At 47.3% G+C, this 284,721-nt stretch overlaps 5 protein-coding genes and 2 long non-coding RNA genes across 18 annotated transcripts; 4 read left to right on the top strand and 3 right to left on the bottom strand.

The window, feature by feature from the left end:
• Positions 1-4,390: 4,390 nt before the first annotated feature.
• Positions 4,391-8,056, bottom strand: LOC116855641. The gene is made up of 2 exons (XR_004380413.1): positions 7,919-8,056; positions 4,391-4,644 (listed from the first exon to the last, which is right to left on the bottom strand). It is a non-coding gene; the product is annotated as an uncharacterized LOC116855641 (long non-coding RNA).
• Positions 8,057-23,970: 15,914 nt separating this feature from the next.
• Positions 23,971-55,644, top strand: HNF4A (hepatocyte nuclear factor 4 alpha). 3 transcript variants are annotated; one of them, XM_032838526.1, is made up of 10 exons: positions 23,971-24,077; positions 37,199-37,373; positions 38,653-38,747; positions 43,228-43,334; positions 44,016-44,171; positions 47,527-47,614; positions 48,510-48,665; positions 50,903-51,169; positions 53,633-53,785; positions 54,846-55,644. In XM_032838526.1, the coding sequence occupies exons 1-10, from the start codon at positions 24,038-24,040 to the stop codon at positions 54,986-54,988; spliced, it is 1,380 nt and encodes a 459-aa protein (XP_032694417.1). In that variant the 5' UTR covers positions 23,971-24,037; the 3' UTR covers positions 54,989-55,644. The 3 variants fall into 3 exon arrangements, with proteins under 3 accessions (XP_032694417.1, XP_032694416.1, XP_032694414.1); XM_032838525.1 differs by lacking the exon at positions 23,971-24,077 and adding an exon at positions 33,166-33,333 and having other exon boundaries at positions 50,903-51,139; XM_032838523.1 differs by lacking the exon at positions 23,971-24,077 and adding an exon at positions 33,166-33,333.
• Positions 55,645-68,840: 13,196 nt separating this feature from the next.
• On the top strand, positions 68,841-103,974 carry TTPAL (alpha tocopherol transfer protein like). Of its 5 annotated transcripts, XM_032838552.1 has the most exons (6): positions 92,479-92,567; positions 93,080-93,191; positions 95,867-96,326; positions 98,677-98,870; positions 100,991-101,101; positions 103,113-103,974. In XM_032838552.1, exons 3-6 carry the CDS (start codon positions 95,882-95,884, stop codon positions 103,389-103,391), a joined length of 1,029 nt encoding a protein of 342 aa, XP_032694443.1. In that variant the 5' UTR covers positions 92,479-92,567; positions 93,080-93,191; positions 95,867-95,881; the 3' UTR covers positions 103,392-103,974. The 5 variants fall into 5 exon arrangements, with proteins under 5 accessions (XP_032694445.1, XP_032694446.1, XP_032694442.1 ...); XM_032838554.1 differs by lacking the exons at positions 92,479-92,567; positions 93,080-93,191 and adding an exon at positions 68,841-68,952; XM_032838555.1 differs by lacking the exons at positions 92,479-92,567; positions 93,080-93,191 and adding an exon at positions 79,971-79,993.
• A 5,312-nt stretch (positions 103,975-109,286) lies between these two features.
• On the bottom strand, positions 109,287-132,429 carry SERINC3 (serine incorporator 3). 2 transcript variants are annotated; one of them, XM_032838549.1, is made up of 11 exons: positions 132,267-132,429; positions 126,766-126,927; positions 125,950-126,143; positions 124,125-124,204; positions 123,334-123,471; positions 120,489-120,658; positions 118,953-119,043; positions 117,937-118,117; positions 113,291-113,518; positions 112,325-112,483; positions 109,287-109,544 (listed from the first exon to the last, which is right to left on the bottom strand). In XM_032838549.1, the coding sequence occupies exons 1-10, from the start codon at positions 132,303-132,305 to the stop codon at positions 112,345-112,347; spliced, it is 1,422 nt and encodes a 473-aa protein (XP_032694440.1). In that variant the 5' UTR covers positions 132,306-132,429; the 3' UTR covers positions 109,287-109,544; positions 112,325-112,344. The 2 variants fall into 2 exon arrangements, with proteins under 2 accessions (XP_032694440.1, XP_032694439.1); XM_032838548.1 differs by lacking the exon at positions 109,287-109,544 and having other exon boundaries at positions 111,974-112,483.
• Positions 132,419-134,797, top strand: LOC116855653. The gene is made up of 3 exons (XR_004380414.1): positions 132,419-132,489; positions 133,648-133,680; positions 134,534-134,797. It is a non-coding gene; the product is annotated as an uncharacterized LOC116855653 (long non-coding RNA).
• Positions 134,798-139,358: 4,561 nt separating this feature from the next.
• Positions 139,359-236,299, top strand: PKIG (cAMP-dependent protein kinase inhibitor gamma). Of its 5 annotated transcripts, XM_032838536.1 has the most exons (6): positions 139,717-139,801; positions 203,699-203,862; positions 213,108-213,177; positions 231,663-231,732; positions 232,136-232,309; positions 235,570-236,299. In XM_032838536.1, the coding sequence occupies exons 4-6, from the start codon at positions 231,696-231,698 to the stop codon at positions 235,647-235,649; spliced, it is 291 nt and encodes a 96-aa protein (XP_032694427.1). In that variant the 5' UTR covers positions 139,717-139,801; positions 203,699-203,862; positions 213,108-213,177; positions 231,663-231,695; the 3' UTR covers positions 235,650-236,299. The 5 variants fall into 5 exon arrangements, with proteins under 5 accessions (XP_032694426.1, XP_032694429.1, XP_032694427.1 ...); XM_032838537.1 differs by lacking the exon at positions 231,663-231,732 and having other exon boundaries at positions 139,721-139,801; XM_032838538.1 differs by lacking the exons at positions 203,699-203,862; positions 231,663-231,732 and having other exon boundaries at positions 139,704-139,801.
• A 654-nt stretch (positions 236,300-236,953) lies between these two features.
• On the bottom strand, positions 236,954-263,693 carry ADA (adenosine deaminase). Its single transcript, XM_032838562.1, has 12 exons — positions 263,616-263,693; positions 252,989-253,050; positions 247,647-247,769; positions 242,899-243,042; positions 242,107-242,222; positions 240,964-241,091; positions 240,170-240,241; positions 239,987-240,088; positions 239,671-239,735; positions 238,253-238,382; positions 237,516-237,618; positions 236,954-237,073 (listed from the first exon to the last, which is right to left on the bottom strand). The coding sequence occupies exons 1-12, from the start codon at positions 263,646-263,648 to the stop codon at positions 237,060-237,062; spliced, it is 1,092 nt and encodes a 363-aa protein (XP_032694453.1). The 5' UTR covers positions 263,649-263,693; the 3' UTR covers positions 236,954-237,059.
• Positions 263,694-284,721: the final 21,028 nt, after the last annotated feature.

The raw sequence follows: 284,721 nt of genomic DNA, 5'->3' as shown, positions 1-284,721 counted from the left end.
TAATACCAAAGTCCCTAAGGTTGTGATTGCAGAGGTAGGTTGCAGGGTATGGGATGTGGTACAGAGCAGAGCCTCAGGAGAGGCATTGGCAGGCAAGGTTGTGGTTAGGATCACATGAATTAATACATGTGTGCTCAGAATAGTACCTGGCACAGAGTAAGCATGCCTAAATCTCAGTTGCTGTCTCATGTATTTGAACGCTGGTAGGACAGTCTTTAAGGGGCTGATCTGTGGTGTGGTGATGCTGAGTGAACTTGACCCTACCCTTGACTTGCAATGCGCTGGTGGTACACTGACTTCTCCTTTACAGTTCTCATCATGACTCGGATTGGATAGCATCAGTGTGTGTGGTGGTGTCTGTCCCACGCTCAACTATGAACTCCATGAGGTTGGGGACTATCAGTGATTTGTTTGGCCTCACATGTCTCACATATTGTGGCTGTCAGAGACTAGATGCTCAATAAACATTTGTTGGTTGAATGAACTAAAGGAGGTTTAAAGAAACAACCTTACGACAGTGGTCAACAATGTCAGTCAGATCCATGCTCTTCCTCCTTCCTCTCTCCCTGCTCACCATGTTGGCTTTACAGACCCAAAGTGGCTGGTACAGTATGAGGTTTCACGTCTACCCTCAAGGGCGGGAACCTGGAAGGGATATTCTTTGAAGTACTTGTTTCTTTTCTCAAAAAGCAAATTTTCCCCAGAAACCTCCCAGCAGACTTCCCTGGTTCAAGCAAAGCTGAGATCAAGTATCTAGTGGAAAGAAATGGGAAAGCCAAGATTGGCTTAGACCAACGATACTCTTTTCTTGGGGTCTGGCACAATGCTGCTCCAAACAAAATCAGGGTTTTCTCAGAATGGGTTTCCCAGCTTCAGCACTATTGACATTTTGGCTTGGATGATCCTTCATTGTGGGGGCTGTCCTATGCATTATTGGATATTTAGCAGCTTTCCTGGCTTTGACTCACTAGGTGCCAGCAGCATCCTTTCCATCAGTTGTGTCAACTGAAAATGTCTCCAGACATTTCTGAATGTGCCCTGGGCACATACAGCACTACTGTGTTACGAGGAAGCAGGAATAGCTGTGGCGTGATGTCTGCCACAGCTGAATATCCTGTGACTCTTATGTTGTCATGTTTGCCTTGGGTGCCAGGAACTGGCTCAGAGGCAGATCCAGAGTTGCCCTTAGCAATTATGAGGATAAGATGCTATAGTGTGCTTTTCTGTGTGCCAACCAGACTCCTAGTTTTGCTATTTTCCTACCCTTTCCTACGTTTTTTCTTTTAACAACCTTCCTTAATTATTTGTTTTGGTCCTTTGGAAGTTTGTCGTTTTTGTAAGCATTTCAAATCTCTTGAGGGCAAGGTCTGTATTTGTCTTCCTATTTTACTATAGGCTACCACAGGACCTGGCCCTCTGTTGACTTTGATAGAGGCTTATTGAATGAATGAATGAAAGAACGAGAAGATGGATGGATGAATGAATGGATGTGATGATGGGTGGGTGGATAGATGGGTGGATGGGTAGGTATGGTGGTTGATGGACAAATGATAAGTAGATAGATGGCATGGATGAAAAGATAGGTGGCTGGATGTATAAGGAGATGAATAAGTAACTGGATAGATGAGTGAATGGATGGATGGATGGACGGACGGACGGATGGATGGATGGATGGATGGATGGATGGATAGGTGGATGAATGGGTAGATGAATGGATAGATGCATGGATGGATGGATGAGTAGATAGATGGATTGATGGATAGGTGGATGAATGGAAGAATGGGTAGATGGGTGGATGGTTGGATAATTGGATAGATGGATGAGATAGGCTGGGCTGGGCTTGCAGCACCTGCAAGTGCTCAGGACAGAACAAGTAAGGAGATGGGGTTATTTGGCCACTGGTTGACATTCCTCCATCAGGGAAGAATTTTTCCTGGGTAGGTGGGTCTAGTTCCCTTGACCAATAGCATCAGCCTTAGGCCAGATCAGAGGCTGTTGTCAGAGGCATTTGGTTAAGTGGCTTCCCTACTGAATGCTGTACAATGCTCGACACTTGGCTTCAGCCATCTGATTCTAAATTGCTTCATCCATCAAATGAAACTTGGTTGTTGTGAGGATTCTGTGAGCTACTGAAGGAGGAAAGTATCATAAACTATAAAATGCCTCATTTTTCAGAAGGGCTGATGGGCCCAAGTTGGGTAGGAAGCCCGATGTTGGCCAGCTCTAGGATTGTGTTGGACGTCAGGCATGGCGGCTCCCACTCGTCGTTCCCCAAGTATAGACTCCCCCACCCTTTTCCCTTGTCTCCCCTCTTTTATTACCTCTTCCCAGTTCACCTCAACTCAATTTCAGCCTCTATGGTTCACTGGTTCACAAACCTAACTGCATATGGAAAACCTTTTTAGAACGACATATTTTGGAGTCCCACCCCAGACCTGGTGAATTAGAATCTCCTGGGGTAAGTTTCAAGACTCTTTAATTTTTTATTAGTTTCCTTATGTTATTTGGGGTCCAGATGAGCCAAAGTATAGAAACCATCTTATTTTGTCCCATTTTATAAAGGGAGGATGTCGATGCCCAGAGTGGATCCTGTCTCCACCCGGGAGGCTCCTGTAATCACTAAGTCACGGTTCCTGTGTTCATTTTTTCAAGAAACTTCTACTGAGGGCTTATGGAGTACAAGCATTCTGCTAGGCACTGTGGGAATGGAGGAGAATGAAACGTGGTTTCAGATCTTGGAGAGCACCGAGATGATCCAGCCATAGTCAAAGACAGAGTGACAGGATGTGGATGAATAGGGCAATGTGGGGACACAAAGGGACTTAGGAGGAGGGCAAGGATCAGGGATCTTTTAACCATGGAGAAGTGGCTTCAATATCTAAGCTAAAACCCAAAGGTTTAGCAGGAATCAGCCTGGAGAAGAGAGGGAAGGGAATATGTTTTGCAAAGTCCTTGACTGTCGCATACCCTGCAAGGATTTTACTTGTACTCCATTGCAATTGATTCCATCCTTTATTGAAAGTATATTGGGACTTTTCTGATTGCTCTGTGATTCATCTCATTCCTAAAAGATTATGAGATGCTTACGTGTATGAACTATGCCTTCCATTTCTTTCTGACTCACATGCCTTTAGCATGAGGGTGGGCATGGAAAGAAGAAAGGAATCTGTTCCCATTGAAGTGCTTCCTACATAACTGGCAGGACTCTGGTGTTACTTTAGACATTTTCTCCCTTTTATTTTTAATGTTTTATTTATTTAGGCAAGTAATCTCTACACCCAGTGTGGGGCTCAGACTCATGACCCTGAGATCAAGAGTCGCACGCTCCACCGACTGAGCCAACCAGGCGTCCCTCTTTCTTCCCTTTTAATGCTTGCAATGACCCATCAGGCTGGGATGTATTATCCTCATTTTATAAATGGGGAAAATGAGATTCAGAGTTGTTAAGTAAGTCTTCCTGAATCACACAGCAAGTAAGTGATGAAAGTCTAATCCGCCTGACCGCAAACATTTATTCTTTCAGCTATACCTGTTACCCCACAGTAGCCTCAGAGGAGCTATCATGATTAGCAGCTCAGACCCAGAGTCAGGCTTGGGGTTGCCACCTTCCATATCTGTTGAATGCGGTGATAATGACGGTATCCACTTTGGAGGGTTGTTGTGAGAATCCAGTGAGGTTTATATCTGGAAAGTATTGAGTGTCTGGCACATAGAAAGTGCTATACATTTTAATGATTTTTATAATATCTGTAGAGCATGCATCTCCTCTGCAAGAGGGACTGAATGCTTACTATATGCTAAGCATCTTTTAGCAGCTGTGGGATGCACTGAAATGAATGAGGGCTATGTAACCGGTTGTTCCAGGGACGCAATTGTGGGTGGAGAGTCAGAACAAAGTTTAGTTCCCAGCCTTCAGATGCACTCTGAAGCCTGTTGGAGGGGTCTGTTCTCAGGGGCTTGGCTCATGAGTCTGGGCTCGTGGGGAGCAGATGGGAGGTGTGGACAAAGTGTGAGCAGAGCTGCCCTGGCCACAGATGTGGGAAAAGGCTCTGGCCCCAGGCAGCTCTTTTTGACCCCAGTCAAGTCCTTTGCTGGCTCTCTGCCTCATATTCTGAGAAAAGAGGGTGTGTTCCTTATTCAGAAGTCATCATGCAACATTCACTGGAGCCCAAGGAGTCAAGAAGGACGCCCCAGGGTTCAGTTTCAAGGCCAGTGTGGTTGTTCAAATGAACCAGGCTCCTACCCACTCCACTCACAACCTCTGGTTCAACCAGAAAAGCTGCATGCTGTCGTTGAATGGAACATTTGATGAAAGCTCCATGGCTCAGTGGTGTTTGGAAAGCCAGAGGACCAGTCAGTATGTTTCAAGCGGTCGTCTTCACTCATTCACGGCTCATGCAATTTATTGGGTTTATGATTTAGGGTAGCACTAGCTGATGTAACAAACAAACCCCAAAAGGCAGTTAGAAGTTTATTTATCTCTGTCATCCAAGGACCCCAGAAGTGGCCCTGACTCTGAAGGACATTTGTCATTTCTGCTCATATTCCATTGGTCATAACTAGTCACATGACATTGGTCAGCTGCCGAGGAATCTGGGATGCACGGTCCCTCTAGGCCAGCTGTCTTCCAGGAACCACTCTCAGCTGTGGAAGGGGGAACATGAATGTGTTGATACACAGCTGACCACCTGTAGCGTGGGGTCAGGCACACACACAACACAGTCAAATACGTATAGCAAATGTGAGTGTCCAATTTTTAATGTCAAATATTTCAATGGAAAAGTGCACAGGTACATAGCGATAAAGGCCATGAGACAGAATGCTGCTTACTGATGGGAGAATCTCGGTGAGGGATGTCAGTGCTCTCTGTATTGTTCTTTCACTCTTGAGGAGGTTTGAAATTTTTCCAAAGTAAAGTGTAGGGGGAAATATAACTGTTAAAATTTGCTAGGCTTAGGATTAGACTAGAACAAGCTATAAATAGGAAGTGATTTAATTGAAGTTTAGGGGCTTTGAACTTGGAGGCAAGAGTCAGCAAAGTTTTTCTGTAAAAGGCCAGATGGTGAATTTTGGGGGCTTTGCAGGCGGGGTAGGATCTGAGTGGCTGTTGTAGGACCTTGGCTGCATGAAAGTGGCCATAGGCAACATGTAAATGAGTGAATGGGGGTGTGTTCCAATAAAACCTTATTTACAAAAATAGGCAGTGGGCCAGATTTAGCCAAGAGGTTTTTAGTTTGCTGACTCTTGCTTTAATACATGATTTTTTAAAAAATTGTATTTATTTATTTATGAGAGAGAGAGAAAGAGAGAGAGGGAGCGTGAGGACAAGCAGGCAGAGAGAGAAGCAGGGCCCCCCGCTGAGCAAGGAGCCCCATGTGGGACTCAATCCTACCACGCTGGGGTTGGGATCATGACCTGAGCCGAAGGCGGGCGCTCAACTTGCTCAGCAGACTGAGCCACCCAGGCGTCCCCAGTATATGATTTTTAAAAAAGATTTCTCTTTTATTTATTTATTTGAGAGAGTACAGAGCGAGAGAGAGAGAGAGAGAGAGAGAGTGAGATAGTGCGAGCATGAGCGGGGAGGAGGGGCAGAGGGAAAGGGAGAAGCAGACTCTGCTGAGCAGGGAGCCCCACGCAGGATTTGATCCCAGGACACCAGGATCATGACCAAAGCTGAAGGCAGACACTTAACCAACTCAGCTACCCAGATGCCCCAATATATGATTTTTTAAAAGCCTCTGAAGCACATATTTTTTTTTATTTTAGGCAGATACATTCTTCCTAGAATTTAATGCATACAGTTTTTATTAGAAATGTAGATCAGGGGGTGCCTGGGTGGCTCAGTGGGTTAAAGCCTCTGCCTTTGGCTCAGGTCATAATCCTGGAGTCCTGGGATCGAGCCCCACATTGGGCTTTCTGCTTGGCGGGGACCCTGCTTCGTCCTCTCTCTCTACCTGCCTCTCTGCCTACTTGTGATCTGTCTGTCAAATAAATAAGTAAAATCTTTAAAGAAAAGAAAAGAAATGTAGATCCGCATGTGCCAGCTGTTAGGGACCCTGAGTCTGTTAATGTCCCCTCACTATGCTAGCTAGACAAAATAATTTCAGCACATTGGCTGTTCATAGAATCAGCTGGTTTCTTTCATTATCATTCTTCACCTTTTCTTTGAATAAAAATGTGCTATTTGGGGCGCCTGGGTGGCTCCTTTGGTGGACTCTTGATTTCCACTCAGGTCACGATCTCAGGGTCATGACATTAAGTCCTGCCTCGGGCTCCACGCTTAGAGGAGTCTGCTTGAGATTCTCTCCCACTGCCTCTGCGCCTCCCCCGCTTGCGCACTCACTCACTCTCTCAAAATAAATTAAGTCTTTAAGAAAAACTTACCGTTTAAAAGAACATTTTCATTGAAGTATGATGTTCATACAGACAAGAACATGAATTATAAATCAGAGACAGAGAAGTGAAATTTCACAAAGATGACCACATCCTTAAAAATGAAGTAAAATAGAAGTCCATCTCCTCTGACGAGTAAATTTCACATGTGTGAAACTTTCATTTCATTTATACATATTTATGGATGTGTGCGTGGGGTTGTGATCATAGCGAGATTCGATAAAGTACTTCTTGGAGCTTCATACGTACTAATTCCTTATCTTCACAATGGCCCTGTGATGTAGGTACTATTACTATCATTCCCGTTTTACAGACGAGGGAATGGAGGCAGAGAGAGGTTGAGTCACTTGGTGAAAGTGATACAGGCATTAAGAGGAAATGCCAAGGTTCCAGATCACGCAGGCAGGCTTCAAAGAGTCGCTGTTTTATAGGGTCATGGTCAAAATGGTTTCAAAGCCACTGGACAGAATGTTCCAGAAGGTTCTTTATAGACTTTTCCTTAGGTGTATCCACAGGGTAGGGCTGATTTTAGGAGTATATGGACAAACATGTTTGAATCTTACTGACTTTATATTACTGTGTGTTAGAAAATTTTATAAATAGCATACTAAAGCACTAATATAAAATATACTTTTAAAATTAATACATGTTTTCAAAAGAGAAAAAATATCAAGTAAATAATTACTGGTAAAGTATAGGTAACAGGCAGATTTGGTAAAAATTGTAAAAAGGAATACAGTTGTCTAGGACTTTGGGGTCAGATACTGAACTTGGCATCACGTGACTCAGATCTGGGTCTTGGTTCATTCATCTTCTAGTCCTTTTTTTTTTTTTTAAGATTTTATTTATTTATTTGCCAGAGAATGAGAGCAAGCGAGCACAAGGAGGGGGAGTGGCAGACAGAGGGAGAAGCAGGCTCCCCATTGAGGAGGGAGCTTGATGCGGGGCTCTATCCCCGGACCCTGGGATCATGCCCTGAGCCAAAGGCAGAAGCTTAACCAACTGAGCCACCCCAGACGTCCCTCCTGATTTATTTTGTCACTTCTGTAGTATCACTAGGGGTCAGGCACTGTTCTAAATCATTTGTAACGATTACTTCCTTTAATTCCTACAACTGCCCATTGAGGTAGGTACTGCCATGGTACCCATTTCTCAGAAGGGGTAATGAGGGCTCAGAGATGTAACTTATTCCAAACCACACAGACTGCAAGAGTCAGAGCTGGGATTCAAACCCAGGCATTGTATTAGCCATGGCAGTGCTAGCTGGCAAAACACACCAACCCAGTATGTGAGATCAAGAGTTTATCTCCTGGGGCACCTGGGTGGCTCAGTGGGTAGGGCCTCTGCCTTCAGCTCAGGTTATGATCTCGGAGTCCTGGATCGAGTCCCGTATCGGGCTCTCTGCTCAGCAGGGGGCCTGCTTCCCCCTCTCTCCCTGCCTGCCTCTCTGCCTACTTGTGATCTCTCTCTCTCTGTCAAATAAATGAATAAAATTTAAAAAAAAAAAAGAGTTTATCTCCCTCACCCAGGGACCCCAGCTCCTTCCATCTTGGCTGGAAGATGAGTTTTATTTTAACCACTGCACTCCATGGTGATAGGTAGAACTGTCTTTGTCCTTTTGAGCTCCATGTGTTCTGAAAAATGGGTGAATAATGCCATTTCTGTGGACTCAGCAGGTGCAGCCGATGTTGTGAGATGTAAAGTCTTAGTATTGTTGTTATGCTGACCCACACATGCCTTCTAGTGTTATTGTGAAGGTCAACTGAGACGATGCAGGGAAAGCTCATCGTTCAGATACAGATGACACCAGCTGCAGAGAATAGTAATGACAGCAATGTGGTTACGTATATGAAAACAGTGAATACTGACTTATCTCCAGATTGGGAAATAGTTATAAAGGATCTTTCCTCTTAGCAAGTCAACACTTTACATCTAAGACTGAAAAATCAAGTAGTGGTATAATCATGATATGTAGAAAAATAGAGGAAAACTAGCTAGAACAGTTTCAGGTGGTGACCTATGGATGGTAGGAATCAGATTCAGGAAGAGAAGGGGGACAGCTGCTATGACTGGTTTCCAGCTTTGTAAAAGTACTTGTTTTCTTTCAGCTGAGCACCTATAAAGCCTTGACTAAATTTTTGAAAAGAAAATTTAAATTAAAAAGGAGAAGAGAGGGGCGCCTGGGTGGCTCAGTGGGTTAAACCCTCTGCCTTTGGCTCAGGTCATGATCCTAGGGTCCTGGGATGGAGCCCTGCACTGGGCTCCCTGCTCAGTGGGGAACCTGCTTCCTCCTTGCTCTCTGCCTGCTTCTCTGCCTACTTGTGATCTCTGTCTGTCAAATAAATAAATAAAATATTTAAAAAAAAAAAAAGAAGAGAATAATTAAGCCCTATTTCAAACATGAAAACAAGAGTCCTAGAACAGAAAGCCCCAGGTTAGGATTAAATGCAAAATTCAAGTTACAGGAGAAATTCCGAACACGTTCCTGTTGAAAATCCCTGCGGAACACCTTTTGGCACCTTTGTGTTGCCCAAGTTCTTTTCCCTAACGGAAAGGTCCCACACAATCCGACTCTTGTCTGCCCCTCTAGCCTCTCCTGTCTTTGTCCCTTTTGCACACTCTAGTTCAGCCTTACTTGCTTTTTAACTATCTTTTGATCTCTCCAAGCATATTCCTGCCCCAGGGCCTTCGTACTCATTATTCCCTCTGCCTGGAACACCTTTTCCCCATATCTTCCCATAATGGATTTCTTCTCATAGTTTGGGTCTTAGCTTGAAAGTTTCCCACTTAGAGGGGCCTTCCTTGACCACACAAATCTGAGACTGCCCCACCTCTGCCCATCACTCTCAGTCCTCTTATCTTCTACAGCTCTGGAGTCGTGTGTTCGTCTGTCTCCTCCACTGCAGTGGAAGTTCCGTCATCGAGGGAATCTGGTCTCTTGTTGCCTGCTAAGTCTGCAGCATGTAGAACAGTGCCTGGCACACAGTAGGTGCTTCATAGAAACCCATGGAATGAGCCAGTACAGCCAGGGACCGCTGAATAGTATGCTGGGGGGCTGGATGGGCCAGTGGTGTGGGGAGAAAACGGAACCCCTGCCTGGGCTCTGCCCTTTGTAAACAGGCCTCCCTCCGCCCAGACGGCCCCTGTTTGACAACTGTCTGCTGTGGGACCAGCCAAGCCTGGGCCGCTCCATTGCCAAGGCCCCAGGATTCCCTGGGCCGAGCAGCCGAGGCAGCCACACCTCGGGGAGGGCTGGTGCAGGAACAGGTCGAAAAGTTATCCAAACAGGCATGAGGAAGGGCGGAGCCTGTGGTGAGACACAGAGGGAACAGTTGGCCCTTCCTGGGGCAGAGCCAGGGGCGCTGGAGGGAGGCCCTGGTACACCCAGCAGGCGGCTTCCCAGGTGGGGCCTGACCTCCAGGCTGGGCCTCCAGGATCCAGTTCTGGGTCCTGGCTCTGGTCCAGACTTGCACAGGGACCAAAGTCGCTTACTACCTCTGGGTCTCAGTTTTCCCCCACTGTAAATCGAGGGACTGTGGCAGGTCAGTGGTTTCAAATTTAAACAAGTGGGGGGGGGGGAGGCAGCCGCAGCCTCTCCAAACAAAAATCTTACCCGGAAGCCAATTCATAGGAATGACACAGTGGAGACCCTCAGTTTAAAGCAAGAGTTGGGGGGGTAAGCGTGGTGGGGGGGAGGCCTGGGTGGTTCAGTTGGTTAAGCATCTGCCTTCAGCTCAGGTGATGGTCCTGGGGTCATGGGATCGAGACCTGTGTCAGGTTCCCTGCTCCTTGGAGAGCCTGCTTCTCCCTCTGCCTCAGCCCCTCTGTCTTTCATGAATAAAAAAGTAAAATCTTAAAAAAAAAAAAAAAAAAAAAGAGAGAGAGAGAGAGAAAGCAAGTGTGGAGGTGTAGGAAGCTGCCTACAACCCCTTTGGAGGAGCCGCAGGGTGAAAACCACTTGGATCCTTGGTCTCTGAGTTTCTTCAGGGCTGGGCAGTGGAAAAAGTATACCCAGAGCGGGGCTTCTAGACTCTTCTGATCAGAGACCCAAGTTCAAGCCCCACAGTGTGACCTTAGGCAATTTACTCCACCTTTCTGAGCCTTGGTTTCCCCTCTCTAAATCTGACATCATAAACAGTATCCTTCATGATAGCAAATGTTCAGCATAGAACCCTACACCTGGTAAATTCTCAATAAGAATAGTGAAAGAAAAAAAAAAAAAAAACCAATGCTGGTTATTAGGAGAAGTAGTCGAAATGACCAGAAGAGCCAGTTCTTTGTCTTTGCTATGAGTTGGGAAAATATTTAACTGCCCTGAACCAAGTTTCCCTCTCTGTAAAACATGGTCAAGGATTGAATGCAGATCAGAGTCTGAGATCCAGCCCACTCAGTTTTTTTTTTTATATGATTTGACTTGAATGCCAACCTTTAAAAATCCCAACTTCCTCCTCCTTTAAAAAAAAAAAAAAAAAGGGGAAGCTCTAGCAGCACTTGGTTCCCAATTGCCATGAGGCAAGAGTTGACTGGAGCAATTTAGCCTGGATGTACTTTCTCTAATTTGCTGTCGTTCCCACCATTTCTCAATGTCCCTGCACTGAAGTCACGCTGATGAACAGAAACCATTGTTTGCGGCCCTGTTTTTCTTACAGGAAAGTGTGAGACTGGCTCGTGTACCATCTATTCCATATACCGTCGAGGGCAATTGAATTTGGGACCCCAGATTGCTAAGACCTAGGGAGCTCATTATTTGTGAGAACAATCTCGTATTTCATAGATTTATCATTTGCTTAATGTGACGGTTGAAACATTTAAAATTACATGGGGTTCCCATTGTACTCCTGCTGAATAATGTTGCTCTGGTCCCTTGGACCTACGGCAGTGACTGAGTTCACTGTTCACCATTTACTCATCGCCTCTGTGTCCCACGCTGAAGAGACCAGTCCTAGCCAAACCTCCTGGACTGGTGTCCCTGACTGGCTCTTCTCTCCTCCCTATAATTATCTCTGGCGTCCCCACCCTTGCTGCCTGCTTGTCTGTCTGGAGGACCCAGACTCCAGAACACCGGTCCCGTCTTCTAGAATTCTCCACTGGGGAAATCTCACCTCCCAGCCCCCATCTGGCAGCCATTGTGTTTCCTTTATCAGACATTCGCATAACACAATAGTCAATTTGAAACTTAATTACTCAGCCATTCTTCTGTCTCCAGCCTGCCCAATTTACCCCAAATCCAGTGATTTTGGGGGTGGAGCTGGGGTGGGGAGAGGCTTAATTTTTCCCCCTTCTCCAGGGCAAGTCATGGTTTTCACAGAGATAAGGTGGACAGGGTTTGGGGGAGGGACTCAGGTCCTTCTATGGCAAAGGCGCAGACTTTGTTTTTGGAAGAGATAATGTCCACAGCTCCCCTGGGAGGATGAGAGAATCCTGAAGGACTCAGGGAGCAAGTGGGGAAAAGGAATCTTGGCAGGTTTGAAGACCACCCCTCCCCTTCCAATGGGGAGGCCTTGTCTGATAGTGGCTGAGAACTTGTGCTGCAAAGTTGGGAAGACTTGGGTTAGGGCTATGCAAGCCAGATGCCTTGGGTAGGTGACAGTACCTCTCTGACCCTCAGTCTCCCTCTCTGTAAAATGAGGATAAGGACATACCTATTCTAGCACAGTGTGTTTGCAGGTAAGTGCTCCATAAATGCTAGGCTACCATCATACCTTTTGAAAAGGGGCCCATAGGGGCCATGTGGGATCATTTTAATCAGTTTTTATTTTGCCTTGGTACATTTTCATAATTCTCCTACCACGAATCTGCTTAAGATAAATAATGAAAAAGTTAATAGAGAAAGGAAGAATAAAATTAAGTGGAAACATCATCCTAACACAGGGCTCCAATGTGGCAGCCCGTGGAGGTCTCTGGGTCAGACTTTCCCAAGGCCGCTCAGGCAAGACAGATCCTGTTGTTTGATGTTTGAAAAAAGTTAGATGTTTGATTAAAGGAAGTTTTGCACATGTCATTACTGAGCACTCCCTAGAGTCCTTAACACATGACAGAGTGTGTTGGACACTTCAAGAGAGACCTCCAGGGGTACCTGGGTGGCTCAGTGGGTTAGGCCTCTGCTTTCGGCTCAGGTCATGATCCCAGGGGGTCCTGGTATAGAGCCCCGCATCGGGCTCCCTGCTCAGCAAGGAGCTTGCTTCCACCTCTCTCTCTCTCTGCCTGCCTCTCTGTCTACTTGGGATCTCTCTCTGCCTGTAAAATAAATAGATAAAATCTGGGGGAAAAAAAGAGAGAGAGAGAGACCTCCAGTGTGCCCACGATGGCTCATCACTGAGCCCCATGAAAAACATTAACCCCCATGAAATCTCTCCCTGCCCCAAAGCAGAGAAATGCTATAGCTTGAATACATTCCTAGATTTTAAAAATAATATATTTTTTTTAGATATCTGAGATGATATGATTTTTAAAAATTACATCCAAATCGTCTGTTGCTGGTAGATAGAAAGTTACATTTTTCATCATATCTCTCCTTTCTTTTAAGTTGGAAATATTACAGACACGCAGAAAAGTAGAGAGAATAACATTGTGAACACTGATGTGCCCATTGCTCAGTTTTGTGGAATCCCACACATGACCGTTTCTTCACTGGATTCCTTTTTTGTTTTAATGAGAAGTGAGATGTTAAACTTGGCATTGAAGCCCCCTTGTACCTCTCTCCCTGATCTCATCCTCCAGCCACCCCTCTCGGAGGTAACCACTATCAACTTTTGCTGGTTAGCATTGGCAGACATGTTTTTATACTTCTGTTACATGTGGCTACATAAGCAATATATATACTATTATTCTGTTAATCGGAAGGATACATTTGAATGATACATTGTATGCATCCTTCAGCAGCCTCCTTTTGTTCCTTCATATCATAGCTTTTTGGATCTTCCCATGCAGAGACAAGTAGCACTAGGTCACTCACTGAAAATGCTGTGTATGAATGTCCCAAGTGTGTGTATTCTGGTTTTTGACAATGGAGTTGTTTCCTGTTTCTCTTTGCCAGCAATGCTGCAAAGAACGTTCTGATACCCGTGGCTGTGGGTTTTTCTAGGATAACACGCAGGAGTGGAGTTTCTGGATCTCAGGTAGTGGACATCTTGTCTTTGATGGAAGATTGGTATTTTGCTCAGTCTTACCCACCAGCAACCACTTCAGTCCCCAGCGTTTAGCGGTTCTGAGAGGTCCACATCCTCACCAGCCCTGATTCCAGAAGGTGATGAATTTAAAATGAGAATTTGTATTTCCCCTATTACATGAGGGAAAGGCTCTTTTTCATTTGAGTTTGCACTGGAGTGGACATGTGTATATCCTTTTCCCATTTTTCTGTTGCATTCTTTACCTTTTCCTATCATTTGAAAGAACTATTTATTCCTTTTTTTTGTTTTAAGATTTTATTTTTAAATAATGCCTTCCCCCAATATTGGTCTCAAACGCACAACCCCGTGGTGGAGTCTCACCGACTGAGCCAGCCAGGTGCCCCAGGCACTGTTTATTCTTGATCCAAAACTTTTTTCAGTTATAGTAGTTGGAAGTATCTTTGATCAGATTGAAGCTTGTCTTTTCACCCTCTTTAGAGCCTCTTTTGTTGTACACAAGTTTACAGTTATGTGGAATTTACATTCTGGTTAAATTATAAATCACGTCGTTAAATTTACTGGTCTTTTCCTTTACGGTTTGTGTTTATTGTATCTTGTCCATAAAATCTTGCAGTGCCCTGAGATCATAAAGATATTATATGAAATATTTTCTTCAGGTTTTAAAGTTTTACTTTGCATATTTAGATGTTTATTTATAGGAATTAATTTTTGTGTCTGGTATGAAATAGAGACGCCGTTACATTTTTCTTCAAATAACCAGTTGGTCCCACACCATTTATTGAATAGGACATCCTTTCTTTCCTTCCCTCCTTCCTTCCTCTTTCTTTCTTTCTTTCTTTCTCTCTCTTTCCTTCCTTCCTTCTTTCCTTCTTCTTCTCTCTTTTTTTTTTTAGAACATTCTTTCTTGACTGACATGCACTGTCATTTCTTTTTGTCTCCCATTTTCACATATGTATAGATCTGTTTCCGGATTCTGTATACTGTCCACTTACCTATCTCTAGTAGCCACGTTTAAGCAATAAAAATTGTTTTAAAACCCAGGTAAGTGAACCCACAATTACACCAAAATAAAAGGTTTAATTTAAAAAATCTCCCAAAAGAAATGGTTGAAATTATTTAATAATATATTTTATTTAATCCTATATGTATACACACATAATTTCAACATCTAATTATTTCAACATCTAATCATTGTTCTTTTTAAATATAGTCTCCAAAGATGATGTGTATTTTACACGAAGAACACATTTTAATTTGATCCAGCCACATTTCCAATGCTCAATGGTCACATGTGGCCGGTAGCTACCACGCTTGACAAGTATACATTTAGCTTTCTGTATTGTACAGCATGTCTTTCTCATAGTGTAGTTGTTCTATAAAAACCAACTTGTGTATTTTCTTTGTTCATTTATATAAATTTTAGGAGGGTGTTCAGTAGGACAGAACAAAGGTTAGAGGCCAATGGCGTACTGATCTCCTCCAGTGGATTTCAGTTAAAGCAACTACCATATTTTAAGTGCTTGCAATTTGCCAAGTACTGGGCTAAGTGGCTTTATCCTGTTGGGCTTTTAATTGAAACTTCATCAAATTTATTGATTAATCTGGGAAGAACTGACATCTCTACATAATAAATCCCTCTGCCATGAATATGCCACACTGATGTAGGTCTTCATTTATGTTTATATAAGGGTAGGCATAGGTCTGCTTTTATGTTTTTCAATAAAGTTAGATAATTTTAATAATCCAAAGTCTTTTGTTAGATTCATTCTTAGATAATTTATAATTGTTACTGCTACTGTAAAGAGTTTTAAAACGGAATCTTCTCATTTGTTGATGTTACATTTTCAATATATCAAAACCCAAATGCTTTTAATATATTGAAAATGTGTCCAGTCGGGGTGCCTGGGTGGCTCAGTGGGTTAGGGCCTCTGCCTTCGGCTTGGGTCATGATCTCAGGATCCTGGGATGGAGCCCCACATCAGGCTCTCTGCTCTGCGGAGAGCCTGCTTCCTCCTCTCTCTGCCTGCCTCTCTGCCTACTTGTGATCTCTCCCTCTCTCTGTCAAATAAATAAAATCTTAAAAAAAAAGTGTATCCAGTAACCTTGCTAAATTCTCTTCTTATATCTGTTTTTAATTTCTTGCTTTATTGTGTTGTTAGGGCCTCCAGTAAAATATCACATAGAAGCAGTAATAACGTGCACATCAGGTAGAGTTTGGTTTGTCCATGAGTAGCTGAGGCACAGAATAATAGTAGCTTAAACAAGACAGATTATTCCTCAGTTCTGTGAAAGCCCAGATGTACACAGTCTAAGGTTAGGATGGCAGTTCTTCCCCACAGCAGTCCTCAGGAACTCCTTGCAGCTACTGCTCTTCCGTTTCCATGAGGTCTTTATCCTCATGGTCCAAGGTGGCTGCCGGTGCTCCAGCCACATGTCCTCATTACAGAAAGATGGAAGGGACAAAGAAGAAAATGGAGTAAAAGTCATGTTGCAGCTGTCTTTTAAGAAAAGATCCCGGAAACTGCCACATTACATTTCTGATTATATTTCATTGACCACAACATGTGTGCATGGTCTCAACCTAGTGTGACTTAAATCTTTCTGGAGGGCATCTGTGTGCTTAAATGAAAACTGGAGGTTACATTACAAAGGAAGACAAGGAGACTAGATAATACCAGACAATTCACAGCCTGTGCCACGTTGGGAAATCTTGTTTATTCTTCACTTTATTTGTTTTTTTAAATTTTATTTATTTGAGAGAGAGAGAGAGAGCAGCGAGTGGGCTGAGGGGCACAGGGAGAAGCAGGCTCTCCACCAAGTGAGGAGCCAGACATGAGGCTTGATCCTAGGACACTGGGATCATGACCTGAGCCGAAGGCGAGATGCTTAGCCGACTGAGCCACCCAGGAGCCCCCATTCTTCACTTTAAAGGGACACTTTGACCTTTTAAAGTATCATATCTGCTTTAGGGTTTTGGTAGGTAGCTTTTATAGGGTTTTCAAAAGTTTTTTTAAGTAAGCTAGAAATTTTGTCTGTTTTTTAGTCAGTGTTGAGTATTCTTGATCGCTTTTTGTGCATTTACTAAGAAAATCACATTTTTCTCTCCTTTAATGTGCTAATTGGTAAATAAATATTCTCTGGTTAAACTATTTTTGCATTCCTAGAATAAACCTAACTTGGTCATGATGCAATTTGGTATATACATTTATATATTTTTTATTTTATACATTGATGAAACTTAAAAAATTGTGGTAAAATATACATAACATAAAATTGACCACTTTTGCCACTTTTTAGTGTACAATTCAGAGGCATTAAGTACATTCACATAGTTATACAACCATCACCACCATCCATCACATGAATTCTTTCATCTTCCCATGAATTATTTCATCTTCCCATACTGAATCTCTGTACCCATTAGAAGATAACCCTCCATGCCTCCCTTCCCCCCGACCCCTGGCAACCACCTTTGTTCTTTCTGTCCCTATGGACTGGACTGCTCTAGGTTCCTCATATAAATTCGTCATTTTGTGATGGGCTTACTTCATTTAGCATGAAGTCCTCAAGGTTCCTCCATGTTATGGGATATCAGAATTCCCTCCTTTTTAAAAAGCTGAATGATATTCCATTATATGTATATATCACATTTTGTTTCATTTTGTCACATAATATTCCATTATATGTATATATGACATTTTTTGTTTTGTGCGTATATCACATTTTATTTGTTATCACATTTGTTTTTTCACAAACATGCATTTGTTTGTTATCTGTCAACTGACTACGTGGGTTGCTTCTACCTTTTGGCTGTTGTGAATAACGCTGCTCTTCCAGACCATGCTCTCAGTTCTTTTGGGTACATAGCAAGGAGTGCAATTGCTGAATTGTATAGTAATTCTATTTTTAATTTTGTAAAAGAATGCTATACTGCGCTCTGTAGCAGCTGTGTTATTTTATATTCCTTCCCAACAGCAGATCAGAAGGGTTCCAGTTTCTCCATATCCCCACCAACGCTTGTTATTATCTGTTTGTCATTTTTTTGTTGTTTTTTAAATAATATCCGTTCTAACAGGTGTGCAGTGGTATCTCATTGTGGTTTTGCATTGATTTGCATTTCACTAATGATTAGTGGTATGGAGCATCTTTTCATGTGCTTCTTGGTCATTTGTACATCTTCTTTGAAGAAATACCTATTCACATCCTTTGCCCATCTTAAAATCTGTTTTTTGTTACTGTTGTTGAGTTGTAGGAGTTTACATACTCTGGATAGGAACCCATTATCTGTTGTATGACTTGCAAAGATTTTCTCCCATTCCAGGGATTGCCTTTTCACTCTGTTGATGCTATTCTTTGGTGCACAAGACTTGTTGATTTCAGTGCAGTCCAGTTCATCTATTTTTTCTTTTGTGTCTTCTGATTTTGGTGTCATATCCAGAGAAATCACCACCAGATCCAATATCATGAATATTTTCTTCTGTGTTTTCTTCTAAGAGTTTTATAATTTTAGCTCTTATGCTTGGGTCTTGATCCATTTTGTGTTAATATTTATATATGGTGTAAGCTGAGAGTCCAGTTTCACTCGTTTGCATGTGGATAGACAATTTTCCCAACATGAATTTGGTTTTGATCCAATTTTAGTTAATACTTCTGCATCTGAGAGCTGCTACTTTGATTCAGCCTTTGATTGATTGCTGGAAGCATTTCACTATGCTTTCTGACAGGTGGTCACTTAGCTTGGGCTTGATGCTTCCAGTGACAAGATGCTCACAACTTCATAAAGTGGTATTTCCCCTGGTAGAACTATTGTATCTGGTAGAAAAAAATACTAATTTGTGGCACACACCTTCTTCTCTGTACCGTTCATCTTTTGGTCCTGGTTTGTTTTCTGGGGCTGTAAGAAGATAAGCATTCTTTCCCAAAGTACAGTACTTTGACTTCAGTAAATAACAGAACTACATAATGAGCAACTATATGTCAGGTTTTTTTTAAAAAAAGATTTTATTTGTTTATTTGACAGACAGAGATCACAAGAAGGCAGAGAGGCAAGCAGAGAGAGAGGAGGAAGCAGGCTCCCCGCCGAGCAGAGAGCCCAATGCGGGGCTGGATCCCAGGACCCTGGGATCATGACCTGAGCCGAACGCAGAGGCTTTAACCCACTGAGCCACCCAGGCACCCCTATATGTCAGGTTTTAAGGTCGATCATATTTAATCCACGAAGCAATTGATTAACAAGTCCTATTACTGATTCCTATTTTGTAGACAAAGCAAATAAGGCTTAAAGAGCTTATAATTTTCACAAGGTCAGTTATCCGAATGGTAGCATTGATATTTCAAAGGCAGTGGCCTTGACCGTTTTTGCCAAGCTGACCCTCTCCTCACCCCCAGCAGCCTCATCCCCAACAGCCAACTCCTTTGGTTCTTTAATTATTCTTCAAAGGATATGGTGTTCTCATCCTGTCCCAACCTATGACACAGGAGGTGTCTTTTTTTTTTTTAAGATTTTATTTATTTATTTGACAGACAGAGATCACAAGTAGCAAAGAAGCAGGCAGAGAAAGAGGAGGAAACAGGCTCTCCGCTGAGCAGAGAGCCCTATGGGGGGCTCGATCCCAGGACCCTGTGATCATGACCCGAGCCAAAGGCAGAGGCTTTAACCCACTGAGCCAGGCGCCCCAGGAGCTGTCTTTATATATATTTTGGATATTAATTCCTTACCAGATACATGATTTGCAAATACTTTCTCCCTTTCCATACATCGCTGTTTCATTTTGTTGATGGTTTCCTTTTATGTACAGAAGGTTTTTTGTTTAATGTAGTCCCATCTGTTTATTTTTTTGTTGTCTTTGCTTTTGGTCCTCCCTGATGTCACATGAAACCAGATGTTAGGCGTGGACCGCTGCTGCCAAGTAAAACCGCTAGAACTTGGTTGTGTCATCTGCCCCTAAGGCCGCTCTCCCCAGCAACACTATCCAGATGATTTATTTTTAACCAATGTGGAGGAGTTCTCATTCCTCTTCATCGAGTTCAGCCACAAATCCATGTGGCTCTTGATCCTGCCATTTCTGAATACCTCACACCTGTGCAGAACTCACCTCGTGCCAGGCACTAAGTCCTTTCTGTATATTAGCACAGAAAATCCCCACAACATCCCAGTGACATACCTATTATTATCATCCTTCTTTTGCCAATTAAACACACACACACACACACACACACAGTCACAGAGCAATTAAGTAATTCACCTAAGGTCATACAGCCAGTCCGTGGCAGAACCAGAATTCAAGCCCAGGAAACCGGGCTCCAGAATTTGTGCTCTCAGCCTCTACACTGTGCTACCTCCAAACAGCTGACAATCTCAGCCAGCTTTTTGGGGCCCCAAAAGATTGCCGCACACTTAGGGACCTCCATTTTTTTTTTTTTAAACGAAGAGAGAACAGAGGAAGGGCCCAGAGTCTTCGAAAGGCAACAGTATTGTACACTATAATGGTTTATTTCATTCCGTTTATTTTCCCATTGCTTTCTACTTAATGATACTGGTGTTTCATTTGGTAGTAATAACACTTCCTAAGATAAATCTAAATGAAAATAAGTGAGTTGATGTAGGAAAAATGTTAAGTAAGAGTATAGTGGTGGTTTTCAGATATGACAAAAATCATAATGGTTGTAGGAAAATCAGGGATCTTTGGAAAGATCATACGCAGTCAAGTTAGGTGAGGCTGTGCAGCAGTGACTGAAGGCCCCTTTTCAGGGGCTTAAGGCGGCTGAGCAAACGGCTCACTCACAGTACCTGCCCGTCAGGGGCCAGCAGGGGGCGCACCTCATTCACACTTACTTCCGGAGGTACCCAGCGCCGGCTTTTCAAGCTCCTCCTGTCCAGGTGTGACCCGGGGGTCTTTCTTTCTGCTCTCGTTTCATTGGCCAGAACACGTCACATGGTCACCTCTAACTTCAAAGGAAGCAAGAAAGTGGTCATGTGCCTGAAATGAGTGAAGTAGAGCAGTTGAGAACAGCCCATAGATGACTGTGCAGAAAGGAGTCTGAAAGGTCTAGAATGGTAAACTGAGTCACTGGGTTGGATCTGTCTCAGACCACTATGACTTGCCTCACCCAGGGGCCTTCACACCTGTTCTCAGAGAAGGGACTCTGGTCCACCAAGGAGAAGAGGGTCTGGCAATACCTTTCTGTTAAGGAAATACTGCTCCTTTAGGCTTCCTTTTGGGTGGGAATGCTGTTACTTCATAAGCAGTGTGGGTTGAACTGTGAGGTTGTGCCTTGTTGCTTCCCTAAAGGTAGATGAAACAATGTGAACTTCGGCTGAGATAGGCTTTGGTTCTGTCACTAATTGGAAAAGCTATCCAAGAAAGGAAGTTGGAAAGGAGAGGAACTCAAGGACGGTGTCCAAGGAACGATTTTCCAGGCAAAGAAAAAAGAATGTGCAAAGACCCTGAGGCAGAAAGACGAGCAAACAAAAGGCCAGTGTCGCTACAGATACTGGGTTTGGTGTGAGTGGACTAAAATGGGGTTGGAGATGTAGTGATATAGATACAAGGTCATCAAGACCTCATAGCCCAGGGGAGTTTTGAATTTTATGAGTTTAATGATAAATGCACAGGAAGCCATAAAAAATTCAGTAAGGGAGGGACCTGAACCAGTCTGCGTGTAAAGGGTCATCCCTGGTCCCTGAGTGAAGAGTAGGTGGTAGGGGAACCAGCGCCTGGGAGAATAGAAGAGAAGAGACGTTTCCAGATCTCCAGAGATGATATTGATGTGGACAGTGTTGGCTGTGGTGGAGATGAAAACACGGTGAAGATCTGAGATACACGTGGAGGGAGCAAGAACTGCATTTTCTGACGATTTGGGAAGGATGGGAGGAAGAACACAAAGGTAGTGACTCCCTTGGTTTGGGTCTGAATAAGTGAGACGGGCGTGGGGTGATGAACTAGGACAGTTAACACTGGCAAGATTGATACTGTTCTTTCAAAGACTGAGAAAGGGGGAGGAGTGTATTTTCCTTCACAAGCCTCGTACCTGAACTCTAGTTCAGGTGTGTCTACTCCAAACAAAGGTCATACTTTCCCCACTCTCCCAGACCTGTACATGAATTTTTATAATGGGGGATATTTATTGCTTTTACTACCATTCAGTGTTAAAATACATAGATGCCCCTGAATGCAAATGTAGACTTCCAACGAAGCCAGCACAAAGCTTGGGACCCTACTTAAAGACGCCGGCACTTTGGGACCAGGTGTTGGGAATATACATTTCACAGATGATGTAAGGGCGACGCCATACCAGCCTTGGGGAAAAGGTTTCAAAAATCTTGCTTTCCGATTGGTGCAGTGGCCAAATGCTGCTGTGTGATTGGAGGGATGTTCCGTGCCGACCTGGCTGGGTTTGGAGCGATGTAGTCCGTCTTGGCCTCTGATTGGTGGGATTGTAATGCTACTTCCTGTGATTGGTTAAAACCCATGAGGTTACTGAAAAGTTTCTAAACGCCCGTCCAGCATCGACCACTAGGTGGAGCCCGGGATGCGCACTGCGAGGCGCTGGAGTGAATCTGGGCCGCTTCTTCCCTGACGCCCTCCGCCCTCCGGTCCTGCCCGGGTACTAGTTCTGCCCTGTGCCCTCAGGCAACCGCGGGACAGGGGTGGGGGTGCGGGGGACGGTGTTAGAACTCCCAGCTCCAGTCCGGGTGGCCACGCTTCTCTGCACAGCCCCTTTGGCCCCTTCCCCTGGCTCCTGGCCCCACAGAGGACTTTGGCTGACCGACGGGTGGGGCTGCGAGTTCGGGAAGGTTTGTGAAGGCCCAGATCCAAAATGCAAAATTGTGGAGTCTGTCAAAGGAGACGCAGCAGCGCCTCCTCCCTGCACTGTGCCCTCTCCCCGCCTCCGAGCCCTCCTCTTGAGCTCCACAGCCTCTGTCGCGCCCTTTTCAAATCCTTTAAGGACTTTTCCAAAGATGCATCTCATTGGAGCCTAGGACTGGCCATGCCGGTCAGGGCCACTGGCTGGAGATCACCCTGTCTTAAGACGCCCCTGTCATACCTGCCATTTCAAAGTCTTGCTGCTGCATTTCATCACTCTTTGAAATTCTCGTTTTAAAAGTATGTTTCCTTGCTTCCTGTCTCTCCACCACACCTCTGCACCAAAATGTAAGCTCTGTGAGGGAGGGAGTGGGGAGGGCCAGAATGTCCACTGACATTTGAATTTGAGATAATAGGCAACTTAGTTTTTTAAGTATGTTCCATGTGTTATTTGGTACATATTTATACTAAAAAAAAAAACAATCATTGTTCATCTTAAATTCAGATGTCCTTGGGCATCCTGTATTTTTATTTGCTAAAACTGCCATCCCGAGGGGAGTGGCCCTTGCCTGTTGGCTTCCCATCTGTGTCTCCACACCTGCAACAGTGCACATGGGAAGTGGTGAACACATGTTAAATGACTGGGGGGATAAATTCCTTCCTTCATTCACTCATCCATCTGACCCATTATGTGAAGTACCAGCTGGGGCCTGGTTATCGAATGGTAAATGGGACACGGTCCAGTGGAGGAGGCAGGAACCACCATCTGATTACACTGTGGTTATGCAAAGTGGTGGGAGCTGTATGAGCACAGAGGAGAAGCCAGCGGGGCTGCTGGAGGAAGACGACAAAGATGGGACTTGGAGGGGGGGAAGGAGAGAAAAGAAAGGTGTGACAGTCTGGGCAGAAGCCTTGGCATGTGCAAAGGCTAGAGCCAAGGGGAAGCTGTGGGATTCTGAAAGTTTCTAGTGGCAGAGTGGGGGGCAGATGTGCAATGAAGTGGGGCAGTCAGAAATCAGCTGAGGAGGAGGCTCGTTCACTGACCGTCCGTACCTACCAGTCAGGCACTGTAGCAATGCTACTGTGTTTGGTTGGTATCACTGTGCCCATTACACAGATGAGGAGACTGAGGCTTAGGGAAATGAAATGCCTGGTCTGGGTTTACAGTCTCAGTGGGAAAAGCTGAGCTTCAAACTCATGTCTGTCAGACTCTGAAGCCTGCACTGGTCTGGAAAAGCCCCTGGGTTAAGGACTGGAACCCAAATTAGAGGATGAAGAAACTAAGCCTCAGAAAGGTGACAGGGGTGTCCCAGTGAATATGGCTCCCTCAGTTTCACAGGAACCTCACCCCTCAGGCAGCCAAAGTCCTCCTCCTGATGGAGGCAGTGCGAGGGGTATGAGACCTCAGGAGGACCTCGGCAAGACCCAGGAGTCAAGGCTGCTCTACTTCCTGCTCCTGTTTGGGTTGGGTCTCCAGGACCCCCTTGCTGAGCCCTACGGCTAATTCCTTGCATGGGTCCTGGGCGGGTCCACCGTTTCCATGGATACCGCCTCCTACCATCCCTGAAATCTCATTGTGACCAGTATTAAGAGATTAACACTGCCTGGCAGCCCTCCGAGGGTATTGGGTGCCAGCGTGGCGGCAGGAGCCCCCTCAAGGATGAAGAGGTTGCTCACTGTGCGGGACCCCATAGCACCAGGAGGAGGATGTCAGACTGGGGCCAGGGCTTCCCCCGGCACCCCCCAGGTATGGTTCTGACTCCACAGCTACCTGGACAGGAGCACGGGGTGGTGGAAGCGAGACACAGGACCCGGGGAGGAGTCCGGATTTGGGAGCAGTACAGAGGCCTCGTACCCTGAGCCCCCAAGCCAGAAAGGCTTCTTGACAGGCAGATGCCGTCCTGATCAAGGCAGGTCCAGATTCCCTCCACGAGGCGAGGGGAGCCTTACAGAGTCTTTTAGCTAAAGACCAACTACCTCATCTTCCTTTGACAGTTCGGGAAACTGATGCAGAGAAGGAAAGTGGCCAAAGTCAGTCAGTTAGTGGCCTGAAGCAGGTGGACAGTTTCAAGGCAGCCCTGAGGTCGCCTGGGCAGAAAACACTGGTTAAGATGGCATTGCCCCCCCCCCCCGTGCCTTGAATTCCAAGTGTTCCTCCCTGACCTCCAGGAAGGGGATCCCCTTGGTCTCTGTCTTCTGGGCCTGTCCCATGGACCATGCCTCCTTCCCTCCCCATCCTGACCTTCCCTGCCTGCCACACAGCCTGATGCTGGCAGAGAGTTCCTGATAGTCTTCACGCCACCAGAGGACATGGCCACCAGGCCCTAACTGTCCCATCCAGGGGACGTCCCCTGGCTGGGTAACCATCTGGAAAACTGTGGACATTTTTTGTTGCCTGCTTCAACCTCTCTGTGTCTTTGTGGGGGGGGGGCATCCAGACACAGTGGGGGTCCTGACAGCCCACCCCTGTGTCACCTCCTGCCAGGCCAGCCTGGAAATTTAGGTCTGGCTTCAAAACTCACTGGGCCAGGTTTCCTGGAAAGCCACATTGGGGCAGGGGACAAACACGGCTCTGGAGCCAGGTCGGGGTAGCTCAAACACTCAGCAGTCTGAGCCTCAGTTTCCTCACCTGTGGAGGAGGGCAATAACCCTTCCTTCCTCAGAGCTTGCTCTCAGCTGGAATGGAAGAGAGTGTAGTCTGCTAGTAAAGACCAAAGGAAAGTGGGGAACAGTGCCTGGGGCGGGGGGTGCTAATCCTGGGCCTTGGATGCTGCTGGGTTTGCAGGAAGCAAGCCTGGAAGAGGCTAGGGAAATGAGAGGAGAAGTGGCCTGTAGTGAGGAGGGGGAGTGGCCTGGTGGGTGGCTGGGGAGGGGACCAAGACTTCTCAAAGTGCACCTTTTTTTTTTTAAGACTTTATTTTTATTTATATGACAGAGAGAGAGATATCACAAGTAGGCAGAGAGGCAGGCAGAGAGACAGAGGGGGAAGCAGGCTCCCTGCTGAGCAGAGAGCCCGATGTGGGACTCGATCCTAGGACCCTGAGACCATGACCTGAGCTGAAGGCAAAGGCTTAACCCACTGAGCCACCCAGGTGCCCAAAGTGCACCTTCTTTATTGTTTCGATTTTTGGACCACGTGAATGTAATACTGATTCCAAAAAATAACTTAAAAATTTAAATAAATGAGGTAAAATATCAAGTAATAATAATAATCAAAAGGCCTCAGTAATATGAAAGGCGTGCAGCCAAGACAGAGACCAGAGCGTGAGGACTTGACGTAAGGAACAGAGAAAGCATGCCTCCGAGTCCCTGATTTTTTGACCTGGAAAGGCCCTTTGTTTCAAGCCAGTCTCATTTTGCCAATAGCAAAATACTGGTCATTGGTACCAAGAATCGGGAGCTCCCTACATGCCAGCCACAGTGCCAGGCAGTGTCTGAATATCACCGCGCTGAGTGGGCATTCTGACTTAACAGGAAGCTATCATCATTCCCATTTTACAGATGAGGAAACTGAACCTCACTGAAGTTGTAGCTCGTGAGTTGTAAAACGTGGATGCATATCTAGGCCTTTCTAGCTCCCACCGTGGGTCTCAGTCTTGGCTGCACATCAGAATCACCTAGGGACTTGAAAAACTACTGATGCTTAGTACCCACCTGCCCCAATCCCCAGATTTGATCACTGGTCTGGGGTGGGGCCTGGGCATCAGCATTTTTTAAAGGTCCCAGGTGATTCTAATTCACCATCAGGGTCGAAGCTGGGCTTTATGCTAGACAACTTTTCAAACAGGAAACCAAGGCCAGGGAAGGATATGACCTTGCCTAAGGTCACACAGTGACTGGAAGCAGAGCTGAGGCAGGACTTTTATGGAGCTTTTGTGAAAATAAACGAGGCACTCTCCTCTGGGCAGATAAATCTCTACGGGCATTTGGTTTGGTAAGTGGAACAGAGAACCTTTGTGCAGTGAGCAACCTGTGCAACTATATGCGGCAACCCTGGCCTGAGTCTCAGGACTCCCAAACACTATATCTCAGTGACCCTCAGGCACGTCCCTGGGGCCCTTCAGTACCTGGGTACAGGGGGACCCAGGGTTGTTCCCAGGTTAGGGGTTCATCCCTTACACCATGACTAGGGTCTGGGCCGGGCAGGAGCTTGCTATCATCCTCCAGGCCCCACAGGGGCTGAGCAGGCCCCATCTCACTCCGAAGGTCACTTCTGCAGATAAAGTCAGGAACATAACCCAGAGGGAGGAGGGATACACACAGGAGGGACAACAACAGCCTCAGCCCAGAGTCACAAGCCACCTGGCAGGAGGCAGCCCTCAGGCAGGCCCTGCCCCCAAAGACCCAAGTCCTCCTGGCTTCCCTCCTGATCACTCTCCAGACCATACGCTCTACCCTACCCCCTGAGCCCTGTGGTCAGCATCTCCCACAATGCCCTGCTCTCGGGCCAGCGTGCCTTCCATGTCCCTCCATCATCACCCACCGTGTTCTCTGCTTCTGGATGTTCTTGCAGCCCAGGATGTCACCTCCTCCAGCAATCCATCCCTGACCACCCCAGCCCAGAGACAGACTTGCCTGCCTTAGGCCTCCTCCAGGCCTCCCAGACCATGCACACAGCCCACACGTGCCTCGGTGGAAGCCAGCTTGCCTTGGGGGCACCGAGTGTCAGCCCTGGAAGGGCAGGGTGGCCCCGGGGTTAAGAGCACAGACTCTGGAGCTGGGCTGCTCAGGTTGGAAGCCCAGCTCTTGTTCTTCAGATGCTGTATGAGCTCAGGGCCCATGGCCCAGACCCTCTGTGCCTCAAGCCTTCAAAATGGTGATAAAATGATTGGCTACTTCATCGACTGGTTGTAAGGCTTAATGAGTTAACCCATGTAAAGCCCCCTGGACAGCTGCGTTACCATCAGCCGTGGCTGTCCACGCTCCGCTTCCTCCTCCTCACAAGCCCAGGAGGTAGGTATGGTTATTCCCACCCGCAGGTGAGGAAGCAGAGTCAGGGAAGGGCCCTGCAGCTTTCTCTGGGGCCTGACGCCTCCAGAGGGAGGACGTGGCTGAGGCGGGTTCTGGCTTGGAACCTCTTGGTTACAGCTCAGGGCTGTTCCACAGAGGGTCCCCAGGGCCCAGGGCCAGGTGAACTCCCCAGACTCTAGATGGCTCCAGGCACCTGTCCGCCTCCAGCCAGCCTCAGGGAGCAGGGCTGAATGGCAGAGCAGGACGTTTTCAGTATATCTTGTGTACTAATGTCCAGAGCACATCACTGAGTCCAGAGGGAGCCCTGTCTTCTCGGGCTGGCTGGAGAATCAGAATACCTAGGGTAGCCTTCTGTCCCCGGACAAGGACGCCCACGACCCCACAGTCTGCATAAGGAAATGAGGGGATGAGGCTGGCCCAGCATCTTTCCAGTTCCACCATTGGTGGGCTCTGGCTCTACGAAGGGAATATTAAGGGGAGGGAATCTAAAAGCCTGAGAGGCACTGGGTGAAGCGGGGCCTGTGCCTCCCCTGCCAGGCTCCCAGGAGCCTCAGATCCCGTTTGAAAGACCCCAGGACCCACATCCTCCTCAGCACTCTCCAGGCTCTGACACTGCAGGATTCTAGAATCCTGTGCTCAAAGCTGCCGCTGTGCACCCCTGTTTGTAAAGCTCTCCCCCCAGCTGCCTTTATCTCTCTTTGGTAACAGAGCAAATTTGCTCAGGACCCAGAGCAGGGGCAACAAGCAGACTGTTGACTCTTGAGCAAAACCTACCCCGTGGAGAGCGGGAGAGACGGCACTGAATGTGCGTGGGGAGGCCAGCAGCCTCTTGCATAACCTGGGTGGCCTCCTGCCCACCCAGGCCTTTTCAGGGTTAGGGGTGAGGCAAACCGCAAACTCATGCCCAGTTAATTTTTTAAGGCAAAATCAACAGGCTCAGCAATGATTAGCAGGCGAGTAAGTTCGTCTTAATCAGACTGAGGAGAGGGAGGAAGGAGGCTTCTGGGGGCCCAAGGATGGGGCTCGGTTATCAGTTAACCACATGAATGTTGTTTCCTTCCAAATCCACTGGCCTTCAGCCCCGAGCTCCCTCATCTTCCTCTCGGAAGTACTCCTCTGGCAACCCCGTGGCCATCAGCAACTGAGGGAACAAACGCTTTACCGTGCAGGGTCCCCAGGAGGCACTGCCAGGGCCGTTGAGGGCTGGGATGAGGGGCAGGGCTCCTCACAGAGCTTGGGGTCTTCTTTTGAAGGTCGAGCCCCCCCCCACCCAGCTCCCTCCACTGCTGTGTGGCCTTGAGCAGGACCCTTCTGCCCTGTGGGGCTCAGGAAGGGGCCTGAGGTCTATGGTTCAACCTGCAGCTCGCTGCCCTGGGGGCCTCAGTGTCTCCATCCACCAAATGGGTGGGCTGGTTGAGACCCCCTTTCCAGTCTTAAAGTTCTGTGAGGTCATGACTGAATTAAGCCAATGTGGCCTTATCCAGGTGAGGAGGGTGGTATGGGCAGTGTTTTAGGAATTCAAGGGGGAGGGAAGGTGCCCAAAAAAGGGAGGGGGCCTACCTGATTATCTGCTGTTGGTACCAGCAAGCGACAGATCCCAGCTCCAGGAAGAGAGCTGTCCTCTCAGATGGGAGGCAGGGGTCCCTGTCGGGTGGGGTGGTCCCTGTCTGCAGGAGTGGCCTGGCAGACCCCAGCTGGCCCAGGACCCCTCCCCTGCACTCGAGTGCTACCAAGGGAAGCAGCAGGGCCAGGCCAGCCCTGGGCCTGCTGGCTGCCTGGACTGGAGTTTGGTCAGTGGTTGGGGACCTATATTGTGAGAAAGTTTAGGACTTTGTCCACAAACTGGAATTTGAAATTTCAAAGGGGCAAAACTGGAGGGCCCTACCCCAGAGTGGAGATGGCTCTTGGCTTCTTTCCCCCACGACTTTTGTTCTTTGTCTTGATAAGTCTGGGTTCCCTGCACCACTCCCCGGCGGAGGGGGGAGGGCGGCGGTGGTAGGGCGAGGAAAGACGAGATAGTGGGGTGGTAAGCGCCCAGGGGAAGCCAAGATGCCAGGCAGCCTTCGGTGGCCGCTATCGGGAGGGTGCCTCTGAGCTTTCATGTGACCAGGGACAGGCTCCTTGGCCCCTCAGATCCCAGAGCTCCAAGAAGTGGTGTGAAGGAGTCTCCAGCTCCCCCAGTCCAGAGTTCTGGTGTCCTTTCTGGGATTCCCGGAGGGAGGCAGTAAATAGGGAGTGAAGCCTGTGAGCTTTCTGGTCAGACTTGGGCTCCAATGACAGCCCCTCCTGTGTGGGCTTAGGCAAGTCACTCCTTGTCTCTGAGCCTTAGTTTTGTCCTCTGCAAAGCAGAGTGGATAAAATGAGAGCAGTGGTGGAAGGATCTAACCACCGTACTTAGCACAGAATCTCTCCAGAAACATTAGCCATTACGGTGGTTTGAAAGGAAAATGAACTGATCCAGAGTGGCGGCTCTCTTACCCGCTGTCCAGACTGGAGGCTGGGGCGCCCTGCCCACAGCTGGCTCTGAGGCAACCCCTACCCACCCCCCACCCCACCCCACCCCCGGCTGCCCCAGGTAAGCCCTTCTGCCCTTCTAGAGGTCTCCATCTCTCCATCTACAAGATGAAGGAGTTGGACCTCTCAGTGAGCTCTGAGGTCCTCTGTTGTCTGCTGGGAGCCCCCGCATGTCGAGTGGGCTCAGACAGGCCACGGGGTGGGGCAGAGAGTGAGAGCGGGTGCTGAGCTGATGGTGTGGAGGCCTCAGGTGTGTTCGAGGCCAGGCAGGCCATCCCCAGGAGCTCTTCTGAGCAGGGGTCCTGATTGCCACCGATCGTGAGGGTTGCCTAGTGGGTCAAGGAATCAACCACCAGTGATAATTGTCCCTGTTGCACCAGAGGCCTACACTTGGTCATTTAATGTCCACACCATCCCTACGAAGGAGGTACCAACCCATTTATCTGATGCCAAAACTAAGGCTGGGAGGGGTGGACATGATGTCATAGTTTTGGGAAGTTGGCAGTGCCTGGATTTTGGCCTAGCTCTGATTTCAAGGCCTGTAGTTTACCCTTGAAGTGGTGGTTGCAGGGGTGGGGGAGAGGGAAGGAGGTCTAAGAACGCTTATGATATTATTTAATTTAATCTTTACCACAAACTACAAGTTAGTCCCATTTACTAGAGAAATCAAGGCTTCAAAAGAATAACCTGCTTGAGATCACAGAGCCAGTAGATCTTACAGTGGTGTGTCGTTTATATAAGGCACGTGTATCTAGAAGATACTGTTTGGGATCAGTTCAGGGTGAAATAGAGCAGGTCAATTATGCAAGTTCACATGTGGGCCGTTATAGTTCAAGAATGGATAAATGTACACGTGGAGTAGGTTGTGATGTGCGTGATGTGGACGGGATATAACACAGGTTCTAGACTGTGACTCATAAGCAGCGGATCATGGGTGTTGTGTGTTTGGTAAAGTGTATGTCACGCTCTGTGTCCTTGGTAGCTTGTCACAGTCACAGGCGGACTGTCTACCTGGTGGTTCTCCTGTGTAACGGGTCAGGGATGTGGCATGCCACGGCTCACCCCAGTGGACCATAGACCTTACTTCATTCAATCGAAGATGTCATCTGGAGATTGAAAAATTGTTATTTTTGTTACCAGTGAACTCTGACATGCTAATAATCACATCCCACCATTGGTAATGGGGGAGTGTGCCCCTTAGAGCTGATGAGACGCCGTGCATGTAGGTCACAGATGGCTGGCTTGTGAAAGCAGTAGTGTGTGTGTGGCCTAACCCAGGTGCCAGACAGGTGGCAAGACCCAGGGTCAGCCCTCACGGGCCCCTCCCAAGGCTGTCCCTCCTCCTCCTATGTGTTTATCCCTCAGTCAGCTCTCCTGCCCAGCTAGCTCTGTCTGGGCTACTGGAGCTGGGGTCTGATATCCCCGGGGTCGGGGGTGGGGCATGGGAAGAACGTGCCAGTCACTGAAGTCTCCTTCGGGCCTTTGTCACATTTCTAGGCACAGACTGTGGGGTGGGGTTGGGGGAAGGTCTCTCTTCCTCCCTCCCTGGGGGTCTTGTACAACAGACAAAATGGGCCAAAATCTCCCCATTTTACGGTAAGGAATTGGAGGCCCCGAGAGAGACGTGATTTGTACAAAGTCATACATATAGTGATAGAACTAGCTCCTAAACCCAGGTCTCCTGACATCAAGTGCAGCCTCTCTTCTCCTCCAGGACAATCACTTCCCTTTCTCAGCTCCTGGGGGGACGATGGAGAGGGGAAGAACAAGGCGACACAGTCCGGAGATGGGGCTTCTAATAATCGGGAGAACGAGGAGGCTGCCGCTGCCCACCCTCACACTCACACCCCCGTGCCCACTGATTTGCCTGCACAGAACCCCTCCCCCCACCTGTTTGCTCCTTCACTGGTTCACACACGCTTTCACTAATTCACCCACTCATTCCTTGATTCACTCCATCACTAACTCACCCCCTTGCCGTGTGCCCATCGGCCGTCACTCCTTCACCCACGCTTGCTCCAGCTGCCCGAGGAGGACAGGCTCCCAGGCTCCCAAGTCTAGGCCCTTCTGCCCTCGTCTGCGCTGTCTGCCTCCTGCATTGTGACCTCCCCTCCCAGGCTATGCGGGGAGCTCTTGGTGTCGAGGGCCCGTGGGGTCAGAGGGCATGACGGGAAAAGGGGGAAGGCGGCCCGCAGAAGGCCGGAGGACCCGCCGTCGAATCTGCAGGGCACCTTGTTCAGAAATCATTAGGGATCTCAGCAATAGCAGAGCATTAAGCCAAACACAGGGGCTGAAGTATGGGGCCTCCCGCGACGGCTCAGGTGACAGGCCCACGAAGGCCCCTCTGAAGGAGGCTGTGGGTGGAGAGAAGAGGGAGATGGAAATGGGATGGTGGAGGGAGGAGGGTTGGACTCTTGATAGGACCTGCCTGATACCGTCTCGTTTAACACTCAGGCCACCCTTCGAGGTCAATTATGCCTTTTACAGAGGAGGAAACTGAGGCTCCAGGAGGAGAATCATTTACCCAAAGTCATGACTGGTAGGGGGTAGGCGCCTGAGTGTAATCCAGGTCTGTGGGGCCGCAGGCCTCACCTCCGGCTGTTGAGGGGGGTGGGGAAATAAGTAGGAGGAGGTGAGAACATTGGGGGGGGGCGGTGCTGAGCTGCTGGCTGCTGTGGGGGCTGGTGGTAGCCACAGGGGGGTCCCGGGAATCAGGAAAGGAGAACCCCAGGTGATTCCATGCTCCTTCCCAGGGAGATGGGCCATGGGAGGGGGGTTCCCAGGAGGAGGATCCAAAGATTGGTGTCTGGTGTCTGGGATTTGGGTCTTTATTTCTGTGCCATGAGGTGGCTTTATCTCCTCCAGAGCATTGAGGGTAGAAGTCAATGATTTGGGAAGTTACTGAATCAGGGCATCTTGGAGGGGGAGCTGTCAGTGTCTTGGCCTATCATCTAGAATGCCTGACTTTGGGTGATAATGGCTTGGGGGAGCGGGTGGCTGAGTCAGGGGTCCGATGAGTGCCGGCGAGCTAGTGTGTCCGTCCTACAGAAATCCGTAACCGAGTATGGGGGATTAGGGCCCCAACTGTTGTAATGGCACCTGGGTGTCCACCAGAAACCAATAAACAGCCAAATCCCTGCCGCCCCGCCCAGCCTACCCACCAGTGGGGGAGCTGATTAACCATTAACCCCCACCCCTCCCCGGCAGAGCCTCCACCCCTTCGCAGGGGCTAGGCCAAGACTCCGGGCAGATCCTCCCAGAGGAAGGTTTGAAACGCAGGAAGGCAGAGGGGGCCCCTGGGAGGAGGCGGCAGGAGGGCAGAGGGCCGGGGCCGGGGCTCTGCCCGGAGCCTTCGGGGTGGGCATCCTGGGCAAGGCGAGCGGCTGAGGGGTGGAAGGGGAGAATGCGTCTCTCCAAAACCCTCGTGGACATGGACATGGCTGACTACGGCGCCGCACTGGATCCCGCCTACACCACCCTCGAGTTCGAGAATGTGCAAGTGTTGACCATGGGCAATGGTAGGTGGGTGCAGGTGTGCCCAGGTGTGCGGCTCGGAAGCAGGCCTGGGGCGCTCAGTGCTGCGCCGGGAGGAGAATGATAGAAAACGGCATGTTGGGCCTGGAGGTCCGGACAGGTGTCACGCCAGGTGAAACAGGTGTGCCCAGGTACAGCGGCCAGAGGCATTCTGGGTGAGGGGAGGCCCGAGTGGGCAGCTCTCCAGCAAAAGTAGATCCCAGGTATTCTTGTCTCGCCCTTCTGCTCCCTGTTACCTCAAGGCTGTCTCTGCTTAGTGTGTCACTGGGAGTGGCAACATGACGGTGACCTCCCCCTTGGCGCCCAGCTGCCATAGTTGGGCCTGACTAGGCCCCTTCCTGCACCCTCTGGGCTTAGGTCCAGAGAGATAGAAAGGTATGCTCTGTCGCTGGAGATGCTGGATGGAGAGGCTCCACGGGGTGTCTTTGGGACTTTCCTGGGGTGAACGCCCCGCTTAGGAAAAATTAGAGTTCTTAGGGAAGTTTTGTTCAATGAGATGCTGGTCAGCAGTGTGAGCTGTGGTGTGCTCGTGGCCTCCCCTGGGTGTGCACGCGCGAGTTTCTGCACACCCGTGTGTGAGGGGAGAACCATGTTGGCAAACATGTGTGTGCCTCCGGGAACCCTTTTGCATATTTGCGTTAGTTTGTCTGTATGTGCCGGTTCTTTGGTTTCCATTAGTATTTGATCACTGCGTGTGTTTGCTGGTGTCTCGAGAGGTCTGTGTGCTTGTCTCGCTTCTGTCCGGAAGCAGCAGCGTGTGTGTGTCCGTGTATCTGCAGAAGTTCACGCACAGGCTGGGTGCCCTGTGCTTTCTGGACGTATGTCCTGTGCGGGCATTCTGTCTTGTTCCCCGGTATGTCCCTGCTCCTGTCCTAGTGCACGTTCCTGGACTGGGGGGTGATCCGTACTCTCTCGTAACCTCCGTTATGGAGACGGGATAGGCAGGGGGTCGGTCCTGACATTTGCCAAAGGAGAGTCCCCTGAGCCGCACGTCCCTTTCTCTCTGAGTTGGTGTCGTGGCCTGCATTGTGTCACTCCCCGGGTTTATAGATTTGCTTGCACATCACCAAGAGTACATCTGAAACTGGGTTGAGAGGTTCTCCTCCCCAAGGAGGTAGGGGGAGAGAGGAAGCCTGGAAGCCAGGAAGCTTCTAGAGGGGAAAGACCCTAAGCCAGCCTCAAATAAGGTGTGTGGTAGGGGACCAAGGCCAGCGTGGCCCCTGCCCTCCTTCTGTGGCTCTGTGGCTTCAGCCAGGGTCTGCAATGCTTGTGGTCAGTTTGGCTTAGTCAGAAAGATGTGACTGCGTTGCCCATGGTCGGCCTCACCAGCTGCTCACCTGTTCCTGCCGTCCGCTCACTGTGCGACCTTGGGCACGTCATATCCCCTAGTTTGGCCTCTCCGTCTTCTGCAAAATGGGTTTAATCACCTCAGTTGAAGCACCTGCTGGGCCGGTCAGCTCTGCGGAGCATCTGTGGAAGGGAGTTGTAGGGAAGATCACAGCAAATGGTGAACAAGAAGCTTCTGCACCAGGCAGGGTGTCATGTGACCCCGTGGGGACATGATGTGCTGTCACACTCCTGGCCACTGCCTAGCCCTGGACTACTCCCTAGGGCCAGCCCCGTCACCCCTTCAGAGCCTGCACCTCCCTAAGTCACGTGTGCCCTAGGTGGAGGCCACCCCTGGGTGTCCCTTCAGTAGCACAGCCTCGGGCTCAGGGGCCAGAAAGATATGGGCTCAAAGTCTGGCGTAGACCCTTCCTACCTATGAGAACTCTGCAGGCCGGCCTCCTCTCTGAGCTTCTGTTTCCTCATCTGTCAAACGGGGTACAGACTAGCACCTGCCTCCTGTGCTAACCAGAGGATTTGGTAAGATGAGGCGCGTGGTGCCCGGCCTTGGTAGCTGGGCCTCACCCACCATGAGTCGTCTCAAGAGCACTGGGCATCCGTCAGAAGGTCTGCGTTCCCCACTGGCCTTGGAAAGGGTGTGAGTGTTGGCATCACATGTTAATTCCTCCTGAGCTGGGGGTTCCAGCGCTCCATGTCCCATCTGTCTCCCACCCCTGACTTGGAAGCCCCAGCAACAGCAGGGACTTTGCTTACCAGAGGCCCCCACAGACATCCCAGCAAGGGCAGCCTGGGCCAGAGTCGTCCAGCACACCTGGACTATAAATTGGGCTCCTCCACTTAGCAGGAGTGGGATGACCCTGGGCAGGTCACAGGTCCTCCCTGAGCCTCGGTGTTCTCACCCGGAGAATGGGGCCTGTCTGCCGAAGGCTGCGGTGAGATGATACACTCAATAGCACCCAGCCCCTTCTGCGCAGGGTGGAGGATCCCCCGCCCCCCCAGGCTCCCTGAACAGCCAGGAGTTGTGGGGTCATAACCTCCCCAGGGGTTGAGGGAAGTGAGGCTGAGGGAGAAAGGGCACCGACATGGCTTAACAATTATCCCCATCTCCGGGAATAATTCACCAAGTGGAGGGGGCTGAGCTCTGGGCACCTCAGGAACCTAGGAGATGTCAGCTGGATGATGGCAGAGACGAGACATGGCGGGGTCCACTTACGCATGAAGGCTGGACATCCTCTGCTCCGGGAATTTGATTCTGCAGGAAAGCTTTCCCCTCACGAATCCTGATACGGTGCTTTTTATGTACCACGCATGTCACCTACATCAACCCACTGAATTCCCCTACAGTCTTAGGGGATAATTATGCATCCTGTTTCCCGTGCAAGGAAACAAAGACACGGAGAGGTGAACCCATGCAGCCCACATCACCTGGCTAAGAAGTAGGCCAGCTCAGACTGAAGCTTGGTAGAAGGGCTGTAGCATGTGTGCCCTTGACTGTAGCACAGTGTCCCCTCTGGTTCTCAGTGCGGTGTTCCCAGGAAGTCAAGGTCAGATTTGGAGTATCCACAAAAACCCATCTGCATATGACTGTGTGGTATGCATATGTGTGCATTTTTCTGGGGAGATGGTCCATGGCATCTATCATCTTCTCCAAGAGGTCTAGCCTTGATGGAAGGCCTACTTACACAAAGAGGGTTCTGCTGCTGAAATTAAAAAAAAAAAAAATTGCAAACCAGAACAGTTGAACCCCTGCCTTTTAAAGTTAGGGATACTGAGGCCCAGGGGGACTCAAAGAGAGGTAAAGGGACTTGCCCAAGGTCACAGGTCTGTTAGTGGCGACATCAGCACTAGCACCCAAGGACCCCAAGCACTCTGTCCAAGATCTTTGCTGCCTGTTTCTTATCTCCCCTCTCAGACTTACATAGATGCAGTAGCTTTCACCTCTGACACAGGTGGTATTTCAAAGATGCCCAGAACCTTGCCCTGACCCTCCCAGGAGGACAGATGGGCCGTTGTCCTTGGTGCATGTCTTCCTGTTCCCTGGGAGAGTTTGTGAGGCCTCTGGATTCACTGAGAAATGAGGGACAGGACCTGAGCAAATGCTGGGGGCATACTGTCCCTTCCACAGTCCCCTCTGCCCAGTCAGTCGGGTCTGTAAGGGTCAGAGGCATCGTAGGGGGTGATCAGGTTTTCATTACTTACCAGAGAAAACTGGGTCTAGTAGTCTGCACCGTAGAGTAGCAGACCCTCACAGATGACTCTATGAACTCATTGTCACAACCATCCCTAAGTAACAGATGCAAAACAGGAGTTCCAAAATGCCGAGGGACTTGCCCAAGGTCATTGAGGGAATGGGAACAGCACCCAGGTCCGGATGAGGCTGAAGGCCTGGGGCGGGGATGGGGGGTGGAGAGATCCCCATAATGCTCATATTCATTTCTGTACCTAAGCCACCACGGGAGCAGGGCCCCTCCTGAGTCCTCACTCTTGTCTCCTCTGGTGCAGACACATCCCCATCAGAAGGTGCCAACCTCAATGCACCCAACAGCCTGGGCGTCAGCGCCTTGTGTGCCATCTGTGGGGACCGGGCCACAGGGAAGCACTACGGTGCCTCAAGCTGTGACGGTTGCAAGGGCTTCTTCCGGAGGAGCGTGAGAAAGAACCACATGTACTCCTGCAGGTGAGGAGCCCCTGCTTGGAGCCTTGATTTCTCTAGCTGGGAAGTGGGTACACTTGGGCTGCTGATGTTCCCCAGAGTCTGTCTGCCCCCTCACTAGGTCCCAGAAACGTCTGCCTTCTGAGGCCTTAAAGCTTCCTCTGGTTTCTTAGGCCTCAGGGATCCAGATGGGAACATGCATCTAGGAACCTCATTCACTGGTCATAAAGCTACCAGCTGCCCTTTACTGAGCACTTACTATATGCCAGACATACTGAGTCTTTGTATGTATTTAACTGGCCCTACAAGCCCATTGTTATTTTCCTGCTTAGCAAATGAGGATCCATGAGGTTTGGGACCAAGCTGCTTCTGAAGCCTCAGAGGGTGGGGCCCATCCCACAACCTGGTGCTTTTCCTGGGACAAATAGGGGATTGGCCCCAGGCCTTTCTACCTACCCCACACCTCCCATTCGGAGTAACAACAATAATAAAATAATAGCATTCAGAGGCACCTGGGTCACTCAGTTGGTTACGTGGCTGCCTTCTGCTCAGGTCATGATCCCAGGGTCCTGGGATAGAGCCCCGCATCGGGCTCCCTGCTCAGTGGGGAGTCTGCTTCTCTCTCTCCCTGCTTGCATTCTTTCTCTGTTAAATAAATAAAAATATAAATAAATAAGTAAATAAATAAATAGGATTTGGCTATGAGGAGTTGCCATTTGCAGACGCACTGCGGGTCACATCCACATATCTTCTCATTTCCGTCTGTCAGCACGCCTCTGACATGGTTGCTATGATTCTTCCCATTTTATAGATGAGGAAGCTGTGGCTTGGGGAGGGCCAGGAATCTGTCCAAGGTCATCCATCTTGAATCAGTGGCAGAACCCCTGTTGACACTCAGGTCTCCACCCTTGGTTACCCTTTGGCACTGCCTCTGTGTACAGCTCCCTCCAGAGTCACTTGGCCAACCAGGTACGGACTCTGAGCCATAAGCAGGAGGCTGCCGTAGCTCTGGACTCTCCTAGAACGTGGTAGAGAGTGCAGTGCCCTGGTCCTTGAAGGGCTAGAGTTTCTAGCTCAGTTCTACCATCAGGCTGAGTGATCCCGGGCTACGTGTCACCTCTCCAAGCCTCAGCTGGACAGGGCGGGCTTCTTCGAGAGTCCTGGGGCCTGACTCATGGTTAGCATGACTCCCATGATGAAGGCAGGGAGGCTGGGAGTCAAGGCCAGGTTGGCCAACGCTTTAGCTCGGCCGGGGACAGGAGGGCTGTCCCTGCCGCATCCAACCCTCCAAGCTTCTCCCCAGGTTCAGTCGGCAGTGTGTGGTGGACAAAGACAAGAGGAACCAGTGCCGTTATTGCAGGCTCAAGAAGTGCTTCCGGGCTGGCATGAAGAAGGAAGGTGAGCCTCGGCCCTCCCTCTCCCCCCACCTCCACCCTTATCCCCACCCCCCACAGCCCCACCTGCACCCACTCCGGGAAGGCAGGTACAAGTATGCCACCCTTTATGACTGGGTGACAGGCCCCTGGGGTAAGTGGAGAATGGCTGAGAGGAGGGAGGGCCTGGCAATCTGGCCACAGGGTGGGACTGGGCTTGGTCTTGAGAAAGAGATAAGCTCTCACTCCTGGCTACTCTGGTTCCCAGCCCTCGCCACCCCTATCTACCCAACAGCCACGGCCATGGGCAGCCCAGTCAGGTGTTTTCTCTTCATACACTATTGCAAACAGGAAGAGAGCAGAGAATGTCTGTGTGCCCGCCACCTAGACTCAGCAAATGTGGACAGTAGTGGGGGAGGGGGTCTCTCTTCCTGAGCTTCCTGCCCCAGGGGCAGTGCCCCTGTTCCTTAGTCTTCACTCTCAAGTGTCTGGTGACCCCAGGTTTTCACATTCTGCAGAGCAAGAACGAGGCGTCAGGCTTGCCCTGGGTGAGGCAAGGAGCACATTTATAAAGTATATAAAAAGTTCGGGGCTCCTGGGTGGCTCCGTGGGTTAAAGCCTCTACCTTCAGCTGGGGTCATGGTCTTAGGGTCCTGGGATCAGGCCCCACATCAGGCTCTCTGCTCAGTGGGGAGCCTGCTTCCTCCTCTCTCTCTGCCTGCCTTTCTGCCTATTTGTGATCTCTCTTTGTCAAAATAAATAAAAAAAAAAAAGTTCTCTCCAGGCCTCCTGTAAACAGGAGATGCCAGGCACCAGGCTGGGCTTTTCTACGAGTGACGTGGCACCCTATGTGGCTGGCACCATTGTCACTCCCCCTTTTCCTGGATGTGGGGACTGAGGCCCAGAACAGGTCCAAAACTTGCCTGAGGCCCCACAGCTTTGCACCCAATGCTTCAGACTAGAGTTGGGTTCTGCCTGGTGATACCTGATGCCACCTCCTTTATGACCTCCAGATCTCAGGGATAGCCTGAGCTCAGGAAGCAGAAATCCTTTAACTACTTCATTTCCTGCTCCTCTCTGCTCACCTTCCCCAGCTCGGGCACCAGACCCTCACTCCTCACCCGCAGCTGTGGCACACCAGCCGGACCCGTGGCCTAACCCTGTACACATACCCAGCCCAGGGCAGGAGTCTGGGACCAGCCTGCCCGAGCTGCCTGTGAAGGAGGGTCTCTGGTCTCTCTGGTCTTGCTTTGAGCTCCTGAGTCCTGTTGGGAACTTGGACCTGCTGACCCCTGTGAGGCACTGAGTTGGCTCCAAGGCCCCTTCCTGCTGCGACTCCACAATGGTAGCATCCAGCTCTTGGGGGGAGGGGGGTTCCGGTGGGGGAGGGGCCTTTTCAAAGGGCAACCCCCTCCACCCCCCAACTTCCCAGTCTTCAGTGGGGTTGAGTCCCTCTCCTCCAAGTCCCTCTCCTCCTCCTCCTCCTCCTCCTCATCTCCACTTTGTGGAATGAGGAATGTGAGAAACAGGACTAGAACCTGCGCATGGGCAGCAGGAGGCAGGGAAAAAAACGAGCGTAAGGTCTAGGGGCCTCGCGCTCTGTGGTTCTCATGGCTGGGGGCTTTGTTCCCCACAGCCTAAGGTGTCAGGTTCGAGAGCATGAAGCTCTCATGGTAAAATTTCAGGCCTTGTGACAGGCAGGCAGGAAAAGGATTGGTAGCCTTCCTAGGCTGGACAGGGCCTGGTGCCTGCCTGTGGTCTCTTATATGTCTTGCTAAACATCCAGAATCACTAATGTGTCACTTGAGAAATATTTCTTCTGACTCTGGTTTTCCCATCTGTAAAATGAGTGGCGATAACGATGCCTTCCAGCTCTGGGAGTCCAGCCACCCACTCACTGATCTGCCTGTCCCCCTGGGGGCGTGTGTGTTTGTTCCCTGGTCCCCTGTATGAGCTGCCAAGGAGGGAGCAGTCCCGTGTCCTGGTTCCTGGAGGGAGAGGGAGAGCCCCAGGCCATTCTGCCTTAGCTAGCCTCGAAAATAGCCCCGGCTTCTCAGCTCAGGGAAGGAGGCTTTCGGCCAGGAGGATGGGAGCCTTGGCTGATGGCAAGTGAGCGAGCTAGTCAGTGTTGGTGCTCTTTGTGTGTTTCGGTTAACTGGAAGATGGTGACACTGACAGTCGTGTGGTTGCTTCAAGAATAGGCCTAGGGGGCATGGTGTTTGGTCCTCATGGCAGTCAAGCTCCAGGAGGAAAAAGTATTACCCATTCTACCAAAGTCTTGTCATCCCGACACCCCTCATCCAGCTGGTGGGATGTCCCCAAAGCCCAGAGAGATTCTTGGCCAAAGCCTCCGTGATCAGGAGGGTTGGGACAAGTTTTCATTTCTCTTCTCTGATAGCTTTAAGATTCAGGAATTGAAACCCAGGAGTGGTCCCTGACCACAGGAAGGCCTGCACTGCCAAAAGAATTGATGGACTGGCCAGGTGGAGGCGCGGTCACCAAACCGACCCCCTCCCTGCTTTACAGATGGGGAAATTCAAGCCAGGCAGGCCACGTGAGCAGGTGGAGGCAGGCTCCCCTGAGCTGGGCACACACCAGGCTCCCTGAACTGAAACTGGGAGTGCTTGGCCTGGGGGCATTATCTCTGATCTAGAAGCTTCCCTAGCCCACAGGGAAGGGCTCCTAATCCACAGGCCTGTGAGCCTTGGCCAGAGCATGTTCCATGGTGGCCAAAAGTGGGTTCCCTGAAGGGGAAAATACTCTGGGGAGAAAACTGGGGGTCAGTGGGCCCGACAGCAGGTCTTGAATTCTGTCCTATAACCTGAGACAACGGCTACTGTGGCTCAGCTGGCAGACCCAGGACGAGTGCCCAGCCCCTAGACAGAAGCCCACCCAGGAAGCCAGGCCGGGGGTGCAGGAGGTACAGGCTGGTGGTGGGCCATGGGGCGTTTTGATGGGCCCTTCCTCAGAACCCTGGCCCAGCCCCCCATAGGCCCCGTCCAGGGGTTCTCTGGGAAGACAGGCTCATCCTCCTCTCTTCCTCTGGCCAGGTCGGTTAATATTCAATAGGAGTTACATTAGGTCCCCGACCCTGCTAATACTGAGCAAACATTTGGAAAACATCATTCCGTGACTGAGCTCGAGCTGGGTACTGATAACATGGGCTAACCTTGGGGAGCCCAATCCGCAGCTGCTGACAGCAGCCCTTTTATTGGGCCCGCCTCCCATCGGCGCCCTGGTGGGTGCGGGCGGGCGCTGGCGGCTGAGGCTGGGAGGGGTGTCCTCGGGCAGGGCCGCCACGTGTGCAGGGGAGTGGCCCCAGGGGCTGGCTCTGGCCGGGGTGGTGGGTGTCAGGAGAGATTTCTGACCTGGAGACTGGTTTCCTATCCCACTCATGCCGGGGCTTGGTCTATGCTGTCTGGCTTTCATTCTCTGATTTCAGCCATGTTTGAAATCAAGAGAAAGTTGAATGGCGGCCATGGACGTTCCATTGAGAAATCAGAGCTTCCTTCACTTGCTCAATCAACATTTCTTGGGCACCTACTGTGCGCCAAGCCCCATGCTAGTCACTGGGGCTACAGCCGTGAACAGCAACGGAGTTCTAGCTTTCTGGAGCTTTCCTTCCCATCGAGAGACAGAGAGTAAGGGAATGAACAAGAGATTGTAGAGTAAGGGCCCCCAAAGAGAAGGGAAGCAGGAGAAATGAGGGGCAGAGCCTGAGGGAGGGAGCTCCATGCCAGCAGGGTGATCAAAGTGGGTGTCTCTGAGAAGGTGACGTGTGCACGGAGCCAGGCGCCAAGCAAAGCAGCAGCGAAGCTGTGGGGGGCAGAATCCCAGGCCGTGGGGCAGCGGCGGCTTGGCAGGCAGTGTGGGGTTAGAGACCAAGGGCCGTCATGAGGCGTTCAGTCCGCGTGAGATGGGGAGTCACCGGTTTTGAGCGGTGTGGGGATGGGACTGAGTTGGGTCGTAGCAGATCCCGTTGACTCGGACAGGTGCCCAGACAGTCAGGGTAAGGCCGGAAGCAAAGAGGCCTGAGCCTGAGCTTTGATCTGGAATAAAAAGGGACTTTGATCTGGAATAAAAGGGACCCTTTTCCAAATCAGGGATTAAAAATCTGTCATCTAGATAGATCCATCATCAATACGCAAGACCCATCTCAAACCCTCTGCCAAGGCATCACTGTGTTGCATCCCCCCAGAGACAAGGGGATCACTTCCACCGCACCGCATTGTGTTGGGAGCAGTTCTGGTGCTTAGAAGGTTCTTCCATAGGCTGGGCTGGAATCATCGGCCCTCATTCCCGCATGCTACTCCAGGTTCTGCCCCCCGGATCCCCCCTCCTTCCACCTCCAACCATGTTTCCTTTACTCCGAGTCAGCCCTACAGTATCTCCTTTGGGGTTAGACTCTCTCCCCACATACCCCATCTGCTCCTCAGCAGTCAGGACCCCTCTCCCCTTCACCCCAACCCTGTCCCCCCACCTCACCTCTCTGTGCCTCCTCACAGCTGTGCAAAATGAGCGGGACCGGATCAGCACTCGGCGGTCAAGTTATGAAGACAGCAGCCTGCCCTCCATCAACGCTTTGCTGCAGGCTGAGGTCCTGTCCCAGCAGGTATCAGGATGACCCTCTTAACCCACCTGGTGATCCCCCATACCAAAGAGGACTCTCACCTCCACCCATGTCCTCCCCAGCCAGGCCCTGGATCAAGGGCCCTGGAATATCACAGAAGGGAAACTGAGCCAGTTCTGTAGCAAAGACACCACTGGGACCCAGGTCTGGCCCTCTGTGGCACTTTCTAGTTCATCCTTTTGCATGCATTCCGCGGACCAGAGTCGACTTTCAGTGAGGGCCTGAGATCAGTTTAGCCCTAAGAGAACAGATTATTGGACAATTAGACAGATTAGCACACGGGCTCAGCCCATTCCTTGCTGTGTGACCTTGGGCAAGTCACAACACCTCTCTGAGTTGTGTTTTTTTCACCTGTCAGGTGAGAATGATGATTTTTGCCCTGAGCTGAAGGGTTCTTTGGAGTTCTGAGGAGCTGGCAGAGGAAGAAGTGGGGGCAAGCTGCCAGTGGAGGCTCGGGGGAGCCTCCTTCCTCATATCAGCCTTCTTCAGCATCCTTCCTTCTCTCCCTTTGCCCCCGAGCTCCCTCCTGAGCTGAAAGGCATCCACAGTCCATCTCCCCTTTTCCAGACACGGAAACTGTCTGGGCGGGGGGGCACTCTGTGCAGGGAGCAGAGACAGTAGGGAGGGCCTGACCATCCCCAGCATGTCCTTCACTCCTCCCAGATCACCTCCCCCGTCTCTGGGATCAATGGAGACATTCGAGCGAAAAAGATTGCCAGCATCGCTGATGTGTGTGAGTCCATGAAGGAGCAGCTGCTGGTGCTCGTTGAGTGGGCCAAGTACATCCCTGCCTTCTGCGAGCTCCCTCTGGATGACCAGGTGAGCACCAACACTCTGGGGGCAATGGCGACACTGGGCAGGTGGGTCCTGCTGGCCCCCCTGGGATATAGTCTTGGTTTGGTTTGATTGTCTTTAATGGAACACACATAGTGCTCATGTGTGCCCAGAGCTGTTTAAATAAGTGTACATACCTTAACTCATTTGATCCATCCAGCAGCCCTATGAGTTAGGTACTGTTAGCATTCCCATCTTAGAGGTGATGCAGTTGGGGCACCGAGAGGCTAAGTGACTTGCTCAAGGCCACACAGCTAGTATCCAGCACAGCCGGGATTAGAACACTGTGCATGCAGGTGTACTTTGGTAGGCAAGCTCCAAAGTCCAGGCTCCTGGCCGCTGCACTCCTGCACCAGACAGCTCTCCTAGGAGCATGCGGACAGGGCCCCAGAGCCAGGGATCCTGAGAGCTGAGCTTGAGCCCCGGCTCAGAGACTGGTGCTCTGTGTGATCTGGGACAAATGACCCCCTCTCTCCGAGTCTCAGTTTTCTTATCTGTAAAGTGGGAATTACAATATCGGCTTCAGAAAAAAAATAAGGACATTACCATTTGAAGGGCCTAACTCATGTAATGGAACACCAACGTCGTGGCCCAGGCCACAGCCGGCCTCCCTGAGTATCACTTTCATTCCTGTATCCCACCAAGATGGTTTAATTGAGCTTTCTGTTTCCCGAAGTATCTTCTTTGGAATACCAACACCGTCCTGGGGGTGGGGGCAGGGAAGAGGCTGGAGCAGCGGGGTGCACGTCTGAGGACAGATGAGTTTCTGAGATACTGCAAGCAATCGCTCCTGGCCAGGCACCTCCTAGGGGTCTCCTGTCTGGAGGGACTGTCGGACTGGGTCAGCTTCTCAGCTTGGAGGGAAGCTTGGATGGTGCCCCAGACATCAGCTCCTGGTGCATTGCTTCTCAGTTCTGCACATCTGCACCACATACTGACAATGCATGTAGTCTATGAAGGTTTCCGAGAAGTCCTTCAGGCAAGGAAGCTGCTGATCTCGGTGGGACCCAGGGCTCTCGGACTCCCTGAAGCCCCAGACTCTTAGAACACCTGTTAGTATCCTAAGGTGGGGTGCACTGTGGAAACACTGGTTCGGCTGGTTCTCACTCTCCTACTGGGGCCTGGGTCGGATGCTCTGTCTCGTGGTTCCTTCCCTGCTTTGGGAGGGATGACAGGCCCGGGATCTTGGCCAAGCTGCCCCTGCCTTTTCCCCTGTTCCTTGTGTGCTGGCCCTGGTCCCCTCTGCTCGCGAGTCTATATTAATGTTTAATCCCTTCTGTTCCTTCCCAGGGGCTCAACAGGGCAATAAGATACCCCCAAGCTGAGCAATTGTTAACCTCGATTTCCCACCCAAATCGCCCTGGCTGGGGCTCAGAGCATTCTTAGAGAGCAGTGATGGGTGGCCAGCAACACAGGACAATCATTAACACTCCCCACGCCACCTGCCCACCCCAGGAATAGCCGCCATGTCAGGAGGGTTCCCAGCTCCCCATTCATGGTGTATAAGGAGCCCATCTTGCCCAAGAGAGTTGGGACACACCTGGGAGAATTGGGGGGCACTGTCCTCCAAAGGATACCCCAGATCTATCAGTGCTGCCCCAGGAACCACTTTCCAAGTTTATTCACTTCTTGATTTGTTTTGGCCATCAACCCATTGACACCTAGGAGGCTGGGTAGCATCGAATAAAGGGGCCAAGGTCTAGCGAGGGAAAGGGATCTGCACCAGGTTGCAGAGCAAGGCAGCCAGGGGCTGGGAGTTCCTTCCGGTGCTTCTGTCCCTGGGTTTGAGAGCCACCGTGCGGGGTCAGTGACAAAAGCCCTGCACAGTCACTGGTGATTGGCTTCCCTTGTCCTGGTCATGGGAAGTGGCCCCTCATCTGCAAGACAAATGCCATTCTCCTCCTTCTTGTCATCCTCCCAGGATGGAACCCTGGGAGGACAGATGAAGAAAGGCAGATCGCTGCATGATCTGGAGAGGGAGTTCACGAGTTTGCCCATTCATTCATTCATTCATTCACCCATTCCTTCCTTTCTTCATTCAAATAAATACTTATTGAATGTTTAGTATGTTATGTGCCAGCGGCCTTCCATGCCCTAGACAACGCCATCTCCTTAGAGTGACTTCTCTGACCTCTGCATCTAATGTAGCCCCTCTTGTCCCATCACTCTTTATCACATGACTCTCACTCCCCTTCCTCCCTCCCTCTCATCCTTCCTTCCTATGAAGTGCCTGTCACTTACTAGCCACTTAACTTTTGATGACTGAATGAATGAACAGAAGCATTTTTACTTCCTAGCCTAGCCTGCTAAAAAAGCTTCAGAATTCCCCAACCCAACTTTGCAGACAAGATCCTTGAGGCCTCCAGCTGGCTACTACTTTCACCAGCTGCTGTGTTCGCCATCCTTTGGGCCCTATGCCATCCCCAAAGCCGATGGCCCGGAAAGGACAGACAATGTCCTCCTGGCTGGGTCCCTGCCCTGGACTTCAGGCTGCCAAAGCTGCTTTGTCTTCTCTGCAGGGAAGGAACATGTCAAGCTCATCCCGTGCCAAGGACCAGCGCTCACACCTTGGCCTTGGGAACCAACATCCACGTCCAGCCTCTTGGAACTCACTCTCAGAACCCTAGAGTCTTACAATGTCAAGAGAGCAGGTGTCCTGGAAATCTTCCAGAGCAGTGATTTCCTGAGACACAACTGCACATCAGAATCAGCCGGGGAGTTTGTTAAAGGCAGATCCTTGGGCCCACCCCTATGCATACAACCTCAGAATCTCTGGGAGTAGGGCCTAAGAATCTGCATTTTATGAAGTATTCTTCATAATCTTCTACAGTTGGCCCATGGGTAGAAATTCAGAATCCACAGTTTTAGAACTTTTTGGCTCCTAGACCCTCCTGAAAGTCTGACGAAAGGCATTGAACCTCTGCTGAAGACACACACACACACACACACACACACACACACACACATACACACATACACACTGAGAATGGTGTCAAGTTTCATCAGGCACAGAAATGAGGCCCAGAGGGAAGAGGCAGCTTACCTCACCCAAGGACACAGCAGTTCAAAGATAAAGTCATCATTTGGCCTCCCAGCTCTGAGTGCATGTTCTGTCCCCTTCCAGGTTCCTGCTGAATCTTTTCCAGGTTTTATCAGTTATGGGAGGAAGGCAGAAGTTTTCTGGTACCCATTTTATAGTTTAATTCAATAGCAGGTAAAGGCAAGGGAAGCATTAAGCCGACTTGCTCAGGGTCACTGAATTGGCTAGGAGCACCTTCCCGGGGGTACAGACACCTTCCCAGGGGTGCAGCTGCCAGACATCATCCCTTCTCTTTTCCAGGTGGCCCTGCTCAGAGCCCATGCTGGTGAGCACCTGCTGCTCGGAGCTACCAAGCGATCCATGGTGTTCAAGGACGTTCTGCTTCTAGGTAAGGAGGCTGCCTGCCCCAGCGGGGGCTCCGCGGAGGGCATGCCCGGGGTGGAATGCATCCAGGCACAGGAGAGTTCCAAAGTGGCATGCAGGGGCGAGGGAGAAAGATCAAGAATGTCTGTTTCCCAGTGTTCCCAACTGGATCCTCCACTCAGGAAGGAAATGTGGAATCAAGGAATCAAGGAATGGAAGTTCTCCAGCATTAAAGTTAGAGCACGGTCGGGGTTATGCATGGAATTAACCATACGCTCTGATGTGCTTTCTGGAGCGGGAGCAGGAGGCCGCCAGGAATGGCATAGCCCCCCGGCCTGTGTCACTTGTGCTTCCACGCCATGTTTATGTATTATTCTAAATGCTTATACACATGACACTATGGGCCAGATACTAGTCTGAGTACTTTGCAAACATTACTCCTTTAATACAACAACCCTATGAGGTAAGCTCTGTTATTTATCCCCATTTTACAGATGGAAAAAACTGAGGCACAGAAAGTAATTTATCCAAATATATATGGTTAGTTAGCGGTAGAACTGGATTTCAACCTCAGGCAGTCTAATTCTAGAATCTGGGCCCTTCACCTGGATGCACTGGTACCTCCCAAGGGGACCCTGAATGTTGCTGCTCTAATGGGTCATATTGGAGAACGTGATGGGTGGTGTGAAAGGGTCCTAGAAAGCCAGGCTCCAGACCCACTCCAGTGACTTCAAGCAACTCATTCCTTTCCTCTGGGCCTCCATTTCCTCATCTGTAAAATGGGCATAACAATCCCCATGGGGCCCTGTCCCGTGGGCACCAGTTGGATTGCAACTGCGGAAGGCAAGGCCTGTCCAAAGTTGGGGAGAAGGGTACCCCCAAGGTAGTATTCGCATCCCCTCTCCTTCCCACCCACCCAGGCAATGACTACATCGTCCCTCGGCACTGCCCGGAGCTGGCAGAGATGAGTCGGGTGTCCATGCGCATCCTCGATGAGCTGGTACTGCCCTTCCAGGAGCTACAGATCGACGACAATGAGTACGCCTGCCTCAAAGCCATCATCTTCTTTGATCCAGGTACAGTCCACGCCCCCCACCCACCCCCGAAGCTCCAGCATACTTCTTTTACTGGTTCATGGACCCTGCATTCACACCCTCACTCTTCCGTATAGCAATGGGCTAAGGCCGTTGCATGAGCTCTTTAACAGATGAGAAAGAGACCCGCGTTCAGAGGGTTGACGTGACTCGACGAGACACATGGACCCCAGAGGCTTCGTTCTGTTCTTTTCCCCCTTTCCCTTCTGTCCTCTCCTCTCTCCTTCCTTTTCTGACCTCCTATCTTCCTTCTTTTCTTTCCTTTCACCTTTTCTTCTTTCCCTCAAAAATGCTGATCAAAACAGTATCTGCACCTACTTAAAATGTACCCCACTTTCCCCACGAAAGCCCATTTTCCCCAGGGGAGCCATTTCTGAGTCTTTTAACTGTTTCTTCTGGCTCTTTCTTGATTTAGCTATTTTCGGTCGTATTTTCCCTCTTGTCTTGGTTGAGGCTTTTGCTTTCCTCTGTCACTGCTCCCATCTTCTTCCCTCATTTTCACTGTGATTTTAGTGTCTCTGCTAATTATCTTTATATGCCCTTGCCTTTCCTCTTCCGCATTCCCTCTACTGACTTTCCACATGCATTTTTATAGAATACTTTGTAGCTATGTCTTTATGCAAAGCCTGATTTCATTTCACAATATCAAGATTCCTGGACTCCAAAGCCCTTGCTTGCTTCCCTCCCTCCTCACACGTTACAGGGGACCTGTTGCATGCCCGGCACTGCTCTTAGTGCTAGACTCCATGGAGGAGATCACCTCCAATAATAATAGTAATGAAGAGGGAGATGACCATAGTTTGTGGAACCCTCACTAGGACATCATTCTAAATACTTTATGTGGATTAGTCACTTATGACTTATAATGCAGTACTGATGAGGTAGGAATGGTTACTATCCCCATTTTGCAGATAAAAAACTGAGACACAGGGAGACTGATTAATTTTTATAGCTCTCAAGTCTGTATGCTTACCTACCACACATCATTTCCATTTCTTAAAGAGTAAGAGTTCTGGTTCTAGTTGCCCTGAGAGCCTGGCCCAGGCTGTACCCCCCGACAGTGCTCAGCATGGAGCTGGGCAGATGGTAGTCGCTCAAGAAAATGGGGAGAATTACTGATTCCGAGTCAGGGTCAGCAACCTGGCTCAGAGGGGCGGGTGAGCCAGTATAGGGCCTGGCATGGAGGGGATGCTCCATAAATGTTTGTTGACTGAATGAAGGCAGGCACAAATGTGGCTCGGTGGAGTGAGCCCTGGACCGGAAGTATGGGTGAAATTCTCTTTCTGCCAATCACTTTGTCTATAAAAGAGGAAATAAATGGATGATTGCCATAAAGGTTGAGTTTAACTGTTGGACAATCACTTGAACCCCCTTCTAGGTTTAGGCTCTAGAATTTATCTCTTGATTTTTTTCTGAATTCACTCATCCCTCCATCCATCGAACCATCCCCTCATCTAGTTATCTGTTCAACAAATATTGAACTCATGGTGCTAGGTGTTGGGTTTAAAATGACAAACAGGACATGCCTGCCCGTCCAGAGCTCATAATCTACTGGAAGAGACAGTTGCATCCTGTGCGGCCAGTAGTGACAGAAGAACCGCAGAAATGGGGGACATGATGGACACTCAAAAAGCAGGCTTGGGAGGGTGGAACAGAGAAGGGTTCCTGGAGGAGGTGAGGCCTAAACTGAGACCCCAGGATGACACAGGCAAGGGGGGAAGGAAGTGGGGAGACTCTTCTAAGGGAAGCAGTGTGTGCTGAGGTCTGGTCAGTGGGACCTCAGCTGTGACCCAGAGCCCCAAGTCCCCATCATGGATCTGCCAAAAGCTGGATGTGTGACCTGGACCAAGTCCTTTCCTTGCTCCCTGTCTCGTTTTCCCCACGTGTAGTGAGGAGGCTGTTAGGTGCCCTCTTCGGTATGCTTCTAGAGTCCAACCCACCTGTCCTCTGCCACGCCCCATCTCCCAGTTCTGTACCTCAGGAAATGTAACATAAATGCTTTTCTGCCTGCGTCCAGGAAGCTATAAATGCGCTAGTGAACCCCGGTTCTTGAGGACCCTGAATCCTGGTCCCAGCACTGCTAAGGACGCTGCAAGTGACCTTGGGCCACTGGGCCCTCCCCCTGCCCCCGCATCAGGGCCTCAGGAGTTAGGGGAGATCTGGGGCCTGGCTCTCCAGATGCTCCAGCCGGGCCCTCGACCCCTGCCCTCCCATTGCAGATGCCAAGGGGCTGAGCGACCCAGGCAAGATCAAGCGGCTGCGCTCGCAGGTACAGGTGAGCCTGGAGGACTACATCAACGACCGTCAGTACGACTCCCGTGGCCGCTTCGGCGAGCTGCTGCTGCTCCTGCCCACCCTGCAGAGCATCACCTGGCAGATGATCGAGCAGATCCAGTTCATCAAGCTCTTCGGCATGGCCAAGATCGACAACCTGCTGCAGGAGATGCTGCTGGGAGGTCCGTGCCAGGCCCAGGAGGGGCGGAGAGGTGGGCGGGGCTCTCTGGCCAGAGATCGGGCCTCACACCTAGCTCACCTCCCAGCTCCGCCACCTCCTCCTTCCCTGTTCTCCAAAAGCGGGGACTTTTTTGGCTAAGACCCAATGGATGAAAGAAAATCCAACATTTAAAAGCCAAGAGAAAAGTGTTCCAGGCAGGAGTAACTCCTGCAGAAACCCTGAGGTGGGGGATGTCCGTCTGGTCCAGAAAGAATAAGGTCGTGAGATGGGGGAGGGAGGGGTTGCCCGAGATGAAGTAGGTGAGGGGCAGACACCAAATGGTGAGCATACGGTCTTGTAGGTCATGGTCAGAAATCTGGATTTCATTTTCATTGCAGCTTGGGTAAGAAGAGTGCAAATCAGACTACTGTTTTTAACAAACGACTCTGAATGTTAGGTAGAAAGGGAATGATATCAGGGGAGCACAGGAGAGGCAGGAGACCCCTGAGAATGTTACTGTCACCAGGTGGGGATAGGACAGTGGAGGCTGGGGCGAAGGTGTGACTGGATAAACTGGACCATCAGTGCGGATTTGTTGATTGATCAGCTGTGTGGTTGGGGTGGGGGTGGGGGGATGGGAAGAATCAAGGATGAAACCCACATTTTTGCTTTGAGTGACAGAGATGCTCCTGGAGTAACTTATTGAAATGAGGAAGATGGAGGGAAAACAGGTTGAGGCTGAAATGATGGTGGCCGTGGAGACGAACCAAGAAACCATTTATACTTAGCGAAGCTCGAGATGACCGTAGACATGTGCGGGGCGGGGTGTGTTATCAGGAGGCAGTTTCATGTTTGAGTCTGTTGCTCGAGCATGAGTTCAAAGCTCAGGGTGGAAGCAGCTCCGTGGTACTCCAGCAATTAGGGGCTGTGGTGATAGAGACTAAGAAGTGGGGATCAGTGCCTGGTCAGCTGTAGTGGGGTGAGAGAATTTTGCAGCGATAGCCCTCGTCAAGTGGGCTGGTAGGATAGGAGTCGGGATCTAAGTGAGGGCACTTGAACTTAGTTAGGATTTGGGAGGCGACACGGTCATGGGTGATGGTGTGCTAAGGGCCACCTTGGCACATAGTTGGGACTGGATAATCTTTTTTTGTGGGGGTTCTTGTGTACACTGTTTAGCCACATCCCTGGCCTCTACCCATAAGATTCTGATAGTACTCCTATAGGAGTGACAGCCATAATGTCTTCAGATACTGTCAAATGTGTCCAGAGGGCCCCAAATCTCTCCCAGTTGAGAACTATGAACTCATTTCATTCTCACTTTGACCCTGTGAATTATGAATTATGAATTAAGTGTCGCTGAGATCAAGATCAGAACTTGGGTGCCTGGCCTGCTCAGTCAGAAGAGTGTGCGAATCTTGATCTCAGGGTCGTGAGTTTGAGCCCCAGGTTGGGTGCAGAGATTACTTAAAACTAAAATCTTTTGAAAAAGGCAGGGGAGGATCAGGATGGAGCTTGTGCTCTGTTGCTAGATAAACTTGGGTAAAGTAATTAATCTGTCCAGGCCCTGTAATCTCATCTGTAGAATGGGAATGGGATAACCCACGTTAGAGGACTGTTGAGAGGATTCAGTTATTTTGACATGAAAAGTATGTAGAACAGTACCTGGCACATATTAGATGCTCAGTAACTGATAGCTGTCAATTTAGAGGACTCTTGCCATCCCTCAAGTCTCATCATGGCACACCAGTGACCACTGCCATGGTCAGTATCTTATATGGTATTATCATTCTGACATGTTTTTTTGAAGCAGTTACTGTGTTCTAGACATTTTGCTAGGCCCTCAAAAAGGAGAAAAATATAGCTGTAATTGTAATGCTCATGGACAGAAAAGTAGATGTTCCCAAAAGATGGGTTGCAGATAAATTCCTATAGGAATTCCAAGGAAAGAGAGGTTTATTTCCTACTGGGGAGTGGAGAATCAGGAGAAGCTTCCCAAAGGTGGAATTACCTGAGCTGGAATTTGGACTGGTGGACATCGGGGGGTGTGGAGAAAGCATTTCTCTTGGAAATATATGTGTAAAAGCAGAGCTAGGGAAGTACAGGGAGCACTTAGGTGCTATCAGTAAGTTAGTTTGGCTGAAGCAGAGGTGTTGGGGGGACAAGGCTACAGGTGAGTTGGCACCAAATGGAAGGACTTGGCATGCCATGGAGCTTGAGAACCATTGGTTAAATCCACTGTGTTCCTATTCAGTGACTACACTCATAGCTTCCTTATATGCTCCTTCTTTCTTTTAACTTTTGTTCTTTTGGTTTGTTGGATCCTCTTAAGAACCTCGTAGGACCTATAGATAGGAATGGTAAGCCCCAGTTTACTCACCCAGAAATCGGTAGCCAACAGGCATTGTCAATACTGGGCGAATGGGTTGATTGACCACACTTGAGGAAGGTGTACCACGAGGTCCGTGGTCTTTATCTTGGACCCCCCCATCCTGACTGAGCCCCTCTCTACCTGTAGGGTCCTCCAGTGATGCACCTCATGCCCACCACCCCCTGCACCCACATCTGATGCAGGAACACATGGGCACGAACGTCATTGTTGCCAACACGATGCCCTCTCACCTCAGCAATGGACAGATGTGTGAGTGGCCCCGACCCAGGGCACAGGCAGGTGAGCAGCTTGAGCTCTACTCAGCAAGGAATGAGGTTGGGACCAGAAATGGGAGCCAAGAGGGGTGGGTCCAGAAGATGGGAACTGGGATATTACGGTTCTCTGTGCTCTAGGGTATGGAATGAGGAGTGAGATTACTCATTCGTTAAGGCTGTTTTTTCACTGAGGCCATTTATTCAGTGAGTTAATTAACAGCCTCTGTTGAATGAAGCTGTCCTTGGGATGAGGGATCCATTGGGTGGACATGTCCACAGGGATAAGAATTCCATTATGATGTTGCCTATTAGGTAAAATTGTTCTTGAAGTACTGCTCAATTAGGTAAGAGTATCCATTAGACCGTTGGGTGAGACTCCTCATTGGGTGGGATGTCCACTAGTCTAGACGGTTCCCTGAGGTGAAATCTTACATGAGTGAGTTTGTCATTGGACAAAGTTCTTCAAAAGTAAGATTATCATCGGGATGAGGTGGTCCACTAAAATGAGATTGCATTTCATGGAGATTGTTCTTTGGGAAACTTGTTCTTCGAATAAAGTTGGCCAAGTGGGTCATGGTCAAAGTTAACTTTCAAATAGGCGACGCTGTGAGGCCAATTAGTTTCCATTATTCATCTTCCTAAATATTAAAGAAATGGTATTTTTGAAGTTAGTTGGCCAGACACTTAGGTCTCATCAGCTGCTCCTCTTTGTCTCCAAGAAAGGATATTGCTGTCACATGTCCCACTGTTCTTGAAGAGAGTTAGAGCTGGGTCCTGGTTTGGAAGAAGCAGCCCAGATCTCCATGTTAAATGGTGGAGGAGATGGGGGTTGGTAGAACCTGGGCAGGAGCCTCTGGACACAACTGGCCCAGCCATAGCCTTCCAGACCTTACCAGACTTAGACATCAAGATCAGGGACTCAAGGTTTGAGCTGTAGGAAACCTTAGAGATTGTCTAGTTTAATTCTCTCATTTTCTAGAAGAGAAAAATAATTCAGAGAGGGGGAAGAACCTTCCTAGGACTCTGGTTATTCCCCAAAAGCTTGAAATTCTCAGTAGCCTCTGTCTGTCTCTCTGTCCTTCCAGCCACCCCTGAGACTCCACAGCCCTCACCACCAGGTGGCTCGGGGTCTGAGCCCTACAAGCTCCTGCCAGGAGCGATCGCCACCATCGTCAAGCCCCCCTCCGCCATCCCACAGCCAACCATCACCAAGCAGGAAGTCATCTAGCAAGCCGTTGGGGGTCGGGGGCTCTGCCGGCCCCCCAGCCCCCTCAGAGAGCCCCGGTGGTCACTTGTTCACAGTGAAGGAAGCCATGACAACAAGGCCAGTCTCAGGGCAGCAGTGGAAAGGGCAAGGGGACCAAGAACTTGGGCTCTGGGCCATAGCCCGTTGCTACCCTCCGCCCCCTGCTCTGGATGACGGGGCTCTGACTTGGGGAGGCCCCAGCTGGGAAATCCTCTGCTGCCTTGGACAACTCTTCTCTTGCCGAAGCCACTGCCTTCCCCTTCATCATACTTGCCCCCTACTTCTTCAGCCCCAAAGGACAGCTGTCTGGAGACAACACGGGACCTTGCTTCAACATAGTTCCCTTCCCCTTCAGATGGATACTTCTTTCTCCAAGTACTGCCCTAGTACCCAGACACAGAGCCCTTCAAGGCTGGGTCGGATTGGGGCATCTGACCTCTCCCTGTTCTGCTACCCCAACCTCCAACCTCTCCACCTGCCACTGTTACCTTCCTCAGCCATCCTAATTCCTCCACAGCCACCTCTCCAGAGGCTGAAGGAAACTCGCACGCAATCCCCCAGTCATTCCGGGAGCATTTTAAAAGCTCCAGCTGGGCTAGGCACAGTGTGGGAAACTGGTGAGAAGGGGGACACCCTTCCATCTCTAACCTGTGGCTCTCCTCAGAGAATCAGGTGGGTACAGGGGGTGGTGCTCCCCACAGGCTGTCCACCACAAGAGGACAAGCCATGGTGGACAGTTGCAACAGAAACTTGGAAAGGCTGAGGTGGTCAGAGAAAGCTCTGGGAAAGGGGCAGACTCTGCAGTAGGCCTTTATGGAAGGGCAGGATTCCAGCTGGTGGAGCAGGTGAGAAAGGGCCCCAGGTCGGAAGAAGGGCATGGGAGGGAGGCGATGGAAAGACCAGGCTGTCTGGAGCAGCATAGGGGTCTTAAATGCCAGGACTGAGGCACTGAGGTTTGGGAGAAGCCAGGGTGGAGGCACAGTGGGTCGGGAGGGAGCGGGGAGGTCAGATAAGGGCTGAGGACATGATCCAGGTGAGGACAAGGCGACCTGGAGACAAAGATGGCTGGGTTCGAGCCCAGCTCAGAAGGACATCAGGGAGGAATGACCCCCTTCTCCAGGGCTTGTCTCAAACTCTGCCTCGTTTCTGGTGCTGTGTTAAGGCACTTGACACACATCACCTCCTTGCATCCCAGAGACTGTTCCAGAAGACGAAATTGAGATCTGAGTGGTTGAGTGATTTTTCTGGAACTCACACTGCTAGTAAGTGGCCAAGTCAGGATTGGATCCCAGGTCTGCCTGGATCAGAGCAGGAGTTCTTGACCAGGGTGCCGAGCGTCTCTGAAAGGGCGCCTCTGTCCTCACTGTGATCCAGTGGAGGGACTTCCTGCCCCCATCATCAGCCTCAGAAGCTGAAGTTTTATTTGTCCCAGGGGCCCTGCCCATGCCTAGGATTAAGGCTATCTTGGAGTTTCACGAATGTCCAGTTGGGGCCCAGCATCCTGTCTGCTGAAGAACAGGAAAATTCATAACTCTTGGACCCCTTTCCTCTCCTCACCCCCCAAGTCTGGGGTAGGGGTGTCAGGGGTCTGGTTCTTAGGAGATGGACCAGTGTGGCCTGGTGGTCCAGGAGTGGGGTATTTTGGGCCAGGGAGACATGGGAAGGCCTGGGTTTGAGCGCTGCTCTGGAAGCATTAAGCCCCAGAATGGAACAGCCAGCATATCATCCATGGAAATTTTGGTAGCTTTGGGAAAATTCTGGAAAATGCCACTAGCCAGTGGGAACAAAAGAGATGTGTCCTGGGGGCTGGAGCTGTGCTTAGGTAGGAGAGTTAGACTGGCCACCAGTCCCCACCCCAGGCTGACCCTTCTGAGTGGACGGGGGTAGGACCCCAGCACCCCCAAATTCCATCCTTAGTGATCGCTTTTTGTGATGCAGGCATGAGGCGTTTGAGGGCAGTATGTCCAAGAGAAACCTTTACATCTCCAGTGGTCCCAGGAGTGGCCTGCCCATGCCACCAAGCCATGTTCCCCGGTCCCAGGAGAGACTGTCCCCTGCTCAGAGCCCTCAAGCCTTCCCCAGCCATCCCTCATTCTGAGTCCGCAGAAATCCCGGTCAGGGAACCCAGACTCATCTGGGGTCAGGCAGGGAGGCTGGAATCTTTCTGTCTTTGTTGCCATCCCCACCCTTTGCTCCTCCAGTCCCCCACTGGTGCTCAGGCCTCAGTCACGGGGACGAAGTTGAGATAGGAATTTTCCACAGGATGAATTGGGTTAGCAGTGGCTTTTAATAGTGGCAGCCTTCTGGGTCAGGGGCTCAGTCCTCAATCCAAAATTACCCCTTCCTGGAGGAGAAATCCGTTCTATTTTAATAATTTTATTGGAATGCAGGAAGCCCACAACAAAGAGCAGTTGACTTTTCTGACTCTGAGGACATGGCATTTCAAGATCTTTCTCTCTCTCTTTGCCACCTGAGTTCTAGTCCTAAAATATAAAATCTGGAGAATGAAACAAGGGTTCGGAGGGCAAGCATGGACCCTCCAGTTCCTCCCCTGAGAGCCTTTTCCCAGGGCAGCTCTCAGGAGCTTCCAGAACCCACAGGACTCCCTGCAGCATGGACAGAGGAGAGGGTCAGAGATGGATGCTCCTGGATCTTTTGTAATGGCCAAGCCAATTACTTTTGCCAAGTTGTTCCGTAAATTTCCCTGAACGGGTTGAATTGTGAAATTCACACCAAGCAATTCTGGAAGCAGGCTGCTTCCTGTGGGTGTGAAAACCACCCGCCCCCGTGCTAACCCCCAAGCCCGTCACTGCTGCCCAATGGGGCAAAGAAGCAAAAAACCATTTCTTACTCTTGTGTGTTTTAACAAAAGTTTATAAAGCAAAATAAATGGCACATATGTTTTCTAAGTCCTTGGATGGGTGTCCTTTCTTTCCTTGTCAGGTGTTAGAAATAAGAATGAGAAGAGCCAGATGGTCCTTTATGGTGGGAAAATGCTTTTATATTGCTTTTCAATCTCACATCAAGAGGTAAGTAAGCAAGTTAGACATTATTATCCCTGCCCCCTGCCCCCCATTTAGAGCTGGGAAAACTGAGGCTCAGGGCAGAGGTAGAAGTGGGACTGTAACTCTGATCCCCATTTCCAAGTGTTCACTATGTAGTGAGAGTGACAGTCAGTTCTCCCTCTGGAAGAGGGGAGGGATGTGGTGGGAGAGTGATGGAAAGATCTGGGGGTTTGGCAACAGGGTCCGAGATGGAGCCTAATTCTGGGTCCTTGCCAGGGACCTGGGTCAGAGGCTGGCCACAAGGCATGAGTAGGCATGAGGAAATTTCATAAAGACAAATGCTGTTTTAAAAAAGAATAAAGGCAAGGACGCACCTGAGAATTTCTAGCCAGGTCTGTGGCCACTTTGGCCCTCTCCCCTGGTACACTAGGTGGGTGGGCTTGTGTCGTGACCCCCCACACATCCCAGCCTCATGTTCCCTCGGGGGTGTGTCCTACAGAGCTTCTCTTCCCAACTTCACGTTTGGCAGTGTGACATGGATGGTAACGGTGAGACAGGTACAGGCAAGAGCTACAGATCAAGGCTTTGCCCCTGGGGAGCAGTTGCTACACATCACCAGCACGCCATGGCATTCAGGGATGGGGGATAGGGCTTGTGGGGTGGCCGGAGTCCAGAGGCCCAGGTGTGAAGTCACTCAAGGATGAGAGTGGAGCAGGACAACCCTTTTCAGCTTCCCCAAGGGAGGTGACAACAGTTCTGGGCCTAGGAGTCACAGATCAGTGTAACTCCACTTCTCCGAGCCTCATCTGGAAACCGGAAATGATGCTTCCCTCTGGGAGTGTTGTCAGGATTAAAATGAACGAGACCAGAGTAAGTGGAAGAGCTCTTGGGTGCGAGGTGCCCACCACCAGGGGCTCAGTGTGAACCCTCCATCCAGATCCTTTCTAATGAGATACAATCATCAATTTCTCCAGCCTCAAGAGCACCTGTGAGCTGCCTGCAGCTCCCCGAGGCCACTCCCACCTTCTCCTGTCCCTTCCCTCCCTTCCAGAGCTCCAGGAAATGTTTTCCATAGTGTTGCAACACAAGCCTTGTCCATGTGTCTGCCAGCATGGACCTGGGGGCTGGGGGCCAGCGGAGGCTACCACAGTCCCAGACTCTGCTTAATAAACCCATATCAAAACCATAAACCCTGGGTCCCATAAATCCCTCTGGCCTTGGCTCCTCCACCTCATCAGCCCTTTGCCCCAGTTAATCTCAGATCTCTGCGTGGGTGGCCAGAGCTCCCAGTTTGATTTCCATTTCAGTTGCAAAACAACATCAGCTTGGGTGACAAACAGCGAATCCCATCACCGCCAGGTTAGATTGGATGAAACCAAGATTCAGGGAGGCCAAGGAACTTGTCCTAAGGTGCCCAGCTCAGGAGCCGTTAAGCCAGAACTTGATCCATGCTGCTTCTACCAACCCATGTGGCTTCACTGAGGACTGGGAACTGCCCCCCACCAACTACAAAGGTTGCTTCCAAAGCCATGATGCACAAAGCTTCTTATCCCATTATTCTAAGTGGCGCCCCATTGCTCAGAGTGAGGAGGAGAAGTGAAGGTGTTAGGCTGCACGAGGGAGTACTGTGTGGTGTGAATGACCCATCACCCCAAACTGGCAGCGATGCCCTACTTCCTCTTTCACGGAACCCAGATCACCTTTGATCTACATTTCTCCAGTCGGAATGTCATATGTAAATTCCAAAGTGTGATCTAAGAGACCAGAATCCCAGGATCCCAAGCAGCCTTTTTGATGACAGTGGAACTAAAAACCAAATTCTGATTCCAAGGACAACATTTGACTTCTTCCTCTTTGCAGGGCTTTGATGGACAGAATCTGATCCTCACAATAACCCCCAAGTTGGGCACCCTGTTGTTCTGTCTTACACACGAGGAAGGGACTTATCCAAGGTCCATAAGTGATGTAACCACTGAGATTGAAACTGCTAGTTGTCTGACACCAGGGGCCATGGCGATCGAGGAGGACATCGATGACTGGGTCACTGCATGGTGGGCATAGAAACAGTCAACGGGCAAAGCCTCGTGCCAAAGCATCCTGGGGGTTATGATAAAGCAACATCACAAGGGGCCTCCTTCTTGGATCTTATGATTTTCCTTTGTAGGAGAAAAAAACAAGCAGTCGGAATATGAAGAGACCAAGGAGTGAGAGCGACAGGCCGTGAGATGGGAGTTTGAGGGAGTGATTGCTGTGGTCAGGGAAAGGCATGGCGAGTTCTTACAGGGGTGGGATTCAGGGGCTAGGAAGGCAGAGAGAAGAAGCACATTTAAAGTAGGGGAGAGGGAGTGGAACCAGAAGTGAGGGCAAGCAGCAGGAAGTGCAGCCTATGGGCGGGAAGAAGGACAGGGACCAGTTTCCCATCCCATAGTCGTTTCCCACCCCATAATCATTGCACACCCCACCTAATGTTGTCCCTAGGTGTCCCTAAGATCACTCAGCGTGCTACTGAGGTCCTCATCCCTCACCAGGAAACGAGCTGTGATGGCTCATCCCCACCATGCGGTAGGGACCCCAAACGCTGGGCAAATGGAATTTCTTTTGGGGAAACAGGAAACCACCTGCAGATCTGCAATCAGGGCAAGGCTGTGGCCAGATCTGTATATTTAAAAAAAATTATTTATATATTTGAGAGAAAGAGAGAGGGAGCATGGGGGTTGGGGGACAGGGAGAACAGGAACAGAGCGAAAGGGACAAGGTGACTCCACCCCCAGTGTGGAGCCCAGTGCAGGGCTTGATCCCACAACCCTGAGATCATGACCTGAGCCAAAATCCAGAGTTGGACGCTTAACCAACTGAGCCACCAAGGCGCCCCGAGATCATTCTCGCAGCTTCATGGAGGACAGACAGGAGGAGGTGCAAATGTAAGCAGAGAGAGCAGGGAAGATGGGAGGGCCCAGGTGACAGATGGTGGCAGCAGAGATGGAGGGGAGGGAACCAGTCCAAAAAAGCCGCACATCCATGCGTTCACTCACTCACCATGTCTATTTAGTGAGCTCTGCGCACAGGTGAGCAACACAGAGTCCCCGACTCCATGAAGCTGGCTTTCTGGGACAAGCAGGCAGACAGGGTTTTTCAGTGAATAAATAAACGAAGGTGATTCCAGATAGTCGAACATCAGACTCTCAGAGAAACAGCCAAATTCTTTAAAACAAGGTAACGTGGAAGTGTGGCTATAAAACAGAGATCACAAAACAGGGTAATTTGAAAGGATGGGGATAGGATCCCGTCAGGCTGAGAGGGGGAACGGACTGAGGTCTGGAGGAGGAGAAGGGGCCAGCCATGCAAAGCTCGGGCTGGTTGGGGAAGGCCAGCCAAGTGGAGGGACTCCAGGTATAAAAGCTCAGGTGAGAACGGAATGGGAGAAGATATTTGCAAATGCCAGTATAGACAAAAGGTTGATATCCAGGATCTGTAAAGAACTCCTCAAACTCAACACACACAAAAATCATATCAAAAAATGGGCAGAAGATATGAACAGACACTTCTCCAATGAAGACATACAAATGGCTATCAGACACCTGAAAAAATGTTCATCATCACTAGCCATCAGGGAGATTCAAATTAAAACCACATTGAGATATCACCTTATACCAGTTAGAATGGCCAACATTAGCAAGACAGGAAACAACGTGTGTTGGAGGGGATGTGGAGAAAGGGGAACCCTCTTACGCTGTTGGTGGGAATGCAAGTTGGTGCGGCCACTTTGGAGAACAGTGTGGAGATTCCTCAAGAAATTAAAAATAGAGCTTCCCTATGACCCTGCAATTGCACTACTGGGTATTTACCCCAAAGATACAGATGTAGTGAAAAGAAGGGCCATCTGTACCCCAATGTTTATAGCAGCAATGGCCACGGTCGCCAAACTGTGGAAAGAACCAAGATGCCCTTCAACGGACGAATGGAAAAGGAAGATGTGGTCCATATACACTATGGAGTATGATGCCTCCATCAGAAAGGATGAATACCCAACTTTTGTAGCAACATGGACGGGACCGGAAGAGATTATGCTGAGTGAAATAAGTCAAGCAGAGAGAGTCAGTTATCATATGGTTTCACTTATTTGTGGAGCATAACAAATAATATGGAGGACATGGGGAGATGGAGAGGAGAAGAGAGTTGAGGGAAATTGGAAGGGGAGGTGAACCATGAGAGACTATGGACACTGAAAAACAACGTGAGGGTTTTGAAGGGGCAGGGAGTGGGAGGTTGGGGGAACCAGGTGGTGGGTATTAGGGAGGGCACGTACGTATTACATGGAGCACTGGGTGTGGTGCAAAAACAATGAATACTGTTACGCTGAAAAGAAATTTAAAAAAAAAAAAAGCTCAGGTGAGAGACAGCTGAGAGCACTGCAGGCTGAGCAGAAAGGTCAGTGTGGCTGGAGAGGAGATGAAGTCTGTTCGGGGAAGGGCAGGGTTGGGGGGACCCTCTAGGCCATGAGAAAGATCTTGGATTTTATTTTAGGTACAATGGGAACCTCTTAGAAGTTTTTAAATAGGGAGGTGATGCGATCTGTGTTCATTAAAGGTCACTCTCCGAGGGGTAGAGAACAGATAACATGGAACAGGAGTGGAAACGGCAAAGCCCAGAGGTGGTGTGTGCAGTGGTCCAGGGGAGAGAGGATGGCCGCTGGGCCAAGAGCAGGGTGGTAGGCAGCATTCGAAGGGGACCTCAAGACTCCTGCCCCCTGGGCTATACACACCATCTCTCAATTATTCAATCAGACACTAATCTGAGTGCTGCTATGAAGGGATTCCGCAGATGTAACGAAGGTCCCAAACCAGCAGACTTTGTAATAGGGAGATCACCCTTGGTGGGCCTGCCCTAAACAGCTGAGCCCTTCAAAGGAGCTACTCTCTTTGTGGTAAATGAAATGAGAAGCACGAGAGGGATTTGAGGTAAGGGAGTGTCTTCAAGCCAGCTTTGAAGACAGAGGGGGCCCCATGGCAAGGAACGCAGGCAGTGTTTCTAGAAAAGGAGAGCGACCCCCCAGGGGACAGCCCTCTGAGACACGGTGACCTCAATCCCACAACGGTGAGGAACCAAATCTAGGCAACAACCTGAATAAGCCTGGAAGTGGATCCTTCCCCAGAGCCTTCAGGTAGGAACTCAATCTTGTAAGACCTCAGGTAGAGAAACCCGTCACGCCATGCCTGGGCTTCTGACTGGATGCTGAGCTAGTAAGCGAGTGTTGTTTCAAGCCACTAAGTCTGGAATAATGTGTTAAGGGGGAATGTACGGGGTAGAAGGGACAAGATGGCCGGATTGGGATTCGGGGAAGTAGCACCGCCAAGAGCTGGCTAATGGGTGGGATGTGTGAATGAAAGATGGGAAGTAGCTGTGGGACCAGTGGTCCTCATTATTGAAATGAGGAAGACTGCGGGCTGCAGATTGAGGGGTGTTGTAGAGTTGGGGGCTACAGATTTGGGGGTCTGAGATTTGGGGAGTTGTCGATTTGAGGAGCCAGAGATTTGAGGGGGGCTATAGATTTGGGGAGCCATAGGTTTGGAGGGCCGTAGAGCTGGGAAACCATAGATTTGGGGACTGAAGATCTGGGTTTGAAAGCAGAATTCTGCTGGGGATGTTTGGTGTGAGGTGCCAATGAAACATCCACGAAATCATTGGATGGATATACAAGCCTAGAGCTCAGGGCCAAGCTGGGCTGGGGAGGAGGCCAAGTCATTAGCATAGATGTAATTTAAAAGCCAAGTGGGAATATTGCTCAGCAAGAACAGAGAGCAAACGGCAGATCCTAGCCAACTGGATTGCAAATGCATCATTCTGAGTGTGAGATGCCAGACTGCAAAGGTTACACACAATAGCCATCTGTCTGATATTCTGGAAAAGACAAAATTCTAGGGTCAGGTGCTGTGGTTGCCAGGCACAGGGGCGGGGGTGGAAGGTCCAGTACAAAGTGTCCTAGAGGAGGGGGCTTGGGTCACGGAAATGCTCTGTATCTTGACTGTGGTTGTGGTTACGCGGCCATGTACACTTGCCCAAACTTGCAGAACCATCCATTAAAGAGGTTAAGGCTTAGAATCTGGAAATGTATACCTTAAAATAAAAGAGGAAAGAAAAAAAAAAAGCCAAGTAGTTGGTGGAACTCGTTTAAAGAGGGAGCATATGGGGCACCTGGGTGGCTCAGTGGGTTAAGCCTTTGTCTTTAGCTCAGGGCATGATCTCAGGATCCTGGGATCAAGCCCCGCAATGCGCTCTCTGCTCAGCGGGGAGCCTGCTTCCTCCTCTCTCTCTGCCTGTCTCTCTGCCTACTTGTGATCTCTGTCTGTCAAATAAATAAATAAAATCTTTTTAAAAAATAAAAAATAAATAAAAATAAAGAGGGAGCGTAGCAAGCACTGATGAAAGGAGGATTTTACCCTGGTCCACACCACCACCCAGGCTGGAAGAAGAAGAGGCACAAACAACAAATGGAATGGAAGTCGATGGTGAGGGAAAGGGATTCTAGCCACGTCCCTACCAGGCTTGCCACACGCTAAGTGCTCGCCGACACATCGTCTGGTATAAGCACCTCAGTGAGGCTATGAGGCAGGTGACATCAGTTGTCCTTCTTGTACAGACGAGAGGAAGTGACTTGCCCTGGGGCCCCGTGGCGTGTCATGGTGGCAAAATCAGGAGCTCCATACGGGTCTGCCCTGCAACCAGTTCCGTGTTTGTTGAATGAATGAGTGACCAAATCAGTATCACTGTGCTCCAGGTGCTGGTCTCACCCCCCAGGTTCACGCTGAGGATATGAGAACACGGTATTTTTAGAGAAGTTGGGGCCATAAAACTTGTTCCATTTCCTGACTTGTGTAATGTCCTGCCCCACCTCCCCCCTCCCCCAGCACCGTGGCTCTGAAATTGCTCCCCGGCCTTGGGAAGGGCTCCCAGGCTTATCTCAGCGGGAGAGTGAAACTATAAAAGCCTTTATAGCTTGAGATCACGTCTAGCAGAGGCAGTGATTGTCGCCATAAACCTGAGCAGCCCTGTGAGGGCGATGCCCCGGGCCAGGAGAGTCAGGGGACAGTTGAGCAATGCCAAGCAAGGGACAGCCACTGCTAAGCCAGGCATGCGGGGCCTGCGGTCAGGGCCCGTCACACACTTATCATGTTCTGGCCTCACGTAAACCCCAGGAGGATCATTAAACCCGGTTTAATTAATTTAAAGCCATTATTGGGGCGCCTGGGTGGCTCAGCCATTAGGCGTGTGCCTTCGGCTCAGGTTGTGATCCTGGGGTCCTGGGATCGAGCCCCATGTTGGGCTTCCTGCTGGGTGGGAAGCCTGCTTCTTCCTCTCGTGATCTCCCTGCTTGCGTTCCCTCTCTCCCTCTCTCCCTGTCTCTCTCTCTCTGTGTCAAATAAAGAAGTAAAATCTTTAAAAAAAAATTTAAAGTGGTTATTGTGATATTTCTATGAAGCACCTTTTTTCACCTGAAGGTAGGGTAGGTCTGTAAGTCAGTGGCATCCTGTGATCACTGCTGGTGAGATCAGGGGGCAGTTTTCTTTCTTAGCGCTACACTCGAAGGGAGTGCCTCTTACAGCTGAAGCATCTTGGGTTAGATTCTACTCATCTCATAGACGAGAAAACTGAGAACACAGGGCATAGGGGAAGTAAGTGATGGAGCCAGGATTCTAAAACAGATGGTGTGTTCTTTCTGATACCCAAGGCTGCCTTGGACATGGACGTTGACTTTCCTTTCTCCCTCCAGAGCCTTGCCCCACACAACGCCAAACAACGCCAGTCTGCCGTCCCAGGGGGCTCTGGGAGGGAGCAAGCTGCCCTGTTGTTCAAAATTCAAGCAGGAGACAGTTTGCAGGGAGCCTTCTGCCCAATGGACCAACCACCCCTGGGACCCATCACCCAAGTCAGCAACCGCAGCCTGGCCAAGCCCGAGAACCAGACCTTTGGGCTTTCCCTTGGACTGTGGTGTATGTGTCCAATACAACCCCCCTTCTGACCACCTGGTCTTGCTCCAAGCAGTCTGGACTCTCACCTCATTTTACAGATGAGGTAACTAAGGCCCAGAGAGGTTGCCTGATTCTTTCAAGGTCACACACAAGTCCATGTCAGAAAAAGAGTCTGGAATCCAGGGCTCAAAATCCAGTGTTCTTTCCAACTTTGCAGCTCTTCTAGATCCAGAAGAGAGAGGCAGAGATGGCAGAGCAAGGGACTCAACGTGAATCAAAAGAAAGGACAGGGGGCACGTGGGTGGCTCAGTGAGTTAAAGCCTCTGCCTTCAGCTCAGGTCATGATCCCGGGGTCCTGGGATTGAGCCCCACATTGGGCTCTCTGCTCAACAGGGAGCCTGCTTCCCTTCCTCTCTCTCTCTGCCTGCCTCTCTGCCTACCTGTGATCTCTGTTGTCAAATAAATAAATAAAAATCTTAAAAAATAAAATAAAATACTAATTAAAAAAAAAAGAAAGACAGTACGACAAGAAGGATTGCTGAGTCCTGAACACGTAGCAAAATAATGCAAAATGTCTTTAGCTGGGTCTCGTTAACACTAGCAAGTTCTGGGACAGCTGCACTTAGAGGGGCAGCAGAAGCGCCGTCTTGCTCAGAAGATGGGGACAAACTACACCAGCCATCTCTTCCATCCCTACCAGATCCTACCTCTCCCTCTTAAAACCCTCCAGTGGCTTCCCACCATCCCTGGAACAAAATTCAAACCCTTTACTGGGGCCCCAGACCCTATATGACATGGCTCTGACCCCTTCTCCAAAATCATCTCCTACACCCCCTACCCCTCAGTCATTCCATTGCAGACCCCTTGGCCTCCTCCCTGTTTCTCAACACACCAAACCTGTTCTCATTTCACAGGCTTCACCCCGATGTCTCCCTTTTCTGGAACACTCACTCTTTCCCCCAGCTCTTCCCATAGCTGCTTCCTTCTAACCATTCAGGTCTCTGCTCAAATGTCACCTCTTAAAAAGAGTTGGTCCCTGACCAACTTAGCTAAATATACGAGGCTTAGCAGGCTATGTGGTCTCTGCTACAACTGCTTAAATCTTCTGTTACAGCATGAAAGCAACCAAAAATGATACCTAAGTGAATGGGCGTGACTGAGTCCCAATAAAACTTTATTTACAAAAGCAGGCAGCAGGCCAGATTGGGCCAATGACTATCCTTTGCCAGCCCCTACTTTAATTTATTATCTTGTGTGATTTCCTTCATTGTGTTTACCACTATCTGAAAGTATATTGTATTTGTACATTGATTTATTGTCTTCCTCTACTCTTCCCCCTAGACTGTTAAACTCCAAGAGCAGGGTCTTGTCATTGTTATTGAACACTGCCGTGGTAACCAGCCTCTAAGATGGCCCTCAACGAGCCCCATTTCCTGATATTCACACATTCTGAGGTCCTCTTCCAAACTGACTAGGACTGGCCTGTGTCATCCGCAGGATACTCTTGACATGAAAGAGTGTGACTTTCAGGGCCAGGTTTAAAAAGGTACCGGGACTCCCATTTTGCCATCTTGGATCACTTCCTCTGAGAAAGCTGGCAGCCATGTTGTAAGGACATCAAGCAGCCTTGTGGCGAAGTCCACACAGAGAGGGGCTGAGGCCTTCTGTCACGGACCAGCCTCGTGGATGAGCCATCTTGACTGTGGACCTTCCAGCCACAATCAAGCCTTCGGGTGACCGGGGCTCTGGCGGACACTCTGACTGCAACCTCATGAGAGACGCTAAGTCAGACTATCCAGCTTGCCCCTCCTGAAGTCCTACCATGCAAAAACTGTGAGATAATACATTTTCTTTAAAATCATGGTAATTTATTATGTAGCCACAGATAAAATACAGTTGCCAGCACATTATCTGAACATACTATGTGCTTAACAAATATTGGCTAATAAATAAGTTTGGTACTTAATACATATTATAGTAGGATACATTATAAAAGTAAACATTTGAAAGATGTGAATGTAATATTATATAAATATATGTTAAAATATAAATTAAATATATAGAAGAAGAACAGCTGAGACTTTCCTAATCCACTAACACCCCTTAGATGAGTTACCTGTACAAAAATTCTTCCAACCTTGAGATCCTGTTTTGGGGGTTCTCAGTTTGCATTTCTAATACTCTCTAATTGATGAGTCTACAATTCTGGGATTTCAGGTTTTGGTTTCACCCAATCCATGATTCCCAAATTTTGTGATTCTGTGATTCTAACATATTATTATTTATTTAACAATATATATTTTGCTCAATGACTCTTCTCTGCAGGCATAGTGCCTGGAGCTAGGGGTTCAGTAGAGAAAAGGTGACCCCATGTTTCTGCCTTCCTGTAGCTCATTTGGCCGATGGGGACACAGGTAAGCCCATGGGCATATGTGATACATTGCATAGTGAGCAGTCATGTGGGGAGGCACAGGAATTGGGGATAGGGAGTGGAAGTGGAGAAAGAGGCACTAACCCAGCCTCCTTGAGAGGGGTGTGAGCAGAAATTCCTTCCCAGAGGAGACAGGAAGAGACAGGAAGAGAGAGGGAGGATTCCAACCAAAGAAGGTGGCACTGGTGCACACCACACTTGGTGATCCAAGTGGAGGGAACAGCAAGTGCAAAGGTCCAGGGGTTAGGAAGAGGGAACGAGTGGATAATATCTGGTAAGATGAGGTCTGTATGAGTTGGTGTAGAGCCGGTGGAGGGGTGTTGGAGAGCAGCAGAGTAGCAAGAGACTATCGCCAGGTGACAGAGGACCTAGTAAATCATGTTAAGGAGTTTGAACTTTATCCTGAGGGCAAAAGGGGAGCCAGTGAAGGGTTTTAAGGCGAAGAGTGGCATAGTGTGCCTAGAGTTTGGAAAGTTGCCTCAGCTGCTGCATGCAAGTTTGGGAAGAAGAGAGACCAGAGAGAAGGCTGGAACAAGACCCCAGGTGAGAGAAGAAGAGACCTAAACAGATGGGAAATGGGCCAAAGAGAGCTGTTTTATCCATGGTGTGGTGAAAGGATGAGGGGTGTGGATTATACTGCTAACCTGTGAGTCTGGGTCTCCTGGACCTCACAACTTCTCTGATTCTTGGATTCTGTGCTCAACACTCCATAATTCTTCATCCCAAGATGCCTGTTGATATCACTTTGCATTGACAATCCCTGACCTCACACTGCCCTACACCCCACCCCCTCTTTTTGAGCCTGTTTTCCTTGTTTGCAAAGTGGGTCACCAAGACCTCCCTTGCAGAGCAGCCAGAAAGTGAGAGCTGGTGCGTGGTGTATCTTTGCACGAAGCAGGCATCTGGTCCAAGGGAGGCATGTTTGCCCTAAGTGCTTGATATACAGCCATTGCCTGGAAGGAAGTGGGTCTTGAGAGAAAAAGAGAGATCAGCATGGAAGAGCAGAGGTAAGGAAAAGCCCTGTTGTTGTCTGCTCCTGGTGACCTGGGTTGCTCTGGCTTCTGGGCTTCTGGCTGGGCATGTGGTTCCCAGATTTGGTTGTTTGCTGGTATACCAGTTGGCTGTAGGCCTCCCCACATCTGTCACCTGCTGGCCCTCCCAGATCTTCCTTCTGGTTCTAAACTCTCCCTGCGGCTGCAGATACCTGCAGGGGGTAGCCAAGCAGGATCTGGTCTTTCCTGGGCAGGTCTGAGCAGGCCAAGCACCATGCAACTTGCTTCCAACCCAGCCTACCCTCAAGGCCATCCCGCAGTATTCCCTTCTTAGGCAACTGTTCCATTGACTCAAGCAAGAGCAGGTCTTTGGAGACAGAAACCTCAATTGTCTCCTCAAAACAAGCACATGGTCTCTGGAACCACACCCAAGGCTAATGTGTGTTCCTGTGTTACAATGTGCTTCTTGTCAGTGGTTCAGCTTTCATTCAGTTTAATCCACAAAACATCAGTTGAACAACACAACTGTGGGCAAACCCCACAGGGCTGGCAGGATCCTTGGAGACTCACTGCTTGCTTGGAGGAGGAAATGGGAAGCCACAGAGCGTTTGGTGATGGGTTGAGCTTAGAGCCCAAAGCCAGAACTCCTGGTCCATCTCTTTGCACACAGTAGGGGTTCCACAAACACCCATGAAATTAAGTTGAATTAGGAGTTTATACATTTCCCAGCTACCATTTGCCTTGACTCTTTCTAGAAGGTGGTAAGAGACTGGAGAGAAAGGTGGCCTCTGGGGAGGTGAGTTGGGTAGTTGGGGTCAGGGGTGGGAGGAAGACCTACTTTTCATTTTATGCCCTTTTGTACCATTTGAGAGTTTTATTTTTACTCAGTGCTCATAGATCAGAGTCAATCAATCAAACAAACAATCATAATTAAATAAACAATGAAGTGAGCCAGGCTCTTTTGTAACTCCGTGCCTTTGTACATGCTGTTCCCGCTGGTGGAAATTCCCTTTCCCGGTCTACCCCACCTGGAAAACTGCACAAGTTACAAGATTGAGCTCAGATGCCCAGTGTCTGGGGCCTGCTGCCACCTCCCTATGACGGTTATCTTCCATTTGCCCACCACCTCCGCATGCCCTCATCTGCCCTGCTCTGTGCCCTGGGAGGCACCCATGCCTCCTGACTCCTCACTGGATCTGGCAGAGGGAGGAGTCAGTGGTAGATTAAAGGGCAGGATGACAAAGAATGAGGTGTTGATGTGACCCGTCACCACCCGATTTTGCCTTCATCTTCACGGGGGCTACATTTCTCTAAGACCTACGCTCTTGCCTTGGCCTTGCTTCTACAGTTCCAGCTCTCCCTGGGAGCACCAACACTGTTCCCTGTCTTGCCCCTTCAAGCTTTGGGGTGATGACAGCTCCCCACTGTTTCTAGTCCCTGGGTGCCTCGATATTCCTTAAAGTTTCCCCAAGCCTGCCCATATACTTCCTTTGTTAAATGTGCTTCAGTTAAGTCATTGGTTCCCTACTTGGAATACTTTTGCCCCTCAGGGGACAGCTGGCAATGTCTGGAGATATTTTTGGCTGTCATTGCTGATGTGGGGGTGCTACTTTTTTTTACCCTTAGTGAGGGGTGGGGGACCAGGAATGCTACTAGAGTGCACAGGACAGCCTCCCACAACCGAAAATTGGCCCAAATATTAATGTTGCTGAGTTGAAAAACCCTGATTTATATCCCTGAGATGCTAACCGCTCCCTCCTGGGAGCCTGGGAGGTCCCAGCTGGGGGTTCTGGACACCGGTGTCCCTCACTGCACTGTGACCCACTCAACCTACTCTTAATGCCAGAGAGATGAAAAGACCCAGTCTTTGTCTTCAAGCCACCCTCTGTACAGTGGGGAGAGAACCAGGGGAGCTGGGTCCCTCACCAGACTCAAGTACTTGAGGGCAAGGTCTCTGTGTCATTCACCACATAGCCCCAGGGGTAGGAGACATTTGCTGATTCAATCAAATAATCCTTCCACAATGTCCTAAAACAGGCTACAGCCGACAAGGGTCTAGACTCAGTGACTAAACAAGACCCAGGGAACCTGGGTGTTTTGTGTTTTTTTTTTCCCCCTGTAACAGAAATTTCAGGGAAACCACAATTGGGCAAATACATACAGAATGAATGAATGATAGTCCTGGAGATATGGGTGGGAGGGTAAGATGGAAAGCAAGAAGGCAAGAAGGTGTCTCATCTCTTAAATGGGTGTCATAGTAGAACCCACCTCCTAGGATTACTGTCAGAATCAAATGAAGGGAAAGCACTTAGTATGTTACTCAGTGCCTGGTGAGCACAAAAGAAACTATCTGTCAGCTTTCTGGAGGAAGTGATGGAGGAGACTCGTCAAGGTGGGGGCTGCCACAAAGAGGGGGCTCCTTTGCATCTCTGGGCATCTGTAAAATGGGCAAAATCTAAGCAAGATTAGTGCTTTGCAGAAACTGTATCATAAGGGATGCTTAAAAGGGGCATGTGATTCAAATACTATTTTCAAAACCAAATCTATAATTTAATAAATTTAATAAATAAATAATATTAATTAATTAATTAATAAAAGTAAAAGGCCCAGTCTGTTAAATTACAGTGAGATATAACTGTCAGGCAGGGTTAAAGTGACCAATTCATCTTTATTTTTTTGCCTGCGACCTTGCCTGTTTTAGCAGTGAAAGTCCTGCGTTCTGAAAATCCCCTCTGTCTCAGGCAGGCTGAGAGGGTGCATCTCCCTAGCAGGTCAGATGATCAGTCTGCCTACGTGATTTTTTAAATAATAAGTAGCTAATGTATATTGAATGTTTATTCTGTGTTAGTTGCTTTTCTAATGACCTTATAAGTATTATCTTATTTAATCTTTATAAGAATGCAGTGAGATAAATATTATTAGCATCCTCTTTGTACAGTGGCACAGAGAGGTTTTGTAATTGCCTGAGGATACACAACCCCCAAGTAATGGAGTCATGATTTGATTCCAGGTTGTCTGGGTCCAGTGTACCCACATTTAGTCATGACCTCTATGAGACCTATGAATATATTTTATATTTTTAAAGATTGCATTTATTTGTTTGACACAGAAAGAGCGAGCATGGAAGAGAGACAGAGAGCCAGCATAAACAGGGGCAGTGGCCGAGGGAGAGAGAGAAGCAGACTCCTCACTGAGCAGAGAACCCGATGTGGGGCTTGATCCCAGGACCCTGGGTTCATGACCTGAGCCAAAGGCAGACGCTTAACCAACTGAGCCACTCAGGAGCCCCCATATGAATATATTTTAAAAAGAAACTTTGAGATGATAATGGTATTAGTAATAGTGATAATGATGATGATGGTGGTAGTAGAAATATCCTTTAAAAACATGTTTTCAAATAATCATAATGATAATACATTTTTTTGAGCCCTTGCATATTCATCCCAAAGTTTAATGCAGCGGAGACAGTTTAGGATTCTAACTTAGGGGCGCCTGGGTGGCTCAGTGGGTTAAAGCCTCTGCCTTCAGCTCAGGTCATGATCTCAGCGTCCGGGATCGAGTCCCACATCGGGCTCTCTGCTCAGCGGGGAACCTGCTTCCTCCTCTCTCTCTGCCTGCCTCTGTGCCTGCTTGTGATCTCTGTCTGTCAAATAAATAAACAAAATCTTAAAAAAAAAAAAAAAAAAAGGATTCTAACTTAGGCTGCCAGAGCTACCTAGCATGAAGACTCAGGAAAAAAAGGGTGCCTCTGCTGGATTGTAGCTGGCGTGGAAGACTCAGATATTTACAAGTAATTCACAAGCAGGGTTTCTGGGGGGAGGGGGGCTGGCTGGCTGCTCGTTCTTCATCGGGGGCCCCTGATATGGTGGTGATAGTGTCCTCTTCGTGAGGATTACTGAGCTGTCCACATAGGCTTTGTGCATTTTTAAAATGCATATTTTAAACATTACATAAAACTTTCGAGGCACACATACACACAGATTGTTACCATTTGGAAATTTGTCTCTGGGTGAAGCAGAAATGCCTTCAGATGTGAAGGAAACCAAATACTGAAACAATTGAATTTGGGGGACTGGCTTCCCTGCAGGAAGTGACCGATGGCTCTTTGATGAAAAGATGCAAATAGAGCGATTGTCAGGTGTGCCCTGATTGGAAGTGGAGGTATTTAATAAAAAAAAAATTTCTATACATTTTATCGACCAGGCTTTCCTGCGAAAAGGGTTTCGTGGCTAACGTTTAAAATGTGAGACCTTAAGGTTCTAAAATTCTGCCTCTGAGAAGCAGGCTTCACACGGCAGGACGGGTTTGGGGGTGATTCACCCGCAGGGTTGGGTGGCAGGGGAGTGCCTGCCCTTGGGGGTGGAGGGACGACCCAGGAGCCACCGCAGCCACCTCTCCAGGGGCGTGTCTCCATTTACAAAGGGCCTTTTCATCTGTAGTCATCTCTTCAGCAAACATCCAAGCACCCACTCTGTGCCAGCTTACAGGGTGTAATGTTCATCCAGTCATCACAAAGACGGAACTACCAGCAGTGGCCGGGACCCTCATGGGTCTCCACCCTGCCTCCCAAACCACCCAAACCCACCCCTTCTCACGGCCCTCCTGGGCCACCCTAGCTGATCTTCACCATCCCCAGCTCTGCAGTTACCACCTCGTTGGTCTCCTTGTCCCACTTGGATCCCTAAATCCCTTCTCCATGCTGTTTTTATAAAATACAAATCAGAAGGCCTCACCCCCGCTCTACCCCTAACTCGAGAGTTATACCCATGACACAAAGTGGTAGCCCACTTACCACAGGCCTCCAATCACCATGGCTTGCTCTCCTTTCTCCCTCTCTCCAGTCGTGCGGGTCCTGCCTCAGGGCCTTTGCTCTGGCCCTTCCCTCTGCCTGGACTCCTCTTCTCCCATATCTTCAATCAGCTGCTGTTTCTCTGATTCAGATGTTGCCACAGATGACACTGTCCCCTCTCTCCCCACCAAGAAACTGGTAATACGGGCCTTTTTGGCTGGATAACGAGTACTGCCTGAATTTTGTACCATGTGTCTATTCAAATAAATTGTTATTTCAAATAAAAACGTCTCCTTGGAGAGGCCTTTCTGGAAAGCAACCTTCCCTGCTTACTTCCTCCTATGGGGCTATAATTTTCCCTTATGAAGTATATAATACAGCCTGTAATTGCTGTGGGTTGTTTTGTTTTGTTTTTAATCTCTTTTTTAGTTTATTGTCTATCTCCCCCTCATGAGGACATGGACTTTGCCTTGTCTTACCTACCACCTACTACAGTCCCGGCACATAGTAGGTGCTCAATAAATATTTATTGACCCAGTGATGAAAAGAAGTTGGTGGGGGGGGGGGCAGGAAGGATGCCTAAGCTGATAATGGAGAGTTACCCTACAAAGCAGGGGGTGGGAGGGTTGGGCATAGCTCCAAGCAGGAGGGAAGAGTTGGCAGTTTGAGGGCTCTGAGAAGATCAGGCTGATGGGACCAGGGACAAGAAAGCCAGGGTGTGAGCCAGGCAAGATTACACCCGTGTTACATATGAGAAATCTGAGGCTCAGAAAGGGCAAGAGACGGACCCGAGTCGCCCAGTAGGCAAGGGTTTGAGTTTAGAATCCAGGTCCCAACTCGAGGTTATGTAGAACCTCATGGTTACCGAGCACGTATATGCACTAGCGTATGAGATGAGTACTATTATTACACTATTATTACATCCTTATTTGAAGAAGAAACTGAAGCACTGAGAGGTTGAGTGACTTGCCCTAGGTCACACAGCTTGGAAGTAGCCAAGCCTCAGGTCTTTCCCTGGCTCCCAAGGCTCCCCTGTTTCCGCCTCCCAATTCCCCCACAGGCCCTGGCCTCACCCAGAGTTCCAGCTGGGACACGGAGGCGCTGTGAGTTTGAACACTGACCCTCTCTGGAGTTTGGGGCAAAGCCAGAAGCTTCTCTGAAAACGTCCAGGGCTTGGATTTCCCTAACTCCAGACAAAAAGAGAGCAGAACTAGCCCTACTTGCAAGGCTGCTGTGAGAAAAAAAGCGATAAAACATAATTATGGGACTCATAAGTGATAAAAATAATTGTAGGGCTCCTGGCAAACAGCCTGGGCTGTAGAGATACTGACTAACGACAGCAGGAATTTATGGCCCGGTGAGCCCAGTCTTTTAGAGGCTGGGGTGATAGGAGCTGGGGTCATGAGTGGGGTCACAGGCAGAAAACTTCCAGCAGCCCCTTCCTATCCTACCAGCCTGGACAGGGATTTGGGGGTTCCCAGATGGCCATGCCCTCCCAGCCCAGTAGGCCACCATTCATCATCCCTTTCGTTGGGTCTTGTGTCTCTTGCCACTTCTTAGAACCTGTAAACTATTTGTGATTTGGTTCATTCGTTAATTCTCAGGGCCCCACAGGAAGGCAGGACACAGATCTGGGTGGTGGAAGTATAGAGCAAGATCCGGGCACAAGGATCCCCCCTCCCCCTAGAGCCAGAGGACCCTTGCTGAGGACCTACCCTGTGCCAGGGGCCTTGCTCTTCTGGTGGACCCGGACCCTGGGGTAGGAGGACATGATAGCTGGAACCTGAGTCCCCAACTCCAAGGACTGTGGTCTCCCCACCACAAAAAAAAAGAGTGGGAGTGGTTTGTCCCTAGAAGTGTTCACAGCTAATTCTGAAAGACAGCAAACACCCTCCTTAAAACCCCTCCTATTATTGTTTTTCTAAAAACAAAACCGACATATCCCCAAAGCTCAAATAACACAGAGAGATTCAAAGTTCAAAACACTGAAATTTTACCACCCAGAGACAGACCACCCTCCCCAGAGGTAGCGCTGAAGTGCTGAAGCCAAAATGTCACGAGCTAGCGGTCAGCTTCGCTCTGCCTCAGTTTCTCCAACCAGCAAAATTGTCCCATGGCAGGCAGCACCTAGCACCCAGGGGTGCGAGGAGAACTGAGCTAACTACTTAGAGAGCACTCAGCACAGCACCGCCACTGTTCCGCTCATGCGCACTACACCTGCTTGCAGAAGACCTAACAAGATATTCTAGGCAGCTTTCCCTGTCTGTGAGCTCGTTTAGGGAAGTAAGGTTTTGATTTAAGGGCGGAGCAGCTCCCACAGGCAGGACCCCTCCCCACGGTGGGTCCACACTTGCGCCCTCTAGAGGCTGTTTATCTTCGGCCTGTATCTGCACCGAGCGCTCTCCGCAGATCCCTAAGGCAATCCGGTGCATAAGTGTTGAAAACTAGGGCTCGTAGACAGCAAGTCACTTACCCGGGGTGACAAAGCTGCGACTTGAGCCTCCTAACATCTGGAGTCCAGAGGCAGAGCTCGAGACTGAGAAACAAGCCCAGAGAAATTCAAGAGGGTTTGGAGTCAGGTGGACGTGACTCTGAATTCCTGTTCTGCTGCTACTGGCTGTGTCACCTTGGGCCAGTGCCTCAAACTTTCTAAGCATCAGTTTTCTCATCTGTAAAATGGGACTGCTGATACCCATCACACAGCATTGCCACAGACCGGATGGCTCCGGTCTGGCTAATAACTGCTGTTTTTGGAACAGTAATGCGTGTGGGGCTCCATGTTAAGTGCTTTCCAGACAGTATTTCATTTAACTAATAAGCATATATTTCATAAGGGCAGGGACTTTGGTTGTTTTGTTCAGTGTATAACTTCAAGGTCTAAAACAGTGCCAGATGTATAGTAGATGCTCAACAAAAATTGTTGAATGAATAAATGAGTCCAATTTCCTCGATATCAGTGACAAAAGGGTTCTGTTACTAGGTATGTGACTTTGAGCAAGTTTCTGTCTCTGAACTTCCATTTTCTCCTGGGCCTAATGGGTACAATGACACTGGCAACATTTATCGAGCACCAACTGTGTGCTGGACCCTATTCTAAATGGTTTATATCTCCCAACAGTAAGTCCCCTTTAAACCTTACAAACCCTTTGAGGTACTATTATTAGCCCATATTAAGGTTGTCACGGGGGAGGCACAGGGAGATTGTCACCAGGTCTCACGAGCAGTAAGAGGTGGAACTGGAATTCAAATCCACTAGGCCTCTGATTCACCTGCAGGGTATACCTGCTTAACACTACTCTCTAGGGCCAAAGACTAACCTTCGCTTCCCCATCAACAGTAGAAGTAGTAAATATATTGAGGTATACTTGTAGAGTGGGATACTAATTAGTCATGAAGAAAGAGTGAATTGCCAATAACTCTAACTACAGGAGTGAATTTCACAATTATGTTGAAAGGGGTCAGTTGTGAAAGACACTGGAGTTGCCAGAAAAAATATGAGATGTTCAGGTGAATTTGAACTTCAGATAAACAGTGAATTTTTTTTAGCACAAATATTTCCCAGGTGAAATTCAAATTCGTATGGCATCCCGGCTTTTTATGTGCTAAAGCTGGAAACCTAAATATCATATATGTATGGCCCCATTTATATGAAGTTCAAAAAGAAGCAAAAGGAATAAATGATGGTAGAAGTTAGGAAAGAAGTTGTGGGCAGTGGGGGTGGGGGGAAAGGTGGCAAGAAAAGTCATATATCTTGATCTGGATGCGGGGTTACCTGTGTATACACACTTGTAACAATTCACCAAGCTGTACCCTTAATATTTGCTCATTTTAAAAGATTTGTGAATTGTGACTCATTAAATGTTTAAAAATTCTAAGGAACAATACACTCTATAAAATCCTAAGTAAACAGTATTTGACGGGGTACTCTAAAGGATAAAATGAGATAAAGGCTGCGGGTCCCTTAGCACCTTTGAGGAGCTCATAGTAAGAACTCAATAAATGTAACCACAGATTCATATTATTATCATCGTCACTCCCTTTTGTGATTTTCTCTATCGCAGGTTGATGGAGCGCCCTCCAGTGTTTACATTTTGTCATAACACCTCAGTTACCACCCTTGAGCCAAGCTTGGAGTCTCGCTGCTTGAAAGTGCAGTGCTTTTCCTTTTCTTTCGCTCCAGGACACAGAAGAAAGTGCCCAAATCCACATCGAACTAATGGGTCCCAAGTCCAACTCTAGCCCTGCCGACAGTAGCCCCCTGAAGTTCGTGAGAAGGCAAGCAGAAGGTGAGGAACGGGTCTCTGTGTTTCGCTGTCCCAGCACAATCGCGAACATCTTGTTCCCGGGAGCTCACATGATCTATTTGAATGTAGCATCGGACAGACTACAAAATGCTTTCACATCAACAAGAATCCCAGCTAGCTTTCAGGGAGTGCTTCGTGCTGTGTCACACACCAGGCGAAGAGCTATGTGTCCGTCCCCCCCCCCCCCTTTTAATCCTTACCTGGGAGGTATATCTTGTTTGTAGCCTGCTTTCTGCCACCCACCCCTCCCCAAGAGTATGCTTTGGGCATCCTTCCATGTCAATAAATATAGCTGGGGCGGTAAGTACTTGATTCAAAGGCTGAGAAACTTAAACAGTCAGCAGCCACTGCCCAGGTGAAGATCAGTAATAGTTAACATTTATTGAGTGCTTTATTACACACCAGGCGCTATGCTAATTGGTTAACTCGAACTATCTCTCATTTGATCCTGGAGGCAATCTCGAGGTAGCTTCTATTATTATTCAGATGAGGAATCTGAAGCTCCAAGAAGTAAAGGAGCCATTGGAGGTCAGACAGGTGGACAGCGGGTGTAAATGGCAGAGCTGGGGTTCAAACCCAGGTGGGTCTGATACTGGTCCTGGGCTCTTCACTGGCACATTTGAAGGACAGTATGGGGGAGACTGCAAGGGAAGTTCCCCAAGTGGAGCAAGGAGCCACTGACAAAAATCCCAAAGGCAGGTAGAAGGGCATTGTGGACCCAAGGCCATGGGAGCGGCAATTTCTGAAAAGCCATAGTTTACCATGGAGGGGATGGAAGTCTTCCTGGAAGTGGTGCCGTTTGGGCTGATTATATATCTCCAGCCCAGAAAGGGGGGCTTTTAATAATTCACCAGCTTCCGAGTGGTTTCACATCAGACTTACATGGCTTCAAAGACTAATTGCGCCACTCTCCAGTTTAAAAACAAACAAACAAAAACCAGCATTATTGAGACATACTTGATGTACAATGAACAATTCTTACTTAAACTGCGTAATTTTATTTGCTTTGACATATGTGCATACCCATGAACCCATCACCACAATCAAGAGGATGAACGTCTCCATCACCCCAGAAGTTTCCTGGTAGCCTGGTGTAAGCCATCTCCTCCTTATCACACCCACTCCCATCCCCAAGCCACCACAGTCGCCGTGGAATACTTTTCTCTTCACTATAGATTATGTTAACATTTCTGGAACTTTATAGAAATGAAATCGTACAAGATGGACCCTTTTTGTTTGGTTTCACCACTAGCCATAATTATTCTGAGATTTACCCATGTTGTTGCACGTATCAATAGTTTGTTCCTTTTTATTGCTCTTTTTACTTATTATATGTATATTGGTTCATTTATCACACTCCCCTGGGGATGGACATTGTTTTCCCCAGTTGGGGATCATCATAAATACAGCTGCTAAGAACATTCTTGCGCATGTCTCCAAGTGGATAGACACTCTTGTTACCCGAGGGCAAGTGCCGAGGAATGGCTCTGCTGAGTCATGTAAGTGTATGTTTAACTCTTTCAAAAGCCACTGGAAACCATTCTCCAAACTAGTTGTGCTATCTTGCATCCCCACCAGCAGTGTACAAAGAGTCCCAGTTGCCAGGGCGAGTCTTTTTCATGTTGGCCATTCCAGGTGGACGCACCAGCGTCTCTTCTCCTGTGGGCCCCACTGGTGGTCCTTTAGCCCTTTTGGATCCCAGTTTTCTCCTGTATAGAGCAGAAGTGACCATAACAGCTTTGAAGGGTAGTGAAGACATAGGGAGCTAGCACACAGGGAACATACAGTATCGGGACAAGCAGATCGCAGGTGTTTCTAAGAGATGAGGGTTAATTCTAACCCATGGTCCGGGGCCTTACCCCAAGACACACCTTCAAAGCAGAGAGTAACAGCTGCCTCCTTCCGTGTGGAGTCAGGGCTCCTAGCCCAGAGGAATAGGAGAGGCAGTGACTGTCACAGGCACAGGGTAGTGGGGGTGGTAATGAGGGGACTGAGTGGTGGGGGGGGGTGAATAGTCCATTCTTATAAAGCCTTGAGGGGAGTGGGTGGTTTTTTTTTTCCTCTATTTTCCACATCGGAAAACTGAGGTGTGGAACACAGCCATTGGCCACTGTCATTCAGCTGTTAAGGGATTGAGCTGGGATTCGAACCTAGGTCTGTCTGTCTGATTTGGGATCTGGGAGACTTGCTAATGGAGTAGCTGGCTCAGGGCTAGCAACATGGCCCCATCGCAGAATGCCTCCCAAGGCTCAGGGTGGTCTTCAGTCGGAATCCCTGGAAACAGAGCCTGAGGCAGGGATGAGGTACATGCAATTTATTGAGGTGGGCACCCATAAGGGAGGGAGGAAAGCAGGATGGGATGGAACCAAGCAGAGATTTGTTCTCAGGTAAAGTCTGGCAAGGGGGTTGGCCTTTTGTACCTCTTATGGGTCATTGGCTGTGAACTACCTGTGGGTGAGGAGGGTAACCTCTTGGGTGAGGTGACGTCTGAGGTCACGGTGCTCAGGAGAAGGAGATGGAATGAGACATCAGATGTCAACCACTGGAGCATCTGGGGAGCGCTGGGGGCGATGCTGGCCCCATAAAGGAAGGACTCAAGAGGTCCTCAGAGGGACCCATACTTCTTGCCTGCCTCATGAAGCCAGCTATAGGGCATTCGGGAACATCCACCTCCAGGCTTGTTTCAGAGAATCGTCCGTCCTGCTGCAACCAGCATCTGGAACAGACTGGACTCATGACGTAATCTAAACACACCTTTATTTTTGTCTCCTAGTGTCCCTTTCAAAATTTATTCAGTGGAGAGACATTTTTTCTCTGCCAACTAGGTGAAAACTCATCCCAGTTACTTTTCTGCTCATTCTCCGGAAACAGACAATTCTATAATCACTTTAGGTCAAACACACACTGTTGATTTAGAAATTAGAATGTCCAGTAAAGCTACTGATCACAACTCCCAGCTTGATTTGGGTTTAAAGCTTCTTCCCTGGGCCAGCTTGGTCCTGCTTCAAGCTGGCAGCCTGCTGCAGTGGTGGGAGGTCGTGTGGGAGGCTCCTCCCTTTCTCCTCCCCCCTCCACACAGGTGGTGCTTAGAGGGCTGTGTAGAGATGGAGAGGGGAGAAGAAGGGTTTCCCTTGACCTGCCACCATCTTGGATGGCTTTGAGCTCTCTAGGACACATTTTAACCTGCCCCTTTCTGTCATGGGACACTGTGGTGGGCTCGTGGAGATGGCCAATGCCACAGGCCCTTCTACATTGACCTTGACAGATCCACCTGTCTTCCTAGGGGTCTCTGGCAACTCCTTCCTCAGCACTAGGAATCTGGCATCCAACTCTAGCTTTCTGCTGCTGCCACCCCTTTGCCCTTCCACAGGGTCCTGTGGGATATGACTGCACTGTCCCCAGTGACCAAGAAGTAAGCTTGGACCCCTTGTAGGTACTCTCTGCTCATGCTTGTCCGTGGGAAACACTGCAGCAGCCTTTGCCTTGGAGCATGTGGGCATGTGGGCTGACCTCAGCACACCCCCATGCTCTAGCTCCTTCACCAGCACAGCAGGACAACCCATTTCTCCCAACCTCCAGACATCCCTGCCCACATTAAGCTCTTCAAATTCTGCCCTCCTGCCAAGAGCCCCCATCATTCCATTCCACTCTTCCAAGAAGATGGCCACCGAAGGATCATTGTCCTCTCTCCTTACCATAGGAGAACTGTGGGTGAATGTAGGGATAATAATATATATCAGGGTTTTAAGTGGTCATGGCCAAGTTTTAGCACTTGTGGGCTTTGGACTATGTTCTTGAAAAGTTATCGCTGGCTGACACAGCCAAGCTTTAGAGCAACACTGTACAAGTCCTGTCTGCCTCCCCGAGCCTCCATTTTCTCATATCTTCATGAGGGTGACAATACCTACATGGTGGGGTCATTGTGAGGACTGAGTGACATATATAGGTTGTTGCCAAATCTGACTCTCTAGGATCCCACAATCAAAGACCTGAAATCCCATCTCTGTGTGACTGCTGATGACAAGTGATTTTCCTCTCCTGGTCTGGGTTTCCCCACCTGTCCAATGGTACTGGTAAGAGCCCCCACCTGATAGCACCTCCACAAGGTTGGCGGCATGAATATATATGAGGCATATAGCACAGCGCCTCACAGTGGTAAGGACGCAGTACTGCTGGATGTTACTCGTTCAATGGAGGGTGGTCTGGGTGGGATTTTATGCTGGCATTGCTGGGGTTGGGCATGTGGAATCTGCACCCCTCTTGGTCCCCTACTACTCCAGGCCCTGTTTTGGAAATGCTTCAGCTCAGCTGGGCTCTAGGGCCCCTGGGAACAGAGAGGACAGCCTGTACCTCCAAACAGTCATGCTGACTCAGATTTAAAAATCAATGTGTGACCAGAACAACACAGCTGTGCTCTCACCTCTTGTGGGAAGTTCGCACAGCCAGCCCCACTCACATCTTTATCTCTAGCTCAGAGAAGTGGCAGCCCAATTCTGGGCCCTGACTCCAAGGCTTGTGAGCGAAAAGTCTGGCACAGAGAGTAATAGAAGCCTCTGGCTCCTTGAGGCACACCAGGCCCATGGGTCACAAGCTTCGCATGATCCCCCAGTTGGAGTCAGGCATGTCTGGCGCTTGCCAAGCCCTTGACTTCTCCCAGCCCTCGTCTGGACACTTCTCAAGCCAAGTCAGGCTCTGGACGGCTGGTTGGGCAACGCGTGACCTCAGACTGGGTCAGATTCATCAGATGAGCATTTGTTTAAGAGTATGGAACATTTTGTTCTTTAGAATCCCAAGGGCCAAAGAGTACAAACCTTCCCCATCCACAATTACCATCCCCCACCCCCAACCGCCATTTACTTTGGGCAAGTTCCTTTGCCTCCCCGAGTCTGGTTTTCCCAACCATCAAATGCAAACTAGCCAGAACCCTCACCCACAAGGGCTGTTCTCGAGATTCAGGTGGTGAGTCTCAAGAGACGGCACCCACATCCGCAGGCGCTCGGTAGGGGGACGTTATGCCTGCAAACATTCACTGGACACCAAATGAAAACCAGTGAGTTATATATGCTGTGCGTGTGAGTAGGGACTGTGGAGGCAGACTGCCTGGGTTCAAAACCAGGCTGCTTTACCACCTTCTGTGTGGCTAAAGGTGACCTCTCTGACTCTCAGTTTTCTTCTCTGTAAAATGGAAGTAATAATAATAGAATTGTGAGGATGCTTAGATTAGATGTACTGGGAACGGTGCCCGGCACGTAATAGTCACTTAATGAGTACTACCTGTTTTTGATTAATCCCACAAGTTAGTAATGTTAGCAATGGTGCTAAAATCCCACAGGCAAGGCTATTCGATAGGATTAACGGGAAAAAGGAAACATATTTATTGAGTACCTACTATGCACCAGAAGCTGGATATTCAAACATGTGTACATACACACACACATGCACATTGAAGTAGGTAGTTCTGTTTTCATCTTTTAAAAACTTTGTATTATGGGGGTGCCTGGGTGGCTCAGTCATTAAGTGTCTCCCTTCAGCTCAGGTCATGATCCGAGGGTCCTGGGATTGAGCCCCACAACGGGCTCCCTGCTCCGCTGGGAGTCTGCTTCTCCCTCTCTCACTCCCCCTGCTTCTATTCCCTCTCTCACTGTCTCTCTCTCTCTTTCTGTCAAATTTTTAAAAATATATTTTAAAGGGGCACCTGGGTGGCTCAGTGGATTAAGCCTCTGCCTTTGGCTCAGGTCATGATCTCAGGGTCCTGGGATTGAGCCCCGCATTGGGCTCTCTGCTCGGCGGGGAACCTGCTTCCCCCTCTCCCACTCTGCCTACTTGTGATCTCTCTCTCTCTGTGTGTGTCAAATAAATAAATAAAATCTATTAAAATATATATGTATTTTTTAAAACTTTATATTATAAAATAAATGACAGATATGGAAAATCATACAAATTAAATTTGTAGCATAGTGATTATTTGGGGGGCAAACATTCCAGTAACCACCACCCAGGTCAAGAAACAAAACTTTGCCAGTGACCCCTGGAGCCCCTCCATGTACCTCATCTCAATCATAGCCTCTCCCCACAAAAGTAATTCCTAGCCTGACTTCTATAGTAATTATTTCCTTGCTAATCATTTGAGTGTGTATCCCTAGACATCATAGTTCCATTTTGCCCATTAAAAAAAAAAACAACTTAATCTGTGTTTTAACCCATAGATTCCCCGCATATCTCTTTCTTTTCCTTGTAGTCTATCTGTTATGCTGTTTGACCCATAACCTTTCTCAAAGTCTGGATTTTTGTCTACTACATCTTCACAGTCCAATTTAACATGGCCCTTGCCCTCCGCATTTCCTGTGTATTAGCAGCTGAGTCAGTCGGTTTCCATCCCTCTGGCATGATTATAGGTGGTTCTGTATTCTTTTGTCAAGAAGCACATACACGGCTAGAGTTTGCTATTCTTTGATATTCGCTGCTATTGTGTACAACGGCTACATACACTAATTCATGGCAGGGTGCAAAACCACAATATTATATCATTTTGTTTTCCTGTATCATTTGTAATAAATTTTGTAAAATGTTTTTCTTCATCTATTACTTGGTCGCCCAAGTAGTACAGTTCATATAAGAAAAGTGGAACAAACACTTGATTTTTCCGTTTTATTTACATAACTTTAAAGAATGTAATTTGTTTCTATACCATCTTCAGAAGGTGAACAGCTAGTGTTTTTTGCCGAAGATCACCATGAGCTTATTAAATTTTTGATGCATTTAACTCGATTGCAATTACAATCTTTGCTGCAGCTGAAGTTGTACCAACATCAGGCTGGTATCCAAGTCCACTTGATAGCTCGGTGGCTTCCTTGTTAACTGGTATGACAAGATATCCCAGGCTCATCTTTTATATTTCCTGCCACACATCTAGAATCAGCAATTTCTCCAAAAGGTCCCTCTATTTTCTTAAGTAGAAAAAGGCATCGCAAGACTATAAGATGAGTGTTATGTATGCTCACTGCTACTAGATTAGCCATTATTTCTAGGCCTTTTTAGTAATAGAATTAGGTATTTTATATAAATATAGACATAGATTTTATATATTTATTAATATAGATTATAGAGTGTATATATGTAAACCTCCCACATATATATCAAGGGATGCAAAATTTGAAAGGTTCGGGGTGCCTGGGTGGCTCAGTGGGTTAAAGCCTCTGCCTTTGGCTCAGGTCATGATCCTATGGTCCTGGGATTGAGCCCTACATCGGGCTCTCTGCTCAGCAAGGAGCCTGCTTCCCCCTCTCTCTCTCTGCCTGCCTTTCTGCCTATTTGTGATCTCTGTCAAATAAATAAATAAAATCTTTAAAACTTTTTTGAAAGGTTCTACAATAACTGATTTGCCACTTTTTACATGCAACTATCTCAGAATAACAATGGGAAAATTGCTGCTACCAGCTAGAATACCAGAAATGGATACAAAACTGCTCACATCCACTGTGCCCCTTCTCCACCACTTTGGAGGACTGTGCTATAACCACACTGTTAGAGCATATAGGCACTTTAAACTTCGTTTTTCTTTTAACAATCATCTAGTGTTACTTTTCCAAGTAAATAAATACCGAGTGCTTACGACCAGTCCTGGAGTGGGAAAAATACTGAGTGTTTGCAAGGTAATAATGGGTCTTCATAGAAGGTCAGTTTTGCTGGATATAAATTCTTGGTTTGTACTTTCTTTGAGTATCTTACCTATATTATACCATTTCCTTCTGCCTTAAAGTATTGCTGTTGAAGCACGCCTGGGTGGCTCAATGGGTTGAAGCCTCTGCCTTCGGCTCAGGTCATGATCCCAGGGTCCTGGGATAGAGCCCTGCATCGGGCTCTCTGCTCAGCAGGAAGCCTGCTTCCTCCTCTCTCTCTCTCTACCTGCCTCTCTGCCTACTTGTTTTTTTTTTTTTTTAAAGATTTTATTTATTTGACAGAGATCACAAGTAGGCAGAGAGGCAGGCAGAGAGAGAGGAGGAAGCAGGCTCTCTGCTGAGCAGAGAGCCTGATGCGGGGCTTGATCCCAGGACCCTGGGATCATGACCTGAGCCGAAGGCAGAGGCCCCAACCCACTGAGCCACCCAGGCGCCCGTCTCTCTGCCTACTTGTGATCTCTGTCAAATAAATAAATAAAATCTTAAAAAAAAAGTATCGCTGTTGAAGATTCTGATGAGAATATCATTTTATTTCTTTTTTGCCTGCATGTCCAGGGGGCCTAAAGAATTTTTTCTTTCTCTTTAAAAACCAGTAATTTTATAAACGTGTGCCTTGGTATTGATTGTTCTGGGTCGATGATGTATTCCTTGCTTTGTTTTTGGTTTTTGCTGTTTCTTTGTCATATTTTTCCCTTCAGTGACTCCTCTTGTTCCTAAGTTAGATTTTCATTTCCAAACTTCAGTATTTGTCCTTTTCCCTCAAATTCTTTTATGTCCTCATTTTACTTTAATTTTTAAAAATTGTCCCCCTTTCACTTTCTATTTAGCTCAATTATCTGTTGATTTTATTTTTCATTTGCTCTTATATTTCGTGTAGTTCACTTTTCACTTTAAAAATAATTTTTCCTTTATCTCTGGTTCTTTCATGAGTTGGCACCTAGTTTCTGAATTTCCGTGGTTTTGATTTATGTTGTTCTCTTTTTTCTTACATCATTTTGTTCATGTTTTTATCTTGCTTTACTCTCTCTCTCTCTCTTTTTTTTAAATAAATGTCTTTCTGGTTGGCTTTCATTGTCTGTAGGGCTGTTATTCTGCTCCTCCTTCTTTTCTCTCCTGCTCTCTCTCTCTCTCCTCTTCTTCCTCTTCCTCCTCCTCCGACTTCTTCAAGCCATCTTGCTTTCCCAGGATTTGACTTCAGTACTTTTCCGTTGCTCATTTTTTTTTTTAAAGATTTTATTTGTTTGACAGAGAGAGACACAGTGAGAAAGGGAACACAAGCAGAAGGAGTAGGAGAGGGAAGCAGTAGGCTTCCAGCCAAGTAGGGAGCCCCATGCAGGGCTCGATCCCAGGACCCTGGGATCAAGACCTGAACTGAAGGCAGATGATGCCTAACGACTGAGCCACCCAGGCACCCCTCCATTGCTCCTTTTTTTTTTTTAAGATTATTTATTTATTTATTTGACAGACGTCAAAAGTAGGCAGAGAGGCAGGCAGAGAGAGAGGAGGAAGCAGGCTCCCCGCCAAGCAGAGAGCCTGATGCGGGCCCAATCCCAGGACCCTGGGATCACGACCCGAGCCAAAGGCAGAGGCTTTAACCCACTGAGCCACCCAGGTGCCCCTCCATTGCTCACTTTTACATGAAATTAGTTTTTCTGAACATTGAAGAGGAGGCTTGGTTAAGAAAACTTTTGTATTTTCACAGAGCTCCCCCTTCTGTTGTTTCTGCATATTGTTAACAAAAATCTGGCTTTACCTCTGAGGTTTCTGGCTCTGTTCTTCTCCCCCACTTTCATCTAGCTCAGTTATTTCCTTGACTTCTGCTTCCCTATCCTGCTCCATTGCAATCTCCTTCCCAGGAGTTTCTCAGCATGGAGCCTGTCCTAGAAGGAAGGTTTGGTGGTCTTTTCTGGAATTCACGGGCATTGAACTCTGTCAGCCCTTAGGGCTCATGGCAGACCCCTTGCCCTTCCCCAGTTAGAGTGGGCAAAACCTTTCCCAGTTTTGGCTGCTGTTTTCAAGTGGCCGGGTCGTGCTTTCCCACGAATAGATGTTGCAGTTTGGGGACTCCAGTTCTTAGGTCTGTTAGATACCTTGCTGCTTCCCTGTTGTACCTCCTCCCAGAGGCGCTAGTGGCACTCAGGCCTCCTAGCTGTTGCTGATTTGTCCTCAGTCCTTTGTTCCTGGAGTTCCTGAATATACCTTGTCACCTAGTTCTGTTGCAAATGTGGGTATGGAATGTTGTTTCTGTTTTTATGTGGGAACTTGGGAGGATTTAAATCTGGGTTGGGTATCATTGCCATCATCTTACCAGAACTTGCCAGCTCCAATCATTTTACAGATGAGGAAACTGAGCCTCACGGTCAGTTTCTCAAAATCACACAGTGAATGACAGGGGATAAATGTATGTGAGCGCACCTGCCATCCAGCATGGTACACAGAAGATGTTTAATACAGACTACTTTCTCCCTGTTTCCCTTACTCTTACTTCTTCCTTCCTGCTTCCACCAGCCAGTGTCCCTCCAGGATTCTGCTATTGACAATTAAATGAGATTATTCAGGCGAAGAGTTCATGGCACTGCCCACCCCCCAAAATGAAAGAAAAAAAAAGAAAAGGTGTTGAATCAGTGGTAGCTGTTAGTAGAGCATCTGTAGTTGAAGAAACTAAGGTAAGTAATTGTTCCAAGGTTCCCCAGATGACTCGTGTCTGTCTGACCAGAAGCCAGCTTTCTTTTTCTATACCAGTGGTTCTCAGCTGGGGCAATTTTGTTCCCTAGCTTGTATTTGGCAATGTCTGAAGTCATTTTTGCTTCTCACCACTGTAAGTGTGGGGTACTACCCTCAAAAAAGACTTGCACAGGGATGCCTGGGTGGCTCAGTTGGTTAAGCAGCTGCCTTCGGCTCAGGTCATGATCCCAGCGTCCTGGGATCAAGTCCCACATCGGCCTCCTTGCTCATCAGGGAGCCTGCTTCTCCCTCTGCCTCTGCCTGCCATTCTGTCTGCCTGTGATCGCTCTCTCTCCCTCTCTCTCTCTGACAAATAAATAAATAAAATCTTAAAAAAAAAAAAAAAAGACTTGCACAGCCCCAAAGGTCAATAATGTTGTGGATGGAGAAACTATGTCCTATATCATGGTGCTATCCTAAACAACCCTTACCTTAGAATCAATACTAAAACCGGTTCTAGCAGATCATCTGAAGTGAGAATTGCATGCTTTGAAAAAGAGATAGAGGAGCACCTGGGGGGGCTCAGTCAGTTGGGCGCCTGCCTTCGGCTCAGGTCATGATCTCAGGGTCCTGGGACTGAGCCCCACATTGGGCTCCATGCTCAGCAGGGAGTCTGCATCTCCCTCTTCCTCTGCCCCTCCCACCACTCATGCTCTGTCTCTTTCCCTCTCTGTCTCAAATTAATAAATACAAATCTTTAAAAAAAAGAGAGAGAGAGAACAGTGGTAGGTCAGGCATTTCTGGCCTCCTGTAGCACATATCCAATGGCCAGACTTCTTTCTTAGGAGACTGGGTGAACCTAGGAGGGCAGGGTGTGTGGAGCCCTCCAAACCAAGATGCAGGACAAGCTGCCCTCTCTCCAGTCACTTTTCTGCTCTTCATCAGGGCAGTCATCAGGAGTTAGCAGACATGTTATGATCCAATGTACAAGACTCTGCACGTGCCATTCTACTGACTCCTTCTAAGGACTCCCTAGACAGTGGGACACATACCCCCATTTTACCCACAAGGGAACAGAGCTTTCGAGGAGTAATTCCAAGTGAGTTACTTCTGAGTGCAGAAAAGTAAAAGACAAGTTCAAATCCCAGCTCAATTTTGGAGTCATCATGTGACCAAGGGCCATTTCTTCTTCTCTGAGCCTGCTTCCCAACCTGTGAGAACAAAGAGGAAAAGTAGCCTCTAAGGCCAAGTAAAATTTGGGGCTGTGCTGTCATACAGATGTATGACACCTTAGGCAAGTGACTTTCCCTTTCTGGGTTTCAGTTTCCCCATCCAGTTCACAGGGTTGTAGTAATTGAAATCATACAAACAATTTAGCACAGTACCTAGTACCTGGTGTATATAATCTCTCAAAAAGCAATTATCTGCGACTCTTCTAATCCTAAAATAACCTGGTGTCGTAATATGTAACCAAAAATAATGGCCCTCAATTGAGGATGGGGCAGGGACTTCTGGGGCATCTCTGAATTGCCTTCCAACAAACCCTCCCCTGCCCTTGAGATAGGTTCTAGTCCTAGGTTCTTCTCCTCCTGCTGGCAGTATCTGGGATTGCAACCTGGACGTTCCACCAATGGGTCCCGGTCTGGGTGGAGGAGAGGAGTTTCTTCCAATGACTAGGACACCATGTTTTGGAGAGGATCATCCCTCGCCCTTTGCCATGAGAGCTGCCATTTGTAAAAACACTTTCTGTTTTCTGTTTGCCTGGCAAAGAGCAAGGTTTTCCCCCCATGACTTATTTAATCAACCTTTTTGCCCGTAAGGAACTAAAGGCTTTAGAAATTTGAGTGACTTGGCTATGGTCACACAGTTGGACATAGGATTGCTGGATTGTGGTAGGCTGAATAATGGTATGCAAAGATATCCTTGTCCTAATCTCTGGAGCCTGTTATTATCTTATCCTGTATGATAAAAGGAACTTTGAAGATGTGATTCACTTAAGGATCTTGAGATGGGAGATAATCCTAGATTATCTGGGCGGGTCCAGTGTAATCACAAGAGTCCTTAGAAGAGGGAGGCAGGACACATTGTATCTATAACAATGATAATGTATTGCACACTTAAAAAATTGTTAACAGGGTAGATCTCATGTTAAGTGCTCTCACCACAAGAAAAATTTTTTAAAAGATTAAAAGAGGAACTTGAGGTTCAGAGTCAGTAGTAAATGTTCCAACAGAAGTAAGAGGCTGGAGTGACTTGAGAAATGAGCTATGAGCTGTGGAATGCAAGTGGCCTCTAGAAGCTAAAAAGGTAAAGAAATGGATTCCCCCCTTAAAGTCCCCAAAGAGACTGCATCCCTGTTAACACCTTAATTTTAGACTTCTGACTGGCAGAACTGTAAAAGAATAAATTTGTGTTGTTTCAAGTCACCATGTTTGTAGCAATTTGTTACAGCACAGATAGGGAACTAATACATAAATCTTGGGGGGGTAAAACCCCAAATAAACAAAACACAGCGTGTCCAGTTAAACTTGAATTTCTGATAGATAATATATTTTTTAGTATAAGTATATCCCAAAGGTTGCATGAAACATACTTACACTTAAAAAGAAATTGTTGTTTATCTGAAATTCAAATTTAACTGAGTACTCTGTATTTTATCCTTGAAGTGGTGAAGCAGGAGTCAAAATTTATGACTCCTGGGCTCCGCTACTTTCCTCAACAGTCTGGGATCTGGCAAAAATTGCCATCTTCTTGTGGCCCTCATGGGTCAGTTCCCACCTCCCAGAGCTCCTCTTGCCTCTGGGGTCAGGAAAGGAAAGGATTGTTTAAGGTCATCTCTTGGATACACCTTCGGGCTCTCAGTTCTCCCAGGCCACAGAATTTCTCTCTAGAAATGGTTTCGAGTCTTTGCTTGAAAGAGCGACCCAGGAGTTTGGTCTCAAAGCCATAGTTGCATGAAATGTATGTTGGGGCGGGTGTCCGGCTGATGGCGCTGGGGTTTAATGAACTGGGGGTGGGGCAGGAACACTTTTTCAAGCTACCACTTTCTGAAGGGGACTTTTTGAGTCCCAAAGCAGGACACAAGTAATTATTCAATGGGGATTTCAAAGCAAGAATCATGTAACATATGAGGAAATTGAGGCCTGCAGTCACTGAGTTACAGACAGATGTCCGCTGGATTGGCATCTCCCCTTTTGCAGCAGCCAGTCCTGGTGGCACCTGCAGTGGGAAGAATCCTGGAACGCTAATCCCCTAAGGTCTAGGTCGGAAGCCCTTACACTTCACTGACTGCCAATTTCCCTTCCATGAAATAGGGGGATTCCATAAATACGAGGAGTTAATAAGACAGCGGATGTAAAACACTAGGTACATAGTAGTATGTTCTCGGAAACGGCAGCTTCTTTTCTTTTGTCTCTGGGCCTCATTGTCCCCAACTGTACCACCCAAAGCTGCTCGCGCTCCCCCTGACCCTCCCAACTAGCCTCTCCACAGGCCTGACTCCTCCAGCTCGCGGACTTGGCCGCTAGGTGGGGACAGAGGGCCGGCACTGCGGAGGAATATTGCACATGCGCACTCACGGGCGGCGCCTCGCCTTCCCACGCCCCACGGACGTCACTTCCGGCGCGAGGGGCCGGGCCGGCCGGGCGGGGAGTGCGGGTCGGCTCTGTGCGCGTTGCCGGACGAGGCTCCCGCAGCCGATATACCCGCGCTCCGCCCGGTAGCCCGGCCGGTGAGTGCCCGAGGGTTCCTTCCGTGTGTCATGGGGGTCGGGGAGAGGGACCCCTGAGGGGGAGGCATAACCGGAAGTTAAGGGACTCAAGGAGAGAGACCCCAGGAAATGGGGACACCTGGGGAAGGGGTGACAGCCGGAAGTGGGGGGCCTCAGAAGGTTGTCAATGAGACATGGGGTCTCTGGGGCTCCAGGAGCGATGGCCTTCAGGCCTCTTGGTGGGGTGGGAAGGAAGGCGATGCTCACAACATGATGGGCTGCAGGTGAGGAAGATTCCAGGCTTCACGGTAACAAATGGTGTTTGCACCCATCCATACGCCCACCCATCATTTCATTCTCGAGACTGAGTCCTGCTCTGAGCCTGATAGGACCGAGGCCCTGGAAATTAAACAGGAATGTGCAGGTGGAGGGTAGAGCCCAGAGTGGGGCTAGACACATCCTCGCTGTGCCTCACTAGGTGTGTACCCTCCGGACACATCACTTAACCTCCCGTCGTCCGCTAATATTTGCAGAGCACCGTCATGTGCCAGGCTAGGCCTCTAGACACTAGGCCTAGTGGACACAACAGTGGACACTGTACAGTGTGTCAGCACACTGTACTGGACACTACAGTCTGTCTCCCAGGTAAGCACTGCATTGGGATTACAGGCATCTGTTGGTGACTCGTGTGGAAACAGCCCAGGGTGGGTCCTGTGAACTGTGATGGTTGTTTCATTCCTCACTTAGCATTCCTCCGCCAAGCAAATACTTAATTCAGAATGAAATATATTTCACTCAGCAAATATTTATGGAATGCAGACTGTGTGTCTGACACTTTGTTAGATGATGGGTTTAGGGTGATGAACAAGACAGATATAGATGTAGCCCACAAATTGCCTGTAGACAATAATTACAACAGAAGGAGAGTGCTATGCCAAAGACCTCCTGGTGGGGAAGCTCCTACCCTGGCCCAGAGGTTGGAGAAGGCTTCCTGCTTCAGGTACCATCATCTCTTACCTAGGTTACTGCAGTAGCTTCTGAATGGTCTCTTTACTTCTGTCCTTGTCCCTTTACAATCCATTTACAAGACAGCCGAGCAATCCTTTAAAATAGAAATCAGATCATGTCACTCTACTCAGATGGGTCCCACCAAACTCCATAAAAGTCAGAGTTCTTACTTGCCCTCAAAACCCTATACCAGTGGGGCCCACGGACCTCTGTAAATTCATCTGCTAATATTCTCCACCTTGTTCATTAGGCTGTAGCCATAGTGGCGTCCTCTCTGTTCTTTGGAAAAAAAAAAAACAAAACAAAACAGGTGTGTTCCTGCCTCTGGCTTTGCCCTTGTTCTCCTCCCAGATGTCCTACTGGCTTGCTCCCTCATCTCCTTCATCTTTCCTCAAATGTCATTTGCATGAACAAATCATCTGTAACCATCCTATTTAAAATTGTAATCCCTATTCCCAGGTACCTCTAACCCTCCTCATGCTTTATTTCTCCCCATAGCACTTTCATCTGTTAGATTATACAGTTTAGCTTGCTTATGGTCTGTTTCTCCCACTAGAATCTAAGTTCAACAAAGGCACAATTTTTTGTTGTTGTTCACTGATGTGTCCTTGGTGCCAGGAAGAGGGCCTGATACATGGTAAGTACTCAGTATTTGTTGAATGCTTGAAGTGGCATCTAATTGGGACTTTAGGATGAATCACTATTGGTCAGGTGAGGAACGGGAGGAAGAAGCAGCCAGCCAGAGGAAACAGGATGTGAGCAAGACAAGAAAACACAGCTTTGGGAGGAAATGAAAGCAGCTGGGTGGGGCTGGAGGTTAGAATGCGAGGAATGGAGTGGGCATTCCTACGATTTGGGGGGAGGGATCTGGGCAGTAGCTATGTGCAGAGGCTCCTGAGATGCGCTCAGTTTTCCTTGAGCTCAGAGATGGGGACCAGTGGTGTCTGTGGACAGGAGCTGGGGCTTTAGAACTGGACACCTGCTGCTGCCTTATTCCTGGGATATCTAAAGCAGCTGTTTTGTTTTTGTTTTTTATTCAACAAATGTGTTCAGATATTCCAAGAAGCAGACACCAGGATCAGGGTGAGATCAGGCATGCAAGAAATCAATTGGAGGAAGCACCTGTGAAGCAGAAAAGGGAGGCGAGCTGCAGAAATTGCAGGGAGAGCTTCAGACAATGACAGAAGTCCAGCCCCCCGGGAAGGAGGTTTGGACAGGGAGTCCTGGACCGCCAGGCAGTTCCACAGAAGGTTCAAGCTGAACCTCAAGGCAAAGTTAGAGGAGGCCCACACTTCACTCAGTCACTGGGAACAGTGTGTGGAAAGTGGCATCCGCTGGATGAAGGATGCAGAGGGACAGCAGCTGGGGCCATCCCTCAGTAATGCTCCAGGGAGAGCCAGTCAGCCCAGTTTCACAGCCATCATGATAAGTCACATGTGTGTGTGGTCAAAAAAAGTCAAACAGTACAGGAAAAAGTCTCTCTCCCTCAAGTGTCCTGTGGTCCAGTACTCTTCCCTAGAGGAACCCACTGGGAACAGTTTTTTCGTATTTCCTTACAGAAATTTTAGGTGCACTCAGCATATAGATAAATATTTTAAAAATATGAGATGATCTTATGCACCCTGTTCTGCAACTTGCTTTCTTTTCCTTAATGTGTCAGTTCATAAAAACCTGCCTAATTCCTTTCCATGAGTGATACTATCCCATTTTTGGGATGATATTATATAACCAGTCTCCAGCTGGTTTGCAGTTAAAGTATTTCCCGTCTTGTCCCCTTATAATCAGTACTTGCAGTGATCCTCGTGTGTATTTTGCGCACACACACACACACACACACACACACGGAAGTATATGTCCCCGAAGCAGGATGCTGAGCCAAAGGGTGTGTGGTTTTACATTTTGATAGAGATAGACAAACTGCTCTCTGACTAGGCTAGGCCAGTCTGTTCTCTGACCCACAGCAAGCATCTCAGCGCCCATTTTGCATTCTCGCCAATCTGACTTTGAGAGTTGTTTTAGTTCACATTTCTTGAATTACACGTAGGTCGAGCAACCATCCATACATCTGGAAGCAAGACCGTGGCGTTGGGTGGCGAGTGTGTGTCTCCTGCTGCAGCTGCCCGGGGGCCTCGGTGGGGATCCTCCCTCTGTTCGGTCTGGGGTGGGACCTGGCCACAGGGTTCTGAGCCACTTCATTCCAGCTGAGCACCCCCACTCTGACTGAAGTGCCCCCCCCCCGCCCCACACGGGGCTGCCCTGAAGTGAGTGGCTCCGGGCTTTGTTCGCTTGGCTCAGGGTTTGTGTTTTGGCAGGGATCCTGGTAGCTAATGTCAGAAGAAAGTGACTCTCTGCGAACCAGCCCCTCTGCGGCCTCGCTCTCAGAAAATGAGCTGCCACCACCGGCCGAGCCTCCCGGCTACGTGTGCTCGCTGACGGAGGACCTGGTGACCAAAGCCAGGGAGGAGCTGCAGGAGAAGCCGGAATGGAGACTTCGAGACGTGCAGGCCCTCCGTGACATGGTGCGGAAGGAGTGCCCGAACCTGAGCACCTCCCTGGACGACGCCTTCCTGCTGCGCTTCCTCCGGGCCCGCAAGTTCGATTACGACCGAGCCCTGCAGCTCCTGGTCAGTTACCACAGCTGCAGGAGAAGCTGGCCTGAGGTCTTCAACAACCTGAAGCCCTCGGCCTTAAAGGATGTCCTCGCTTCGGGATTCCTCACCGTGCTGCCCCACACCGACCCCCGGGGCTGCCACATCCTGTGCATGCGCCCAGGTACTCCCCGAGACGGTGGGCAGGGGCCCGCGTGCCCTGCTCTGTGGGATGCATGTGCCCCACACCCTCTCTCCCATGCCTTGTCTTCCTTGCCTTCTCCCTGGTTTGCTCAAAGCTCTTTTGATGACAGATGACAAAAAGCTACTCAACCCGGCTTAGGAAGAAAGGAAGGAGTTAGTCTGATGAAACAGGAGCCTCCCGCAGAACCAGCAAGCCAAAAGCATAGCTGCTTTCCCAGGGCCCTGGGCCCCAGAACCAGAATCCAGTTCGTTCCCTGATCAGGAACTAAGCCAGCCGTTCTCCCTGTCTCAGCCTCTGTCCATCTGTGTACCCCTCTGGGCCACACATTTCTGCTGTGCCGTGCGTATCTTCTTGGCTCTTCTTCTGTAGACTGGCTTTTGCTGCCTCCATGCCCCTGGCGAGGTCTCCTACCCCTTAGTGCCCAGACTTCCTGGGCCACCCAGTTAAGTTCCTCTGTGGAAATTCCGAATTTCTAGCATGGAGAATGTAGTGGGCTGAGAAAGCAGCCCTGATCATAGGGTACAAACAGGCCTGCCCCGTGTCCCTCCTTTGTGCGTAGGTGAGGCAGGCATCAGCGGGGGCAGGGCGGGTGACAGGAGGAGTGTCTGACCATCTGCCACATGCCTCTTCCCCCTTTCCCTCCTTTCCTCTCCCGCCATTCCTCTACTTTGTTGAGCCATTGATTCACTCTAGATTCACTTTTTGATCTCAGTACTTACTGATGGTAATCAGGACGTCTTCCATTTCTCTGGCAGTAGTTTTAATTAGGGGAGGCAAATGTGCTATCAACTCAGGAGTGAAGGGGCATTGTCCACTGATCCCCACCCCTACAGCCTTATCATTCTCTGTCAGACGGGAGCAGAGACAAAATCTGAAAGTAGGATTGCAGTGTTCTCCCAACCAAAGCCAGGAGCAGGAGAACATGCTTGCCGGGAGCCCTCTTCTGCTCACGCGTACCTAGTCTTCTTGGAAGGACGCCTAACAGGGAGTGGAGACCTCCCTGCGCTGTCCTCTCTTAAAGCCACATCACTTCGGTCATTTACCAAGCCCTTTTTGGAAACCAGACCATCCTCTTGAGCCTTTGCTATGTACCAGGCACAGTGTTAGCTGCTTAACCTGCTGTTTTTACCTTTCCAAAATTAGGGTGGTTTATTTTAAAACAAGCAGCACAGTGGAGATTATAGGGCAGCAGCAGACCTAGGAACCAGTCAGCAGGTTTTTCCCACTACTCCTCTGTACTCAACTCATAAGGATATTACAAAACAGATTAGCACACTGGTTTCACCTCTTGGCTTATGTGTTTTCAACACTTGCGCTTGCGCGATTTCAACCCTTTGCTCGTGAGATGAATTTTCCCCCCGTGTGTCTGGAGCAGAGCTAGACCCTCCCCACCAATGCAACTCTTCAGGGGGAGGCACGCTGAGGAGGTTTTGTTCTCAACTGGGCATTAGCTTGGCCTCTTTGGGGACATACGTTCTTGAGAAGGATGACCTCCGCTTACGCAGAAGCAGGTGTAGTTGGCGGCAACATCCAACAGCAAGCTGGCACAGCTTTCCGACACTTTGTTCATAGGAATTTTGCACATATTACATATCCCCGTGGTGGCGGCAGTCATGTGGCGTTTCATCTTCCTAAGGGAAGGACACACAGGTGCTGGTGGGATTTCCTTGAGAACAGCGGTTTAACAGTCAGAAGTTGTCGTTTCTTCCCAGAGAAAGGAAGGATTCCTTAGATATACAGGGAATACTAAGGGAACATCTTCCACGGTCGCAGAATTGAGTCCCCTTTGGCTGTTTGATCAGGCTGGGGTCACACACTGTAGCCAGGAGGATGTAAGACCCGCATTGACCATGTCCACCTCTGCCGCCAGGAGGGAGGTCACTGGTACCCAAACCGCAAGGCTAGCATGGGAAGAAGTGGCTCAGGGCAGTGGTATAAAAATCTGGGCGCACCTCTGTTGGCAGATAGCACAGATGACCATTAAGGTTAGTATTACGATCCCATCCTACTTCGGGAGACGGGGGCTCAGCGTGAGGAAGCAACTCACGCAGCTGGTAAGATTCAAACCCCGGGGTATGTCTGACTTCAGAGCCCCGGCTTTTAACTTCAGCGCTCAGTTGCATTTCCATTTCAGAAAATGCTGCTGCCTTTGGAATGAACACCAGCTGCAGCTAAGGTGTCCCATTTACTAACCTGAATAGAGTCATGCTGGTAGAGTATCTTTCTTTCCATTTTTAAACAAGAGTTCTAGCAAGGAGATAAATCTTGGCCTGTGATGACTTGTTCGTATTCATCTCTGTAACATTCCGTCCATTTCTTACGACCTCAGACAGATGGATACCGAGCAACTACCCAATTACTGAAAACATCCGAGCTATATACTTGACGTTAGAAAAACTCATTCAGTCTGAAGAAACCCAAGTGAATGGAATCGTGATTCTTGCGGACTACAAAGGAGTGAGCTTATCAAAAGCATCTCACTTTGGCCCTTTTATAGCCAAAAAGGTCATTGGCATCCTTCAGGTACGGCCCTTGTTTGTCGTGAACCTATTCTGTGGCGGTTTGGGCTTTTTCCCAGGGGACCCTGTCTGTTCACCACTGGTCCCACACAATACACAAACCCCACTTCCCCTACAGTCTGAAAGATTCAAAAACATTATGGGAAGAAATGTACATGTCCTGTTTAACTGCTCACTCTCGTCAGATTCTCCAGTAGTTTCTGAGGTCCCTTTAGTCTGGGCAAGATCAGCTTTAGGGCAAGAGCCCTAAGCCAGAGAAAGGCTTTAGGTATGTTTTTTCTTTCTCCCTCCCTTCCCACCTCCCTCCCCCTCCTCCCCCTCTCCCCCGTCCCTCCTTCTCTTTCTTTCCCTTCTTCAGAAGACAGAGGAGCAATTCTAACAAAAGAAACTGAGAATTTGTGTTTCTGTCTAATGTGCTAGACCCTGCCCTGCCCTCTGGGACCTGGGGACAGGGAGCCTGTTGGACTGTTGCGGACGGATGCTTTAACATCTTGTGTGTTATGTGTGGTTTTTGTTTTTATTTTGAGAGAGAGAGTATGCGCCTGCGCACGTGTGTATGGGGCGGGGGCAGAGGGTGAGAGAGAATCTTTGCAGATTCCACCCTCCACCACCCTCAACACCCCCACACCCCCTCACCCCCCACCCCCAGTGCAGAGCCTGAGGCGGGGCTCAATCTCATGACTCTGAGATCACGACCTGAGCCGACATCAAGAGTTGGATGCTGGGGCGCCTGGGTGGCTCAGTGGGTTAAAGCCTCTGCTTTCGGCTCAGGTCATGGTCTCGGGGTCCTGGGATCAAGCCCGGCATCGGGCTCTCTGCTCAGCAGGGAGCCTGCTTCCTCCTCTCTCTCTCTGCCTGCCTCTCTGCCTACTTGTGATCTCTCTGTCAAATAAATAAATAAAATCTTTGGGGGGAAAAAAAAAGTTGGATGCTCAACCAACTCAGCCCCCCAGGCACTCTATGTTTTAGAACTTAAGTGTAGGGTAACCCTCTCAGGTCCCCTTCCTCTTCGGGAGCTTTCTGCTATCACTTTGCTATTGCTCAATAAACCTTGCTTTACTGCCCACGAAAAAAAGTGTGGGGAACCAGAAAGTTCCTCCCCTATCTGCACAATGTTCAATGGTTTGCAAAGTGCTCCTACAATCATTATAACTCATTCGGTCCTACAGGGACTCCTCTGAGATAGACAAGGCAAAAATTACTTTTTCTTTTCAGTACATGTGCTGCTGAAGCGAGCACGAATTACTTTTTCTTTTTGATGGATAGGGACACAGCCCTCACAGGGGTAGCCTGGCCTGAGTCTTACGGCTCTAACAGTTTGGCTCTTTGTTCCCTCTGACTGGCCCGTGGATGCTGTCTCTCATGAGCCGTGGGGCACCAGCAATAAAACAGTTTCCTCTGTGAATCCCACAATGCATGTGAGCACCTACTAGGTGCCAGGCTGATTATTTAAACATCAGTGTCGCATTTGGTCATTATCAGAAATGTGGAACCAATGCTCTGGCTTCCCTTAGCTTCTGTTCTTTTGATGCCCTGTTGATTCAAGTATCAGGATAAGGAGTTTGGATCAGTGTTTTCTAGTCTCCTAAGGTGATCTGGGGGGAGAAAGTTCCAGGGTTAAATAAGTTTGGGAAATGTAGTTTAGCATGTCCCTTTTGTGAGAACACATTTGCACACGACAGCCCTGCAGCTCAGGAAAGCCGTGTGACTACATAGTGTGCTATTCTCAAACTTACCTACCTACCATGGAACCTTTTTTTGCATCACACCTGGTACCATCCTAAGAAATACCCTTTGATAACACCAATCCTGAAGGTCTGATGTTTGCCAGATCCAGCTACACAGACTCTGTTTTTTGTCCTATTTTGTTTTTTGTTTTGTTCTCTTTGCCACAAGAGAAGCAGCCCTCCATTTGTTGGCCTAAGACTAGGCCCTAAGACAGACCATCACTCTGAGGCTTATCTTCCTGGTTAGCCCCCACTTAAGCTGGCTTTGAGGAGGCCATGAGAATCAGACCAATCAGACTGATTTGGGGGCCTAAAGAAGATTTAAAGGAGGGAGGCAGGCTGTGGACTGTCTGTGGATGCCCCACATGTTCTAACATCTCCTTCCCTTCCCCCACAGGATGGCTTCCCCATTCGGATAAAAGCAGTCCATGTAGTGAATGAACCTCGAATATTTAAAGGCATTTTTGCCATCATAAAACCATTTCTGAAGGAGAAAATAGCAAACAGAGTAAGTGATGATTTTATTGACCTGATACTTTCTTTTTTTTTTTTTTGGCTCCCTTATTTGTGACATCAATAAACTTCTCTTAGTTTATTATTTTTGCCATGGGATGATTAATTTGGAAAGTACGGAGTTACAGATAAAATAAATGAGCAATCCTTTCTGTGAAAAGAAGATAAAATTAATAGGATATAATATTTGACAGAGGAGAGAGCAGAGTGGGCAGCTCTCCTGAGAGTTACATGCTGTGTAGTCATTTAGACTCGTTATTGAATATCCTGACCTGGGCACTGTGAACCAACATTGTATTTCTTGCGTAAGAGGACAGGGAGAAGGGTAGTGTTGGGCAGGTAGTTAAAAAGTTATGGTGATGTCTTACTACAGCTCCTTGGGGTTTAAAAATGCTATTTGAAGCCCTTCTGTTTACCAAATTTGTTGTCTTGCTGTATCAAGTTTGTGGAATCATTCCTGGTTTATGAGATAGGTGAGTTTTAGCTTACCTGTTATTTAAGAAAGGAGAGATGGCACATTGAAAGATGGTCTTCCTCTCTGACCTAAAAGAGCCACTTCTCACCCTTTGCTAGTACTGTGATTGCATGTGATGTCTGGTTTTTTTCCTCTTCTTCCCAAGGCCTAGGAACATTGTGGTCCCTCTAAAGACTGGGTTTTAAATTTTGTGCTTTTTTTTTTTTTTTTTTCAAAGGATAAACAGAGAGAATCTCAAGGTTACAAGGGAAGGACTTTAAAACAGAGACAGGGGGCACCTGGCTGGCTCAGTCGGTGGAATGTGCCACTCTTGAGCTCAGGGTTGAAGTTTGAGCCCCACGTTCAGTATAGAGATTACTTAAAAAGAAAATCTTTACAAATATAAAGTAAAATCCAGATTCTAGGCCCTTTCCCTGAAGATTTTGACTCCAGTTCAGGGATGGAGCCCAGGAGTCTGTGCTTTTAAAATCTTCTTAGGTGATTCTGATACATAGCCAGGTTTGAGAATAATTTAGTGGCATCCCTGTCTGGGTTTGAACCTATCTCAGTACCTGGAGATCCTGTTTGGAACTTGCTTTTAAAGCCAAAGCAGCCTTTGGAACAGGCCTTTTATATCTATGAAATGACCTTATTTGTGGTCCATAATCTTGTTCATTTCGTCCTTCATATGTTCATTCATTCATTCAAAAATATCTATCGATCAACTACTATAGTATACAAGTATGTTCTAGATGAATAATACAGACTAAAGTCTCTGCCTCCAGGGGAGCTTACGAGCTAGAGAGAGAGAGACATGGCCAGCGGATGTGTATTATCTAGAATTAAGATGTGATAAGTGCTGTGGAGAAAAATGAAGCAGAGAAAGGGGCCAATATAGAACAAGGGGCAAGGGGTTGTAGCATTCAGTAGGGGGGTTAGGGATGGCGTCAGTGAGAAGCTGGCCTTTGAGCAAAGACTTGGCAGAGGTGAGGGAGGGTGCTGACAGATCTCGGACGACCAGCAGCGACGCTGTCCTGAGGCGGGAGCACATTGGGCTTGGGAGCAGCAGCAGAGGGAAGGGAGAGGGGACAGAGGGGCAGCAGAGGAGCCACAGGGGTCAGACTGCGACAGGCCCTTCCTGTAGGCCAGCGTGCAGGCTTTAGCCTCTCATGTGAGGTGGGAAGCACTGCCAGGCCCCACAGAAAGGACTGGCATAATCTTACCAGCACCAAGAAGAGCAGAGACTGCAGAGCAGGCTTCAAGTAGGGAGACCAGGCAGAGGTCGTCATGGGAATCCAGGGGAGAGGTGGGGGTGGCAGGGTTCCACGAGGTGGGCCACAGAGTGGCCTGGATCCTGGAAACATTTTGAAGGAGCAGCCAACATAGCATGGCATATATGGAAGGGAATTATGGATCCTCAAGCTTTTTGAGGAACTGGAAGGGTCCAGTTGCCATCAGCTGTTCCTTTATTCATTCAACAGATGCTTGAGCACCTACCTGGCCCGCAGGTGACTGACTAACCTGAGGACACATGTTTCCGTTTCCCCTTTAGTTTTTCCTCCATGGGTCTGACCTGAACTCTCTCCACACAAGCCTTCCCAGAAGCATTCTCCCCAAGGAGTATGGGGGCACGGCCGGAGAGCTGGACATCAGCGCCTGGAATGCAGTGCTGCTGGCCTCGGAGGAGGACTTCGTGAGGGAGTTCTGCCAGCCGGTCTCTGTGTGCGACAGCATCCTGGGCCAGGCCCTCCCGCCTGAGGGGCTGACCTCGGACGCGCAGTGTGATGATTCCCTGCGGGCCGTGAAGTCCCAGCTCTACTCCTGCTATTAGCCAGTCCCTGTGAGTGCCACCCTCGTGAAATCCTTTCCTTTATCTTTGGAGAGACGCAAGGAGAATTTGAGGTGCCGTGGAGTCTGTCTTGCTCCTTGTAATTAAATTAAAGCCTGTAGAGTCTGAGGGTGAGCCCTGGGGTAAGCCCTTGGTGACTTGAATTAATCCATGGAAGACACGGAAGATGTCCCCAGTGATTCCCAAACATTTGGAATCCCAGTTTGCAGCCACTAACCTGGAAGCTGTATCTGGTTCTTGGAGATCTTGGAACAAGAGAAATCAGGATCAAATCACTTTGGTCCCCCATTCCAGGAGAAAACCACCTGACTGGCCGGTCAGCACACTCCTGTGAAAGAACCTGGCTGTGCCTACAGGATGGCCACACAGGAGACTTCAGGAGTTCGTGTCTTTCATCTGAACCCTAACGACAGGCTTGGGTTGCTCACCAGGAAGTTTCTAGTTGGAGGCGCAGACCCCAGCTGCCACACTGGGTTTGGAAAGCACCTTATTGGACTCATGGGAGCATCAGGACATAAGCAGCACCTCCTGATCAAATTTGGGAGCCAGAGGCATCAGAGAACCTCTGGGAACCTTTGGGAAAACAGAAGTTTTCCCAAACCCACAAAGCCTTAGCCCTGGTTCTCAGTACAATCATACAGGATCCTAGAGGGATGTGATTCTACTTAACCTAAAACGCTAGACGCCAGGCCCGAGGAGCTGAAAGAATCCTGGCCCAAGAATGAAGAGACCAGGGCTCCAGCCTCACAAGTGTGGACTGTAGACAAGACCTGGACCTCTGTGGGCCTCACCCTTCTCATCTGTAAAATGAAGCTGGATGAAATGACACCTAGGGCCTTGGCTGACGTTCTGGGATTTGGTTTAGTCATTGAATGCTAGGCATTTGTTTTCTGCCTAGATGGCTCTCAAATGGCTCTCTCATGGCTCTCAAAGAGGCAAGTGGTTGGTCCCGCTTTTTTGTGGTACACCTGGGCCTTTCCAAGAGGCATGTGTCACCATCTGGCCCTGCCTTTAAGGAAAGTGTATGTATATTCTTGGGACCTGGCGATAACCAACTTCTTTTTGTAGGGTGGGTTAAACTGGAAAAGGGCAGGTGAGATGACCAAGGTTTGTGTAATTCCTTCTATCCCTGAGGCTCTGGCCGTACACTGGAAAGCTGGCAGCAGGGAATGGCTAATTACTTGGGATTCTTAGATTTTGGTCTCTGGAAATGAATGTAAGTGCGTGCTATCGCCAGATCATTCTGGGGCCCCTGTCCTCCCAGACACACTTGCATTTCTCTCTCTCTCGTACGGGTGCACGGACTCGTCTAGCCAGCGAGACCGAATGTTAGCTCTGCCTGTCAGCACCTCAGACCCTTCCTGTCAGAACAGCCTTCAGCCCAACCATCGAACTAGGTGGTTCTTCTGGTGGCTTTTGACCTATTTCCTTTCATATTAATTCCTTAAAAATTCATGCATTTCTGAAACCGGCAGGCAAGGGGGCGGTCTGTGAGGAGGAGGGCAGCGCTCTGAAAGGCAAAGGCCCGGCTACTGTGAATAAGCTCGTCATCCTCATACGCTGTTTAAAATGCCTGGAGCAGGTGGAAATGACTCACCTCATCAGTGCCAAGTCCAGGAACGCTCTGCCCTATGGGTACCAACCCTGGATCCTCTAGGGGCCACGCCGGGCTGTAAGTGCCAGCACGCGGGCGCATGGCAGCCCTCAGTTCCGTCTGCCAGGAACAGCATGACTGGCTCTGCTGCAAAGATCTTGACAGCACCAGCAGGATGGCTCAAGCAGAAGGTTCAGAACCCAACTGCTTGGATGTGGGAAGTGGTTAGAGGTGTTCTCAGACCTCAGAGAGGAAGGAGAGATTCCCCACCACCCCCAAGCTAGACAGAGGGAGAGAGGGACCGGTCAGCCCCACCAAGTTTCCCGTTTACACGCTGCACTGCGTTCCTGGCCCGTGTGGCCCACGTCCCTTGACTTGAAAAGCTTGCGTGTGTGTAAGCTCACCTAGACAAGGATCTCCAAGACCGGGACGTTGCCCGTTTCCTAGGGTCTTCCAGGTGGCCCAGGGAGCAGTTTCATTCAGCTTCTGAGTCAGAGCCAAGATCTGTTTGCCTCCTGCAGCTGCTGGGCTTGGTTTTGGTTCCAGAGGGAGATCAAATAGTTTGGACACCTCAGGAGGATTAGACCGGGCCGTGAAAGCAGGAGCTCCCTGAGTGAAAATCAAGGCGGTTTCCGTGCGGCTTTACCAGGTGTCTGTGTGGAGCTGCCCCAGCAGGGTGGTGGGATGATGGAGCGAGCACACGGGGAGCCTGGCTCGGGAGCGGGGGTACACCAGTGGGGCAAACAAGCGAGCATCGGGAGAACCGGGAGTGCTCTCCTTCAGGGAGAAGGTCTGGCCCATTTCACGAACACCTGAAAAGTAACTTTTCCCTAAATTCATGGTACTGTGGAACAGGAAAGGGAAAGGAGTCAACCAGGAGACCGGAGCTCTGGCTTTACACTGCTGTGTGGCCTTGAATAAGCCACTGACCACCCGTGAATCACATGCTAAGGGGATCCCCACTCTGAGCTCCGACCCCTGTTTTAGGCATCATTTGGCTTTACTTCCACAAGGACATTGTACTCTACCTTTTAGAGGCCTGTTTCTCCCCCGCTTCCCCCAATCTGGGTTATTTTATAGGCGATGTAGGTCTGAATCAATTGCTCCCAAGTGAATCTGTAAGCTTAGGTAATATGGGGGTTTTCTCCCTCTTCTCTTGTACAGAATCTGGGACATTGTGCCTCTTCCTAGAATCCTGTTCTACCTTCACGGAGACAGGCCGGAAAAAATGTACAGAAACATCTGTGCAACCCTGGCTTCCTCTCCCGAGCTTACTTGCTTTGGGCAGAAGTGGCTTTAGCTTCATCTCGCTTTCACAAGGACCCACTTGTCTCTAGAGGTTTACAGACACTTCAGCTAGTAAGATACTACATTTTTGCCGAACTTGAGAAGACAATGAGAGGTATTTTCCCCAAATTCCTATGAGACACTGAGCCGTTCTGAATTCTCCCATTGGGCAGTTTCTTTAAATGCCACCGGATTCTCAGATCAGTCATGGGATTACTTTTCCCCTTGGGCAGGCAAAAGCTGTGGCATTATTATAATACTTCATTGTAAAGTTTTTAGCTGTTAAGATTTACCTTTGAAGCCTGTTCTTTCATCGAGGCAGTGAAGTGTTAGCAGAGGCCACGGTGCAAGTGTGGCTGTTCTGGGGCTCTGCGGAGACACCAAACAGAAGCATCTCAACTGTTCCGGAGGGAAGTCCATCGGGTGATGTCTGTCAGTATTGGGGCCTATTCCTATTAACTTTGTAAATCTAAAGTAAATTCCTTTCTGCTTTCCCGACTCAGAATTGGTTTGCTCGAAATGCCAAGTGACAGGAATCGTCAGAGATTCCTTAACAGAGCTTGTGCCACAGGAAGGCCCCGTGAGACTCACAGACGGAGATGCTATTGATGAACTGTGTGCCATTTCTCGACTTCTCCTGAGGCCTCACTGGGCGGCTCACTTAGTTGGGCAGGTCAGCCGCTGTCGGGGATTGTGGCTGTGCCTCCCTCTCTTGGCACATCACGTGGGAAGCCACTCGGGGCCAGGAGCCTCTGATCCCACTCTGACCGGGGGGGGGGGGGGCGTCGAGCTCACTTTCTCACCAGACTGGGGCACCATTTCAGCCACTGGTCACATTCCTCGCTTCAGACTGACTCAGTTTAGCTCTGAGTATACAGACACGTGGTGGTGGATTCATCTAACTTCAGTGTTTGACCAAAAGTTTATTTTTCTAGTGCATTTTCTAAGTCAAAGTGGTGAAAACATGTAATTTTAGAATGCATGACTGGGTCTTAATAAAAATCCCTGTAAGGTTATGTGTGGAGTCCTTTTGTGACAATGACAGTTTGGATCAAGGTTCCGAAGTTTTATTATTCACGGTACATGAAGGCCCGGGTAGAGCGTCACTCCAGGTCAGGCAAGGAGAGGCCCTGCGGCAACACCGTGCACCTGTGGCCTGGGCTGGCCGCCTCTGAGGACCACACACCATTAGAAGATGCCAGCGTATACGAAGAACAGCAATGGGTCTACACAGTGGTAGAGACGACAGGTGCATTTTTCAGTTCTTAAGGCCCAGCTGTCCCTTCTAGACTGGCCTTGAATCCTTCACAGCGAACAGCTCCCAGGGGCATTTAAGGGCTAGGCATCCATTGTGTTAGGTGCTTCATGTAGCGAACCTCGTTTCATCTTAAATGGCATTACTGCCCCCTGCGGGGGAAATGAGGTCCGGAGAAGCTCAGCAGCTCGCCCAAGGTCACGTGCGGAGCTCGGCTCCAAAGCCAAGTAGTCGGTCAGACTCCAGCCTGACTTCTCCTGATGGTTAGAGCCAGGCTGTTTGCCTTTAACTGTCATTCACCCTCCGACAGACCACAGAAAGAAAGAAGGGAAGAGTTTTTTTTTTTTTTATAGGGCGACAGTCTAAAAATTAGATCGTTTCCTGGCTTCGTATAAAATATAAAGCAGAGGTTCTTAACCTCTGAGAACATCTTATTCTGGAAACACAAGGAAACCAGACTCCCGGGGGGATGACTGGGTCTGGCTTGATCCGCTCTGGTCCCACACATGCTTAGCTGTTCCTCTACCTGCTCCCTGCTGGCTTCTGTACAGGAGCGTGTGGTCTCCCCACAGGAGGCACAAGCTAGGCGCCACGGTGGGTCTGGCGTGTTGGCGGTGGGTCAGCGGAGGAGGTCTCATGCAGGACGTCCATACACTTACCGCTGACCTCTGGTGACGTGGCAGGTTAGTCCTTACAGTGCGACACGCCAGCTCTTCCGCTCAGCCTTCCTGAGGAAGCTGCAGCCCTAAACTCAGTCCATTTCCGCATCTGGGAAAACGACTACCGGCTCCGACCGGCGCAGCAGAGTCCCAAGGATCAGCAAATGCTTTTGTTTATAAACCGTGGGAGGTATTTCCCATGTTATGAGTCCACGCTCTCTGGTCTGTTTTCTGAAACACCTGTTCTCCCCAATGCCCTCTCCTCACACGGCACTGGGCCAGCCCGCCTGTACCTGATGCAGCACCTGCGTCCTGCCACTGCGTTCGAAGATGGTGAGGAAGAAAATGCTTTACGGTTGCCACTTTTCCGAAAACACACCGTTTTAACCAAATATTCCACCTCTTACCTAATAAGGGGCCAGCCATTAGAGAAAGTGACCTAGTCGTTACTGCCTTCAGGGGGATTGCTTATCCTCCCTCGTTGCTGAGGGGTAGTCTGACAGCTCGTGCCTAAGCAGTCTCCAGTTATCTTGGTGCCTATAACCTTATGCCAAGAGACAATGGAGGCTAACTGAAAAAGGAACTCTCAAGGCCTGGTTTATTTCTGTTTTGCCTCTTACTGAGTAACTACAGGCAAGTTCCTGACTCCTCTAAGCTTCAGTCTGATCTGTCAAAGGGGGAGAAGCCGCCCCACCTTCTGGGGCATGGACAGCGTCTAGGCACAGCTGGGCACACGCACTGTCTCATGTTGCTATTCTTCACCTGAGGAGGTCGCGTGCAGCTCAGGTCACTCAGCAGTGATTAGGACGCCACTGGAAAGGCTCCCTGGTTTGAGCTCCTAGGTAACCGGATGGACAGAACAACAAGAAAGGATAAAAGAAAGGAGCAGCAGCTCTCATTGAGAAGCCTGGCGCCCATCATCAATTTGTAGAGCTTGAACCATGACTCATGTAACAACACTCTCACTTGGATGCATGAAAAGGAAAAGGACTTGTAATGGACAAAAACACGTGCTGGTGTACAGCTTTGTCCAGAACATCAATAGCAGCGATAAACAGGTCCATGGCCATTCTTTGGCAGGATCCTTGATGGATAAGAGAAGCTTTTATTTCCCAACCAACTACTTTACAAGACCAGTCCAGAGAGTAAACATCTGGCAGGGGCCACATGGGCCTACAAGCCTTCTCCCAGCTGGCTCCAACCAGGTAAACGTAGCAGCCACTGCTGTTGCCTCTGATGAATTCCTAGACCGTATCACTAACCTCAAAGCCAGGCTGTCAATCTGCAATCCTGAGGGACAGACAGGCCCATTCCTGGTGATGAAACACCAGATGACTTATCTGGAATGAGAGGACACCACAAGGTCTGATGAGTCCAGATACTCTCCTGGTCGACCTGCTGATGTTACCTGTGTATACTCATGAGTAATTCAGCACTCCTGAGTATGGTTCCCTTGAGTCTTGAGTAATCCTGGGTTTCCTAGCAACAGACCCAACTTAACTTAGAATACAGTCCAGCAAACAGGGATACTGTCCCCTAATTTTCAAAGAAATTTTGTTATTTCAAATTAATATCAAAAGTTATGAGAAAAAAATACTTTATTGGACTTTGTTACACTTATTTTACAGTTTAGTATTGCTTTATTTTGCATTACGTAAGGTAGGGGATGGAAAACCCTCATTGTTTCTGAAGTTTACGGCCTTTAAAGGTCTTAATCTGGCTACCCTGCCATTAAGGAAAGTGGGGGGGGGGTATCTGCTTTACGCTGGCAAAGTAAGGGGCTAAGCCTCTCCTATTTGCACCACGCCCCACCTCCCCTGCAACTTTATCTCTGTACCCTGGCCTAAAGCACTGGTTTAAAACAGGTGGTTCCAATGATTCGTACCAAGTCCTGCTTCCCTACCCCACCCACCTCCATCCCAACTGAGACTGTCTCCTCTGTGTCCCATCTCTTTAATTCTGTATGAACACCTCAAATGTAGCCTCCATCCGACTGTGGCTGAACATCTCTGACCTTTGAATACTGTCTAGTGTCATTTTAACCCACAGTGAGATTAGCAGCTGCCACCAGAGTGTTTAAAATGGGTTAAGCACTTTGCAAAGTAACTTAACTCTTTAAACAATAACATGTACTAGGTACTAACTTTTATTCAAACAAGGCAAACACTGAGGCTCAGACAGATGGTCACACAATCATTTGCCCAAGATCATAAGGCATAATATGTACTCAATAAATATTAGCCGACCAGTTAACAGACAGAAAAAGCAATGCTGGCTACAAACTGGGTCTGGCTTCCAAGACCATGTTCTCAGCCATTCTTAAGAGACCAACTCCATCCTTCTGGCACAATGTGTTTCTGTCTCTCACCATACAAACGGAAGCCTCATCAACTCAGGTGATTAAACCAGCATCACTCAGGAATCGGCCTCTCCCCTACAGCTAATCAATTGCCAGTTTTTACATTTTAATTACTAAGTAGCTCTCAGCTGTCAGTTTCTCCCCATCCTCACTTCCACTTCTCTTGTTTGAAGCAGGGTATGGCCTGCCCTGGTCTCCTCTCTCAACGCCCTCTCTCCGTGTCTGCTGCAGTGACTGAAGACCGTGTGTTCATGTCACCATCAATATGCTCCCTGCTGCTCTCAACTAGGGTTCAAACTCTTCGCTGTGGTTTGCAAAGCCCTTCATGACCCGGTCCTGCCCTCTTCTCCCTATTCCAGCTTTCCTGAACAAGTCTGCATCCCCTTCCTTTAACGTGAAGTTCTGTCTACCCTGTAGCAATGCCAGCCCTCTGCCCCATTTCTCTCTCGGGAAACTCCTAACAATTCCTGGCCTCCGATTCCACTTTTTCCAGGAAGCCTACCAGGACAATCCCCCCAGCCCAACCCCAGGCAACTCTCCTTTAAGTTCTCTGCAATTCCTCAATCCCAGCACTCACCACACCAGGCTGTACACCTGTCCGCTCATCTTCACCCTCCTCTAAACTCTAAGTCCAAGATGGCAGAGCTGGTATCTTGTGTTTAACGTTGGAGCCCTGAACCTGACAGCGCCGGGTGCAGAGCAGACACTCGATAAATGTGTGCTCAGAGAACAAACTGTTCTAGTCGACATCCTTGTGGGCTACCCTCTCTTGACAAAGTTTCCTGACAGCGCCTGCCTTGTGTTTCATATACGCAAGTGTCTTCCCCAGGCAAGGTATCAGGAGTACAATTTTTGGACAAGTTCAAGACTTTACTTACTAGCCAGACCTCAAGTTTTAGAAGAGACAGGCACATTCTGCTCCATCCCTGATAAACCTGACTGCGCATAAATGTCTAAAACTCATAGAATGGCTGCTGACTCATAAAAGCTGTAAAAGAAAGGGGCTTAAAAGCTTAAGTCTCTGTTTTAATCAAATACCTTTATAGTGCAAATATAATAAATTCACATGCATTTTACATACTCATAACAAGAGAACGATATAGACCAAAGTGGCACTGTTTTCCCAAGTGACTTTTCATTTTCGCCAAACCTACAAAAGCGCTTATGGAGACGGACACGTCTGGCAAAGCTGGACTGCGCGGCATCGCTGCTGTGGTGTCCAACACCGGACGGATGAACTCAAGCTGTAGAAGCCGTAGCCCGATCAGCCACCCTGCTCTTCTGGGGAAGGAGCCAGCAGCACGCAACCCACCCCTCCCCCCCACCCCATACTCCGATGCTACACTTCATGGGGGATGAAGGACTGAACACAGAGGAAACCTGTCATAGAAATGGTGGGGGTTTTTTTGTTTTTGTTCTTTGCTTTTTAAGGAGACTGCAATAGAAATATATTAACGATTGGCTTCAAATATCCAACATTTCTCTTACATTTTAAATCAAAGTTGTAGGATCCTACAGATCTTAATAAAGAAGTCTCTTCACAGCACAGCTGTAGTTCACTTTAAAACGCAAAATGTTCCCTTTGCGCTATATCCTTACAAATAAACATAATATACATATAAATGAAAAGTTCAGATCCTGCATCAAGCATTACTTAATCTTGCTGATATAAATTTGGATACAGTCAAATTTGCGAAGTGTTCACTTAATATTTTAGTTGAAGCAAAAGTAAAACAGGTAAGGGCTTTCAGCAAAGCAGACCTTTATGAATTCTCAGAGGTTCAGCTGAAGTCACGATTGGTAAGGACGAGTGGAGCCACAAGGGTCCAGACATAGAGGAGGAGGCAGACCCAGCTGGAGCTGATCTTGACCCACACAGCTGGCCACTTGCTGGTCATGCTCTGGAACTCTGCATCAGGGCTAAGTAAGCAGAAGATGGTCAGGTAAGAGCCTGTTGGCAGCATCCAGTAGCACCCCCCAGCAAAAGCAAAGAAAGTTGGCTAACACTACACTCTAGTAAGGTTCTAGAAGGAACTTATGAAAGCTGCTATTATTAGTTTTCATGTGCAGGGGATTCTGCCTCTCAAAAAGCTTTAATCTTACCAGCAAGAAGAACTCTTTGCTGAGCAAAGCTCTTCAGGAATACCTAGCTGTTCTAGGTATTGGCAAAAGTCTAGATTGAAATGACGTCCCTGAAACTTTCCTTATCACATCATTACTGTGACCAGAATACTCCATATGGCCATCTCTAGACACAAGGGAAAATTCATGAACAAAAATGGGTCAGACTGCTTTATGTTATGATTTTCTCTCTTAAGTAACTCAAGTCTAGAAGAATTCTCCATGATTCGTACTCTAAGAATTTCAACTAAGGACCCCTGGGTGGCTCAGTCAGTTAAATATCTGCCTTCAGCTCAGGTCATGATCTCAGCATCTTGGGGTCAAGTCCCGCACTGGGCTCCTTGCTCAGCGGGGAGCCTGCTTCCCCTGCTTGTTCTCCCTCTCCTCTGGCAAATAAATAAATAACATGAATTCCAACTGGATTTTAAATTCAAAAGGAGAGAAAGTCAAAAGTATTTCAGAAAAGAGTCCACACTGAACACAACTTCACTCTACAGGTAAATGAAGGGGATTCTGAGGTCAAGCAATGGAGGTAGATTTTACAGGCAGCCCACGGGGGGGCGGGGTGTCAAGTGGTCTTCCATCTGGTTTGTCCGTGCCTCCTACCTGTACCAGCTGGTCAGGGTCATCATGATGTACAAGGAAGCCAGGCAGAGCATGAAGTGGAATAAGAAGTAGCTGTACTGCACTCCTTCCTTCTCGTTGTCCACAACCCGCCGAGGCTGCCCGTCTTCTTCATCGCTGCCGCCACTGGCAGCTGTATCACGGAGGATCACACTGTCACTTCCTGACAAAGTCAGCTTGCTTACTTGGCTGTTGTTGGAAGTACGGATACTGGAAAGTGATCCGAGAGAAGACGGATCAGCAAGGGGCCATGAGATGAATCGCTACCATTGGCCTATATACATGCAGGTTGTTTCTGAACTGGTATATATCCACACCATGGACAATCTGGGGACTGAAGGCCTTCTGAAGGGCTCTGCTTAAAGTTCTCAACTGCTGCTTGTCATCACAAGACAGAGAGCACTCTCATTGGTTACCATTTAATGGCTAACTGCTTAGGAGTTTCATCGTGCTCTCCATGTCTGCTTCCGTGACTTCACAAGTCTCTTCTATGCTTGGAATGGACCACCCACCAGCCTTCTCCCAGTGAGCCTCATTCTTCAATTCTCTATGTGCTATGTCTTCTAGAAAGCCTTCCCTGGCATCGAGTCATCACTACACTGGGTTAAAATCCCACAGCTCCTTCTGCTCCCCTCTGCCATACTTAGCATTCCTGTCTTTCTTGCTAGTCCTAGAGCTCAACTCAGTTAAAATGACTGAATAAAGTACATACAACTAAAGAACCACATAATCATCTCAACAGACAAAGAAAAATCACCTGACCAAAATCTAATACCTTTTCCTGATTATCAAACACTCGACCTAGGAACAGAAGAGAACCTCTTCAAACTGATAAAGCGCATCTAAGAAAAACCCACAGGTGACATCACATTTAATAATGAAAGACTAGGGTGCCTGGGTGGCTCAGCAGGTTAAAGCCTTTGCCTTCAGCTCAGGTCATGATCCCAGAGTCCTGGGATCGAGCCCCCGCATCGGGCTCTCTGCTCAGCAGGGAGCCTGCTTTCCCTTCTTTCTCTCTGCCTGCCTCTCTGCCTACTTGTGATCTTTCTCTCTGTCAAATAAATAAATAAAATATTTTTAAAAAATAGTGAAAGACTAAAAGCTTTCCCCCTGAGATCAAGAATAAGACAAATAGCCCACTGTCACCATTTCTACTCAATGTTGTACTGGAGGTTCAAGGCAGAGCAATTAGGCAAGGAAAAGAAAAAAGACATCCAGATTGGAAAAGAAGTAAAATGATCTCTATTTGCAAATAACCAGACCTTATACATGGAAAATCTTAAGGAATATACACACTATTAGAATCAATAAATGATCTTCCAGAATACAAGATCAATATACAAAAATTCCATGTCTATACGGTAACAATGCAAAACCTGAAAGATAAATTAAGAAAACAATCTCACTTATAACTATCAAAAACAACACTTAGAAATTTAACAAGACATGTTTGAGACTTGTACACTAGTAACTACATTACCACTGAAGGAAACTGAAGACCAAATGAAACATCCCATGTTATGAACTAGCCTTAATAGTGCTGAGATAGTAACGCCCAAAAGATGAACAGATTCGATGCAATCCTTACCAAATCTTAATTAAACTTACGAGCAAAACCCAAAATTTACACAGAAATGCAAGGGACTTGGAATAACCGTAACAATCTTGAAAAAGAACAAATCTCGATACTTTCTGATTTCAAACCTTACTACAAGGCCACCGTAATCAAAACAGTGTGGTACTGGCATAGGGATACCTATACAGATCAATGACATGGAGTTAGGAATCCAGTAATAAACCATTACATTTAGGTTCAACTGATTTTTGACAGGGACACCAGACAAAGCAATGGGGGAAAGAATATTCTTTTCAACAAACGGTGCTGTGACAACTAGATATCCACACTACAATAGAATGAAGTTGTACCCATACTCCAAGCCATATACAAAACAATAAAAAGACAGCCCAATTTAAAAATAGGCAAAAGGGGCGCTTGGGTGGCTCAGTGGGTTAAGCTGCTGCCTTCGGCTCAGGTCATGATCCTAGGGTCCTGGGATCGAGCCCCGCATCGGACTCTCTGCTCCGCGGGGAGCCTGCTTCCTCCTCTCTCTCTGCCTGCCTCTCTGCCTACTTGTGATCTCTGTCTGTCAAATAAATAAATAAAATCTTTAAAAAAATAAATAAATAAAATAAAAATAAAAATAGGCAAAAGATTTAAATAGACATCACTTCAAGACACACAAGTGGCTAACAAGCACATGAAAAGAATGCTCAACATCACTAGTCATGAGGAAAACCCAAATTAAAACCATAATGAAATGCCACTTCACATTCTCTAGAACGGCTACAATAAAAAAACAATTATGATCTAACAGTTAAGAGGTGATGAAACCAGCAGCCTCATATGTTGCTGGTGGGACTGGAAGATGATATAGATACTTTGGAAAACACATTCGCAGTTTTCAAAAGAGGTACCACATAGTCTAGCAATTCTACACTAGGTACAGATCCAAGAAAACTGAAAATGTACATCCACACAAAAAACCTGTACACAGGGGCGCCTGGGTAGTTCAGCTGGTTGAATAACTGCCTTGGGCTCAGGTCATGATCCTGGACTTCCGGGATCAAGTCCCACATTGGGCTCCCAGCTCCTCGAGGAGTCTGCTTTTCCCTCTGACCTTCTCCTCTATCATGCTCTCTCTCACTCATTCTCTCTCAAATAAATAAATAAAATCTTATAAAAAAAACAAAAAACAAACCTGTACACAAAAACTCACAGCATCATTATTCATGACAGTTCTGCAGTGAAATCAACCCAAGTGTCTATCCACTGACAAAGGATAAACAAAATGTGGTATATATCCACACCATGGAGCCTCCTTTCCAACAATGAAAAGGAATTAAGTACTGATATAACATGTATGAACCCTGAAAACATACTAAGTGAAAGAAGCCAGTCACAAGAGAGCATATGTTTTACAATTCCACATATATGAAACACTTGAATAAATAAGAGACAAGCTTAGAGAGACAAGTTTCTGCCAGTGGCTGGAGTGGGAAGGCATAGGGAGGTGACTGCTAAGGAGACATGAGGTTTCTTTTTGGCAAAATAAAATCTTCTAAAATGTACTGTGGTGGTGGTTGCATGATCCTGTGAACAGACTAAACTACTACTGAACTGTACACCTTAAAAGGGTGATTTTATAGTATGGAAACTGTATCTCAAAAACAAAACAAAACACATTAGGCCAAACGCAAAACAAGCAAAGTCACAGACAATGTAAAAACACGTAAGCATAGCTGTATTACAATACAACTCTATTTACAAGGCCTACAGTTTGCCAATCTTTCTTTTAAACACTCATTAAAGGGGCACCTGGGTGGCTCAGTGGGTTAACGCCTCTGCCTTCGGCTCAGGTCATGATCCTAAGGTCCTGGGATCGAGCCCCGCATCAGGCTCTCTGCTCAGTGGGGAGCCTGCTTCCTCCTCTCTCTGCCTGCCTCTCTGACTACTTGTGATCTCTGTCAAATAAATAAATAAAATCTTTAAAAAAAAAGATAAATCTACACATACTGTGCAAAGCTGTCCAAATTATGACAAATTCATATTTGAGAATACTGTATATATGTATAGTACGTTCCTATTTTTAAAAAATTATTTATCAAGTGATATAAATAAGATTACACATATAACTGTAAATAAAATTATGTATAATTACACAAATTCAAATTGATAAATAAGGTAGTTAAGTGTAAGTGAAGGAAAAAAGTATCAAATAATATGTACCAAAATGCTTAACCATGGAAGAAGCAAATTTGGAGGGAGGCTACTTTCAATTCCCACTTCAGACTTATCTCAATTATTAATTTATATAAATATATGCTCACCCTTGTCCATTTTTATCTCATATTTTTAAATTATTCAAGGAATATGTGCCATTATACAGAAAATATCAATAAAAAATGGGCAAGATGGTGAATGCAAAGTGCTAACACAGGTTCTATCTGAGGCCCTGGATTAACTAGAGATTTTAAAGTTAGATGTATAGAATTCTGTAGTTTTCTAAGTATTTTTTACAATGATCAGGAAATTAAGACCTTTTTACAAAAAAAGAGAAACCAACCAATTTTCAGAGTCACTACTCTAGCCGATGTGGGGTCAGGTGAAGACTTTATCCTATCCAGGGAGATGGTATCTCTATGTCAGTCTGGAAGGAAGTATTTGATGAGAACATTTATTAGGCTTTAAGAAATATGTACGACTTGGGACATGAAGCAAGTAGGGGGCTTTCACTAAAAAGGAGTTAAGGGGCGCCTGGGTGGTTCAGTGGGTTAAAGCCTCTGCCTTCGGCTGGGGTCATGATCTCGGGGTCCTGGGATCGAGCCCCTTATTGGGCTCTCTGCTCAGCAGGAAGCCTGTTCCCCCCTACCCACCCCCCCGCCTGCCTCTCTGCCTACTTGTGATCTGTCAAATAAATAAATTAAAAATAAATAAATTAATTAATAATAATAATAAGGAGTTAAGTTCTTTTTCTCAATCCCTCACACTGCTTTCTGAAAGCAAAATAGCTTCTTCGCTCTACGTTTAACCTTCATGAGAATCTTGTCCCAAGTACTTTTTAACTTACCTAGAATACAAAAGGCAGAGAACAAAGCCTGTCAGCCCAATGAACGTCTCTGCATCTACAAAATGCCCACTCTTTGGGGGTGGAGCAGGGGTAGGGACCACAGCAGTTGAATTCCCAGGAGCCAAGGTTGGCGCAGTCATCTGCGTGACGATGCTCCACAGGCCAGGGTTGCAGGAACGATCTGAAAGTGGGATATTTTTTACTGTCCTTAGTTAGAACTCCTCTTGTTCCGAGAAAGGACGTGAGGGAAGGGTTCACACATCAGTCAGTCATGATGTAAAACACGGGGATGCCATACTTAAAAGAATCTGGAAACTCAGCAACTAGTTACACATATTTGTGTGGCAATCAGTGACATAGTTTAAGGAAAAAACAAAAGACACGACAACAAAGTACTTGCCAAATTCATGAATGTCAATCCTGATTTTACTGATCTTGAAGTTTAACTGGCAAATCTTTTTGGGTCTGTAGTTGTACAAAGGCTTTAACCATAGGGAAATTTTCCCTAGTTTTGTTTTTATAGTTAGAGAGTACAACAACAGTAAGTGAGTCATCGTTGGAGGATCTGGAATAACCGTTTTCCTTTAAAACAAGTCTGTAGAATACCATACTGAGTGAGACACAATGCAGTAATTATAAAGGGAAACTTCTTTCAGCCATTTCCTCTAGAGCCTGTAACACCAAAGTGAAATTCAATTACAACAATGCCACAAAGGGCCAAAACAACGTTGCCTTGTCCAATTCTTAACTAGTTTGACTTAGTCCAGGGAAAAGCCTAGACTGTATAAAGACTGCGGTCCTTTAGGCTGTCAGCTATGAAGAGCTACGGACAGACATGGAGAATAAAACTTGAAACGCGAGTATCTGCATCATACGATGAGCACCATACATTTAAGCGAAGCCTTTTGTGTGTTCTCCTATTTGCCATTTGTTCTACCTCCAGTGTTTGCACCTGCCGGAAGAGTGATTTCCTACTTTCTCTCAATCAAGTGCATGTACTACTGACATTCCCTTACCCGGTTCATTGGTCATGGCTGACCAGGTAAGGTACATGGTGTAGAGAGTGATGACAGAGGACTGCAGGAGACCAGACTGAGGCCTGTGTTCCTGTGGAATCAAAAAGAAAACAATGCCATGGGAACTGCAAGGCTGACTTTCTAAAACCCAGCGGACGTCCCTGGCCTCTCCCCAACACCCCCCGCCCCGCCCTGAGATATGAACAACTGAGAACCTTCTGATTCTAATTGACAGTTCAAAGAGGGTAAGTAATCTTTCAATCTGAGTTAACCTGAAAAAGAACCAAGAAAGAGGTCTGCGTACTAGTGGTTCTTGAGGCATTTGACAGCCCTGGAATTCCCGAGTATCCCGCAGAGGCTGATTCACTCGTCCCTACTAGTTGTAGAAGCAAAGCTCCACAGCAGTGCTAACCAGCTGAGTGACCATCATCTCTCTGCAACTTCAGTTTTCTCATTTTTGAAAGGAGAGGTGTTCTACATTCTTTTCGTATTTCTCATCTAAAACTTCATGAATTGGGGCACCTGGGTGGCTCAGTCGTTAAGCATCTGTCTTTGGCTCAGGTCATGATCCCAGGGTCCTGGGATCAAGCCCCACATCAGGATCCCTGCTCAGCGGGGAGTGTGCTTCTCCCTTTCTCTCTGCCCCTCCCCCAGCTCATGCCCACTTGCACTCTCTCTCAAATAAATCTTTTTTTTTTAAGATTTTATTTATTTATTTAATAGACAGAGATCACAAGTAGGCAGAGAGGCAGACAGAGAGGGGGAAGCAGGCTCCCCACTGAGCAGAGAGCCCAATGCGGGGCTCGATCCCAGGATGCTAGGATCATCATCTGAGCCGAAGGCAGAGGCTTTAACCCACTGAGCAACCCAGGTGCCTCTCAAATAAGTAAAATCTTAAAAAAAAACCTCCATGAATTTTTTAAAGTATGGTATTTAAATGATGAAACTCACATGCATGAGTTTTGTTTTTTAATATTAAAAGCAATGATTTTTTTTTAAAGCAGTGATTTTCTAATTTAATCCCCCTAAAACAGCTTAGCTCATGATTTGTATGAATCATTCTCCTAACATAAACTATTTTATAAGAGCTATAAAATTCTCAGGTTACCTAGGGTTTTGTTTTTTTTTAATGATAGGGAAATTATTCACTTAATCATGATATAGGTGCTCAATGGCACATTTTACAGTTACTAAATTAGAATTATGAAGAACTTATAATATGGGAAAATGTTTAAGTAGATAAACATAAACTCACATAAAAGATTACATCAGCTTCAGTCTGGCAATAATTAAAAATTTTTCACAGGAGGATGTGGCTCAGTTGGTTAAGCGTCTGCCTTCAGCTCAGGTCATGATCCCAGGGTCCAGGGATCGAGTCCCACATCGGGCTCCCTGCTCAGCGGGTAGTCTGTTTCTCCATCTGCCTCTGCACCTCTCCCTTGCTGTACTCTCTCTCTCATGTTCTCTCTCAAATGAACAAATACTAAAAAAAAAAAAAAATTTTTTTTCACAGGAGGATAAAGCAGAAAACTGTACCTGAATTTTTGGATGGATCGATATAATAGAAACCACAAAGCAAAGGATCAAATTAATACTGATGAAGAACTTGTTCTCTGCGCAGCCGTCCGGTCTGGTGTAGTAAGTGTAGAGTAAGCCGGCAAAGACGACAGACAGAATGTAGCAGATGCTGGTGACAGACAGCAAAGCTGGAAGGAGGGAAACCCACAGGAATGCTCACAACTGTAACAAACTTTTCAAATGAAGACCAATTTTCTTCTACTCCACATAAAAATAGAGACATTATTTTACTGTTACGGTTGTCAACATTTTACAGGGAAATTACAGAAGACCCAAGGATGACATTTCAGACAGCGCTAGAGGTGGCCTGGTGTTCAATTCAAGCAAGTGGATTCACTTTCTGGATTATCTACCTTGATTCCACGGGCTGAAAAACAAGCTAGAGTAAATTCGGCTAAATAATGTGCATTATAAGCTTTTCTTAGGAACTTGCAAAACTTGTAGGCCCTCAAACTGGCCCAATTCCAGCAAGCTAAATGCGAGGGATGGTGTCAGCAGAAAACAACAGACAGCCATCTTTTATGTCATTTGTCTTCTGCAGCCACGGGCTACATAAGCCTGCTTCCTGTCCCGATGAGACCACCTCACTGTGGGAGAGTGGCGTATTTGCTATTTTCAAAAATAATATTCCTTTCTGTTCACATGGATAGGTAACAATTAGCTATGTAACTCTGAAGATTAGAAAACATGGAAGAGTAACAGTATACTCAGACCAACTGTAGCAATGATGAGCTCAATTAACCTGTACTTAATTCAAGGCACAATTTTAAGAAAACCAGTTTCTACTTATAACCTCCACGGTTGCATATTTAAAATTAAATGATGTATATGATGTTGGTATAAAATGGTATTGTATGTCACAGTACTAGTACAGTTCTTAATGTTTTTCCAAATGAATATGCAAGATTTCTCTACTTTTTAGTTATTTCAAAGGAGGACAAATCTGCAACTCATTATTAAATTCTTCTAAAGTTGAATGATTCAAGTGAATTATAAAAAAGGAAATAAACAGATTAAAAAAATAAATTTTTATGAGTCAAAAATGGGGAGGTGTTTCAGGATTTCCAACTTGTCACAATAAAACGATTTCTTAAATCTCATGCTAAAATAAAGAGTCATTATACATAACTGAAGTGACCAACAAAATAGGGCAATGGTTAAGTAACTTAGGGTATACCACACCATGGAACCCCATGAAACTGTATACCATTAAGTGAGTTAACATGTATCTGTACTCACAGATATGTTAGAAAATACTCATCATATAGTTGGTGAGAAGAGCGAGTGATGGAACAATGTATTATATGAACCTATTTACATCTAAGTAACAAAAACATGCATATGTGCATAAATTATACATAAAGATCCAGTAATCATGGTTACATCTGGAGAGGAAGGTGGGTTGCAAGTGGGTGGAAATCTGCACATTTTATTTTTTATTATTTTTATCTGTGTTTATGGTGAACACAGTATTCATTTTTGGGGTTTTTTTGGCTTTGCTTTTGTTATTTTTTATTTTTTTAGTTTTTAAATTTTTTTTTTTGGCTTTAGTTATTTTTTAAAAAGCAAGCTAGATAAATAACAAAAAAAGAAAACTGGACAGTTTGATAATGTGTACTAAAAGCCTTTAAAATAACCATACCCTTCCACTCTTCTACTTTTAGGAATTTATTCTAAGGGAAAAAGCAGAAATGTGCTCAGAGACATATTATTAGGTATTTACTGCCACATATTCACAGGCTCCTTCTAGGTTTTAAAAAAAGTCAAACTATAACCTATCCAAATGTATAACACATATAAAAAATTAGTAAGATAAAGTATTCAGGGGCGCCTGGGTGGCTCAGTGGGTTAAGCCTTTGCCTTCAGCTCAGGTCATGATCTCGGAGTCCTGGGATTGAGCCCAGTCCCGGGCTCTCTGCTTGGCAGGGAACCTGCTTCCCCCCCTTCCCCTCCTACTTGTGATCTCTGTCAAATAAATAACCAAGTATCTTAAAAGAAAAAAAAGATACAAGTATACATCTTCTTCAATGACTTTTTTTCTATACATAGAAGATACATATGCAAGAGAAAAGACTGGAAAGATACAGACTAGTATGTTAACAGTAAGTATTAATTACCACAGAGTTGGGTAACGGGGAATTTGCTTTTTTCTGTGATTTTTGGTCGTTCAAGTTCTTGACACAAGAGGAGCTATCACGTTTAAAATGCGTGGGGTGCAGGGGCTAGGAATTTCAACAACTATTGCTTTTTTAAAATGAGGTATGGCTGGGTCATCGCCCCTAATAAGTAGAGGATTCCAAATTCCCTCCCCATTATTACCAGCTATAAATCCTGTATTTCCACCCTAGAAATGTTAAGTGCCCCTTTTCCACCAGAAGGCTTTTATAAGGAGTGTGGGCCATACTCTAAAGCAAGCAGTAAGGACTGTTCCCTTCTATCTGCTTGAGGGAGGTGGGCAGATGTCCTGAATGTATAATGCACCTGAGTTCCCTGTCCGTGGAAACGCAGAAATCAAAACCAGAACTACATCACTAACACATTTTTCTCTTATCTGAACACATTTAGTTATGTTACAAATCGCAAAATAAATGAATTGAGAGAAGCCAATGATTTCTACAATCTGTGCTTCCCCCTTCTGGTAATGCATATAATTCAGAATTGACTCAACTGGGAGACTACAGTTTTTAAAAGTCAGCTCTAATTTGGAAGTTTACACACTTAAATCAATGGAGATGTTTACTGTACATCCTGCTTAAGATAGCATAATGCAGCATGGCTTTTACAGGTGAGTTCAGACACCTACCAGCATACCAGCACCTTGGATTTCCTTCTTCCATTCGATTTACCCATGACTCATTGCAAGAGTGAGCGAAGTCGACCAGCAGCACTAGCTGGATGAGGATGAACAAAAAGGCCCCGGCCATGCCCACAATGAACCAAGCTAGAACCCAAAAGAACAAAGTTATTTTTACCATAGGAGTAACATTTCAGATGCTATTACCCAATTTTAAAACAATTTCCATTCAATTAAGAGAGAGGTGGTAAAGACATCTTTTGCCTCCGGCAGTACAGCAACATTATTCCGAACTCAAAGTCGTTCTCTGAGAAGTCAGGCTGGGCTTCAGACCTTTTAGAGCTTGTTTCCCTTGTGCCCAGCGTAGCCTGGGAGCTGACATTCCAAATGGTACAATAAGCCTTTCCCTCCACAAGGGAATAAAAAAATTACAGTGGAAATCCACAAATGTCACTTGATATTATGGTAAAAAAAAGTGTATTAAGACAGGGATAGTAGAACACATATGAGTTACAGGTCCCCATGTTGACAAGCTCTCGGATTAACTTAGTACTGCCAAGTGAGGAGGTAAACTATTAAAATATTGGCAACATATGGTTCCAAAACAGCTAAAAAAATGGGCTGAATGCCTCCTGGGTTTAATCAAGTAATTACTCCCTTAATATTAGTATGAAGTCGTATAATTGAACACCACCTCATTTAATTGCCAGTTCTGCAAAACCAGTAAAGAAAATGTAGCTTCAACTCCATCATTTGTAGACTGTGTGTATATAATTAGCCTTCTTAGTAGTGAGCCATACCTGTGGTGAAATGGCCCCCAGGGATGTAGAAAGAGCCAACCATGATACCAACAATGGCAGCAATTTTGAAGAACCAAAACCTATTAAAATATAAAAGTACATTTATGAAATGTTAATTTTCGCCCTTATGCTGAGAAAAGTTAATTTCCGAAATGCAAAAATAAGGACTCAGTAGCATTCCCACCATGACTGTCTGGGCTTATTTCTTCATTTGACATGAAACTGCCCCACTCAATCTTTCATACAATTTAAGGACAAATATTAGCCCAAAGAACAAATAATTCATAGACATAATAAGAGAAAAACATATAACTTAGGAATTTCCCTACATTTAGCGATTAAGGATAGGAATTTTTCTACAATTCTGGAGTATTCTAAACGAACAATGTTAGCTACATACACAGCAATTAACTATTGGATCTAGGGAAAAGTTATCACCTAATCCTTCTTTCTCAACATAGGACAAAGTGCCTTGTGCCCACAATCACACAGTTCCTCACTGGCGAAGCTAGGACCAAACCTGGCTTTCAGTCCATGATCTTTTTTTAATTTATTTTTATTTTTTTATTTTTATTTTTATTTTTATTTATTTTATTTTTATTTATTAATTTATTTTTTATTTTTTTTTATTAACACAGTATTATTAGCCCCAGGGGTACAGGTCTGTGAATCACCAGGTTTACACACTTCACAGCACTCACCATAGCACATACCTTCCCCATAGCACATACCTTCCCTCTTTTTTTTAAGATTTTTATTTATTTATTTGACAGAGAGATCCAAGCAGACAGAGAGGCAGGCAGAGAGAGTGGAGGAAGCAGGCTCTCCACTGAGCAGAGCCCCCAACCCCCCATGCGGAGCTTGATCCCAGGAACCTGGGATCAAGCAGAGGCTTTAACCCACTGAGCCACCCAGGCGCCCCTTTCAGTCCCTGACCTTTAAAGACTGCCTTGTATGGCAGAGTGGAAAGAATCAGGTTTTGGAGCTGGACAAACCTGAGTTTCAATCCCAACTCCAACTCTCACTGGCTCAGAGATCTCAGGCATTTTATTTGACCTTTCTCAAATTTAGCTACTGCATCTATAAAAAGAGGATTATAATACGTATAAAGTGTACAAAACTCCCTTCAGTCTTCAAGTAAGAATTATGTGTCAAAGGGGAACTGGGGGCAGTCAGGAATGGGAAACGAAAGATTTGTAAATCCATGGCCCAAATATAACTAGTTTATCTTTCTGTACACTGTTTAATAAATCAGATACATTTTTATCCTTTAACAATAAAAAGTATACATGTTTGTGTGTATGCAGTGCCTAGCACAATCCTTGAACTGTTTCACAGGTGTCTGATAAAGATCTAGGAACTTGAACAAAGGTATTTAAAAAAAGGACAAGGGCACCTGGGTGGCTCAGTGGGTTAAGCCTCTGCCTTCGGCTCAGGTCATGACCTCAGGGTCCTGGGATGGAGCCCTGCATCGGGCTCTCTGCTCAGCAGGGAAGCTGCTTCCCCCTCTCTCTCCGCCTGCCTCTCAGCCTACTTGTGATTTCTCTCTCTGTCAAATAAATAAAATCTTTAAAAAATAATAATAAAAATAAAAATAAAATAAAAAAAAAACAAGACTCTCCTTTTCCCCTTCAGCCTCTCTGTGCTACAGAACTCCAACTGAAAATGACACCTGAACAACCTCCCATGTACAATGGGTCAGAAATCTATGTGAGGCACTGATTCAAATACTCTAACCGCTTCCATCAGGATGGAAACATTAACTGCTCAAGGGGAGGATCTACACCATAATCTAACAAGTAAATAATAAAATCAATGTACATACCCATTGTGTACAGCTGCTCTGGGATCTTTACTTGTTTTTACTTTTAACATGAGCAGAGAGAAGACAAAGAAAAAGATGGCCAAGGAAAAGTTGATCCGATACACAGCTTTATAACCGACCAGAACATCACAATCTTTATCCACTTTTCTATCAGCCACATTGATTTTAAATCCCCCTTCACAGAATCCAGGTATCTGGAAAAAGCAATTTCAGTGTTACGGGAATATCTAGATTTAAACAAATATTCTATCCCATCGTAAGAAAGCCTGACTTTATACAACTGACTACTTCAACAAGAGCGAGACTGTCCTGAGGGACTTTTCTCTTTGCCTTCCAATTCGCTTACAATCTTGGCACCAAAAAGTATTAACAATTTGCATTTTGCAAATATAAATGAAGTGTTCTCGTCTTTACTTTTCTTACTGATGTGGTTATTTCCCATTCTGCCATGAATTTTCATGCTACAACTGATTCCTTCCACAGGTGTAGGGCTAGTCTAGGTGAAATGTTTAAATCTGAAACATACATGGAAGATAATATTTTCCTGCCGTTCTTTGAGTATCTTTCTCTCAGTTGTTAGAGTAGAACTTGAACATGTTCTTTCTGAGTACCCTCATTTTTGGAAAAGGACTAAAACTTTCATATTCTATGTCTTGACCATACCCAAAAGTAATGTCAAAACCGAACAATTACAATGAACTTGATTGAGATTTACAACGGTAAAGAAATAAGAATGTCAATCACAACTAAAACTGTGCAAAATACAAAAATAATACAAATAACCAGCACATTAAGTCTACTGTTACTTCTACTTACCTTCTTCAGCTGTGATTCCATCCCTTCTGTCAGCATGATACAGGATACAGCAGCGCCCAGGAAGAGAATGAAAGCATAGATGAGGCGCGTCACTGTGGAATTCTTACTATTGGGGCAGCAGCTACACAGCAGACATGATGCACCGCTGCAAAGGCAGGGAACCTGTAAAGAGCACACCACAGCCATTTGAGACCTCTTTCAGGGGACTCCTTCATGTCATAAGGGTCACAGAGTAGAAGATGAGGCAAACCAGGCTTTGATGGCTTTAAATGAGAGAGCTGTGGCTGGGAGGAAGTGGCTAAAAGCGTGGGTGCTGGGGGCGCTTGGGTAGCTCAGTCAATCAAGTGTCTGACTCTTGATCCTGGCTCAGGTCTTGATCTCACAGTCATGAGTTCAAGCCCCACAATGGGTATGGACCCTACTTTAAAAAAAAAAAAGGATGGGTTCTGGAGTCAATATTATTTCTGTCATTCTAACTCAGCAAGTTACATAAGCTAAGCTAATTTCTCCATCTGCAAAATAGACTGAATAACAGAATCTTCCTCCCTCAGACACTGCTACACGGAACAGTGCCTAAAACATACGAGGAGCCCGATAAATGTTACTTATACAGAGAGCATATTTTATTTAACAACAACATAAAAATCTACCTCCACTTGCTATTTAAGTAATCCTAGTTACCAAATCTGGTATTATAGCACCAAGTAACACTACATGGAAACCCTTATATACAATGATAACAAGAGCCATTCAGCTCAATTTAAGAGTAATCTGGAGAGTCCTCAAAAAATTTAAACACAGAATCCACCATTGGACCCAGCAACTCCTCTCTTAAACATACACCCAAAAGAACTGAAATAGGTATTCAAACAAAAGCTCATACATCAATGTTCAACACAGCATTATTTATAGTTGCCAGAAGGCAGAAATAACCCAAATGCCCACCAAGTGACAAATGGACACGCAAAATGTGATATAGCCATATACTGGAATATTACTCGGCCATGAAAATGAATGAAGAACTAATACATGGTACAACATGGGTCAACCTAGAAAACAACATGCTAAGTGAAAGAAACCAGACCCAAAGGTCACATGTTGTATTTCACTTACCAGAATAAGTAAATTCAGAGGCAGAAAGCATTAGTAGCTTCCAAAGGTTGGAGGAGGAGAGACATGGGATGGAGAGTGACTGCTTAATGGGAATCAGGCTTCTCTCTGGGGTGATGAAAATGTTCTGGAACTACACAGATGTGATGACATCAACAACAGTGTAACACTGTGAATGTCCTAAATGTCACTGAATTATACACTTAAAAATGGTTAATTTTACCTCAACTGAAAAAAAAAAAAATAACCTGGATATCTGGTGAGCATTTCAGATAACGGCATAATCTTGAGTCGTATTATGTAGGCTTAATTAGGAAAGTGCTCAAATTGCTTTTAAAGATGACATTAAGTCACATTACAAAGGCAGGTGAAGTCAGAATCATCAGCAGAAGCAGATGTAAATAATGGGGGATGCTGGTCTCACAGTACGGTCCCAGTCTTTACTTTTTATAGATGGCACCTTGGGGGACTTCATCATGGTTCTGTGTGATTTGGAATAAGATGCTACGGTCATCTTAGCTTCAAAGCCCAGTTTGCTCATCTGTAAAAATGGGCATAACACCACCTACCTGAACAGTTACTATACAAAGAATGAGCTAATGTCAGGAACAGACAACACCTGGCATGATGCCTGGCATAGCAGGGGCTCAATATATCATGGTAGCCATTAACATCTGTAACCGCAAGAGCCATCGGAAATTGATCATCCAGTTTCAGTCTTCAATCCTAAACTACAATCTGGACCAAAAGACCATAATAGAGGTCTATAGCTGGCTGCAGACAGAAACAGGTTTTACAGCCAAAAACAGTGACACTGGGGCGCCTGGGTGGCTCAGTGGGTTAAGCCTCTGCCTTCAGCTCAGGTCATGATCTCAGGGTCCTGGGACTGAGCCCCGCATCAGGCTCTCTGCTCGGTGGGGAGCCTGCTTCCCCCCCCTCTCTCTGCCTGCCTCTCTGCCTACTTGTGATCTCTGTCAGATAAATAAATAAAATCTTAAAAAAAAAAGCAATGACATTAATTGCTTTACATTTATTTCGTCTGCATTCTCATACTCTTAACTCTATTTATTTTCTGACCTATCAAATAATCTCACAGTCACTGCTTACTGTTTGTTATGGGTTGAACTGTGTCATCTCCCCACCTCCCCACACACAAATTCATATGTTTAAGTCCTGATCCCAAATACCCTAGAGTGTGACCTTATTTGGAAATAGTCATTGCAGATGTAATTAGCTAAAATGATGTTATACCGGAGAAGAGCAGGCACCTAATTAAATATGACTGGTGTCATAAAAAGGAGAAATTGGGTATAGACATGCAGCACAGGGAGAACACCAAGTGAGGACAAAGGCAGAGATTTGCAAGCCAAGGAATATCAAACCACCAGGAACTGGGGAAGAAGCATGGAACAGATTCTGCCTCATCACGCTGAGGATGAGGGTGTCACCCTGCTGGCATCTTAATCTTGGACTTCCAGCCTCCAGAAACGGAGAGACAACATACTTCTGTTGCTTGAGCCACCACCCAGTTTGTGGCTTTTTTTTTTTCTTTTTAATCTAGCCCTAGCAAATGAATATACCCATTTATTTGTTTGTAAGTATCATGAAAATGTAAGTGCCTTTTGGAGGGACCACCTACTGTTTTATCTCTTGAGCCTTTATAGTAGCTACTTAATCTGTGGACCAGAGCTGTCCTACTGTATGTCACTTCCCTATCTCAGTAAGTAACAACTCTATTATTCTTTCTGTTTCTCAGGCCAAAATCCTTGTCACCCTTGACGTTTTCTCTTTTTCCAAAACTCTCATCCAAACTCTCAGCACATCAGCTTTATCCTCAAAATATATCCAGAACCTGGGAAACATAGCTAGCTCAGTCAGTAGCACGCACATACGACTCTTCATCTCAGGGGCGTGAGTTCAAGCCCCAAGTCCGGTATAGAGCCTACATAATTTTTAAGATAATAAATAATAGTTAAGAATAAAATAAATAAATAATAAAAAATAAGTATCTCCAGAATGTGACCACTTTCTTAGCACCCTTAGCTATCGTGCTGGTCCAAACCACTACTATCATCTTTTAAGCTGGATTAAATGCAATGACTCCTGTCTCACTCCTGTAGCCACACGAGCAGAACCCAGAGGTGGTATAAAGATTGTTTTAAGGTGAAGACATTTGAGATTCAACAGATACAGGGAAAGAAGTCTTCTTGGAGGTTTCCTCATGTGACTAAAAGCTGAAACTTCTGGGATATGAGGGTGCCATAAATTCTCTCTCCAAGGGAGTTTTATGGCCATAAAGAAGAAAAAGACCTCTGCAACTACATAAACAAGTACTATCACCAACTTACTTATCTCCTCTTTGTTCTTCCTAACTAGAAGACCTTTTCTTCCTTTTTCCTTTTCCCTACTAAGTAAGGTATATAATAAACCCGATTTTCTACCATCCCTTTGCGTTATTCATCACTGAATGATGAATAACATCCTGCCAGTATGTGTGTAGCACATGTACATAGCTCTTTTTTCTCTCGCTAAGATTATCACTGTAATTCACAGGCCACTAACCCAATAGAGGATTCGAGCAAAGTTTTTTCTCCTCTACACTGCTTTACCCTTTCTTTTCTATAGTCTGTTCTCCAACAACCACCATGTTAAAACACAGGTCAGATCACATCACTCTTCTTTTCTATAATGGATCCCCATATCTGTTAAGAGTAAAGGCCAAGGGGCGCCTGGGTAGCTCAGTGGGTTAAAGCCTTTGCCTTAGGCTCGGGTCATGGTCCCGGGGTTCTGGGATGGAGCCCCACATCAGGCTCTCTGCTCAGCAGGGAGCCTGCTTCCCCCTCTCTCTCTGCCTGCCTCTCTGCCTACTTGTGATCTGTCAAATAAATAAATAAAATCTTAAAAAAAAAAAAAAGAGTAAAGGCCAATACAAATATGATTTGTGAGCCTACATGATTTGGCTCCCTGCTACCTTTCTGACTTCATTTCCTATTTTTCCTCCCCTCACTCATCCCATTCTCTGGTACACTGCACTCCTTGCTATTCCTGTTGAATAAAGGGGATTAAAAATATAGAAAAGCAACTTACAGATAGAAATGCTTTGATGGCATGAATATAAATATTATCGTTATATCAAAGACAAAATGTGTTTCAGGTTATCACAGTAAGAAAGAACACTTTGTTTCAACTTACAAATTCACTCCTTAATTACCTTAACTGTATATTTTTTCCTAAATCTACTTTGCAAATAGTTTGACCTACTGTTGGACTGTAAAATTCAACTTACCTGGATTTGTTCTAATGTGACAGAAAAATTGTACAGCAGATGATAAAGGTAAAAATTATTTCATGAAACTTGTGTGTAAATGGGCATATTAAATCAGCAATGTAAAACATATTTCTTACTTTGGGTCAAGGTAAAAAAATTGGAAAGCCACTGCTCTCAAGGAACCTGTAAATGACCAAATACCCTTTTGACTTAGGATCAACAACCTTAAAGAATGGAAAATACACTTTATACTTTGTCCCTAAGAAATGGTAGTGGAATGAGCTGAGACTGAGTCCTTGGTCAATTAAATTGTTGGAAAGTTATGAGACAAGAAGTGATTTTAAAGAATCGTGCTCCTCAGGAGAAACTACATGAGGGAACTCACCATATTCTCTTCCACAGATCCTAAAATTTCCTTTTTAAAGTAAGGCATTTACAATCTACAAAGCGATTCCACCCATTTATTCACTTTATCCTCACAGCAGCTCTCAAGAGGAGGAATGCTGGGGTTATTAGCTTCATGTTACGGGAAGCCAGAGATAAATGCTTTGGACAAGTCCCAAAATGTTCACGCCATGGTTTCCAATTTTAAATAATAATCCACAAGGCCTTCTTTCCTTTGCACCACAACTGCACACAAGCCTGGGTTAAAATCCCAAATCTCCCACATAGTCTCTAGCAAAGGCAAATCCATGCTCCGGGATAAAAATATCACTTAAGCCGCCCCAAAATTAAACGACGCCACCTTATGTGGGTACTTCGAAATGAAGCAGAGCGCCCGCGCCCCGGAACTCTCATTCCGCGGTCGGGGTTCCAGCTCCAGAGCAACCCAGAGGCCGGAAGCCTCGCGGGGGCGGGGCAATCGAAATTGTAAACAATGACGGCCTGGCCTCCGACGTTCCCCCCAAACCCGGAAGGCGAGCCGCCCGATCCCGATTGGGCGGGGGGGGGGGGGGGGGGTCGGGGACATCACGGATTTTGGTCTGCGCCTGGGATACTCTCTGCAGCCCAGGGCCCGTCCCCCCAAGCTCCCGGCCAAGGCCCGATCGCGTCTGGGCTTGGGTCTCCCTATCGCCCTCCCCCAAACGACACGTCCGACGGAGACACCAGACCCCGAACCCACCCAGCTGGCGAGGGAGAAGACGCCCAGCACAGCCCCCATGGTGACGCTGGTGATGCAGGCGGCCGGTCGGGAGGCTTCTAGCGCGGTGGTAACTGCCAGACGAGGCGTCTCCTCAGAAACGCGACGTTTTTCTCAGGCCGGAAACGCTCCGGTGGCGTCATTGCGTGGCCCCGCCCACCGCCCTAGGCCGCCGCTGCCAGGAAAGCCTCTGTCATTGGCAAAGGTAGAAGGCGGGGCTAAATCAGCTACAGGCCGAGGGAGAAGGTGGGGCTAAATCGACCAGACGCTCAGGGAGAGGCGGGGCTAAGCCCGCCAGGAGGGGTGGGAGGAGGCGGGGCTAGCCCAGGCCGGCGCGGACGGAGGAGGCGGGGCTAACCGACCCGCGCGGAGGCGGGAGGTGGGGCGAAAGCGACCCAGAGATGCAGGAGCTGTGAAGGCTTTATTCCTTCACCTCAACTGTATTCCCTTGGCAGCTCGTTACGTGTAGACATCTGACGTACAGAAGTGCTCAGGAATTTACGGCCTACTTGAAAAAAAGAGTCTGACACTGGACACACATGCACCACGACACATTGTGATGAGTACCAGGAAGTAGTATGAGGGACCACCTTTTCAATAAAAGTTTATTTAATGAAAAAAAAAGTTTATTTAATGCTTACTGTGTGAGGGGAAAGTAATGTCTCTTGGGGGGCGGGGGGCAATCCCGGAGGGGTCTTTTTTTGTTGTTGTTGTTTTGTTTTTGTTTTTGTTTTAAGATTCTGTATCATTTGGGGCGCCTGGATGGCTCAGTGGGTTAAAGCCTCTGCCTTCGGCTCGGGTCATGATCCCGGGGTCCTGGGATCGCGCCCAGCGTCGGGCTCTCTGCTCAGCAGGGAGCCTGCTTCCCCTCCTCTCTCTGCCTACTTGTGATCTCTGTCAAATAAATAAATAAAATCTTAAAAAAAAAAGATTTTGTATCATTTATTTGATAGAGACGTGAGAGAGGGAACACAAGCAGGGCGAGTGGGAGAGGGAGAAGCAGGTCCTCTGAGGAGCAGGGAGCCGGATGCGGCGCTCCATCCCAGGACTCTGGGATCATGACCTGTGGGGAAGGCAGACACTTAAGGACTGAGCCATCCAGGCGCCCCCCTAGAGAGTTCTGGGAATTTATATTTAGTCTGAGAACCAAAAGATGAGTCCAAGCTAATTGGGGAAGGATGGGCGTTGTCTGTGAAAATGAGGGGTATACATGCCACTCGGGGTACACGAAAGGGCCTCAGGGTACATGAACACATTAGCTAGCACCCAAGGGCAGAGTCAGGAAGTCTTGTTTCAAACCAAAGAGAGTTTGAGACTAGCACTTACCATATTTCTAACATTTGCTTATCTCCATTTTTGACAGAGCGAAGGCTTCTTTTCCAAATCTCTCCAAAAGGTAAGCCCATCCACAGTTAAATAGCACTTTTTGTTTTAGGGTTTGTGTGTGTACTTGCAGAAATTCTTTGATTTCTCCCAATAAGTGTTACTGAACCCCAGGTTGGCTGCCCGTCGCTCCAAAGGCCCATACTCAAGAAAGTTTTGCTTGGAAAAGAGTAAGAGCTTTATTCAGGAGTCTGGCCACCTGGAGAGAAGGCACAGTCTTGTCCAAAGGCCAATTCCAAGGTTTCTGCCTGGCCCAGGGACTTATAAAAGGGTTTAGGGCAGTTAATCAGTAAAGGGAGTGCAGTGGCCCCAACATTTCTTGATTACGTGCAGACTCGATGGTGCCGGGTTGCAAACGTTATCGCAGTGCTGGGAGGTTGTGTAAGGGGGGTCTGATTCCTTAGTTCCCGGGGTTTGTGCAAGAGGGTCTGGTTTCTGTTTTGTGAGTGAGGTGCAGATGTACTCTGTTCTTTCTAGGAAAGAATGCACGATCTATAGATACACAAAAAAGGGTTAGTTAATCAGTCATTCAGGCTTAGGGTGTGTGCTGAAGTTTATTTAGATTACTGGGGTGGCTGGAGAGGCGGAGGCAGCTTTAGCAATGCTGGTCTTTCATTTAAGAAGTGATGGAAATTTAACTTGGTAAATTTAAGTAAAAAATGAGCCTCTACTTAAAGAAAAAGTTTTGAGATATATACATCAAAGTGCAGGTAGTATGCAGCTATGGCAACAATGATAAGAGTGTGATACAGATGACTAAGAAGGGAACATTTACCTGGGAATATAAAAACCTGTAGAGTTTGGAATCCTGGAATATTTAGGTTGGAAGAAGCCTGAGTAATATATTTGAATCTGTTTTTTTACAGAAATGGAAAAGGCTCAAAGTGCAGTGGTTCACCCCAGGCCACAGAAAAGGCTGATGGCAGAGGAAGGAGAATTACTCAAGCTTTCCTAATTCCCCCTGAGCCCTTCACCTCACCACCCCCTCCCCCAACCCCTACCACCAAATAGCTGCTCAAGTCAGGTTGCTTTGCAGTCACAGAAAGTAACCCTTCCAGGTAACTGCGGAGGCCGAGAAAATTAAGGCCATCCTACCTCAAGTTTAGCTGATGTGGGAAACAGAGGCAGAAGAAAATTAAGGCCATCCTACCTCAAGTTGAGCTGATGTGGGAAACAGAGGCTGAAGAAAATCATTCAAATTCCTTACCTACTGACAAGCCCTTGAAACAGACAGAGTGGCTCTCCCCTGAGGACTTAACTGCCCTCACCTTGAGGTTTTGCTAAGGACAGTCCTAGCCTGACTGACCCCCTACCCCGACAGGTCCCACCAGGATCCTGTAAGTCTACTTTAGGAAACTTTATTTCTAAACCTCCAAGATAGTGTCAGCAATCATTCCCAAGCATATGGCCCACTGATATACATCTAAACGGTCTCACGGGAAGATTTTTACTACTGGTAATAAATAACCTTTCTCCCAACAATAGCTAGGCCCTCAAGGTCCTGGAGACCTTGCTTCCAAAAATCCTTGGGAGACTTACATCATCCATAATCCCCTTTGTCCTCACCCACCGCCAAGTCTGCCTTTAAAAACTCTGACTGTAATCTGGTTCGGGGTCCAAGTCCCTACTCCGCTGTGCCGGGTATACTTGGGCCCAAGCTTAAGCTTGTCAAATAAACCCTCGTGTGATTGCCTCAGTGCTTGGCTCCTTGGTGGTCTCTCAGAGATGAAATCTCGGGCATAACGTTAACCCTTAAAATCCTTACGTCTTCCTGTTTGGATACTGCTGGACTGGGCTGAAGAAACCTAAGACTGTGATAGAGTCCACGATCAAATCCCATCAGGAACATAACCTGTACGCAAAAAAGAATCAGATTTATTTAGCTTGTTGGGCAAGGGCAAGGGAGAATTCAGATTAGAGGAAATATGAGGTATCTTCCTAAAATGGAATTGGGAAGAGCTTATTGTAGGATTTGCGTTTGTGCAGGCTATCTGTAAGGAGGGTTTAAGCAAGCGAAGAACAGTTTTGAATTGGATACAGTCAAAAAGCAGGAGCAATTCAATGGGTAGGGATCTTGCTGTTTTACCCAGGAGCTGGGAGGATTGAAGTGAGGCCAGAGTTAAGATTGAGAAGGAAGCAGGACACTCTCATGTTAGATGAGGAGGATGTTATTATTTGTGGTTCCACAGTGGCCTTGTCCTTGCCTTGTTCCAACAGACTGGCCTTACCTGATACTTGTTTATATTCTGTGAGCACTGTTTACGTTCAGTGAGGAATATTAGGTCTAGCTGGCAGCAGAAGTTTCATTTTCTGGGGGTGCCTGGGTGGCTCAGACGGTTAAAGCCTCTGCTCTTGGTTCAGGTCATGATCCCAGGGTCCTGGGATCAAGCCCCACACCTGGCGCTCTGCTCGGCAGGGAGCCTGCTTCCCTTCCCCCTCTCTGCCTGCCTCTCTGCCCACTTGTGATCTCTGTGTGTCAAATAACTAAATAAAATCTTAAAAAAAAGTTTCATGGGGCGCCTGGGTGCCTCAGTGGGTTAAAGCCTCTGCCTTCAGCTCAGGTCATGATCTCAGGGTCCTGGGATAGAGCCCCGCATCGGGCTCTCTGCTCAGCGGGAAGCCTGCTTCCTCCTCTCTCTCTCTGCCTCTCTGTCTACTTGTGATTTCTGTCTGTCAAATAAATAAATAAAATCTTTAAAAAAAAAAAAGTTTCATTTTCTGGTCTGCACCATTCTGTCAGTGGGACTCTGTCCATCTCTCGGTGTTTCTGACCCTAAATTGTTGAGTGTTCCTCTCCTAGGTGACAAAAGTGGGGAAAGTGGATCACCTCCAACTTCCCACATCATGCAGGAACCATATTTCCTCTAGGGTGTGAGGCTTACTGTAAACCAAGGCAGCCCCTCCTATCTTCGCATGTTGATTGTCAAAATTCGGTTGTATTTTTCCCTCTAAGAGGGAAATTTTCCCTCTACCCTCTAGCTTCAGAGATGGGGATGAGTAGGCCTGGAGGCTTTTATACCTTTCTGACAAAGGATGATAAATTTTAAATTTGTAGAGAAGTGATAAGACAATGAAAAGGAGTTTAGGGTGTTAGGGAAGTGGACTGTGGGAAGGTAAATACACCCGGGAAACTAATGGGAGATAAGGATTGTTTTAGTACTACTCTGGATTGTTATGTAATTCCTCTCACTGATAAAAGTCTAAAGTTGGTTATCTCCTGTGATTAAATTCTGCTTTTCCTGGTGAAGAGGACAGGAGCTACACCTTCATATATAGGAATTTATAGGAGTGAGGGCGAGAACTTTTCTGTGTCTACTTTGCAAATGATTTCAGCTCAAAATAATCTTTATGCTAAAGTGGCATATTCTGATTTGTTACATTCATATATATTGTTTGAAAGGATAATACATGTATGTGGTTTTTAGAACTACTGCATTAAAGAACATACAGTGAAAATGTTTTATCTTACCATCTCATCTCCCAGATCTCTTTCCAAAGTTCATATTGCCTATGCCAGTCTTATATGTATTATGTCATTCCCTTTTTACATGTGGTAGCATTCTAACCACATAGTGGTGCATGATTGCTTTTTTTCACTTAACTTTTTTCATTTATTCAATAAATATTTATCACGCTCTTACTATGTGCCAGGCAGTTCCCAGTGATGAGAAAGCAGCAGGGAACTGTTATGCCCAAGTTTTCGCGTCTGAGAGACCACCGAGGAGACAAGCACTGAGGCAATCAAACGAGGGTTTATTTGACAAGCTTAAGCTTGGGCCCAAGTATACCCCGCACAGCGGAGTAGTGGACTTGGACCCCGAACCAGATTACAGCCAGAGTTTTTAAAGGCAGAGTAGGGGTGGACTCCTCGGTGAGTGAGGACAAAGGGGATTATGGATGATGTAAATCTCTAAGGACTTTCAGAAGCAAGGTCTCCAGGACCTTGAGGGGCTAGCTATTTTGGGGAGAAAGATTATTTATTACCAATAATAAAAATCCTCTCGTGAGACCCTTTAGATGCATATCAGTGGGCCATATACTTGGGAATGATTCCTTGGAGGTTTAGAGATAAAGGAATTGTTAAAGTAGACTTACAGGATCCTGGTGGGACCTGTCGGGGTAGGGGGTCAGTCAGGCTAGGACTGTCCTTAGCAAAACCTCAAGGTGAGGGCAGTTAAGTCCCCAGGGGAGAGCCACTCTGTCTGTTTCAAGGGCTTGTCAGGTAAGGAATTTGAATGATTTTCTTCAGCCTCTATTTCCCACATCAGCTAAACCTGAGGTGGGATGGCCTTAATTTTCTCGGCCTCCACAGGAACAAAACAAAATGCCTGCCCTTAGAAGAGCTTCCAATGCAATGAAAAAAGACAAGTAATAAACAAATATGTCAGATACTGACAAGAGCTGTGAAGAAAAATAGGCAAAGAGGTGAGGAGAACACAGAGTTGGTGGGGCCCTGCTTAAACAGAGTAGTCAGGGCAGGTGTGTTTGAAGATCTGATACTTGAACAGAGATACTAAAGAAATGGGAAAGCAAGCTGCAGCATTGTCTGGGGGAAGAGTGGTCCTAACACGGAACAGCAAGGGGAAAAGCCATGAAACAGAAGCACGTAGTAAGTAACAAAATTCAACCAAAGTACATCTGAAGATCTAATTGGCTTTATTAAGAGATTCATCAATCCAGGAGCACCCATCTAGCAAGTAGAGAGGCACTCCCAAGGAGTTAAATGACATGGAAACTTTTATGGAAGGAGAGTGAGAGCGAGAACGTCATTAGTAAAAGAAAAGGATTGTTCTAGGCAAGGCCACTTTCTAACCGGCAAGCCTGTTGTCTTATGCAGATTAACTTGTCCTTCTTTGGGGGATGGAGAAGCCGCAGGTGGCAGACCCTTCCGTGAGGATTGAAAAATTCCTGGCTGACTGGTTAAGACTATATCTCTGGGGGAGGTTGAAACTGCAATTAGATTACGTATTGAGCACCGTTTGGGAATTCTAAATGACACCATTTCGGGCCTGTGTATTGTGTGTGTGTGTGTGTGTGTGTCTATTTAAACACATGCTTTACCTAAAAACAAGGCCAGTGTGTGGCTGGAGCATGAACAAGAGGGAGAATGATGACAGATGAAGCTGAACGTGGTTACTACTCTGGATTTTATTCTGAATGTGACACAGGGATAAGTGTTGAAAGGTTTTGAGCAGAGTAAGGACATGATCAGGCTCGTATTTTAAAAAAGGACATTTGGGCTGCAAGGTGGAAAACACACTGGGGGCAGGGTTGGGTAAGGTTGGAAGTAAGAGTAGAAGCAAAGTAGAAGTAGAAGTAGAAGCAAAGACTAGTCAGACCACTCATGTAAGCGTAGCTTGAAGATGGGTCTTTACCGAAACTATAGCCACATCTGTACCTACTTCCTTCGGTCTCTCTTAATTCCTGCTGTAGTCATTCATTGTATGGGAGCAATGGATAGCCTTTGTGCTCACCTTCCAGTATATCTGCAGGATTATTTCAAGAGGTATAATTGCTGGTCAGGAGCTAAAGTATACTTGCCATATTGAAATGAGATCTGATGATCTAATTCTCACCTTGAGCCCCAAGAAACAAGTTTATTCATTCTTTGCCACACGACCCCGTCTGAGATTAAAGGGAAATGCATCTGTCACTCCTCCCACATCAGTTTTCTCGACTTTAAATAGTCCCAGGCTAGCAAGGTTCTGCCTATGGCCCTGATCTCTTCTCGAACGGTTCCGTATCTGGTTACAGAGAGAGAAACTGAGGCAAAGGCAGGCTCCGAGGTACAAGTCCCCACCCCACCCCCCGCCCTGCTGTCCCCGTTTCCCTCAGCATTCCTTTCCTTTCCCCTTCTCCTGGGGCCAAGATCCAGGCTGCCAAACCCCACCTTGGTCCCTCGCGGCTCAGGACCCCAACTGCCCCCTCCTTTTCCCTTCCGCCGCCGCTCGGAGGCCGCGGAACGGGACGCGAACTCTCCCGGTCCCTTCCGAGCCGCCGTAGCGCCCGCCGCGGGAGTTCGGCAGCTCCGGTCGCCAAGGCAACGCACTCCGCTGCGCGCTGCGGGCGCCAAGCAGCCCGGCGGAGGCGCTGCGGGCCGGCGGCCCGGGCTCGGCGAGGCGGCGGAACTGCAGGTGAGCAGGGCCGAGCGGGCAGTCGCGACCCAAACGCGCCGCCCCGGCGTCGACCCGTCGCCGCAGGCCGGGGCTCGGGCGCGGGGGACCCCCGGGAGGGAGGCTGCGGCCAGAGCTTTATCCCCTCCGCCGCGCCCGGGCGGCGCCCTCTCCTGCTCTTTAACCCCGCTTGGCACTGGCTTGGTGTGCGCTTTAGGCTGTTTGCTTATTTTGGGCCCATTGCATGGCTTTAACAGAAAGTTTCTTTAAAAAAAAAAAATAAAAAAAAATAAAAAAAAAAAAAAGAAAGAAAGAAAGCCCCCCCCCCCCTTGTTTGGGGCTCGGGGAATAACTCAAAACCGCAGAAAATGTGTGTCCGTGCGACTCTTCTGGGACCAGAGAGGATTGACTTCATTGTGCATCAGTTTTCCCATCTGCTAAATGGGCATGATAATGGTTGCCTTATAAGGCAAATTATATTTAAAACCTTTGCAGGTAAGTCCTCCGTATCTTGGAGCTTTTATCATGACAACTACTACAAGGAAGTCCATCACTGAGCATGTATTTATTGTTTGGTAGGGCCTGGGGTGATTGCCAGGGGTAAAGTGAGTGAGGTATCTTGTCCTCAGGGAGCTCTAGTTTTACAGTAGAAATAAGAATTCATTGCGATTTGAGCCATGGTTTTGGACTTACAGGGGACCGAACGCTTAGAGAAGGCATTTTACCTAGATTTCAGGGGTTGAAGCTAGGGAGGGGGGTCAAAGGGAGACTCTAAAATGAGACATGAAGGCTGGCAGTGTATTGGCCAGGTGAGGCTGGTGAAATGCACAATGTTCTAGGCAGAGAGAGCCTTATGTGCAAAGCCCAAGGGATAGAGTGCGGGCTTATTGGGCCTTGGCAAGGATTTCATAGGCTGGGTAGAGACTGATTCCAAGAAGCTGAAGTGGTCTGGCTAGACTATGTTTCAGAGAGAAGTAGGTGCCCCTTCTGAAAGACTTTCCTTGTATCTCCTTGTAAGTTTTGAAGAGTTTGGATTTTAGCTTGGGGGCATTGGGGAGACATCAGAGGATTTTAGGCAGGCAGTGTGTGTATGTTGCATGTGTTTGATCAGAGGTATGGTTTTGAAAGATTAGGGTTCCAGGGGGTTTTGTTGTTGTTGTTCTCTCGTGGTCTTCATGCCTCCAATCTGTTTTTCACACCGCAGCCATTCATTTATGGTGATTCAAAAAAAATATTTCTTAAAATATTTATTTATTTACTGAGCGCCTGCTATGTGCCAGGCATTGTGGGAGCAGTAAGGACTCAGATCCTTGCCCTCATGGCGTGCATTCCAAACACGTTCCAAGGTACATTCGTGGGGTACAGATATGAATCTGGTACAGCTGGAACTTAATATTGGAAGAAATTTTAAAAAAGAGAAAAGAAGAAGAAAAAAAGAAAGGCCTAGATCATTCAAGGCCACTGTGTTGCACACTCTTGGAATTGGAAGAAGAATTCACTTAAGATTATACTCAGAAGGAATGACTAGAGAAGTAGAAGGAAAACTAGGAGGATGCAGTGAGGAAGGCCGAAGGAAGAGGTTAATTTTGCTGGATGCTGCTTAGGTTTCAAGTAAAAGAAGTTAAACATTAAAATGTGTCTTTCAGGTAAATGAATATGGAGGTCACTGGGGACCTAATTGAGCAGATTTGGTGAAGTGGTGGGGGTGGAATCTAGAATATCGGCAGCTCCCAAAGGTTCAGTGTAATATATCAGTGGGATGAGGAGAGAGTGGGATGTGAGAAAGTAAAGACAAAGTGTAGGCAGCTCGCAGGAGTTAGACTGTGAAGGGAGAGCGAGAAGGCTGGAGAGCGACAAGGCTGGAGAGCGACGGGAATAAGGTGGAGTCTTAAGCACGAGAGAGACGTGAGCAGATTTAAAGGCTGATGGCAAAGAGCCAATGGTGAGAGGAAAGGCTGAGAAAATCCAGATGAAAGGGGCAAAACGATGGCAGTCCTTTCCTGAGGAGGAAAGAGTGGGTGATGTCCACAGCACAGATCCTTTACGAGGAGCCTGACGGCTTCTCCAGAAACAAGGCAGTTGCCGACAAGGAGTGCATCCGTGTAATCCAACAACAAAAAATAAATAGAAGGTGTAAGTAAGTGTGGAGGGAAAGTTATATTTTCATTATCGTCAGATAGTAGACACTTATTGAACTAATATGTGTTAAGCGCTTTTCGTGTACTTGTCTCCTTTAATAATATGATCTTGACAACAGTCCTGTGAGATAACCTCTAAAAGGATTCCCAGTCTATGGGTGAGAAAATTGAGGTGTAAAATGTTTACTCCAAGGGCGTCTGGGTGGCTCAATCATTAAGCGTCTGCCTTTGGCTCAGGTCAGGAGCCCAGGAGGATTGAGCCCCACATCAGGCTCCCTGCTCAGCGGGAAGCCTGCTTCTCCCTCTCCCACTTCCCCTGCTTGTGTTCCCTCTCTTGCTGTCTCTCTGTCAATTAAATAAATAAATGAAATCTTGAAAAAAAAAATGCTTACTCCAGGTCATATAGGATTTGAATCCCGGTCTGCCTCCTTGAGCCCAGAGCTTTTACTCTTAATCACTGTGTGGACAATATATTGTCTACCTATGATCTGGTGAGAAGATTCAAGAGAATTCAGTTAAAAATAATTAGGTATAATGAGGTTAAGTAAACAAGCAAGTAGAACCTAGACAAAAAGCAATAGCTTTATAGAATAGTAATAGTAATAGTCACAGAATGTAACTGTGGGAGACATGGGAATAACAACATGAAAAATAAATACCTGGGAACAGACTTTCAAATAAATGTGCCCATACTAGCTACACAGAGAACAGAGTGGCGTGAGGGGAGGACACTGGATACAGATGGGTGTTTGGTTAAGGAGGAGGTATTTTTGTTTGGGAAACTCAGGGTGTTGATACCAGAAACAGGGCACATTTAAAAAAAAACAAAAACAAAAAAAATGTCTATCATAAGACATGAGAAAATATGCAAGATGTTGACTGTGATGTTATTATTATATGAAAAGCTGCAGACAGACTGGTTAAATTATGGTGCAGTCATATGATATATACTATCAGCCATTAAAAAAGAGTGAGGTGGGAGCTATATACATGAGAAAGATGTCTGCATCTTATGGTTTGATGTGAAAAGCTCATTATGGTACAGTGTGTTCTCATTTTTGTTTTTTTTTTAAATGTATACATACACATTTATAGGAAAAATATGTAGAAAGGTTAGTTCTTTAAAAAAAATTTTTTAAATTTTTTATTGTGGTAAAATACCCGTAACATAAAATTTACCATCTTAAACATTTTTAAGTGTACAGTTCAGTACTGTTAAGGATATTCTCATTGTTGTACAACAGATCTCCAGAATTCTTTCTTCTTGTAAAACTGAAACTCTGTATCCATCGAATTTCTCATTTACCGCCCTGTCCCCCAAGCCCTGACAGCCATCCTTCCACTTTCTGTTTCTATGAATTTGACTACTCTAGATACTTTATATAATGGGATCATACAATATGTTTTTTGGAACTGACTTATTTCACTTAGCATAATGTTCTCAAAGTTCATCTGTGTTGTAGCCTGTGTCAGATTTTGTCCCTTTTTAAGGCTGAATAATATTTTATTGTAGGTATATATACATGTTGTATATATATTGTATGTATAAACATTTTGTTTATCCATTCCACAGATGGGCACTTGGGTTTTTTTCTATCTTTTGGCTGTTGTCAGTAATGGTGCTTTAAACAGGAGTGTCCTAGAAAGAGAAGTTCTGTATATCTGTGTCAGGAGATCATGGGAAGACTTTTATTCCTTTCCTTATTGCCTTATTTTTCTTTTTTTATGAGCATGAATTGCTTTTATAATCAGAAAAAGCAATAAGGATATGTCCTGTTTGGGGAGATGGGGTAGTAAAGGCAAAAAAAAAAGGGGGGGGGGTCCTTGATCGTGGACAGTGGAAGCAGGAATGGAATGGAGAGGGCAGATTTGAGAGACATTTCAGGAGAATTAACTAGAAGGTATAGGAGAGGAGAGTGGAAGACTGACCGTGCCAGTGGTAAGAAGGGTCATCAGTCTTGGAGGGGCTTAGACTAAAGGCAAAAGGGAGGATGTCAGGCTGGAGAGGCACCTGAGCCTTTGTTTAGGAATTTGGACATTTTCCTGAAAGCAGAGGGAAGCCATTGAAAGGAAGGGAAATGACTTAATCGGAACTGGGTTATAGAAAGATCACCCTGATTCTCTCCAACCCATTCTGCAGGCTGAAGCCAGATAGTGCCAAGTTTCCCTTTGTGTTACTTAGGCTTGGACCTCTGCTTATTTCCTTTTATTTAAGATGAAGCATTGGTGCTGAAAGATATATATCTACTCTCCTAAAAGCACCTGGAATATTTTAAACAAAGTGCCGTGTAGATTACATTGATTTCTAATTATGTTCTGTTTTATCTCAACGACACAGTCTCCTGTAAATTTATTTTCTACCTTTAGCAGAGGAAGTATGAATAATTGGGGAAGTAAACAAGAAATGAAAACAACTTGTTAGAGAACTTCGATATATTGCTAATAAGTTTTGACTCTCCTTTGGGGAGAAAAGGGCCAGTGTTCAGCAAACACTGTCATATTAAGGAGATAGAACAAAACAAAAATTCTGGAAAATTCTAACAGACTCAGCCAGTTACCTATTTCTACTCTGACAAAACTGTCATCAGTAAGGGCTGGATTTTCAAAAGAAGTGAACCCATGATCTCATTTCTTTCTTCCTAACAACTGTGTGAGGCAAGGATTATCATACCATTTTCAGATGACAAAATTGAAGATCAAAGGATTCAAGAGACCTCCAAAGTCCTATCCTACATCTACTAAACCCTGGAGTTTGAATCCAGGTTTTCTTTTCTTTATATATTATAGTTTCTTTCTTTCTTTCTTTCTTTTTTAAGATTTTATTTATTTATTTGACACAGAGAGATCACAAGTAGGCAGAGAGGCAGGCAGAGAGAGAGGGGGAAGCAGGCTCCCTGCTAAGCAGAGAGCCCTATGCTGGCTGGATCCCAGGACCCTGAGATCATGACCTGAGCTAAAGGCAGAGACCCAACCCACTGAGCTACCCAGGCACTCCTATAGTTTCTTACTATGGAAAATTTTAAACATTTACCAAAGAACAAAGAATAGTTAATAAATACCAATATACTCATACCCAGTAGTTCTTAGCATATGGTTAGTTTTATTTCATCTATAATGCTCACCCGCTCCCTCCCTTGGATTTTTTTTGCACCAATTATTTTAAGGCAAATCTTAGCCGATATGTCATTTTATATGTAAATGCCTCAATATGCCTCTAAGAGAGAAAGGACTTTTCCTTCCCTCCTTTTTTCTCTATCGTTACAACATCACTATCACACATGAAAAATGAACAGTAGTAATTCCTAAAAAATAATATTTATTTGGTAGTCAGTTTCCTCAACTATCTCATAAATGTCTTTTTACAACTGGCTTATTGAAATTTGGATCCTAACAGGGTCCACCTATTACATCTGGTTGGTTGTCTCTTAAGTCTTTTAATTTATAGCAATTTCTCCTCTTTTTGTTTTCCTCCTTGCCTATTATTTGTTGAAAAAAACAGGTTATTTGTCCTGTACAACTTCTCACGTTCTGGATTTGCCTGATTGCATCCCTTTACTGTGTCCTCCCTTCCCTTTATTTTTGTGGCTGTTAAACTTTATAGGTGGTGCTGTGTATCTCATCAGCAGGCAATAAAGTCTAGTTTTCTCATTGGGTGTGATTTTAAGATTGATCGGGGGTTCAGGTATTGTTAGCATGGTCCACCCATTATACGTCTCTCATCAGTCTTTTACAGAATGGTTTTAGCGTCTATTAATGGTCATTGTCCTGATCTATTATTTCTTTAGGGGTTGGAAAATGAATCTAGGTTTTCTGATGCCAAGTCATACACTCTGGTAAATCCCACTGTCTCCTTATTAGAGGAATGTTTTGCACACTGTCCCATATTCGCTGCTTTGATAGGTGGAGAAGAATCCCTCAATTAATAATTCAGCTTAATGCATTTTGTTAACAAATAGAGCCCATATGCTGTGTCCAGTAGTGGTTGCTTACAACATTGCATTCCTAGGTTGGTGTCACATGTTGGCAAAACTACACGGTGCGGTGGAAAGGCTGCGGCAAAACTACACGGTGCGGTGGAAAGACTGCCTATACCAGTGGCTTTTAAACCACACATTGTTACACATTAGTATTGTAAAGAATTATTTGGGGGGAGACGTTCCAGCATTTCTTTTTTTTTAATGAAAAACCAGACTAGAAAGAACAACAACAAAAAATTCAGAGTGCATCTTATATAGTAAGAGTAACCTTTGGTTTGTAAAATTTTTGTTTCAGCTCTTTTTAGGTATGTCTGAGCCATGGTATAGAATGTATTTCCTATTGAGGTCTTGGTCAAAACCACATTGTTTGAGTGTTCAGATGACCGCCCTGAGACATGGCAAGTTTCTCAGTCAAGGATTCAATTATGTTCCAGCATACTGCTTATGAAATAGTACAGTATATTGATTGATTTTAGAATTTCCTCTGAAGGTTTTTTTGGGTGACTGCCAGTTCACCAAAATTACATTACCCCAGTGACCTATCCTCTAGTATTCAAGCTGAAGAAATGTGAACTCTTCAGGGATTTTTTTTTTTTTTTTTTTAATATATTCTCCTCTACCATTGAGGGTAATGTAGTTGCTTCCATTCAGCCCTGGCATCCTTAAAAGTCGTGCTGGAGGGGGAACCTGCTGTCTCAGTCAGTGGAGCTCGGGACTCTTAAACAGGTTGTAAGTTCGAGCCCCATGTTGGGGTAGATACCCCTTAAAGCTAAAATCTTAAAAAAAAAAAAGTCATGCTGAAGCCTCAGCCACATGAGTTGGTTAGAAAGGGTGAAGACATCAGGACTGGGCAGGTGGAGAAACTGACAAGCCCTTTGACTGGCTTCTGAGGCATGCGGGTGGGGTAAGGCAGCCAGATCTCCCATGTACATCATGGTAACAAAGATAGCCCTAATACTATTCGGACTTTGACTGGAATTGGCTTAGGACATGGGCAGATGGGATATTTAGTGACAGTGTAATACGGGATTAGGAAATGCAGATGTTGGACTAGAGTATACAGCTAACATCTTAAAGCTGTGGAGACTGAGGTTCAGAGAGTAAGTTGCTCCGAATCAGCCCTAAGTGGCAGAAATAAATTTCATGCATTTACCGGATCCTGGAAATATTCTGAATAAATGTGAATGCTGAGTGAGTTCCTTAATAATAGTACCCGCTAAATGGAATTGTTATAAAGATTGAATGTGTAGTTAAAGCACTGAGCACAGTAAGTAGTAAAAGCACTTAGCACAGCCTTCCTATGAGAACCACTCGCTAAATACTAGCTGTTATTATCTTCCTTTTAAAATAATGAGCCCATTTTACTTCGTCTATTTTTAATCTCTCCTTATTCCAGAAATGCTTAAAGCTATATTACAAGGATTCTTTTGTTATTGTTGAGATAGAATTGATGTGTATCGTTGTACTCATTCTAGGAAAGCAACATAATGATTTGATTAATATGTGAAATGATTTCCACAGTAAATTTAGTGAGCGTCCATCGATACACAGTTACAAGATTTTTGTTTTGTTTTTCTTGTGATGAGAATTTTTAAGATTTAGTCTCTTAGCAACTTTCAGGTATGAGATCATGTGGTATTTGTTTTTCTCTGGCTTGTTTCACTTATCATTATGCCCTCAAGGTCCATCTTTGTTGTTGCAAATGACAGCATTTTTTTCTTTTTTGAGGCTAAATAATACTGCATTGTGTATATGCACCACATTTTCTTTATTCCTTTTTTTTTTTTTAAGATTTTATTTGTTTATTTGAGAGAGTGAGGGAATGACTGAGCAGGAGAGCACGAACATGGGGAGGAGCTGAGGGAGAGGGAAAAGCAGATTCCCAGGACTTCAAGATCATGACCTGAGCAGAAGGCAGATGCTTAACCGGCTAAGCCCCCCAGGTGCCCCTTCTTTATCTAGTCTTCTGTCAGTGGACACTTAGGTTGTTTCCATGTCTTGGGTATTGAAAATAATGCTGCAGTGAAAATGGAAGGTGCAGATATCTTTTCAAAATAGAGATTTCATTTCCTTCAGATCAGCACTCAAAAGTGGAATTCCTGGATCATATGGTAGTTCTATTTTTAATTTTTTGAGAAACTTCCATAGTGTTTCCATAGTGGCTGTACCAATTTACATTCCCACCAACAGTGTAAAGGGTTTCCTTTTCTCCTTATTTTTGCCAGGACTTATATCTGTTGTATTCTTGAGAAAAGCCCTCCCAGTAGGTATGAGGTGATACCTCATTGTGGTTTTGATTTGCATTTCCGTGGTGATTAGTGATGCTCAGTACATTTTCAGGTAGCTTTTGGCCATTTGTAAATGTCTTCTTGGAAAAAAGTCCATTCAGATCCTCTGCCTACTTTTAATTGGATTGTTTGCATTTGTTTCCTATTCAATTGTGTGAGTTATTTGTGTATTTTGGATATTAACCCTTTATCAGATATATGATTTGCAAATACTTTCTCCTATTCTGTAGGTTGCCTTTTAGTTTTGTTGATGGTTTCCTTTGCTGTGTAGAAGCTTTTTAGTTTGATATAGTCCCCCATGTTTATTTTTGCTTTTGTTCCCTTTGTTTTTGGTGTCACATCTAAAAAAAATCATTGCCAAAGACCAATGCTAAGGAGCTCACCTATGTTTTAGGAGTTTTCTGGTTTTAGGTCTTATGTTCAAATCTTTATTCCATTTTGAATTGATCCTTGTGTATGGTTTAAGTGGTCGAGTTTTATTCTTTTCTCTGTGGCTGCCCAGTTTTCCCAACATCGTTTATTAAAGAAACCATCCTTTTCCTCATTGTATATTCTTAGCTCCTTGTCACAAATTAATTGATATATGTATGGGTTTATTTCTGGGCTCTCTATTCTCTTCTGTCGATCTGTGTGTCTGTTATTTCCAAAATATGTCTCACAATGTAAAATGGATAAGCCTACTTGGTTTCATTTTTTCAGCTGCTGCCTTTGCTTCTATATGGACTGCTGACACGCCCTTCTAATTGCAAAAATGATGAGCACTCTCCTTTGGCTGGGGACAACTAATGGCTACAAGATATTAGAGAGGAACTGGCACCTAGTGGGGATGACTCTGAAAGTGGTAGAATTTGGGGAGGTAGGCAAGTGATCAACTTTTGTACAAAAAATGGAGCAAAATATATTGCACCTAAAGCCATTTTTTGTTTTTAATTTTTATTTTTATCAAAGTAATAATAAAGACTTCTTCTGTGCTCTTTCTCTGTTTGGGGATTTCAGCTGCTTGGAAGATGAGGTATTTTGTTTTGTTTTGTTTTTTAATTTTATTTATTTGTGTATGAGAGAGAGAGAGAGAGAGAGAGAGAGAAAGAGCACAAGCCAGCGGGGAGAGGGAGAAACAGACTCCCCACTGAGCAGGGAGCCCAATGCGGGCTGGAACCCAGGACCCCGTGATCATGACCTGAGCTAAAGGCAGATGCTTAACCAACTGAGCTACCCAGGCACCCCAGCTGCTTGGAAAATGAGAGTATCATACACGTGTCATTTAAAAATATAACTCCTAAGTTTTCATAAACAATATGATAACATTAGTTGTATATGAGGCCAATTTGGGTAGGTTTTTAAAAAATTTATTTAATAGAGAGAGACAGACCCTGTTTACTCTCTCTCTCTAATGAAATCTTTAAGAGAGAGAGGGAGAGAAAGAGAGAGCACACATGGGGGAGCAAAGGGAGAGGGAGAGAGAATCTTAAGAGATTCTGTGCTGAGTGCTTAGCCCCATATGGGGCTCAGTCTCACAGACCTGAGATCATGACCTGAGCTGAAACCAAGAGTTAGATGCATAACCGACTACAGCACCCAGGTGCCCCTCAGGTGGGTGTGTTTTATTTTGTTTTGTTTGAGGGATTGTCTGTGGCCAGTGTACTTTTTGAATATTTGTACCGAAGCTTAGCATTTTACTGCTTTCTGTTTGTATTTTGCTGCCTAAAAAAAGAAATACTATATGTATTATCTTAAGTCTGTTTATCTGTATAAACCTATATACCTATATCCTTGCTTAAAACTTGATGCATTAGATCTTTTCAACTTGGGCTATTTTCTTATGGATAATCTATTACAGCTAAAGATACCATGATTGAAAGTCACTGAAACTTAATTAAAATAATATTTCCAGGGAGAAGCCAATAAAATGGCGTAGGTTTCTTGTGGCTTCAGAGTCACTGTTCTCTCCTAGTCAACATTTGGGAAATGCTAGTGCTTATAGGAATGCAGTTATATAGTGGGAAGAACAACAACTTGGGTTTCAGGCAGATCAGGCAAAATCTTTGAGTCTTGGTTCCCTTATCAGTGAAATGTCTTATGAGATCCTTTGAGAATTAACCATTACATAAAACCTGGCCACTAGAAGGGGCTTAATAAGTATGAGTTATCTTCAATTCTGCCATTCCGATGTCCGCAAACCTACTTAATGTGTGCTTCTGCGAATCACCAAAAGGAAACTTAAAACAGAGAAAAGTTGGTGGTCTCATCCTACTTTCAACATCAGTTAAACATATGTGATTATATTGCTTTTTTGTGTGTGCAGGGTTTCACATTTAGTGGTTCTTAATGATCTCTGCATATTACATGTGGTCCATATGGCCATATTTTCCAAACCAAAAAATTGGTTTGATGAGTATAGTATACTCACAGGATCAAGAGAACAGCATCCTTTTTTTTTTTTTTTTAATTTTCTTAAAGATTTTTTAAAAGTAATCTTTTCACCCAACATGGGCCTTGAACTCACAACCCCAAGATCAAGAGTCGTGTACTCTACCAACTGACCCAACCAGGCACCCCTAGAGAACAGCATATTTTAAAATAGTACAGTCTTGGGGAAATCCTAGATGTGCTTTTATGTATCCTGAGGCAGCAGTACAAAGTCATGGTGAGGAGGCCTTGGAATCCTTTGGACGTGACTTCAAATCCTGGCCTAGGCACTTTCTACTTTGCTACACAAGTTACTTAGCCTTTCTGAGCTTCAGCATTTCCTCATTTGTAAATGGATAGAACAAGAGTTCCTTGTCTCCTGAGGACTGCATGAGATAAACCGCCCAGCACAAAGCCTGGCAAGTAGTAAGTAATTGACAAATAAATGTTAACTGTTGCCCTTATTATGAGGCCTTTGAAACAGGAGCATTTATTTAGTACCTTTTTTGCAAAAGCCTGTAGAAGAGCAAAAACTTACCATATAATAACTTCTTTATTAGGCCTGTTATGGAAAAGGCGCAGAAATATTTTGAAGACCCCAGTGGCTAACTTGGCAGGCCCCTGGGGAAGACCTGACCTTCTCACAGTATTTGAATAACTCTAAGTACCTATTCTATTGCCTCTAAGATGATCTTTTCAGGGTATGGATATTTTTTGGCTCACATAAGTTGTATTTGTTCCAGAGAAGGACAGACTTCAGCATGAACTTAACCCATTGCCAGGGTTCTTTCGCTGCGATTGTCTTGGCTGTGCCCTCCTCAGGTCATTGGCTCCATCCTTAGACCAGCAGCAAAATAGCTGTGGCAGTTCTGGGCCCCATGGGTCCATGTATGAACCCACCAAAGGAATTGAAAGATTTCTTCCTCTGTTCTCCTGAGAGACTTTTTCTCAGAAGGTCCCAGAATACTAATCCTAGAATCTCACAGGCCTACATTGGCTCATGGGCCCATTCTTAAACCAAGTCCTGTCACCAGGGCAATGCAATGCCTTTGGGCTTAGGCTTGGTTCTTAAGTTATTTACGAGGGGCATGGAATTATCTTTAGGTCAGTCAGGAACAGAACTGTGTTGCTATTAGGATGTTTCTCTGTGAGCATGAGGAATGGCCTCTGAGAATGGTTAGTTAGCAGTTATTGTTGGCTGCTGCTAACAGCGCTTTAAATGAGATAAATTATTTTTCTTTCAAAAAACATTAGTCCAGGGGTGCCTGGGTGGCTCAGTGGGTTAAAGCCGCTGCCTTCGGCTCAGGTCATGATCCCAGGGTTCTGGGATCGAGCCCCGCATCGGGCTCTCTGCTCAGCAGGGAGCCTGCTTCCTCCTCTCTCTCTGCGTGCCTCTCTGCCTACTTGTGCTCTCTGTCAAATAAATAAATTAAAAAAAAAAACAAAAAAAAACACATTAGTCCAGAGTAGGCAGTCTGCTGCTGGCATGGCGGTTCCACAGTGCCATCAGGCCGTCTATACCTCTCTTTCTTTCAGCTTCACCATCTGTATCATGTGGTGGTCATTCTCATGGTCACCTTGTGATCACCAGTGGGTTTCTGGCTCTAACCAAACAGTCCTTCCTCAAAGCAGGAAGAAGTAGGAAAGGAGAAGCCAAAAGGACGTGCGTTAAAGTACTGGAAGTCCCAACCAGCACATTCAGTTTGCATCTTAATTGTCCTTTCTTACAGGCGGGGGGTGCTGGTGAATGTAGTTTCTCAGCTGGATACATGACTGTTTCCAGCCACCTAGGGATTTTGTTGCTGTGGAAGAAAGGGAAATGGCTGTTGGCCTTGCAATGTGCAGTGCCTATCAAAGAAGGCAGCCAGCAATCTCCACTATACCTTTCATTTGGAGGAAACCACAGTTGTTGTTGTTGTTTTTAAGATTTTATTTATTTATTTGAGAGTGAGAGCGAGTACAAGAGAGAGAGTGCGCATGTGTGCTCAGGAGCAGGGAGGGGGCGAAAGGAGAGGGAGAAGCAGGCTCCCCACTGAGCACGGAGCCTGATGCATGGATCCTGAGATCATGACCTGAGCCCAAGGCAGCCGCTTCACCCACCGATACACCCAGGCATCCCAGAAACCAGTTTTGTATATGTTTACTGTCTATTTATGACTTTTTAATCAAATAATGAGATCATATTCTGCATGTGTTATAATTCATGTTTTCCATTTAACAGCATCTTGAGTATCTTTTCATGTCAGTTAATAAACAATAGAAGATTCTTCATCTCCATGTAACAGATGCTAAATTAACAGATCCTCTTCACTTTTTCACTATAGAATGTAGTGTTTAATTCCCATGGTCCTTTGAATGTTCTTGGCCAGTAAACAACTCTGTACTATGCTGTCCGATACAATAGCCACTAGGCAAATGTGGCTGTTTAAATTTTAGTTAATTTAAATTACATTAAAAATTCAGTTTCTCTCAAGAGTCACGTGTGACTAGCGATTACTGTGTTGCACAGCTCAGGTCCAGAACATTCCCATCATAGCAGAAACTTCCGTTGGACAGCGCCGCTCCACAGCACCAGCACACTGCAGCTCTTACCTGTGTGGGTTTAGGGAGTTTGAGTGTAGGGATTCAAGTCACCAAATTGGAACTAGACTGCCTATGTTTGAATTCCCACTCTGCCGTTTACTAGTTGTGTGACTTAGGTAACTTTCTTAGCTTCAGTGTGCCTCAGTCTCCTTATTTGTGAAGCAGTGGTCACAGTGGTACCTAGACTGTGAGGGGTAAATAAGGATTCAGTGTATGCAGAGTGCTTAGAACAGTGCCTGGCACGTAGTAAACAACTGTTAAGTATTTGTTGCAATAATATGATGATGTTGGTGATGGTGGTGTTGGTATTGGTGGTGGTGGTGGTGGTGATGGTGGTGGTATTGGTGGTGGTTGTGGTGATGGTGGTGGTTGTGGTAGTGGTGATGCTGGTGGTGGTGGTGGTGGTGGTGGTGGTGGTGGTGGTGGTATTGGTGTTGTTGGTGGTATTGGTGTTGTTATTGGTGATGGTGATGGTGGTGGTGGTGGTGGTGATGGTGGTGGTGGTGATGGTGGTGATGGTGGTGATGGTGGTGATGACCAGTAAGAGTCAGCTGGCTTTGATCCCAGGTCTGTTCGTGCTGGTTTTTCTTGATCTTGTAATTGCAGAATAACTGAGTATTATGTTGGCTAATGAGATTTGAGAACATAAAGGGAAAAAAAGACACTGTTTTTGTGAAAAATAAGTTTAGTATGTCTAAAAGACCTGATAAAGGTAAAGGACGAAAAGAAAGTTCTGGTGAAATTAGAGAGAGGTACAAGAGACCTCTGAAGAGGTAGAGGAAAACAGTTCATCAAAAGGTAGGATTTGGCCTTCACACTACTTCCCCGTGGGTATGGTTCATGCAGGAACTTTAATTCCTAGAACTAGAACTTATTTTCAAAGAAAAAACCTTCAAAAAGAAAAGAAAAAGCCTTGGCCCCTTATCAAGTATTAGGCGAAGGAACATACATTTTTTAATGATTCCTCTCTTTAAGTGGCGGTTTCTGTTTTTGTTTTTTTAATGAATTTTACCATGATTAGTTCTGATCCCATCAGGGAAGAGTGTCTGTTTTCTTTTTTAAATTGTTTTGTAGGGATTAGTGTGCATGAATTGAAACGAGACCAAACCCTATTATTGGGCATTTACATTGTTGGTCACTTTTTAGTGTTATAGTTGGTGCTCTGGTGAGCTTCTTTACAGATAAGTCTTCTCCAGTATGTTTTGATCTCCGCGGTTCACAGGAATCCTGCCCTTTTCATTGAGAGGCCCGGATTTTAGTCTGGAAATGATTAGAATACCATAGAAGAGGGCATGGTGGACATTCCAGCCCTAATGCTGCTTTTGGACTTAGCTCCATTTCTTCTTGTGGGCCACTCACTGATTGTAGGTAATGTTTAATGTTCAGTACACCAAAAAGTTTGGACTGTCCCAGAAAGTTCAGCATAATGGAATATGTCCTGATGTGGCTTTGTTTGAACTTTGTTTGAACTTTGCTTTTTATAGCATTTCTCATAAATAGCCCTCCTCTGTAATTATTTTTGCATTTGTGTTGTATTTGCTACTAATCTCTTAACTTGTTAAGGACAGGAGTCCTTCATTGGGCCTTTCTATATCCTAACATAGTGGGCCCCCACTTTCTGTTCATGAAAAGAATGGATGCATCAATGTCCCTTTCTTCTATTATGACATAGCCATCTTCCATAACGCTGCCTTCAAATTCCTTGTTAGTGGAAGCTAGTCTTCTAGGCTCTTTAATAGGTCAGATTCCACGTTAGAGCAAATCGTGTTAAATGTTTGTAAGGTGGTTTTAAAACATAAACAAGGGTAGAATAGTATAAAAAGAAATCCCCATTACCCGTCATCTAGCTTCAGTACTTATCAACATTTTAGAATCAGTTGTTTTTTTTTTTTAAAGATTTTATTTATTTGACAGAGAGAGGTCACAAGTAGGCAGAGAGGCAGGCAGAAAGAGAGAGGAAGGGAATCAGGCTCCCCGCTGAGCAGAGAGCCCGGACTCAGGGCTTGATCCCAGGACCCTGGGATCATGACCTGAGCCGGAGGAGGAGGAGGCTTTAACCCACTGAGCCACCCAGGCGCCCCTTAGAATCAGTTTTGATTTGATAGAGAGAACATGAGGATTCTGGAGTGCTCGTTTTGATTTATGGGGAAAGAAGAGGGGCAAGTATGGTGGGCAGGGTGGAAAAAAAAAAGGTGGTGATGGGCCCCCGACAAACTTTCCTACCTCCCTCCTAGAATTGTTGCGAGGGTTATGTGAGTGAGGTCACATGTGAACAGTGCAAAGAATGGGGCCCAGCGCAAGGTGAGTACAACTTGGCACTGCCACTGCCACACCCTTACTATTGCCACTATGTAGCTTGAGGGAGCGGAGGTTAGTGGCCAAGATACACACTAACTTGGTGACCTTGGACATCAGCCTTTCTGAGCTGCAGTTTCTTTGTCTGAAAAATGAGAATGATAGTAACATGTTATATACCACATAAGGCAGTGCAGTAAGGCATGTTAAAGGTCTTCTGGATTAATTAATGTTAATCACAATTTTCCAGAGTGATGTTCTGGCCTGGAGGGACCAGACTTCTGGAATTATGGATTCTTGTTCTGAGACATCATGATATTAACAGGCCCCAGAGTCATTTGTCAGCCTAGCAAATAAATATTACAGCACAATAAGCTCTGTTTCCATTTGCAAAATATTTGTTTCTAAAGCATGAAAACAATTTTGCTTTATATAGCTTGTCCAAATATGCACTGGAAATGAAATACTTATCAACCAAGTTGATAAAGGGATAAAAATAGTTTTCCTAAGGAACAGTTTGCTGGGAATTAGTGTTGGAAAAATGTTGTGGCAGAATCTGTTTCATCATCTTTGAAATATAAACAGTGTTTTCATTTGTCTTTATTTTTCTTATAACACTTTGCTCAACTCCTAATTAAAAATAGCTTTCCCAAATTCCTCCAGGATTCCTCTTAAAAAAAAAAAAATCAGTTTTCTTTTTCTTTTAAATGAAGTCTAAGTTTGAAACACTTGGCTTTCTCCTTAGTACTGCAAAGAATTCTAATTATGCAGAACATTCATCCAAATCACATACATATCTGTCTGAGATAAGAATTAGTAGATGCTGTGGGAAGAGAAATAGAATATCCCTGGTGGCTATAATACATTTCTACAGTGTTTGGATGGGACAATCAGCTGACATGTCTCCTGAGCATGAGAGTTCTATAAATCCCATTCTGAGGGTCAGTGTCCTATACTTACATTCTCAGGAAGATTTTCTCTTTCCAAACTACTACTTGCCATAGGTTTGACTTTTTAAAAGTTTGATTTTTGTTGTTTTAGTTCATAAAATTTGGCCTTGTTACCATTTGTGATTTATAGCATCTTGGACTTTTATAAACTAATTCCTTCAAACAAACTAAGCCCCCCATTGTGTACCCACAAATAATATAAATAAATACAAAATGCAGTTTTGTCTCAAAAAGAGTAATATCCTAATGCCACTATTTGGCCCTGGTGACACATGACCTCTCTTAGCTTTATTTCCCATAGACTGTTCTATTTACATGTTTTATTACACAGTTTCTTTTCTGAAAAGATGCTTTTTCCTGGGCTTCCAGTATATTTTGTGGATATTTCTTTTGAAAGGATCTAACTTAAATCATCTCTAGTAGTCATCCAGCTAATGTTGTATAAGAAGATGGGCTTTTTTCTGATTTTTTAAATTATTTTTAAAATATTTTATTTATTTATTTGAAAGTAAGAGAGAATGCACAACCAGCAAGGGGCAGGGAGGGGCAGAGGGAAAGGGAGAAGCAGGCGCCCCACTGAGCAGGGAGCCCAATATCCAGGACCCTAGGATGATGACCCGATCCAAAGGCAGACGTTAAACCAATGAAGCCACCCAGGCACCCCAGTGCTTCTTCTAATTTAACCTCCCAGATTGGTTCTAGAGATGTTGACAGGAAAGATGTTGGATTTTTAGAATCATGGGAATGCTTCTTCTCTGTGATACATGTTTACATCTCCTTGCGTGAAAAGGAAGTTAGAAAGGGGCTGAATGTACTCGGTGATCTAACTTGTTGATCATTGAAAAGTGAAATTTGGAACTAGTTTTAACTTCTGAAGGAATTACAAGATTTTTATCCCATTTATGAGGTGTACCTTCATTTTTTTTATGTACTAGAACTTTAGGATGAATTTTTTTCTTTCAACGTATATTAAACACCTGCTATGTGCTTGGTATTATCTTGGGTGTAAATGAACTAAAAGTTCATTTACTTCTCAGAGAAGCACTGGGTAGGTAGATAGGATTTAAACACCCAGTTGCTTAAGCTGAAAACCTTTTTCCTTGATCCCTCTTACTGTCCTGTCCACACCCAGTGCATTTGGCTACCTTCCCCTAATAGCAGAATATACCCTGTTCTGTCTGTAACCTGTGAGCTGTCAGCAGCATTGGCTGTCTTCTCTCAGGTCTCCCTGATTCGCTTTTTAAAAAAATTTAAATTCAAATAATTAACATATAGTGTATTATTAGTTTCAGTAGAGTTCAGTGATTCATCAGTCTTATATAATACCCAGTGCTCATTGCATTTAATGTCCATCACCCAGTTACCCCATCCTCCTGCCTCCATGCCCTCCAGCAACCCTCAGTTTGTTTCCTGGGATTAAGAGTCTTTTATGGTTTGTCTCCTCCAATTTCATCTTATTTTATTTTGACCTCTCTTCCCCTATGCTCCTTTGTTTTGTTTCTTAAATTCCACATATGAGTGAGATCATAGGATAATTGTCTTTCTCTGATTGACTTATTTTGCTTGGCATAATGCCTTCCAGTTCCATCCTTGTCATTGCCAATGGCAAGATTTCATTTTTTGATGGCTGAGTAGTATTCTGTTGTATATATATACCACATCTTCTTTATTCATCTGTCAGTGGACATCTGAGCTCTTTCCATAGTTTGGCTATTGTGGGCATTGCTGCTATAAACATTGGGATACAGGTGTCCCTTCAGATCACTACATTTGTATCTTTGGGGCAAATACCCAGTAGTGCAATTCCTGGGTCATAGGGTAGCTCTAATTTCAACTTCTTGAGGAACCTCCATACTGCTTTCCAGAGTGGCTGCACCAGCTTGTATTCCCACCAACAGTGTAAGAGGGTTCCCCTTTCTCCGCATTATCGCCAAGATCTGTCTTTTCCCGATGTGTTCATTTTAGCCATTCTGACTGGTGGAGGCGGGATCTCATTGTGGTTTTGATTTGTATTTCCTGATGCCTGTGGTGTCGAGTATTTTTTCATGTGTCTGTTGGCCATTTGCATGTCTTTCATGGAAAAATGTCTGTTCAGGTCTTCTGCCCATTTGTTGATAGGATTATTGTTCTTTGGGTGTTGATTTTGATAAGTTCTTTATAGGTTTTGGATACTAGCCCTTTTTCTGATAAGACATTCGCAGATATCTTCTCCCATTCTATCATAGTCTTTTGGTCTTTTGGTTTTGTCAACTGTTTCCTTTGCTGTGCGAAAGCTTTTTATCTTGATGAAGTCCGGTAGTTCATTTTTGCCTTTGTTTCCCTTGCCTTTGGAGACGTTTCTAGCAAGAAGTTGCTGTGGGAGGTTGAAGAGGCTGTTGCCTGTGTTGTCTGATGGGTTCCTGTCTCACATTAGGTCTTTTATCCATTTTGAGTCTATTTTTGTGTGTGGTGTAAGGAAATGGCCCAGTTTCTGCATGTGGTTGTCCAATTTTCCCAACATTTGTTGAAGAGACTTTTTTCCATTGGACATTCTTTACTGCTTGTCAAAGCAGTAAACCCATTTCTGGGTTTTCTGTTCTGCTCCATTGATCTATGTGTCTGTTTTTGTACCAGTATCATACTGTCTTGATGATTACAGGTTTATAAGAGAGCTTGAAGTCTGGAATTGTGATGCTGCCAATTTTGGTTTTCTTTTTCAACATTCCTTTTGCTAGTTTCCTACAAATTTTAGGATTATTGGTTTCAGCTCTGTGAAAAATGCTGATGGTATTTTGATAGGGATTGCCCTGAATGTGTAAATTGCTTTGGGTAGTATAAACATTTTAACATTTGGGTAGTATTAACATTATAAATATTTGTTCTTCTAATCCATGAGCATGGAACATTTTTCCATTTCTTTGTGTCATCCTCAGTTTCTTTCTTGAGCGTTCTATAGTTTTCTGAGTATGGATTCTTTGCCTCTTTGGTTAGGTTTATTCATAGGTATCCTAGGGTTTTGGTATACTTGTAAATGGGATTGACTCCTTAATTTCTTGCCTCATTGTTAGTGTATGAACATTTCTATGCATTGATTTTATTTCTACCACTTTGCTGAATTCCTGTATGAGTTCTAGCAATTTTGGGGTGGAGTCTTTTGGGTTTTCCACATAGAGTATTATGTCATCTGCAAAAAGTGAGAGTTTGACGTCTTTGCTGATTCAGATGCCTTTTATTTCTTTTTGTTGTCTGATTGCTGAGGCTGGGACTTCCCTGATTCCCTTTTTTTTTTTTTAACCTACTATAAGATTGATGGTTTACACCTAAAACTAATACAATGTTGTGTATCAATTATATCTCAATAAAACTACACAGGGGAGTGAGTATAGAGAGAAGTAAGGGTTGACGTTAAATGCCCATGGTTCGAGGCCTTAGGTAGAACTCTATAGCTGTGCGGTCCGGTATGATAGCCATTAGCCACATGTGGCTATTGAGCACCTGAGATGTGGCTAGTTGAATTGAGATGTGTTGCATACAGTGGAGTTCAAAGACAGCGCAAAGATAAAGAATATATTATTAATAATTTTATAACAATTTACATGTCGATACAATGATGTTTTGGAAATACTGGGTTAACTCTAAAACATTAAAATTTTAAATGATTTTATACATAGATTAAATATTACGTATGTATATAAATCTCCACATGGCAGCGGGGTGATTTTTTTTTAAACTTTTTGAGCTAATTTCAGATTCATATGCAGTTGTAAGAAACATTACTGAGATCCTATGTACCCTTTACCTAGTTTCCCTTAGTAATAGATCTGAGCTCCCATGTCACCTCCTCAAGGCATCCTTGCTCGGATACAGGCTGCTCTCCCCACTTTCATTCACCTGTCCTATTACTCTGCTTAATTTTTTTCATAAAATTTGCTAATGTCTTAAATTATCTTACTTATTTGCTTAGTTGCCTTCTGTCCAGTGGAAGGTAAGCTAAAGAGAATGGGAACCTTACCCGTTCTGTTCATTGCTTTATTTCTAGTGCCTAGAAAAGGACATGCATACAGTAGGTGCTTGATAAATATTTCCGAAGTGACTGAACTTTATGGAGGCAGAAACTGAGTTTCAAAGTGATGGAGTAACTTAACTGTGGTCACACAGCTGGTACAGAGTGGAACCATGACTTGAAGCTACAGTCACGAAGGCCCTAAAGTAGAGTTGAGTTTGTCCTGTTCAAAGAACACGTAGGACCATGATGCTGGAGGATAGGCAAGGAGAGGGAGAGTGATACAGTTTCAGACTAGAGAAATCGTCCAGGCCCAGGTCAGCTCAGGCTTTGCAGACCACGATGAGGAGAGAGGATCTCATTCTGAGTACAGTGCTGGAAGCTTCTAACAAGGCAATGCTATGAACACTGTGGTCCAGCTTAGCTCATGGGAGTTCTGGGACCAAAACCCTGGTCTAGAGTGAAGCTTTCCTGTTCCTTGCTTTGCCCCCATGTGTATACATTTCTCTTGGAGACCACTTCAGGAAAAGGACTCTGGTCCTGTCACCTTCATAATATCACCCATTAATCACATTGGTCCTCCCAATAAGGAGTTCAGGCAGAATGATGGGTTTGCTGGGAGGGAAGGGAGGCTGCCTCTCATGCTGGCTTTTGGTTATGTTCAGGAGGAGGCTACACGTGACAGTCAGAGTATCCTGGCCTCTGGAGGTGTTACTCACGCAGCTTGGAATTCTTTCAGACTACCCTCGGCTTTATGTTAGCACAGAAGATACTGTCAGCTCAAGCCTTTGGATCCAGTTTTTACCTGACACAGCATTAAAAACAAGGGCAGGGGCACCTGGATGGGTTAGTGGGTTAAGCCTCTGCCTTCAGTTCAGGTCATGATCTCAGGGTCCTGGGATTGAATCCCGCATAGGGCTCTCTGCTCAGCGGGGAGCCTGCTTCCTCCTCTCTCTCTCTCTCTCTCTGCCTGCCTCTCTGCCTGCTTGTGATCTCTCTCTGTCAAATAAATAAATGAATTCTTTAAAAAAAAAATAAAAACAAGGGCAGTTCTTCAGAGAGCAAATGCAGCAGCCGAGGTGGAAGAAAGATTTCCTCCTGCATCTGCTGTGAGGAACCGTGAGAAGCCCAGGAAAACAGTTAGCAAAGAAAGGTGTAGCCCTTGTTCAAAGAGCTCAAAATCGTTTAGAGAGACGCCTGCAAATTGAAAAGTAGTTGACACTTCAAAGTGGTGGTCTTCTACCTGCCTGGGAGAAGGACTCCAGAGGAGGTCAGCCAAGTGTGGCTGAGTCTGGTAAGGCTCACAGAGGAGCTGGTGCTTGGCCAACGTCCTGAAAGATGCTTAAGAATTAGGAGGGAGAAAGGAGGAATGTTTAGGTGGGATGAGAGAGAGCAAGGTCAGGAGGCATCAGAGAAAAGAAGGAGTGGAGGCTAAGGAGGCTCCGTCTGGCGGGAGCAGGTTCAAGAAGGGAAAGAGAGGGAAAGGTTCTCATTGGAAGGAGACAGTGTGACTGTGTCTTGGTCAAGAATGTCCAGCCCCTTTCTTCTGCTTGTGCAAATAACTCAGGATGGAGAGATGGGCAGGTGCGTGGGTGGGTGACCGTTCACTGAGGTATGATGAGAATAGCTGTCACTTCAACAGCATCTGCTCTGTGCCAGGCTCTGTTCTAAGCAGCTTCCATAGAGTAACCTGTTTTATCCTTAAAACAGCTCTGGGATGCAGTTACTATTACGATCCCCATGCTACAGATGGGGAAACGGAGGCATGGGGAGGGAGAATGGCCTGCCTAAGGTCACAGAGCTCTAGAGTCTGTGCTCTTAGCTTCTATTATGACCTCCCACTTAATGGGTGCCTGGTGGATTTTTTCCCTCAACTTTATATTATGACACATTTCAGACATACAGGAAAAAAAATTTTTTTTAAGTATAGTGAGCATCTGCATCAAATACCTAGATGAAACAGTGCTAACATTTTGGTGCATACACTCTATTATAAGTGTGTGTGTTTCAACTTTTTACTGGACTGTTTGAAAGTATGGTACAAGCATGACAATTCCCTCTTGAATATAAAACGGCATCATCTTCCTTTTGTATGGTATTTACTTCCTCCTTTTTCCATGCATTCTTGGACAATACGTTGCCTCTAAAACCACATGAAAGTACACTGTTACAAATGAAAAGGAGTAAGTTCTAGGCTCATCATTATAAATAGGTTTTCTGCTTACATGAATGTCTTGGTATCTGCAAGTCAGGCACGGTAGTGGCAATTTTGTTTCTGTAAGACTGCCTCACAGTTTGTTGGACGTTTAGTGTCCTGGTCCCCACCTACTAAATACCCATTTGAGTGAGTAGGTAATCAAATACTGTGAAACCAAGAATGCCCTTTCCCCCTCCCCTCTTCCAGAAAGCCCTCTAGTGACTATGCCTGAGAACATTGACCTAATTGGTCCTAATGATGGGGCTGTAGGTTAAATTAAAAGAAAATGTATGCTCCCAGAACCCGTACTGTAATGATTCAGTGTTGAAGTAATGAAAGTGGTAAAACTTGCCTGTAATGTTCCTATTGTTATATTAGCATATATGTTCTGCATTTGTATGCATACATTCATTTAGTCCGTTATGTCCCCCACTGCCACCACTACTACTCTGTTCCAGAAAGGCTGTATGACAGTTCTTGATTTATTTAACCAGTAAGTGTGTCTCCTCATGTATTGACCTGAATTGACTAGGAAATATCTGTAATTTCTTTTTTTTTTTTAAGGTTTTATTTATTTATTTGACAGACAGAGATCACAAGTAGGCAGAGAGGCAGGCAGAGAGGGGAAGCAGGCTCCCCACTGAGCAGAGAGCCCGATGTGGGGCTCGATCCCAGGACCCTGAAATCTTGACCTGAGCTGAAGGCAGAGGCTTTAACCCACTGAGCCACCCAGGCACCCTGAAATATCTGTAATTCTTGTGCTTTTCTGTATAAAAGGACTTGAAGCAGACTGAGGGCCCACTTGGTTTTCTTCTTTGGCTTTATTTTCCTGGTTTTGCCAGAGATGCTGAAGGATTTGTTTCAACTGCATTGCTCCCTGGACTCCACCATCTCTACTTTTCACTGTTGCCTGTCAAAGTCCCATTTGTCCAGTTTATCTCGAATGCCATCTTGTTCATGGATCTTCCTCAGAACCCTGCGTCAGGATATAATCTAAACCTCATAATACCTTCTTGCTCATGATACTCACCACAGACTACCTGTGTTACATTTGTGTGTTTCCCTTACCTTCCACATATATTTCAGTAATAATTCCCCAGGCAGCTTGTATGTGGCAGGCCTTGTTCAAGGTTCTAGAAATTGAGATGAATCTCCTGTAGATAATCCCATTTCCTTCTTTGCTTTCTTGGTAATTGGAGGACCTCTGATTCCCTTGTATCCTTCATGATACCTGGTACACTGCTTTGCACATAGTGATGCATATGTATTTTTTTTTAAGATTTTTATTTATTTATTTGACAGACAGATCACAAGTAGGCAGAGAGGCAGGCAGAGAGAGAGGAGGAAGCAGAGAGCAGAGAGCCTGATTCGGGGCTCAATCCCAGGACCCTGGGATCATGACCTGAGCCCAAGGCAGAGGCTTTAACCCACTGAGCCACCCAGGTGCCCCTGCATATGTGTTTCTGAATTGAGTTTGGGATACAAGGAAACAAGCACTTCCAAGTCAGATCTGAGTTAAAATCATGGCACTGCCATTATGCAACCCGAGTAAATCACTTAACTCCTGTGAACTCCAGGTTTTGGTATCTATAAAACGCTGATAATAAGGGCCATCTTACAGGATTGTTGCAAGTTTAAAGATGAATTTTGTGAAGTGTCGGGCACAGGTTAGCACAAAATAGGTGCTCATTCAGTGGTAGCTCTTGTAAGGGAGGCTCAGTCATTCCTTTAGGTCAGTTGAGTGAGCAGTAGAAGTATTTAAGATCTTAATCATCTTAAAGGAAATGCTTACTTAGTCTTGGGGCTTCTCCAAGAAGAAGCAGGCCCTGGAGAAGGTCTGACCAATCGCTGATTAACTGTTCCCTTTTTAGAGTCAGTGATCTGAGTCTCTGTTTTGGAACTACTTATATAATGTATACCACCTGTTATTTGTATATTTTTAGCAGTGGGAGTCGGGTAATCCTAATCCTGTCTGTAAAAGAGCAAACTGTTTACCAGAAGCAGAGCTTTTTTCTTAACACTGACTCACACTGACTCATCCTTCTCGTTTTCCTTCCCACCGCTCATAACAACCTTGCAAGGGAGAGAATTTTTAGGGAAATCAGTCCGGTTACTTTTTTTTTTTTTTTTTAACTTTCCAAAGTTGAAAGCTTGACGGTGTCACGTCATTAATTCCATCTCAGGAAGGACTGCTGTCCTAGAGTGGCCACAATGACCAGTACCATGTAGCTGAACATCTCACATAAAACCTTGTCTAGACAAACCAATTCTCTTGGCTGGGAGATTAGATAAGTGCCTGAAATGTACATGTTAATTGACTAAATACATGTTGGCCCCTTAACTTGCATTCTGTTGAATAGAAAATGTCTTCTTCTGAGATAGGAAACCTGAACAGAATTAAAGCCAGAGCTGTGATACCTTCACAGTTGGCTTTGAGATGACAGACAATAGAATTCAGGCAGTACATTATAGCCAGCACAATGGGGAAAGGTTATAGATCAGGATGACTAATACCATTGTGCCTTCCTTTTGATGAAGTCTTCGAATATAAGTGAGGTTTGGTGGGGTGAGGTCCAGAGCTGATGACCAAGAAAGAATTCTTGAGACATCTTTCATACAGAATGGTGGTTTATTAAGGCTCGGGGACAGGACCGGTGGCCAGAAAGAGCTGCTGTCCCAGGGCTCTGAGGAATGGTCCATTATATACTTGCAAGTTGGGGGAGGGGTTAGGGATGGCATAAGTGAGTCTCTGAGGAATTTTGGCAGCAAGGTTTCCAGGACCTTGAGGAGCTAGCTATTGTTGGGAAAAAGGTTATTCATTAATGGTAATAAAACTTTTGTTGTTAGACTCTTTAGATATATATCAGTGGGCCATATGCTTGGGAATGATTGTCAACACGAATCTTGGAGGGTTTAGAGATAAAGGAAGTTTCCAAAGGAATTGTTGAAATAGACTTACAGGATCCTGGCTGGGGGTAGGGGTCGGTCAGACTGTGATTGCCCTTTGCCCTTAGCAAAGTGTTAAGGTGGAGGCAGTTGAGTGCCTAGAGGAATGGCACCCTGCCTGTTTTAAGGGCTTGTCAGTGGGTAAAGAAATTTAGTCATTTTTCTTCTGCCTCTGTTTCCCACATCACTTTGATATTCAATAAGTGTGTATTTATTGATCATCTGTGATATGGTAAGCGCTAGTGCTGTAACAGTGAATAACAAAGACATGGAGCAGGGCGCCTGGGTGGCTCAGTTGGTTAAGGGGCTGCCTTTCGGCTCAGATCATGATTCCAGGGTCCTGGGATCATGATTCCAGGGTCCTGGGATCGAGTCCCGCATCGGGCTGCCTGCTCAGCAGAGAGCCCGCTTCTCTCTCACTCTCTACCTGCCGCTCTGCTTACTTGTGTTCTCTTTTTTACCTCTTTGTCAAATAAATAAAATCTTTAAAAAAAAAAAAAAAAAGGGAAGAAAGACACAGAGCCTGCTGCCATGGACCTTATATTCTAACGTATTTGCCACGAATGCTGTAGTGGTCGAAGTGGAAGATGCTAAGGGAGCATAGAGGTACCTTGGCCTGTACCCGTGAAGGTGTGTTTATGCATGAAGGTGAGGGGAGGAGAAGGTACCCAGTAGGTGTTAACTAGAAGGAAGGGAGCAGAGTGGGGCAGGGAGAGCTGACGAGATTCCAGGCAGAAGGAGCTCCATGTGTAAGGCCTTGAAGTGGGAGAAAGAGCTTGCTCATGGAGGAACTGAAATAAGCTCCAGGGTGACCCAAGGACAGTTGAGTGAGGGAGAAGTCTGGCACAAGAAACATTTGGAGAAGCTGCAGGGTTCGATCATGCAGAGCACTGTGGATCAGCTTACTTTTTGTACTTTTGTTAACAGTTCCCCTTTATGAGTAAGGACCTTTAGCTTGATACTGAGCAGTGAGAGGAATGGGTTTCAAGCGGGGCCCAGACTTGATGCTAACTGCTGGCTTGGAACTGTCTGGGTGGCAAGGGCACTAGTAAGGGTAGGGCTGGAATAGGTAGTTGTCTGCAGGTCAGTGGGGAAACCCAGCTTGGGAATGGACCAAGATCTCAGATTTCCTAAGATTCCTTTTTTTTTTTTTTTTTTTAAATATAGATTTTATTTCATTACTTGTCAGAGAGGGGGAGAGAGCACAAGCAAGGGGAGCAATGGGCAGAGGGAAAGGCAGGCTCCCCGATGAGCAGGGAGCCTGATGTAGAGCTCAATCCCAGGACCCTGGGATCATGACTCGAGCTCAATCCCAGGACCCTGGGATCATGACTCGAGCCAAAGGCAGACACTTCACCAGTGGTATCACCAAGTCACCCCTCCTAAGATGTTTTTAGCAGAGGTCAAATCCCTAAGTGCTTTGTAGGATTCATAATATCTACACAGAGCACAGAATACTGTTTATTTTTCAGGGTCTTCCTGGAAAGACTCCCAGGCCACCTGCAGTTTGGAGAAAACCTGAAAGCGTCCTAGCTAGCTACAGGGGCAGTGTTTCTCCCAACAACACTGATGAAACACAAGAAAATAATTACCTTACAGATGTATTTTTGTTACCTACATTACTTGTGACATTTTCCTTTTCTTTCTTCTTTCTTTCTTTTTTTTAAAGATTTTATTTATTTGAGACAGGGAGAGAGGGAGAGAGAACCACAAGCAGGGTAGAGGGGCAGAGGAAGAGGGAGAAGCAGACTCCCCGCTGAGCAAGGAAGCCCCGATGTGGGATCCCAGGACTCTGAGATCATGACCTGAGCTGAAGGCAACACTTAAAATGATTGAGCCACCCAGACATCCCAACAATTTCCTTTTCAAGAGTAGGTTATTAAAAATATTGTTACAGTTTTGGGTTTTAGGGGTTTACTGAAGCTTATTCATTTCAGTATTCTGATTATTTCAATATCTGGATTTTTGGGGCACCTGGGTGGCTCAGTGTGTTAAGCCTCAGCCTTTGGCTCAGGTCATGATCTCAGGGTCCTGGGATCGAGCCCTGCATTGGACTCTCTGCTCAGCAGGGAGCCTGCTTCCCCCTCTCTCTGCCTGCCTCTGCCTACTTGTGATCTCTCTGTCAAATAAATAAATAAAATCTTAAAAAAAAAAATCTGGATTTTTGACGTAGTGCCAGAAATCATTTAATGTGTTACTGTGCGGTTTTTGTTGTTTCTTAAAGAAAGAAAGAAAAGATACTATGTATAAAACTAATTATCCTCAGTATTTCTGATCAGAAAATTTTTTTTTTTTTTTCAATTAAAAACAAGCAAACAGAGGCGCCTGGGTGGCTCAGTGGGTTAAGCCTCTGCCTTCGGCTCAGGTTATGATCTCGGGGTCCTGGGATCGAGCCCCGCATCGGGCTCTCTGCTCAGAGGGGAGCCTGCTTCTCCCTCTTTTTCTGCCTGCCACTCTGCCTACTTCTGCCAACTTGTGATTTCTAGCTCTGTCAAATAAAAAAAAAAAAATTAAAAAAAAATTAAAAAAAAAACAACAAGCAAACACAAAAATGGTACTGGGAGATCCAGGTGTATTCTCTACCTCCCTCTTTTTCCCTTTTAAAAAACTGTAAAGAACAGTGTGTAAAAACAGCTTACTGCCAAAACACCCTAAAATATATTTTCGAGAAGTTTGTTTCTCATCAGGTTTTATTTGTTTGTTTCTCCAAAGCTTGACAAGCTCAATAGGTTTAATAGAAGTTTATAAATATTTTTGTTCATATTGGGCTTAACCTAAACTCCATACTGCATTGTATCTTTCTGTGTCTAAATTCAGAGATACCATCTTGCTGGTTTGGGGAAGATTACAGAGCAGTTCAGGCCCATGGGGTTTAAGCTCACCCATAGTTCTTTAGTAATATTTGAGGACTTCCTCTGAGAAGCATCCTGGTCTAACTCAGAAAATACTTTTGGGGGAGCCTGGGTGGCTCAGTGGGTTGAGCCTCTGCCTTCGGCTCAGGTCATGGTCTTAGGGTCCTGGGATCGAGCCCTGCATCAGGCTCTCTGCTCAGCGGGGAGCCTGCTTCCCCCTCTCTCTCTGCCTGCCTCTCTGCCTACTTGTGATCTCTTTCTGTCTGTCAAATAAATAAATAAAATATTTTTTAAAAAAAAGGAAAGAAAATACTTTTGTTTAGTATTTTTGTTGTGTGTGTGTGTGTGTGTATGGATTATTTTGTTTATTGTTACTCGTATTTGTTATTGTTCCTCATGTTTAAACATTTATTGTATTTATTTTGTTTTTTTCAGCTTTTTTGAAGCATGGTTGACAAATCAAATTGTATGTATTTAAAGAACACAACGTGTTGATTTAACATATGTGTACTTAGTGATTACCACAGTCAGGTAAATTAACATGTTCATCACCTCAAATAGTTACCTTGTGTGCGTGTGTGTATTTGTGTGTGTGTGTGTGTGTGTGCTAAGAATGCTTAAGGTCTTAGCAAATTTCACACAGAATATTACTAACTCTAGTCATGGTGCTGTTCATCGGATTGCTAGAGCTTAATCATGTAACTGTCTCCCCACCTCCAGTCCCTGGTAACTACTACTGTTTGTTTCTATGAATTCAACTTTAATGTCCTCTGGATTCATCATGGTGTTCAAATGGCACATTTTCCTTCTTTCCCATGGCTGAATAATATTTCATTGTATGTATATACACCATATCTTCTTTATCTGTTTATCCGTTGACAAGACATTAGTTTGTTTCTGTATCTTGGCCGTTGTGAATAATGCTGCAGGGAATATGGGAATGCAGACATCTCTTTGAGATAGCGATTTCTTCTTCTTTGGATATATACCCAGAAGTGGGATTGTTGGATCATATGGTAGTTCTATTTTTAATTTTTTGAAGAATCTCTATACTGTTACCCAGTGTGGTTTTGATTTGTGTTTCTCTGATCATCAGTGGCGTCAAGTACCTTCTCCTATATCTGTTGGCCATTTTTGGTCTTCTATGGAAAATGTCTGTTCAGGTCCATTGTCTATTTTTAAATTGGATTATTATTACTATTTTGCTATTGAGTTGAGTTCCTTATATATTTTGGATATTACCCCTTACCAGATATATGGTTTACAAATATTTTCTCCAATTATATAGGTTGCCTTTTCACTCTGTGAACAGTGTACTTGGCTATGCACAAGTTTTTTAGTTTGATATAGTGTCACTTGTTTTGCTTTTGCTTTTGGTATCATATCCGAAAGGACATTGCCAAGACCATGTCAAGGAGCTTTTTCCCTATGTTTTCTTCTAGGAGTTTTATAGTTTCAGGTTTTATATTTAAGTCTTTAATCTGTTTTTTTTTTTAAAGATTTTATTTATTTATATGACAGAGATCACAGGTAGGCAAAGAGGCAGGCAGAGAGAGAGAGGCAGAAGCAGGCTCCTAGCTGATCAGAGAGCCTGATGCGGGGCTCGATCCCAGGACCCCAGGATCATTACCTGAGCCGAAGGCAAAGGCTTTAACCCAGTGAGCCACCCAAGCGCCCCCTTTAATCTGTTTTGAGTTCATTTTCATGAGTGATATAAGGTAGGTCCAGGTTCATTAGTCTGCATATGTATATCCAGTTTTCCCAACACCATTTATTGAAATTATCTCTCCCTGTTGTATGTTCTTGGAGCTTTGTCAAAGATTAGTTGACTGTATATGCCTGAGTTTATATCTGGGCTCTCTGTTCCACTCCATTGGATTATGTGTATGTTTTTATGCTAGTACCATACCATTTTGACTCCTGTAGCTCTCTATTCTAGCTTGAAATCAGGAAGTGTGTTGCTTCCAGGTTTGTTTTTCTTTCTCAAGATTACTTTGGCTATTTGGGATCTTTTCTGGTTTCATTTGAATTTTAGTATTTTTTTTTCTATTTCTGTGAAAAATACTAATGAAATTTTCATAAGGATTGTGTTGGATCTGTAGATCACTTTAGCTAGTATGACCCAAATTAAATAACATTCAATTAATAACATTAATAAATTAAATAAATTAATAACATTAATTCTTCCAATCCATTAACACAAGCTATCTTTCCTTTTACTTGTATCTTTCTCGATTTCATCAATTTTGTACAGTTTTCGGTGTACAGATCGTATATTTCTTTAGTTAAATTTATTCCTAAATATTTTATTATTTTTGATGCTATTATAAATGGGGTTGTTTTCTTAATTTCTCTTTCAGATAGTTCCTTGTTAATATAAAAGTAAAAAGCACTGATTTTTGTATATTGATTTTATATACTACAAACAACTTTACTGAATTTGTTAGTTCTAAGTTTTTTGGTGGTACCTTTAAAGTTTTGTTTTGTTTTTTTAGTATAAAATCATGTCATCTGCAAAAAGAGTTTTACTTTCTCCTTTCCAAGTTAGATACTTGTCCTTTCTGCTGCTTATCTAGTTGCTCTGGTTGGGCCTTCTAGTACTATGGTTGAATAAGAGTGACTAGAGTGGAGTATCCTTGTCTCGTTCCTGATCTTAGAGGAAGTTTTCAGATTTTCACTGTTGAGTGTGATGTTAGTTCTGGGCATGTCTTTTATGGCCTCTCTTATGTTGAGGCACCATTTCTTCTATACTGAATTTGTTGAATATTCCTTTTATCAAATAAAAGGAATTTTGTCAAATATTTTTTCTGCATCTGTTGAAATGATCATATGATTTTTATCCTTCATTTTTATTAATGTGTGTGTGCTATCACACTTATCACATTTATTGATTCGAATATGCTGAACCATTTTGGCATCCCACAGATGAATTCACCTTGATCACAGTATGATCTTTTACTGTGCTGCTGAATTCAGTTTGCTGATAGTTTGTTAAAGATCTCTGCATCTATATTCATCAGGCATGTTGGCCTGTAATTTTCTTTTTTTATAGTGTCTTTGAATGGCTTTGATATGCTGGCCTTGTGAATGAATTGGAAATCTTCCCTCCTCTTCAGTTTTTTTAAGAGTTTGAGAAGGATTTGTTATTAATTCTTCTTTAAAGTTGGTGATAGAATTCTCCAGTAAAGCCATCAGGTCCCGGATTTTTCTTTGTGAGGAGGTTTTTAGATTACTGATTTAATAATCTCCTTACTCATTATCAGTCTCTTCAGATTTTCTGTGTCTTCATGACCCAGTGGTGGTAAGTTGTGTGTGTTGCTAGGAATTTTCCAATTTCAATTTGTTAATCTTTTCTGTTGTTTTCCTGTTCTATCTTCATTTATTATTTTCTCTGATCTTTGTTATTCTCTTCCTTCTGCTAACCTTGGGCTTACTTTGTTCCCCTTTTTCTAGTTCCTTGAGGTATAAAAATAGATTGTTTAATGGAGATTTTTCTTTTTTTCTTAATGTACACATTTATTACTTTGACTGTGTGTTCCCACCCTTTCCTAGCCTGTAAGTTTTCTGTGGAGAAATCTGCTGATAGCCTTCTGGAGATTTCCCTTGTAGGTGAGGAATTTTTTCCTCTTGATGCTTTTAAAATTCTCCCTTTGCTTTTGATTTTCAGCAGTTTTAGAATGTATCTTGGGGAATACCTTTTGTGTTAAACCTTTTTGGGGACCTATGAGCTTCATGAATTTGGACATCCAAATCTCTCCCTAGATTATTTCCTCAAATAAGCTTTCTCCCCTTTTCTTCTTTTTCTCCTTCTGTGACTCTAGTAATACGTAGATTTTTTTTTTCTCTTGATGACATCTCATAATTCACAGAGGCTTTCTTCACTCTTTTCAGTTCTTTTTTCTTTGCTCTCCTCTGACTACATAGTTTCAAATTATCTTCGACTGAACAGATTCTTTTGCTTAATTAAGTCTGCTGCAAATGCTCTTCGTTGCATTTTGTATTTCATTCACTATACTCTTCAGGTGCAGAATTTCTCTCTGGTTCTTTTTTATGATTTCTGTCTCTGTTATTCTCATTTTGTTCATGTATTGTTTTCCAATTTTCATTGAATTGTCTCTCTATGGTTTTTTTTGTGGCTCATTGAGCCACCTTAAAACAACTATTTGAAGTCTTTATTGGGAAGATCACAAATCTCCATTTCTTTGGGGTTGGTTACTCGAAAATTATTGTTCTTCTGGTGATACCATGTTACCTTGATTTTTCATGTTCCTTGAAGTCTTAAATCGCTCTCTTCACATTCAAAGAAGCAGTCACCGCCTCTAGCCTTTACTGAGGGGCCTCAGGAAAGAAACATCTAATGTCCACCAGTCCAGGGATTCTGAGGCTTTATCAGACTTTTTCTATGGATACACATGCTCCACACTTCTTGTTCCCTTTTGGGGAGGAGTTTTTAAAATGTATGCCTTCTCTCAATCCTGTGAAGCCAGAGTGGGTACTCATAGCCTCTCGTTTGCTTTTCTTTAGGTGGTTCTCAATGCTCTAGTTTGTGTGCTTTTTCCCAGTGCCATATTGTCAAGGTAGCTTTCTGCATGTGCTCACTTGCCGTCTGCAAAGGTTTGTACCACCTTGCTCTCCCAGTGTGCCCGGGGAGCCAGCAGTAGAATGGTGTGTGTGTGTGGGTGAGGCTCATGGGACATTGTGGGTACCCTTGGGCCAGTTGAGGGGGGGTGATCTTCAGATAAGGTGTTGCCAGAGGCTTGTGGGCAGGCTTCCTGATGGAGTCCAAGAAGGGACAGTGTGATCTGTATCCCTTTGATGTCTTCCCAGAGAAGGGCTGTTCTCTCAGCCCTTCCCCTATCCCACAGTCACATGGAACACTGTAGTCTTCTGGATGGAGCAAGAAAGAAGTAGGCCTTTAGGCACTATCTCGCACAGCTAGGGAAGTTGGACACTCACACACACTCACTTTTCCTCTTGGGAGAAATCATGGGCCAAAAAGGTCTCTCTGGGCTTTGAGCTATGCTGTGGTAGGGGAGGGATGATTCAGGTAAAGCGAAACTGTTTCTTTTACCCCCTTCAATGAGTCTAGTCTCACATTTTTTTTGCTGTAACAAACGTGCTGAAAATTTTCTGCTGAATTCCTGGACAGCCACAAAGCTACTCCTATCCACGGGTGGTTGTCAAAATTATTGTTGTTTCAGGAAAAGATGGTACAACACCCTTTCTGCTATTTTGCTAATGTCACTCCCATATGTTTTTTTAACAAAAAAAATTTTTTACATGATGAAATTTATCTCAAAGAACCCAGGAGTTGAGAGAAATATTAGAGACTTGCACTAGTTTTAAGGTTTATTGTTGATTAATTATTATTAACAGCTAAATCTTTTACTGCCTAAAATAATGTTTTTTTGTCCTCATTTAGCTAAATCTCCAAGTTTTAGAAAAATATTTCTCACATATATTTCAGTTGATAAATATCTTGTTCCTCATATGTGACAGTCAGAAGTTAAATATTAGTAATAATTATACATTTTGGCTAATAATAGTATTAAGTTTGTAAAGATCTGTACTGAATTGGGATTCCCAAGTATAACATTTTCATTTACAGCAAAGTGTAGATTTGAGAGATAGTTATTTTTTACTAATTGTCTCAAGCTGGGATGTGAAATCTTAATGGAAGGGTAGGTTTAAGTCTCCTGTATGTTTCCTTTCACCAAGTCTGAATATACCCTGTTATTCAAAAGGTCCCAGTCATTTTTTTTTTTAAGATTTTATTTATTTACTTGACAGACAGAGGTCACAAGTAGGCAGAGAGGCAGGCAGAGAGAGGGGGTGAAGCAGGCTCCCCACGGAGCAGAGAGCCCGATGTGGGGCTCGATCCCAGGACCCCGGGATCATGACCTGAGCTGAAAGCAGAGGCCCTAACCCACTGAGCCACCCAGGCGCCCCCCCCCAACCCAGTCATTATTTTTATGGTAGTGTAATAAAAGTTTTTACCTTGGCCAAGGTCCTTTGTTCTCAAGCCTTCAAGGATTATTTGCAGTTTCAAAGTAAATTTCAGGGGTTGTATAAGTCTTACAATATCTTACTTCATTACAATTAAGTGGGTCATGAATCTTATCTATCTTGTAAGAATCAGATATAAACAAATGATTTTATTGGGATTTTCAGTGTATTTAGAGTAATCTGTACTTAACGAAATTGACCTTTTCTGTATACTCTTTTACCAGTCATCTCCCCAATCTTGCCTGAACAGTAAATGTTTAAAAAGAGGTTACACTCTTAAACTTTAGTCTCAAAGAGCTGTAGCAGAGTACAGAATGCAAACGTGAGATGTGGTGCTGCTTTGGATTACCGAGACTTTCCATGTCGGAAGCTGGAGAACTCAGGAGGAGGCTTTTGTAGCAGAGGGGCTAGAAACATCTCTATTTTTCTTGAAGTTGACCAGCTTTCTGCAAGAGGACCCCTGTAAAGCCATGAGTCATTAGTAACAAAACTTTCGGTCTTTAAATGACCCACAATATTTTAATACAGCAGAATGAATATATGAGACCTCATTCCATAATATAGATATGTTCCTGAAAGAGACACTTTGTTATTTTTGCTATTTAAATTATCATCCTCTCCATTGTATTAGTTCTAATAATTAACTAATTATGGAATACATAATTAACATTTATGGAAGTAATTAATGTTTGTGGAAGACTTAGTATATTTTATATGCGTAGTTTCCTTTAATCCATGTAACAATCCAATACATTAGGTATTCTCTCCATTTTACAAGAAAAACTGAGACCTAAACAGGCTGTGTATAATTTGGTTGGTTGGTTAGTTTCGGTAAAGTTCAGATTCTTTTTGCCCTCTGTTTGGCACTCAGTAGTAGGCATTCAGTAAGTTCTTGAGTAATAAATAACTGTGTGAGATACAAAGCCATCTTGTCTTTTGCACAATTCCCTTCTATTTCATTCTTACTGCCATATTTCATATTACTGCCAGTTCGAGCTCATGTTTCTTCCAGTTTGCCTTTTTCTAGCCTCTCTTTACTTCAGTGCATCCTTCTACTGGGGCTCCTTCTTCCAAAGTTTTGTCTAAATCCTACTTTGTGGATGTCACTCTGCCATTTAAAATGATTCAGTCATTTTTTTTAAAGATTTTATTTATTTATTTATTTGTCAGAGAGAATGAGCACAGGCAGAGGCAGAGGGAGAAGCAGGCTCCCTGCTGAGCAAGGAGCCCGATGTGGGACTCCATCCCAGGACGCTGGGATCCTGACCTGAGCCGAAGGCAGCTGCTCAACCAACTGAGCCACCCAGGCATCCCAGTTCAGTCATTTTTTAAATCACCTATCACCTATAGAATGATAATGGACTTTGGCTTCAAATGGCCCTCGGTAAAAATAAGCACCTAGAGATTTCAGTGTATCTCAACTTCAGAACAGTCATCTCCTCTGGTTTTTGTTTTCTTTTTTGAAATAAACTGTTGGGGTGCCTGGGTGGCTCAGTGGGTTAAAGCCTCTGCCTTCGGCTCAGGTCATGATCCCGGGGTCCTGGGATCGAGCCCTGCATCGGGCTCTCTGCTCAGCGGGGAGCCTGCTTCCCCCTCTCTCTTTCTGCCAGCCTCTCTGCCTACTTGTGATCTCTGTCCGTCAAATAAGTAAATAAAATCTTAAAAATAAAATAAAATAAACTGTTTCTGGAGTGCCTGGATGGCTCTTCAGTTAAGCGGCTGCCTTCAGCTCAGGTCATGATCCCAGGGTCCTGGGATCGAGTCCCACATCCGGCTCCCCGCTCTGTGGAGAGCCTGCTTCTCCCTCTCCCTCTGCCTGCCGCTCTGCCTACTTGTGCTCTCTATCTGTCTGTCAAATAAATAAATAAAATCTTTAAAGAAATAAAAAATAAAATAAGCTGTTTCTTTAAAAAAAATTGTAAGTGGTTCATTTCTAGAAATAACCATTATAAATTGCCTGGACAACCCTTCCAGAAACTGCATCTCCAGGCAGAAATATTAGATCTGTTGTTTGCTTTAAAATTATATAGATGAGCTCATATTGTACATACTGTTCTGCCGCTAGTGTTCCCATAGATCATTTTATTTTATTTTATTTTATTTTTTATTTTTTTCCATTTTATTTTTTTTAAACAACTTCATGATTCTATCCATTACAAACCTTTTGGCTTCAAGTAACAGAAAACAAAGAGTGTACTGGAGGGATGTAGGACAAAGTTTGGAAGATGGTCAGGACCAAGGCAGGCCTGAGAACCATGAAATAAATAGGCTCAGTGAGCCTCTTTTAGCTGAAGCAGCCAGGCCAGTATGTTGACATTAGGACTCAGTCAGGAATGAATTCCAACGGTCCCTTTGTCTTTGTATCACCGGCTTATTCAGAGTCTAAGTGGACGTCCAAATAGGAGGAGGCAGTTGGATGCTGGACAGCTTAAAAAATGATAAATTTCCATTGCAGTAGTATTCTATTGTATAAATATGCTGTAGTTTATTTAACTGGCTACCTCTTGGTAGATATTCAAGTTGTCATGTTCAGTTTTTTACCAGCAAAAAAACTGTTGCAAAGAAAATTAGTTTATGTCTTTGTGAGTGTTTGTTTAAGTGTATCTGTGGAATTAATTCCTAGTGGAAGACTGTGCCGTATCAAAGAATATGTACATTTTAAATTTTGATGAATATTGCCAATTCTTCGTTAGAAGTTTGCACTAGTTTACATTCTACAGAGGGAACTGGCTTTCTTTTAATTTAGAAGGTACAACGTTATTTATAACTAAATACTCCATAAAAACTGCAAGCGTCGAAACAAGTGGGAAACCAAATTCAAGTGGCTGGAGTATAGAAATTCAACATTAACCGAGCAATAAGTGTGTTTAGAGAGGCTTTAATTGGCTGATTATATTTTTCCATGAAGTGACTAACATGTTTATCAATACCCAAGACATTCCTGCAGACATTCTGCGAAATACTAAAAGGTAAATAAACTTCCCTTATTTTCTCTCCTTTACATGTTTGTTTTCCTCAATATTGGATTCTTTGATCATTTTCCTTATCTTTTCAGGGTTTGTTGTATTTATTTATTTGGATAGGCAATACCATTATATTGTACATAGTACGACAAACCATTGTTTATGGTACAGGATTCCCAAGTTACTTGAAAAGGTATGTGGTGGGATTTCTACTTCCAGTATCGGCAGACTAGATCCCTAGAATCAGCTCTGCTGATGACAGTATGGAAAGATGTATAAGATATAGGAACATTTTCTCGAAAGCTTCAAAAAGTTTAGAAGATACTGAAGGGTTGTAAGAGAGGTTAAAAAGCTAAGAGAGGTAAGGCTAGATACCAAAGCCATTTTTGTTCTGGAGGCATTTGTTTATCCTTAGAAAGCATCTGTGAAGTTAAGTGATAATTTTGGTGGCCTCATCTGTGAGAACAGAATTCATAGCCCATTGCCTGTCAAGGACAGGGACTCAAATAAACCACCTTTGAATTTGAATGGGACTGCTAAGGTCATGAAGGGGGATCTTGAACTAAACCAGTCCTGATACGGTTTTGCAACCAAAGCTTCTGGGGAACCTTTAATCTTGATGATCTTAAGCTAATGATGCCATCAGGGAACCGGCAGAAGCAAGCAAAAATCCTCTCTAAAGGAATATGTTATCCTGTATATCAAACTAGTCCTCTAAAGTAATTTGTTATATAATGATCAGCTCACAGAAGAAAACCAGGTTCACAAGGAAACAAGATACCCATGAAAAGAACTAGAAGAAACAACATACAGCAAAAACATCCTCAAAGCTATGAGATATTGGAATTTAAGACATGGACTATAAAACAACTAATATATTTGTAAGAAGAAATAGAAGCTAAGAATGAAAATATCAGTAAGTAACTGGATACTGTCAAAAACAAACAACAGATTTGAAAAATAAAGGCATTGTAGAACTAAAAATATAATAACCAGAAACAAGAACACAGTAGATTTAAAATCACTGAAGAGAGAATTAGTGAACTAGAAGATAAGTTAGGAGAAAATGATCCACAATGAACATCAAGAGACAAAAAATATGCAAAGTATGAAGAGATGGTAAGAGAATTAAGAGGATCCAGTGAGAAGGTCTAATAAACATTTAATTGGAATCCCAGAAAGAGAAGAGCAAGAATGGTACAGAGGCAGTTATTTGAAGAGGTAATAGCTGAACATTTCCCAGAACTGTTGAAAGATGTGAATTCAGAGATTCAAAAGTATATAGCCCAGAATGCATATGTTAGGAAATAAAAAAGGCTAAATAGCGAGCAAGCATCTATCTTAAGAAGTCTGAAGAAGCACAGCAAAATAATTCTGAAGAAAATAAAGACAAGTTATAAGAAAAGTAGAAATCAATGAAATATAAAGCAAATATATAATATAGTCTATCAACAAGAGCTTAACAATCTTGGAAAAGATTAAGAAAAATGATATACCCTTGTGAGGTTGATTAAGAAAAGGAAGGAAGGGAGGGAGAGAGGGAGAAAGGAAAGAAGGAAAGGCACAGATAATCAATATCAAGAGTGAAAAGAGTGATGGGGGGCCCCTGGGAGGCTCAGTCAGTTAAGCATCTGCCTTCAGCTCCCGTCATGATTGAGTCCTGCATCGGGCTCTCTGTTCAGCAGGGAGCCCGCTTCACACACACGAACCCCCCCCTCGCTCCCGCCTGCCTCTCTGGCTGCTTGTGATTTCTGTCTGTCAAATAAATAAATAAATAAATAAAATCTTAAAAAAAAAAAAAAAAAGAGTGAAAAGAGGGGGGAATCATGTAGTCATTAACAAGATAATAAGACATAGTGAAAAACTTTATGCCAAAAATTTGGGAAATTTAGGTGAATGGATAAACTTATTAATATTGTAACTATTAATAAAAATTGAATCAGCAGTTAAAAAACCTTCCCACAAAGAAAACTGCAGGTCTGGATGGCTTCACTAGAAAGTTATATAAAGCATTTAAGAGAGAAAGAATTAATATTACACAAACTCTTCCTGAAAATAGTAAAAGATGATCAAAACAAACAAAAAACCTGATGGTAACATTGTGAGGAAGGAAAATTCACAGGCTGTTTTATTCATGGATATGGAAAGTTCTAAGCTAAATATTAGCAAAGCAAAATCCAGTTTTTCACTTACTATTGTGGTGTAGGAAGCTGACCAGAATGTGACTTAAAATGGCTATTATATATACCTGAGATTCTATGGGTCAGGAACTTGATCAGAGCAAATGAGGGTGGCTTGTCTCTGCTCCTCCATTTTGTTTGAGCCCCCAGCTGAGAGGACTCAAAGTAGCTTGAAATCATCTGGAGCTGGTTTTTACTTGCATGTCCTACAGTCAGTACCGACTGTTGTGTAGACCATCAGCTGGCTGCTGTATAGAATATAGAACCTCAGTTCATCTCCATTTTAACACCTACATAGGTGCTTCTTGTGTTCCGTCTGCAAGGACTAGTTTGAGCTTCCTGACAGCGTGACAACTGGGTTCTAAGTGCAGGGTTCTAAGTCAGTTAATTGGAAGTGCTTAACATTTTTAAGGTCAAATCTTGAAATTCACATACCACCACCCCTCCAGTACTCTCTTGGTTGAGACCATTACAGAGGTCAGTCTAGATTCCTGCGAATGTGTCAAAGACCCCACCACCCAACTGAAGGGGTGTCAAAGTCACGTTGTAAGAAAAGCACTCAGGATGGAGTAGTATTGTTGAGGCCATCTTTGGAAAACATAGTCTGCCCTATCTAGCAGTGTGTGAAAAGGATTATACATCATGATCAAGTTGGTTTTATACCCAAAATGCAAGGTTGATTCAACACCATAGACTCAATTAGTGTAATTTGCTAACATTAAAAGAGAAGAATCATGATCGTGTGATAAAATTAAGCATCCATTCCTGATTAAAACAGTAGCAACAATTTCAGCCCCCTAGGGATAGGTGGAAAATAGGAAAGGAACTTCCTTAATCTGGTGAGGAGAACTATAAAGCCTGTACAGCAAACATCATACTTAATGGAGAATTTTCAGTTTGAGGAAGTTTTCACTTGGAGATCAGGAATCAGAGTTGCCCTAATAACATTACTTCTATTTGACATTTGTCAGAAGTTCTAGCAATTGCTATGAGACAAGAAAAATAAAAGCATGGGAAAGGATGAATTAATAACTTACTGTTTCTATGATGACATTATTTATGTAGAAATTATAAAAGATTTCTACAAATAAATTATGAAAGTTAGCAGTTTTTGCAAGTTTGGCGGATACTAAATCAATATACAAAATCAGTTGTATTTCTACATACCAGCTACAAGTAGAAAATTAAATTTTAAAAGATACTTTGTATAGCAACATCAAAAACCACAGGCCTCTAGGCAGAAAATTATACAATTTTATTGAGAGACATTAAAGAACACCCACATAAAAGGAAATAGATCTTGTTGCAAATATTAGAAAACTCACTACTACAGAGACATTGGTTCTTCATAAGACATGGTGTGCTATTCTAGATTAGAAGGGATTTAAGAACTAAAACCATCAGATTCAAGAAGCAGGGTTCTAGTTGGATCCTAAAAAGAAAAAAGAAAAATCTGTCATCCTTATCCTTCAGCTACCCTAGAGAGACCTACCATTTCCAGTTTTTCATGCATCCTAGAAATAGTCCATGTGTATAAAAGTAAATACACATATTTGTTTCTTTCCTTACTATGAAGTAGGTAGTATACTGTTCATATTTTTCTACATCAGGCTTGTAAAATATACGGGGTTTTTTTGTCTTTTTTTAAAGATTTTAGTTATTTATTTGGCAGAGAGAGATCACAAGTAGGCAGAGAGTCAGGCAGAGAAGGAGAGAGGAGGAAGCAGGCTCGCCACTGAGCAGAGAGCCTGATGTGGGGCTCGATCCCAGGACCCTGAGATCATGACCTGAACCGAAGGCAGAGGCTTTAACCCACTGAGCCACGCAGGCACCCCCAAATATACGTTTTTTGGAATTATTTTTGTATCATTAAATATCACTGTGTATCTAAATTATTATGGGTGTATAGGCTTCTTTTGGAAGTACCTTGATTTTATTTAACCTCCCTCTTATGAATGTTTAGATGATTTCTAATCTTTTGCTATAATGAATACATATTTCACATTTTTGGAAGTATGCCTTTCTGATAAATCCCTGAAAGCGGATCTGCCACGGCAGATGATATGTGAATTTTTTGTATTCATTGCCAAATGATACTATACCAATGTATGACTCTATCAGCAATGGATGAGAATTACTGTTTTTGAACATTAGTGTGTTAGACTTTTTTTTTTTTAAGATTTTATTTATTTATTTGAGGGAGAATGAGTGCGAGAGAGCATGAGAGAGGAGAAGGTCAGAGGGAGAAGCAGACTCCCCAAGGAGCTGGGAGCCCGATGTGGGACTCGATCCTGGAAGTCCGGGATCATGACCTGAGCCGAAGGCAGTTGCTCAACCAACTGAGCCACCCAGGCGCCCTGTGTTAGACTTTTTGATCCTCTCCAATGGTAGATGAAAAATAAAATATCAACTAAGGTGAAGCACTTTTCATACAGTCAGAGCCATATGTATTTACATCTCTCTAAATTCCCTGTTCATATTCTGGGCTTATTTCCTCCTTAGGTTGTTGGTCTTTGTCTTACCAATTTCTAGAAACTCTTTGTAGATTAAGGAAATAGGCTATTCATGCTATGAAATGTAATTTTTCCCAGTTTGACTTATGATTTTTACTTTGCTGATCATGATTTTTGCCACGCAAAATATTTTTATTTGTATACAGTAAAATTTATCACTCTTTTCTTTAATGACTTCTGGGTTTTATTTCATACTTGGAATGGCCTTCCACATTGTGAGGCTACAAAACATTGTGTCGTGTATTTTTCTAATACTTATGTGGTTTGATATTTTTGCATTTAAATCTGTAGATCCATTGGAAGTTGTTTTTTGTATGTGTGATGTCTTAAGAGACATCTTATTAACCTTACCTTTCTCAGGCAGATGGAGAGATGAATTTTGACTTTGGTGAGAGGGGTCTGATAGAGTCCTGATCGTCTTTTAGGATATGGAATTCCTTTCACTGGAACGAGCACCTGAAGCCAGAGCTCCCTTTTTCCCACAGCAGGTGGGAAAAATAGTTTTAAACTGAATGCTTTTCCAGTATTACATATCATTTCTCAAAACTTTCCATTACTGCAGTACTAGGAGGCCTCATGATGTTACACTTTTGATTCGCTTTTATTCCATGTTAAAGTGGCTGTTTTCTAAAAGCAAACAAACAAACAATAAAGTGGCTGTTTTCTGATGTACAAAAGGGCACAGCTTCATTTCACTTTTAAGCTCTCTCTAAAATGTGATGTAGTATGAGTCACAGTGCATTCTAGTCATTATTTTTATGATTATTGCTTCCAAGGGCTTTCCTTTGTGGTTGTGTTTGTCTGGTCCCAAATCCACCTCCTCCAGTGATCTTTCTTTAACTTTCTGTAACTCTCCATATATAATAAAAGACAGGTTGTGAGCACAGGAGGAATCACACCTTCTTGATCATGATATCACATTCCTGTCATTGTTCCAGCATAAGTCTTAAAGAATCTTCCAAACCTTTGAAATTCATTTCAAACTTAGCAGTGGAAATAAAGAGAATTAGAAATCATTTTTCTTCAGTGGGACTTGCGGTCCTGGGCATGAAAATTACTGTGCTACTTGGTCTTGGATGGACAATAGTAACTTCGACCAAGTGAGGCTCTTAAGAAAATACATTACAACATCATTTAAAAATAACTCATCTCTCCACTCTGAAGACACGGTTTCCATCTTTTTGTGGGTTTTTTTTCTGTCCATCTACACTCATTTATTAGGTGCCTTCTGTTTTGCCTGGCATTTGTGCTAGGGTAGTGGGCCTACAGAAATGAGTAAAATACTTTCTCCGTCAGCTAAGGAGACAGAAATATCACAAGTAATGATAATGTACTATGCTGGGTTCTATAATAGAGATGCTTGTTGGTGGCATATCATATTGGTCAGGGTTCTTCAGAGCAAAGGACAAAATCCAGTCCCTCTGGTTTAAGTAGGAAGATAGTTCGCAGAATCTGGGGGCAGGGGAAGCTAATAGATCTGGGCTTGAATGTTTACCCAGATGGAAACAAAGCAATCAGGGATGATATTTCCATAAGAAATGTCCAGCCACACTAAGAGGGATTGTTTTAGGGAAAACACCACTGCTGCCTTGACTCACTTCTTCAGCACACGTGGCATTAGATACTGGACATTAGAAGCTATGCTCCAGGGCCCTGGGTGGCTCAGTGGGTTGGGCCTCTGCCTTCGGCTCAGGTCATGATCTCGGGGTCCTGAGCTCGGGCTCTCTGCTCAGCAGAGAGCCTGCTTCCCCTCTCTGTTTCTGCCTGCCTCTCTCTCTGCCTACTTGTGGCCTCTCTCTGTGTCAAATAAATAAATAAAGTCTTAAAAAAAAAAAAGAAAAGAAAAAAGAAACTGTGCTCCAGAATAGCCCTGGAACATGAGCTTAAAATGGCCTTGAAGGTCTCCAGTGCAATTAGAAGCAGTAGACCCAATTCCTGATCTGTTTCTTCCTCATGCCCCTCGTGGGTCTGGAGGAGCTACTACTGAGCTTGGAATAGCTTTGCCTTCAATTTGAACTTCACTTCTCATGACTGTAGGTGATTATTTTTAAAACTCTTTCAACATTTCATGCTATCGGCGACCAGCATCCCATCCTCTATTGCGGGAATTGGCAAATTGTAGCCTGCCACTTGTTTTGGTAAGTGAAGTGTTACTGTAATACACTATATGCATCTGTTTACACATTGTTTATGGCTGTTTAAAGAGTCGGACAGTTGTAACAGGGATTACTTGCTGGGCAAGTTCCTTATCAGTTCCTTGTTCAGAAAGATACTCCCCAAGTAAGAGCATCGTGAGGGCCTGGGCCAGCAGTCAGTGCCCTGCCATTCATAATGGGCCTCTTGGAGCTCCTGGAGTTAGATGATGTTCTCAACAAGGTTCCTTTCAGACCTTCCAGCCCTTTCCGTCACAAGCCTCGGCTGGCAAGCAGGGGTTAATCAGTGCAGCATTCTTTGTTGAAGACTTGTCTTCATTGCTCCAGTCCAAAGGGCCTATTTGGCTCAACGTCTGTAATTGAATTTTATTTTATTTTATTTTATTTTATTTTGCCTTTTGCTCTGTTAAGTGCCTCTTCTAGTCCTTAGCTTCAGATGATGTTATCTCCAGCTCACAGAGGATTCTATTGTTAGACAGCCAGTAAACTCTCTGCGAAAACATATGGATAATTTGGGGATATGGCCAGAAACTAATGGATGCTGGCAAGTGCTTGCAAGATCAGTCTTCCCTATATGTTAAGCCAGATGAAATCAGAATTATCCTCGGTGATATTTGCACAATATGGAGTTAGTACAGAGAAGTAGTTAGGGTGCAAAAGAATTGTAGGGACTGTGATTCAGGTATGACTTTGTTCTCTTCTTTGAGCCCATATAATATAGTTAGTTCACACGGAAGGCTTCTGTTTTTAATGCCCTATCTTACAAGGCAATAGTCTGGTTCTCTTGTCATAGGGTCCACGGAATGGAGCATTTCCAGTATTATTGTCCCATCTGATTTTCTTCCTTCAGATTCACACTATTAATGAGCCTTTCAGTCAGCTTCCTCTGGTTTCTGTCTAATTTGTTGCTGCTTAAATTAATCTTCAAGCACATCATCTTTCTCTTTGTTTTCCTTACTGGGTCTTTTTAGAAACTTCAGCATCAGTTTGTACAGAGTCATTTTATCTCTGGGCCAACAGCCTCAGTCCTCCCCAAGGGGGGATGGAAGAATCCCTTTTATCTTCTGCAAGGCTGTTCTCTTTTAAAAGACTGCTCTGCTTCAGGCCTGGAATCTTTTCCTGGCTAAGAATTTTCATCTGTGGACACAATAGCTTCTTTGCAGCTCTGCATAAATAATCATCTCTGTGGTTAGAAATCATGGCATTGGTGCACATTAGTTTGAGGTTACCTTTAGTTCTGTGGGCTAATAGCCTTGTTCTTGATCTCATCTTTCATTGTACTGAAATCCACTGGATGTCTGCCTACCATCCACCTGTCAGAAGCAATGTGATCAGTCATGGGAAATGAGAAGAAAGCTCTGGGGTCCTTTTTCTGTGGTTTTCCCATCAAAGATTTGGAAGAAGGGCTGTGGCTGAGGAGCCCAGAGGCTGCCCAGGGCATTTCCATCCCACAGGATCTTGCCCCCTTCCCTCCCCTCTCCATCTTGCTTTATTAAAGATCCTCCTTTTTCTTTCTGATTTTATTTCCTTTTTCTTTTCTTGGTATGTATTGCCCAAAGGAACTTAAAAATAGCTTTTTAGGGGCGCCTGGGTGGCTTAGTGGGTTAAGCCACTGCCTTCGGCTCAGGTCATGATCTCAGGGTCCTGGGATCGAGTCCCGCATCGGGGGGGGTCTCTGCTCAGCAGGGAGCCTGCTTCCCTCTCTCTCTCTCTCTGCCTGCCTCTCTGTCTACTTGTGATCTCTCTCTGTCAAATCAATAAATAAGATCTTTAAAAAAAATAGCTTTTTATATTTTTTCTTTTATAGAATACTATATTTTTATTACAAAAAGAGTGCTTTGCGGAAAACATTAAAATGCCAACAAACTAGGGCTCCTGTGGTGGCTCAGTTGGTTAAGTGTCTGCCTTCAGCTCAGGTCATGATCTCAGGGTCCTGGGATCCAGCCCCACATCCAGCTCGGTGCTCAGTGGGGAGTCTGCTTCTCCCTCTGCCTCTGTGCGCTCTCTCACTCTCGCTTGCTCTCAAGTAAATAAAATCTCTAAAATTTTTTTTTTAAAGATTTTCTTTATTTATTTGACAGAGATCACAAGTAGACAGAGAGGCCGGCAGAGCGAGAGAGAGGAGGAAGCAGGCTCCCCGCCAAGCAGAGAGCCCCATGCGGGGCTTGATCCCAGGACTCTAGGATCATGACCCCAGCCGAAGGCAGAGGCTTTAACCCACTGAGTCACCCAGGAGCCCCTAATTTTTTTTTAAATGAAATAAAAAGCTAACAAACCAAAAGAAGAAAATAAAAATTACCTGCAGTGTTACTACTAGGTTCCTCAGTTATTTTTTTATGCAGAATTTTTCTTTACAACCATGAGCCCCTATTATATACACTATATCATATATATAATATAATATATAGAGACTATTTTTCTCATGCTGTGAGATACTCTTCTATAGCATCACATGGTAACTGCATAGTATGCCATTCTGCAGGTGTACCAAAATGTATTTGCCACTCGCTAATTGTGCACTGTGAGTCAGCACCCTGAGTCCAGTCTTTACAAACATCCCCATAATGATCTCTTGCAGGATAAAGCCCTAGAAGTCACATGACCTGGTTAAAGGGCATGTATACATATTTTTTAATCAGTAAACTTTATTTTTTAGACTAGTTTTAGGTTCAAGTAAAACAGAGCACAAAGTACAGAAAGTTTCCATATTCCGCCCCTCCCCGGGGGAGGGGGAAGTGTTTTAAGGATTTCAGTACATGTTGTCAAATTGCGTTTTAGGACTGTTGTACTATTTTTCATTCCTAACCACAATTTTCCCGTATCTCTACAACACTGGGTGTTATCATTCAAAAGAAATCTTTGATGAGGTACGTTTAGAGGAGAATACCTTCTCCAGTCACCTTAAGACTGATTTTTTTTTTCTTCTGAAATTCATTTTTATGTTATTCATCCCATTACTACTTTTTATGGTGGGTGATGGCAGAGTTCCACCAACCTTCCTTCCTTTGCCAATTTAACAAAAGTTAGAAAAGTAAATACTTGTACATACAAATAAACACCTAGATAGAAGAGAAAGATATAAGCAAAAAAGGGTGGGGGAGAGTCTCCCTCCTCACTTACCCAGCTTCCTCCTGAAAGCCTCCCTCCCTCCCTCCCTTTCTTTCTTTCGAGATTTTATTTATTTATTTGACAGAGAGAGATGGTGAGAGAGGGAACACAAGCAGGGGGAGTGGGAGAGGGAAAAGCAGGCTTCCCGCTGAGCAGGGAGCCCTATGCAATGCAGGGCTCCATCCCAGGGTCCTGGGATCCTGACCTGAGCCAAACGCAGACACTTAATGTCTGAGCCACCCAGGCGTCATCACTTCTTTATTACTTTAGAGGTTTTTGGTAATTGTGGGGATTACCTCCAAAATTGTAAATAAGATTCACACACACACACACACACACACACACACACACACACACACACACATACATATTTTTTCTTTATTTGTGATTTTAGACAGTTAACTTTAAAGTAGCTTTGTATCATTTAATGGCAAATGTCTTTAAACCTTCTGGTGCTTATCTTATCTTGCCGGACTTGTGCTTGTTTGACCTCAGAAAACTTCCCATGCAGGCTCTTAAGCTCAGGCATGCATTCGACATATTTGCTAGGGTGATGGCAGGAAGGTTTGGGGATATTTAATCCATCATGTTGGCTGAAATGTCAGTCAGTCCTGATGCCTTCGCTGTCTCTGATTCTCCTCTGTAAAAGATAAATTAGCATCCATTCATTATACTCTCCCTCCTTTCCTCCCTCTACCTTCCTACATTCAGATGAGATAGATGCTATTATTGTCTTCATTTTACAAATGAGATCTCAGAATTCAGAGAGATCAAGTGATTTGCCTGAGATCACATAGCTCGTAAGTTGGGGAGGGAGCTAGGATTTTTTCCCAAGTGCATCTGATTTCAACACCCAAGCTTATCCTGGTGCTACATTAACATATTCTCTCCACTCTATCCTTCAAGGCTGTTACCTCCTCTGCCCCTCCTGTGTCTGGCACGGCTGTCATTTTCCCTGGGAGTTTAGGAAAAGGTAGGTAGGTCTGTATTTTGATGTTGGCTACAGGACTTAACAAGCTGTAAATTACCAAGTCATCATGCCCTTGAATGTAAGCATTTACAACAAGATGGTTTTCAGAAGAAATGAGACAATCTCGAGTGAAAGTTCTTATGTAATGCGAACAGCAGACATGATTATTTCAGAACTCAATAAATATTTACTGATCTAACAATGCAAACCAGCAATGTGGATGGTAGATTTCTCTTAGCATAGATGAGTTTTCAGAACAATCTCAGTTTGTCAATTCCTTTTTCTTAAAGTGGCATTTAAAAAAGTATCCATGGTTACTGTTTATTAAGGAAAAGAACTCTTGTTTTTTTGTTTTGTTTTGGCTTGGTTTGGATTTTGGAGATATTTGTATGCAGACACAGGGAAATCAAAGGCCACAGAATATCAGGCTGGCTATTTAAAATGGCCCCAGGATCTTTAAAAAAAAAAAAAAAAAGGGGCACCTGGGCGGCTCAGTCAATTAAGTGGCTGCTTGCAGCTCAGGTCATGATTCCAGAATGCCGGGATCGAGCCCCGCATCGGCCTTCCTGCTCAGCAGAGAGCGTGCTTCTCCCTCTCCCTCTGCCTGCCACTCTGCCTACTTGTGTCCTCTTTCTGTCTCTCTGTCAAGTGAATAAATAAAATATTTTTTAAAATAATAAATAAATAAATAAATAAAATAGCCCCAGGGGCACCTGAGGTGCTCAGTCATTAAGTGTCTGTCTTTGGCTCAGGTCATGATCTCAGGGTCCTGGGATGGAGCCCCACATGTGACTCCCTGCTCAGCAGCAAGCCTGCTTTTCCCTCTCCCACTCCCCCTGCTTGTGTTCCCTCTTTCACTGTGTCTCTCTCTGTCCAATAAATAAATAAAATCTTTAAATAAAATAAACAGCCCCAGTGTCCTGGCCTCTTGTTGATTTCCTCTGCTTGTACTCTGTATTCATGTCACTCATTTCCACCTGTTGTTCCATTTGTAGTTAGTGAGTTCTAGGGCCAAAAAGGAAGTGGAGGGGTGAGTTTAGTCTGAAATGTACAGTCTGACTTATCCCACCCTATTGTAGCAGTCTGTTGTCTTTCCTTCCCTCAGTTAACTATAAATCAGTACAGAGATCACATTGCATTGTTTATACCTTCAGGATTATGTGTATTATGTTTATAAATCAATGAATGTCAGCGGTGTTCTTATATTTTCTGCATAAACTGCAAGGTGACTTGGGGTACCCATTGTCAACAACAAGCAATGACCATCAATGCTGTTAGTCTCCCTATAGTGAATTTCCCAGAGATGGCCTCCAGAGAGGTCCGCAGACCCCTTGAAATGATACACATTTTCCAAAGAGCAGGATCTTAGCTTTCATCACATCTCAAAGGAATACGTGACCTAAAATGAGTTAGCAACACCACACAAACTGTGAAAAGCTTTTCAGTGGTGTGGAAGAGTAGTCGAGTTAATTTATTTTTGTGCCCACATACATATCAATTTGTCCTTGATAAATAAATATCCCTCTTGATAAATAAACCATATAAACTCTGAAGTGTTAGCACTTTAAGATCTAGATAAGATCAGCTTGACCCCTTGTTTCTTGCCATGTAGAAATCTGAGGTTTCCCCCAAGATTCTGCAGGTTCCTAGGGGGTGAAGGTGTTCTCTGGGTCATCTCTGCCTCCTCTTCCTCTGTTTCTCAGCCTATCAGTTCAAAATTGAAACTTGGTCCCTTCCTGGTTTCCACCAAGAACAAGGAATACACTCACAAAAAGAATTTTAATTGTTACCAGCTTTGCTGGTGGTTTGGGAACCCCAGACCCTGGACCTCTGGCATCTCCCTGGGTCCTTGCTCCTTCCCCTTCTTTTATTCCTCACAGATTCCCCCTGGAATTCAGTTCTTCTTTATTTATCGTGCAGAGCAACTTGGCAACCTTTGGCTTTTATTTCTGTTGTTTTTTTGCATGGCTGAACTCAAAAAGGTGGCTGGTAGCTAAAAGGGCCTCATATTTGACAGTCTTTCTCTTTAGAAGGCAGATGTGGCTATAAAGATTTTCTTTCATTTTATATTTATAAATATAAAATATAAAAAATTTATAAATATAAAATATAAAAAATATATTTATATATATATTTTAGCATCCTTTCAAATTTCTTGAATCCATCTGAGTAAATTCTGTAGGTCTGAGTTCTTATTAAAAATCTCTCTGACTTCACTGTGAATGCAGGCCTTTGCAGTGGGGTAGGACCCATAAGCCCACTGAAGATCTTGTTCCTTCATAGCGCAAAAGAGGAGGAACATTTTTAGTTTGAGATCTACTAAACTAATTTCCCTCACTGGCCCACAAACTGAGTTTTCTTCTCCAAGTTTCTTTAACTTTTTCTTCATGTTTTTTTTTTTTTCTAAGATTTTTTTTTTTTTTGATTTTTTTTTTTATTTATTTATCTGACAGACAGAGATCACAAGTAGGCAAGGAGGCAGGCAGAGAGAGAGGAGGAAGCAGGCTCCTTGCTGAGCAGAGAGCCCGATGTGGGGCTCGATCCCAGGACCCTGAGATCATGACCTGAGCCGAAGGCAGAGGCTTTAACCCACTGAGCCACCCAGGTGCCCCTTTTTCTAAGATTTTATTTATTTGACACAGAGAGCGAGAGAGCACAAGCAGAGGGAGTAGTAGAGAGAGAGGGAGAAAAAGGCTCTCCTCTGAACAGAGAGCCAAGACGTGGGGCTCGAGAGACCCTGAGACCCTGAGAGATCATGACCCGAGCCGAAGGCAGACACTTAACCAACTGAGTCACCCAGGTGCCCCTTCATATTCTTTTTTATTTTTTTAGTAGTAATATATTTATTTTTTATGACTATGACATCAGTATGAATTTTATAAAAATTAGACCAATGTGGAAGTACACAATTTAGTTAATGAAAGCCCTCTCCCATAATCCTGCTGTCCAGAGATGGCCTCTGATAACAATTTGGTTTCTTGTGTATCCTTTTAGAGATGTAAATGCATATAGCAAACAGTAAAACCCTGACTATGAGCCATGTACTGTGCTCTGTCTCATTAAATCTTCACAGTATCTCTGAGATGGGGCCTCCTGTTTACCAAAAAGTAAACTTGAGGCTTATAGCTAACTGATGACTTGCCTAAACATATTTCCAATATTTGCTTCTGTAAGCAGCCTGCAGTAAATAAAAATGTATCTCACCGTTGTTCTTGTCTGATTATCTCCACATAACAAATTTCCAGAACTGTAATGCTTGGTCAAAAAGTGTGTAGTTTGAAACTTCTGGCTCGTTTTGAGGGAGGCAGTTAAGAGCAAAGGCTTTGTGGTCATACACAGCAGTGTTCATATTCCCACTGCCATTTGCTGGCCACTCACTAGACTTAAAACTGTGCCTCAGTTTGCTCATCTGTAGAATGGGATAATAACAAACCTCATACGGCTATGAGGACTGAATGAGATGACGCATGTAACATCTGCGGCTAGTACCCAGCACATAGGAAGAAAACAGTACATTTGACAAACCTGGTCCCTGCTCCTATAAAGCTAACATTTTAGTGTGGGTGGTAGGGAATGGCAGTGAGGATGAACAGTACAGAAATTAATGGATAAGAAAAATGGCAGCGCTGTGCAGACAATTAAAAGAAAGTGATCTGGGTTACCTGGATGGCTCAGTTGGGCATCTGCCTTTGGCTCAGGTCATGATCTCAGGGTCCTGAAATCGAGTCTTGCATCAGGTTCCATGCTCATCAAGGAGTCTGCTTCTCCCTCTCCCTCTGACTCTCCCCCCACTTGGGTGCTCGCTCTCTCAAATAAATAAATAAAATCTTTTAAAAAGGAAAGTGATGTGATAGGTAGATGGGTAGTTACCCTAGGTTGAGTGGGTTGGAGAAGTCCCCAAGAGGTGACATTTTAGCTAAGGTCTGAATGATGAGGATATTGTTTAAATTCCTGGAAGTAGACTCATGGGATCAAAATTACATACATAAAAGCCTTTAGTCACATATTGCCCAAATATTACCAACTGATCAGCAAAATATTTCTAAAATAATTTACATTCCCTCTCTATATAAACGTGCTTCTTTCCTTCACCCTTTTACCACTTTTACTTTTCTCCTGATTTTTTAAAAAGTGGGTTTAATCTAGGGGCACCTGGATGGCTCAGTCATTAAGCGTCTGCCTTCAGCTCAGGTCATGATCCCGAAGTCCTGGGATCAAGCCCCAGGTCGGGCTCCACGCGGGTGGGAAGCCTGCTTTTCCCTCTCCTACTCCCCCTGCTTCTGTTTCCTCTCTCATGCTCTCTCTTTCTGTCAAACAAATAAGTAAATAAAATCTTTGGGGGAAAAAAAAAGTGGGGTTAATCTAAAGATTATCTTGGAGACATTCCGTGTTTGTCTTCTAAAGAGCTTCGTTAGCAGGGGTTAAAAATAAGGAAACAAGTTGGTCCCTTGGAGGAATCTCTTTAATTGTCCAGCATCACCCCCTGTACTCTAAACCTTTCTTCTCACTCAGCGCCCTTTCTCTCTGCACCAGTTCCTGCCCGATTGGGCGATGGGGCTGGAGGCCGCCAGCATGTTAGCGGGGGCATGCATGTCGATTACCATCCACATCTCCCTTTCGGAATGAGGCAGTGCCTGGTTCAGGGGAGGCGGCTGATCAGCATTGCCTTTGCTGTAAAAACAAGGCAGCATTTGGAGGTACGCTGGTTTTTCCAAACAAATGCGTTGGCAAGGGTACCGTAAACTTTTGTGTGTTGAAATGGTGCGGAAGGCTCTGTACGTCTTTTTGTTCCAGTCAGACCCCTTCCTGGGTGGCACACGCTGGGGGCAGCGGCATTACGGGCACCCTCGGGGTGTAGGGCCTCCTCTGTTTGGCTGTAACGTGGATCGGGTTGCATAGCGTTTGTGGATCTGTTCTGTGGGGCCTTTTATCGTCTTAGAACCATTGTCGGAAACATTCCTTTTTGCAGGGCTTGACTGGGGCTCAGCATCATTACAGTGATCGAGTACCTGTGAAATTACAGAGCTCATGCAGATACTGTTTCAATTTGTCTTATTTTTAAAATTTACGCATGTATTAGAATTTAATCTCTGATTCTAGCCTGAAAGAAAATGATACTATGTAGTTTAAGCTCCTAGGCAAATGGATTAAAAGTCGCTTGTTCCTAAAATGTGATTTCTTTTTATGATCTTGATTTTTTTTTTTTTAACTCAGCAATTTAAATAAAACATCCTAAGGGCAACACGAAGGGGCCCGGGGGCGGCGTGGGGAGGGAGTGTGTTTGATGAAATTGTCCAGGAGCAAAGCATGGCTCACTTGCAACCCAGAGATTTGTCATCCAAATATGTGCAGATTGCTGGTCCTATAAATAGTTTGAACTCGAGTAAACAGCTCCTTCCCCCTAGCTGCTGCTTGGCCATTGTTCAGATGCCAGAACAGCCAGGGAACAGGCTCTTAAGCCAAGTTCATGGCCCCTGGGCCCAGCTCTTAGTCTGCTTCTTTGCCAGGCAGGGCCATCAGCTACCCAGGGTTGGAGATGACCAGAGGACAGACATTCAAGCCCTTCAGTTCCCCACTTTGGGATCCCCACCCCCTACCCCCCACCCCAGCCTGTCATACAGCTTTATGAACTGCTCTGCTCGAGAGTAGCACGGATCTAAGCTTCCTGGCAACTATCGAAAGCCCTGGGGCCACATGGCCACTGATGTAAGTAGATTTAGGAGATGGAGACATACTTTTTTTTTTCCAGGGCCAAAGCATGCCTGGCTCATTCCCTTCTTTTGGAGCCGAGAAACGTGGCACAGGTTGTCAGAACTGCTGCCGGCTGCCCCTGCCAGCCGCCCATCTCCCTCTGCCAGGAAGACAGGCTGCTGACATTTTAAGAACCCCTTTGAGGACTCGAGTAAAATGCTGACGTTAGAGCAACTAAGGACATTCCATGGTTTATTACTATATTTCCTTTGGAAAAAATAAGTCTCTTTTTAAAATTCCTGCTTCAACTGCATTCATTTACAGTGACTCTTATGTCACATGCCTCTGAGGAGGTTATGAAAACAGCACTGTGTTGTAGAGGGGACAGATGATGGGGATGACAGAGAAGTCCTGAGTTAAGGAACGGGAAACCTGGACTCTTCAGCAAGTTACCTGACTTTCAGCTTTCATTCTTCATCTGTCAGGTAGAGATAATTCTGTCTCTCCCGCTTCATGGATCGGATGACAAAATGGATGCAAAAGTACGTTCTGGACTGTCCCAAACCAGTGGGCTGTGAAGGAGAGATAGGGTAGTGGGAAGAGTCTCAAGCTTGGCCTTCTGCTCTGTAACCTCAAGCACGCGGCTGATGTGTCTCTCACCCTTAATCTTACCATCTGTAAAATGGGAATATGATATCAGTCTTCCAACAGTGTTATAAAGATTAGAAATAACCTATATAAAGCACTGACAAATGGTAGATAATTATTAAACTGCAGTAATAATTATTATTACATTTAATGTGGAGATACTCCCTCTGAGTTATTCAGGATTCTTTACCTGGAGAAACAGATTCAGTTTGTAAACGTTGAGATTAGCAAAAGGCCCAGTTAAAAGCTGATGGCAATAACTAATAAAAATAGATAATATTTTCTAAAAATCATAATATAGGAACATCAGTTGAAAAACCTGCAAGTCCAAAAAAGCATCAGTTTCCTGCTTACCCCTTCACCTGAGGTGACTTCCGTTTTTAACCCTCCGTTTCTTTTTTTTTTTTTTTAAGTGATCTCTACACCCTTGGGGCTCGAACTCACAACCCTAAGATCAAGAGTCGCATGCTGCGCTGACCGTGCCACCCCTTCCATTTCCTTTTTAAAATTAATTGTGTTGGGGCACCTGGGAGGCTCAGTCAGTTAAGTGTCTGACTTCAGCTCAGGTTGTGATCTCGGGGTCCTGGGATTGAGCCCCATGTCAGGGTCTGCACTCGGCAGGAAGTCGTTCTGCCCTTCCCCCTGCTCATGCTCTGTCTCACAAATTAAATCTTTTCAAAAAAATTGAATGCATTGTGTTTTGGGGCATCTGGGTGGGTGGCTCAGCACATTAACTGTCCTACTCTTGATTTCAGCTCGGGTCATGATCTCAGAGGTGGGATCAAGCCCCCCACATCAGGCTCAACACTCAACAGGGAATCTGCTTGAGATTCTTTCTCTCCCTCTCTGTCTGCCCCTTCCCCCTATTCTTTCCCTCTCTCAAAAATAAATACACTTTTTTTTTTTAAGATTTTATTTATTTGGCAGACAGAGATCGCAAGTAGGCAGAGAGAGAAGGATGCAGGCTCCCTGCTGAGCAGAGAGCCCTATGTGGGCTCCCAGGACCCTGGGATCATGACCTGAGCTGAAGGCAGAGGCTTTAACCCACTGAGCCACCCAGGCGCCCCAATAAATACGTATTTTTAAAATTTTTGTTTTAGTCAAAATGGCACATGCACATAGGTTTGCTTTATTCTTTTTAAGATCAAATATCATTATAAACTTGCACTGAAAACAGCTGTCTCCTGCTCCCACTAGTCCCCTGCCTCCTGCCCTGCCTCCTGCCCTGGTCCCAAGAGTATACACTTTTGATCCTGCTGGCTGGCTGTTCTCTTACTTCCATATATCCAAATAATATGCTTATACAGCTCTCTCTCTCTGTGAACATTTTCTTATGGAAATTTTAGAACATGGACAATATTCGAATAATATAATGAGCCAAGCTTCAAGAATCATGACCGGGGCTGCCTGGGTGGCTCAGTGGGTTAAGCCTCTGCCTTCAGCTCAGGTCATGATCCCAGGGTCCTGGGATCGAGCCCCACATCGGGCTCTCTGCTCAGCAGGGAGCCTGCTTTCCTTCCTCTCTCTCTGCCTGCCTCTCTGCCTACTTGTGATCTCTGTCTGTCAAATAAATTAAAAAAAAAAAAAAAAAGAATCACGACCTGCCTTGTTTCATCTATGCCTGTGGCCACTTTTCCCCCTGCTACTGGATAATTTTGGAGTAAGTTTTAAACATCATGTCATTTCATTAATAGCTACTTCAGCGTGTATCTCTAAGAGAACAAGGACTGCTTTTTTAAAAACGTAACTACACTACCATTATCACACATAAAATAATTAATAATCCCTTATTACTTGCAGAAATCGCTGATCACATATTTTTTCATTCAGATGCAAACAAGAACCACACACTACCATACTGCTTTTTCTTCGTTTTTCAGTTTTAGGTGTTACCTCCGGACCTGCTAGGATGGAGCAGGGGGACTTTAGCTTTTTCACAAGCACCAGAGTCCCCTTCGCACTTCTCCTTTACCTTTTTCTCCGAATATCACAGTTTTTTGGTTAAGTCAGTTTTCAGTGTTTTATAACATTATGGCATCATAAATACTATCTCCTGCTGAGCCAGTAACTTTCTGGTTATTTTTCCTTTCTGTATGACTTTTCCTGGACTAATAACAGCTTCTTTAATATGCTCAGTTTTCCTTGTTTCTTCCTGTAAAGGCTGTCCTTGTTTTCCCATGGACTCTCAGTACAGTTTTCTGCAGACCTGTCTCGGGGTGTGTGTGGGGGGGTCTTTCAGCTCTGCTTTCCTAGAGGCTGCCACCGTCGCGCGGGTAGTCAGTCTGGCGCTCTCGAGGTCCACAGCTGCCCTCATCTTCAGCCTTGGCATTCCTTCCATCTCTCTTGTTAGATCCCTGCTTTCAAATCCTACTTTATAACTTAAACCCTCATTTAGGTGAAGCATATTCTCCAAGAGTTTACTGAGAAAACAGTGCATAAGAGAGAAACAGTCCTGAGTCCTCGTATGCCTCAAAAATGGCTTTATTTTGTTTGGGTGAGGATGAATTCTAGGTTCCAAGTCATTTTCCTTTAGAATGTTTACCTTTTTTTTTTTTTTTTTAAGATTTTTATTTATTTGACAGAGATCACAAGTAGGCAGAGAGGCAGGCAGAGGGATTGGGGGGAAGCAGGGTCCCTGCAGAGCAGAGAACCCGATGCAGGGCTCGATCCCAGGACCCTGAGATCATAACCTGAGCTGAAGGCAGAGGCTTTAACCCACTGAGCCACCCAGGTGCCCCTAGAATGTTTACCTTCGAAAGTGTTGCTCCAGTGTCTTCAAGCAGCCATTCTTGTTCAGAAGTGTGATACCAGTCTGATTCTTTTCTTTTGAAACAGTTTATCTCTCTAGAAACATGTAGGATTGTTTTCCTTTTGAATTCTGAAAGGTTAGGAGACTACATGCAGGCATGATCAACTCTTCCCTTCTCCTCAGCACTTGATAAACTTTTCAGTTTAAAGATGCAATTTTGGGGCTACCTGGGTGGCTCAGTCAATTAAGCATCTGCCTTCAGCTCAGGTCATGATCCCGGGGTCCTGGGATTGAGTCCCACCTTGGGCTCCCTGCTCAGTGGGGAGGCTGCTTCTTCCTCTCCCTCTACCCCTCCCCACTGCTCATGTGCTCTTTCTCTCTCTCGCAAATAATTAAAGTCTTAAAAATGTAACATTTGACTCTAGGAATGTTCCCTTCTGATTTCTTAGATAATTTCCTATTGTACTTTTCTTGGTATTCTTTCTCTGGAATTCCTGTTTCAGACTGATGTTGAATTTCCTGGATTACTGTTCTATATCAAAATTCTTTTTCATCCTTTAAATATTTTTTCCCTATACTGTATTTTGGAAGATTTCCTTTTCTTAATTTCCAGTTTTTCTACTGACCTGTTAATTTAATATTATTAATTTCCAAGAGTCCAGTTTTATCAACTTATTTCATTTTGTGGATATGATATCATCAGAATCTCTCTGAAAACATAAGAATTTTTTTTTTAAAGGTTTTCACTTGTCTGAATTTTCTTTCCCATAAGAGTCCATTTTCTCTTGGGTCACCTGGGTGGCTTAGTGGGTTAAGCCTCTGCCTTTGGCTCAGGTCATGATCTCAGGGTCCTGGGATCGAGCCCCACATCGGGCTCTCTGCTTGGCAGGGACCCTGCTTCCCCCCAATCCCTCTGCCTGCCTCTCTGCCTACTTGTGATCTCTCTCTGTCAAATAAATAAAATCTTGAAAAAAAAACAAAGAGTCCATTTTCTCTTTACTTTAGTTTCTGTCATGCTGTTGGTTTTCTCAAATGCTCTGTAATTTTTTTCCCCCAATTGTAAGCAATAATAAAAGCCTCCTTTTAGGAGATAGGCCTTCGTTTCCTCTGGAATTGGTGTCTGTTTGCCGCATAGGCCTCAGCCCTGCCTGGAAGACTGCTAGGAGCTCTGTGTACCACACTGATGGGTATAGTTGGCTTTAGGGCACCTGAGCAGCAGTGAGACTGAGGGGTCCTTTAAAGGACAGGATAAGGACGCCCAGTCTCATACTAGAAGGGAGGTATTCTGTGAACTTACCCATTTTTTGGGTGCATACTCTCTGGGATCAGGCTTCCCTTCTGCCGGATCCTTCCATTGGGCACACTGGCTACATCAGCAGCCGTCCGAGGGGGCCAAGGAGGTGGACCCTCTGGATATCAAACCCTATAGAGAAAGCAGGCAGGTGGGGTGCCTGGGTGGCTCAGTCGTTAAGCATCTGCCTTCGGCTCTGGTCATGATCCCAGGGTCCTGGGATCAAACCCCACATGGGGTTCCCTGCTCAGTGGAGAGTCTGCTTCTCCCTCAACCACTCCCCCTGCTTGTGCTCTCTCTCTCTCACTGTGTGTCTCTCTCTCTGTGTCAAATAAATAAACGAAATCTTAAAAAAAAAAAAAAAAAAGCAGCCAAGTGTACTCCAAATCCAGAAGAAAAAATAACATCAAACATTTCTTTGTCATCTTTTGTGGGATTGACTCCTCTCTGTCCCCAAATGATTTGTGTGTCTGATTTAAAGAAATTTTTTTTGTGTTATTTTTCTAAGTAGGTTCCACATACAGGGTGGAGCCCAGTGCAGGGCTTGAAATCATGATCGAGACCTGAGCTGAAATCAAGATTTGGACCTTAACCAGCTGAGCCTCCCAGGTGCCCCCAAATATTATTTTCAGTGTAGGTATGGCTCTTTTGGGGTCTGTATGCCAGGAAGTTAACTGGTTATTTCTGGGTGGTTGAATGATGGATGATTTTCCTGTTTTCTGTTCGTTCTTTCTTTCTTTCTTTCTTTCTTTCCAATAAACAATTGTAATTGGAAAGAAAACAAAATCTGTAATTACAACTTGAAGTCTCAGTCAGCGTCCTTCTCAATGGATAAGTGAGTTTGAAATGGCATGACAGCTGAAACCTGCCTCGGATGGGGTGAGGAGGTCATTGCATTTTGTAGCAGCTGTTCGGACTCGGAGGTCAGTCGCAGGGCCCAGAATTTATTCATCATATACTCCTTTCAGCAGGTGCCAGTCAGTTGCCAGCTGAACGGGCTCCGTGACTGACAGGTCTAGAATCTCCTCGTTGGTCGGGTGGTGGTAGTAAGACCTACCTCACAGGACCCTCGTGGGGGTTAAATGAGATGATTTTTGTAGAGCAGTTAGAATACTATCTGGCATATGGTAAGCATCCGTTAGAAGTCTTCGTTATTTATAGCCTTCCTTATTTTAATAAGTGTCTCCTATGTACAAAATGCTCATAAATTAAACAGAGCTTTTCTATAAGAAGCTCAGATTCTAGCAGCAGCATAAGTAAGAGCTGTCCAGAAATAAATAAGCCTCAAAGAGGAGAAAAGGGTAAGTTTCTTGATAGAGGAACAGTAAAGTCCTACGGAACATCAGAGGGGGAGACACCTTCCAGACGGGGGTGAGGGGTGGGGACTGAGGGCAGCCTTGTGGCAGGGGGGCTGTCTGAGCCCGTCAGGCCGGCTCTGTGTGCAGGAGCAGGCGGAGTTTCCTTCCTCTTCAGATGGAGCTGAGACTACGGGCTGTGACGAGCTGCCAGCTTTCCTGCAGGGAAACCCTCCCGAAGGCAGCGGAGGAAGGGACTGCGAATCCCGGCCGGGCCCCAGCAGCCCTGGCGAGGAGCCCAGGCTCTGTCACTTAGTCCCGTGAGCCTCGTGCTGGTCGGTCGGCCCAGCAGCATCGGCCTCCGCAGCTGTGAGTGGAGGGGCTGTTAAAGCCCCTCACCTCCCAGGTGAAAGGCTAATGGAAGGTGGTGTCTCCAGAGCACTCAGCACAGAGCGTGGCGCCAGGCCACAGTGTCCCTGCTGTCATCGGTCGTCGGCAGTCCGAAGGCAGAAGGAGCGCCCGGCCTTGTCTGTTCTCCATGGTTCTGTGACAGGGGTACAGTTACTCAGTGTTACAGGTGAGGGTCAGAAAATGTATGTGGTTGAAGAAAACAGTATCTGTGTTTTTATGAATGGGCTCCTTACTTTTACTTTTGTTCAAATTACAAAGCACTGAGAGTGATTTTGGCAAACTGACCTGTCCAGGGCCCAGCTCATTTCCTGATGTGCACTTGGACTTCTGGAATAAAGGCCCGGCAGATAAATAATAAAGGTAATAAGATAAATAATATATAAAAAGATAATAAATAAATAAAAAAGATAAATAATAAAAAGATAAATAATAAAGATGAATAATAAAGATAATAAAGGCCCCAGCCGCCACCTCCCGTCCCTCCAAGCTGCGTGTTGCTGCTGATAACACGCCTCACAGTTCCCGGTGGGCCTTTTGTTCCTTATTCGTTCTGACGTTCTCAAGAAATAGTGGGTCCTTCTTCTGGCTTCCTGACATTCTTGACTTTATTCATTCACTGTTACATCATCCTCCGGGTAGAGGATGGTGACACTGAGTCAGAATTAGAAAATAATGCCTTTACTTTAGGATGTCGCAGCTTATTTTTGCAATTTTTTTTTTCAAATAGTTTTGAACTTGTAGTACACAGGCACTTAATCCAGATAAGAACCTTTTATGTTAAGTGCCATTATTATTCTCACTTTACATAGAAGTTAACTTGCCCAAGGTCATCCAATGCTGGAAGGTCCAGGGACAGGAAGGAAACCCAGGTCTCTCTGAGCTGGGAACAGGCTCTGAGTTAACTCCTGTTAACTGGAGTTCTTTTTGTTCCACCACAGCCCCACGCCCGCTTATGGGAGAGCCTTTAGACTGGCAAACTCCCTCCTAACGTATAGTCTATTTGCTTGGTCCTTCCTGATTACAGCATCAGAGAGTTCTGAGAATTAAAGTTTTTGTTAAGTCATAAACTCCCACAGCCTTACCTCCACTTCTAAATAGTTTCTTCTTTCCCTAAAGAACTTCAATCCCAGCTTCTCATCCAAGTAGGTTTAAGACAAATCAGATCTGCCTTTTGGAGGAAGGGGTGACTGAAGCCCAGACTTCCTTCGGGTCATATGGTATTTGGGGAGCAAAGCAAGTGAGTACCCCCTCTTACCTAGTGACCTGTAGTGTTTCCTTTAGGCAATAGATTGACTACTCCCTCCCCCAACCCCCTGGCCCCAACCTGGCTGAACCCACCCCTTCCCCATTTAAAAAAAAATAAGTTTAGCTCATTTTTCTAAGGAGAAATGATCCCATTTAGAAATAGCATTGGCGGGGCACCTGGGTGGCTCAGTGGGTTAAAGCCTCTGCCTTCCGCTCAGGTCATGGTCCCAGGGTCCTGGGATTGAGCCCCGAGTCTGGCTCTCTGCTCAGCGGGGACCCTGCTTCCTCCTCTCTCTCTGCCTGCCTCTCTGCCTCCTTGTGATCTCTCTCTGTGTCAAATAAAATTTTAAAAAGAAAAAAAAAGAAATAGCATTGGCATGTGTATGGCATGTGTGCTGGACTAAGTAGGAGTTAAAGACTCAGTTTCCATATCTGCCCCTTTAATCTTGAGCTGTGTGACCTTGGGCATGTCACTTGGCGTCTCTGTTTCATTTTCCTACCCAGGAAAAGCAGACTTAGTAATTCAGCCCCTGGGTACTAATTCTCCTAAAATGAGAATCAGATGAGATTACGTAGACAGTGAAGCTACCATCCATCAGCACTTAGTATGTGCAGGTGCTTTCTGCCCCTTGCATGTGTTCTTTAATCCTAACAGTCCTGAAAGGGAGGCCCTATTACCCCAATTTACAGTTTAAAAAAAAGTTCAGAGGGGCGCCTGGGTGGCTCAGTGGGTTAAAGCCTCTGCTTTCGGCTCAGGTCATGATCCCAGGGTCCTGGGATCGAGCCCTGCATCGGGCTCTCTGCTCAGCAGGGAGCCTGCTTCCTCCTCTCTCTCTCTCTCTGCCTGCCTCTCTGCCTACTTGTGATCTGTCAAATAAATAAATAAAATCTTAAAAAAAAAAAAAAAGTTCAGAGAAGTGAAGTCACACAGGACTCAGATCTATAGCTCTGGTTCCCAGATCGCTGTTCCCATAGGCAGTGTACATGTCACACTGCTTCGCTCTGTACCCAGAAGCACAGAGGTTTTTTTCTCTCTTCGCCTGCAGGCACTCCACAAATGCAATAGATTATTATGGTTGCTCCTAATCACTGCTGCTCCACGTTAATCCCTAAGGACAGCTCTCCTGCTTATTTATCTTATCGAGTAGTTTATGCTGCCTCTTTCCATGTCCCCCAGGCCTTGTTCAGTGAATTCTTTGGGGTTTTCTCCCAGACAAACAGTGCGGCTCCACCACAAAGGGGGTCGAAGGAGCCAGGCTGAGCCTGGCATCGTGGGCATTGGCCTCTGACCTGCCAAGGGTTTTTCCCTCCCTCAAGCGTGTAATCAGCCAGCTTGTAGTACAGGTCTTTATCTTGCGTCTGTGTATAAGCTCTTCAGTCGTTGAATTTCAGAAGTGGAAGACCCCCAGACCATCATTTTATTGATGGGGAAACTGAGGTCAGGGGAGTTAGGAGTGTGATTCCTTCAGTTAGGAGTGTGATTGAGGCCAGAAAGAACCGAGTTCTCCAGGCAACAGACCAGTGCTGCTTCTGAGCCTTGCACTCGGGCATGTGTCATCTCCTCTAAGTGAAGGACAAACCTACCCCGTGCCCAACACACACCTAGGAAACTTGGTGGGGAAACGGAACAACTTGGAACATGGAGCTGGAGGAAAGGAGGGTGGGGTGGAGTGGGGATGCCAATCTCCACCCTAACGAGGGTATTACACACCAAAAAAGTGAGTTAAAACACAGCAAAGCAAACTAGATCGCTTTCACTTAGTGGTGACTAGAGGCAAAGGGACTTACACCAGGAGCCCCGGCCCAGTGAGTGGATAGGAAGCCTTTTGTCACTAAGTCTGCGCTGTTGAAAATTGAAGGAAGGATGTTAGGTAAATGTGACTGCCTGGGATGAAGTTACAGCCTCCCAGCTCATTGTCCAGAGGAAATGGATCTCCCCCGTGGACGGAGAGGTGGAAACCGAGCAAGGGAGCTGAGTGGTTGACATCATCAGGCTGAGCATTGGGTTACAACAAATGGGGACTTACTTGGCCCGAGACGTGGGAAACACCCACTAAAACCTCAAAGTGCATTTCATTTAGAGACGCCGAGAGGGAGAGAGGGCAAGAAAGAATCCAGACTGCACCGCTGGCCTGGTCTGCTAATCTCGCTAACCCTCAAAAGGGAGGCGTTTTGAATGCTGGTTTCTTAAATTCTCCCTTGGCTTGGACTGAGGAGCCCTGGACCTTGGAGAAACTCTGCTCTTGTAAGTAGAACTTTATTCTCCACAATCACCCCCACAGCCCTGGGGAGAGCAGGGAGGGAGGCAGAGCTCTCCGGAGGGCTTGGCTTGCTTCACAGCCTGTCGGTCAGAAAGTGTCTATTTTTATATTATGATATATTATTGCTCTGCAAATTATGGCTTTGTCTGCAACTGCCTGGGTCTAGAGTCTGAACTCAAGTTTCATGGATGGGCTCCATTCAAACGCTGTTTGAATTTTTACCCCAAGAACACTGACAGATCGGCTAGAGCTTTAAAAGCAGCTCGTTGCCCTGAAGATAGGTGAAGAAGTTAAGTCCTTCATTAGACACTGGGGTTTGTAAAACCTTTAGTTTTTTCTCTGATTACCAAGGCAGTACAAACAATTTTAGACATCCTAGAAAAAAGTGTCTCTGGAAGTGACAATTCCCTGTAATCTTCCCCTCACAAATACAAGATTGGTATTCTAAATGCAAGATCTAGAAATGATTGGGTTTCTGAAGTTCGCTTATCACAGGCATCCCACTGCCACGGCAGCTGGGCGGACTCCCAAGATGGAAAGAAGCGTCGGGAGACTTTAACTTTGGCTTCGTGGTCTTTTTATTGCTTCCTTTTTAAAATTTGCTGTTGATGCCTAGAAAGTAAACAGAACTATCGTCTAAGTAAGCACTTCAGCATTTTCTTTGTTGGGGTCTGTCCTCAGGTCTTTAAGCCAGGTGCGTCCTTCCAAGCGGTGAGGAGGGGTGAGGAGGGGAGGGGAGGGGAGGGGAGTGCCTTGTTGCCCTGGGCCCCTCACCCTCAGGCGCCTGGAGCTGGCCATTCTCCCTCCCTGGGTGTGCGTGTGCGGTACAGGGCTTGCAGCTGCTGCCTGCGACCCACCGCCCCTGGCCGCAGGTCAAAACAGTTGGGAAATCACGGTTAAAGGGGAAAGACTTCGGCTTTAAGAAACAAAGGGCCAGCCACGGAAGGTTTGCAGCCTGAGCGAGTGTTCCACACTCTGGGCCTGTTTCCTCTTTTGTACCTAAATAAAAGGACAAAACTAGATGATTGCTATATTTTGGAATTCAGCTTGAAATGAACCATCCGTATCTCTTCTGCTTGCGGAGAATCCTCACGGCTTGAGGATCAAAGTACTCTTGGTTTCCAGTATCCCAGAGTGGCTAAAAACCGGCCCCTAGAAGGACAATTAAAAGAGGATATAAAACAGGCAACAGTAAGTTACTTTTGAGTTTTTTATAGTTTTGTAAGGTTTGGTATTCTTGAGCGTGGTGTGCAGGCGCATGTACAGTGTTGGGTGGGGGCGGGGAGAAAAAGAATGATCCCTATGGAGTGTCTCTTAAGTGCTCAACCCCACGTGATGCTCAGCCTTTTCCATAACCTGAGGTGGTCAGTGTCCTTGCTCTTAACTCCACTGACTGAGGGTTAATCTCCAAGGTATGTTCCCGTATCATCCTGACCACCTTCCCCGTTCCCCTGAACAGGCTCACATAATTATTGGCAGAACTTCACTGTCTCCCCTAGACCTTGTGTCCCCTCTCGTGAGTCTGTCTCGTCCATGACCAGAACCCCGTCCCCTGGTAGAAAGGTCCAGAGGAGACCGGGCATACTCAGTTTTAACACAGAACCCACCCTCCTAGTCCCTAGCTTGGCAATAAAGAGAAGAGGAAGGGAAAATCTCTCTCTGGCCCCTTCCACCTCATGTCACCTAGACACGGTGACCGCTGCTTCAGGACAGCATGGCTGGGGCCAGAGTGCAAAGAAAAGCAGAAGATGTGGTCAGATCTTGGATTTTGGACTGGCCAGGGGGCCAGGTGTTGGCAGTTTAAGAGATTTCTGTCTTTAAGGCTACCAGAGTGTCCAGCCCTCAGGAAAATGCAGTATTTAAAAACTGCTTGAGTTAAGTTCATGGTTACCAGGAGGGGTCTCAAAGCCCCTTGGTGTATCTGAGTGTTTTGGTCTTCTCCATGGCTCAACCCTTTGAAAGTAGACCGTTGCTACCACGGAGCTACGCATGGTCTTGGGCAGGGGGCCCAAGGCTCTCTGCCTCAGCCCACCTGCTCAAGATCTCCAGACTTCGGCTAATTAAGAAAATGGTCCCAGCGGCGCCTGGGTGGCTCGGTCAGTTACTCGGTCTGACTCTTGATCTCAGCTCAGGTCTTGATCTCAGGGTGGTGAGTTCCAGCCCTGCGTTGGGCTACATGTTATGCACAGCACCTATTTGAGGGGGGGGAAAAAAAAAAAAAAAGGTGGTCCCTCTTCCAAAGATGGTGGTGAGGAGGTGATATTCTGAAAGGAAGGTATGTGGTTTGGGTTTTTATTTTTGTTTGAAATTGAATGTCTTTAGCAGGATTGTTCTCCAGTTTAGTACTGTCTTTGTCATTTGCTTGCCCATCTGTCACCATCTCTGGTCTCATGCCTGCTGCTTGGCCCCTGTGGACGTTTACCTTCGCGACCCCTGGGCTGGTGGGTGTCCACAGTCCCTGTTAACTTCAGACTGTGTAGAGGTCAGTGAGAAGCTGGGGAGGGTAGCAGTGAGAGCCCTGCCCTCACCATCTCCTAGTGGAGACATCTCCGATAGATTACCTCCTAGAGCCTGCTTCTCTTCTGAAATGTGGTGGTGGGGGGTCACAATTACACACACCTTCCTCCAGGGGTGCCACGAGAATGAGACAGGATAAAGCTTATAGTGCACCTAGTTGGCACAAAAAACATGCTTGGGGTTGCCTACTTTATGGTTTCCAGAAAGAGAACGCTAGCCAATGTATATAGGGCCTGGCCCCGTCAGTCACAGGATGCTATCTGTACGCAGGATGTGGTGTCATCTCTGAATTGATCAGAGCTCCCATGCTGGCTCTTTCAGCCAAGCCTTAGCACCATTTCCTATCACTCAGTCGGGTGCTCAGACCAAAACCAGAAGTAGGTGCTGTTCTCCTGGGACCCGAGGATGCTAGCCCAGCCACTTAAGGAAGAAACTGGTGGCAGGTGTTATTCTCTGAGTGTGACGAGAAGCTGAGTTCACCCAATTAACTCTGCTGAGTGTTTTCACAAGGGGCCAGAAGTGATTCCTAAGTGGAGACAGACGTGGAAAATCTCAAGTTCTTGGAAACAAGTCATTAATCATGACCCGAAGCTGAGCTCACTACCTGCTGGAAGTCTTTCAGAAAGGCCTTATGGAAACTTTGAGCGCCTTCACAGAGTGGTTCCTTCGGAAGCTGCCATGCTGAGTGATTGTGAACAGCAGAGTAAAATGCATTGGCTCTTGCTTGAGGAGGCCGGCATTTCCTAACTTTATTTAAAAGAAGTCTCTTTGATCTTCCAAGAAATGACTACCCTTCAACTGGGCTTTTCCAAAATGAATAATGGACCTTTGGGGACATTATAAAAATGCCTTCTTATTATGTCCCAGGGACCTAGGTCAGTCATTATGTTTAGGACTTCACAGGCGTGATCTCCTCCATTCAGTAAATTACACGGGAGGCGGACTAGTGCGAAGCACTAGGGCGTGTGGAGGAACGGGGCTGTGAGGAGACAGCCGTGGCCTTGTGAGGTTCTCCACGCATCAGGAAAGACAGGCACGTCTATGAACAGTTGAGCTGCACCAGCATTTAGCGCCTGGGGATCCTGGTCTTGAGCTGGCTGGTTACCCCCACACTTCCCCTCCATCTCCTGATTCTCAGAGCTTTGCCAGCATCTGCATTAGGGAGAGATGAGAACTGTGCCCTGAGGAAGCTTTCACTCCTGGCTCCTTCCTGCCCAAGGCATCTGATGAAGGATGGGAACTCTTCCTGACTAATTGCAGGGGGGACCCCACCCCGGAGGACCCGGAGTCTGCAATCCCAAGTCGAGTAAGGGGACATAAGGACGGATGACTCTGCGGTCTTAAGATTGTCACTGGATTTTTCTGCTGGTTTGTTTTTATAACATTTATTGTGGTGGGGTTTTTTCCTCCCAGATTATGAAATTAGAACATGTTCATGGAAGGAAAGCTAGACAGTACAGAAAAACACTTAAATCATCACCCAGTGGTTTCATGTCTCTGGTTTTTTAATAGGGCATGGCTAGGTCAGAGGGGAACTTGCTTAGATCTCCTACACATATTCCGGTTTAGCTCCAGAAAGTTTCTGCCAAGGTAAGAAACTCCCCTTTAGCAGTACATGCTTGTCCCATTCTCACCCTCACACTACCATTGCTTTCCAGGTTTCACTTCTCCTTTTCTGGGCAGAGTCTCTGCCTATCCAAGGCGCTCAAGGCTTGCGGGGCAGTCCCCTAGTAGGAGAAGCCGTTGTCTGTGGTTGACTAGAGACTGTAGCCTTTCTTCGTATTTCCCTGTGTTGGTGCGAGAGTTCATCCAGTGTTCAGAAGAACCCTTGTGTTCAGGCATTACACAAGGCACGATAGGGAATACCAAGTTATATTAGACTTCTAAGTAGCTTGTAATCTGATAGGAAAAAAAGACTCCGGTAACTCTCACACATGTCATCATGTGCCCTAAGAGAGGGACAGTGCCGTGGAAAGCCTGAGAACGCGGCACACTAGCATCTGAGTCCAGCCTTCAGCTCCGTATAGTTTCAGTTGATGCTCACTGAGCACCTCCTTATCTGCCAGGCACTGAGCAAGGTGATAGTGAACAGTACGTCATAAAACAAGCATGATCCTTCTCATTGTCATTCACAGCCAAGGACGTATGGTTTTATAAAGTAAGTAGGAATGTGGTCAGGGCAGGCTTGCTTGATGAGGCAGTGTTTAAACTGAGATGAGGTGCTCATTAGGCCAAGAGCTAAGGCAGCAGGTAGGGAAGAAGGGCATTGTGGGAAAGGATAATCCAGGTAGGGACAGGTACATGTGGGTAAGGGCCCAAGGCAGGAAAGCATGTGGACTGTTGGAGAGCCTGAAGGGAAGCCAGCGTGGCTGAAGCATGGACGGAAGGGAACTGAGCAAGAGGCGGAGGTGAGGCTTCAGAGAATTAGTCAGGGGCCTGATGGCGATGATTAATCAGTAGGCCTTTGTGGGTGCTGTTTGCTGTGTGGGGGATGGATGGAGGGGCAGTCGCAGTAGTCATGGGGAGAGAGGATTGGCGTTGGGTAGGACCCTGGCGGGGCGTGGGGGTGGATGGAAGAGGTAGGTGGATTCGAAACTACTAGAGCTAGAAACTTAGTGGCTTCTAGTCTGTGCCAGACCCAGGGCTGGGCCCTGAGGCCGTGGAGACAAAAGATATGCATCCTCTGTCCCCCTGGGCTTTAGAGGTCTAGTGGCCTTGAATGTTAGGTAGGATGTGGGTGGGCAGACCCAGGAGCGTGGGATTTCCTTCCCATAGTCAGCAGCTCTATTCCAGTAAATGAGGAGAGTTTCTCTCTGAGGTGGCATAGAATATTACTCTTAGACTACAATCTTTTTTTTCCTAAGGGGCAGGAAGAGCTGTTTTTTCCCAAGAGCCTGCTTTTATTCATTGGTTTGGCTGTAGTTCCCCTTTGTCCCTGTGATTTCATACCTGAGCTCCCTGCTGGACTTGGGGTTTGGGGACCAGAGTTAGCAACTTGCCACGTGACTGAAAAAGATTGAACTTCTCTGAGTCATTTTCACCTATAAATGGGAGTGATACTGATCTGATACCTGGCTCCTTTAAGGCATCTTCAAGTGCTTTGTAAGATATCAAGTGCTGTAGAAACGTGAGGTATCATTATTTCAGTGCAATATTCATTACCGATGAAATAACAGTTAAAAGCGAAGCATTCCACCGGGGAAGGCCAGAGTGTACCTTGCACGTGACTCTGAAAGGGCAGATTCCATAGAGTCACTGTCCTTTAAGAGCTTGTCGGGAACGCTGGTCCTCTTCTCTTCTGTTTCATCCGCTGGGATAAACCATTTCCTCTTCTCCTCCTCCCGCCAGAATGGTTTGCAAAAGCAAGCCATTCCACTTCTGTGCATTCCGGAACCCATTTGATGTAGAAGCCAAAGCATCTGCTTGGAGACCCAGAGAGCCTGTGAGCAGAGATGAGGGGGTTGCACGGCTCTGGTTCCCAGCAGCCAGTTCACTCCCGGGAGTGTATTCAGTTGGTTTGCGGGGAGGAGAGCAGGCAAGGGCACTGAGCCATGGAAAACAGTCAGCACAGAACCAGCCCACACACCACCACCTAAACAGGGCAGTTTCAAGCCAGAGTTTTAGGCTTTCTTTGGGATTTTAACATGGGAAATTCTTTTTTTTTTTTTTCCTTAAGTAATATTTTCCCCCTTCTTAAATAAAAAGCATCAATCCTTAGGAATTAAGTACCCCCCCCATGAAGCTTTTTAAAAAACTTTGTCTCCCGGCTATTAACGTTCTATTTGACCAAAAAAGAAGTAACAGCAAATGGAGTTAATTATCCGATGTAAAGACAAGTGGGTATCGTATAACACAGCTTATCAGAATTTTTTCTCTGCCCTCATATGCTTGTCATTGTTTTTATCTTCATTAATTTTCCCTAAACTAATACATACGCTCATTGTAACTAAACAATTTGAAGATGTTATAAAGAAGAAGTTATGATCTCTCCTTTCCCTTTACTCCCCATTTCCATCCTTCTGAGCTCAGTTTGGTATGTGTCTTTTCTCCAAGTTCCTATTGAAATGGGTGTAGGGTTTGTGTAGATGTGTGGTTGTTTGGTCAGAAGTGGGAGCATACTTTTATTTTGCACTTTATTTTTCCCACTAAATAATGGGTCCTGGGTAGGGATAAATCTAATGCACCTTTTAAAATAGCTTCAGGACTGAATATAGAAGACCACAATATATTCAGAAGACCACAATATATTCAGCTGTCTCTCCTTTGACAGATGTTCGAGTTATGTTTTGTTTTCGCTAAAAATATTGTTGCACTAAATATCTTTATATGCATAGCCTTCTCTACTGGTGCATTTATTTATTTATTTAATTTATTTAAATTGATTATAGTGGACACATAATGTTACATTAGTTTCAGATGTATAATATAGTGATTAGACAAGTCTATAAGTTATGCTGTGCTCAGGACAAAAGGAGCCACCGTCTGTCACCATACAACACTATGATAATACCATTGACTATACTGGTGCTTTTATTTCTGTAAGTTACATTTTCATAAATAATATTGTATATTAATAATAATATACATATATTGTATGTATTTGACATTTTAATAGAGAATATCCTACTTTATAAAGAGTTCTAGTAATTTACATTCTTCTCAGAAATATAGGAGTACTTCCATTTCCCTAAATCTTTACCAATATTAGATACTCTTTCTGTTCTTCTCCTGCCCTCTGTCTCTCCCTCCACTCTCCATTCCCCTCCTCCTTCCATCCCGTCTAATGTCTGTACTGTCTGTGACCAAGGTGATGGCAGAAGATGGTATCTCACAGATGCTTACCTTGTATTTTCTTTACTACTAGTGAGATTGAACATTGCTTCATGTGAATCGGCCACTTTATTTTCCTCTTCTCTGAATTTCCTTCACTTTTTTCCTTAGGAGTTCTTTGCTTTTTTTCTTAACAAGTTATAGGAGCTATTTATATATTAAGGATTCTATATGTATTGCAACTGTTTTTCCTGATCTGTTGTTTGTTAAATTTCTTCTATTTTTTCATCATAGTATCTGGATTTCTTGCCTTGTTTAATAATAATTTCCCCACCTCACAGTTATATAAATATTTTCCTAAACATTCTTCCAGTACTTTTATATTCATCATAAAATACGACTTTAATTATTTAATCCTGAACCTTTAATCCCTTTGGAATTATGTTTATACATAGCAAAGAGGTAGTGGCCAAGCTTTGTTCTTGACATGCCAGCACCATTTATTAAATAAGCCATCTCTTCTGTTTTGCATTGAAATTCCATCTTTGTGGTAATTAAGTTCCTTTCTTGTATCCATTTCTGAACTTGCTGCTTTAGTCTACAGTCCTGTTTGTTCTTATGTTACAACCATATCTTTTTCTTAAGTCTTTATGAAGTAAATTTTTATTATCTCTTAAGACAACTCCCCTATTTACTTTTTAAAAATAATTTTCTTTCCCATTTCTTGGCTAAATTTTGGGGAATTTTATTCCATATGAACTTTAAAGTAATTTTACCCATTTCACTCTCCCCCAAAAAACTATTTGTATTCTTATTGAAATTCAATTAAAACTATGTAGTAATTTGGAGAGGATTAATGTTTTTGGATAATTAGACTTCTCTACCCAAGAACATGCTAACTGGTTTGAAACTTAAGTGTTTTATTTCTATATTTTGTCATTTTACCTTGAAAGTTTTTAATAGGCATCATGAATATATTGTCTCAATTAAACAGTATTACTGCTTGTCCTGGTTAAGAAGGACCGTGCAAAGTTTCAGTTCTCATCTCTCTTCCATCCTTGACACTCTTATAGTCAAATGGGTAATATTGTCAAATTTGTGTTTATCTCCCCACTTAGCTTGGTTTCACTCACTCAGTGTTTTAAATTTACCAATACACTATACTTAATAATTTGTCTCACTGTTGATTCCAAAATCTCACTTATTTTCTGTGTTTGGTTTCCTTTCTGTTGGAGAATGTTCTTGGAGACTAAATGGCAAACTTTTGCTCAGTCTTTGTCTGAAAATGTCTTTTGCATTCTTGATATTTTAGAATTCTAGATACACAGCACGTATAATGATTATGACAGTTATGTGTGCCTCTTTAAAAGTTTTCAACCAAAACAGAAATTATTCATGTAAAAAGGATAAGTCTTTCACTCCTTTTTCCCCCAGTTTCCAAGTCCCAGAGAGAGCCACTCTTCATAGTTTGCTGATAGCCTTGTTCTGTGTAGATACAAATGTGTATGTATACAAATGGTATATTTTTCTAAGCATAAACAGTCATGTTTATAACATGATTAGAACAATCATGTTCATATTTAAAAATGGTGACATATGAAAATGATGACATTTCCTTGTCGGTGCAATGAAATATTTCTCATTCTTTGTGATGGCTGCCTAGTTTCTCACTGTATTGGGACACTGTAACTTAACTCTTCCTATTAACAGACATTTAACTTGTTTCCTCTTTTTTTGCTATTACACAGGATGTTTTACTGAACATCCTTTTACTTACGGGAACATACCTATAGCGTAGATTCCTGCATATTTGGCTGACCCAAAGGATGTGCACATTTAACATGTTACTAGATACACTTAACTTGTCTTCCCAAAGATTGTTTTAGTTTACAACTCTAAAGTGTGTTTGGCTCTAATTTTTGTTTTTCCTCTGTTCCCTTAGAATTTCCATACTGATTACTCAACGGCGGAAAATCGGAAGAGATGCAAGTAGGAAAAAGAAACTAAACCAGGTGGGTAGTCACACTGTTCTTACCACTCTCCTGTCACATCCCAAGCGTTTCTGTGTAAATAGCTTTCTTTCTGTTTGAACGAATAAATCGGTCCCAAGGGAAATTAGGAAGGAATTCTGGTCCCATGGAGATAAAGCAGGCTGGCACTTTGCAGAAGTTATACAATATCACACCCCAGTTTTACAGACCGTTTCTTTATAGCATCAGAAAAACAAGTTACTTCTGGCGGCTCCAAAGAGCGTGGGTTTCTCCAGTCTTCCACTTACGCTGATGGAATCATGCACAGAAATTATTAGCAAATTTGGGCACGATGCCAGCTTTCCTGTCCACCAATTGTTGCAAAGCTATTTTCATAAAGCCTAGGGCACATTATGGGCATTTTAATACTGTGATAAAAGAACAAAAGCAAGCAAACCAGCCTGGAGAAACCAGCACAGCTCACTGGTCTGTTGAAGAGAGATGGTGCCTACAGGTCCCCCCACCCCCAGTTGGAAGAATATTGCATTTCATGAAATATGAATGGCGTACTCTTGGAGTATGGCCACTCTGGGTCAGTGTTCATAATTAAACACTTGTGGTGTCAGTTAATCATTTTTAACAGCCTCTGATCCATGGTTCAGCCCCCTCCCCTCCCCACAACCTGCCCACCCTCTTTCCGCTCTGTCTCCCTGCAGTTAGAGCTGAATCTGTCCAAGGCCTAGTAGTCCCGGGAGCTTGGGGGATTTCCACCTCTGAATTCCTGTGCTTGGCCTAGCCTGCCTCTAGCCCCTAAGGTTCGTCTTCTCTGTTGCTGGCAGAGTGAGAGTCTGGCTGCTGTCCTAGGGCTGGAACTCCCCAGCTGCTTATCAGCAGGGCTTCTGGGCCTTGCCCTGTGGTAGCTTCCCGAGCTACCATGCTTGTGTCCTGCTCTGACTCAGTGCCCCTGGGAAGCCCCTAGATGCAGCTGTTCGCAGTGACTAAGATGAAGCAGTCAGTTCCCGGGACCGCTTGTCTGGCTCATTTAGGAGGGTAGGCCTCCAGAAGGTCTCTGTTCCAGCTGCCGTGGGAGTGCTGGGGCTCACGGCCACCAAACCTTGAGGATGCTGGGGCTATAGGAAGTCTAGAGCTGGGGTTTTTAGCCAGGAGTTTATGGTTAGCTTCTGGGATTCAGGATTTCCCCTGTACCTACGGGTACAGTATATGTAAATGGATTTTCCTGGGCCAAGAAATGTCCTTGGCTTTGCTCAGATTTTCAGAGGTCTCTGTGACCTCTGAATTTTAAGAAACACTGGTCTAGAGAAAGTCTGAAGTGTTGGAGACCACTGTGTCCCCCTGGGCACAAGCCTCCCAGATCCAGGATCTTGAGAGACCTCCCCAGGCCCCTGGGTTTTTCTGTTTGAAGCTGAACTGGGACAGATTACCCAGTATCACTGACGCTGAGAGCCTTCCTGAGGGATGTCCCAAAGTCCAGTCCTGAAATCTCACTCCCAGCCCGTTTCATCTCATTGACCACAGCGGGTGTACTGAACACTCCAGGCAGGTTTTCCGGTTTCTGAGTCCGTAGCTCAGAAGGGTCCCTCTCGGCAGCTGTACTGACAATGGGGAGAATAGTGTTGATGGCCGGAATTCAGTCTGGCTCCCCACTGCCAGGAACAGCAATAAATGCTTTATTCACATCATCATCTTTAACTCCCACAACCTTCCAGTGAGGTTACTACCGCTGTTTTACAAATGGGGAACCAGAGGCACAGAGAGATCTAGTCACTCACCAGAGATCACGTAGCCAGTAAGTCAGTAAGTGATACGTGACCCAAGCTCATGAGCTTAACCACCCAAGCTTTCTGGTGAAAGTAAAGGGCATCGACAGAAAAACTAGAGTAAACAGCAAAAACAGGGTCATTTAGGACAGATTGTCCTGTATGTTGTAATAGTGAGAGCGTTGCTGGATTATAGCAGGTACACAGCTGTGATCTTAAATCCTTAAGGAAAAGTTGGCAGTACATTAAAGCATCATATGAAAAGAATTTCTATCTATTACAATTCAGATAAGGGTTTTTTTAATAGCTTTATTGAGATATGATTCGTATACCATACAGTTCACCTGGCCATAGTGTACAATCCGGTGACCTTCAGTGAATTTATAGAATTGTGTGTCTATCACCATAATCAGTTTTAGAACATTTTCAGTACCCATCACCTTCCCAACCCCCCATCTCTCCCCAGTCCTAGGCAGCCACTGATCTATTTTCTATCTCCAGATGAGGTTTTCATCTTACAAGAGTAACAGTGTGGGAATCTTGGTGATCTGGAGTGAGTCATTCCCTAAGGGATAATTAGACAAATGAAATTGGACTCTAACGTATTTTATAAATGGCTTTATTGGCTAAGAAGCTGAAAGCATGTCTTTGTTATGCCCGAGTTGGGGGTTGACATAAGCAAGAAACAAGTATTTTCTGAGTCCTTTCTACTTGGGGACATTGCCCGTCAAGCAGGCTCTTCTTGGTCCCGGCTTGTAAAGCAGTGGCTTCGTGAGGCCGTGTTTCTCCGCTGGTGTCAGAACCAGTGGTAACTCGGCATGGGAGCTTTCTTTCTGTCATCTGAATCCCTGGTGTGGTTTCTCTGTCCGCCTTGCTGTAGTCCTCATTGGCGTGAAGGCTGCTCGTGTAGATGCCTGTCACTCTTTGAAATTCAGGAGACAGCTTGCGCAGGGTCCTGCCAGGCCCTTGGACAACGTCCAGGTGCGAGCTCTCTGGAGCTGTTCACACTCCATCGTCTTGTCTCTCCTGACTCATTCGTTTATTCCTTCTTTTAGAAAGCATTTCTTGGGCACTCTGCAACAGGTGCGGTGGTAGGTGCCCTGAAAGCTCCTTGTGCCATTTTTACAACCTGTGGCCTTGTTTCAGCCAGGCCGGTTGGGGAGGGGGGGGGGCATTTGTGTTGAGAACAGCCAGGGGGGCCGGGAGTTCTCTGATGGGGACGAGACCAGGTGCAGTGTCGTCACATCCAGACAAAGCCATCCCCAGAATGTGTCGTCCTGAAGGACGCGTGCTGAATGGGCAACGAGGAACTGCAGATTCAAGTCCTGATTCACTCGCTCACTGGTGGGGGCCTGCGGTAACTCATGCCACCTCTGTGAGTCACGGTCTCTCCATGGGGAGGGTTAGCTAATGCAGTGCTCTCAAATACTTTCAGGACCATTGCTGGAAAGAGTATGCGCTTATTAAGCGTGGAGTAAATGACAGGAATGTGGGAATGTTCTGTGATTCTCAGAGCTAGGGTAGAGCTCAAACAGGTCAGGTGAGTAGGTAGAGACAAGGGTAAAAGAAGACAGAGGAGAACCTCCCTTTCCTCTCTTTGGCAGCCCGCTCCTGCCACATCAGCCGCTTCCCCTCACCTACTCCTCACCTACTCCTAGGGGGGCTCCCACATCCTCTGCCTCCCTGAGCCTGAGAGGCACCGCCTTTGAGGCCTGAGATCCAGCCAGTCCTGGGGGGATTCCAGGCTCCAGTACTGCCCAACTCTGTGTCAGAGGCATCTAATTATACGGGGCTACTGTGAGGTAGCTCAGAGGCTGTTACCGTGTCCCGAGGCACAGTAGATACACCCCAGAAATGGTAGCTGTCTTAATTTTCCTATTACCATTCTTACTTGGCCAGGAGCCGGGGCTCAGATGATTATTTCAATCACTGGCTTGAGAGCGTGGGTGTCCTTAAGTTTTTATCTTGTTTGTGGACTGATTCAGTCACGTGACTGTATTTATTGAGCCCCTTCCACATTCAAGAACTACACCGTGTGGCGGCGATACAGTGACAAACGCGAAAGTCTGGGGACCCGTCCTTTCGGAACCAGTTGGGAAGGCAGTCAGGGAACACCTGTGTCAGCACGTGCGTCCTGGCAAAGCAGGGCTATTGTCTTTGCTGCTGGGTCCCCGGCGTATAAACACGTGGCTCTTCCAGGTTCCACGGGAGGCCGTTCAGTTAGTACTTACCTAGGTTGTGTTTTGCGGATTCTGATCTCTACTCCTAGCTCGAGGCGGTAGGGAGGCACCGAGAACTTTGTTTCTCCTTCAGCTCAGACAGGAGGATCCAAGTCTGGCCGGCACTGCCCTCAGGCGGACAGCGTCTATGCCCGGGTGCACTGTGTGAGGGGTTCCCCTCACTCACCCCACACCAGGGAGAAAGCTCAAAAGTTGGAGTGGAAGGGAGGCATTAAGGCATCCAATTGGAAATGCCTATGAGAGGGTAAAATCCAAATCAGAGCCAAATTCAGAGGCACCCTTGTCCTCCAGGACCCCGGAAGGCGCCAGCCACTTTCAGTCTTCCTTCCCCACCAGCCCTGCACCCTGGCACTGAGGCCTCCTGGTGGTCTTTCTGGACACTGGGCAAGGCGCGCCTCTTGCATTTCCTCCCTGTGCCTGGCATGGTTTCCCCAGGTACTTGCCTGCCTGCCCGCCTCCCTCCTTCCCTCCCTCTCTCCCTCCGGGTCTCCACTCTGGGGTCCCATCTCTGAGGCTCCCTGTGCCCTCTCTAAGAGTCCCACGCCTCTCGCCCTGCTCTAGTTTCCCCTAGTGCTTTTGCCACTCAATCTATTCTGTGTGCTTGTTAGTAGAGTCACTCCACTAGACCTTCGGCTTCATGAGGGCCGAGAGTCTGTTTCGTTCACTGCTGAATCCCCAGTGCCCAGTGAGTGATAAATACAATGGGAGGGAGGGAGGAACTTCCTTAGAATTAGTGACTGTGTAAATGACTGGCATCCTGAGCCCTGACTCTGCCTTATACATTTTCTCGTTACAGCTCTTAACTACGAAGCTCTTTAAAGATTCCTAAAATTTTTAAAGATTTCTATATAGAAGTGGTCCCTAAACTCTTTTCCCTCTTCCTACTTGTGTGGGCTCCAACACCCTCCCGGCAGCAGCAGAGGCCGCTGCCCTGTGTCCCTGCTGCCCTGTGTCCCTGCTGCCCTGTGTCCCCGCCGCCCCGTGTCCCTGCCGCCCCATGTCCCCGCCTGGTGTTAGTAGAATCCTTGTGGGAGGCAAGGGGCGCAGCTTGAAACGGTCTCTCAGCAGTTCCTGGTAATTTTGGTAGGCGCCACCCACACTCATCACAAATATTGGGGCATGAGTCGATCTTCCCAACTAGACCATGAACTTCCTTTAAGGACACAGTGATGTCCTACTGTCCCTGGCATCTAGTCCCAAGCCTGGTATAGACTGAGTGATGAGTAAAATTTTGTGGAACGAAATGGATGGATAAATTAATATTATAGAGATCATATCTTGCTTTTCATTCTCCTCAGTGGATTTAGGGAATGCATTTTATAGACTTCTGGTGGCCTGGAGAGGCCGCATGCTGGAGACCACGCTGGCTATCCATTGCTGAATAACACTGCAGCCCCAGTACTTAGTGGTTTGAAATAACAGCAATAATTTATTATCGGTTGTGATTTCCATGCATCAGAAGTTGGGGAAGAGCTTGGCTGGGCGCTTAGGGCTTGGATCTCTCATGCACCTGCCATCGGGTGGTGGTTGGTGCTGGAACAGTGTAGCCAGGGGCCGCCGACTGCTCCTCTCTTCCTGCCGTGGCAGGACCTCTCCATGTGGGCACTTCTCTGGGCTGGTTTGGGCTTCCTCAGAGCGTGGCAGCTTCAGATTCCTTACATGCAGCGCAAAGCTCCGAGAGAGAGCCAGGTGGAGGCTGTGTCTCTTCTCCTAACCCGACCTTAGGAGTCACACAGCAGCACTCCTGTTGCATCCCATTAGTTAGGAGCAAGGCACTGAGGCCACATCATTCGAAGGATGCAAGTTAGATTCTGCCTCTTGATGGGAGCAACGTCAAAGCATTTGCAGACGTGTTTCAAAACCACCACAAAGACCCCGGCTTACCCATTTCATTTCCTACTTCATTCCACCCAGGGTCTGAGGGGGAAAGAGCCTTGCCCAGAGGTACCCAGCAGAGCTGGAGCTCAGGCCACCCTCTGGACCTTTGGCTGTTCTGCGTGGAAATGGTTGCGCTTTCCTTTCCTGCCCTCCTTCCACAGTACGCTGGGGACTGCCAGTCTCTGGGATCCACTTTAGCCAGGGCCTCAGCAAGCTGAGATGGTGTGTAAAGACCAGAAGGCCCAGGGAGACCCAGCGTGCCCCGTCCCCAAGCGGTCATCCAGCTGGCCTCTTCTGCCTCTTTGCAGAGACCACTGCAGAAGCACAGGTGTCCATGGACTGAGGAGTGTGTATCCCTCTCTCAATGCCCAGCCCTTCGTGCAGGACTAACCCTACCCCATCCCAGAGAGAGATGTGGCTGCGAAGGGAGTGAGAGTTTTAAATTTTGTACCCCCAAGTAATTATTTTTCCATTGCCGTAAAGTGAGATAACAAAAAATGAAATTTGGGGACAGTATTCAGAGAACCGACCTAACATCACCAAAAAGATTCTGAAGATTTTTACCTACACCTGAAATTTCTAAATAGAACTTTGCTTAAGTGGGAAAAGTACACATGGGAAAAGTACACGTGGGTGTGTGTTTCAGCCAGTACTGTAGACTGTTTCCTTGGGACTCTTGCTTTCTTGCCCTTCCTTCAGAAATGCCCTGCTGTGAGGCTGGAGACAGAGGGGAGAACAGGGAATGGACCGCGTTTAGCAAACGCTTACTAGTGCCAGGCAGACACTGATTCATTTCTGTGCTTCCTAACCGAGTGGCACAGGCTCAATCCCGCCCTATGCTCAGTGGTTACATGACTTTGGGGAAGCTACTCGACCTGTCTGCACCTCAGCTGTCTCTTCCGTAGGACAGGATGAAGAACGCTTTCCACTTGCTAGAGAGCTGTGCTAGAATTAAATGAGGTAGTGCCTATAAGATGCTTAGCACACAGTGTGGCGCGCAGGAGGGACTCTGTATGGGCTGGCTCTGATTAGTCCCCACAGCTACCTTGCGAGACAGTTGTCATACCCGCATCTTCCAGAAGAAGCATCTTTGGTCAGGCAAGTTGCCCAGCTGTAGGAGGAGAAGCTGGTGGGCGCCTGGGAGGCTCAGTCGGTTAAGCCTCTGCCTTCGGCTCAGATCATGATCTCAGGGTCCTGGGATCAAGCCCCACATCGGGCTCCCTGCTCAGCAGGGAGTCGGCTTCTCCCTTTCTCTCTACCCTTCCTTTCTGCTCATGTCTATCTCACTCACTCACTCCCTCACTCTCTCAAATAAAATCTTGAAGAAGAAGAAGGAGAAGCTGGTGACTCCTCAGCCCCTGTCGTGTCCACCACACCACAAACTCCAGGTGGCTCAGCCAGGCCTCCCTGACCTGCAGAAGTGGTGGGCCGGGGGGCTCTAAAGCCTGCGTGCCCTGAAGGCCTCTCTGGCCAGAATCCTAGAGCTGGAACATTCTAGAAGGCAGGGCCAGGAATCCAGGTTCAAGGCTCTGTAAGGAGCAGAGTAGCAGAGAGTGTTCCGGGCAGAGAACAGTCTCGTGAAGGCCCTGAGGTTGGAAGAACATCGTTAGTTTGAGGAATTAACGAGCAAATGGGCCAAAAACCAGCGGGAATGAGGGAAAAGGTCACAGAGGGAGGCAGGGTTCCATCAGAGCAGGACTTCAAGTCGGGGGGATGAGTTTGGATTTTGCCAGCTGTGGAATGGAAAAGCATCAGAGGTTGAATGAAACAGGGAGATGACCCGGGTCTGATAGGCGGACATCCCACCCGGCTGCTTGTACAGAAAATAGACCTTGGGCCAAGGGCAAGCTCAGAGCAGGGATGCAGGAAGGAGCCTCCTCCGAGGTACAGGTGAGGCATGACAGAGACCAGGTGGTGACCGTGGAGGGGGAAGGAGGACAGATCCATGCTGAGCTTCGCAGGTGGAGGTGACGGGAGCCGGCGAGGGGTCATGTATGATGGAGGGCGAGGAGGAATCCAGCATCTAAGCAGTCCGGACAGATGGCGCCTTCACTGAGCTGGGGAAGGCCAGAGGGGGCAGGCTTGCGACTTGACACGTGAAGTTTGAAATGTGAAGGAGGCAGTCAGGTTGGCAAACGTAGAGCTCCGGAGGGAGGCTGCAGGCTATATGGGAAGCCATCAACACATACTATTAAGGGAAAGGGTTAAGAATGTCCGGGGACCAACAGAGAGAGAGGAGGACCCACGCCTGGTCCTGATCCCGGTCCTAGGGGCCCTGTACCACAAAAGTCCCTAACAGAGGAGGCAGGCACCTGTGTGGAAGGGCTTGCGACATGGCCCAAGATGTTGGGAGAGGGCCCTGGAGTGTGGGGGACATCTGAGAAAAAGGATGTCTGCAAGGACTGACAACCAGAAGGTCGCTGAGGACTTTGGGGGATTCTGCACCCTGTCCTTTCCTCTTCAGTGAGCGGCCTCCCGAAGCCTGTGTCTTCACCAGCTGCCCCGGAGGCTGCTGTTAGAGTGGGCGGCGGGCACTGCCCAGGCAGGAGACTGCTCTCTGGTGACTCGGCTCTGGGTGTGCCCAAGGCACTAGATGGAGGTTGGTGCCAGTCCGCCTCTTGGTGCAGGCCTCCTATGGTTAGAATCCCTTACCCTGCCCTTCCTCAGGTTCTGGGAGATGCTGTTTGGGGCCCTGACTTTCCTCCTTGCCTCCATGCCTCTCTGGTTCTGGCTGCCCACCAGAGGGAAAAGCCGCTTCCCTTTGAATTTGAGGAATGCCCACTCAGTAGGCCCTGGCAGTTCCATCAGGTTTCCACAGCCCTTTTTTCCCCTCAGAGAAACCTTCAAGAGCGTTTTCCCCACCCCCTGAGGAGACCTCTCCCATGGGACCAAGTCTCATTCTGTGCCCTGTGTCCTTTGCAAAAGGATCTGCTTTCTTTTGTATGGTCTCTGCAAATATTTAATTTTTGAAAAAGAAAAAAAAAAAACAGGAAATGACCTTTCTGGTAAATTTGGAAACAATTTAGAGTTGTACTGGAATCTGCCTGAGCAATGAGGCCTAATAGTTGCAGTCTTGGAACAGACCATGTAGCTCTTGGCAGAGTCCGGGAACTTCTTCCGTTACAGAGCTGGGACGGGGAGTGGGGAGGAGTGTTAGAAACTGAAGGCGTAAGGTGGCTTTCTTTGAGGAGCTTGACAGTGCCCAGAGCCAACACCTGCAAGAGCCTCTGACCCCGGGCCACCAAGGTTCTGGATCTGGGTCTGGGAAGCTGCATATAAGGGTCTTCCCTTCCATCCTGGGTATTCAAATGCCTTACAAGTGACCAGACCCCAAGAAAGCCCCAGAATCTCCTGAGGTTGAGGAAGAGCAGAGGAATGTCACTCTTGAGCACTTCATAGGGTTGGAAATGAGATGGGAGATACTAGATCGCTATAGCCCCAGACTGGCTGTTGACTCTGCCGGGACTGCCCCCTGTCCAGCTTTTCTGTAGATCTCAACACGAAGTCACCTGCTTAAGGAGGCTTTCCCCAACCACACAACCCTTAACTAAACATCCACACGCAGAGAACCTGGTCTCTTCTTCCTTTGCACTTAGCATTTATCTGTGATGATCAGGCATTTACCTGTTCAGCTCCTTTTTTTCTTATCAGACTGTAAATGTCTTTTTAGTCTCCAGTGCATACCGCATACTGGCACAGTGCCTGGCATGTAGAAGGTGCTCAGTAAACAATGAAAGAATGAATGGATGGGTGGATGAGAGGAAGGAAGAAATGAATGAATGAGAGGGAGGGAGGAAGGAAGGAAGAAATGTTAGGACCAGAAGAGCTGTAGAGAGCATATTTCGACCTTTGTTATATTCAGATGGGGGGAAGGGAAGCTGGGAGAGAGTATGGGGATCACCCTTCAGCATGGAGACTGAGTCAGAGCTCTGGCTGCTGTTTTTTTGTTTTTGTTTTTTGTTTAAGATTTTATTTATTTGATAGAGAAGAGATCACAAGTAAGCAGAGCAGCACGCGGGAAGCAGGAGACTTCGTCCCCCTGCTAAGCAGAGAGCCCAATGTGGGGCTTGATCCTAGGACCCTGAGATCATGACCTGAGCCGAAGGCAGAGACTTAACCCAATGAGCCACCCAGGCACCCCTTGGCCACTGTTTTGATGCAGGGCTGCACACCCTTGGCTCTTTCTGCCCTGGAATCTAGAACATCTTCTATTATTTACTCATTCATCAAATATTCATTGAGTTTCAACTGTGTGTGAGGCCTTTCAACCGTACTGGGATACCCAGGGTCGCCACTTGTGCAGAACTTACATTCCCTTCAGCACCGTAAAGAACAAAAGAAGGAAGTATAAAAGTTTTCGGCCTTCTGTGCACCACAAAACGTAAAGATAAAGGAGTTAAATGAAAACGTCAAGAAGACAGTTTTACTGATAAGACACCCAATGAAAACAGGCTGTACTAGTGACTTATTAATTGTGTGCCTCTTACGTTTCCAGGTATCTTATCAGACTCCTTATACACATCATCTCTTTCAGTCTTGGCAACAGCCCCCTGATCCCCAGGGTGTTCCTGTTCTCCCCACACTTCGGCAGAGGAAGCAAGTCCAGAGAGGTGAGGGGAGTTGGCCAAGGTCTCCAAGCTAGTGAATAGTGGCACCGGATGGCTGTTTACACTAGGTGCCTCCTGCCACACCACACGTCCCCCTTGGAGATTTGTGATGTCACTGGGGCTCCCGACAGGGCAGAGCAGTGTAGGAGAAAGAGCTCTGGACCAAGAGTTAGCACCCCTAGATGCAAAAACTTTGGGCAGCTCACTTTTTCTTGCTGGGCCTCAGTTTCCCCAGCTTTCAATGGGAAGCTTCTCAGCATGAGCTCTGGAGTCCCCTTCGGTTTGATTATTCCACAAATGGTCTTGAGGTAAGTGGAAAAAGTGATTAATGTAGATCTCTAGCCCATACCTTACAGTAAATAAGTCCCAGATAAATCAAAGACTTAAATGTGAAAAATGAAGCCATGAAAGTGTAAGAAATAAACAAGGGAGAATTCTTTACTAATCTCAGAGTGGGGAAGATATTTCTGAGTGTGATCCAGAGCCACTCCCCCTGCTTGTGTGTTCTCTCTCTCTCTCTGACGAATAAATAAATAAAATCTGAAAAAAAAAAATTTTTTTTTAAAGGGAATAATCAGTCTATAGTAGTGAGACAACACTATACCGTACAGTCAATGAAAAAAGAAAAAGGTTTCAGCTATGAAGGATTTGGGGTTTGTTTCTTGGGTTTTGATGTAATCAGTGCTGTGGTGTCAGGGTGATCTGGAATGGTTTCCAGGAATATATTTTTAAATGAAAAAAGCAAGATTAAAAAAAAAAAGTTTCTATTGGAAATGAAAGAAAAAGGAAGGAGTGAGGGAGGGAATATATATTTATATATTTTATACAGTATATTTGGAAGGACAGAGGAAGTGCTTGCCCTGGGGACGGTGTCTGAGACCAAGGAGGCCTCTGAGTGCTTGTGCTTTTCCTTTTGTACCTTCTGAGGTTTGGGGTTTCTTTTCATTTTTCAGCTTTATGTTACGTGTTACATTTCTCAAAGTGTTTTCATATGTGTATTACTTGCATTTTAAAATCTCCATGGTACTGATTTTCAATCTGAAATCTGAACTTAATTTTTTTTTTAAGATTTTATTTATTTATTTGACAGAGATCACAAGCGGGCAGAGAGGCAGGCAGAGAGAGAGAGAGGAGGAAGCAGGCTCCCTGCTGAGCAGAGAGCCCAATGCAGGGCTGGATCCCAGGACCCTGGGATCATGACCTGAGCCAAAGGCAGAGGCTTTAACCCACTGAGCCTCCCAGGTGCCCCTGAAATCTGAACTTAATTTTAATTTGAAGTTATAACTATATTCAAGACATTTAAGTGAAAGATGAAACCAGTAAGCCTTTGTCTTCACACGACAAGACATGATTTTGGAGGACAGTATATTGGGTCTTACTATTTTCTTGATGTGGAATTTAAAGTGTATATCATTAATTATTATAAATGTTTGAGGCAGAAATAATTGTTTAACAGTATAATACGAGGTTTTGCTTGTCTCATTTTGATCTCTGCCTCTGGACTTTTAAAGTCACCTATACCAGTTTTTCTAGCAAATTCCTTGTCTGCATTGTTACCAGCATCTCTCCCTCTCTGAAGTGACTGCCTCTGTGGACGTTGTTAGAAGTGCCCGCAAATGCGACAGGAATGACCCTGTAGTCGTGTGCATGCGAAAGCCCTGGACTAGGAGCAGCCGCTCTCTCTAGCTGTTTCTGACTAGAGGTTCATTCCCTCTCTCGCGCGCTCTAAGTGCAGTTGACGTACAATGTTCCATTAGTTTCACTGGTACGAGGTAGTGACTTGACAAGTTTATGCCTTGTGCCGTGTTTGCTACGGTGCTGTTATGATATCATGGACTATATTCCCTGTGCTGTGTCTTTAATACCCCTGACTTACTCATTCCGTAACTGGAAACCTGTACCTCCCACTCCCCTTCACCCATTGTGTGCAACCTCCTTCCCCCCTCCCCTCTGGCAACCAGTTTGTCCTCTGTTTCTGCTTTTGGTTTGTTTGTTTGTTTCATTTTTCAGATTCTACATACGAGTGAAATCATATGGTGTTTGTCTTTTCCTCCCCGACTTATTTCACTTAGTGTGATACACCATGGGTCCATGCATGTTGTCTTAAATACCAAGATCTCCTTTTTTATGAAGTAATTCCACTGTGTACATATACCGCATTTTTATCCATTCATCTGTGCATGGGCACTTGGGTTGCTTCCGCTTCGCTGTTGTAAATAATGCTGCAATAAACGGGGCGCCTGGGGGGCTCAGTCGGTTAAGCGTCTGCCTTCGGCTCAGGTCATGATCTCGGGGTCCTGGGATGGAGCCCCACATCGGGTTCCCTGCTCAGTGGGGAGTCTGCTTCTCTCTCTCCCTCTGCCCCTCCCCCTGCTCATGATCTGTCTCTCTCTCTCAAATAAATAAATAAAATCTTTAAAAAGGAATAATGCTGCAGTGAACATAGAGGTGCAGTGTATTTTTTCAAATTAGTGTTTTCGTTTTCTTCAGGTAAATCTGCAGTAGTAGAATTGCTGGGTCATATGGCAATTCTATTTCGGATTTTTTGAGGACCCCTCACAACCGTTTTCCACAGTGGCTGCACCAGTTTATATTCCCTCCAGCAGTGTATAAAGGTTCCTTTTTCCTACATCCTCACCACTACTAGTTATTTGTCTTTTTTCTTCTAGCCATTCTAACAGGTGTAAGGTGGTATTTCATTGTGGTTTTGATTTGTATTTTCCTGATGCCGAGTGATGTGAGCATCCTTTCATCTATATGGCCATCTGTACGTCTTTTGGAAAAATGTCTTATTAGGTCCCCTGTTTTAATCAGATTATTTGTGTGTTTTATTATGTTGGGCTGTATAAGGCTGTATTTTTGGTGTTAATCCCTTATCAGATATACCATTTGTAAATATCTTCTCCCATTCAATAGACTTACCTTTTCATTTTGTTGATGATTTCTTTCTCTGTGCAAAAGCTTTCTATCTTGAAGCAGTCCCAATAGTTTTATTTTTGTTTCACTTGCCTTAAGAGACACGCCTAGAAGAATGTCAGTTACGGCCAATGTCAAAGAGCTTACTGCCTGGTTTCTTCTAGGAGTTCCATGGTTTTAGGCCACACATTTATGTCTTTAATCCATTTTGAGTTTATTTTGGTATATTGTGTAGCCCAGTTTTCCCAGCACAATTAATTAAGAGGCTGTCTTTTCCCTATTTTATATTCTTGCCTCCTTTGTCATAGATTAATTGACCATATAAGTGTGGGTTTATTTCTGGGCTTTCTGTTCTATTCCGTTGATCTGTGTGTGTGTGTTTGTACCAGTACCATACTGTTTTGATACAACAGCTTTGTCATCTGTCTTGAAATGTGATACCTCCCACTTAGTTCTTCTTTCTCAAGATTGCTTTGGCTACTCAGGGTCTTTTGTTGGTACCATAAAAATTTTAGTATTTCTTACAGTTCTGTGAAAAATGCTGTTGGTATTTTGATAGGGATTACACAGAATCTATAGATTGCTTTGGTAGCCTGGACATTTGAACAATATTTATTCTTCCAATCCATGATCATGGAATATCTTTCCATTTGTTTGTGTCATCTTCAGTTTTTTTTAATCAGTGTTTTATCACTTTCAGAGTACGGGTCTTTTACCTCCTTGGTTATCTCTAAGGATTTTATTCTTTTGGGGGGCATGTCCTTTTTTGAGTTTTATACTACATGCACACATGTTCAAAAATGAAATAATTTAAAAATAAGGTGAATGTTTTCACTACGAAGAATACAAAAAAATTTTAAGTCATAACTTAAATACTTGATGATATTATTGAGATTTTTCTTAATTTAACAGTTGTGAACATTTCCCTGTGTCTTTTAAAAATATTCACAAACATGGGGCACCCGGGTGGCCTAGTTGGTTAAGCATCTTGACCTTTTTTTTTAAAGATTTTATTTATTTATTTGACACAGAGAGATCACAAGTAGGCAGAGCAGCAGGCAGAGAGGGCAGGGGAAGCAGGCTCCCCGCTGAGCAGAGAGCCCCATGCATGGCTTGATCCCAGAACCCTGGGATCATGACCTGAGCAGAAGGCAGAGGCTTAACCCACTGAGCCACTCAGACACCCAAAGCATCTGACTCTTGATTTTGGCTTAGGTCATGATCTCTCAGGATTAAACCCCAAGTCAGGCTCCACACTCAGCAACGGGGAGCCTGCTTAAGATTCTCTCCCTCTCTGGGGTGCCTGGGTGGCTCAGTGGGTTAAAGCCTCTGCTTTTAGTTCAGGTCATGATCCCGGGGTCCTGGGATCAAGTCCCGCATCGGGCTCTCTGCTTCGGCAGGGAGCCTGCTTCCTCCTCTCTCTTTCTGCCTGCATCTCTCCTACTTGTGATCTCTGTCAAATAAATAAATAAATAATCTTAAAAAAGAAAAAAAGATTCTCTCCCTCTCCCTAAGCCCCTCCCCCTGCCTGTGTTCTCTCTCTCTCAAAATAAATTCACAAACATTTTAATGCTACTTATATTTCATTTGGCTATAAATTGGTGAAATATGTTTATTTTTCTCTGTTTTCCATAGAAGCTCATTTCGGTGTCTTAGTTTTGGACTATTATAAATAATGTATAATCTTTATACATTAATTTCATGCACAACTTGGACTCTTGTCTTAGAATCAGTTATTATGAGGGACTCCTGGGTGGCTCAGTCAGGTAAGTGTCTGCCTTTGGCTCAGGTCACAATCCCAGGGTCCTGGGATCAAGCCCTGCATTGGGCTCCTTGCTCAGGAGGGAACCCGCTTTTCCCTCTGCCTCTGCTGCTCCCCCTGCTTGTGCTCTCATGCGCTCTCGCTCTCTCCCTCTTTCTCAAATAAATAAAATCTTAAAAAGAAGTCAGTTATTATGAGCTTAGTTGCTCAAGGATATGAAAAAAGTTGAGGTTTCTTGATGCTTCTGAGCAAATCACTCCCCAGAGAGACTCTGGCAAGTTTATACTATCATTAGCAGTCTGATAATGACCATTTTCTGACGCAGTTTCCAACTCTAAGGATTTATTTCCCCGTTGCTGTTGACTTTAAAGAGCAGAGAGCAAGAATTCAAATGTTGAAGAAAAGTGAAATTGTGTGCTTGTGCTGTGGCTCAGAGGCCTCCCCTGACTATAGCCTAAAATCGCTTTGGAATCCCTCTTCCCCAAGAGGGTGAGGATGGAGAATGTTGGCCACATTGGTATTTTCCTTGGGCTTTGCGCCTGGCACACTTCCCTCTCTGAGCCAAGAGGCTCAGCAACCTGCACAGGTTAGCCTGTAGGGAAAGGTCAGGAGCCAAAGCCCCAGGGTGTCTATTCCAGCCGGAAGCTGGCCTTTTAGATGAAGCCTGTGACTCCATCCCGCAGTGGCAGATCCTAGAGAGAGCAGACGAGAACATCACAGCAGTCTACGGGGGGCAGAGTCCTTTCCCAGCAGTCCTAACAAGTCCCTTTATTGGCCGTACAGAGAGGGAGAGAGAGATGGAGGGTAGATAGATAGGTAGACAGACAGAAATTTGAGAAATATTTACTTGTATGTATGTATGTATGTATGTATGTATTTGACAGAGAGATCACAAGTAGGCAGAAAGGCAGGCAGAGAGAGGGGGGAAGCAGGCTCCCCGCCAAGCAGAGATCCTGATGTGGGGCTCGATTCCAGGACCCTGGGATCATGACCTGAGCTGAAGGCAGAGGCTTTAATCTACTGAGCCACCCAGGCGCCCGAGAAATATTTATTGATCACATAGTCTTCGCCAGGCACTGGCTTGAGCTCTGAACGTGTTAGCTCAGCTGCCCGGAAGAAGCCTTTTGGTCTGCTGGTGAAATCCCTGTTCTCGTAGAACCAATACTCTAATTGGAAAAGAACTAAAGAGACAGGGCTTGGGGAAATGGTGTGGCCTGCCCGGGGGTCTGTCCTCTGCCCTCGGCCGCCTGGGCCTAAGAGCCTGAGGGGTCCACCCAGGACCTTCCTGAGTCATGGTTATAAACACACCTCACTGACTGCGAGCGGTCTTATGGCAGTTTAAATGAGGACCAGAAAGCGTAGAATGACTTGGTAACTTTTCTCTTTATTATTGCTGTTCGAATCATCAGAAATGGTATCCTTACTCCTGTTACTGCAGCAGGCCAGTCCCCTGTTGGGAGGCTCTGAGCCATTTCCCAAGAGGGAGAGTGCAGAAGTAAAACTTCTGTGACCTGCGGAAGGATCCCCTTCTGGGACTTCGGAGAGTTTGGTTTTTGCTGTGTTGTTGTTTGCTGAGAAGACAAAGCACTAGGGCAACGTCTCTCCAGGCAGCCCGGAAAGGTAGTCTGAGCACGCCCTCTGCTGGAGCATGGGGGGATTGCCTTGGGCTCTGGCCCTGCCTTTATTTTGCAGATGGGGGTAACAGGCCCAGGGAGGCGCAGGGCATTCTTGGAATGCCCCAAATGTATTCTTAGTTGTCTTTTCTGAGCTAGGTGTTGTGGGGAGGTGTGAGGCCAGCCCTCCACACTGGCAACCTGACCTTTCTCCTCTCTCTCCCTCTCTCTCTCACACACACACACACACACACACACACACCCCCCTTACTGAGCCCCACCCCACCCCAGGCACCTCTGCCAACGTCAGTCACCTAACACCATACAAAAGCGTCACACAGTAACTTGGGCTGAAAAGAACAAAGGTAGTCTTAGAAGTAAAAGTTCCCCTTAGTTACAAAAAAACCACACTTGATAAGGTTTCTTTCCTTGTATCTGCTCTTTTCCACAGAACCTAGCTTCTGTCCTAGGTGTTGTTTTTCAATTAATGGTTTATCTCAGAAACCTTGCTGTGTCAGTATACCTGGGTGTGATCTGACTGCCTTCAGAAAATCAGTTTCTTAAATGTTCATGTCCCCCAGCAGATGGACATTTGTTTACATAATAGCAATATTGACCTTTGGCAAGGGCGCAGATCAACAGACACTTTTACATGCTGCAAGTGGGAATATAAATGGGAATCGTACAGAATTTAAAAAGGTTTTTTTCCCCTTCGTTTTTTGTCCTAATACCTATGCTAATTCGCGAAGGCAACTTGGAAATGTGTCTAAACGGTGTGGCTTAAAAATCATCCCATCCTTCTTTTTAGCGCAGCAATTCTACTTCTAGAGGGTTACTGTGATAACTAGAGCGAGGCACAGACTTACATGAAGACCTCGTCCTGTCTGTGATGGTAGAAAATTGGAAATATCTCCATGTTCATTTCTAGGAGACTGATCAAATCGTGGTACCTCCAAGTATATGTGTACAAAACTCATGTAGAGGGAAACTTAATGACATGTTCTAGAGTTCTACAAAGTAGGCTATAAAATACAACGGGTAGTACGATTCCCCCAGTGTTTTCAAATATATATATATGGCTCTTCTTTATATGTGTGGTTCTTTTTGGTCTCTAGGCTATATTATCTACCAGCAGAGCTCTTAATCATCTCCGTAGTAGTAACTTCTAATTTCCTGTTTTTCTTCCCCATACCCTGCCCCATCTCTGAGTTCCAGCCCCTTCCCTCCATGTACCTTCTAGCATTTCCCCTCACAGGCATCTCCAAGTCGGTGTGGTCAAATAGAACTCTTAATCTTCCCCGCCTGTCAGGCCCCAAGTATGCCTCCTCTGCTGTCCGTCTCAGGCAGCCACACATCCACTCAGTCGGGTCAGAAAGCTCACTTCCCCGCCAGTCAGATACCAGGTCCTGTTGATCTAACCTCCAAGTCACATCTAGAATCTGCACCACCGCCGCCTTCCTCTGCTGACTGTCTTCTCACACCTCACCTGCAGGAGCCCACAGCTTGCCCCCTTCTGGGCCCTGCTCAGCCCAGATGCCAGAGTCTTCCTTGAAAACGCAGCTCTGATCTTTTGGGACCTGCAGCCAGTTGCAGATGTGACCTGGGCCCTGCCAGCTCAGCAGCACCTTGGGTGTCCCTGCCCCTCGCCCAGCACACTCCAACCTGGAGCTCTTCTGGGTCTCGCACCTCCCCCTACCCTTCCCTCCACACGCTCTTCCCCTCCACTCATCTAGATAACACCTGTTCTTCCTTGGAGCTCACCTAAAATGTTGCTTCCTGATCCCCAGCCTTGGTCAGACCCTGGTAAGTCACTCCAGCACCCTGCCTTCTCCCTGGAAGCCCTGAGCCCCCTCGTAGTTCCGCGGGTGACTTAAGCAATTCGCTACGGCCGTCAGCTGGCTGGTGGCTCCACGGGGACAGAGACTGTGACGGGCTTGTTCACGGCCACATCTCACCAATGCTAGACCCGCATCAGTAACTTTAGAGGAAAGACAAAGGCTGTTCTTTAAACTGCTGTTAGTGGTTTCCTGGGTGTGAAATTATGGGTGACTTATTTTGTTCTTCGTATTTTTCTTGGCTGTTCTGTCTTCAGTGATTGAGGCAAAAACTGTCATTTTGTCAAAAGATGTCTGTGCTGGGCCCAGAGCGGAGTCTTCCCTGCGAGCTGCACCTGGCCTCACGGGTCCTCCTGCCCCTGTCCCCACAGGTCTGAGGAGCGATGCGACAGGCATGATGGAGGTTGAGTCCTCCTACTCGGACTTCATTTCCTGTGACCGGACAGGTCGTCGGAACGCAGTCCCTGACATCCAGGGGGACTCTGAGGCTGTGAGCGTGAGGAAGCTGGCTGGAGACATGGGCGAGCTGACACTCGAGGGAGCAGGTCAGAACGCATGGGTCTTCCTTCTTCTGGGCTCCGGGGCCACCCACCAAGTCCTAGACTGCCCACGTTAAGTCAGGCCCCAGTCTCATGGTCAGTGGCCAAGGGGCCAACCAGTTTCTAGGCTGGAGGGCCCTAGTGTCTCAGGCCCTAGGACTCTTAAGCCAGGCGTCCAGCCTCCTCCCTTTTCCTCATCGCCCTCTCCATGCACAGGTCCTATCCATTCTCTTCCCAGACACATCCCAGGGGCATCTACTTCCCTCCGTCCCCACCAGCCAGCCTGTGGCCAGCAGGACTCAAACTGTCCTGTTCCATCATGTCTCTGTGGCAAGGCCCCTGTCACACTGACAGTGAAGCACCCTACTGTGTGACCAGGCCCTGCCCTCCCTCTTGGATCTCAGCGGGGGCCCCTTTGCCCTCACCTTCTGTCCTCCAGCCATACCCACCATGGATCTCTTTCTGTCAAGGCACAAGCCTGTCCTGTTCAGAGCCTCCTGGATCATGGTCTCCTCTGCTAGAACCTTCCCACCCAGTCCTATGGCTGAATTCCTACCAGGTGCTCAGAGGGGCCCGTCCTGACAGTGATGGTTTCGTGTGTTGGAATGTGAGCTCCAGGAGAGCAGGTGCTTGGAAACCACGGGCTGCAGGAGTGAGTTGAAGGGGGAAATAGCCGCCACCAACCCCCCATCGTGCCTGGGGCAGCCCTCCTTCCCTTCCTGTCCTAGTGGACTCTCCTCTGCTCCGTCCACCGGTCAGCCCTGGGGTCTTGCTCTGGGCGGCCTTCCCTCACCCTCGTGCACTGGGTAGAGCCCTCTCCTCCCTGTCCCCATAGTTCCTCAGAGGCAAGGTCTGTGTCACATCACCTCCCACAGCTGACTGCAACTCTAGGGCTCCATGGGTCTCCCACAGAGCTGTCCTGGAGAGCCACCATCTCCCCCACCGCCCCCCCTTGTAGTCTCTAGCCTAGAGCCCTTGGTGCGCGTTGGCCAGAAGTGACCCCGGAGTCCAGAACAGACTGTGGGGACATGGACTCAACCCGCTCCTGTTCTAGACAGACCCACAGGCCCAAGAAGCTGGGTGGGTCGCTCAGGGTCACCTGCAAGTGAACACAGAACAGCACCCTGCGCAAGGAAGACACCGCACGCCCTGCCCTGCTCCGGGGGTCTGTCCGCCCTCCCTGTCCTGTGGCCCAACCTCCTGCCAGCTCGCTCAGCCCGCCGCCACTGACCCGGCCAGAGGAAAGCACATCTGCTTCTCAGCGGCCCCCGACGGACCTTAACACGCTGCTCCCTGGGGCTGGTTCTTCCTGCCTTCCCCTCGCTCCTCAGAGACCCAGACCCTGACCACCTGCCCCTCAAGCAGGAGGTGGCCCCTCTCCTCCCGGCCACCTCCACAGCCCCACTTTGCACAGCACCCCTCTGGGCTGGGGGCTTCTCCCCCCTGGGTCTTTGTCTTGTGCCCTGGGACATGGCACTTGGGAGCAGGGACAGGTTGCCTAGTCAAGGGCTGCTCACGGCCCAGCGTGCCTGCCCCCGCCACGGGCTGTGCTGCCACAGGGCTTGCTCTGAGCTTCTGCAGCCTTCTCCTCGACTCTGGGAACCTGTTCCATCCCCCTCTGCCTCAGCAGTGGTAGCCACTCCGTGGACCCTGGCCCTTCAAATACCTGTTAGCTCTAATTTGGAATCCCTGAAGTGTCTGGGTCCTCTGGGTCTAGGACACTAGCCTGCCAGGGTGACCTTTAAAAAGGGGACCCGAGGAAGGAAGAGTCGTCACGGCAAGGAGGTGAAGCACCCGTGCTACAGTTGTAGGCCGGCCCAGCCAGGGAACCTTCCAGTGGGCCCTGCAATGAGCGGCTTCCACAGGCAGGCCTGGCAGCTGTGCTCAGTCCCCCAGGCTCCTTGAGGGAGTGGGCCTACAGAGATTCGGACCAGCAGGCCTGGCTGAGAATCTGATTGCTTAAAACAGCCCAGGAGATGGAGACCTGGCCGTATGGATGGGGAGGCCGGGCCTTGGCCTATCCTGAAGGACAGGGGCCAAGTCTGGTGCTTGTTAACGCTCCCTTAGCTTATCTTCCGCATGTGGAGAGCACGAACATTTCCTTACTTTGCCTAATAATGAGAGAAACGACAGGACGTGAAGAAAGGAGTACACTTCCCAGCAGCACAGTGACCACAAAACATTTCAAGTGTGTCCTGAAACTGGCCCCAAGGGGGTCCCAAGGGTAGTGGTTGGTAAAGTAAGTGTTCAAGAACCTTCTCCCTGGAGCACCTGGGTGGCTCAGTCAGTTAACGGACTCTTGATTTCAGCTTAGGTCATGACCTCAAGGTCATGAGATCAGCCTCACCTCAGGCTCCACACTGGGCCTGGAGCCTGCTTCAGATTCTGTCCCTCTTCATCTCCTTCCCTGCTCACTCTTGTGCTCATTCTTTTAAAAAACACAAAACCAACCTTCTCCCCTGGCCAGGAGAGAGCTGGGACTGGCCGAGAGGAATTGTTACCATGGGCAAAGACCTTCCCACGTGCCAGATGACCATCTGTGGGCCTTGCACTCCCGTCACATACAGGTGGAAGTGTGCAAAGGCTCAGAGAGGAAATAAATTGCCTGATAAGAGGAAATAAATTGCCCCACATCAAGGACAGGGTAGAGCAGAAATTACTAGGGAATCTGATGAGAATGTTCTGCTTGCCAGGGCAAGAAGCTTAGGGTCAAATAGAACATCAGGAGCTAGAAAATTTGGCCAAAGTGCAGAATAGTTTGTCAGGCTTCTGGAAGTCTAGAAGGACCCTCTGGGCCCAAGCTTCTGCTACAGGTACCACCCCAGGATAGGGGGTCATGGTGGGTCAGGGTGAGGCCCGTCTGGTAAGGACACGGCAAAGTGAAACCGCCATGGGCTCTGCCCCAGCCACACCCTGGTTCTCCCTGGAGCACCTGCTCCCGGCTGGGACTTCATCTTTGCCATTTCCTCTTGAAGAACCCGCACAAACTTCTCAAACGTCTCTCAGCAGCCCTTCACTGGATGCTAAGGCTTATAGCCGTCATCTGTGGCCCTGGCCTTTCACTGACCTTAATTATACTAGTAGCACCACATGCAAGTTCTTTGTAAACATTAACATGTTAGAGGCCAGGTTAAAGGTCCCTTTGGCCACTGCCACCCCAATCCAGCTCGTGTCCTGTGCCCCAGGGATCTACTATTACCACTTTGGGCCCTTCCAAGTAGGCTTCTGTGCTTTACGTTTGTATGTTCCTTTTCTCTCCTCTCCAGAAGGACAGACAGAGGCGGGTGCCCCAGACAAGGCAGCCAGCAGCCAGCCCGAGAGCAGCGATGGGACCACCTCGTCTTGAGTCTGACCTTGCCCATGGAGGATGGAAAAGAGACCTGCTGTCCTCGCCTGGACTGTGAGCCCTGGCACTGGCCTGGCAGCCTCTTCTCTGAGCCCCGGTCCCAGGCAGGCCAGGCCAGAGTGAAAAGGCACCCCCAGAGGCCACCACGGCCCCTTCCCTGGGAAGGCCCTCCACCTGCACCCTGAGGCTCCCCTCGCCTACCACCTCCTCACTGTGCCCAGGTACACTTCCGGGACCCCGCAGCTGTGGGGCATTATTTATTCAGTGGGTGCCTGAGCAGCCCCCCCAAGAAAGCACCTCCAGAGGTGGCCTGAGCAGCAACCCCAGCCCAGCTCTGCCCCACCCCACCCCCCAAGCCCAACCTTCTGGGTCAAGATCTTCATATCCCTTTTTTAAAAAACACTTTTAAACTTTTTAAAAACTTTAAACTTTTTTTCAGCAGAGGGGTCGGGAGCTGTGTTTGGGTTTTTTCGGAAGGCGTTATAAGTTAACCTGACCATCTGTGCGGCTCTGCGTCCCCTCATGGAGCTCCGCAGATCCATTTCTAGGCAAGGGTTTTGTGCTCAAAACTGTCTGATCAACTCTTTGCCCTTTCTACCGAGATAAGTGACACCTAGGGCCCAGGAAATAAATGCTGATGATTTGTGTGACTGGTTTATGATTATTTCTTCTTTAAACAGCAAAAGCAGGGGTGGGCCTGGTTTCCCCAAGTCCACGGTTAGCTGGGATCTGTCAGTGCCCCGGGCTTCCGTGAAAGGAAGTACCTGAGAAGAGGCTGGTCTTCACAGAGGCTGGTACCCTCCTTGGCTGATCAGTCTTCCACTCTCCCTCTTGCCACCCCAGTCCACAGCTCACCCCGACGGGCAGGCCCAGCCCTTAAAACCTACAGTGTCAGGGCGCAAAGAGGGAGCAGTTAAGCAGATTCACTCTTCAAGAGAAGCCTTGTTTCTTCTGGAGGGAGGGCAGACTGGGGTCCCTTCTTTGCCCCCAGCATTAGAAGCTCCAGTGTCCCCCCTCCACCCCCCACCCCAAGCCCGCACCAGGATCTCAGGACCCCGCTGCTGGGCCGGTTGCCTGAGTCTGGGAACCCAGAGGGTCCTTCCATTCTCACTCTGCCCTAGACCATGGCGCTGCATAGTACCAGCCATTGGCTGCTTTATTGAGCACCAGATTTTCAGCACGAGTCACCATAGGAGGAAGGTTTCCGTCAACCAGAGTCTGGCCCGTAGGCAGAGACTCGGCAGGCCGAGGTATTGGTATGTGTAGAAATGGGTACAGGGGCTTGAGGAGCAGCCGAGGCTGACTAGGCCAATCTTCCTTGAAGGAGTCAAGGTAAGTGTCGTTCCAGCCCCACAGTGCTGGGGAGGGTCCGTCCACAGGCGAGGGCTTGGAGAGGCGGACACGATGTCTTCAGGGATGCGGCCCTGCTTGCCACATCAGAGACACAGAAAGGTTAGCAGCCGCTAGTACCCAGGACTTCAGAGCCAGAGAGGAGCCCCCTTCTGCAGAGCGGGAGACTGAGGCTCAGAGCGAGGGATTGCTTTGCCAAAGTCACACCAGAAGGAAGGAGGGGAACAGAGCTAGAACCTGGGCCCAGCTCCCCTTCCCTTGGCTTTAGGCTACCATGGAGATGACCCACGTTGCCAAGATCTTTGGGACTGGGCTTCAGAAAGTCTCCCCCAAGACCAGCCTGAAGATGGCGCTATACAGAAGGTAAGCCAGTCTAGTGGGAGGCCATCGGCCTCAGCCCTGGAACCAGGGAGGCCTCACGCATCCTGAGCACCTCCCCAGAGGGGAAGGAAGGGCTTCTTGTAGGAAATCCCACAGAGCCAGGTCAAGAGCCCAGAAGCCCAGCCAGGAACACACCTGCAGTGGCCAAAGATGGCATCCCATAGGCTTTATAGAGCAGATCAAGAAGCTGCTGCTTCTCATCCTCCGGGAGGAAACTGGACTTCGCCGCGTTGATGTTCTAGAAGGGCCAGAATGGCAAATAATGTGAAACCAGAGAGCATGGAAGGAAGCCTTGACAGTCTAGTGATGAGCCATCCTCTTCAATGAGCATGGCCAATGATTAAGCTCACAGTGGGGAAGGACGTGTCCCATGTCACCTGGCAGCAAGTGCCAGAGCACAGACCATGGGGTTCAGTGCTCTTAAAGTGCCATGACATGACACAGGGATGAGAGAAGGAAGCTGGAGAAACTGGAGACCGGGCAGGATATGCGGGGCCAGAGAGATCCCCGCAGGGACAGATTTGGGGTATCAGCCCCTGAAATTAAGGGCTCAGCCTGGGATCTATGAATGGCTGGAAAAGTGCGTGCAGAATTTTATAGCCGAGCACACCATTCTGGGAAGAGAGGTGACAGCTTTTAATGGATTCTTTGCAGGCACTCGACCCAAGCAAAGGCTGAAAAAACCTGGTCCTTGATCAGTGTGCCAGCCCGAGACCTTGTCCCTAGAAGGCACCTAACTCTAGGACCAGCATGGGTTGGCCTGGTGAGGCAAACACTTCATCTCCAGAGGCCCTGGGGCCTGGCCAAGACCTGAAGGCCTCACACGCTCCCAGGGCCAAGGGTCAAGGCCGCCAGAGTGCACGCCCACTCACCAGTCTCTTGAACTCCTCTTCGGTGAAGCCCATGCTCTGTTGGGTCATCTGGTAATCCGTTTCCAGGGTGGACTTGAAGATGAGTGGGTCATCTGTGTTGAGTGAGTAGTTCGCCTGGTCCCGTCTGAACCTGGATGCAGGGGTGAGGGGGAGAGGGAAGAGCCGCCCGTACTCTTACGTGAACGGTGCCTGCCGCCAAGAGCCCGCAGCCCCCTACGACCTGGAAGAGCTGCTTGCCGTACAGGGGAAGGAAGTTGGGAGAACTCCGCTGACCTGTCCGAAAGCACAGAACTAACCTCTCCAGACTCGAGCCCACCCAGGCGGGCCAGAGCCGGGCAAAGGCAGAAGAGGAACAGGTAGAGTGGGGGCCTAGGGAGGCCAAACAAGCAGCACGCCCTCCAGCTACCACCGTCCCCAGCCTTCGCCTTCACTGCCAACATTCTGGGAGAGTCGGCCGTACCCCCTTCACCCTTAATCCCACGAAGATCGACTTTTCAACCACGCCCCACGGAAAGGGCTCCTGGCAGCCCCAGGTCCCCGTCTCCTTACACCCAGAGGGCCTTCCCTCGCTCTGCCCCCAGCTTCTGTAGAATTTTACACTGTCGACTGTTCTTAAAACCCTTTTTCTTGATTTCTCGGACCAGTCTCCTGGGTCTGTCCCTTCAGTGTCACTGTCCTGGGTTCTCTCCTTGGCCCTCTCGTACCACCATCTCCTGAGGCTGTCGCTTCAACAATCGAATCTGTGCAGCTGATTCATGCACCTGTCTCCAGCCCACAGGCTGTGTGTCCGTGCGCCTGCAAGAGCCTCCCCTCGGACACTCTGCCGGTACCACGCACTCCCCTGTCCTGAAGCAGACCTCAGGACCTCCTTGTAAGAAGAACATCAGAGCCCAAGATCCTGCCGTTACGCTTGGCTTGACCGTGGTCGCCCCCTGTTCCTGCCGCCTTATCCTGTGTCAGGAAAGGGTGGTTTTGCCCTCCTGAGGCCTGATGCGGCTCCCAGGGCTCAGCCACAGAACAGCTAGAGGAAGGACCAAGGTCTCTAGTGAGATGCTAGGTTAGGAGCAGGGACCACGTGACCCGGAAAGACTCCTCTCCCAGATGCCCAGGAGGCAGGGTCTGGAGTGTGGAAGCCCCCCTCCCACTCAGGGCAGCAGGGCACTCTGCCATGACTGCTCCGTGACAGGCCCCCCCCCCCGAGTTCTGCTATTTAGGACCTGGGCTCCCTCAGTCATGTCACGGCACATCGAGCTTTGCCCTCATCTTACAGATGAGGACAGCAGCACCTGCTTCCCAAGGACTCGAAGAGATTTCCTAGCAAGAGGCCCCGCCTGGGCCAGGACCCAGTCCCTCCACTTCCTTCCCACCCTCGGCTTTCCTGGTACAAAACTGAATGGGCCCCAGGGACCGGGCCTCACCGAACCACTGCGTGCTCCGTGTCTGACTTCCAGGCGCCTGTGAGGTAGCTGGACCAGGGGCACACCTGGAAGAGCAGGTGGGTGGCTGGCCCACGTGTCCCCGCAAGCCACGCCACCCCCCACCCCACCTCATAAGCCCCTCGGGCTGGAGCCACACCGGCCTCCCAGCCGCCGAGTCCCATGACTTCCATCCTGCCACCTCTGCCAGCTGGCGGCTCTGAGGCCCACTGCCCACTCCTGCCGCGCTGGCCTGGCTCCTGGCACTCCCGGTGCCCTCCTGGCTTCCCAGCTGTCCTCCCACCGCCTGGCCGCCCACCTCGAAGTGCATGTTCTCCTGCAGCAGCCTGGTGTAAAGGGCCTCGTCCTCCAGCGTGTGGTAGCCGTGGCCCAGCCTCTCCGTCTTGAGCGTGTCCACAGCCTGCGGAGAAGCGGAGTGGAACCCAGGACGGGGTAGGGGGGAAGCGGGCGGAAGGCCCCCAGGCCAGCCCAACCTCCTCACCTCTCTCACCACCTCCGCAGAGCCCACCTCCCCCGCGTGCACGGTGCGGTGAATGCCGCTTCTCACAGCTTCCTGCAAGGGTGACGGGCGGTCAGGGATGGCCTTGGGGAGGCCCCGTGGGCGCAGCCCCTGCCACACTTCAGCTCCCCGTTTCGGCAGGCTCAAGCCAGGCCCTTCTTCAGTTAGCTGACCTGCTTCAGGACGGGGAAGCCGGGGTTTCGGTTTGTGTGATCCTAATTTAAGCCACAGCTGCCATTTACTAGACGGTGACCGTGGGTCAGTCACCGTATGAAAGCGCTCGGCTACGTCACCTAATCTCCACGAAGACTCTAATACCTATTTTACAAGAGGAGAAACCGGCCCAGGAAAGTAACAGGATGGTGATCAGAAAGGAAGAGGGGAGCCAGGCTCTGAGTCAGGGCGGTGAGGCTCCAGAGCTCTGGCCCCAGAGCCCTCGCTCCAGGCCCGGGGACGGAGCGCGTCGTCGTGAGGCTTTGAATGCTCGCTCCGACTCGGTCATCCCAACAGGTGGGACAGCAGCCCCAAGAAGGGACAGTCTCACCCAAGGTCACACGGCAAATGACAGGCAGAAACAGGCTCCCACATAGGAGTGTCCACACCGGGTGGGAGCTTCTGCTTATACCAAATTCCCAGTTTCTAGCACCCCCGAGACCCCACCACGGCGCACTGGAGCATGGAGGTGGCCCCAGCCTCCCCTGTCCACGTGACCCCCTCCCTCCTCCTGTGGCTTCCCCGGTGCCAGCCCATCCCTGCCTCCTTCCCCGGGTGCCTACCTCGAAGGCCTTCATGTGTCCCGGGAAGAGGCTGCTTCCCTGGATGGTCTCATCCCCAGCCAGGTCCACGGCCACCACGGTCTGGTGCCGGTACTTCTTACACAACTCCACCACCTCCGGGGACCAGCCTGCGGGCAACACGCCTCTGCTGGTGGCACCGAGAAGTCCCCCTGCTCCCCATCCCCCAGCCCAAGCCTAGCTCTTCACCGCCTCACGATGCCATGGCCTGACCCCATTTGGCAGAGGAGGAGACAGAGGCCCCCCGCGATTTCACAGAGAAGCCCAGAACCGCACTCGTCGTACTGCTGACCTGCTCTGGCCTCTTAACTAACCAAGTCCTCACAAGGAGTTTAAAAACAACCAGTCGCAGGCTCTGGAGCCAGAGGGCTGCATGTGCACGTGCGCGCCCGACGCCGTCCCGACCGAGGGGCAGGAGGCCGCCCCTCTCAGCCTCAGCCCCACGCCCAGCCCAGGAGGCTCGGCAACGGCAGCCCGGCCCCACAGGCTGCCACGGGGACCACGGAAGCCCACGCAAGTCCCTCTCCACATGCGGGCCCGTCGGTGGGCGGGAACCCCTTGGCTCGCACTGCCCGCTGGAGCAGAGACTGAGCAGAGACGGTCACCGGCTGTGACGCAGCTACAGTCCCAGGAGGTGAAGGGACGTGTCCAAAGTCACACCTTGGTGCTCTGCACATCATGGAAGCTGGAGCTCTAGACGCCTGACCAGCGTCCCTCACGAGGGAGACCCTTGGAGGCCCTAGACGGCAGACCTGTCTGTCCACAAGGCCTGTGGCCCACACAGGACGAGGCCTGGCCCCCAGGGTCTCAAGGGAGGACCGTGGGCTCATCAGAACCTGGCTTAGATGGTTTTTTCCTATTATTCAGGTTCCTGTGTTTTTTTGCTTCCTAAATGCAGGTCACATGGCTGGCAGGCCCGGTCTGCCCAGGGAGGAGGTCTCTCTGCTAGGAAGAGGTCTGAGCCTTCCCACGGGAGCAGGCACCGGTGAGGTCCTGCCGATGGGCTCCACAAATACCATGGGGTTGGGGGCATGTGGGGACCAGACGTGGATCCAGTGCCAGGCTTGGGGGGCGCGGGGGGGCGTGTCAGAGCAGTGGCCGGGGGCAGGGCTGAGGGGTACTCACAGGGCTGGTGCCGCAAACAGCACAAGATGGACCGCACCTTCACCCCGAAGTCTTGCTCTCCCTTCTGCAGGCTCTGGCTCACCAAGGCCACCACCTCATCCGGGGTGAGGTCGCCCCTGTGTGGAGAGAGGAGCAGGGATGGGCCAGAGATAAAGGAAGGTCTGAAGGACAGCCCTGGGACAGGGACATGGCAGGTGGTTGGGGGAAGAGAAAGATGACTCTTGGAGAAGCAGCTCCAGCCACTGCTAACCTACAGGCTCTGGGGAAAGACCTGGCCCCCAGCCCTGACACAACCCCCAACTTCCTGCTTGCGTGGGCACTTCCAGACTGGAAGGTGTGTGGGGTGATGAGTTCAGGCACAGTCCTACCCCATGGACGGGGGGTGCTGCTAAGCCCTCCAGGTCTGATTCCCACGCATCCACAGCTGTCAGAGTCCTGGCTGGAAGGGGGCAAGGAAGTCGGCTGATGGCACTCAGAGCTCTCTGGGGTCCAGACAGTGGGCAGGAATAGGCCACACTCGTTTCAGTGACAACGTTAGAACAGGACACATAGAAGTCCCTAGACAAGGGGGTTACTATTCCTAGATTGTGGGCCTGTGTCCGGGGCAGGGAAACATAGCCAGACACTTTTACCAAAGGTCAAAATTTTTAAAAATTAGCCCAGGTGAGGGATAGGAACCATGTCTCTTGCAAAAGAGTTAAACCCATCTTTCTGAGGCCACAGATAGGACCAGGGAGCAAGAGTAGGTCCAGGGCTCCCACAAGTCGGGCCGCCCCAGCAGGTATCACTTACTCGGGCTGGTTCCAGGGGATTGGCTCCACTTTGGAATTAGCCAGCAGGTGCGGGCTGTAGCGTACCTCCACGTACACCACACCCTCCTCGGCCTTCATCTCCACGAACTCATAGGCAATCCTTTGAATGGCCTCTCGGCAGCCCCTGGGAAGGGAAGAGAGGGGTTGGGGACAACCTTCCCCAAGTCTCTTGGGAGCTCCAGGAGCAACAGGGCTGTTCCCAACCCATGGCAGCTCAAATCCACTTCTGGCCCCCAGCCCCAAGTTCTGGTAGCTGTTGGAGAAGATCCTAGAAACAAGGCAGGGCCTGTCAGTTCTACCTCCAAACTACATGCCATTTCTTGTCCCCTCCACCCAGGTTCTAACCACCTCCTAAATAGATCTCCATGTCTACAGGCTTGCCCCTCCAACTCCGTTTCCCACACAGCAGCTAGAGCAATCTTTTTAACATGTGAATCAAACATGCGCCCCTCCACTCTGAACCCTCATGGCTTCCACAAGGCCTGCAGACTCAGGCCCCTGTCACTCTCTCCAGACCTTCCTTCTCACTCATTCTATGAGGCCACCAGAGCCTTCCTTCTGTCCCAGGTACAGTCAGGCCTGTTCCCAGGTCGGGGCCTCCATACTCGCAGATCCCCCAGCTGGCAGGGCTCTTCCCCGGACCTTCCTATACTCCTCGTCTCCATTTGGATCCCGTTCCAGCCCGGCCTCCTCAGAGCGCCCATCCCTGACCACCTGGCCTCCGAAGGGCTCCTCCGCCGCTCTCTACCTGTACCCCTGGGCTTGAACAGTGTTTTACCCCCACTTGGCGTGATTCTCTCACTGCTTATCAGTCAATTTCCATCTCTCCTACTAGAGTGTAGACTCCATGAGACGGGGTCCTGCCCTCAGTCGTGTCATGGCTGGGACCCCTCAGCCCAGGACGGAGCCCAGGATGTAATGGCCACTCAGATGTTTGCTGGCTGATGGGCGCAGGTCAGCAGGGGAGAGAGACGAGAGAACACGGGCACCACACACAAACAAAGACAAGTGGGATTGCATCAGACACAAAAGCATACAGCAAGGGGAGCCTTCAACAGAGTGAAAAGGCAACTACAGAGTGGACGAAAATACCTGCAGATCCAATCTGACGAGCGGCTAATACCAAAGGAACTTCCAGCCCCCAATGGCAAAAATGCCACATCATCGGATTAAAAATCAGCAAAGGACCCGAATAAACATTTCTCAAAAGGCATACAAATGGCCAACAGCTTCGTGGAAAGGTGCATTTCCCTGGTGCCATCACCAGGGAAATGCAAATCGGAACCACAAGGACAGATCACCCCACACCTGTTAGTGTGCTACAGTCACCAAGTGTCGCTGAGGACAGATGGGAACAGGGACCCCCTGTGCATGCTGGCAGGAATGCAAATTGGTGCAGCCACCATGGAGAACAGTGAGCAGTCTCCTCAAGAAACGTTTTAAAAAGTTACCATACGATCCCGAAGTCCTACTTCCGGATCTTTATCCAAAGGAAATGAAGTCAGTATCTCAGATATCTGTACCACGTCGTTCACTGCCGTATTATCCACAACAGCCAAGATGTGGCTACAACCTAAAGGTCCGTCGACAGATGAATGGATAAAGAAAACATCACAGACACACACACACACACACACACACACACACACACACAGAGAAATATCATTCAGCCTCAAGGGAGTTCTGCCATTTGCAGCACGGATGAACCCGGAGGACGTCACTCTAAGTGAGATCAACCAGACGCAGAAAAACAAATCTTGCGCCATCTTGCATGTGGAACCTAAAATAGCCCAATCATAAAAGCAGAAAGTAGAACAGTAGTTGTCAGGGCAGCTTGAACGGGGGAAGCGGGAAGTGGGAGAGGTCGGTCAAAAGGTACAAAGTTTCAGTTCTACAAGTGGAGTTTGGTTCTGGAGATGGAATGTGCAACATGGGGATTACAGTTAACAATACTGTAGCATTCTGGGCGCCTGGGTGGCTCAGTCGTTAAGTGTCTGCCTTGGGCTCAGGTCATGATCTCAGGGTCCTGGGATCAAGCCCCGCATCGGGCTCTCTGCTCAGCAGGGAGCCTGCTTCCCCCTCTCTCTGCCTGCCTCTCTGCCTACTTGCAATCTCTCTCTCTGTCAAATAAATAAATAAAAATTAAAGAAAAATACGGTAGCATATACTTGAGATTTGCTAGGAGGGTAGATTGTAAGTGTTCTCTCACACACACACACACACACACACACACACACACACGCAGCCAAAGCCGACAGTAATTATCTGCAGTGATGGATATGTTAACTTAGCTGGGCTGTGGTGATCATTTCACAGTATACATGTATATCAAAACACCTTAAACACATAATTTCTACTTATCAATTATACCCTAATAAAACTAAAATGAGAGAGGGGAAAGGACACAGACGGACAGATCCAGAGGGTACCCTGGGGTGGGGGAGAAACCCAGGACTCCTGAATCCTGGTTCCCACACTTACCTGTTACAGGACTCTGGTTAGTCCCCCCGACACTTACAGCAAATGTTACTGTGAGGACAAAGATGCTGAGCTTCCTGAAACTCACTTAGGCCAGTGCTCCGAGTCGGAGAGACAGACCCTTGAAGTATTTTAGTTGTTGAGTGTTGGCTCTAGAAGCAAGGCACACATCAACCTGCCAGGGCCACGCTAAGTGGTATCAAGTGACCATGAGCTGGACCTAGCTGGAAGTTTCCACCTTGAAGGGTGAATACAGAATGGTCACCCGAATGTGGGATGTGCGTGCAAAGGGCCTTAGGGAAACTGGCCACGCCCAGGAGAAGGGTCACTGGAAGCACCATGCTTTTGAGGATAAGAATGAGCAGCTGCTGCCTTCCCTGGCCTGGATCTGGGACCTCAGGCCTGCTGCAGGGGAGCCGGCCTCCCAGGAAGAGGGTGCCCGACCTTCCCCAGAGCAGTGGCACACATTCACTGCACAGTGACCAGCACTAGGGATACAGCAAACAAGGTAGACAAAATCCCTGTCCTCCCGGAGCCTACAGTTAAGCACAAGAGACAGGTAAGTAAGTGAAACACACTTAGGTAGGTTAGGTGTGAAATGGTCTATGGAGACACATAAAACAGGGGAGGGGACTACGAGTTTCAATGGAACCATCAGGGAAGGCCTCACTGAAAAAGGAACACTTGAGCAGACCTGAGAAGGAGGAGAGGAAGCTAGCCACAGGTCATCTACAGGGAACAGCATTCCAGGCAGAGGGAACAGCATGCACAGAGGACCTGAGGTTGGGAGTGTGTTTGTTGCCCCAGGTGCCACAGGAGGCCCATGCTGTGGGAGAGAAGTGAGCAGAAGGATAAGGGCAGAAGATAAGGGCTCTCATCAGACACCTGTCTGATGGTGGATGGTGGCAAGGGCACAGTATGGACATTAGTCTTACGGGCAGAGCCCCAAAGGCCAAGCAACTCAGAAAGAGATGATGCCAAACAGCCTGGTCATCTTGGGCCTTCAGGGAGCTGGGCATCTTCTGTCTTGTGGCCAGAGGGACAGGAGCTGCCTTGGGGGAGACATGGGAGAGGTGCCTCAGCCTGTACCAAAGCCCCACCGGTGTGTATGTTCTGGGGAGGGAGTGTCCGGGGAGATAGGATGGGTGTCTCCAGGGAGGCGTGTTTGTGTGTGTGTGTGTGTGTGTGTGTGTGTGCGCGCGTGCACGTGCCTCTGCTTACCAGGGCCAGGGATGGGGACAGGCGGTGTTTTCCAGGCTGACTCCAAAAGCTTCCAGCAAGCAGCCTGGACACACATCTTCCTTCTGCGGAACTCCTCCTACCTGTCCTGCCACTTATCCAGCCAAGGGCCTCCATCTGCCTCGCAGACCTTCACCAGTCATCCAATAACCCCTACTTGGCATATGCTCCAAACCTTCCCTCCGGTCTAGCCCTCCGGACTACATTACACCTTCTCTATCCCAAAGCCTGGACCATGCTTCCTCCTCCAGGCAGCTTTCCCTAACTGCTCCCTGTCCATTTGCCTCTTCCCCTTCCTGAGCTCTGGCAGCAGACTGCAGAGGCCTGCCTCATGTCAGGAAGCTCAAGGTGGCCTCCGGGTGGGATCTGGGCCTCACCCCTTCCAGCTGTGTGGTCCTGGGCAAGCGCCTACCCTCCCCTGAGCTTTCGTTCCCTCCTCTGCAAACGAGGAGTGTGTCCACCTGGCGGGACCACCGACAACTACGAAAACTACAGTTCTGAGTGCTGCAAGCACAGTCTTCCAGACCTAAGATACACTGCTATGAAAAGATGGAAAGAACAAAAGGGACTATAAAAACAGCTGTGCCTGGCTGTCCATAAAGGTAGCAACCGTTTTCATGGCAAGGGGGAGCTTAGTGAGGAAAGTTCTATGTCCATTCCAAACTTCAGCCCCGGGAGGTAGACAGGATCACAAGCCCCATGGTCTGGATGAGGGAACAGAGGCCCAGAGAGGATAAATCTGCCCAAGGTCACAGTTATTTCATGAAAGATTCAGGCACTAGAATGCCAGCTCTTGACCACACTCTCACTTTCCTATAGAAGTTGAAGAACTTTCTAGACATTATACCCACTTTCCAGAAGGGAAAATCAAGGCCTGGAGAGAGTCGCACAAGTACATACAAGGATAAGCTGCAGAACCGGGGCTTCCGAGCACCTTTTCCCACCCCACAGTGGGAGGCGCGGGCAGCAGGTGGCAGGCACAGCCGGGGCGGGGCTGGGGGGCTGACTCACACGATGGCGGGCATGTAGTAGTTAAACTTGGCCAGGAAGCTCGGGAGGCTGAGCGGCTTGTCCATGCCAATGATGTCCCGCAGCTCCTCTGCTGTCTCAGCGGGGAGGGTAATCCCCCTCTTCCTGGGAACAAAGCAGTGAGGGCCGTGGCTGCCGACTCCTGACTCCTCCCGGGGACCAGAGCAGGCAAGCTGGGGACCTCTTCCTCCAACTCCTCCCATTGAACAGATGGGAAAACAGAGGCCTGGGGCATATAGAACCCAGGCTGGAATCCTTCCAGCACCCCTCCCCCCACCAAGTCCCCAAGGTCATGACCAGCCAGGGAATCTCAAGGGGGACACCGGCGGTTGAAGTCCATACGCATACACGTACATACGCACACTCGCACGCTCACATGCGCGCCCCTGGCGCCTGGGAACAGGGCAGCGGCTAGGGCAAGCCCATAGTTTCCTCCTCAGCCCCGGAGTGGGTAGAGCCAGCTGGTCCCCGGCCAGGTCAGAGGTTATCAGGGCCATAGCTGCAGCACCACAATGCCCGGGGCAGGGGCCGGACTTCCCACCTCCGCCCTCCATCCTGCCGGCCTGCACAGGGGAGAGGCCTGCCCAGCCCGCGAGCTGGGAGAGGGTCCAGCGGAGACTCCCAGGAATGCGTGCACTGGCCACCTTCCTCCGAGCATCTCTCCTCTCTGCCTACAGACCCCGGCGTGGGGCCAGCCCACAGCCGCCCCTCCGCCCAGGGGCTCCTCCTCCCTGCCAGGGGCAGCAAGGGTGAGCCAGGCCTGCCTCGCCCACCACAACTCTCAGGTCACCCCGGCCTCACCCCGTTTTCCCACTTTGAAGACGAAAGGAGCAGGCAAAGAACACCAGACATCCAAGAAATGCTTCCGCCACGAAGGGACAAGACAGGAGACAGGAGGAAATTCCAAGGAAACAACGCAGGGAACAGAAGAAAATTTAAAACCCTTACAGCGGAGCATCTCCGGGACCAGAGAAGAGCTTCTTCCCCGGAAACAAGACACCCCTCTCAGTAAGGGGACCCTGAGAGGAAGAGAGCGCTCCCGCAAATCTAAATGAATACGGGCCGATCATCAGGATGTAATAAAATGAATGGAAAATACAGCGGAGAAACTCCTCCAGCAAGTAGAACAAAAGAAGATTTAAAAAAAAAAAAAAAGAGGAGCAAACAATTAAGGAAATGAGGTGATTAAATCCGGTTCAAGCATCGGGTTATCCGCAAAGCAAGAACAGAGGATGGAAGGGAGGGTTTGCCAGGGACACTGGGGGGCCTCAGTCCCTAAAATACTATGAGCTTCCCGACATAAATGCATGTCCCCCGAGCCCCCGACGCAGGCCCTCCTCCCCTGCTGGGGGTCCCAATCCCTAGGAGTGCCCCCCTCAGCGTGCAGTCAGCCCCCTTCCCCACAACACGTGCTTGGTCCTCTGGACACGCTATGTGTGAGGCCCCTGACAGTCTTCCTCCAGCTCCCTCGACCCCCGCTTCCTGATGGGGCCCTTCCTCCTGACCGTTCCTACAGACCCTCCCTTTTACACACCTGCCCACACAAGCTCCTCCCCTTTCATGGTTCTCAGCCAGAAGTCTCTACTTCCATACACCACCACTTGAGGGCTTATGATGTCCTGGGCACTGGACAGATAGCAGTGACCAAGACAGACCCAGGTGTCTGACCACCCTCCCCCCCAATCTCATGCCACCTCCCCCTCCCCCGCCCTATGATCCATGTTTCCAAATATAGCTCCACCATCCCCCCACCCAGCTGCCCAACCCGGGGCAGGGGCCTCCCCAAGGCTCCTCTGCCTTGCCCACTGACCAGCCAGTCACATCTCACTTATTTTACTCCCTGAAGGCCCATTATGCCTACCCTCTCCAGTCTCTCTCCTCGTCAGCCACCAAGAAATCTTTGACCACACAGAGTGGTCTGGGAAGGCTGGTTAGAGGAGGGGACATTTAAGCAGAATTAGAAGGAACAGAAGGGGTTCCAGGCCTAAGCTGGGAGAGGAGGCAAGGGAAGGGCAGCTGGAGTTCAGAGTGGGGTCAGTGGTAGGTGAAGAGCCAGAGGGCAGGCAGAGCCTAGTGGAAGCTTCGTAGAAGTTCAGGCCTGATCCCCAAAGCACGGGGAAACCACTGAAGGATTTCAAGCAGCGGACTGGTGTGAAGAGATTTAAGAGCTCCTTCTGGCTGCCATGTGGGTATCAGATCTGAGAGCTACTGCAGCAGTCCTAGCAGGAAACAAATAGCACGAGACACTCTTTGGGATCTCACAAGGGACTGGGCCTCCAGAAGCTGCTCAGGCCAAGCTGTAATGCTCTGGTCTGGGGCCCAAAGTTGAGGCAAAAAGGAGTTAATCCTAGGGCCCTGGGTCCTCCGGCCACCCACAGCCACTTGCCAGCAGAGGCTCTGGGGATGACCAAGTTTGGTCATCAGATGATCCTTATACTCCCAGTTAGCCATGCCTCAGCCAGTCCTCTTCCTGCCATGGTGGGGGATGTGCCTACCAGGAGCCTGGCCACAGAGCCCAGCGAGCAGGAAGAGCCAGGCTCCGGACTTCCAAGTCCATCCCCTTGCCCTTTGTGCCAAATCACCCAGGGGCAGAGCCATCCCATCCAAGGACCTCCTCATCCTTTTCAGTAACACAGATAGCTACGGTACAGAGAAGAAGAAAGGAGATAATTTACATGCCCAGGGTCACACAGCAAACCCCAAAGCCTGATGGACTGGTTCTGAATCCCAGCTGGGTTCCTTAAAGGCTGCGTGGCCTTGGAAGAGTTACTCAACCTCTCTGTGTTTACCAAGTCTGGCAGGGTTGAGGAGCCTCCAGTGTGGATTAAGGAGAGGTCAGAGAGGCAACCCAGGCTTTGCTGGTCTTTAAGGGCTGTCAATGGACCTTGGCTTTGACTCAGAGTCAGCTGGGAGTGTGGGAGGGTTAGAGCTGGCGAGTGACTGGTCAGACTAGGTTTTAAGACAGGTGTTCTGACTCTAGTACTGCAGAGACAGGAAATAGGGGAGGCCAGAGTGGCTGCCAGGACACCAGCCAGGAAGCCATTGCCATTGCCTAGGTGAGGGATGCTGGTGGCTCAGGCCAGGCTGGTCAAGGGAGGAAAGTGGGGCCAGATTCAGAATGTGCTGTGGCAAAAGAGCAGACAGGCTCATGAAGGAGACAGAGAGAGAGGTAGAAGTCCCGGAGAGGACAGAATCACAGAAGCTAAGGGGAGAAGGAAGTAAGAACATAGTCAGCGGAGGCCCAAATCACAGAGGCAGAAGACAGGCCACTGGATTTGGCCAGAGGGATAGAAGGGCTTCCTTCTTTCTCTCAGCCCACCACCACCGGGAAGTCCTCCAGTGTGTTTATGGGCTTCCATAGCCAAGTCTGACCAACTCCCAGACTCCCTGCCTGCTGTCCTCGAGCTTGGATTCCAGCTGGCACCCATAACACCCCTGCCCCATGGGCCCACCGAGGCACCTCGACTGCTCCCGAGATGCCAAGCTGTGGGGGAAAACAGAAGATCCGACCAGCCTGCCCACGGGGGCGGTTCCTCTCCCTCCTCCCTCCACCCTGCCCTGGACTCTGGCCTTCTTGCTCCACTAGTAAGTGCTCTCTGACCCCTTAATGAGTACTCAGTAGGCAGTCCCAACCTGGTGCTTGATATCCCACCCAACTCATAACCCACTCATCTGGGGCAATGGCTGGCACCTGGCATGGGCAAAGGACGGGCAGAGATAAGCCAAGCAGCTTCACCCCCGCTTAGCCAGAGCCCTAGCTTATCGTTAAGACTATCAATAAGTGCCCGGAGCTAAGTGGTTTCGGGGCACTGCTTCCTCGAAGCCTCTCGCTGGCAGGAGTAATGGTCAGGGGCGTGGACTCGGGCTCACCCCGTGCTCCCTAGGTCCGTCCCCTCACCCATCACGGCTCAGTGTCCTCCTCCCAAAAATGGGGCCACGACAGTACCACCTCGCAGGTTGTCATGAGGACTCAGCACATGGGCCCTGATGCAGCGCCTCGGGGAGCACAGTAAATGCTGACAAATGGGAGGGGTCTGTGAAAGCAGGAGAAGGTGGAGAAAAGTGTTCTTGGCAGAACTCTGCCTCAGGAAGTTGGAAGAGATGCTCCGGGGAACTGGGGACAGACACCCCAGCCTCACCAGTTCTCTGGAGCAGCGGTGTCTGGAGAACTCGGGGGACCAGGGCTTACGGAGCTGAGTGTCCGCATCTGGGTCTGGAGCGGAAGTGCTCCGGGCAATGAGAGAGGCAGACTCCTTCCAGCTCCAAATGAAAGGAGTGTCCAGCAAACAGGTGGGGGCACAGTCTGTGAAGGGAGGGGTGGGGAGCAGCAGGGGCCCCCCTCTTCTAGGTCAGTTCTGGAGGGAGGCCCTGTTCCTCCCCCTCAAGCTAGAGGCCAAGGTCACAGTGAGGAAACAGTGTGCCCATATTTAAATTCAGACCCTCTGACCTCTAAAGTCCCTGCTGTTAAACAGTGGACCCAAGAGAGGGTCCACCATGAGCCCTTGAAGTGGGGAGGGAGCGGCAGGCACCCCTCCCTGGGGGCCCCGGTGACCCTCCTGCCCATGTGATCCGAGGCAGGAGGCAAAGCCTTACTTAGAAGGTGAAGATGGGCCCCAGAGGAGGGGCTGCCTGTCCACATTCCCCAGTAGGCGACTGCCCTGGTGACACAGGGAAAGCCTTGGAGAGGAGAGGGCCCTGGGTCAGTTCTAGACTCTGTTTATTGTTGCCTTGGCCTCCGGCAACTGTCTTCGCTTTTCTGAGCCCCTGGCTCTCCTCAGTGAGATGCGGATAGCAGCACCGTCCTCCTCTGCGGAGGGATTAAATTTGCTGACTCAAGGAGGGCACTCAGCCCGGCAGCCGGGCACTAGGAGATGCTTAGCAAATGGTCCCGGCGTCCCATGCGGGGCCATCACCTCTGCCACAGCCTCTCTGCGGAGTCCGAACACAGTGACTGCTTCAGCCCTGGGAACTGCCTCCTCTCGTGTGTGTGTGTTTGTGGGGGTATGTGTGCGTACATGCATGCACTCAAGCACCTGCAGATAAGGTAGGGCAAGCTCCTCCTGTTCCCTTGGCATCAGGAGGACAAGAGTCAGAATCAGGGAAAGCAGAAGCCTTGGGCTGTGGGTCTCTGGCTCAGAGCTGAGGGGCCGCCATTTCTCCACAGACCACCTTCTTCCGACCAGGGGGCCAGCTCCATTCCATGGGGATACAGGAAGGAATGACAACCCTGGAATTTTCCAGAAGCCTCTAGGTTGAGCTATGTAGCACCCCCCACCCAACGTCCCCAGATGCTGGGGAGGAAAGTCTCTTCCCTGTGGACTTACCTGCCATAGTATAAGATGGTTTCAGGCTTGATGGCTCCATCCAGATGGACGTGCAGTTCCACCTGCAAGGGGGCAGGGAGAGGAAAAAAGGAGGGGGGGCGAGAACAAACACCCATGAATGTCAGCAGGACTGCAATAACCATGAGTCCCCCTGACCGGACACTTGCCACAGATGCTCCACTAAGCTCTGAATATACAGCATTTTGTTTCCTCCTCATCTGTTGGCGGTGGGGTGGGGGGGGGGGATGTTAACAGTCATCTCTAGCTCTTTCACGGTTAAGACCACAGAGGCTCAACCACAGTTGAGTCTCAGGGAGGTTAAGTAATTTGACCGAGTTCACACCACAAGCCATTGAGGCAGGAACCCCACACAGTTCCGCTGTTCTTCACCACGGCTGGTAAATGGCAGAACCAGAACCCTAGCCCAAGCCCAAGGCCAGTGCCCTTACACCCAAGGCCAGCCCAAGGCCAGCCCAAGGCCAGCCACAGAGCCCCAGCTACCGGGCCGGGCCGGCAGAGTCTGCTCTCCGCCCACTAAGCAAAATCCAACTCTAACACAAAGTGTTGAGTGCAGACTTCCTGGGCCTGTGACTACCCCACAGCGGGTTTCAAACACCCAGACTCTGTTTTCCAAAGTTGGTGTTACACAAGCCCTGTTATCAGGAATCAACAGGCGCAACACAGGATCTTTCCGTGCTCCAGAAAGGGTCCTGGATACTTGGCCATCCTGGGGATCGTTCCCTACGCGCGTAGGGCCCCGCAAACAATGCTTGGTGCACAACACCAGGAGGTTAAGGACACAGGCTTTGGAGACAGCCCATCTCCGGACTCCCAGCTCCACCCCTTGGCCCGCTGTGTGATCTCAGCCAGGACACTTGATCTCTCAGACCCTCTGTTTCCTCAACTGCAAAACAACAGAGTATTTCTGCCTCCCTGTCCGAGAACAACAACCGTTAAGGATTAAAGACAACAATAACAACACACCGCGTAGGTAGACAAGGGTGATTTATAAGTCCGCCTCTCAGCCAGGCCATCTCCCAGGAGCTGGGAACCACAACAGGGTCTGGGAGACACATGGAAGGGGACTTTCCCTGGGCCAGGAGGAGACCTAGAAACTCCACTGACATCTGCCAGGTTGGGGTTTTCCCTGGAATTTGGGGACCTGGATGAGAAAGTCGCTGCCCTGGCGAGGGAGGGAACTATAGGCCCACTGAGGCTGGCAGGCACAGAGCTGCTTAACCTGCCTCCAAGCAGGAGGTCCGAGTAACCAGACCGCTCAGGACATCACCCAGCCTGCAAAAGACCTAGCAACACTCCCCGCCGGGCGCAGAAGCAAGGGAGCTGTTGGATTCCCTGACAAAACAAGTTCAATGCCCACTAAGCTAAACGTTCGTTATGTTCTCAAAAAACATTCAGCATTGGGAACAGTGAAGTTTCCAGCCCAGGGATCTGCCAAGGAGTTGTGTGATCTTGGACAGGGGCCCTCCCCTCTCTGAGCCTGCAGGGTTTGTTGTTCTAAACCCACACACACAGCACACCGCCCTACTGAGGATATGGCCAGAGAGGGAGGATACTCTGGGGTTACATCTGGAATCCTGGCTCCTCCACTCACTCCCTGGTGGCCTAGAGAAAGTGACTTCACTTTTGGTGCCTCGGCATCCTCATGGATCCAACAGGGAGGAGATGATGCCTTCCTCCTAGGGCTTTGTGAGGCTTGACCACATTCACACATGTAGTGTGCGAGCCCAGCACTTAGCACACAGCAAATACTAAAACGGCATCCGTGAAGAGGCCAGAATTCACCAAACTGCCAAGTGCTAGGGATAGAGAGCAAAGCTCAGGGCACAGAGTCCCACTTCTGTGATGCTTATGGTCCCACCAGGGAAGAGGCAGTACATAAACGTGACAGATATACAGTCACAAGCCTACAAAAGGGCTAACAAACAAAAGACCTCGCCCAGCTCAAGGGCCAACAATGGCTTCCCAGAGAAAACAGAGCTTGAGCCAAGATCCAAAAGATGAAGAGGAACCAACCAGGCAAAGGCAGGCCAAGGAGGAAGGCAGGAAGAGCATTCCAGGAAGGAGCAATAGCACGTGCAAAGGCCATGTGGTGGGTGAACCCATGGTACAGGGGAGGAACTGAAACCCGGCTCTGAGAAGGGAGGGATCGTGAGTCTGGACAGGCTGCGGGGTCACTGAGGCCACAAGGAGTCATTTTAGCTGAGAGCACAGAGAAGCCACGACAGGGTTTGAAGCCAGCTAGAGGGCGAGGCGGACTCAGAGCAAAGCAGCAGGAGGCTACTGCGGTCCAGTTTATGAGAGAGGATGGTGCTCTGGACCAGGGTGACAAGACAGATATGGAAAAACGGAGTAGGGGTACAGAAAAAAAGGGGTCAAGGAGGAAGCCCCAGGTCAGGCCTGAGTGGGGTGGGTAGTGATTCCCATACTCTGGACACTACCTAGGAAGAAGCCCAAGTGCTAAGGAGGAAGGAAAGACAGGGGTGAGGGGAGAGGGACATGGTCAGTTTGATCTTAGGGATGTTTGGCTGGGACACCTTTGAGCCTTCCAAATGTAAAAGGACAGACCCGATGCATGGGAAGTTCTAGCGCGGCCAGACACCAGGCTGGCAATGCCGGTAGGAATACGGACAGCTGCAGCCAAGCCCTTGAACAGGCTCACCTGGGGAGAGTGGGTCAAGGAAGGGGTGGGGGAGGAAGCCTCCAGAAGCACCAGCACCCAGTGGCTCTGCAGGAGAGGGGGAGCCCAGAGAGGAGCCGTCAGACGGGCAGGAGGGAAACCAGGAGGAGGGTGTGTAGAAGGCAAGGGGCGGTCTGATTGCAAGGGGTGGTGGCAATGCACTGGGTCAGTGAGATGGTAGCCTCCCAAACAGGTCTGCTTCCGAATCCCCAGAACCTGTATTACTCCCGTGGTGGGGAAAAAAGAGAGAGAGAGAGAGAGAGAAGTAGTTTAAGGACTTGAGGAGTGTATCCTGGGTTATCTGGATAATGCAATTAACCACCTCCTTATAAGGGAGGCAGAGTTTTGAGCGAGAAACTCATAGAAGAGGCCTCAGCAAGCTGAGCTTGGAGGCAGACGGGAGCTGTGTGGTCACCAGCCAAGGATGGCCCCGAGCCACCTGAAGCCGGAGGAGGCAACAAACAGATCTCTCAGAGGACGTGGGACCCTACCAACGACACCTTGATGTTGGACTTCTGACCTCTAGGATGGGGAGAAGATTAGGTTGTTCTAAGCTACGGGTGTGCATGAGGTAATTCGTTACAGCAGCTACATGAAAGGAACATGGTTAGGTCCGGCCAGAGGTCAAGCAAGAGAACAGACACATATCCCTGGGGCCAAGGCCACAGGGCACTGGGCCCAGAGGAGAGGTGCTTAGCCCTGGCTGACGGTGAGGAACGCCTGGGAAGCTTTGGAAAGTCGCCTACGCCTGGGCCCACCCTGGTCCGCGACGTCACAGTCCTTCGGCCTGGGCCTGAGCATGGGGTTGTTGCTGGTTTTCAACACGCAAAGCCAAGGTTGAGAACCACTATCCTATGGGGAGTGCTCCAGAGGCCAGAGGGGGCAAATCCATGCTGGAATGGAATAAGAAATAAGTAGAGGTAATAAAATGGAGAAAGTGCCGATTCTCCATTTCAGAATTTCACCCCTGGAGGGGAAGAAAGGGCCGGAGAAAGGACTAGAGGCAGATGGGGGTGAAGAGAATGGTTTCTCTGGGCGGTGGGAGTGACTGGGGCAGGTTGCAAGGCCGTGGGCGAAGAGGGGTTACAGGAGACAATGACAGAGAAGGGACAAATCAGGAGGTGCTAGGAGGAGGAGCTGACAGAGGGAAAGGGGGGAGGACAGAGAAGTGGAGAAACTTGGGTCAGAAGCAGGGAGGGAACTGGCTTGATATGGAGAGAGAGGTTCATGGGGAGATAGGTCGCCACAGAAAGTCAGCGGGTGTTAGGCAGGGAGTGGTCACAGGTCACAGTTAAGGGGACCCACTGAAGGGTTTTGGATCAGGAGGCACCATGTAAAAGCTCTTTCTGGCTGCCTTACCCTAAGTAGGGGAGAGGGAAGCAAGAACAGAAAACAGGGCTGCTCAGTAGTGAGGACAAGAGATAAGCACCCATGGGGAGTACCTGCCCGCAGCTCCAGACGCAGGAGGTGCTCCCCAGTGCAGCAGAGCAAGGGAAGAGGGGCTCAGAGAGCCAGCCGGGAAGCAGGAAGCGAGAGTACCCCCGGGGACAGCGAAAGGAGAGCCTGCTGCCCCATCATGCCCCACCATGCCCTACAGGTCCCCCCCACTCCTGGGGCTTCCTGGGAAGCTGCCTGGACACATTTCAGGGGAGAAGCAGAGGCAACAACCACCCTTAGGTAGCTCAACCTCAGGCAAGCCTCCCATGGATCTTTCTGGAAAATAGCCACTACCCATGAAGACATCTGTCTGCACCCCCCAGGTGACAATGGGGTGTAAGCTCAGACTGAGTGGGAACCCTGCTCTGCTGTCCCCATTCAGGGAAAAAGAACAGCAGTGTCCTCTGATTATTGAGTATCTACTGTGTGCTGGACCACATACAGACATGAACGGATTCCATCCTCACGACAGTGAAGGCAGAACTTGACGACCATTCTTCAGAGGGGAAAGCTGACTCAAAGAAGGATCTAGGAGCACAAAGGCAGGCAGGGACGGAGTCAGCATTTGAACCCAGGTCTGAGTCCCAGCGCTCTTACTACGCTTTACCAGCAGGCCCAGCCTCAGAGAGGCTGTCAGGAACCATTCAGCAGTACCAGCAGCTACTTCTAGTTACCAGGTCCTTTACCTCAATTAATCTTGACCCCGAGGCAAGGTGCATGTTAGCCCTGGGCTGCAGACTGGGGGTTGGGGGGGTGGGCATGGGGATGATAAACTCGTAGGAACTTGGCCGCCTGCCCTGTGCTGCCCAGGCTGATTGCCGCAGAGCTGGCTTAGAACCCCAGTCTCTCTACCTCTAAGCCCAAGTCCTGCCCAGGGGCCACACCCCTACCCTGTGCCCAGCCTCGTGACCTCTCTGGAGGGGAGTCTCACCGCTACTCCCCTGCACTTGCTCTCCAGCAGGCTGACTTGGCAAGCACCTCACAGAGCTGCAGGAAATCCCAGAGAGGAGTAGGAAACATCCCCAGTGACCAAATATTTCCTAAGCCCCACTAGGTGCTGGGCACACTGGGGAGGGGGTGGGCGAACATGTTAAGTCTTGCTCTCAGGAGATGCCAGCCAGCCAGTCAGCCAAGACCTGGGGAGGTACAATTCACACACCCGAGGTGTCAGGGGGCAGATCCAGGGCAAGGTCACAGGTCATGAACTCCTGGGCCAGACACTATGAGATGGAATTCCCACTCCTAACTGGGAGGCTGTATGTCTTCAAGGCACGCCCGAGTCAAACTCCTTCTTCCCAGGCTTCCCCCAACCAACCATCTGGTTCTGTTTTCAAAACGCTGACTTTTTAAATTCATTTACCGTGGCTATCTCCCTAGGAGTTTCCTCAAAGTGGGGTCATTATGCTGCATCTTTGGGGCTTAGGACCATGCCCAGCACAGCCAAAAGTGCTCAGTACACATCAAATGACCAAGAGCTGTCTTAGATCAGCAGTGCTGTGTCCTCTCCCCAGGGCAAGGAAAGGACTGACCAGCGCCCCTGGGCCTGGAAGAGAAGCCCCCAGAACCCAGAACCCAGATGAGCCGCAGGTGCCCTCCCTCCTCCAGCCAGCCAGCCTCTCTTTCCCTAGCCCGGCTCTTGGCAGTGAGCTGCGTGGTGCCAGGGGTCAGTGCCTGCAGAGAGGTAAAGCCAGGAGACAGAGCTGCCCTGCGTTGACATATTGTTTCGGTCACACTTCCTCTAGGAGGTCCTCCCCTCAGCCTCATCTGAGCTCCCACAGCTCAGAGGTTCAGTAATGAAGCCGCCCAGTGTTGGTGCCTCCTGCCATCTGGGGGCCTGACTGAGCTCTCGGTTGCTGCTGGGAGCCTCCCCACCGGAGGTGTCAGAGCAGGGAGGGCGGGTCTTCAGCCAGGGCCACATCTTATGGAGAAACAGCCTAGGAACCCCCAACACAGCTATCCCCAGCTATCCAGAAGGAGACACAGAGAAATTAAGGAATGAGCCTCAGGCCAGACTAGTAAGTACCAACAGCCGGAAGCTGCTGGAGTCAAAACCAGAGCTCGTAAACCCACAATCCACTCCCTTCATCCTGCTATCAGTGCTGAGTCAATGCTGGGAAAAGTCTAAAGGGGACGGAGAACAGTGACAAGGTAATGATGGACAGCGGCCAGCACTGGTGTGCCGCACCCCTCCCCGGCCTGGAGACGAACTGGATTCCCATTGTAAAGATGGGAAAACTCGTGTTCTGTCCCCATGGTCACAAGGACCCCAAGGCTTGTGTTTTCCCTCACCTTGCTCCTCTGGGGCCTCAGAACCCTAAGGGGTGAGAATGAGCCTGCCCCCCAAACTCTGAGTACATATAGGCTTGAACCTCACTGTGGCCCCCTAGCTTACTCTTTTCCCCAGTCCAAAGCCAGTCACAGTGCTCCCTTCCTTGCCCCAGGAGGGCAACCCCAAGGATCACTGGATAGGGAGACACATTCCTCCAAGCTCACAGGGCCCCTCACCATCCAGGCCAGGCCAACCCCAAGGTCGGATGCAGAATCAGGAGCATGGTCAGCCTCCCCTACCTCACTGTGTGACCATGTGTCCCCTCTCTGGTCCTTGATTCCTCTGTCAAACAAAAGGCTTCCTTGAAACCCAGTCTCATTCATTCCCTTCCCTCCAAAGTGCCCTGTGAGTTATAATGGGTAAGGCAAGCTCCTTGAGGGGCTTTTTAAAAACAGGTGGCTCCGGGAACCTGGGTGGCTCAGTTGGTTAAGCGTCTGCCTTCGGCTCAGGTCATGATCCCAGGGTCCTGGGATCGAGCCCCGCATCAGGTTTCCTCCTGGGCAGGGAGTCTGTTTCTTCCTCTACACCTCCCTCTAACTCATGCTCCCTCACTCTGAAATAAATAAAATCTTCAAATAGTAAGTAAAAAATAAATAAAAACAGGTGGTTCTTTGCTAACCAAAAAGCACAGAAGGCCAAAGCCATGCTAACGGTGGGCTCTTCGGTGGCTTTTGCGGCAGGAAGTCAAGAGTAAGAAAGACTATGGGGGTAGGAGGCTTCCCAGAGGGCCCCAGTTGGTGGGGGAGGGGGGCGCACTATAATCCCAGTGGGAGGAACAGCACCCTTAAGGGCTTGCTGCCTGCCAGCCAGGGGCTTCACGAGTGCCACTCAGCACAATGTCCCCAGGAACCCATGGCCTGATTTAAAAAAATTTTTTTTAAGACTTTATTTGAGAGAGGTAGAGAGAGAGCACAAGTAGGCAGAGCAGCAGGCAAAGGGAGAGGGAGAAGCAGGCTCCCCACTGAGCAGGGAGCCTGATTTGAGGCCCGATCCCAGGACCCTGAGATCATGACCTGAGCTGAAAGCAGATGTTTAACCAACTGAGCTACCCAGGCGCCCCATGGCCTTGGATTTAATCAACTCATTTTTATACAGAAGGAAGTGGAGTTTCAGAGAAATGTCCACCTGACTCTGTGGCTGCCAAACAGAGAGGTGGGGACCTACCCGCCAGTCTATCTGAGGCCCAAGGTGACTCTGAGTCCACCCCTTGCCCCAAAGTGGGACCGGCCAAATGGCAAGGGAGTGGACAGTATCTATTTCGGTTTTAGGTAGAAATGGTGTAGCTCTGCTTTTCTGGCTGTGGGACTTTGGAAAGTTCCTTCCCCCGTCTGAGCCATTTCCTCCTATAGAAGGGAAGAGGAGCCATCTTAGAGTGACACTGTGAGCATTAAATGAGTATATGCAAATCAGTTAGAACAGCGCCTGGTACGGAGCAAACATTCAAAAAGGAGAAAGAAAAAATGATGTGGGCAGGGTGCCTGGCTGGCTCAGTCAGTAGAGCATGCGACTCTTAATCTCAGTTGTGAGTTTAAGCCCCAAGCTGGGCATAGAGCCTACTTAAATTTACGTGAGAGACTTAGCCCCAGTTCTCTGCGTCAGGGAGGGACAGCGTAGAAACTGTGCTCTTCCAGCCTGGGCCGGCTCACTGGCTGTTCTACAGCTTTGAGATGCTCATTTTGTGTGACCTTGGGCAAGTCCAAGGATCTCAGTTTCCTGGTCTGTTAAAGGGGGAGGAAGAGATCTACCTTGTCCAGTTGTTCGGAGGACTGGGATGTAAATGATGGAAGGTGCCAGAAATTACAGTTATTACAGAAACAGGCATGTGATCAGCATGTCCTACATGACAAAGAACTCCTGAACAGCACGCGATTTCCAGCCTTGCCTCATGTAGAAATAGAATGATAAGGGCCACCCCTCCACCTCCTGGGTACCTCCTCCAATGCCCAACAGGTGCTCAGAAAGCATCTGTTAGAATAACACAGTCAAACCAGGGAGGCAGCCACCTAGGGCCTTGCTACTCCAAGTGTGGTCTGTGGTCCAGCAGTGTCAGCATTGCCCATGAGCCTGTTAGAAGGGAACATCTCAAGTCCAACCCCAAACCTCTCAATTCAGTATCTGAATGTTAACAAGGCACTCAGGTGACTTGAGTACCCATTGAAGTTTACAAAGCACAGCCTTGCTCTGCCTTCTTAAAGCTGGCAGGGTCCCGGGCCTCACCTAGTAGTAGGCAAGGGAAGCCAAACAGCCCAGCAGAGGCTCCTGTCCCGGAGGCCCCCACGAGGGGCATGAGCACCTCCACTCCACGGGCTTCTGCAAAGGCAGAAAGCTGGAAAGCTGGCTCCGGGATGTTTGAAGCCAGCTCGCCTGGGCTCAACCCCAGTTTGGCTGTTTCCCCACTGTCATTAATCTCTCTGTGCCTCTATTCATCTGTATAATGGGATGATAACAAGGGTTATCACAGGGTCCTTGCTAGAATCAAATGAATTAATGAAAGTAACGAGTTCAGAACAGTACCCGGCACAGAAGAATAACAACTTAATGTGCTCCAGCTACTAATACCAGTTCTCATTAGGCTCTGCCCCACCCACGGGAAGGCAGGGAGCTGGCTCTGGTCTCAGTGGCTGAGACACACTCACTTTTGCTTCTCCTGCCAGCTCAGGCACGTTTCCTCCTTGCGTTATAAAATTTAATCACATCTCCTCTACACAGTGGAGAACACTCGCCTTCCCTCTCAAACATCCCTTGGTGTCCTTCTGGACACCTCCCGACCAAGCAGGTGGGGCCCATTTCCCAGGTGTGGAAACTGAGGCCCAGAGAGGGGAAATAACCTGCCAGCCTCAATCAGGTAGGATTGGGTGAGACCCCAAAATGGTAAAATAGTCCTGCCCTCGATGGGCTGTGACAAGTGTTGCAAGGGCGGACTGGGTGCATATAGTAAGTTCTACAGAAGCATTGCCTCTCACTAATCCCTGAATTCCAACTTCACTTCCAGTCAAGGGACTTTGTCTACTGTCTCAGGATTCACATCAGGGGAACCACCTTCCCAAGGGCAGGGGGAATCCAAAAGCATTTTTTAAAAAGGAGAAAAAAAAAAAAAAACACTTCACAAGGAAAGAAGCTCCAGTGATGGAACATCCAGGCAAAGCATAGAGGCGCGGGGTGGGGTCTGGCAGGAGGTCTCCCCAGCTCACAACAAATGGCACGGGTAGCTGAGCCTATGGTGGGGGCAGCAGCAGTGGGGCCTGGGCCATACCTCCTCCAGGGCTGCCCACCCAACCCCACACCCCCGCACTCCCATACACACATGCGATTCTCACCGACACTTGTGATACCTGCCATCATCACTCACACCTCTTTTTCGGAGCGGTAAGTTGAGTCTGATTACAGCTCACTCCTTCCCGTGACCCCCCACAGCAGTCTCAAATCCTGCTAGCTGACTCACTCTGCTGGACAGACCCCTGGACCCCTCCCCTCCCCGGTAGACTGAATCTCAGTGCTCCAAAGCCGGCCAAATGGGCCCAGACCCTCCCTGATGCAGCCTCTCCCAAGAGGCCACAGCTGGTGGGAGGAGGAGGACCACGGAGTTATCCCTTGAGGCCAGTGGCTGTGGCCCGGCCCCGAATGAACCTAAGGTCCACTCAGCCCCTAGCAGGGAGAGAGGGGCGCCCTGATCCCCTCCCTCCGCTCTACCGCGTGGTCCTCCTGTCCGGCACATCCACAGACCTGAGCTCCTTGGCTCACAAAACCATCACAGTGCTGGACTGTAAAGCTGTTTCCACAACACTTGAGGTGCCTATGGATGTAGACACTGGGCCCCATTTTATAGCCAAGGTCCAAAAAGTCAAGCCCCCTGCCTAGTCTCCCACAGCTACCCAGTGCTGGCGGGATCCCAGGCCCATTTGACAGGTAGTGAAACTGAGACTCCGAGAGGCCAAATCAGGGGCAGAAGCAGAGCGCGGAAGCCAGTCGGGGGCGCCTTGGGGTTCGGGACCCTCCCTGCTTCATTGTTTCTCATTAAACTGCCCGGCAGCAGCGAGGGCCTGAGCTGAGGGGAGGAAGCGCCTGCAGGGGCCCCGGTTCGCTCCCGGGCTGTGGACGCCCCTCAGCCCTCCAGCCAGACCAGAAGCCAGACCCCCCGGACCCCGAGTCCCGTCCGAGCTCACTTTGGGCTTGTCGAAGGCGGGCGTCTGGGTCATGGTGCCAAGATTGCGCCCCTGCGCCGCTCCCTCCGCGGGTCGGTGTTCACTCCACGGACCTGCCCGGACTGCTGCGCGCCACGATCCTCTTAAGTGGGCCCGGCCCCGCCCCCGCCCCGCCCCGCCCCGCCCCGCCCCGCAGGGTTCCTTCCCCTCCCCGAAGCCCCCGCCCCGCCCGGGCCCCGCCCCGCCCCGAACCCCGCCTCGCGGACCAGGGATGTGCATTTCCTGGAAATCCTGGCCTGGCTTGGGACAAGTCCGAGTTGCCCCGACTCAGGCCCACCCGAAATCGCCGGCTCCGGGACGCAGGGCTGGATCCACCTGTGGGCTCAGGCTCCAGCCGCCTGGCCCGCTCTGCCTTCCGCCTGGCCCCTTGAGCAACAGTCAAGCTACCGCCCAGGCGCCTGCAGCGTGCCAGGCCGGAGCTGGGCTGGAAGCAGGGGAACGGTGAGCGTCACAGACCTCGTGGGGCTTGCACTTTACTGGGCGAGACACACGCTCATCACATAAACGCACAACATAAATGTATAGTTAGAGGGTTTAATGCGGACCAGCCGTAGCTTGCAGGTCGGGGGAGGGTTTTCTGAGCTTCCTAGGTGAGGGGGTTTGGGTGGGTGGGAGTGGGGTGGAAGAGGGCAGCCCAGGGGGAGATGACATTCTCCGTGAGACTCCGCAGAGCTGGGGAAAGGCGAGGAGAGGGAGGCGTAGCAAACATCCTCCTAGGCATTTACCCGCAGAGAAACCTACTTGTGTGCAGTCAGAGAACTTTTCGAGGATGTTCACGCCAGCACTGTTCCTAACAACAAAAACATCGGAAACACTCCCAAATGCCCGTTCACAGGGAGTGAGCAAATAAACCGGATTATTCACTCCATAGACTGTTACACAACGGTGGAATTGATGGACTTCGCGGGCAGAGAGGGGCTAGATCTCGGCAACAATATTGCATGAAAAAAGTTGCAGAAAACTGTATATGCTATGGCGCAACTTTTAGAACGTACCATAAAAGCAAAACCAAAAACATGCATGTTTAGATACATGCATGGGTAGAAGAAACTTTTAAAGGGAAAGATAAACACATGTTTGATAGGAAGTTGATCTCAGGGGACTAGGGAAGGAGGGGTAGAGGAGACGCTAACAGATCTTAACAGATTTCATGCAATATTGTATCCTGGTTATCGGTAATGTTCAAGCACTTGGGTAGCATGGTGGGTTTATTTCATTTCATATTATATATAAGTTAATAAATAAGGGGAAAAGAGGATGAGGGTGTGAGGATGAGTCAAGAGAGAGCTAGATCACACGGGTGGGGGTGGTCATCTGGGATTACAGTGAAGGACTGATAGTTCTTTCCCCCTGAGAACACTGAAATCAGTGAAAGGTATAAATGGAGGCAAATAGGGATCAAGCTTTTTTTGGGGGAAATAAAAATAGTCTCCAGCTACACAGAGTGCAGTCTGGAAATCGTTGGCATTGATATTTGGGGCTGATTAGAACTGCAGACTCAGACCACATCCTGTTTGAAGTTGAACCCAACTCTAGAGCCTTCACTCTCCACCTTATTACCATCTCCCCAGCCCCCGTCATGACCTTCAAGACCCTCTCCAACACCTGGCCCTTGACTTCCCAGCACATTCCCCAAACACTAGTTAACCCGGTGACTTGCTGTTTCAGTAAAGGTGACCACAAGTTCTTTGCACTTCCTCCCATTGCAAGATTTTCCTCCTTTTGTATCTGGGTTGGATGGAGGGACTTGTTCAGTAGAATGCAGTGGAAATGACATTCCTGGACTTTGAGACTAGGTTGTAAAAAGCCTTACAGCCTCCATTGGGGCCTCTTGAACATTCTCCCAAGGAACCCTGAGTTGCTGTGTAGGAAGTCCAACTACCTTGAGCCTATCATGCTGGAGAGCCCATAGTTTTTTTTTTTTTTTTTTTGTTTTTTTTTTGTTTTGTTTTTTTGTAAGATTTTATTTATTTGACAGAGAGAGAGAGAGAGCACAAGCAGGGAGAATGACAGGCAGAAGAAAAGAGAGAAGCAGGCTCCCTGCCCGGCAGAGAACCCAGTGTGGGGCTCAATCCCAGGATCCTGGCATCACAACAAGAGCCAAAGGCCGATGTCCAACTGACTGAGCCACCCAGGTGTCCTGAGAGCCCATAGTTCTTAAAGTCACTCCAGTCTTGCTGGTCCCAGCCTTTCCACGTCTCCCACCAAGAAACAACACATTCGGGGTGCCTGGGTGGCTCAGTGGGTTAAAGTTTCTGTCTTCAGCTCAGGTCATGATCCCAGGGTCCTGGGATCGAGCCCCGCATCAGTCTCTCTTCTCAGCAGGGAGCCTGCTTACCCCTCTCTGCCTGCCTCTCTGCCTACTTGTGATCTCTGTCTGTCAAATAGATAAATAAAATCTTTTTAAAAAAATAAAATTTAAAAAAAAAAACCACATTCATGAAGCCATGTTGGACCACCCCCCACCCCCTGATCAAAACAGTTGCCAGCCGAATATGGGACTTCAGCCATGCTGTGTGGAACAGAAGAATTACCCAGCTGACCCCAGCTCAGATGCCAGACCTACAGATTTGGGGTATGTAATAAAATTGTTACTTGAAGCCACCAAGTCTTGGGGGCAGATTGTTATGCAGAGGGTAACAGGAATGCTGGTGCCTATGCATGCCAACCCCTCCAGTCTCTGCACCTAAGTTTACTCCATCCTGACACCTGGAAAAGCCTTTTCCCAGATTCTGGACTACCAAAAGTCTGCCTTCCAAGCAGCTTAAAGACAAAGGGAAACAACTGGGCTGTGTGCTGCACATCTTCTGTTTGCCCCTCCAAAGGCAACGCCTGCCTTTCTCCAGGCTGCTGTGTGCCAGGCAGCCTGACCACTAAGAAAACACCAGCAGACTCTCTTAACCTCTGGATTCTGGTTGGGTTTGCTCTGGATTCTGGTTGGGTTTGGTTGATAGGGGGTACCAGCAGGAGATCAGAAAGTGGGAGGAGGGAGAAGTCAGGATGTTTACTCCTTCTGTCCCCCTTCCCCCTTGTACAGTCAGTCACCAGGTCAGCTGTGTCTCTCCACCAAGCCCCCAGCTCCTGGCAGGTGGTCTTGTCCATTTCACACCGGTCCCTCCTGCCCATCTTCAAAGGCAGGGATTCCTTTTGTTACTAGCCTCAGGCTACTGCACCACCCCTTACTGCTCTCCATAAACTCTGCTCTGGGTTAGGGTTCCCCCGGAAGTAGAGCCTGAAGCAAAGATTCAAGTGCAGGTCATTTATTTGAGAAGAGATCCTGGGAAACACTGGAAGGGCAGTGCCAGTAAGACAGGAAATGAGCCAATGCAGGCAGGCTAAGCACCAGAGGTGCCTAGAGCTCAGTCCTTCAGGGGAGCTCTGGGAGACAGTGTGGAATGTGTCTCTCAAAGTTACCCCAGCTGAAGAGTGAGGAAGCTGGGGGGTTTATCTACCAACTGCGCTTTGACTTTGTTGGAGGGCTGCTTCCAGGACATCAAGTGCTTCCGGGCCCTCTGGGCTGCCTCAACGTGCTGGCTAAGCTTGCTCCCTATAGCAGAGAGAGCGAGCAGGAGCATGACTCCCATATTAGCAGGAAAGCATCATGCAGAGGTGATGCTGAGGGCATGTGGGCTGGGCACTGAGGGCTTCACTGACCCACAGCTTTGTAAATCATTTTTTCCCCAGCTTTATTAAGGTATAATTGACAAATAAAATTGTAAGTAAGATATTGAAAGTGTACAATGCAATGATTTGATGGACGTATACATGTGAAATGATTTCCCCCCCCTTCAAGTTAATTAACACATTCCTCACCACATATTCACCTCTTTTGGGGTGGGGAGCAGTGAGGACATTTATGTTCTACTCTCTTAGCACATTTCAACATCTCAGTTATGCAATAGTGTTATCAACCGTAACCATCCTGTTATACATTAGAGCCTCAGACCTTATTCATCTTATAACTGAGTGAATGTGATTTCTTTATTAAACTCCCCTCAGTTACTCAGTCTGAGTGTTTGCCTGGTTCCTGCCAGGACAGTGGGTACTACAGACAGGCCTTGAACCTCTCCACAACAATCCAGGGTAGGCCAATGTCTATAGACTTGGAAGAGGGCTAGGTAGAGAAAAATCTAGCTCAAGATCTACTTCCAGCCAACAATGCCAACAACAAATGCATGAAGACAGAGAATGAATTAGAATGTCCCAACTGGACATAACACCGGTCAGGAGTGTCATCTCCAGTTGCACAAAGAATTAAGCCGGACAATAGCATTGGTAAAGGTAATTGTTAGAGTCGTGCATAAGAAAACCAGGGTTTCAGGGTAGATTATCAGCTAAGGTAACCCTAGCCACTGTTCCACATAGGATGTTACACATACAGTATGCTAGAAAAAGAGTTCTTACTTCTGTAACAAGAGTGGTGTGGACTCTAGCTGGTCCTTTTGGGACGCAGACTGAATCTTCAATATGCGGGTCTCAAGGTGGTCCTGGGGGTCCTCCCTGCTCTAGCCATTCATAGGGCAAAGAGATGAAGGAGCGTTTGTGGGTTTGGGGGCAGGGCTCCGAAGCGGCACCCATCACTGCAGCCCACATTTCAATCCCCACAGCTGGGTGACACGCCACACTGTACTGTGGGAGAGCCTGGGAAATGTAGTCCAGCAGCGCACCTGGGAAGGCAAGGAGCTACAGATGTGGGTGAGTGTTAGCAGCCGCTGCTGCAGTGGGAATGCATCTTCTGTAGTAGCCCTTGTGCTCCTTTCACATAAGACTTGTCATCAGCTGTGTGTGGGAGAGCCCTGTCACCTTGTCTTAGCTTACCCACCAGGTAGAGAGCCTACAAAGGCAGGACAGGGTCAATTTCTCCTGGATCCCCAGCTCTCACCCAGGGTCTGGTGGAAAGTAGGAACTGCGACCTGTTGGTGGAATGATAGAAAGTAAGTGGGCAATTGAGGTCATTGTTGTCAAGCTTCTGAGATCTATGGGAAGCCCTTGCCTGAGCATGACCTTGTGTCCAGGCCGGCACAGGGCTCAGGCTGCCTTAGATTAAGGAAGGGCAAGAAAAGAATTTCAAGACAAACCCCTCCTTACCCCATACACTCATACAAAACTCATGTCACGATAATATCTAGGTCTATTGAGCACCTATTCCGTGCTGGTCACTTACTCACATGCGGATGATTTCACCCAGAGATTCCTCCCCAGTGGCCTTATGATGTAGGTTCTGTACTTAGCCCTAATGACCGCTGGAGAAATCAAGACTCCAAGGGGTAAAGAGGTGAAGTGGGAATTTGGGTGTGAATATGCTAGACTCAGAGCCTGGGCTCTTGACCTCTGTCGGTATCCAAGAGAAAGCAGGGTCTGGGAGAGCAGCCAGGTCTGGGACAAGAGCGGGGGACAGGCGGGCGGGAGCCCTGGGTCCGCATCCGGTTCTGTGTGACTGAGGGCGGGTCACCTCACTTGTTTAGCACGTCCTTCCCTCGGCTGGCTCTGCGCCAGGCACTGAGGACATGCAGAAAACATCCATTCTCTAGGTGGTTTACTCCCGGGGCAGCAGAGGAACCAGCATTTGATATGATATGACAAGGATCATTAAGTATTTCTTCCTCCTTGGCTCTATTGTCTCCTATGAAACGTCAAACAAGGAGTTGGAAAGTCAAGCGTTGCCAACCCAAAAAGCAACACAGCAAGCGTGGAATGCAGACAGATTGGAGTCTTGGCTCTGCCACTTCCAGGTCCACGACTGGGGCCAGTGCTCTCTGGGCCTCAAAATTCCTCATCTGGTGAGTGGAGGGGACACATAATACATACCGAGCTCAGAACATAACACATAGACATCCCTAATTCATAGCATAACCCATATATACCTACCACCTAGGACAATCCATATAATACCTAGCTTGTAGGATAACCCATTATACAAATGTATCTCATAGGACAACCTATATATACACCTAGCTCATGAGCTATCGCAAGCTCACACACACACACACACACACACACACACACACACACACACGCCTAGCTCATGGGAGAGCAATAGAAGGACCATGCAACAGACCACAGATGCCCTATCAGAATGTGGATCCAGCGAACACCAGGCCCCCCAGTCATTCAAGAAAATCTGGAAACCACAATTTTAATGTTTAAAACTGTGTTCAGACAGCTGGTGATTATACGTATGGTGAGCACTGAGTAATTTATAGAACTGTCAAATCAATACATTGTATCCCTAGAACTAATATAATATTGTGTGACAATGATGCTTCAATAATGAATTTAAAAATTAATTCATTAAAACCAAGAGGGATAGCTCTAAAAATATTACTAATGAAAGAAAAAAGCAAGACTTATTTAAAAAAAAAAAAGTATTCAAATACCTCCTAATTTTAAAAACTTTGCGTGAGCTAAGAAAAATATCAGTGGGCCAGATTTTGCCCCTGACCCTATGGGCTTAATAACAGCCAAAATCTCTGCTGATTCTGATCTCTGAACAGGAAAGAGGACAAGGGAGGTGCTGTCCCCAACTCCAATTTAACCAAACAAAATTAGGATCAGTTGCACAAAACAGAAAATTCTAAAATAACAGTAGCCACAACAAGAGAGAAGTTTATTTCCCTGTCATGTAAAAGAAGTCCAAAGGTGGGCAATGCAGGCTGGTATGGCAACTCTGTGAAGACAGCGCCTTCCACCTCTCTGCTCCGCCATCCCTAGCATGTGGCCTTTATCCTCATTGTCCGGTATGGCTGCTGGAGCACTGGCCATCACATCTGCAACCCAGAGAGCAGAATGGAGGAAGAGCTCTCCTCTTCTAAAGACAATTCCTGATTTCCTCACAACCCTTTCACTCCTATAGTCAAATGGTCACACCTAACTGAAAACAAGACAGAAATGTCCGTAGCTGGGAGGCAAGGTAGCTAGCTAAAAAGCGAGGTTCGGTTACTCAAGAAGAGGATAGTAGATATTGGGAGGCAATGAGCCGTTTACACCACATCAAAGAGCCTGAAGTGTGAGGAGGGCGTGCGGATAGGCAGAGGGGTGTCCCCAGGTGGCCAGACTCTGCGGTCCACTTCACCTCTCCCGCCTCCTACATCTTTGAGGCTCTGTCTGACCGAAAGAAAATAAGAGGACCAGCCCGAAAGAGGCCAGCTGAATATAATAATGAGAGCTACAGCTTCCAAGGACAGCTGGAGTCCCGGCCGGGAGCGGAGCCCAGCACAAACACGACCTCAGATTTGCAGCGTCGGGGCTCTCTGATGGGCGAGCCTCCTGCGGTGGCAGGGACGGTCCTGTCCTGCCTGTGCCAGCCAGGCAGGGAGCCCCGGAAACCCGCTGTCTGCCCCACGGATAATCACCCACCTTTCTGTTTCCCATCCTGCCCCTCACCTCGGTCTGTGGAGGTTTTTTGTCTCCCTCATGCCTGAGCCTACCAGACGGTCTTCGGTTGTCCTGTGTCCTGATGGCTCCCCGGAGCAGTCAGTCAGGTTTCAGCTTTCTGGTTTCTTAAGTTAGCCCCCACTCACCATCTGTTCCAGCTTCTAGAATTTGGTTGACTGCTCTCGTCTGCTGTTAGCTCCTCACGTGGTCTCTTTCTCCCAGTGGATAGGTGTGCATTTTAAAAAGTGCTTTTATGGGGGCACCTGGGTGGCTCAGTGGGTTAAGCCTCTGCCTTCGGCTCCAGTCATGATCCCAGGGACCTGGGATCGAGCCCCACATCGGGCTCTCTGCTCGGCGGGGAGCCTGCTTCCTCCTCTCTCTCTGCCTGCCTATCTGCCTACTTGTGATCTCTGTCTGTCAAACAAATAAATTTAAAAAAAAATGCTTTTATGCCATTTTATTATAATTTCAGAGAACAGGGGAGGTAAATGCACGTGTTCAGTCTGCCATAGGAAGCCAGCAGCAGCCTCTGGCCTGCATTCTTGACCAGGGGCACCCCAGCATGTGGGATGATCTCTCCCTCTCCTTCTGTCTCCCTCTCTCCCTCCTTCCGCTCTCTCTCTCCCTCTTTCCCTCCCTCCTCTCCCTTTCCCTCTCCCTCTCTCCCACCCTCCTTCCCTCTCTCTCTTTCCCTCTCTCCCTCTCTCCCTTCTTCTCCCTTCCCCTCTCTCCCTTCTTCTCCCTTCCCCTCTCTCCCTCTCTCCCTCTCCCTCTCTACAGCCATCTCCCTCCGTCTCTGTCTCTCTCTCTCTCTTTCTCTGCCAGACACATGTTTCTCTCCCGCCTCCATAGCCCAGACCTGCTTGTCAAGGGCAGGCGCCTTGCCTCCCTCCACTTTGCACTTGGACAGGACTGGGCAGGCCTACGGCAGGTGGATAAAAGTCCTGCGTGTGGCTCATTCCTAAGAAGTCAGGTGTGGGCTTTAACAAGCTAAAATTAGAAGGTAGGGGTGAGAGCCTAGTCATTTCTGAATTTAAGTACCAGAGTAAATCTCCCTGCAAAGGAATATTCCCACTGTGTTTACAATGGCGTCCAAAGTCAGTGCTCAAGGGGAAGGCCGGATAGAGTCACACTTGTCCTTATAAACCCCGAGGCAGGTGCCAGCCTTGAACACAGACATCCTGCTTCTCGGTGAGTCTGACGTAGCCCGCATTTCCTCCAGAGTTTTCTCCCAGTGTCTTGGTTAAGTGCCTGCAGGAGATCCTGGTGTGGGTTGAGAAGCCATGTTATGTGAACATACACATCTTCAGACCCTGGGATCCCCCTCAGTGGATCAGATGCTCAGGACACTTATAAGAGGGGAGACACGTGGTCCCCAAGAACTAGGGTGACCAACCATCCCAGTTTGGTGGGACTGAGGGGTTTCCAGGGACACGGGATGGTTCCAGGGCAAACTGGATGGTTGGCGGCCTGGAGAACACCTGGAGTATGGATCCATTCCCCACGCAGCCTGGGGAGCATGTACTTGCTGCTGTTTACCACCTACCCCAGGCAGAGGGGGGCATGGTCCAGGGAGTAGGCTCTGGAGCCAGGATGCTGGCGTCCAAGCCCCAGCTCCAACACTCATCAGCTTTGAGGCAAGTCACTTCACCTCCCCCTGCCTCAGTTTCCTCATCTCTAGAATGGGAATAATAGTAATAAGGAGTTCTCCTCCATAGGGTTATTGTGAGGAGTAAGCGAGTTCATAGATACATAGCACTTAGAATGTACACAGGCCACAGTCTCTTATCTCAACCCCGATACCTCAGGGCCTTCACATGCTTTGGGATTTTGGAAGTTTGAGGTTTTTAGAAATCACACACCAGGGGTGCCTGCCTGGCCCAGTCACTGGAACGTTCGACCTCAACTTGATCTAAGGATTGTTAAGTTCAAATCCCATGTTGGGGGTAGAGATCACTTAACAATAAAATCTGGAAGGAAGGAAGGAAAGAAAGAAAGAGAAAGAGGGAGAGAGGGAAAGGAAAGAAAGAAAGAGAAAGAAAGAAAGAAAGAGAAAGAAAGAAAAAGAAAGAAAGAAAGAAAGAAAGAAAGAAAGAAAGAAAGAAAAAGAAAAGGGAAGTAGGGAGGGGGGAAAGGAAAGGAAGGGAAAGAAAAGGAAAGGAAAAGAAGGGAAAGGAAAGAAACGGAAGGAAGGAAGGGAAGGAAGAAAGGAAGAAGGAAAGAACACACCATATGTCATGTAACACACCAGTGGGGTCTGGATTAACATCCCATAATTAAACACATTAATATTCCTGCAGAACATAATGCGTGAATATTTACATACCTGTTCAGGTTAGATTTTTTTCCACCATATGAGTTTTGGTGCTAATCTTCAATTATTTCACTCAGAATTTCCTGGATTCACAAGCGCAAGCAAGACATTGTAGACACGGGTACGGGTTTGCTGGGTCATTGTTTAACGCACATCTGGTGTAAGTGCTGCATAATTGCTTCTTAAAGACAACTCAGGCTTTTGTGCCCAAGGTCTCTATGGGTTTGTGAACCTTCGTAGTAGGACCTTTGCACAGCAGTTCTTAGAGGATACTCTCTTTCCTTCTTTCTCTACCCAGATCCTCAGTGTAGTAATTTCTTTCTGTTCCTGTCAATATGCTGACAGTGGGTGGTGGTTGGCTGCGGGGTGTTTGGTAATTGGTGGTGATTGGTGGTAGTTGGTGGTAAGGTTTTTGGTTGTTGTTGGTGGTGATGGTTGTTATTGGTGGTGATGGTGATGGTTGGTAGTGGTCGCGGTTGGTGGGGGGGTGTTTGGCGACTGGCAGTGGTTGGTTTGGTGGTGGGGTACTTGGTTGTTGGCGGTGGTGATGGTTGGTGGTGGTTGTGGTTGTTGGTGGGGTATTTGGTGACTGGTGGTGTTTGGTGTTTGGTTGTTGGTGCTGGTGATGGTTGTTGGTGGTGGGGTGTTTGGTGATTGGTGATGGTTGTGGTTGGTGGTGATCATGGTTGGTGGTAGTTGTGGTTGGTGCGGTGTTTGGTGATTAGCAGTGGTTGTTGGTGGTTGGCAGTGGGGTGTTTGGCGATTCGTGGTGGTTGATGGTAGGGTGTCGGTGGTGGGTGGTGGTGATTGGGGTGGTGGGATGCAAATTCAAGTCTCCAAGTGCCTTTCTTGGTCTGAGCTGGGGAGCCTGCTGGGCCCAGTGGTCATGTTGAGGGGTGGGGGTGGTCATAAGCTGTGGGGAAGTGAGGAGCAAACTGAGCTTCTGGCAAAGCTTCCGTGGATTCCAGGCAGTGGTCTGGTCTGGGCGGGTAATGGTAAAGCCGAAGGATTCACGGCCCTTCCACAGCTGCTGGGCGTCTACAAACACCTCATGGCAGACAAGTGTCAGAGGGGACTCTGGGAGGTCCCCAGATGGGGTAGGACTTGGGACCTCCAGGAAATGCATGCCTTGGCAGGTGCTCGGGGTACTAGGGAGTTATAGTGACTGCAGGGGGGCAGGGAAGTGTCTCCCTTCCTCCCCCACCCCCGCAGAGCTGCTGGGAGAGGCTCACCCTGACCATCTCTCCACACTTCACAGAGCACCCTACCCCACTCCTGGCGTTCACATTCCTGGCACAACTACCTCGACACAGGATTGTTTTGTAAATCATTTCCTTCTGGATTAGATTGTCTGGAAAGGAAAACTGTCTTCTGCTTCTTTGTAGTGGAGGTTTGGCAACGAAGGACATCGGCCCTTTCCCCAAGAGGGATAGAGAGAGGGAGGATTGGGGTCAGGCGTCCACACCAGACGCAGGTCTAGCCCCTTGGGGAGGGGCCTAGTTTTGCCTGCTGAGCATTTCCAAGCCTTCTGCAAACTGGAATCATAGAGCAGTTATGGTCCCCCCATCTTTTCACCTCCTTCACCATCTGGGGTGCCCCTTCCCCTCCTGGTCACCTTGCTCTCCCTTCACCCCAAAAGGGTGCTAGACTCTGAACCTCTCCCTCTTTTCCTCACTTTCTACTCAAACCTCCTCTCTGCTCACAAGTGAGAAAGATCTTGAGAAAGAACCCTGGAGTACTAGCTAGGAGACTTCAGTCCAAGTTCACCTCTGCCCCCCAGTACACTGTGACCTTGAGCTGGCCCCTTGTCTTCCATGTGCCTCGACTTCCCTGGATACTGAGTCGGGCAGATTGAAGTCAGGGATTAGGGGAGCTAAAAACCCCAGCCAGGCTGAAGGGTGCGACAGCTAGAAAATTCCAGCTCATCGCTGCCCCTCAGAAAAGTAAGCCCAGCGCCCCACCCCCTACCCCCGCCACCTCTGACTTTTCAGAGGAAGCCACATTAGTCAGAAAAAGCTGCTATAACAAGCAGCCCCAAAGCTCAGGGCTTTACCACTGCAACGGTTTATATCCTGCTCCCACCGCAGTCCAGCATGGGCCAGCTCTGGATGGGCCCTGCCCCACATCCTCCTCAGGCCTCCTCCCCATGTTCCCCCACCCCCGCACAGGGTCCTCTCCCTGGATCTTCTGTCTCTGGTAGCAGGCAGGAAAGAGAGGGTGCAGGACTGGAAGGGAAGTTTGGGGGCCCAGGCAGGAAGTGGTGCCTATTACTTCCACCCACCTTCCATTGGCTGGACTCTTGTCACACGGTCCCCACTAACTGCAAGGGAGGCTGTGTGCCTGGAAGAAAAGGACATGGGTTTGGTGAAAGCTCACCTGTCTCTGGCCACAGACTGGAAACCAGGATCCTGTGTGAAACCTTCTAACCTTTACAGATGGGCAAATCATTCAAAGTTCAGAAAGGTATCGTGTAGAATAAAGAAACCCTGCGTGTGAGCCGGGGGTCCCCCAGGCCTGTGACCTGGGGCTGAGGCGGCCTCCTCTTACAGGCTGGAGCCGTGATTCTCCCCGGGGCCAGGCAGCGGCTCTCACCCTCCCACCTCAAACAGCCACCGCAGTCCTGCTCCACGCCGGACCCACGACAGGCAGTGAGGACATGAGAATGGCAGAAAAAAACATGCCTTCTCTGGAGGAGCTCACAGCTGTTTTTATCTCTGGGTAGAAAATAGCATTAAATTTTTAAAGCAAAATGTTAGAGTGGTTTGCCATAGCAGTACATTTTGGCAGAGGAGCTTTCCTTAATGGAAAAGAATGATTCCCTGAGGGGGAAATGCCAGGCATTTCCATTTCTGGAAGAGCAGTGGGGACAGTCCCCTCCGGGCTCTAGTGCCCCTTGCGGGGGCAGGTTCGGGCAAGTGCTTTGTCGTGGCTGAGCCTCAGTCTTCACCTCTGGGAAATGGGGATAATGGCACCTGTCTTGCAAGGCTGTGGGGAAACAAGAGAAGCCCATCGAACAGCGGAGCAGGGCCCGTGGAACACTGTAGGCATGCACCCCACGGTCCCCAGTGGCCACCGTGGTGAGTCAGGGGTGACTGCTTTGGGGGCAGGCCGTGTGTCAGCCTCCTCCCTAATTCCCAACCAGCGTTGACAGGGTGTGGCCCTGGGCCAGTCCCTGGGCTGGGTGCTGGGGATAGGTGGTGAGGTAGGTCTGGCCCCGCTGAGAGGGCTTAGTCTAGGGGCAGCTGCCTTCTGACTTCTGTGGGGGGGAGCGGATCCTGGCCCTCCCCTGACCCCTGGTGGAGGTGAGCCAGCCCTTGCCCTCCAAGTGAGAAGTAGATGGAGAAATGCATGCAGATTCCAGAGTCCCTTGGCTATAACAAGCAGGTTGGTATCTTGGTTGACCTCAGCAAGGCAGCATCTGCAGAAGCTTAGGGAAGATCACTGGGCTGGGGGTGGGGGGGGGAGGAGAGAGGAGGGAAAGGGTCCCGCTTTGGCCTCACCTCGCAGAGCTAATGCTGCACTTGCTGCTGCTGCTCCAGGACCAGAGCACTTCTGCTGAGTTTACATTATCTACAATCCCCTCACTCCAGGGGAGGAGGGGTGACCATAAAACCCATTTTACAGATGACGACATCAAGGTGCCAAATGGTGAGGCCAAACTGCTCGAGGCTACACGACTGCTAAGGAGTGGCCTGGAGGTTCAGACCCAGGTCCACACTCCCAGGAGGGAGATTTCTGTGGAGGGGCTCAGAGGACCCACACTCCGGGTTCCTGATCAGCTGTGCAGGAAGGAAGAAGGGAAGCCGGCCAGCTAGGGCTCCAAAGGCATCTGGCAAGGAGTATATTTCTCTGAGGTCCGCAGTTCATCTGGGAAGCGGGGTTCCTCCCTTCCCTCCTTCCTTCCAGGTTGACTCCCCGCTCTGGCGGTTACTCTCTGGGTGACCCTGGCAGGTCACTTCCACCTTCTGGGCCTATGATTCTGCTGTGTACCAGGCACTGCTCAGAGGAGACTAAGGGCGCCAAGTGAGCCAGACAGACTTGGTCTCCTGCCTCCTGGGACAGCTAACTGGCTCTGCAGGCCTCCTAGAAGAAGTGATGCTTGAGTGGAGGTGGGCCAGCTGTGCTGCCCTCGCACCATGGGGGGGGGGGCATTTCCTGCCAGGGAGAGGGGGCAGTGGATTCCCAGGCTTACTGGGAAAGTCACAGAGCTTAAGCCCTGGAGCCCCTCACTTGCCGGGCATCCTCCTATGACTTGCGAGAGGCCACGCCCACTCAGGATCACGTGCCACGGCAGAGTTGGCCAAAGTAAGCTATTCTCACTGCCTCTCCCCCCTGCCACTTCCTCCCTGTCCCACCTGCCCTCCCTTCCGATGCTGCTGATGCTGCTGGAGCTGCTGTGGCATCTGGGGGACTCTAGTGAAGGGGAAGTTGTCACAGAATGCGGACATCGATGAAAATCTAAAAACTCAAAATGTAAACAGGATGTTGGCACCAAGATGGTTGGTAGACGCTTCCATTCAAATGCTGTTTAAGTTTCATAAATCAAGGAAACATAAAAAGTCCTGTGATTGTCTATGTAAGATCCTCAATCCTGATTGAAGTTTTTCTAAATAGGACAGTAATCCTAAAGCTTTTGACGCTACCAGTAATGAGTTGTGAAGTTGAAAGAAAACTTTTGAAACTATTAACAATGGTGGGGGTAGTGTTGGGTCCACTGTGCTGGAGAAAATTGAGATATCTTCTTATTCTCTCTAAAGAAAATGACAGTACTAAATCAATGTCAAGTGAAGAGGTTAACCCAAAAGTACATGACCCAAATGTAAGAATAAAAGTATTATGGAAGCATAGAAGGGAGTTAATATAAGTATTATATTGTTTTTCTGGACACTGTATTGTGTTTGTCTGCTTTTTATATGTTGTGGTTTTGTTTCTCATTCAAAATACTCACATTTTTATCTGGTTTTGTGTTTTCCTTTTTTTTTTTTTTTTATTTTATTGATTATTTGAGAGTGAGAGAGAAAGCATGAGAGCACACAGGTCGGGAGCCGGGAGGAGCAGAAGGAGAGGGAGAAGCAAGTTCCCCGCTGAGCCCGAAGCCTGAAGCGGGGCTCCATCTCAGGACCCTAGGATTATGACCTGAGCCAAAGGCAGATGCTTAACCAACTGAACCACCTAGGCCTCCTTTGCGTTCTTTTTTCTTAAAGAAAGTCTCCCAGCTTTATAAGTTTTAGGCCCACAAAATCTGGATGCAATTCTATGGAGAGAAGGTGGCATGTGCAAAGGCCCAGTGGTAGCGGGGTAGAACTTGGCTATGTTTGAGGAATAGAAGCACAGAGAGGACAGGGAGAGAAGGAGAGGAGGTTATTTCCCATAATCCTACTGGACCTCTCACTGGCTATATGGCCAAACAGGGGAAGGAATTTTGGGATCATTATCCAGAAAGAACAAGGACAAAGAAACGACCTCATAAGTCTTTCTTCAACCTCCAACTAGTGCAGGAATCCTCTCTCTGACAGCTGCCCACTTGACTGTCTCTACAGACTTCCTGCAAGGAAGAGCTCACCCCCTCCCCCAAACCCTAACTATGGGAAGTTCTTCTGTCAATCTTCTGTCACCCTAACCACTAACTGTCTTCAGTTCCCCCTTGGGTCCTCATCTTCCTTCAAGTCCAGAAATAACTGGTGGCTCTCTACCTCATTTTTTTTTTTAAGATTTTATTTATTTATTTGACAGAGAGAGAGACAGCAAGAGAAGGAATACAAGAGGGGGAGTGGGAGAGGGAGAAGCAGGCTTCCCGTGGAGCAGGGAGCCCGATGTGGGGCTCAATCCCCGGATCCTGGGATCATGACCTGAACCCAAGGCAGACAGTTAACAACTGAGCCCCCCAGGCCCCCGGGTTGCTACCTACTTCTGCCCATTCATTTTACCTCTGGTGACACTTGAGGGCAGTGCTCAAGTTCTATTCTTGCCCAAGATAACCTGGCTCCCTTCAAAGATTTCTCTTGTAACTTGACTTCCAAAGTCTTCCTTATCCATTAACTCAATGATTTCTTAGCCACTCATACGCATATGATGATGAGATAACAGCGAACACGAGTCAAGTGCCCAGCTATGTATAAGGCTCTGTGCTGGGTGTTGTTTATGCCTCATCATGAATTTGCAATCCTACAAAACAGGTACAAGTATGAAGCCCATTTCACATATGAGGAAACCGAGGTTTGAAGAGACTAAATAAACAGCCTAGGTTACAGAGCATGAAGGTGGTGCAATTGGGCTCTTTGACTTCAGAACTCATGCTGTGAGTCACATTAGATGGATAGAATTAGGGGCTCCAGTGTGCAGAGGAGAATAATTCTGCTTCAAGACTGTAACACAGGGGCGCCTGGGTGACTCAGTGGGTTGAGCATCTGCCTTCAGCTGAGGTCATGATCTCAGGGTCCTGGGATCGAGGGGAGGCCAGCATCAGGCTTCCTGCCCAGTGGGGAGTCTGCTTCTTTACCTCTCCCTTTGCCTCCCCCTCTACACGTCTCCCCCAAGATAAATAAATAAAATCTTAAAAAAAAAACAAAAAACTGTAACACAGACATCCTGAGTTTCCAGTCTGTTGACCTGTCCAGTGGATTGTGGATGGACTTGCCTTATAAGTGTAGGAACCAACCCTTAAAATCCATCTCTGTCCTCCACCTTCCTCTCCACTCTATATACACACCCATATCCCTACACACACATACACACCCACATGCCCACACACATCCACACCTTCTATTGGTTCTGTTTCTCTGGAGAACCTGACTGGCAATGGTCCCGTCTCCCCACCTCCAGCCTGCAGGTGTCTTAAAGAGGCATCTGAGCTCACCCAGTCCTATCAGTACAATATCACCAATAGATTAGACCAATGTGGTCCTTGTGGGATGACGAGATGGTCCTGTGGAGCTGGAGCACTGACCTGTGGAAGAACGGTGGTCACGGTGAGCTGCTGTCCCCACCAGTGACATCAAACTGATGTAGGAAAAACGCTGGGGTCCAAAGCCGATGGCCAAGAAAGAATTCTTGAGATGTCTTTGGTGTGAAACATGCTTTTATGAAAGCCCAGAACAGGACCTGTGAGCAGAAAAAGCTGTGCTGGGTCAGGAGGAGCGGCTGATTATACTTGCAAGTTGGGAGGGGGTTAGGGATAGTGTAAGTCTCTAAGGAATTTTGGAAACAAGGTTTCTAGGACCTTGAGAGGGCTAGCTATGGTTAGGAAAATGTCATTTATTACTGTCTAATAAAACCTGAGCCATGAGACCCTTCAGATGTATATCAGTGGGCCATATGCTTGGAGGATGATTGCCAACATGCATCTTGGGGGGTAGAGATAAAGGAAGTTCCCATAGGAATTTTTATATGTTAACGTAAACTTGCAGGATCCTGGGGTATATGTGTGTGTGTGGGGGGGTCGGGTTAAGATTGCCTCTTGCCCCTAACAAAATATTAACGTCGAGGCAGCTGAGTTCCAAGAAGAATGTCACTCTGCCTGTTTCAAGGACTTGTCAGTGGGCTGTAAGAAGTAAGGAAATAAGTTAATTTTTCTTTGGCCTTTGTTTCCCACATCAAACTACTCTGGTATGGGAGTATTAGTTCACCAACCGTGTGATCTTGGGTAAGTTACTTCCCTTCTCTCAGTCTGCTTTCTCCTCTGTAAAATGGGGTTCGAAGACCTTGTTATTCCTTCTAATCCTCAACTGATGGGCAGGCCCAGGGGCTGTGGGCTATTGACAACCTGTCAGTTTCTCTCAGGTTTTTTTCTTCCTTGAGAGACGGAGCTGGTAACCCAGCTCGTGGTCAGCTGTGCCGCTAAAATGCAGCCTGAGGCAGTGAACACCACGACGGAGGGCACCGACTCCAGCAGGTGACCGGACTTGGACTCTGAGGTCCGGCAGCTCTCGGCTGTGAGCACACCTCGAGCCACTCACTTCGCCTCTCGTAGCCTGTGTCCTCGTCTGCTCAATGAAGACCAGCATCCTGGCGTCGAAGGACTGAGGATGAACTTAGATCCTAGTTCTAAAGTGCCTGTCACATCTTACCTACCTTTCTAGGTCTCCTTTCTCCCCGAGTCAGAGCGGTCACAATCTCGGAGCTCCACGGTCTTCACACACAGTCCTAGAACCTCCTAGTGACCTCACATACTGCTTTGATTTACTGCAAGTGTATCTGCAAGACAAAGGCTCACAATCTTCTTTTCCACTAGGGAAACAGGAATGAAATGAAGGATAAACACTCCAGTCCCTTAAGCATGGGGTGGGGGTGGGGGTGTGGGGAGGGAAAGTTTGGGCAGGAATGGTCCAAAAGAGCAGAGGGGAGCCCCTGAGAACTGATTATTTGGGGCCTCTGGCATCCTGTTGTTCCCTGGGGCCCCTTCTGGGAGGAGAGAAGTGAAGTTTGTAGCAAAGAGAGACTCACAATAGGAAAGGCACCGGGGTTGGTGGTGCCCTGCCGCCTGACCCAGGCCCACCTGGCTCCAACACCTGACCCCATGGGCATCCCCTCCCAGCCTCAGCTGGGCCCTGCTAAAGGCCAGGCTGCACCCGGAGGCAGTGAGCTCAGAGCAGGGTCTGCAGAATCTAGCCAGGTGCAGCCTGGGGCAAAGTGGGAACCAGCCTGCCTTTGTGTGCCTTCCTCTCCTGCCCCTACCCCTCCTGCCCCCCCACCCGGGGAGCTGAGCCCCACCTGCCACAGAGCCCATTACAGCAACTATTTCCACCTGCTCTGCCCCTGCATGCTTCCCCAAACAGGCCCTACTTCCTACCTCCTGCCCGGGCCCCACGGGACCCTCTAATGGCTGGAAAGGGAGGAGGCAGAGGGGGGAGAGACTGGCAGATGGCCACCTTCATCTTATAGTTGAGAGCAGGGCCCAGAGTGGGGCCAGTGTATGTGTCTGCCTCCTTCACCAGACCAAGAGCAACTTGAGGTGAAGAACTAGGTCTCCATCACTGGGTCCTTGATCCCATGCAGAGGAAACAGCAGGTGCAAAGGTCCTAAGGCAGGCACGTTCCTGGCATGTAGGAGCACAATCTCTGTCAGTAAGCAGAGAGCAGTGAGAAGAATTACAGGCGAGTTGAAGAAGTGGGCCCTAGCCAGGTCACATGAGGCCTTGCAGACCATGAAAACAAGTCTGGCTTTTTTAGTTGCTGAGGAATTCACTGGAAGGTGCCTGCTCTGAGAGTAGATAGATACTAAGAAGACAATAGCCAGGAAGACAATAGCCTCATGTTCCGGCCTCCAATGTCGGAAGCAGACAGTCCCAGAGAGTGTGACCACGTGCTGATGTGGGCCTCACTGGGGGTTGTGCTGCTGATGTGGGCCTCACTGGGGGTTGTGCTGCTGATGTGGGCCTCACTGGGGCTGTGGGAGCACAGAGGGGGCCTTTCCCAGCCCGGGAGCCAAAGAGTACTCCTGCCGGGGGCGGGGGGGATCTTCTGCTGAGACCCGGGGCTGAACCAGAGTCAGCCAGTTGGAAAGAGAATGAAAGGGAGGGACAGGAAGGGGCATTGCAGGCAGAAGGAGAGGCAGGTGCCAAGGACGCCTGAGAAGAGAGAGAGTGGTGGGGGCTTGGGGTACATTTGGGAACCTTGAGTTAAGTGTGGCTGGGCAGTAAGATGCAGTCTGGGGCTGTCTGGGTGGAGGGAGGACAGTGGGGGTGGCTAGCAGGGGTCTGCGGCCCTCACTGAATGTACCGTGAGCCGTTCTCTATGTCCATAAGCCTTCTACTGCAAGAGCCCTATGGGCCGCCTCTGATCCCTCCACTGCCTGTCGCCTTGCATAGTGACCAGTCCCTGAGTGCTGGGCCTTTAGGTTCTCTCTGGTTTTTCCTTACTATAAACAATGCTGTGACGGGGCACCTGTCTGGCTCAGTTGGTTTGGTGGCCAGCTCTTGGTTTCGGCTCATGATCTCAGGGTCCTGGGATGGAGCCCTGTCCCAGGCTCCACGGTCAGTGGGGAGTCTGTAGGAGGATTCTCTCTCCACCCCTGCACTCTGTCCCTCCCCCTGCTCCTATGTGTGCATGTGCATTCTCTCTCTCAAATAAATAGATCTTTAAAAAAAATGTTGTGACGAACACTTGTCCTTACATCTCTGTGCACGTGTATGAGTGTCTCCATACAGGAAAGATGGGAAGTCTTGGGGGCTGCCCTGTGGACAGATCTGTTTGCCAAACTTGTCCCGGGGCCCCACAGGCTCTTTGATGGATGTGATGGGTGTCCACTTGAGGGGTCCTGGACAAAGGGCGATGCTACGAGAAGGCTTGAGGAAGTGATAAAGGACCCATACCATGAATGACTGCTGGTGCCCAGGCCAGATAAAGGGCAGGGAGGAGTCCCCGATCCTGGGCCTCCCCCATGTCCTGTTGCTCTACGTTTATCTGTCCAGCTGGCCCGGTGCACCAGCTCCTGGCCTCTCCCGAGGAGGTGACAAAAGGACTCTAGGTATGGGTCTTAAAAGTTGGGGTACCAGATGTGGGGTTCACCTCCCTCACTCTTCAGGGAAAAGCTTGGAGGTCTTGAGTTCCCTCTCCTTTGTGGGTCTACTCACCAGGGGTGCGGTCTGTGGCGAGAATCTGTCTTAGTCTCTCCGACCTGCCTTGATGTGGGTTCTCCTTCACCCGATGTGTGGGAATCCTTCAGCTAATTGTTCCTGTATGTAGCTGTAGACCCCGTGTCCCTGAGAGGAGGAGAGCTCAGAATTCTTCTACGTTGGTTGCCATCTTGAACCAGAATGATGGCAAAAGTGCTTCATACTGGATGGATGGATGGATCCATCCATGGATCCATGGATCCCGGTTTCACATCACAACTGTACCACCAAAGCACTGAGTGACCTCAGGCAGATTACTCCAACTCTCTGAACCGCACGTCCTCATGTATATAATAGGGAAAATAACCCAACAGGCTTATTGTGGAAGTTAAGTGACATTAACAAGTACCTGGCCCATGGTCCAGGCTCACAATAAATGACAGTATATATTTCCATTGTCGCCTTGGGTCTCCAGCCTTTTTGAAAAAGCTGTAAGAGCTTTATAGAGAGAAAACTCACATGTCTTACAACGTACTCATTAAAGTGTGCAATTCAATGGTTTTTGGTGTATTTTTCACAATCACTTTTGGAACCTTTCATCACTCCCCCCAGAAAAACTCGGTACCCACTGTTAGTCATCCTCTAGCTCTCCTGCTGATCTCCCTCCCCCTCCAGCCCCAGGCAACACCAGTTTACTTCCCATCTTTATGTATTTGCCTATTCCAGACATTTCAAATAAATGGAATCATGCACAATGGAAATCTTACTAAGTCTTACTAAGTCTTTTGTGATTGGCTTCTTTCACTTAACATAGTGTTTTCACGGTT

Source organism: Lontra canadensis, unplaced genomic scaffold, assembly GCF_010015895.1.
Source record: "Lontra canadensis isolate GAN:19392208 unplaced genomic scaffold, GSC_riverotter_1.0 scaffold105, whole genome shotgun sequence".
Taxonomy (NCBI): Eukaryota; Metazoa; Chordata; class Mammalia; order Carnivora; family Mustelidae; genus Lontra; species Lontra canadensis.
This window is presented reverse-complemented; position numbering and strand designations above follow the sequence as displayed.

Coding starts and splice junctions, on each gene's coding strand:
- HNF4A (XM_032838523.1), top strand. CDS start 33,219: ATGCGTCTCTCCAAAACCCTCGTGGACATGGACATGGCTGACTACGGC. Junction 33,334..37,198: donor AGTGTTGACCATGGGCAATG/GTAGGTGGGTGC, acceptor CCTCTGGTGCAG/ACACATCCCCATCAGAAGGT. Junction 51,170..53,632: donor GGCCCAGGAGGGGCGGAGAG/GTGGGCGGGGCT, acceptor CTCTACCTGTAG/GGTCCTCCAGTGATGCACCT.
- TTPAL (XM_032838554.1), top strand. CDS start 95,882: ATGTCAGAAGAAAGTGACTCTCTGCGAACCAGCCCCTCTGCGGCCTCG. Junction 96,327..98,676: donor CATCCTGTGCATGCGCCCAG/GTACTCCCCGAG, acceptor TTACGACCTCAG/ACAGATGGATACCGAGCAAC. Junction 101,102..103,112: donor AGGAGAAAATAGCAAACAGA/GTAAGTGATGAT, acceptor TTTCCCCTTTAG/TTTTTCCTCCATGGGTCTGA.
- SERINC3 (XM_032838549.1), bottom strand. CDS start 132,305: ATGGGGGCTGTGCTGGGCGTCTTCTCCCTCGCCAGCTGG. Junction 126,928..132,266: donor TCTTCTCCCTCGCCAGCTGG/GTGGGTTCGGGG, acceptor TGCTCTTTACAG/GTTCCCTGCCTTTGCAGCGG. Junction 118,118..118,952: donor AGCCATGACCAATGAACCGG/GTAAGGGAATGT, acceptor TCCCACTTTCAG/ATCGTTCCTGCAACCCTGGC.
- PKIG (XM_032838535.1), top strand. CDS start 139,379: ATGGCCCTGATCTCTTCTCGAACGGTTCCGTATCTGGTTACAGAGAGA. Junction 139,802..213,107: donor GCGAGGCGGCGGAACTGCAG/GTGAGCAGGGCC, acceptor CTGTTCCCTTAG/AATTTCCATACTGATTACTC.
- ADA (XM_032838562.1), bottom strand. CDS start 263,648: ATGACCCAGACGCCCGCCTTCGACAAGCCCAAA. Junction 247,770..252,988: donor ACCATCTTATACTATGGCAG/GTAAGTCCACAG, acceptor CTTTGTTCCCAG/GAAGAGGGGGATTACCCTCC. Junction 243,043..247,646: donor TACTACATGCCCGCCATCGT/GTGAGTCAGCCC, acceptor TTCCCTTCCCAG/GGGCTGCCGAGAGGCCATTC.